This window comes from Pempheris klunzingeri, chromosome 13 (genome assembly GCF_042242105.1).
Source record: "Pempheris klunzingeri isolate RE-2024b chromosome 13, fPemKlu1.hap1, whole genome shotgun sequence".
NCBI classification, from domain to species: Eukaryota; Metazoa; Chordata; class Actinopteri; order Acropomatiformes; family Pempheridae; genus Pempheris; species Pempheris klunzingeri.
The window spans coordinates 12004711-12238106 of NC_092024.1; the positions used below are offsets into that span (position 1 = coordinate 12004711).

Below are 233396 nucleotides of genomic sequence, written 5' to 3' on the forward strand. Positions count from 1 at the left end.
AGCAGAAATGAACAGATGCAACTAATAACATTAGAAATGGTCCTGTTCCCCTTTACACCTGTGATTTTCTTGCTATGACAACTGCAAATGTAACTGTAAACCTCAGCCTCCTGCACACACCCTTCTGCTCATCTTCCATCATCACCTGTCAGCCTGTTCAGTCTGCCACTCACCTGTTACTCATCAGCTTGTTTCCCTCTGTATTTATATCAATCAGTTTGTCTAAGTTCTTTGCCACATTGTAGTTTGTGCTTTGCTTGCTTCCTAGTCTGCCTGTTTGTTTGAATGATCATCTGGATTTCTGACCTGTGCCCGCTCTCTGACTTGTCTCTCTCTCCAATGCCTTGTGCCTCTGCCTGGTTGCCTGGATTTAAGGAACGGGCTGTGCTATTCTCTGCCTTACCCTTCAGTAAAGTGACCATATCGTCCAACTACTGCCTTTGTTCAGTGAATCTGCGTTTGGGTCTTCTGAACAGTGACACCCAAAGCAATACCAAAAAATTTTACTATTATTTTACTGACAGATGCTGCTTTACCTAAAGAGCTTGTTAAGTCAGTGTCCTCGTGCTTGTGAACCAATGTGAATCCCTGATCGACTGTGCTGAAAGTGGGTAGAAAAGTAGCATACAAAATTGAAAATGTGGCCAGTCTGGTCCCATCAGTCCGGATTCATACTTTCCACACATTTCAGGGCAATCTGACCAGAAATCTCATAGTATTTACTCGGGAACGTTTCTTGGACAAACAGCACACACTTAATATGACTGTTGTCACTACACATCTGGTTCCTTTATTTGAAAGGTATAGTGTAATTTTTCTTGGCTAAATTACCATATAACTTTCATTGCATTTATAAAGAAGAATGATTTTTAAAACGGTTTTAATTTTAATTTAAGTTTGCAATACAATTAAAACAAGTACAAAAGAGTAAGAATTAAGCTCAAAGTAATACTTTTCATTTATTTTCCTTTCAAACATACAAATACAACCTTAAAAAATGGATGAAAAACATTAAGCAAAGGTTTCAATGAAACTACAGACCATAATCAAATGCATTAAAAAACACAAGGCACTAACCACAGTTTACACGTCTGTGTCACTGGGGAACTAAACGAGATAATGGAGGCACCCACAAGTCTACCAGCACGAGTGCAAAGTAAATCAATCACCTCTGTAAAAAAAGTGCTTTTCATAAGAGAGAGAGAGGTTCCAACCCAGTTGAGGCATGCATCTTGTTTTCTCCGTCCCAGCATTCCTCTCATAATCCAATAATGTAGTTTATTAGAGGAGCATGTTCATCTCTGAGTGGGACAGCTGTAACAGTGTCGAACTACAAGAATTCAGAGTTAGTTTCCGTTTCTCAATAATATATGCAACTGTACCACATAAAAAAGCTGGTGGATTGTCAAAGTACTCTGAAGGATCCAGTCCAGGATGACCATCAGTCTTTTTCTATCAGTTCTTTCTTCTTTAGTTGGGATCCATGTGGAGTTAAGACTTTGGTTTGTTTTGTCCTTCCAAGCTGAGCTTTGGTTCACCAGCCAGCATATACGGGTTCTGCATCACAGGGGATCCCATAGTATCGACCTTGAGGTCGCTCTTTGCGTAATAATGGAGCTCGGGCTACAGCCAGCTCTGCATCAGTGTCTCTCCGTCGACGAAGTATCATTAAAATGATGAAGAGTAGGGCCACTGACGGGTGAGAAGAAAAACACCAGACAATGTGACAAAGAATGACCGTCAGTAGGTCTTATTACAGCCACACACAGAGTGCATTGATATGTGATATTCTATTTTATTACGTCCTATTTGTGCCTGATGTCGTCTCAGTGGAAGGGGAAGAAAGCAAAAAATAAAATGTTACTGTTTCCATGAGGAAAACGGTCTCTCTGAAAATGTAAGTGTCCAATTAATGACACATTTCAACAATAAAATATTTCACCTGCTGTGGCTGACATTTAAATAAGCAAGGGTAATTTACATTTACATAGGTATACGAAAACAAAACGAGTACTCCTCTTCTAAAGCTCCACTGCATATTTAGTTTGTCACATCTTTGTTCATTACATTTTGTGAGCTCTGTCCCATTAAGCTACGGGAAATAGTCATGTCTAACATCATCCAAAGGGAGCTATGAACCATTACTATATCAATTACCAGTTAGTACTTACTTTAAAAGAAATATTTTGCGTGTAATCAGATCATGTAAATGTGGGATTTAGCAGCTTGAAAAGCATAACTGTATGTCCAGTTCCTTTGACATGGTATTAAATCGCATTAAAAAAGACTGGATGACTACCACAGTAAGTTAAAAGAATTATGAGTAAAAACAAGAATGTATTAGAATATTTCTTCATTAGAAATAAAATGGGAATAAAGGACTCTTTTATGTCTTCCAGTGTTGTTACTTACCCCCTCCTCCAATAACTAAAAGAGCAATGGTGACAGGAGCCAATTCACAAGTGTCCCCTGATTTGCGGAAGAAAGTCTCCATGCAGTAGCCTGGAGCCAAGCTGCCCTCAGGGCAGAAGGCATCGCCAGGACACTGAATGGGGCTCACGTCTGGACTCTGAGGAAACAACAATGCTCCGTCACCAGACACGCAGGCTGATTCTCTCCTGTTAGGCAGTGTGTGGAGGGTGCAGCACTCACAGGGCAGTAGTGATTCTCTGGGCAAACATCACAGCTCTCCTGGCCCCAGTGGATCTGGAAGAAGCCGCTGCCACAGATTTGACACATAGTCTGGTGGGGAGGCTTGTGCATCCCTGTTCGAAACCAGATATCATCTGAATGGGTAGTCACGCTTCCCCTATCCTATTATGAGCAGCAGTACTCAGAAATAGTACTTATTTGAGCCCTGCATGCTGTGAATTACCTGGTCGACATGGTGTGCAATCTTTAGCAGCGGTCTGTAGAGCTTCTTTTCCTCCAGGACACAGCTGGCACTGGGCACAACCAGAGGAGCTGGCAGAAAGAAAGACACTTGTTTGTGACTGTAAATGGACAAACTACGATGATTTTAATGCCTGCCAAAACTAATTTAGAGGCACTTTTGATGAAATGCCAAAGCTGGTTTGTTGCAGTTTGGTTTGACAGATGTCTCGCTATGGAGGAATTCTGGGTCAAGCCTGGAAATGCTCAAGAGAGGAGACCTTGCTGCCCTCAGCCTGTGACAAAACATCTAGGGGTTGATAATGGTCATCTTGCTCCAGAATTTACACACTATCTCATATTTCCAGGTCCAGTTCTATAAGCTCCATTCATATCCGCTGAGACCTCATCATACATGCCACTTACATTTTCATACCTTCTGCTGAAAGCACTGACTGTGTAACCGGCCTTGTGTGTGTGGGTGCATCTGTGCTGGCAAACAGAGCCATGGGATGAAAGCATGTGATGCTCGATCTGGTTGTTAGATACATGATTTTCCAAACACAGAGACAGTTATGAAAGTTCAACACTGATTCCTGGGCCCTAGTTACAAACAACAGACACAGACATAGAAACACAGACCAGGTGACATTGATGTTCAACTCACTTGCAGAAACTTCCCTGTGCACATGGTGAGCAAGAAGTGGAACTCTGCTGAGAAGAATAGAAGCCTAAAGAGCAGCAGAAAAGAAATAACTCAATACGTGATGATTTTATCTCAAGTTTTAGATTACATGAGATCATTGCATGTAAATTTTAACTGTACGTCTTTGTGTGAAGATAATTTATTCATCTGCAAGCTTAAATTCCTTAATAATAATGATCTGGTTAAGACATTTTAAATAAATATAAATCGAATTTCTGAAACAAGCATACTTCTATTTTTGTCTGGAAGCAAATCACTAGTTATTGATTTACAGCACAGTACAATGAGATAAATAAACACACCTGGTGAACAACTTGTGCAACTGTTCCCACCAGTGTTGTTGTTGAAGGATCCAGAAGGGCAGGGGCTACATAATGGACTTCCAGTGAAACTGCATAGTAGCATAAAATACACAAGAACTAGACGGTAGAGTAGCCAACACCATTAAAAGAAAAATTTGAATTTTTTTTGGCACAATCTGTGACTTTACTTTGTGTAGAAGCCGCGGTTGCAGGGCAGACACTGCTGCTGTCCAGCTAGTGGCTGATAGAAACCTCTATTGCATGGCAGGCAGGCTCCAGGAAATAGACACAGCCCGGGATCAGAACAGCAGGTGCACAGCAGGGTATCTAGAGAGGGACAGATAATAATTTCTTAACTTTAATTAACTTTATTGTCCATTCTTCCAGTTTTAATCACAGCAGTAACAAATCTCAGAGGTCGGGACCAGTATGGAATAAACAGGAACGTCTGTTCTGTGATTCACCACGACACAAAAGAGTAAATTAGTGGCTTCATGTCAGACAACGTGGTCCTTGACTCACTGTTGTCGTACTGCGATCCTGGTGCGCAGGGCTCACAAGTAGAAGTGTTGAATGCAAAGCAGCCCGGGGTCGTGCTGCTGAGGATCACGGGAGTCGGAGTCAGACTGGTCACATTCTCGATGAGAGTGGTGCTCATCACAGCAGGAGTGAGTGTGGTCTGGCTCACCACCATGCCTGGAAGGGCAGGACACTGGATGATTCAGATATGACCTCTGGCAGCAGACACAAGGCTGCAACACAAACTCAACAATTTCATTCATAATAACCCCTTTTACTTTACCATTTTACTACTGGCATGACCATAAGTTACAATGTCCCCCCGGTTTGAACCCAGCCACGGCCTCTGTTGTACGTTGTTCCCCATCTTTCTCCCTCTCCTCATTTTCTGTCATCTGTCTATGCCCCAAAACATACTTAGCTTATAAATAACAATAGGAGGAGATTATTAAAGACTGCATACTTTACCTGCTGCTGACCTGTTTTAAATCTCTCTGTGCATTTTGGAATACGTTGTTTAATCCTGAACAGTGGAAGCAAATACGAAATAGGATATGAAATAGGATTAACAGGGCTGGCCTGAGCCTTTTTAGGGGCCTGTTGTTTTTTTCTCCACTTTTACAAAACTCATTGGCATAACCACATATTAGTCCTCAATGGTTGTAGCTCAAAAACCCATGTCTTTTATTTATTCTAATGTACAAAGTAAATTAGAAACCATGTCATAAACAATGGCTGCTACCTCTCCACTCCGAGCTCTGACCCCTAAGTTTCACTGGTTCAATCTCCTGCTCTATTTGCCTTTTTGCTCATATTTTGAAGCACTAAACAAAAAAAGCAACAAATGTGTGAAAATACATATCACCAAAGTAGATCTTTGTTGTGATGTCAAGTAGAAATTGCATATATACCTATGTATACTTACAGGCATGAACAGTAGTGGTCTTAGTCTCAGATATGCATCTAATGTGGCTCCAACCAGAACACAGCCAACGTAAGAAAACCAAAACAATCAGCATTGCAGCTGGCTGGGGGCCATTTTGCTATGTCATACACTGCGTACGACCTTATAAAAAAATGAGTTAAAACACTCTTAATTCAACTGTGTGACTGTGATATTCACCATTCAGCATTAGCCAATGCTGAATAAGTGGGGGCAACAGGTAAAAGAACAAACAGAGCCCATATTGTGGTAGTAATCACATTAGCCATGTGCCTAAGTGCTTTCTTGACTAGGAGCCATCCTCCTGATGAAATGCAATTATTCAGAAAGGGGGTCATGTGATTTCCCAGGGTCAGTCTCCTCTGGGTTGGCAACATTTCTCTCTCAAACTTTTAGACACAAGCCTCTGTTAAAGCGGCAGAGAGAAAGGCTGTAATCCTGAAAGTGTGGAAGGATCAGATTCAGATGTCAGCAGAATTATAAGTCCCTATAGGCTGATACCACAGCAGGATAACATGATATAACGTCAGCATTAACTCCACTACAGAGTACCACAAAAACAGTAAGTCTGTACATTTGTTCTACAGTCATTTTTCATAAGGGGAAGTGTCATATGAAGTCTGGGTGCAAACAAAGTAAGATTTTAATGATGAAACTTTTTTTTTTTTTTTTTAAAAAAGCTTTTTTAATATCATCCAAATTGCAGGAAATGTCCTGCTTTAATACTTTTAAACAACTACAAGTACAGCAGCTCATTTGCCACACAGACGCCCAAATCTTGCCTCTGCATGCATTTTTATTCAGTTCCTACTGGTTTGGTGCTTTTATTTTCGTTTTTGTTTATTCCACAGCAACACTCTTAAATAATGAGCTCTACAAAGACTATTCCAGTTTTGGTGAGTTCACATTACATATGCAGTAACATAGTGCTACAGTATAGTATAACGCCACAGTGCCCTTGCTACTGTTTTGCAGCAGTTTTTTTCGTGAAAGCTATTAAGAGTCTAAACTTACCAATGAAAAAAGCGACGCATATCGCAGGCAGAACTCCCCGACAGTCCATCCTCCAGATATTAACGAGCACTACCCCGAGACAATGTCAGCCTACAGCATCTCATCCCTGACCACCGACCAACCTTTGTTTTTCACAGAGGACGTCAGGGACGCTCGTCCACAGTGGGATCAGTCCTCTCATCAGTGTCATATGACAAAATACAAATCATGTGATTTTGCTTTAGTAGGGAAAACCGAGAGAAGTGGGCTGGATTCAGACAGATCTGTTGTTGTTACACAGAGCAGCCAGCAGGGGCGCCACTGCCCTTTGTATGGTTCAAATCAGATAGATAGATAGATAGATAGATAGATAGATAGATAGATAGATAGATAGATAGATAGATAGATAGATAATTTATATGTATACATACATATACTTAAATGTAAATTATATTGCATTCTAAAAGGGGAAATTGACTCATGAGTCATAGGTTGAAGGTCCACTTCCCTTTCCATGTCACATAAAACAGGTGGGTGGAATTTAATTTGGGGAGACATTTTTGACATTTAGTGTGCATAACAAACATCTTGGCAACACTTGGCAAAAAATCCATTATAATGTCACTCATATGGAATCAAAAAGTAATGATAATCAACTTACTTGTGGAAAGAAATCATAGTGTCACACAAACATGTTTTACAGCAATTTTAAAGCAAAATACATCAAATTAAGGTGAAAATCTAATTATTCGAAACACTTCTGATCTTTCTGATCTAAAACGAAACATTTTATGCCTGTGAAGCCTGTTGCTCATACTTATATCTTGAGTGTTTCCAAGGGAGAAAGAGCGTCCTTCTGGAGATGACGCTCTAAGCTTAGCTCCAGTTCCTCCCAGCTTTTCCCCTTCAAACTTTTCTGTCAGAACAAGAAACAGAGGGCCGAGTGAGGAATATCATTCACAACTGCTAACATGACAAATCTCACCACCAGCAAACACAGACAGAGCTTACAGCACACTCACTGAGAGAAGTCAGTTTGTTTTGGATTTCATACTCACTCTGTTGTGTGGCTCTATGTTTCTGACAGAGTACGCTGCTGCCTCTTCAGAGGTTTTGGCCTTCTTGCTTTCATTTTGCCTCAGTCTTTGGCGCTCCTGTTGCTTCTCTTCAAGCTTCCTCTGCAGAGCCAGAACTGTCTCATCCCGAATCACCGGCTGCTGCAAACCCAGCTTGGCTTTCCTCTCCTCTTTCCTGCAACATGCCACAACTATCATGAATGTCTACGTGTATGTGTGTGTGCATGTCTTTCTATAATTATGAGGACAAATTTTGGTTTTAAACCATCGTTTTGAGGACATTCCTGCATTGCGATGACACCACTGTGTGGTTTGCACAATTTCAAAGGGCCATTTAAGGGTTAAGACTTGGTTTTAAGTTTAAGGGTAGAATTATTTTAAGAGTAAGGCATTTTGCAGTGATCGTTAAGATTAGGGTAAGGGGCTAGGGAATGCATCACGCCAATGAGTGTCCTGTTTGTTTGTTTGTTTGTTTTATTAGACATTTTCATTTAAAAGGAAAACACCAGTTCTGCCATGGAAATCACAGTAAAAGTCAGGATAACACAAAAAAGTGCGGAGGCTTATTTCCCCTGTGGTCCCTTTGGTTTCTCACAACTATGGAAAGACTACAGTGTGTGTGATATTTGTATCTGCTTCGGCCCACATTCTCCTACTGCCACAGTCAAGTCAGAGCCAAACATTTTCCTGACCTGATGGCGGCAGCCTGTGCCAGCACTCTCCTGTGGAGGTTGATGGTGTCCAGCTGCTCCAACAGCAGCTGCTTCTTGTTCTGCTTCTCCTCCAGGATGTGCTCCCGTTTTTCCTGCTGCTCTGCTTGCTGGGCCTCCTTCAGGAGGGCCAGCCGCTCCCTCAGCTCGGCCAGGGACATCTCCCCCAGCAGCTTGTGGCCCGCAGTCTGACAAAGGACAAGAGAGTAACAGTGAAGCATGTGAAAGTGTAACAAGTGTGCAATGGCGTTCGTGCTTTCTCTCACTCACCTCTGTGTCGTCAAATTCCCTGACACTAATGTGAGGAAGTGATTCAATGGCGCGGATTTCAACGATGAGTTCAAATTTCCTGCTGAGCTCTGCCTGTGCTTCTTCTAGCGCTTGACGAAGGAGCTCTCGACTTTGCTCCGAGACTTCTTTCACTGTGAAATTTGCATGAAATTGATGAGACTGAAAATCAAACCATGAAAAAGCCACGATCACTGTATCACACGAGATGTCCAGCAAAGAGGCATACCTATACTCTGCTTGAACTTCTGTAACTTCTCTTTAGCTGTCCTTGAGTTCTTGTGGCCTTCTGCTACTTGTTGCACCAAGTCTCTCATTTCTTTCTCCTCCTGCAACCTTTTCTCAGCATATCTCCGCATCAGCTGAGCCGTCTACAAGAAACAACAAGCCATAAAAAAAAACACATTTTTCATGCAAAATTGTAAATCCCTTCTTTAGAGGTTAAGTTTGTAGAGAACAGCCATGCTTTTGTCTAATTACCCTTCTCATTACACACTTAAAAGCGCCATGTAATCTTCTGTAAATGCCTTTGTTTATCACTTGTCAAGTGATCTTTATTCACCTCTTCTTTCTTCAGCTGAGCTGTCTTCTGGTTGCGCTCCATTATGCGTTTGCGGGCCATAGCTGCCTCCTCATAACTGATGCGTCCTTCCAGACGCCTGCGCTCAATCTTGGCCAGCTCCTCCTGAAGGTCCTTCTCACGCATCTCTTTCTGCCACTGCAGGAAGGACGAGGGCTCTCGTGACCCCTCTGCCAGACGCTCCATTCTGTGTCACAAACGCAAAGACTTGTTGAGTCTCGCTGAGCTTTATTTATGTACGTAGTCTTACTCAGATCAAGATCTTCTTTGCAGGAGAGACCTAAGTACACATTACATATGAATATTTAAAAATATCAGTAATTAGAATTATATTGCCACTCAGATTCAAATTTTGTTTATTCCAATGCTGTCTTGTGCAGGGTACTGATCATGCTGAACTGTACAACCCCCCTAAAATAGGTCAAGCAATGGTGGGTAAAGGTTGTGCTGAACCTTTGCAGCTCCTCCTCCACCTGACGTTCATATAGCGCCCCCTGCCTCAGGATGGCTGCACTGTTAAGCTTGATGGGCCAGCTGTTAGTCTTGACAGAGAAAAAAAACACAGACACACACACACCAGTCAATTTAATACCTACATTAGTCGATATTTATTGCTTGTGATTCGCTGAAGGAGCTGAGATTATCAGATCTCACCTTACTACTGGGAGGAAGTCCAGAGGAGTGAACTGAATTGAACTTGAGTTCTGAGTCCAGTTCTTCTTTAATGTGAGACATCACTCTCTGCAATGCAAATGATGCTGTATCAAACATGTGAACTGACAAGTACTGTCCAAGTGAACGCTTCTTATCTAAAAAAGATATGAATATTGAAGCAGTTAAGTCGAATTTATACATATAGACCAAATTACAAATCAGAAAAACAGGAGGAAGCCTCAAGAAGAGAAACAGAGAGGGGGGAGGGATCCCTCTTCAATCTGATTTTTATCTGTATGAGAAAGCTTGGACATGACTCAATAACATACTTTGGAAATCCAGGCAAAGCACAGAAAATAGCTCCTACCTTGGTATGCTGAGACTTCTGTGTATTTACACATTTGAACTGTTTCATATTTGCCTCATAGAGCAGTTCCTTTGGAGAAAAACAGAAAAAAAATACCATTAAAGAGGCTTGATATTGCATGTTTTTAATGTCTAATGTTCGTTGATGTTATTTATTCTAACAGATCATTTTTGGTCTTCTGGATACCATAACCTTTGTACTGTTGATAAGGTAAAAGCATACACTGTACCTCAGTCTTTTGATGGTTCTTTTGTTTGACCTCCTCTATCATCTGCATCTCTTTTGGAGCCCTGTATGTACTAATTGGTACCTATGAAACAAATGCCTTTTGAGTGGTGCGTCCATCACAGCATAAACACACACAGAAACTAACATTGTGGGAATGATTGATGGAAATATTGTATGTAACTGTGAATGGCTGACAGTTTTGCATTTTTCCTGCTGTGGGATGAGCTCGGGCATGGGCAGACGTGGAGGTTTAGGTTTGGTGAGTGAGAACTCCTCCGGCTCTGTGGTTTTGATTGGAGCTTTCTTGACCTGACTCCCACGAGATATTTTAACAGCAAGCTGCTCCATGAGAATATCGATATCAGGGCGCCATCTAAAAGACAAACAGGCATATACTTTCGCTCCTTGCCTTTTGAAATGTAATCATTTGCCTTTTGCTATATTTTCCTGTGCTTTTCTCACCTGAGCAGAGGGTCAACCCACTGCTTCTCCACGTGGGCAGAGTCATAGATCTTATTCCACTCCTCTTGTATCCACGTGGTGAGGTTTGTGAAGAAGAAAGTCAGGAACTACAAACAAACACAGAGGGCACACCAATACAGCCATTCATTGTTGGTTATTTCCAATAAAACAATACCACTGTGATCGGAAATGGAGTTTCTTACTGTGTGGACTTTCTTGATGTCCAGAGATTTGACAATGCTGCCAAAACGCTGAAGTCCAAGGTCATCAAGAGCAAATGTGACGAGGTAACAAACAACTAAAGAATGACATATTATTATAAACATGTCAATGTAGTTTCATTTAGTAAGAGCACAAGATTGTTTAGTTCATTAACTCACTGATAAACAGGCTGCGATCCTCTCTGGATAATCTTCTCCCATTCTGGCCATAGAAAACACTGATAACTACGTCCAGTAATTTTTTGTGCTCAACACATCCAGACACTACATCAAGTATGAACATCTTGTGCAGAGAATCCATGTTCTGCAACAAATATTAAATGTGATATTCAGGTTTTAGCATGAGCAGCATCAGGACACACAGTGGTAACATAAGTCTACATACCTGCAGATCTTTTGAAGCATTTTCTATGAAGTCATCCAAACACTGTCTGCCAGCGTTGAACTTATTGAGCAGCACGATGGCCTCCTTGACAAGTGATCCATAGCTTGATGCCATTTTATATCGACCTGCAGAAAGCTGGTGGGGATTGATAGTTAGCTGTGGTGAAAAAAAGGATCTTTGCTGGCAGCAAAGCCCGCAGAGACACAGTTTATATTATCAGTACTCACTGTGCAAAAAATAAAATGTGGCTTCTACCTGAGAGAGACCAAAGTGGTTGGTATTAATAGACACATATATTCACAGGAAGCACATTTTATCAAGAAAATTCACGGAGCGACTTGTTTTCAGCGCCAACCGTTGCTGTGTTCAGTCGTTGCTAAGCAACACACTAACGTAAACAGAGATGTCTCCCACCTAACACCAAATGTTAAATGAGAAGTACCTCACAAAAATAGGACATGGCAACATACATTTGAATCAATAAGAGGTGTTTTTTTTACTATTGGGTTGTTTTGTTCAACATGTAAAAAACATTCATGGTTTTTAATCCGTCGGATGCAGATTAACAGTGTGACATCCTGATCCTTTGTTGGCTGCCATAACAATAATTATGACGTAGCACCTTGTGACGTGTGTGCGAACCGTGCGCTGCCTTCACGTGCTGTTGGAAATGTTTCAAAAAGCATGTAAAGGCGATAAATACAACAAGGAGAAGGAGGGGATACGTGCGAATGATTACAGCCAGATTACGGCAGCTGCCTCGCCGTATGTGTGAGTGTGACAAGTAATTGTTAAAGAGAAAAGTGAGTAACTTCACATCAGTGTTTTGAGGGGTTTGCGGGGAAAAGCTGATTACGGAGCAAATCACATGCAAACAGGGGTTTTACAGTAGTCTCAGAATGCATCATCTGATTTTCTGCCATGATCTCATTAACATAAGCAGATTTTTCTCTGCTTGTAAACAATGTTATTGGGTCATCACACCATGGGCAGTCAAAGAATGAGATGTAAAAGTGAACCATCAAACTTTTTTAATGAGGCTGCATTGATGCATTGATAACTAATGACAAAATTGTATAATATCTCATTAATTGACATAACAAGTACTACACAAAACAAAACAAGGCTAACAGTGGTAGCCACCCTACAAATAGATCTCCATGTGAGCCACTTGGGAATGTTTTGGATGACAAAAATGTGGAAAAAGTCACACATGGAAGTGCAATTATGATAAAAAGCTAGAGCTAATTCTTTTGATTTTACTCAGGGTTCTTGTCCAGGATGAGATAGTTTTCTCTTAACCACCACACACACTAACATCACTGTGGTCCTTTTTATCTTATTTGACACAAAAACAAAAAGTCTGTTTGTACATTAACCTGCTAAAGTTTCTCTGTGCTTATTTCAAATAGAAGTATAAGATGAGCATGTACAGTGAAAACATGATTCTGTGACATCAAAATGGAAGCTGATCATGGTCTAACAGGCAAACTTTTCAAAGTTGAATTGGAAGTCATAGAAGACACAAATCATTACCAAAAGTCTAGTATCTATTGATGCCTGGATGGGATGTTTAAAGACTAAAAATCACACTATAACATTTAACATTGTACTGTACACTCAGCTGCCACTTTATTAGGTTCACCCAGCTAAAACAATGCAGCCTAATACAGCAGCCCTACAATAAAACAATGGAGGTTATAATGAGTTCATTTTCAGCTGAAACTGTTTTAGAGAGGTGTACATTAAACCGTATGGTCATTTTGGGGGATGTAGTTTGTGGTGCTGCTGAACCGTATTGTGTTGCATTGACAGGTGTTTCTCTTATTTTGTCTACCCCATTTATATCACCGATGGTAGGTTAAGTAACAGAAACACCTCCCTGCATAACTCAACATGGCTCAAAAGCACCGCAAACTACATCCTCCAAAATGACCAGGAATATTCAACACCTCTGTTTTCTGTTGATGTTTCCGACCACAGCGCTGTGGTGTCGGTGTGTGTGAGCAGCCCGTGAAGGCATCACTTCCTGGGAAAGTGGGAGGTGGATGTTGTCAACGTGACTGTCATCCAGTAACGTTGTAGCGGCGGAGGGCAGCGCAGCCGTCGGTGCTCCGCTCGTCTGTATCATCGGGACTTGGAAAGTGGCCGGACGGGGGAGACGAGCAGCCGACCTCGGGATTCAGGGAAAATGGGAATAACTCGTCGTTGTCGCATATCTCGTGTCAGAGCCGCGTTGTAACGTCCAGGACAACTTACCTCACGTTGTGTTTAGTACGTTTTCCGTTTGGGAGCCCAGCGGCGCTACTAGCTAGCTTAGCAGGCAGCCGCCGACACTGTCAGACACACAGGTAGAGGAGAGGAGAGGAGGGGCTGGCGACAAAGGAAGGTGGCGAGGTAACGATGAACCGCTTTCGGAAGTGGCTGTATAAGCCCAAGGTAAGTTATGTGGGCTTCACAGGCTGTGTCAGCCCTGCGGTCACTCATTTTTGATGCATAGCTTTGGAGATGGCTAGCAGAGGAACCGCTAGCCTGATCACTTCATCACACACATCTGCTAGCGTTAGCCTGTGATCCTGATGTTACACTGTGTTATCCAGCAGCTCCCCCTTTGTTGTTGTTGATGCTTTTGTTTTGCAGCCCCGGACAGGGTTTACAGTGTTACAGCCTGCCAGTGTACTCTGAATTATGCTCAGTGATTTACTCCTGCCTTTAGCTGACATGGCCATTAATGTTAGTTATCTGTGAAGGCATTTTTTAAAATGTACTCATAAACTGTTCATCATCAACTGTGATCATCAATAACAAAAGGAACCTCAACAATAACGATAACATTATATTTAAAATGCATGATAATGTTAAAATGTCACAGCCAATATACTAAATAAGATAATTTTAAGTAAAATAGGTTTTTGTAGAAAAGTAAATAAAATGTTTTATTACTTTGTGGACTGGCAACTAATTATTATTTTCATTATTAATCGAAATACTGTGTTGTTTTCTAATTGAAATGACTAATCGTCTGGTGTATAAAATCTCAGAAAAAATAAAAAATAAAATACATTTTGTTAAGCCCAATGTCACATACTTACATTACTTGTTTTGTCTGGCTAATAGTCCAAATCCCAAAGATATTTAACTTACTATCATGTAAGACAAAGAAAAGCTGGACTGGGTAAAATGTTTGGCATTGAAGGCTGAAAAACGACTGAACAACTAATTGCTCATCCAAACAGTTGTCAATTTAAGTAATTTAGTTTAATTACACGACTAATTTTTTCAGATCTGTAGCATTTGAATAGGCTTTGGTTTGTTTGTTGATTGTAAATATCAGCCCAAAGTAGATGAATTGTTGTTAAAAGCAAAACACATGAAATTAGCTTGTGCTCAGGCCCAGAGCACACCATTCGTACCTTTGGGGTGAGCTGGTAATGGATGTGCTGTGACTCTTTAAATCAAGCTCAGACTGTGGAAACAAGCCTGACACAGCAGAGGAAGTATTGAAGGCTTGGCCGCCCTGTTAAATGAACAGTTTAATATATGCCAGCTCCAGCACTTTTTAGGATGAGTAAATGTGGATATTTCTCCTGGGAGGGAATTCTTATTAACTTTTAGCTTTTAGGAGGAGAAATTGTTAACTACTGTTGTCAATGCGACAACTTGCACGCACTCAAAACTGCATGAATCTCAGGCAAGTTGTCATTGATTGAGTATAGTTTTTTTTTGGCCGTTTACTGTCATAAAGCTCATAAACACAAAAGTCTCATATTTTTGCCCAACTTGAATTGAAGAACTCCTACCTGGCACCTGGTCTACTTGTAGAGGAGTGTGAGCTTTGGATGTGCTATTTAATGTGTAGCGTATATGCCCTCATAACCTTGTCTCACTTGCTCATAAGCTCTCATGGAAGTTTGCTATTTACTGTGAAGACTGGGCAAATATTTCGTTAAAAGGCACTTTGTGAAATGATGCACACCACTTGTACTACACAGTATCCTAATGTAGCCTCTTCTGGAGGATGGGTACAAAAAGGTTATGATTTATATAAAGACATGGGATAAAAAAAAAAATGAATTGCTTAATTTGTTTGCACTCCAAAAGTACATCTTGACATCTTGAATTTGGTTAAGTGGCTGAAAGGTGTTAAGTTTTCTTTTCCAGTCCAGAGCCAGTCGACAGGCCTGGATAACATTTCTGCATGTTCAATGTATGGCGTCCTCCAGTGTATTGGTGTAACAGCAGCACTTAAAAGCTTGACCTTTCGTCATAACTGCTGTACATTGTGAGAAAAAAAAAAAAAAAGAGCTAAATATACTGCAGACAGCCTCTTAAACACTTGCAGTGTTGTTTCCTGACATACAAAATCACATTTTTTTGCCTTACTTAAAAGGTTTGCCAACATGTCTTTTTATTAGGCAGTATAAGTTGATTAGTCAGACTCTCTAGTAATAGAAAACAACGGAGATTCCATATCATATCAGTAACAGTAATTGGAGTGTTTCCAACAGTAATGTCAGACAGGGATGAAATAAAATGCCCATGATTATGTATTATCTGCCTGCTCTTTAGCACATACGCACACCTGCATCATTCCTCTTTTCTCTCTTTAACCGTGTTTGCTGTCACAGCATTTTCGTGGTCCATTGTCAGGTTTAGGCTTAAGTGTCGGGGTTCACCAGAGTATTGTCACATTCATGAATGACGACTGACTCTGAAGTGCTGAGCTATTACATCAGTGGCTTTTCTGCCAAATCACAGCTGTGGTAGGAATTAACAGAATTACACATAAGTCTGTTGGTTTTGAATAACCAGTGAAGAGAAAAGTGCTAAAAGCCTCTGTAATTATGCCAGTCAGTATGAAAAGACAACAGTGATGAAAGCAGGGTTCAGATCGTGGTATTTTCCGGCTACTGAACGGCGGCTAAGATAGCAAGTCAATTCTCTTTTGCACGGAGAGGAAATATTTCTGTGGTAATTAAAATCTGTGCCCAACCCACATATTCTGGCATTTATAGTTGAACACCACACAGCGTTGTCATTTTGCATCAACAGTAAGCCGTTTATTATTGAACTATGTTCTCCTGGAGACAGAAAAGTGTTGAATCAGCATGTTCCTTTGACTGAAGCAGAGCTATTGATATTTCCAGAGCGTTACCTCCCCAGATAAGTCCCATTGAGGAGGACTTTCTTTGGCCCCTGCTACACAATCCCTTCCTGACATGCCAGGCAGCAGTGTGCAGCCCTGTGCAGGACATAATGTACCTGTCTATCCTGCCTGACTCTGTCATCAAAGTGCCAACTTCAGGGAAGAGATGAATGTAAGAATGGATTGTCCTGGTCTTCTGTACGGCTGCAGGGGTAAGACCTGCGTTCCCTAAGGCCCTTTTATTGGTTTAGCTGGCTTCAGTGTTAATATTTAACCTTTATTTCCCAAAATATCTACAAAGCAGATCTTATTACTTCCTCTGGGTATTTTGTGCTCTTTTATCTGATCACTCACTCATTAGTTGAACTTTGACTGTTCATTCTGTAGGGAAAAGTTTTAGATTGGTAAAGAGGCTTTGGAGAGGCTGCAGTGAGGGGAGACATATTCGTAAAAATCTGCTTCATCACACATGGCTGCAGTCCCAAACAAAGACGAAACCTGGCTCAGGTTTCTGTGCAGCTAAAATGGCCACTGTCTCCTCACCTCTCATTCATCAGCAGCAAACTTGCAGAGTGAGTGATAGCGAGAGAGAGGGGTGTCAGGAGGCTAAGCCTGTGCGCTTCCTGTGTAGCCTGTGTTCCTCTCTTGGTTGTTATTCCATCAGGCACTCAGGAGCTGACCTTCAGCTCCACACCACCTCATCTGTCAGTGTGACGGGCTCACAGCTCGCACCAGGACGGGCGCACTCGCCTCCATCTACAGGATGCTACTAATTTGCCTTTCAACCCCCCCCCCTCGCCGCCAGACAGTTTAGCGTGTGGGTAGCTGATACTTTGTGCGCTCCTCCTTATCGAAATGTCAAACAGATATCAGTGTGTAACAATGTAGGCTGGTTACAAGTATATGAACATGTGTAACACTGAAGCCTGATTACTGCGATAAGGTCATTCAATGTCTGACAAGACACTGATTCTAGAAAACCAGGAAAAAATACATCTTAATTTTAGGGAAATATTATTATAATTAATGGTCAGAAATCTTAACAGATCTGGCAGAACAAGAAAACCTCTCAGTTTGTAAGTAGTTTTTCTGTGTAACATCCTGATTTTACCCCTTTTTGTCCAGCCTCAAAATCTCAGTTTCTGCCCCTTAGCACCACATACAGAGTGTGCTTTTACATCTGATTTTTTTTTGTTTGTAACATGTTTTTTATACAGCTTAATCTTTTGCATGCAGGAAAATAAAATACCAATTTTGACTTTAAAACTGCATTAAACTGGATTTTCTCTCGGTGGTCCTTATGATTCTATTGCATTTGACAGTAATTAAGTTATTTTTGAGGGAAAAGATCTTGTGTAGATATTGGTAGTGTACACAGTAACAAAGCCTGTAGTATTTACAGCCGTAACTGGGGCTGCAGCTAATGATTATTTTTATTATAAATTATGCTGCAGATTATTTTCTCAATTAATCAAATAATCACGTATTGTAATTCTGTGTCAGAAAATGGTCAAAAATGCCCACAACTACTCTCTAAAGCCCAATTTCACATGTTCTAATGTCTTCTTTTCTCTGAGCAATAGTCCAGAACCCAAATATGTTCTATTTGTTATCCCAGAAGACTAAAAAAATCAGCAAATATTTACACTTGATAAGCTAAAACCAAATTTGTTTTAAAAAATCTACCATTAAAGCTGTTGTTGAGCTAATCGTTTCTAAATAAAAGTTCTCCTTTGTGTTTAGAACAATGGCGTGAAATCATGTGTACACACGTTAATGAAACACGACAAGACATGTTAGTATGGCCATGAACATGGCCACATGGCCATGAATCATTGTCAAGCCACCACAAAAGATGCTTTAGAGATGTTTGTCTACACTGTTGGGACGAAAACTCGACACACTGACAGCTGATGGTTTCGACAAGGCGACACATTTTTACTCATCATCCACTCAGGAGACAGTTTTCCCTCTGCTGCCAGCTGTGTGGGCCCTACTTAAAATGCTTCAGCTGAATTTGATTATGAAAGGAAATGTTCATCTAAGAAGAGGTGGCGATGACACACGGTTAACACAGTAGTAGTACATGTTTATGTCTTATTACAAACGTACTAAAATCAGCTTTGCTATTGTATTGACGCCCATGAACTCAGTTTTTAAATGAAGTTGAGATTTTTTTTTTTTTTTTTTTCAACTAAGGTAGTTTTCAGATTGTAATCATGTAACAAACAATCAGCTGCAGACTAGAGCTGAAATAATTAGTCGATTGACAGAAAATTAATTTTGATAATTGAATCTTTGTTCAGTCAATCAAAAATGGCAGAAAACCTGTTTCCAGTTTCTTTAAGATGGATTTCTGTTGTCTACCATTTTAAACTGAATATCATCATTTGAAGATGTCACTTTGGGTTTCTTGGGTTAGAAAAGAAGTCGGCCTTACTCCTAGCATATAAGTCGATTAATTGATTAGTTGGTCGACAGAATAATAATTAATTAATCGTTTCAGTCATTTTTCAAATGAAAATGCCAAATATCACCTGACTCCAGCTTCTCAGAAGTGCTGCTATTCTCAGACTTATGTGAGTTTTGCACTGTTGGTTGGCCATTTGGAAAGTGGCTTGTTTTTACATTTTATTGGCCAATCATTTAATAAATAATGAATATAATAGTTTGTTGGAGCCCTGATTAACTCAGTTTATACTTGATGAAATTTAAATGAATTCTAAGTTATTCTTGTCAGTATTTAGGTACCCTTTCAGAGTTAATCAGAATCAGAATCAGAATTCCTTTAATAATCCCCAGGTGGAAATTGCTTTTTGTTACACACAGCTCCAAAAGAACAAGAATAAACGTCAAACACAAAGTAAAAATGTAAATATATAAAGTATGTATTAAAAAAAAGATGTATAATAATAATAATACCACCAATAACAATAATATATAACATGTACATTCAGAGTAAGGCGTTATACTATATAATTCTAATAATACTTCTACCACTTAATATATAAACACGTAACAAAGGTCTGTAATTAAGAGTCATTACCTACCATATGTGTTTACATCAGAGTGCAGCTCTATTTTGAATCATGGTGGTTGGTTTCTTCAGAAATGATCGCTTAGTTTCTACAGAGTATGACAAGCCTGGCTGTCGTCGGTTCTGCCTCACACTCTTGTTTGCCCTCTATTTGTCATTTATCACTTCCCTGGTTTGTTTGTGAATATTGCTAACGTGCGAGCACAAGAACCGAGAGCCGGCAAAGCAATTAGGCCCTTGTCTTTGCAGAGTTGGTTCTGCACAGTTGGCATAGAGTTGATGGAACAGCAAACTGCTGAGCAGTGGCCAGTGTGGCTTCATATTTAGCCCCGTTTCTGGAGTTCTTTGTTGTTGTCCCATTCTGCTTACCCATCAGCCATGGGGTAATTGATTTGGTGTCAGCTGCCTGGATTTAGAGAGCTGACCCTAGTGCAGATCGAGACAGGCCAGGCGATTGAAGGCCTTTTTAAATTCATTGCAGGATTGGGGAATCAGGGTCCACCGTCCGAGGTGTGGGGAAGCGATGATTGAAAGAAAGTAGCTGTGGAAGAAGAGTGAGATTTAAAGGTGCCACAGAGAATTGGCTCGTCCTTGTGTTGACTGAGAGGCTGCACTCATTTTCTACACCTCCTTTCTTATTGATGATAATTCGTACCCCCACTATTTTTAAATTCCTCTCCATTGTCACCGATGATAAACATAAAGCATGCGCCCAAGGTGCCCTTTGTCTACATTATAAATCCGACTGTTCTAGGAAGAGCCAGAAAATGAAATGCCACCCCTCCTGCTCTGGGCTCTGTCTCAGCAGCAGGGGAGAACAGGAGCAGAGGAGGAGAACAGTAGGCCTGTATTTTTGGGATTAGATTTTGGCCTTGGTTACAGTTGGCAGGAGATAAGATGAGTGAGTGTCGCTCTTTAGCTGCTCTAGTGTTTCTACTTACTGGATTTTAGGGCTGGGATGATAAGAAATCCTTAAGAACGAACAAATCGAAACAGAATGTTTGATACACATTTTAAATGGATGGAAATTTAGATTTATCAATGCCCTCATCCTGTAGTTTTTATTATTTTAAAGAAGACTGGAATTGTTAGTTAAAGATGACAGGATGTAGCGATGTTGTGACTGTGGCTTTTCATACACAGAATTTTTTATTTTGGGAAAGATGAATAACAGAGGTCATAGTCAGTACTGCGAATTGAAATAAAGCTTTGTAAGGGGTAAAGATGCAAACAGATTACTGCTATTTGTTTATTTAATGCAGTCCACAGACGCAGATCAAAGATGTCTGTTTGCTCACACTCGTACTGTTGCTGTCCTCGGTTGTTGTGTGTAAATTGGACTCTGTCACTGTTAGAATGATAGGTCATGCACATCCTCAATAAGTGACGAGGGGATGTGGGTCAAATGTGCGCTAAGGAATCATGACAGTGCACAGATGGGTCTGTTCAAGGCTCATTTGGTTCTTAGATATTTGACTTACCAGTATTTTCTGTTGCTGGTGGGGTTTTTTAAAACAGTTTTGGCAGTTTGTGCCTGTACTGGATAGAGACATTGAAGGTAGTCAGGAAACAGGGGAAAGGGAGGAGTGTGACATGCTACAAAGTTCACCGGCTGGAATCAAACAGGCAAAAGTTGCAACCACACGATTATGTGGTGTGCTGTAACTGCTCAGGTGCTCAGGACTCATACATAGTTAAAAAACCCAGTAAAATAGAAGTGAAAATGTCAAGTTGTTGATTTGGTAAATCTAAAATTTAGCCACAATTTAACAGCTCGTTGTGGATTGTGTAACCAGATTATTTCTTGCATAAGAATTTCCCTGCAGTCGCTGGAAAGAGGGGTGTCCCCACGTGACACCACACTACCATCAGGGGATCCTAGACACGCCTCGTAGCCTCCCAAATCCTCTGCGCCCCCCATGTCACATCGGCCTGCCATGCTAAACCATGTGCCAGGCACATGCACAGGTCATCGCTTAGTCCAAATGCCAGATTAGGGCAGCCCTCTGAGAGGAGACAAGCACACAGATTATGCCATCAGTCCAGATGGGCAGACCACTCTGAATATATTGAGTCAGTGTGCTGAATTGTAGTCTGCTGATCCAACTGGTTAGTGCAGGAATACTCCTCAGCAGTCTGTGATTAGTGCCATCCATTTAATTGGACATTTATTAACAGAAAATCTGAAACTATCTAAAAATGTGACCAGGAGGATTTTAAGACAGCTGGGGTTTCATCTTGAAAGCTCGTCATCAATAACTTTGTAGCTGCAGAAAACAACACAGAGGTGAGGAAAGAAACTCCTGATGCAAGCTGAACATGAAAGGAATGACTCAACACTACTGAATCCACTTCAGCACAGCACTGCATTCTTAGAGAGATTATACTTTTTATTCTGCCAAACTTAATATAAATAATGGTCGAGGAAGTTTCCTTGTTTGTTACCAAAACGATTGGCTCGCTCTTGCCAGGCTTTTATGCTGAGTCCTGAATAATAAATAAGGTGAAGAACTGTATCCGGCAGCTTTCTTGCCAGTCTGCCAACTGACTGGATGAAGCAGAGTGAACCGGTTTCCCCCCTACGATATTTGCCTCTGATCCTTGGAAGGCGGCCAGAAAGCAGCAAATTGAGCCTGGAATAGAGCGCGGAGGGCAGAGGCAAGGTTTCTCATAAGTCCCTTAAGTGGGCTCAATGTGCTCGCACTGATGCTATAGACGTTCATGAAGCGTTAGCCTGACGGCCTCCGTCATCCTCACAGTGCGAATAGAAATGAAGCCCAGAATCAGCATCTCAAGGAGAAATGCTGGCTGAGATGATGTTGATCGGTCAGCGGCAGACAACTCTCCCTAACACGTTTCAATAAGAGTCGCACTGTCATCTCCTGTTATTGATTTTATGTTAAACAAAAGGGACAGAAACTTCACTGAGTCATCGTGAAACAATGTGATTGAGGGGGCTTAAGAGTAATTGTCACTCTGGATGAGGTTGTGGGAGCCTAATAGTCTGAAATTATGGGTTTGGGACCACAGTAGATGGAGGTTTTGAGTCATCTCAAAGAGAGGGCACCCAGGACAACTGACAGCAGGAGTCTAACAGGAGAGTGGCACACCACAGGGAACAAGAGCTGCATCTGCTGAATCATTTCCTCACTTATGCAAGGTAGAGCTGTCATTGGTGGTGATGACACAACTCGCAAGTTCAGGAGTCACCCGATGTTCACACACTTACCTTTGTAAAACAGACTTAATACACCTAATGGGAAGACGTTGTTTTTCACCTGCTTAATTTAACTGCTACTTGTCAGTTGTTTTTCTACTTTGTCACCTTACATTGATTTTTCTCAGTCAGGAGGCTTATGAAATTAGATCCTACTTGATGCTTGTGAAGTAAATGTCAAGGCCAATACTTCACTCTGTGCCACTGTGTACTTTTGCTCTTCAGACTCAAACATCATCACTGACTCACAGTCCATGTAACAAGGTAAATATTACCGTCCAAGGACCTCTGATTTGAATTTCAAACATAGGGTTTTCTGACTTATCTCTCAGACCATGTCAGCTGTGCTGAATGTGAGTAGGTGTTTAAGTAGCATTACTACATTTACTTTTGCCCTGACCCAGGGTTTGGATGTACCAGCTGTAAAAGTTAGTTTAGCAAGTAAAGACCTTTGTAATGTGTAAAATGGTTGCTAGGACACATCTGTAGTGCGGTCCAATACAAAGCAATCGACTCTGTAAACAAAAACTGTGGCATACCAAACTGTACATTATACATTATACTTTACTGGCAGTGCTTTTTAAATGAAGGTATAGCTATTTATTTGTTTATTGATTTATACATGCACACATGGAGAAATATATGTATGTAAGAGTTAGTAGTGTTAATGCAGTTTTGAATCAGCAGTTCAGTTTTGAAATATCTGAAGATGCTAACTGAGGCAATTTAATCTCATCTTCGGGTTATTGGTATAACATCTGTAATTTTAAGTAAATTATGTTGTTTTTTGTAATGCAAGAGTCCTGTGCCAACCATATCCTGTTGTCTTTCAGTCTTGACTTAAAATGGGGTGTATATATACAAGCTAACCTTGCTCAGTTGTTTCAGGTAGCTATGTACAGGTTACATCTGAGAGATACAAGGTGCTAATATTTAGTAACTACTAATCTACATAAGAACCAATCTGTGTGGTTCAACCTGTCTACATTTAGTTGCTTTATAACTTGGCTAAAGTTGAGATTACACTGCTGTCACAAATGTGGGTGAAGTAGATCTGCGCTATAGGAAATACAACGATCTGTTTGTTTTTCAGTCTTTCTTTTCATACCTTTTTCAAATATTTGATAAATATTTTTTCACGGTACACCAAACTTAGACTAAGAAGCTGAAGCACTGCTGCCTATCTAAAAGTAAATCGGCTTGCATTGAACATTGCCTGCCTTTGACTTTTCCCCCATGATGCAATGCTGCAGGAATGTTCTCTCTTGTGTGAGGAATGCAGCAGGAGGAGGCTATAGGATGGCGTCTGTCTCAAATGCTTCTTTTCTTCCTCCGTCAGCATTGCCCTATATGCTTCAGAAATCTCAAAATGAATGCCACCACTATGTGGGCCATGTTGTTGTTGTGCCTGCGCTAGAAAAAGGTCTTTCACTGCCTCCCACTCCTGTTTCCTATTTGGTCATCATGACATTTGTTTCATAAAATCACTCATTGTTGTGCAGTTGTGTAAAGTTCAGTCTAATCTGACTTTCGGCTGGTGATATTGCGTTTCTCACTGTTCATAGATCACATTTCTTGATGCGAAGGTAAATGAATCTTCTTGTGGTGGGTAGTTTAATTAAGGTTTCCTTCGTTAACCTACACATTCAGAGAAACCTGAATGACATTTATTTCCACATGGTAATGGCACTTCATTGATGAGTTTCACTTTTTACAGTCCCCTCTCTGCTGATTATTTTTGTCTTGCTATAGTTATAGCTGTCTATTCCCATTTTTCACAGATTATTTATAAATACAGCATGTATGTGACCTTGTTAAGAAAAGTATGAAACATTTCCTATATTTACCTGCTGCGTTTCTGTTTGGATTAGATGCCTCTTTCCTCTGCTCGCTCGCTCGATCGCTCCTCCAACCTACTCTGTAAACATTACACGGCAGAGACATCAAAATCCACACATCATTTATTGTTGCTATGTGTGACAAACTGGGTTTTATATTGGTAGGTACCTGTCCAACTGAAGTGTCCTTGAGCAAGAAAAGAAAGAGCCAAGGCTCTTATCTAGCTGTTCTGTAACTCATCCTATTGTGGCTTTGATTTACCTGTGAGTAAGGGGAAACTCAAGTGACACACTTTAAAGGACCCTGCCAGTTGATTCAAAGGTACACAAGGTCTTTATTTTTTCATTTCTAACAACAAAATTAATGTTACCAATCGTCAAAATATGTTAATTAGGATTTAATGTCTTGCCGTGACATATCTCCAAATAACCTTTAAGATGAAGATATTTCCCCCCCCTCACTGAAATCATGCGACAAGTACTCCAGCTGTAGGTTATATCTTTGTGTTTTCTCCTTGCTGTTTGTTTCATTATTAATGAGAGTGAGTGAGGGAACAGCACCATGTATCATATTCAGAGAGAGAGAGGCGAGGGCCCACAGGGAGAGCATCACGCAACAGGAAGCACTGCAAACTTCAGGGAAAAGGTCCTGCGAGGGGTTTCGGTAAATACCACTACCGTACTCAGCCTGACTTCATGAAAAACACTTCCAGACAGTTGAAGCATGGCAGGCATACCAGCCTGTTTACCAGCGTCTCTCTCCCTTCTTCCTGTCTGCACAGTCATGCTGTCCTTTTAAGCTCCTGTACCGTCACTGGGTCCATGTGGTTTGTGATGATGCACGTCGGCATGTGGTCGCCATTTTCAAAACCATTAACCTTTTGATCAACGTGAGCCCTCAACAGGGTGTGTGTGTGTGTGTGTGTGAGAGTGCGTACAGTGTTTGTTGGTGTTGTGGTTTAAAAGTTGTTACCTTGATCGTCCTGCAAGATTTTGATTGCATTTTTTTAGTAGGTCTAGACAATAATACAAAGAATCAATGGTTGTGTCTACAGTTTTAGTGTGTCATTGTCTGTTCTCTACCGTGCATGTGGTGTGCTTCACCCAGTAGCGGAGTCATTTGCTGTGCTGCCCCCCCCCCCCCCCCCCCCCACACACACACACACACACACACACACACACACACACACTGAGGGGAGCTTGGTGGGAGATAATGACATAAATCCTCTAGCAGGGCCAGGCTCTCTAATTACACCTGGTCTTCTGGGGAGCTTTCACACTATATTAACCTTTAACTCGTGTTGTCACAGTTAATGCCATTTTTATCATTTACTTTCCCATACTTGTTGAGCATTTGTTTATGTACAAAAATACATTTGTGTAAAACATTCTTGCATTTGCTCCTAAATCCCCAGAATACCTCTGCAAATGGGAGAGCAATCTGTTGTTACGCTGGCCTATACAACGCCCTACTTACCTGATTTTATTTTTGTCCCTACAGATCGGCAGTATGTTGCTGTATTATGCTGCCTTCTTGTTTATGCTCGATTGCCTTGACTTGACTGCTCCCCCTACATCGCTTTCGCTCCCAGTTTTGTGGTTTATTTGCATGAGAATAGGGTTTATATCTCCAAAGCAGAAGGTGTCTAAAAGAGTTGCATTCCCTGTTGGTGTATGTACCATTGGAGTGGGTGAAACTACGCTGACTTAAATACTCCACCTGTTAACACCAAAGTGCTGTAGTAGCACAATGCTGTTGTAACCAAGAGACTTGCTGAGTATAATATGTAATTCATGTGTTGACTTTCTCACAGTTAGAAAACCACCAATCCATCTGGTTTTCTGGAGACTGTAGCTGCTCATGCCAACACTGAGCTCTAACAGTGTGCATCTTAATTCTCCCAAGCACCACACAGAGAAACTAGTGTACTGAATGAACACAGGACCTTCTCCTGAGCAAATGGTAGACCTAATGGCTGAAATAGAACAGATTGAGAGTATATTCCTCACTCAGTATTGCTGCTGAATTTCCCCTACGCATGACATCAGTTGCTGAATTTTGCAGCTGAAATTAATAATTGACAGGCCTTATGAGATCAACATGCAGGTTTTGGACACTGGGGAGTTTACTCACATCTCTCACAGTTTAGTAAAACGTCAGATCCTGTCCCAGAATAACACATTGTCTCTGACCTCCAAGTCATCCTGGCTTGGCCTGGCCTCTCTCCGTTTGCTTTGAGATTCAGTAATTTTCTGTAAATATTGTGTGTTGCTGTGAAGTGTAAAGTTGGGTCACATGATTTCATGGCTGTTGACGCTCTGATATTTGTGTCCACAGCTTAAGAACCAGCTAGCAAAGGACACTTAACCTTTTTGTATCACAGAGCTCTGCTATGATTGGAGCAAAGTTCTCACAGGATATGTTAGCATGCAAACAAAATAATAATAATTTTTTTTTTAATGATTAGGTCCTCAAATTTTGATAGCTAGTCTAGTAATAGAATATCAGTTTATCTAGAAAACCCCAATAACATGTTTCAATGACTGAGCAAAGCACACATGCAAACTCGGTCACATGAAAACATAGAGAGGGGTTGGACTATTTTCAAGCCCAGTGATTAATCATCACAGTTACTTTAATTGATAACCTTCTTTGTGTTGGTTTTGAAATTCTTTTCAAGACCTTGTTGGTATTATTTTAATAAACAGCTGTACCAGTATTGAAAATGACCTCGTTGTGTCACTTTGTGTTTCTGTGCAGAGGACGGACCCTCAGCTCCTGGCCCAGTTCTACTACGCTGATGAAGAGCTGAATCAGGTGGCCACTGAGCTGGACGGCCTCGACGGCAGGAAAGACCCTCAGAGATGCACCCTGCTGGTCAACCAGTTCCGCTCTTGTCAGGTCAGCAGGGAGAAAACCTGTCACCATTTTTCTGTGCCTTTCTTTTCACTAAAGATAAATCTCATTCTGCTTGAATCACCTGTAGATATTTCATTCATTGGTTATAAATAAACTTAAAAAACAGCCCTAAAGTGGAGTAAAGCTGCAATAGAGTTTAAGGACAGGCTCACAATTTTTGTGCAAAAACAGACATTAACCCCCACCTTGGATTTGTCTTGAATTCTTCTTCTTTTATTTTAGTTTTTTTTCATTCACATAATCCCCTGGCTGGACCTTAGTTTGGCCTGGAAGCTAAAAATGAACACCCTTATCATCCCTTTCTGGATACAGGCATGGTGATATGACTGTTGCCCAACCAAACATATCTTGGCCTGGTACTTCTGTCAAACAGTTTTGCTGATGAGATGAGATAAGCAGACTTTCTTTGGACTGGGCTGCGTGTCATATGGATTGTTAGTAAATGGTTACAAGAGAGGCTTCTTTGGAAAGAAGCATTTAATAACTGCAGCTTTGATTGGGGTAATTGTGTTAGGGAAAAATAATGTGTTTTTTAACTGGATGCAAAAAAGAACGTTCAATTGAAACACAAGCGAAGGATCTCAACACATGAATTTACGGTGAGTGTTTGTATGAGGTGTTATGGGTTACTGTTTCAGGTCTTTATGTGGTCAGGGCTGAGAGCAGCTTAGAAAGTGATGTGGTGCATGAGTGATGGCCGCCATGCTGCATCATGCTGAGAGAGCTGGAGGTGATGGAGGGAGGTCGTTATCTGGCCCGTTGTGCCTTAGCCTCCCCCCGCTGTCACAGCACACGGGGGAGAATCACTTAATAAGGTCATCACTTGATCCCCGACTGATCTGTCTCTTTCTCCTCTATCGTTCCCTCTGCCAATCTGTCACCTTGTTTTTCTTTTGTATTCCTTTACAGATTCTATCTCTTTTCTTTTGTGTTCTGAGTCGTTTTTATATTAATTTCATTATCACCCCAGATTGATGAAGCTGAGGACTTCCAGCAGCTGTGATTGACATGCTCTTTTTATGAGTGTCCGTACCTCAAATTAGTCTCTGATTAGTCTCTTTCTCACCCTAAAAGTTGCAGTGCAAATGCTTAACAGCAAACTCACAGCACTTGCGTGTTCAGAGAGGAGTCTTTTCAGTGGCGTGCCTCGTCAAGGGTTTTGGAGAATGAATTAAGGAGCATGATACCCCACAGCCCCAAAGCCCCAAGAATAGAAGGCACTCTCAAGCCAAAATTTTGCACTTGAACCTGACACTGCAGCTATCAGCTCTTATTCATGGGCCACTGTGGGGGTTGCTGGCATGCTGCTTATATTATGTTGGCACGGGTGTTCCTACAGTGTGGCCTGCTGGAACAGGCAGGCGAGTGTGTATGTGTGTTGGAGATGGACAAAGATTGAGTTAGGTAGCATCCACATAGACAGGGGAAGAGAAAGGGTCAGAGATAGCCGGTGCAAAGAGTGAGAGATCAACTGAAAAAAAGGAGAGAAGTCAGTCTTTTGTGTCTCTGGCGTGTCAGGTATCACGCCAGAGTCACCACCACTGGATGATTTGAAACAAACAGTAGCAAAGGTTATGTCCGGTGTCCCCTGCTGGGAGACGCTCACAGACAGTGGGGTGGTACTCAGTCCAGGCAAAGGCACACTCACAGCACACAGCCATAAAGAAATCAGTGGTTAAGCTCTCTTTCTCAAAGCTTTTTAATCTTTCTCCTCGGGGCGAGCAGAGAAAGACGCAGTGCTGTGCCTGACAAGATTACAGTGCACAGTGCAGCTGCGGTTGAGTGAAAGGCTCATTGTAAGTCATTGTTATGGCTGTTGTACATGCCAGCGGCACATAAGCTCTTGATTAGCTCTTGCTGTGTGACACTGCATTTTCACTACTGGAATTATGGGCTTTAGTTTAGTGTTTTTATTGAGGGAGAATGTAGCTGCGAGGGCCATAATGGTCTCATGTGCTTATCAATTGTTTTTATTCACTTTCTAATCAATGGTCTTTAAACGCTGCAATACAATGGCATTCTTGAAAGAGGTGAAGCTTGGATTATTTACCAAGATTAGTTAATCAAAGTAAACACTCAGAAAATTGCTTTTGAGGAAACGATTTTTTATTTTTTTTTGTCACTCATGTTTATACCTCCAGCTAGTTTGTTCAATTGTGTTTTCTGTCACTCTTGTGCTCATCTGCAGGACAATGTGTTGAACATTATCAATCAGATCATGGATGAATGTATCCCCAATGACCGGGCCAACAGAGACTTCTGTGTCAAGTTCCCCGAGGAGATTCGTCATGACAACTTGGCAGGGCAGCTGTGGTTTGGGGCTGAGGTAGTGTATTCCCTCCAGCAGCAATCTGGAACAAAACAACCTTGCACAAGTCCTATACACGTGCATAGAAATATTGTTACAACTGCAGTGTTCAATGATCGTCAAGTGCGCCATTGTAAAATCATTTTCTCACTTGAATCTTCTGTACAAGGTGAGATAATTTATGATGTATGTGTTCCTGTGCAGTGTTTGGCTGCAGGCTCAATCATCATGAACAGGGAGATAGAGAGTATAGCAATGAGACCCCTGGCTAAGGACCTTACTCGCAGCCTGGAAGAGGTACGCAACATCACCAGAGACCAGGCCCTGAGAGATCTCAACTTGTACACGGACCGCATGAGGGACGCATTGCGACATTTTGACAGCCTTTTTGCTGAGTTTGAGCTCAGGTAAATGAAGGACCAGACATTATTGGCAATTGTAGCAGTGAGATTAATCCACATTTATCATCCTGTTAAGGCTTTTTAGGAGCAGGTTTGCCAAAAGCATTCAACAAAGCTGTGAATGTCATTGAATCCCACTTTTTCTTTCTACCCATTGCCAGTTATGTGTCAGCCATGGTGCCTGTGAAGTCTCCCAAAGAATACTATATACAGCAGGAGGTGATTGTGCTCTTCTGTGAGACTGTGGAGAGGTGAGTTTACAGAGGAACTGAGAAGAATCACAGCCTATAGAGCACTTCGTCTGGAATTTACCAGAATCTAAATAATATGTGGAGATAATATGGTTAATTTTTCTATCATGCATTTTCCCCTGTCGTCTCAGGGCCCTGAAGCTGGGCTATCTCACACAAGACATGATCGATGACTATGAACCGGCACTGATGTTTACAATTCCCAGACTCGCCATTGTGTGGTAAGTGTTGCCTGTCCTATCCATTCTCCCGCCCACCTCTTTGTTATCTTCTCTCTACTGCTCCCTAACAGAATTTTAAACATATTTTTTAGTGGGCTGGTTGTGTATGCAGACGGACCTCTCAACCTAGAACGAAAATCAGAGGACATGTCTGAGCTCTTCCGGCCTTTTCGTACTTTATTGAAGAAAATCAGGTACTGTTTGTGAATATTAAACATCTCAAAGAGATATCTTAATGTCTAAATGGTCTTTTTTTCTTCTATCAATTCATTACAACAATCTTACAATGCTTTTGCAGAGACCTGCTGCAGACCCTTACTGATGAGGAGTTGATTGCACTGGAGAGAAACTTGTGTATCTCTCAGGACGGGGAGTTGTCCACAGACCCAGGACTGGCCACGAACTGCTCACCAGCTCCAGTCGAAGAAAATCACTCATCCTGTAGCCCCACCAATGACACCTCCAAGGGGGAGATTGTTGGGGAGCAGGAGCATTTGGCTCTGTTTGTATGTCCCAGCCAAGAGGAGGAGCTGGCAGAAGTGGAAAAGGGCTGGGAGGAGGTGGAAACCGAGAGGGGGGAGGAGGAGCAGGAGCAGGGTCTGCTTTGTGAGGAGGCAGAGGAGGCTGAGTTGGCCTGCTCCATGCAGTACGATGAGGAGGAGCTGGAGCAGCTCAACATGATGGTGTACCGTGTGGGAGATGAAATGTCCACCCTGCTGTCACCTCCCAGTCAGGGTCAGTCCCCAGCTCACCATCCCCACAGAGGAGAGGCAGGAGGCTCCAGCGGGGCCTCCAGCACTGAGGCCTCTCCTCGCAGGCTCCTGGTGGGCCGAGGAAGGACAGGCATCTATGTAGAGGAGGACGACAAGGTCTTCCTCATGGACGACCTGGACGCAGCAGGAGATAGCATCACCAGCATCCCAACAGAGGCCTGTGTCGCCTCTCCTTCCAAAGCACGAGGGTCTGCTCGTCCTGTGATTCGCAAGCCGGGACCACGGCCAGACTCTGCCAGGAACGGCTGGTACTCTGAGACCCAGTCAGAGCAGCCCTGCCCGCAGCCACGCAGCCACAACACACACTGTCCTAATGCAAAGCGCCATCCTTGCACTTCCGCTCCCGGCTCTGAAACTCTGCCTTACACCAACGGGTGGGAGATGGGTTTGGAGGGGACAGCGTCTGAAACAGCTGAAGTCATCGCCCACCGCATGGGTGGGATGAAGCTGTCTGCAACGGTCATCTTCAACCCTCGCTCCCCCAGCTTGACGGAGCTGGCTGTGGACAAGCTGCTGCTGCCGCGGCCCGCTCCCCCAGAGATTGAGCCCTGTGGCCCCCTGGTGGCCACTCACTGCCTGCTCAACTCCTGTGTCTGCTGTGGGAGCTGTGAGGATGGCCATGAGGATGCCATTGGCACAGAGACCACTGGACTCGGGTTAGGCCTCGCCCTTGGTTTGGACAAACACTGTAAGACCGCAGCCCCGGGCACTGTCATCCAGTCCTCTGCTTGTCGGCTGCCCCCACGAGGTCACGAGCCTCACAGTAAAGGTGAGCTCGCCCAGCTGACTCCCCCTTCTTCCCGCTGCTCTGCAGAGAGCCTTGAAGAAGATTCAAACTCCCAGCTCTGTGAGAAGTGCCTGATGGTGGCTCCAGGGCCGGGGCATCATGCTCAGGACTGTGGCTTCAGTCGAGGGGATGGACCTTCTCTGTGCAACCACCAGCTGGGGACTGAAAAGAGGCAGCAGGCCAGCGGAGGCAGACAGAGGGACAAGGAGACAGATAGGGACACGCCAGGAGCTAAAGACTCAAAGAGGGACACCAAAGAGGACAGCAGGAGGAGCTCCAGGTGTGCTGTCATTTCTATGAGTCATTTTACCAACTTTCAGATTTATGTTGGAGTCTTGCATCAACATAAATATCTGTTTTCTTTCACTGTATTTCATCATGCATTTTGAATTATTCTGTTGCTTCCATCCATTGATTCTCATTTTACACTCCGCCTTTGTTGCCTTAATTATATCTCCATGTATTTCTTTTGCCATTGTGTTGTTCCGTGCTTCTTTCACTTCTCGTGTTTTTCCACTATTTATTTTGTTGTTTTTAGTTTTCAGAGTTCTCCCCTCAGCTCTGTGTCAGGTAGTGACTGTGAGAGTGTGTCCGTCACAACATGTAGTCTGTCGAGCAGTGCATACACTCCCAGGTAACTAATCAATCATGACCGTGTGTGTCATTGTCCTGTTTTTTTTTTTTTTCCTTCCCACGCTCGAAAGGTAACTAATAAGTCCTGGCACAATACATGAAAAGATGGCTTGGTTCATTTCCAGTCTTTATGCCGTCATTTGCTCAAATACAGCCATTGATTGAAGTGTCAGTCACTCCTTCCCCTATGGGCTGCAGGTGACAACATTAATTTGCCTCCTGGCTTAGACAGATGTCGGAGTATTAATATCCATGTAAATTCTGTACAGTAGTCATGCTGTATGCATATAAATTGTGGTAGAGAGTGGATTTGTTTCTTTTTTTAAACTGTAATTCAATATTTTTCCCTCATCATTGTTAATTTGAAGATTAAAATCTACAATGGATCAAATATAAACTGAATGTGTAAGTTGTATTTGAGAAGAGTTAAGAAAGGAAATTGAATGATCTTGCTCTCTCTCTCTTTGCTTCCTCCAGCCCTGTCAGCAGTCTGACCCCCAGCTCAGGGACGTCAGAAGACGTTGACCATCAGGAGATCCAGCTGGCGCTGCACGATGCCAAGATGGCTGCAAGGAACAAGATCCGATCACGCTTCCACAGCAGCAGCGACCTCATCCACCGTCTCTTTGTTTGTATATCAGGTAAAAGAGCTCTGACTCTTTATGTTGTTCTCCCTCCATCTCTTTATCTGTCTCCTGCTGATTTGTAGTATGCCTTCTGTTGTGATGAAGGTGTTGCTGATCAGCTGCAGACCAACTATGCTAGTGACCTTCGCAGCATCCTCAAGACTCTGTTTGAAGTCATGGCAACCAAGTGTGAGCAGGGAGACAACGATAAGCAAAAGAAAGGTAAGAAACGTGGCTTAGAAATACAATATGTTGCTGTACATCGTCTTTCTGTCTTTAATATGATATTGACAGGATTCAAAACTGCCTTAGTGTGTCTCAGCTATGAGAAAGTGAGAGAGAGTTTTTATTGTCCCAGATGCGGTACACAAACTTCACTGACCCTATTCCTCAAAATATTTTGTCTGCAGGCAGCAAAAAAGCCCCAAAAAACCTGCTGTACACAACCTGCAACAGCACAACAGCATCACACAGCCACAGTTAGCAACAAGCTGGTGACCACAGTGGAGCTTCTGGCAGTTTAAGAACCAGATATTTCCTCCAGGAGCTGGTAGAGGCCAAAATCAGCTTAAAGAGCCAGAAACACAACTCCAAATAAATGATAATTTTACTCCATAATTGCTGGATGTGTGAATAAGCAACCAACACGTTCACCATATCAACTTACAAGATGATGAGATGTCAATGTTGTGTTCGCAACTTGTTTCCATCACACACTACATCAGTTTTAGATTCTTCTTCTATGGTGTCCAACAGGCCCTGTTCTGCGTAGTGCAGTCCTGGAGGACTGTGCTCTCTGTCAGGAGACCATTTCCACATCAGAATTGGCAGCCAAGGCCCGGGACGGCCAGTTCGAAGGTCAGAAAATCCACTAATAGAACCACACAGAGTTTAGTTGAAATGTCAGCCTGTTCCCTTTCACCCTTTGTGTCCACAGAGGACGCACTGATGATGACGGGCCTACTTTGTGTTAACTGTTTCTTGTTGGCTCTCTGTAGACCCTCCAGACTGGGTCCCTGATGAAGCCTGCAACTCCTGCATTGCCTGCAAAGCTCCCTTCACCGTCATCCGCAGGAAGCATCACTGTAGAAGCTGTGGAAAGGTACGATGAACCCCGGAGCTGAATTCACTGTGTAACGTGTAGTTGATCAAACTGATGACTTACACATTGTGTGTCATCACCACGTGGATAGCAACTGATATATTACATTACTGTGTCATTTCAGATCTTCTGCTCTCGCTGCTCCTCCCACTCCGCTCCTTTGCCCCGCTATGGCCAGATGAAGCCTGTTAGGGTTTGCACACACTGCTACATGTTTCATGTCACGCCCTTCTACAGCGACAAGGCCAGCATCTGAGCCCAGATCATCACCGAAAGCACAAAGGCCGCCTCAGCAAGAGCCTATGCAATGGGCAGATCCACGGCTGTGTACAAATCAAATGCCACACTGCTCCGATAAACTTAATGGTCGTGGTCGTGCCTGCTAAGCAAGGCTTCAGAGTAAGGCCATCACAGATGACAGAGCAGAGAGACAAGACACACAGCCACAAGTGATGATTGGACCTGCTGCCGATGCTTCGGAGAGACCAGTGTGTCACTGGGAACCAAAGGGTGTGATATCAGCACCCAGCCAACACACACAAATGATTCACAAATGCCTGTCTTACCATAGAGGTGCAAAAGGGAGAGTGGATGAACAGGCAGTGACAGATTTTGAACTGGCATCGTGCAGCAGTGCTCTGTAGCAGTTTGCAGCACAAAATCAGAACAGGCCACTTTTTTGTTTTGTTGATTTAGGTGTAAATGAAAGACTTGTGACATATTTTCGTATGCTTTAGCGAGCTTCCTACATTTGTGCCAGAGCTCCCACGGGACTCGGATAACTCAAAAGAATGTACGTCATGATAACTGTGTAAATAAGTCTAATTCTGGTAATAGCTACACTACAATGTCTTCAGTAAACGGTTGCTATTTATATTGGAACTGGAAAGCAATCTTCACCAGGCTACCAGTCCCAGTAAAGCAAAAATGAAAAACAGACAGCTTTTATATTGAGATCCTTCATGCTTTTAATGGCAATGAATGTGTAATTCTGCATCACTTGTGAAATGGGTTCCAAAAAGTCTGACCGTTCACCTCTAGCCGGCGATGGGCTGTGCCCCTCGCTTTTACACTTGCACCACAGCATGCTTAGTTTTCTCTGGGGACTCCACTGTACACCAAGATGGATAAAAGAGATTCCTCAGTCATCTTTGTCAGGTCGTGAAGGCCCCCTAGTGGAGAGTTGACCTCTCGTCGCTCAGCGCTGTCATCACCATGTTGTGTACAATGTGTTCTGAACCAGAGGCCTTCTCAGGTGCTGGCCTACAGGCTACAGGCCGATTATCGCCCATTGATTTCTCTTCCTTACACTCAGTAAAGTGCAATATTGTGATTACAAACTGCAGTGAACCTCCACATTTTGGAGAAAGCCCTTTGCTATTTCGATCATAGTTATAGACCATTTCTTAGGAGGATGTTTGATTGAGGTTTAAACTAAATTATTTATGTCCTTGGCTCTGGTGGTACCGTCAAAACAGGAACACATATTTTGCTCCTGAGTTCCTCTCAGCTTTTGAATCTGCTTCCATTGCAGTGACAGCATACAAAGTATCTTCCATGTTCATTATATATTATAGTTTGTACATCTGGATGGTCTTAAGTGGCCAATCTACAAATATGGACCTTTGAGCAACATCAATGAAATATCACAGTGTCCATTCTGCTCTGACGTAAAGCAGGTTCTCAGGCATAACATAATCAGAATCACTCATTACAGTCGGATTAATCTTATTTTTATCAAAGAACATATAAACTCACTTTGAAAAACAGTTTTTTTTTCTTTTATAAAGAACACAAACAATGTATGAAGCTATAATTACTTTAATGTAAAAATACAAGAAATCATGCAGTGATTAAAGGGTGGGATATCCTATTATTGTTTCAGAGCTTGGTCTTATTTTATAAAATTACAGGACATTTCCATGATAAGAGCTGCGTGAAATATTCAACAAACAAATAATGTTATATAGTTTTAAATGCGATGTATATTGAAATAAATTAATTTTCCCTGTTTAAAAAATGTCAACTGAAAGCTTCTCCTCTTTACTTTTACAGCAAAGTAACACTGAATTGACATGTACCAATAGATGTGTGTCCTGCATTGGTCGACCTCCTGTCCATCATGGTCCAATGAGCAGAGAGAGCCCTGCTCAAGATGAGACACAGAACTCTGAGTTAGTTGAAATGTAGAATATCTGAATATCTTTTTGATTTGACTATCGACTGGCTGAATGTTCTCCAGAGATGCTCATTCCCAGCCCGGGTCTATTTTAGTTACTTTTTGTCAGCTTTTCCTGCCACTTGAGTAGGCAGTGTGTGCCTACTCATCAGATGAGCAACACTCACTGCTTAAATTTCTGAGTTTTGTGGTGAGCTGGAGTGACGCATTATTACAGCTTCAGATTTTCCCACATAGTTAAAATGGCAACACACTGATGTACACAGAAAATCAGTTTACTGGTGGACTTGTTAAATGTCTTCTGTGGCTCTGGGGGAGCTCTCTGAAGACACCAAGTCTTATCTTACTACAACTTTTTTAGAAAGTTTGTGTTTCAGAATGGAGGTTTGGAGTTTGAAAGACGTCTGTGTTTACCAGACAGGAGGGTTTGATGAAACTAAGTTGTTGTTGCTGTGAAGTGTAGCCATATGAGAGACGATGAGAGAAGAAAAAAGCTAAGGTAACCCCGAATGGTTACACTAAAGCACACTGAAAACAGCACAGAGAACATATCAAAGAGGCCCAAATTCCTTATATCACTTCTGTTTTATAGGTAAAAACAGCAAAACCAGCAGTGGGACACCTTCAGTATGCTGCTAACACATAATGAGTGCCACAGTTGTGATTGATCTGTGCGTTATGGTATTAACTGATCTGGGCAGCATTGGGACCGCTAGGTGGCAGCACTGGTTCATGCAGCAACAGCACAGGGGAAACAGTCCTGAACCATACATTTTCATTTATTTACCCCAAAATATGGAACATGTTTTATTCCCCACATGGTTTCAGAGCAAATCACAACTTTTAAGGTTATTTCTCAAATGATAATGTGGGGATTTTATTCTGTCATGGCCAGCAGTGAGTTAATAATAATACTTTGTTAAAAGTTTTTATCCCCCATAGGACAACAGCAGTAAACTGTCCCGATAACTTCCATTTGCAGCCATAAGGACTTAATTTTGCAGTGATAGCGTCCTGCTTTAAGCTCCGCAGCTGCTATCTGTTTTCTCATACATTAGGCTGACATTAAGCGGCGGGATAATGGCCTTGTGATGAAGAGGACCGTGTGTGTGAGAGAGATAAAGAGTTAAATGTGTCCGGCCTCTGCGCGCTCTGATTGGCCCGCAGCAGCAGCGCTGGGACAGACGGCGAGTCTCCGCTCCGTGCGTACTGGAAAAGTCACTGGGTGGACGAAGCGGACTACACAGACTGGACTGAGAGTTTAAAAGTCAGCACATGGGATTTTTTTTATTTATTTATTGTGATTCACGCAAGAGCTCGGTTTTATTAGGGCTTTGAATCCGGTGTTTTATCCCAGAGACGAGCGTGCGCTGGTCCGGTAGAGGTCGGTGAAAAGTCGACCGCTGTCACTCCTGATTCATGGACTCACCACGGACTTTATTAGCCAAAAGCATTTCTGTCAAGAGGCTGATACAAGGTTGACTTCATTCATTGAGTGTTTGGGTAAGTTATCGACATATTCGTAGTGGCCTCTCCTCTTTGTTTTCACAAAAAGATTGCAGTTCAAGACCTCAGTTTGCTATTTGATCATGTAGCCGACATATATTACCTTGATACTGCACTAACCAGAACATCTTAAGCTTAACAAGGATCCTAAAGGACTGTGGATCCCCCCCCCCACACACACACCTCAAACTAAAATCCCAGACAGACCCCAAACCTGAGGGTCTGTCTGTAGCTGGATTCTCACACATAATGTGACTCTGGTAACTTTTTGTTAATGTATTTTTATGCTATATTTATTTTCTTTTTTTAAATTTATAATATTGACATGGGGTTGATTTTAGACACTACAGACCTTACTGACCCCAAAATGTCCCAGGAGTCTAGTTTGGGAACCACTGAGGTCAGCTGAACAGAAAACTTAGTCCAGCCAGAAAAAAACTCTTTGAATAACATGAAAACTGAGGTGCAATTATCAGCACAGCCATTAATATTATTAGTGTATAACATAATGTTGTATTTCATATTGGAAAGTGATATTCTTTTAAATATAGCTATAGGGCTTTAGATCGGTAGCCCCATTATTCTCCATGGATTTATGAATGCAGCCTGTGTCTCTGTGTCTTTCAGATTTAGGGGAACATGATGTTGACTTTGGACAGTATGGGCGCCCTGAAGATTGTGTTGTTCATCTTTGAAGCCGTTTTACTGACCGACTGCGCAAGAGGTGAGGGCTCCTTCATAAACACTCTTTCTTTTTCAACCAATATTACGTGTTTGAAATCTGGAAGGCACCACCAGAGTCAGAGCTCATTATAACTTTAGTTGACTGGCTGGTTTCTTGTGAGCATGAAGAAAGTCTCAGTTGGCTCTTAACGTTTTCGCACCGAGGAGTAAGAGACGGAAAACTAAGAGCTAAAAAATCTCTAAACAGAACCCAAAATCAACACAGGGCAGGGGAATGAGAGAGGGCAAGCCAACCCCTACCCCCAGTTTGTGTGTGTTTCAGTCACGGCCGTGTTCGTGTGTGTTCGTGTGTGTGTGTGTGTGCGCATTCACTAGAGCTAAACCAAACAAACACCATCCATCAGCTTCCCAGGGTGAAAGAACACAAGTCAGTGTAAGAGTCCAGCTCTCCAGCAGCTGGCCAAGAGACTCTGTGTGTGTGTGTGTGTGTGTGTGTGTGTGTGTGTGTGTGTGTGTGTGTGTGTGTGTGTGTGTGTGTGTGTGTGTGTGTGTGTGTGTGTGTGTGTGTGTGTGTGTGTGTGTGTGTGTGTGTGTTCAGGACCGAAAAACACTGGAGAGTGTAGAGCAGGAGACCTCAGTCTGACCACAATTCATTGCACTGTTTATTGTGCCAGTATCAATACTTTGCTTTATAAAGACAACTTACAGTGAGCTTGTCAACAGGTCATGAATAACTGTCAAGGCAATTTCTATGATTTCATCCACCATCACTGACTGCTGAACCGTGTCTGATGCAATCCAGTGCCATGAGTCAAAGACCAAGGCAAAACTTGAAACTACGCTCCAGGTTTAATGAGAGAAATTTGAAAGCCAGACACATTTCCCCGGAAGACCTCGCACTGGCAAAACAAGCAGGCTCTGTAGCGCTCCCTTTAGTCTCCAGCTCAGCATGGAAGTTAATTCAAGAGGCGTCTGATAGGTACAATACCTGCATGTGGCTATCAGGGCTCGAGGTAGAGGGGGCAGGAGGGGGGTTGGCGGCGGTTTAGAGGGAGAGATTAGATCTGTGGGTCTGCAGACAATGCCTCATTCACAGCGTGGCGGCCGTGCCTTCACAGCACGGCTAAACTAAAAGTAAACAAGACGTGAAGGCTAAATAAGATTAGACAGGCAATTTTGTATGTTTACAGATTAACAGATGTCAGTGAAGGAGAAACCCAACGGGGACTCCGATGGGATGATGGAGAGAGGAGGTCAGCCGGGTCTAAACTGATTTAATCTCAGACAAAAGGGAGAATTTACTGTCTGTTTTTCATAATTTCTCTGTAAGTGGTTACAGATGCACAGACAGATAGATACATCAGCAGATCTGTAGTTGGCAGGCAGTCTGTGTTGGACGATTTTGAATGATGCTTGACAATCTGTGAAGTGTAAATATCCCACAGTTCTCGCAGCAGAAGCAGTGATACAGTGAGCTCTGTGTTACAGTCCAAATGCAACAGCTTGACTCTGACATCCTGTGAAATACAGTCAAGGGGTTTTGACTCAAAAGTTGTGCTTTTAAAGTGAAGCCAAGGCTAGAGAAGCTGTAAAGCTGTCCCTGTAAAATTTAACAATCCGTGATGATATCTTTGACAAACGCAAATTTAATTATAAAGGACAGAGCCCCTTTGACTGATGTGTGAAACAGTAAAAACACAGTGGAAGTGTCGCTTTAGTGCTGTTATCTCAACATTTCAAACAATACACCTGAGAAGACAGTACGTTTGGGTGAACAATTTTAAGCCTGTTGCTGTCAGTCATCAGGGGACATCTAACCCTGCACCCCCTGCCTCACACACACACACACACACACACACACACACACACACACACACACAGAGGTACATATGGACCCTCCCTCTCTCCACTGCTACGACTTTGCGACTGGCCAAGCAAGGATTATTTCTTAAGCCCCCCCGCCCAGGAACCCCCCGCACTTCCTCCATCCCAGCGCCTTGTTTCCTCCCCCTCTGGTGCTCCGCCACCCCCAGCAGCTGGAGGAGGTGCTCAGTGATGTGTCCCAGCAGAGCCTCTAATGTGGTGACAGGCCCGGGGACCACTGGGCTCCACTAACTGAGGAATGCAGCGGCCTGGACATATGGATCTGCAGAAATGCACCCTGGGAGAAACAAAGAGGTACCAGGTGTCTCTGTTTGTACCAGGACGAGTGAACAAAGACCGAACACACACTGAACGGTACTGTTTGGATGCATTTAAATTAGAAACATGCATCAAATACATTTGTGTCTTTTTGGGCATGTATGTGACTTCATTCCTGTTTTCAAACACCACACACGTTTGCTTCTCTTCTGGAGCCATCTGGTGAAGTTTAGAGCATACAAACTGCTCTGCAACCCTGTTGGAAAATATACATTTTATAGCAGAGTTACATCATGGCTTCATAACAAGAAGGTACTATGAGATAAATTGTGTGCCAAGGGCTTTTAAAATCACAAGGCCACTTGGCTCCTAGACAGTTTTCCATTTCCTTTAACCGTAATGAGGCTAGTTTCTCAGTAACCAAATGCCCCAAAGTCCTCTTATTTTTTAAATAGCTCCTGAATGGTAAGAAGGTGTAGTGTGTTCTGGCTCGCGGGCCAAGCTGGTGAGACTAGGGGGAAGAAAAGGAGAAAGAATTGCTCTAAAAAAGCTGTGTAGCATGTTTTTTTTTTTTTTTTTTTTTTTTTTTTTTTTTACAATCCTCGTCCAACTCACACTTTAATGCCCCATTTAGGTATTAGAAATAAAATCAGTTTCATGTTACATTTTGCTTTTTCAGCCCGCACCAAACTGCGGAGCTCATGGGAAGTCAAATTTCTCCCATCTTCTTCTTCAACTCTAATCTGTATGACCGTTCAACACATCACCTCCGATTTTCCGTGTTTTCCGAACCAGACGACTGACACTGCCTGCCACCCTTCTCTCACACATGTCCACCTTCTCTCTCCCTGCTTCTCTCTGCATTTCCTCCCATTTATTACCTGTGTTAAGTTGAAGGAAGTGAGTTGAGTTAATGTGCTGTCGTTAAAACAAGGCATGAGCTGACCTTTACTCCCACCCAGCCTTTCTCAACTCTATGTAGCCCCTATTTACTGAGTCTGGGTCCATTTGCGGAGAACAATGGATGGATTATAATGTGTGGCGGTCCCCCAGGTCGGGTAGGGCAGCAGTGATTAATTTTAAACACTCCTCATCCCTGTAGACCGGACTTATTTGCCATCTATTAGAACTCACAGTAGACGAGGGACTCTCTTTACTGTGGAGCTGCCATTTGGAGGAGCGTGAGAAGAAGTTACGAGGGTGAATGAGCGCTGCTTTCGTGCGTCTGAATATATGCGTGTGTTTTATTAAGCAGGCTGAAATTACCCTGAGAAAAGTCATGATAATGAGACATCCACGGAGCACAGGGCAATTTGGAAAAACCTCAGAGGTACACCAGCAACTATTCCCGTTCCACCTCCTTCTCCTCTACACCAGGTGGAAATAATATTCCTCCTTTCTATCACGGAAATAATGTTACCACTACTATAACAATCTGTGCTCGCCATCTATCAGCACACACTGCTGACCCTGTCAGTGCAGGAGGAAACATTCGGGGAGAGGAATGTGTCAGACTTCACCCTTGCAAGGGGAAATAAAGGAAAGGGCTGTAGCTGTGATAAGTAGTCATGATGGAGGTCAGTTGGTGTTTACTTTAGCAGGGTCATATAATCCCTGTGAGCAACACTCCCCTCATTGACTGACTTTAATGGCCACTTCAATTAGCATTCATGTGGAATTTAAACAAGGCATTTTCTGCTTTCAGCGTTTCTCACTTTCAGCTGTATGCTAATGCTTAGATTACGAAGATGAGAATGAGGAGAATTTTATTTTCCTCTTTTTTTTTTTTTATTGTTTAAGAAAATCTTATTGAATCATGCGAAGGTCTGTGTGTGTACAATGCTCATTAGTTTGTTTGGGCAGTTGGCTCTGGGAGTGTTTTCAGACCACACACACTCTTCCTGCTGGCTGAATGGATTTTGGGTTCAGTTAAATAGAATTCCTTTTGCTCCTGTTAACCTTCACAAAACCCATGTGGTTGCTCACAAAGTGCACACGGAGGTGCCAGACTGTCACCATTCACATGATAATCAACTTTTTGCGCTTCCCTGGTCTGACTTGCAGGATTTACCAGGCATATGAATAACGGATTTTTGTTCATTGACAGCTGTTTGGTGTTAAATAAGCATCTGATGATACTGGACACTGTTTAGCCTCCACAGTGCAGGCTGCTGTCTTACACCCTTGGCCAAAGAGAGAGCGGACTGAGCGACTGGAAGCGAGCCTGTAGGTGGGGGTGAGGGTCCGCCTTGCTGGAACCTTACAAGTGACCTTACAATAACATTTCAGCTCCACAGTGGGAAGTGTTTGTCTTGCGCAACCCGTCTCTCTAAGCCTCCTTCATTTCTCCAGTCCCTCTCTGTTTTCTCTTCTTCTTTTGAGGAGCCAAGAGAGACGACCCCCCACCCCCACCCCCTTCTCTTCATTTTGAGCCCCACAGATGTTCACTCAGTCAATTTAGTGAGCGAAATGATGAGATTCCGATTACTCTCCTCTTTCACGCCTCAACAGGAGAAGCCGGTTTTGCTTTCCTGTAGATTTTAACCTACAGATTTATGAGTCAGACCTTGTGTCTGCACCCAGCTGCAGGCAGGAGGTGGAGAAATCAAAACTTTTCCTCCACTTTTCCGCTTTTTTCTCCTTGCTTCTCCATGTCCTTTCTCAAGTGTTGACCCCTTGTTGCACCTTCTACCCTCTCCTTCGATGTTGAGCCTTGCGAAAAACCACGTACCGTAGACGTATCATGACCACTTGTTGTTGTCTCAAGAAAACATACCTATACTGTGTTTATGTGACGGTGGTCTTCAGGATTTTGTTTGGATTGGGCAGGTTTGGACAAGTTCAACAATTGTCATTGTGATGTGAGTGAATAAGAGGCTGATTTGAACTGCAGAAATATTATCTGGCCCATCTTACTGTATATGCTTGTTTGCTGTACTTGCCACAGCCTGCTTGAATCTGTGCTGCTGTAGCCTCATACTGACTTATCAGAATACCAAATCAGGCAGGAGGTACTTGTTGCATATAACATGCTTCCTCTCTTACTTGTTCTTTTTACTTCCCTGGGCCATCAGGGCTGTAATTATTTTCCCTTTTGTTTATGATTTTTGTTCATCTTAATAATCTGAAATCAGACATCAGCTCACTTTGAAAGAATTACAGAAGTTTTCTCTGTCTTTGCTTTTCTTCAACCTCTTCCTCTCACCAAGGGTTTCATTAGAAATCACTGGCTATCCTGACAAATCCTCACACACGCACACACACACACACACCAACCCTGCCGTTCTGCAGTTGAAAGGTTGATTGAAAGTTATGGTGGTGGCAACAGCGATGGCTGGCTGAGCCTGAAGAAAGCCGAGCCAGGGGACAGCTGGGATAACGAGCTCTGAATGAGGCCTCCACTGCCTTCGACACACACCCCTGGACCCTCCGTCCAGTTTCCTCCATCCTCCCCTCTTTGACCCTCCCCTCTCTCAGTTCACCTCCAATGAGCTTCAATGAGACCCCACATGGCTTTGTGGCTTTTTCACTTCCACTTTGTTTTTCATTAGCGATTCTTTTGAGCGACCTTGGAAATTCTTTGTGCATTGTCCCCATTGATTGACCTTATAAAGAGTCTAGGCGATTGCCTGTCACAGTACGTCAAAATAGGAGTTTTCATTGCGAGCGTATAGGCTGTCATGATGGCATTTGTTTGCACCCATTTCCAGCAGCAGTAGTCGCTCACAACACTGGAGGCGAGGAGGCCCTGATTTTTTCAGGGGACCTCTGTAATGAATGGAAAAATATGTCCCCGCTTTGACTTAAGGAGTGGAACGGGACAAGGGAGGAAAAATCATTTCAGGAGCAAATAGTATAATCTGTCATATTTTATAGCAGAGCTACTGCTATTCCAGACTGGAATTCTGCACCATGCAGTGAAACTGATTTGATTTCCTCATGCACAGCGATGTGAGTTTCAGCCTCCAGCCTGGATGTGCTTGGAGTTAGAGGCTTGGCAGATGGGGGCACTGCACTATTCAAACAGTTATTCTGTGTCTAGATTGAGTAATATCTAAACTGAATATTCCAACTGTGTACTATTTTGCACTGTAAAGAATTTCACATGTGCACTGGTACAATAAGCATCTTGACACACTTTTAGCCACGTTAGTGTGGCATAACAGTGCTGGCTTCTTAGTCGTTCTATCACCACTTTCGGTGCAGACTGAAATATCTACGTGACTTTTTGATGGATTTCCATGAAATTTTGTACAGACTTTCAGTGGATTTGGTGATCCTGTGACGTTTCCTGTTGCACCAGGTTGTGGACGTAGGCATTTATCTCAAAGCACCGCTGTGGCTATGTACAAAGAGCTGCTAGCATGGCTTTAGCCTCTTAGTCTATTTTTAAGGCATTTTTACATTTATTGGATATTTGACAATAGAAAATAATGCAATCAATCAGTGATGTAACAGAGGTCCTTGCAGCAGGACGTCTATTTTGGTCATCAGCCACCTGTTCCTGTGCCGATAACCTTGATAAAAGGAATGTATAGCTCAGTGTGGACAGTTGATTAACAAAGAGAGAGAGGGACAGCCAGACTGGCAGACAGAGATGGATAGAGGGCAGTGACCTTTGTATAGCTGAGTAGTAAGGTGAACTGGGAAAGCACTGAACAAATTGTCACTGTGAAAGGGCGAGTACCACATCGTAATGACAGGCTCAACAGCTCCACGATGACAGATTGATTTCAGACAATATTCCTGGATTGTCAAGAGGCCCCACTGCTGTCAGTGAGAGCTTTGCCAGTTCCTCCACCCCCTCCGTCTGTCTCGCCTTGCTTCTCCCCGCTCTGTCTAGTCTCTGCCTCACCCGCCTTTCTCTTTCCCTCACCCACTTCTCTACTAGCCTCTCCCTCCCTCCTGCTCTGCTCTGAATTGCTCCATTCTGCCCAAACACTCCTGCTACATCGCAGTCTGTCATTGGCCCTCTCCTGAAAAGACCTTGTTGACAAAGGCGCTGGTGTAAAGCGCTTCCCAGTGTCATGGAGATTGGCTGATCCTCAGACTGTACGCTGGTGTAGGGTTCCTGGAGACGGAGAAATGAGGGGCACTCAGTGCCAGACTTGGCCATCATCATCATCATCGTCATCATCACACAGATGTGACCACAACACACGCACTGGTCCACTGGTGACAGCATGTCTGGCTCAAAGTGGTCTTGTTTACAGCCTCTGTGCTTCTCTGCCCGTCAGTAGAACATCAGACCAATGCAGAGCAATAGTGGCTCGACTTAATAAGACATCTGCATCTCATTCAGCACCTCCAGACTGGACTCCAACTGTGTCAACTGTACACAGTGAACCAAACGCAGGTTGGATAGTTTGTTTTTTTCCCACTGTGGAATGCAGGAAGGTCGAAGGAGGAGGCGAGCAGGGAGTGGCAGGATGCACCTCGCTGCTGACTGATGGAGGCCATGAGACATAAACAGAGCTCTTGTTATCAGGAGACGGTGTAGCAGGGTTAATTGTCCAGCAAGCAGGCTCTGGAGAAGTAGTTCCCAATGTTTTTGATGAAGCAAAGTCTACCTTTGTCCCATTATGATCTATTGAAAGTGTACAGTCTGAGGGATAGAGGGCCAATAGTTTAATGGTGCTAACTAAAAAGTGTACATAGAAGAGAGTATCAAAAGCCAAAAATTTGTACTTTCCTTTATTTATTCTTTGATCTGATCATTTCTGATTTAAGTTTTTGATCTAAGTAAACTCTTGGTATGGCTGCTTGCACTACCCAACAAGCATTGGTACTGACACTTTGGTATCATCTTTCTCTCTCTCTCTTAGTTTTGTTTCTGAAAAGGTAGTAACTGAAGAAGAAGCAAAGATTAGAGCAGCTGTTCCTAAACGTTTTCGCCTCCAATACAGCAATGTCTATTTGTGACCCCCATTGTTTATGGTCTTAGTTTGGACAGGAGTGCAGTTCAGCCGCAGCGTTAGTTTTTCTTCCCTTATTGTATTTTTGGAGGCTTTTTGCAGGCACAAAGAGGCATGCATATTCAGTATTCTACAAGAAAAAAAGCAATAAATGTGACAAAAGGTAGAAACATGTTGTTCCTTGGGGCGTCCTAACCCCCAGTTTTAAAATAACCTGATTAGAGGAACAATGTAGGAAAAAAAAGAATATTGAGGAACAGCTCATTCAGCTCATTGTCTCACAATTAATAATTGCCTCTAAATGTTCATATATGTGTGCGTTTTTTGTGAGAGAATAATGAGACGATACACAGGCGGTTCAGCGCAGCCAAACATGCGTGTGAGCGTTCACACAATGTCTCTGTCCGTGCCAAGTGTTCGGTCCATCTCCAAACAAGTCAGACAGACAGTAATAAACAGGTGCTCGTTGGTGCCCTGCTCTGTTCTGGAGAGAGAGAGAGGTCTGTTCGAGTGTGTCATGTGGCTGAGGCTGAGCCCAGGCCAGGGAGTGGGGTGTGAGATTGTTGGGATTCCTGGTTACTGCCGCCTGGGCCCACCTAATCCCCCTTCACTCCCCCATGCAGCCCTCCTCTCCTTATGAGCTGTGTGTTAAAGGAGGCCTCTCTGCCATCTTAGCCTCTGCTCCATGCCACTCTCTAAATCAGCCCTCCTCTGTTTAACCCTCACCCTGCTTCTCTCCCCTTGGCTTGATTTTCTTTCTTTCCCCTCCTCTGACCCCTCTTTCTCTGTCTCTGTCTGTCATTCTATCTGGCCTTTCTCTGCCTTCCCAGCCTCCCTCCTGTTGCCTCTTCCTTGATAAGTGGCCCTAAGCACACACTCAGCCCCCGTGTGTGCACCAGGCCTTAGCCTAATGGAGTGAGATAAAGCGACTAGAGTGCCGCTCACTGTGTGCTCTTTATGACAGGGCAGCACCAGTGAATCACTGGCACATATTTCCTCTGAATAAGTGTGTTAGTGTTTTCTGTTTACTAAGAATATTTACTTTATTTGTATGTGGACTCAGAATAACACAATGTTGCTTTTTGTTGTTCCTATAATTCTGTCTAGGTTGGGGTTATTCTATATTTTTGTTATTGTCAACAGATGCCATGAAAGGAAAGGACCAAAACCAACAATGCACTGGTCCATATCTTAATACTTTCTGACTTGACTACCCTGTCAGAGGCTCTCAGACTCAAACCTATTTGTTCCTTGGATCTAAATCTTTAATATCTGTTCACAAATACATATTTTGATTTTTCCGAAAAACTATTTTCTTAAAACGTCTGGGTACTGTAAATTTTAGTTACTGTTATTCAAACAGTAGTGAACAACATTGTGTGCGTATTTTTAACTGTGAATTATTACACATTTGATGTACTACTGACTTTTTTGGCTGCAGGATGGTGTATGTTGGATGACTCAAACTAAACTACAGGACCCATGTTCATGGTAATGAAAGGAAAATGGCAGCCAGTGCAACAATGTGGCTCTTTAATGTATTTTTAATAGTTTATTGACAATAATGGAGCTCTATGGTGCAGAGGAAAAAGATATATCAGCCTTTGTCTACACAGGCAATAGTGTGTGTTGGTTTTTTTTTTTTCCGGGGCTTTGTTGACAGTAACATCCTTATCCTGTCTTACCCTTTAAAAGAGACAAGGAAAATAACAACAAAAATGAAATAAAATGAGAAGAATAGAAGAACGAACTAAACTTTCCCACTCACCCCAATATAGACAACTGTAGACAATGATTTTCCATAATTGTATTTTTCAAAAGAGAAAGGAAGGCTCTTAAAACCTTAACATTAATGATTATAACCGAAAATAGTGGCATCTTTCAAAACAAAATACTTATAAAAATAACCGTCTGTACAGAGGTAAACCAGGTAAAATGTCGGAAAACCCGGCCATGAACTGTTCCACTGAAACGTGTATGTACTATCCAGTAATAAGACAAAATTGCCTCTCCAAAAACATTATATGAAAGGCCTCTATTAATCCAAGGTAAGGCTTTTCCTCCAGGACTCTGCACTTTTCCAGGCTTGTGGAAGTATGGGAAAGTATGGAGAACTTATGGAAAATCCTTTAGCTGAATTAAAAGGAGCTTTTCATGTAATGAAAGTATCAATAAGGCAGTAAGCTACCTGGGTCCTGGTGTATGTGGCCTTGTGACCAATCAAGTTAGAGGATAATTGTCTAAAAAATATACACACTTACTTGATATATGTCATTTGCTTTTTCCTGAAAGTTAATGTTTTATTTCATAAAGATCTATGATTTTTTTATGATGTTAGCAAAAGCTAACTGCTGGCTCACCTCTGGATGATTGATGACCGATATTTAGAAACAACACATGTTTGGGTTATCACAAACAAACACATATTTTTGTGTACCTGATTTTTTTTGGGGAGGAACTTGGACTTTTGTTGCCGTGCGGTTACAGATGACAGTTGTTAGAAGTCTACAAAAACACACGCTCCTATTCTCTGACCGAGGCAGCTGGGCCGGGAGAATGCAGTCAGGTTTAATGAAATATAGCAGCTTAGAGTTCAAAGGCTCCACAGTAGGGCCTGTAAGGGGTAGGCCGCGTGATGGAGATGTTTCCAGAAGCTTTATGACGCTGGAGTAATTTCTCTCTGTTTCTTTCCTGTTCTTGATGAGGGGTCGGCAGGAGCCTGTCGTTCTGGAGCCATTAGTGAAGGAAGCAGACAGAGATCGACTGCAAACAAACAGCGACGTTATTCCAGTGATTCTGCTTTAATCAGATAGATTGACTGGAGCATCTTATTCTTTTTACCTCTTTCTTTTTAGTCCACCCCCTCCTGCTGTTTCTCTAGTCCCTCATGTCACCCAATAGCTCCTCCTGTACCATTCCCACCACCGAAGCAGTTGCTATTCAGCCCACATCAGATGGTGCCGAAGAAAGAGCCATTGTCCAGGCTGGTCTTACCCCGCTCTTATCTATTGATTGGAAAGCCGAGAGGAGAAAATAACAGGTATTGATTACCACACTGGGTGAAGTTGCTGGGCAGGACGTCTGGAGGGGTAAGAAAAGACGGCATTCTTCACCCTCCGCTGCCCCGCTGCTGTCAGAACAGCCTCCACCGCCACTCCACATATCCCGTCCCCTTTCACCCTGTCACTGCCCCCCACACACCCCACACCCCTTCCTTACCTCACCTCCTTTCTTGAATTGCCAAGGTGGCTCTCCGCCTTGCTCACTGTTTTATGCCGATTTTTATCTCCGCTTGTGAAATGTATAGCCGAGCGCAGCAGCGGGCTCAGAGGAGAAGCTCTGGCCTTTCACACACTCCCCGAGCTGCGGAGTCTGCCTCACCTTTCGCCTTCACCCAACCCCTCCAGTCTCAAGTAAAATCACCGACTCTGGGTTTGGTTTCGAGCTTTCATGTCGTTTTGTACATTTTTCGTCCCACTTATGTTCTTTGAACTAGACTTACCTCTCTCCATCCATTCTGTTGATTTCTATGATGCAAGTGCTCCTGAGGTTTTAAGAGCTGCATGATCGAATATTTCCCTGGAAGCGCAGGCTCCATTAAACATCATCTCTTATGTTCGAGGTCTGCCTGCTTTTGTACGGTCTGCTGAGCTAACGCAGTGCTGCTGAGTAGGAGGAAGCATTCTCCAGCTTCTATCTGTCTCTCTGGCTCTTATCCTTTATGTAAATACTGCATATTGGAGACACATTCAGATCAGTGTTTATCTAAGTAATGAATCACTAAAGTTTGGCAGTGTGCAAAAGCCTTTTGATGCACATGAAATTCTTGCAGTTGGCTGGAGATTAAGGAGCTAATCCTTTTTAATAGAAGATGTTTACAGTGTTGTTTGAATAACTGTGTCCTCTATTGGGCAGACAGTGTTGCGTGCATTATCAAGTTGCGGTTGGTTAAGTTCCAGGTGTTCGTTATTGGATCGGCTGTCAGCAGCCAAGCCAACCCTTTATTGACATGTTTGCAATGAGTAGAAAGACCAAAGCACTGTGTTTGGGAGGAAAAATGCATGTACACATCATTACAAATCCACAGGTGTTTTGTAAAAGAGAAAATAAATGAGGAGAGAGGTACTCGCACATCTGAACATTGCTCAAGATTGGCTCCTTTGTAGTCTGTAATTTTTGTTTTCTGTGTTCATCTCTCCTAACACGGATGCCTGCACGTCAGATCAACAGTTCATTAACCCGCTCACAAGGTTTCGTAAAAATTGCTATATTTAGTCTGAATCACAAGAATGCCCCTTATTGAATGTGCCCCTTTTTCTTAAAATAATCCATCACCAAATTGAGCAAAGAAAAACAGAGCTAATTCTGAGAGTCGCCAGACCTCCTCCTCCTCTTCCTGCGCTATGAAAGATTCCATTCACACATGGGGCTCGGCTATAATAAGGAACGCCGTACCAACGCTGCAATACGGGAAAGCCCATATGGTCATGTGTATCATTTTTCCATTTACAGAGCAGCTAACAATTCTAACAATTTGAGTAAACACACTGAAACGCTCACCAGTCTGTCATAAAACTGGCAGATTCCCATTCATCACAGCCTCTGTAGAGAAACATAATGCTTAGTTCAGCAACCAGGAGACGGAAGCTGAAATAGCAGAGAAAAGTGCAGCTTTAGTAGATTTTACCTCCAGCATGGTGTTTTGCATTCATACACCTTGAACTATGTATCTTACAATCAAGCAAATAGGGCAATAATTCCCTTTTTCTCAGAACTGGATTTTTCTACAGAGGGCCTGTGTGGTAGTTTCAGAGCTTTCAACTCCAAGGTTAAGAGAACCTGTCCTTGAGAGGGAGAAGGGGGGGAGGAGGAGGAGAGTCCCCATTGAAGAAAGGATGGTGGTCATGCACACAGCACAAATACTTATTAAGTTATTCAGACGATGTCCTTGATTTCAGCACCTCTTCATGCCTTGTTTTTCAAAAGGACTTCAAAAGGTTTTTTTCTAAGAGCGGAGATGGAGGGAGGAAATCATTTGTTGCACATTCCTTGCTCTTGGAGCGCCAGCCAAAGCTTTCTAGTTTATTAAGCCAAAAAGCTCAGGAGCTGGAGTCGCCCCGAAAAAAACCTAAGTTCAAGATCACATCAGCCTTTATCACAATTAAAGGAATAGTTAGATATACGATTATTAATTGGTAAGCTTTGTGCTGGTGGTTGGATTTTGCTTCCTTTTGACAGATCCAGACTAACTTTTCGCCACTTCCACTCTTTGTGCTAAGTTAAGCTAACCAGCTGCTGGCTGCAGACTTATATTTAGGGTACATAAATATGTGAGTGGTATTGTTCTTCTCATCAAACTCTCAGAAATTGACGATTTTCCAATTTCTCAAAATGTTGAACTGTTCCTTTAAATTATGTGGCAAAATAAACAAGCATCTTCAAAGGTATGACCTCAGGGAGTCTGGCCAAAGTTTCACTGCACCGCTAACATGAAGCCATCTGATCATATAAATGAAAAAACTTCATATAAAACTTAATAGTAAGAAGCCTTTTAAAAAGCCAAATTGAAAGAAGGATCCTCCACTCAAAAGCTGGCTGTATGATAAGTGCCGAATAACACCGCAGAGAGGTTTTGCAGTGCACCGTTTTTAGGAATGGAAAGAGCATTCAGATGTCTTTTCTCGAGAAGAATATAACTCTGAAGAAGTGCCTGTCCAGCTTTCAGAAATCTTCATTTGCCAGAAACAGTACCTAACCAATCCTCAGTCAATGTGTTTTGAGACTTTGACATGAATCCGCCCTTGTTTTTGAATGTCAGTCCCCTCCATTAATCAAAACACATGATTTAGTGGCTTGCAGAGCCATAAGTCAGAAGAGATAACTGAAGCCTATTTGTTCAAGATTTGGCAGAAATGTATTTATGTTTTTACAAAGCGGTTCAGTCTTTTAGGATCAACACAGTCCATGTGAGCTCCGGCAGCACCAAGCCAATGCTGTGACCTGTTTATGGTACTAAAGCAGAATCTACAGAGTAAAAAACTGAACAGTGAGCACCTCTGTTCTGCTTCTCTGGTAGCAGAAGAGTGAGATATGGGCCAGCTGACAACAGCCAAAAAAACTGCGGTCACATTTTCTCCACAGACATAAACAATGACACTTCCAATTTCCTGTAAATGCTGCGGACCAGGAAGGGCCATCCACAGAGAGGAAGGAAAACTCTGAGTGTGTCTGTGTGTTTGTGCATGGGTGAGAAAGACTTAGAAACTGAGTCTGAAAAGACTGAGTTTTGTGGCATGACTTATAAACCTATTCTTTTTTTTTTTTTAAACATGAGTAAGTCCAGCATTTTTAGCATCAGAGGTCACCAGCCCAGCAGTCCAGATGTTGTACCTGCAGCTGAGATACATCTGTTAGCAATGTGATGGTTAAAACAGCCAGATGGAGTTACCTGTGTCACCTTCCCCCACTGCAGCCCCATCAGTATAATGAACTTCTTGTTTACCATATGTGTGAAATGCACCAAAGGAATGTGACTCAGTGTGTGTGTTTGAGCGTGTGTGTATGTGTTGGAGGAGGCCATGTGTACTTACCCTCCCCATTGTTTTTACCGCTACCAGACCGGCCATTTGTTCTGAGGCACAGACTCCGCTCTGTGTACTTTAGAGGGCTGTTGCAGCTATAGGGTTTGGTTGCATTTCCTCCCCCTCTTTCACTCCCCCAATCTTCTGTTTCTCTTCGGTGTCTAGTCTGCTCACTAACTCTGGGTTTTGTTTAGTTTTTGGTGGGGGGTTAGTTGAACTCCTGGTAATGTGCGAGCAGCAGCGCAGGCCTCCTAACACCATCACAGGGTGTTTCAACCCGCTCCACTTCACCAGATCTGAGGGAGCAGACCTGAGCCAATTAAGAGCAGGGAGAACAGGCTGCTGTCCGTCTCACTGCGACCCGCCTCCCTCATCGCTTTGATCTCTTGCACGCTACGCAAAACCAGAGCCAGAACACTTTACCCTCTCTGTGCAGGCAGTGGACGACAGAGCTTGTCCAATTATTACAATCTGGTTTCGACATTTCTGGGTAATCAGACAAAAAGATGACAAATTACCTCTATCTCATTCCATCTGCCCACATCCAAGCTGTTTTTAGAGCCGGTTTTAGTCTGGGAAGTCAGGGTTCAGATATTTTATTATTTTGTTTTTGCAATGCCACCTGGTTAGTAAACCCAATCAAATTTACATGAAATTTATATGAACGAGGCTCCTCTCTGATTAGATCTAAAAACTAAAGCTTACAATGACAGTTTTCAGTTCATGTTCAGTTGCTCAATCACTTTACTGAAAGGAGCTTGTGGTGAGATTGTTTTGCCAAATAGAATTTTACTTCTGAATTTTACCTCCAAAGGTTATAATCAAAGATTAAAAATCTGAAAAAGAAAGATCATCCCTTTGACCTAACTGGTCGCAACTGGCAGAGGCAACATGTGACGCGGGGTCTCATTTTAAACAGTGCAATGTCTCCCTGTTGTGAATCACCGCTCTAGATGATGTTTCATCACACAAGAGTAAAATTGTGGGGAATCGCTGCATAGTGATGTTTTTGGCACAAAAATGGAGAAGAAAGAAGAAAAAAAAAAAACGTTTGGTATCAGCCTCAGAAACCATTTTTACCAGAGTTTTCAACAACTCAACAACTCATTTCACAGAACTCACCATTATTATACTTGTGTGTCCTCAGGTCCTCCACGGGTGTCTGAGAAGGTTGTTCACAGGCAGACGGCCCGGCTCGGGAGCGCCATTAAGCTGCCGTGTCCAGTGGAAGGAGACCCTCCGCCCCTCATAATGTGGACCAAAGATGGGCGCAACATCCACAGCGGCTGGATCCGTTTCCGTATCCTCCGCGTGGGCCTGAAGATCAAAGAGGTGGAGGCAGATGACACGGGGACCTACATCTGCAAAGCCACCAACGGCTTTGGTAGCGTTAACATCAACTACACCCTCATCGTCATCGGTGAGTGTGCGGATGGAGTTAGATAGTTTGCATAACCTGTTGCTCTGCATGTTCCTGAGATGAGATCTTTGAGGATTGTAAAATGTGCCTTTCTTGTTAAAGTCTCAAGCATCTATAAAACATGAAGTCACCTGTCTGTTAACTAAAACCAGAGACCGTGACGGTGAGTCAGTCTCCTGATTTGTACACTCAGAACACTTTCCGCAGACAGCATCACTCACAGAGGTCGAGGTCTAAAACAAGTGGATTTATGGAGGTTTAGTGGTTGATCCTCTCATCTATTGTATGTGTTACAGCCCTACCTCCTCCTGCCCAAAGTCAACAGCAGCATGGGATATTGTTTCATACCACTTCATCCTCTGTGACTCAATTGGATCTCAAGCTCTTCCTTCTCCTTAGGCTACACTCTGTGGAGGCAGGAGGTCTGCATCTCCGCAATAAGAAACACATTCAGCGTAATAGTGCTGGTTTTTCTTCAGACTCTCGCTCAGCTCTTGAATGGGGCCTGGAGGATTAAGCACAGTCTGACCCAGTGTGTTACTCGTTTGTGAATGTGCATACAGTGCATTTCCTCTGCGCTAGAGCAGAGCATGATGAATGAGCGGAGTGGAGCGTGAAGGCTGTGTTTAGTCTAATTACTCTAAGATGCCTAATTAGGGCCAGAGTCTTTGCTCTTCCTCTCGCAGGAGGAGCTGCAGCCTCGTCTTGTGACAGCCGGGCTTCAGAAGAAGAGCCATAATCAGCAGATGTGGAAAACACAGAGCACTTCTTTTTGTAGTAAAGCATGCTCATGAGCTGGGAATAGACTGGGCCAAAGTTTATTTTAGGGTCCCCCTCAATATAAAGTTGCCAGTGAGTTCAAAGAGAGGGTGTCTGCTGATTGTGCTAAAATGAAAGGTTGGAGATTGAGGCACCGAGCCAGCTATAATGTCAAGGTTCATACTACAGTAGCGTTCTATAGTATCAAAGTCAGACGTGGCTATGTCTGTGTCTGCATTCAACTTGGCACCCTGGGCTTTTACGCACACGGAACACTTCATTGTGGAATACATTCAGAATCAATCATGTGATGAATAACAACCACCGTGTCATTTTACGTTTGTTTTTTCGAGGCTCTGTTGATTGAATACTGTCACAATCCTTGGAGCCTTCTGATGTGAAGGAGCGACTCTTTTTATTTTTCTCCTGCAGAAATTACATTTACATTTTTCAAGTGCGGCAGTGGAGTCGATGTGAATAGAAGCAACAACAAAAAACAGCCAAATACATCTGTAGATATGAGATGAGTTTTAGCAGATTTTAAAAAAGGGTTTTCTTCATAGTAGCAGCATTTAGAGACAAAAGGTTAGACATTACTATAAGATATGATGTAGAAAATAAATAAACTAGAAAAGGTAACATTTTCAGAAGAAATTTTACCTGTGTGTGTTGTTGAAAATTCCTAGTTCAGACATTTTAAATAAGTGAAAGTATGAAATAGTTGAAGTTGTAAGTGTTGAAAGCATTTGAAAGATTCAGCTGAAGTTTAAGCACTGAAGGAGTTTAAATGTCAGTCGAAGTGGAAGCCATGGAAGAAATGAGAGATTAGAAGTTCAATGAACTGAGAGACGATAGTGGTTGGAGAAAAAAGCAAAGAGTTGTTGTTGATGTTCAGATACTGCAAAAGATGGCTCAGAGTAAAAGGTGGGTGTTGTACGGTATCATTTCATATAAACCAGGGGAATAGAAATAGAATGAGGTCTTTATAGGGTTAGAAAGCGCTGGCACAAACATGAGCAAATACAAATAAGGGAAAAAGAGGCTGCAAAAGTTTCCCTGACTGCTGGGCTCTTTAAACATGTGAGATGATATATTTTTCAAAGTATTTGTCTCTGCAGTAGAGCCAAATACTGTACATGAATTTGGAATTTAGTGTTATTGGGGAGATGTGGAATGATGACTTTGAGAAATTAAATCCGAAAAGCACTCACGCACACATACAAGAGGCACACACAGTTAGCCGATTTATCTTGGTGATAGATAACAAGTTTTTTTTTTCCCTGCGGTGTGTTTATGTGACAGATAATTTGTCTGGTTTGGCTTCTGCTGCGGGGCGAGTGAGTGAGAATGAAGACTTCAATGAAAACAGTTTAAGAAGGTTGTGATGAAACTGGCAGGGATTGGCGGGAGATCAGTTCAGCTAGACTGAATGCATTTCTCTACTCCCACTCGGTGATTACGTTAGGAAAAAATACCATTGGAAGTTCAATCATAAGTCTTCCTTGGGAGCATATTTCCATGAGATTTTTATCAGGAGTTTTTGCCCTTTATGGAGTTACCTTGAGACTTTCTGGCCTGACTCTTAATCCTGATCTGGTTTGTTCCATTTCCTACTTGTCCTCTGCTGGTGCAGAGTGCGTGACAGTCCGACTCTAGACAGCTAGTCCACATCTCACAAGTAACCCCCCCCTACCTTCTGCTCTCTTGTCCGTCATCCCATTAGGCACTGGCAGGACATCACCACAGCGTTTGTTTTTATAGGTAATCGTTCCATCAGAGCTGCACTGCATTCTGGGTGCCTTTTTGCCACAAAGATTAAGGGGCCTCATTGTCATAATACTTCCACGATTGGAGTCAGCTGAATATGGCCAAATAGTCTGCAATTACCACGAGCAACACTTTCCATTAACGCTGAATCACCTAATTGTTAGCCATTTTGATTTAGTTGCACGCAGTTAACTGTAGTGACCTGCTAGAAGGCCTGTTGTGTTGCTCAAAAAGATCAGAGGAGAGAGATTATTTATTTGAAACACTGTAAATGAGGGGTAGCTCCCAGCATAGCTCCGCATACAGTATCCTTCATGTCAGTTTATTATTTTTACTGGATCACAGAGGAAAAACGTAAGAGAAGCAACTGCAGTCGGTTATAGTGCCGGTCAGGGGAGAGGGGTCGACGAAATCCTGGCAGCTGTTCAAGTTCAAGTCCCGACGTGGAGAGCATAAGTTTTTAAACATCGCCTGGGACCCAGCAGAGAAACCAGGCAGACAGACAGTAAGATAAAGAGACAGAGAAGACGTGGGGTGAGATTGGAAGTGAGAGAGTGCAGGGTTTTGCAGGGTGATGTAAGGAGGAGGGGGCTCCACTGTAGCTGGAGAGATATCCCTCCTCCCATCTGCCAGCGGACAGCCTGTCCTCCCCTGAGCTATCTGAAGAATCTGGTCAGTCAGTGCAACATGGCGCCTCCTCAATCCCTCCAGCTGGCTGTTTGGGCCCTATTTGGGGTGGTCTCTTGACAACTGGCCCCATCACCTCCCAGCACCCCCCACCAGGATAGACTGATGCATGCAGCAACCTCTCTGTCCTCAGCTGCTCAAGCTACAGCAGGCTTCATATTAGCATTAACATGGGATTGTCATATTAACATTTACAGGATTGGATTTTAACGTTTATGTGCACACAGATAATATATCACAGAGCTAACGCAGGGCTGGCAGCGCTCGTTATTCCTACATGGAGATGTTGGCTCTCACCGCACATTTTTCATTTAGCTCCTGTCTGGAGACGTTGTCAGGCCAACTGTTGGGAGAAACTGCCCCGTGTGTGACTGATCACATGTGGTAGCTGTTTGGAGATTTCCAGAGTGTGATGCAAGGCCACTGTGCATAACTTTCCCTGGACATTACAATGTCCCCAACAACATCTGGAGCTCATTGTAACCACCAATCATCAGGCCTTTTCCTGTGATTCAGCTGGCACAGGAGGCCAGCGGAGAGAGTGTGTAGTGACCCGTTTCCTGTGGCTGGATTTGTGAATGAAATGGGAGGGGATGGTGTCAGACTCTAAACACTGTAGCGAGACCATGAATGGAATTAAGTTGTATAGAAGGAGGCTGATTGCATTTTAAACAATCTGATACTTTCTCTCTTGCATAAGCATGCACCTGAATCATGGCTCTTGTAATTGAATATCCGTTTGCATAACCAACCTTTGATTGCACACAGTTCGTAATAAGTATTTCTGTTTGATCACTGATTCCGTAATAAGTTGCAGCTTTTGCTTATTTCACATGAACACAAGAACAGGCCTCTCACATATTTAGAGGCCTCTCAGTCACTCCGTATTTATTTATTATATATTTTTTGAATCTTCCAAAAATAACAATCATATGGCAGCCATGAGATGTCCTCCCTCGCCTCTGTCTGCAGTGTAGTGAGCCAACATTGTGTGAAGACAATAGTGGCAAGGGATAGCTTTAACAGGACAGACATATAAAGGGCGCCATTGTTTCCTAGAATTGCCAAAAAGTAGAGAGGAAATAGATTCAGGAAAAAAAAAAAGTCAAAAAGAAAACCCCGGCAGTGTGGGACCATGTTCTGTTTGGATTGGGAGGTTCAGGAACCGGGAGGAATGTGGAGAGCCCAAGTGAGCAACAGAGAAATATTTCTTCCAGTGGAGGCTGTTTTTTAAAGGAATGGGTTATTATAGTTGGCCAGTTAAACCCCTTCAAATAGCCATGACATCATGGCTGGGCTTGGTGCTGCAGGGGACAAACAAAGGAGGGTTTGTACCCAGAGAACCCTAGAGAGCTTTGAGGGTTTCAGGGGGACTCGGAGGGAGGCAGAACGAGGGGGTTAGAAGTCACATCTGGTCTCTTTACCTGACCCAATCAAACCCTGAGAGGGAATCAAGTGTGCCAAACTGCATCGAGAAAAATCCAACTTGAGGCTGCACTGAACTCGATCAAAAAGAGGTACGAAAAGTACAGAGCTGGCTGGTCGTTTTTTCCATTTTGTATTATAGATACAGTTACCTTGGCTTTGTTATTGTGTCTATTTTCCCTCGACTTACGGTTGGTGAGTTAGAAAAGCTAAGAAATGCTCAGACTAGCATGTCTTACTGTGAAGTGACTCCTCAGTAGTATCATATAAAATCATTTAACAGCAGACCGTCTTCAATAATCATCTGCTTAATGTCTCCTCCTGCACATAGCGGCAGTTATTGGCGAAGAACCTGATCTGCTCTGTTAATTCATCAATGCTTAACTCGAAAAGTCGATATGCATCACAAACTGTCGATTAGGTTTCACTCATTATATTTTCTCTAAGCCCTGTCTTAGCTCCACTGCATGATGTCAGCCAATGACATAAACCCCCACAGCTGTCTCCTGGAACTGGGCTTATGAAAACTGATCATATTACTTCCAAATGTTGCAGAGTATGACCTGAGCATGCACCCCGCTCAGTGGAGCCTATCTATAAATGCTAAATTTACTCAGATAGAGCCAAGAACACTTTGCTGGGCCTGTTTGGTGTTGGGTCGCTGCCATAAGAGCTGTGACTGTGACACTGTCAGCAATTAAGAATGGGGTTCTAATGGAGAGTTAATACAGGATTTAAAAGCAACAATAGATCTTCATTATCAAAGTGCACGCTGCCTTTAAGGTTGCCACAAAAACTGAAAATGCATTTTTAGTTATTTAAGAAGCATGAAGTTTAGAAAATAACTTTTTGATGCTTCTGATGAATGTAATCATATATATATGATACATTATTGCACACCTGTGATCCAAATGTTTCTCTATTAAGAAGAAAGTTTTCCATGCAAGTTTGTTTTTAAACTTGGAAATAGTAGTTTCACCGTACTATTTCCTTTGGCCCTCAGGTGTTGACTAACTATTGTCCTGCTGTGTTAACAGATGACTCAGGCTCTGATAAAACTGGACCCGTGGCGGTTGATGGAGCACAGTCTGACCCGGGCACTGATGGCTTATCAGAAAAATTTGGTAAGAGCTCTGCTGGCACGTTCTCTATCAGTGATGCAGTGGTAAATTAAAAGGCTCAGAGCAGTGGTTCTGCATGTTTTATCCCATTTGCTACAAATCACATGTACTTTACATCACAGCTAAACATTTAGCAAACCACGCTGCTTTGTTTTTGGATTTGTAGATGTGTTTGATGTGGAGCCATTGACTCCCTTTGTTCCCATGTCTGTATAATGTTAAACTCATCATCATGTCGGCATTTAATTTCTGTCAGTGACATTATTGTTGCATGGTTATGCAGTTTAATGGCAATGGTATTGCCACTTAGACAAAGCAGGTCAGTGTGATGAATTAGACAACTTGAACAAGTTTCACACTGTTTGATTTTCATGCCAAATGAATAAAAATTAATGTCTATAACAAAAAAAAGCAAAAGACGTGAAAACCATCACTCCAAAAATGGTCAGCAAAAGTGTGTATGATTTGTAATTAAGGAGCTAAAACACTGGTATGGTCCTTTAAAATGGATTGTCAGCTCATGTCACGTTTCCAGTAAAAACAAACGTTTCCTGTTCTTTCCTCCAAAGTGCGTCCTCGCTTCACCCAGCCCGCTAAGATGAGAAAAAGGGTGATAGCTCGTCCTGTCGGCAGCTCAGTGCGGCTCAAATGCATGGCCAGTGGAAATCCTCAACCGGACATTGTGTGGCTGAAGGACGACAGGCCGCTGACGGAGCAGGAGGTCGGCGAGGGCCGTCAGAAGAAGTGGACTCTGAGTCTGAAGAACCTGACGCCAGAGCACAGCGGCAGATACACCTGCAGAGTCTGCAATCGGGCAGGGGAAATCAACGCCACGTATAAAGTTGAGGTCATACGTGAGTATCCCACAGAGAGGCTGGGCTGTGCCCGTAGCAAACATATTCACCTGGAAATATTCATGCTAACAGATGAGGTAAAGGCATTTCATTTAAATGATTACTGCTGTTTGTGTGGATCATGTTTGTGATCTTTTGTACATAGCTGCGGAAAATTTAAGTAGCGTCGGAAGAACTGTAACCTTTAAAGAAATCTTCTCTCTGATCTACCTACTCCTGACGTCTGATTGCGATCAGCAGGTCTTATTCATATCCGTGCTGCATGGATGAATGTGCTTGTGTAATCATGTATATGAGAAGCATATTGAGGAAGCAGGCCTGAGAGTGAGGGCTTGTGCCCTGGTGTTTGCACAGGGGGGACAGAGAGGGAGAGAGAGGGTGAGAGAGGCTGTTTAACTCAGAGACCCTCCACCCAATCTGGAGCTGATTAAAGCCCAGCTGTCTGCCAGACCTACGCCCCCCCCCCCTTCCCATGAGAAATGTGTGCTGTACAACCAGGAGCAAGGAAAGAGAGGAAACTAATCACACATACTTCTTTTGTTACATGTGGTATTCCTCCCTCTCTGTCAATTATAAGTTCTGAGCCGGAGGCTACTAACGGTATGAACAACTAAGATCTCTTCTGTCCGCAGAGCGGCTGTCATGTCAAAAGATGTCTGTGTGCGTCCTGACAGTTTTCCGCCTGTGTTTTTATGCAGAGAGGACAAACTGCAAGCCTGTTTTGACAGGCACTCACCCAGTCAACACGACGGTGGACTACGGAGGCACCACATCGTTCCAGTGCAAAGTGAGGAGTGATGTTAAGCCGGTCATTCAGTGGCTGAAACGAGTGGAGTCTAATGAGGAAAGTCGCTACAACTCCACCATTGAGGTGGGAGACCACCGATTCGTGGTGCTGCCCACGGGGGAGGTGTGGTCACGACCCGATGGCTCCTACCTCAACAAGCTGCTCATTACCCGTGCCAAGGAGGAGGACGCCGGCATGTACATCTGCTTGGGCGCCAACACCATGGGCTACAGCTTCCGCAGCGCCTTCCTCACTGTGCTGCCAGGTGAGGCCTGGGGAACGTCTGTTTACAGTGTTACCACTGCCACAGCAGCAGGCAGCGCTAGAAACATACTGCAGAGCAACAACAAATCAGCAGCTTGGACCAGGATCTGTGTTATCAGTCTGTGTATTTTATGTGGTTGTTTATTTTTAGGACTCTGCATTAGTGCACGTGAAACAATAATATCAGAGGAGTGTTTAACTGAAATGAAAGAGAGACAACATACATGTCAGAGAAAAGTAATGAGGGCATATCACAACAAAGCAGTGTTAACAAGAACACACGTTTTGTTGTCACCTGTTTCATATCAGTTTCTGATGTGTTGAACTTTTGTTATTCTCCGCAAAATAAATATAAACCCATCAAATTCACTGGGCAGCTCAGGCTCTTCAACAGCCTTTTCTTTTAGGACTGGGTCTTTTTTTTTTGGGAGTTTTTCTGCACATAAACTGACTGAAATAAATGAAACTTTCAGCCTTTAAGAGTCGAATTGATTAGTTGAGTAATCGTCAACAGGATATACAAAAAAAACACCAAATATGAGGTTTTGTTCTTTTATATGATTGTCAATGAAACATGTTTGATATCAGTAGCATCTCGTGGTCTTCCTCAGTGGACTGATTTTGGTCAGCGTGGAACTTGTGATCATGTGATGGTCATGTAAGAACAGATGATCGAAAACCCGTCTCTGTTCAAAGAGTCAAAGATTAGAACATCTTTGGGCTGTTGTCCAGATATTTTATTGACTCGACACTGAATCCAGCAGATTTACTTATGAGGATGTGAAAATGATCATTTGTTTCAGGCCTTAAGCACTTCACCTGTGCATGTAAACAAACTCTTGGCAACATGGAAGAGATGGAAACGTCTCGCCTTGATTTTATTTTGGCCCTCTTCTTTTGCAGACACGAAGCCTCCCATCACGCCCATGTTCTCGCCAGCCTCCAGCTCCCTCCCCTGGCCTGTCATCATTGGCATCCCTGCTGGAATAGTGTTCATCTTTGGCACGGTGCTGCTGTGGTTCTGCCAGAGCAGAAAGCACTGTCCCCCTCCCAGCGCTCCCGCTGCACAGGTACTGCAGGGCTCCCACCGGCTGCCGTATCGAGAGCGGGACAGGGGCTGCATGGCCCCGTCCTCCAGCTCCTCCAGCCCGGAGAAAGACTGCATGAGCTCCATGAACTATGAGGAGTACCTGGCGCAGCAGCAGCTCCTCCTCACCCAGGGAGGACCAACAATCCCCCCTAAAATCTACCCCAAAATCTACACCGACATTCACACGCACACTCACTCCCACGTGGACGGGAAAGTACATCAGCATCAGCACATTCATTTTCAGTGTTAGCCTCAGTGCCAAATACCCCCCCCCCCCCCCCCCCCCCCCCCCCCCCCTCTCTCTCTCCTCCCTCCCCCACTAACTGCTCCAGTATCTCAGAGGGACAATGAGCTGTGGACTGAACAGCAGCTCCTGAGCAACAGTCACCTGGAAATACTCTTTAAAAACGGTCAGACTCCTCTTCTCATAGCTGGAGATGGTCGGGAGAGTGTGCATGTGGGAGAAACAGTGGCCAGTGACACACACACACACTCACACACTCACACACCATGTGTTTTTACATCCAGACTTCCACTTATGGTGCTTATTTTCTACCTGTCAGATTCTCACACCACTAAAATCCATTAATCCTTGTTGTGCACTTAATACAAAAAGGACAAGGACATTAATTACAGTGTGTGAGTTTTAATCGCAGCTATTCAGGCCAGCTGAAAGGTTTTCCTCAGCAGCTGAATTTTGGATTTTCCTACTTGAGGTGTAGGTGAAAATAGAGGTGGGGTTTTTACCTTTCACTTATTCAGCGGTTGGAGCCCAGAGGCTCTGTATGCTCTGCCTGGTAATGAAGATGAAAATGGTACTCAAGATTTACAAAGGGGCTGGTTTTTACGGTCCTACTCAGGTAGTCCCTTTTGTTTGCTAAACATGCATAATGTTTGAAATGCTGACCACTATCCTTTATATTACCTTTCTCCATCCCTCACTTCTGTCCTCCATTCAGTGACATAGAATAGACTGGTATGTTTTTATAGACTTTTTATGGCATGGCAAACCTTGCCTAAGACTGCAAGGGATGGAAGAATTGTGTTTCTATGTGAACTGCATTGGTCTTCATTATCATTTTTACTTTTTTTTTTTAGTAGGTTCTCATCATCAGTCGGTAGCATGTCGAGGTAAACCAGCAGAGGTCTTTTGGACCGCCACCTTATCCACAGTTTATGAAGCTGTAGTCATTTATAATCAAATTGAGTCATGAATATTTAATTTATTTTGCTAAAAAAATGTATCGAAAGTTTATTTTTCAGAGTAAGGCGTTTTACATATCTATGTAATGTTATTAAAGTATACTGTTGTTGTGTATAGTACATTTTGAGTACTTTGTCACCCAGTTTAATCACATTTAGTTTGTGCCAATATTTAGGTATTTTTCTGTATGTAATTGGTTATATTTGACAATCTTGTATGATGTACTCTGTTCAAGGCTCAAAAACTAAATCATCTGAAGTGTGATGGTTTGGTAGTTTGATTAAATGACCTGATACAAATCAGTCAGCTGCTTCATGAAGATCAGTGTACTTGTTTGAACCATTAATGCTCTTCAGAGGCTACTCTGTGCTTGCTGACAAAGACGTAAAAGTCCTTGTGAATACGATAACGGAAACAGTGGCGGTTACCTGTCCTAAAACACAAGAGCTGTGCACAGACAGGTCAGCTTTCCTCCTTTGAGCGAGCTGAAGCGTCTGCTGAGGGTGACACAGAGGGCAGCCAGCACAGGGACAGCAGTTGCTGGAATGAATGACTGAATAGATACCGTGCAGACACAAGAACGGTCTCACAGTCCCTTTTTAGATGAGTGATGGCCCCTGCAAGACTACACCGAGTGACCAGCATCTTTTCCCCATTTAAGTGAATTGACCCTCCCCGCCTCCCCCCTGGTCCGCACCACCACCTCATTCAACTCCAAATCTAGGTAGGATTTCCTTTCACCATTTAGGAAGTGTATTGTCCTGCTGTGGGAGTGATGTGACAGGACCCTGTGATTGCTCAGGAAAGAAGGGGAGCATTGTGTCAGGTGAGCTCTTGTTTTGTTGTAAGCATTGCAGGATGGGGATGAGCTTTGGCTCCAGACAGATGAGGGGAGAGCACATTGAATAGCTTGTGTTTAAAGTAGAAACTTTACACACTACAAAACTTTTTTAGGCTTCTAACAGCCATTCGTTAAGTCCAGATCCACAAATGCCTCAAAAATCCAAAACCCAGATAAGATTTTAAAACTTTACGTAGACAAACACTGCCCCCTAGGGGTTTGTAAGCATGCAGACATTTAAAAAAAAAAATGTCAAGACAGTTATCAGTCACTAAACTTGTAAATCTTTATTAACACTTTACAGTATTTTAAGAACATTGACAAAGACAAACAAAATACTACACAAGAAAAAGATCTGGTCACTGACAAAGAAGAACAGAAAAAGGCATTCAAATGTACAGTATTTACAAATCAGCTCAACCCTTCTGGACTTTGGTGATAAGTTCATCACAAAGTTTGGTGAGCTCTTCAGCCTCCTTCTCCTGTGGGGAAAAAAGGGAAGTTAGAATATTATGAGTATAATATTTTACCTCATCAAGAACAGATTCACTTTTTCACTCGCCTTCTGGTCCAGGCTCTTCTCCAGTGACTGCACCTTCAGCTGCTCCCGTCGCAGCTGTGCTTGAAGTGCAGATATCTCGGCCTTGTTTTTGGACCGCACCTCAGCAATTTCTTCATTTGCACTGAAGAGGAAGAATAATTGTCACTGAGACACTGCAAGTCTTGCAATTTACACTGTTAGCACAGGAGAGTTGGGTTTCTTACTGGCTAATTTTCTCCTCTGCGTGGGCTTTAAGTGTCTGGTAGCGCTGCTCCTCCTTTTTGATCCTTGCCAGATAGTCCTGAGCACAAGCTTTCAGTGTCGCTTCGTTCTGGGGAAAAGGCACAACAACAAACTTATAACTTCCACAGCTTTTGCTAAATATGTCAAGTATTTGTGCTTATAAAAGGGCAAAGGTTTGTGCTTTCTAACCTTTTTGTAACCCTCAATGACTTCCTTGTACTTCTCCAGTCTCTTGAAGAGATCGGAGAAAGATCTCTCCATGGCGTTCAGGTCACTGGACACTTGCTCCTTCTCCAGCAGAGCCTCATTGAGCTTTGCCTGGGACACCTCCCTCTCCCTCTCTTGATCAGCTGAATACAGAAAATTAAAGAGCTCTTTTTTTAATACACCATTACAATCAAAAATCCTAAAGACTAACATGCACATAATTTATATCAGCTTACCCATCATTTTTGCAATCATGAGCTCAAATTCTGCAATTATTTTCCTGTGTGAGTAAAAAAAAAAAAAAGTTGTCAACTACAAGTCAGAAACATATCATTAATTACAAGGACAAAATTAAATAGGAACACGGCTCACCTCATTTCTTGACCATCATCAAGTAGCTTTTTATACTTTGCACACCACTGCTCCTCTTTTTCTTTTGCCTATTTTAGAAAATAGACTTATTACTTAACTACTAATTATTCTGGAGACTGTTTTATCAATGTCATTTAGAAAACAAACACATTATTAACACTGAAGGCCTTTTCCAACCTATAAACTCATGCCGACAGTTGCTACTGAACTAAATACTGTGCCTAGTGCGGCCCTCATGTTTTCTACCATTATCCCACTTTTTAATAAAATGCTGATCTTTTCACCTAATGTCTTGCTTTATATATTATAAGATTCAGCTGGCACCAACATCCCTGCAAGATAAACAATCGCTCACATTTGCCTTTTAAAACACATTTCTTTGATATCAGAAGCTTGTGTTAAATCCAGAATCCACTGTGCTTGAATTAGATTACTCTAAACTGCTGCAGAGATTGTTTGGAAAACCACTGAAACCGAACTATCAACAAGGTCTAGTGTGGTTGTTTCAGTCTGTGCTAAACTGTCGTATTTCACATGCACCAAAACAGAGTGACTACAAATGAAAAGTCCTTTTCAGCGTTTAAAACAACTACTGATATTTGTCAAATCACAAAACACTGAGCAGTACATACCTCTGCCTGGACCTTGGCGATGGCTGCATCCATGTCTTTCTGACTGTACTTCAGCACTTCAATAATGGCATCCTCCGTGTTTGCTGGCTGGTGGAAAGGAGGGACGAGGCCCTCAAGGACTGGAGGAGGCTACATGACAGTTCCAATAATAAATCAAGTTAGGAGACGTAGCACTCAAACACTCAATGCTGTGTCCAAAAGCTTGTTTTTAAAAAGGCCGTCACCAGGTACAGTCAATGGCTTCAGTTCAGGAGTGACTTACTGCTGTTGTAGCATCATCAAACAGTTTGAAATCATCCTTCTGTGGTCCAATTGTTGTCTCTTTTTCTGCCATCTGTGGAGCGTCATGCCTGAGGGAAAAAAAAAAAAAACCCTCACTTGTTAAGTGGTCAAAGTGGTTACATTTCAGACAAATCTCATTTTGTTGTACAGGACGTCCAAAGCAGAACAAATTCAGCGCCAACATCCAGTGACAGCAGCAATCAGAGTAAGTGAAAACAGAAGTGCGTCATACCGTGAAACAAAGGCAGCGGGGCGAGAGACATGGGTCTGAGCAGCCGGGCCTGCAGACTTCTTTGGGCTCTCTCTCAGGAGGGGGTCAAATTTAAGGTACAGTGACTGCTTCCTCAATGCCGACTCTTTGAACTGCAGATGAAAAAAAACATTTAGATGCGTTAAGTTCATGCATTGACATTGACAAAGAATTTAATTTAAACATACATGAAGTAATTACTCACACTGCTGGACCCAAACTGCTCAAGGTAATCAATTTGTGCATTGAAGTCATTGGCCATGACTAGAGACAAAAGATCATAGGTTACTAGCTGTGATGATTTACAAAGAATTAATTTCTACAATACAGAACAAAGCATCAAAGCAAACGCACACTAAACAGGGGTGAACCCTTTTAAGACCATTTCTAAAAGCTTCTTGTAGAACAAGACAAAATAAAATAGTTAAGGCCAACCTTTACTTACACACAGTTCCAGGAACAAACTCGTCATCGACCTCTGGCAGGGCGGTCTGTGACGTCTGCTCCAGCTGACACAATTCAGAAGACTCAGGGAGACTGTCCACGGGTTGTTCAGCTTCAACTTTAAATGCCTTGTCACGGTCAGACGCAGCTTTGTGTTCAGCATCCTGTCATTCCACAAAAACAAATGTATTTTTTATGAAAAACACATACGACCAAAGGACGGGTAAATGGGTAAATGTTTTAGGATTGTGTCAAACTGAATTACTTCTCTTACTGCTCCAGGACTGGGCTCAGCAGCTAGGACAGACTCTCCAGCGCTACAGAGGGCAAAAGCACACGAAAACTTACAGTGAAATAAAGTGTTGCTGGCAAGCGAAGTACCCACTGGAAATAAATGCTCGATGCACACACACAAAAAAAAAAAGGTTAACATACCACGCTGGTGATAAGGCTTCCTTCTCCACAGGCTTGTCCGTCTGCTCTGTTTCCATGAGCACAGGGACAGATTTCTTGCTGCACTTTGGAGAGTTGCTAATGGCTGCTGATGTGCCAAAGGGATTGAAGCTGGGGTCGTCAAACTTGTCAAAGTTAAATGAGTAAGACTTTTTAGGAACGGGAACATCTGCACCATCACCAGCATCGGGTTTCATTGACTCTTTTGATTGTTTGACATCAGGTGCCAGCTTCCCCTCTTTAGATTTTAGACCAGGTGGTCTTTTGCCAAATTTCTTGGATGGCGGGTTCTGTTTGACCTCACTACCGTCATCGAAACCAAACTCAAGTTTGACCGGCTCCTTCTTGCCTGTGGCATCAGCTGACTGGGACGTTGATTCGGCAGCTGAAGGTTTGGTAGCGTTAGCGGTGATTGGGGCCACTGCAGCTATGGGTTTAATCTCAGGCTGAACAGGCGCCTCCTGAGCAAACTCAGGTATGTCAGCAACACTTGCAGGTTTATTCTCCTCTATAAGTGGCTCCTCGACCGGTGGGTTATTGACTGGCACCTTTCTCCCAAGAACAGGGGAATTCTGAATTTTGGAGCCACCAGTGTTGAAGGGATTGATTAAATCCAGGTTGTCAAAATCTAAGGTGTAAGAACCTTTCACTGGCAGTGGGGCATCTTCCACAAAATTGTCTGACACTTTGTCTTGATCATCACTTGGAGATACTTCAGCAGGTTGTTTTGTGTCGGGTGTGGCAGGGCACAAATCTTGTTCTTCGAACGCCGGGACCTTCACCACTGTGATCACACTGCTCTCAGTGGAGCTTATGTCGACAGAGGCGTCAGCCAGTGAGTTTTCCACAGACGGGGTAAATGGAAGCGTCTCATCCAGTGCAGATTCTGTTTTGGTGGGATCCTCCAAAATATTCTCTGGTTTTGTGTGTTGAGGCTCGTTTTCATCTGCAGTAGGATTTTTGACTACAGGCTTTGCAGGGGAGAGCATCATCTTATTAGATCCCTGAAATGGGTTGATATCATCAAGGTTGTTGAAATCCAACTGATAGCCTCCTTTGCTTTGTATCAGCATGTTATCATCAGGGTAAGATGACACACCTGGGGAAAAATTCAAGATTAACAGAAATTTTTCAGCATTCACAGACATTTTAGGGATATAGCTTTAGGCTGTTGGAAAATGTACCTTGTTTGGGATCAACAGGGTGATCAGCGGCATCTTGTGGCAAAGTACTGTAAAAATAAAACAGGCTTGGTTACTAATTGATCAGGCAATTCATTAGAGGCATGTTGCAGTATGGGAAATGCTACTTACTTTGTTTTATCTAAATTTAAGGAGTCCATTGCTTTTGTACACTCATCCACACTTGTCATCTTAATGGACTTGGTGGGAGAAAGAATTCTTTTAGTCGCAGGATCTCTTCTTGGAGTCTGAAAACAAACCTGCGCGCACACACACACACACACACTATATGATCAGAATAGTAAATGCTACCTGGATACAAAATTATACAGAAAAAAAAAATAGAGGAAAGTAATATCAAGTTTAATTATAATCTGTTTAAAGAGTCATAGGAGACGGTTAAAGTACCAAATATTTTAAAAGATGTCCAGTGTTAACAGGTGAAACAACAATACACAGGCAGATGTCTGGTGGCATTACAGTGTGTGACAAGTATCAAGATGAGAAGGGGGACACAACATCTGATAAAAAGTGAGCGGATTCTGTACCTTGGTCCCCTTTGGCACAGCCTTGCTGGGAAGGTTCTCTGACTGGCGCAGGATGGAGGGCCTCCCAGTTGGCTGATCCAGAGCAAAAATGTCGTTACTTAAGCTGTTCTGCTTTCCTCCTGGGCAGACCCCACGGTTCTCGTCGTTCACGTCGACAGAACTCATCCTGTAAAAGCAGAGACGAACTGTGAGTTACAGGGCTGGATCGGCCTGACTGCGCTCTGGGGGAGGCGCTGTCCTCAAAGCTGCACCCAGCTGATAAGACCAGTTGTGGAGTTTACTGTAGTGAGTAAAAATGACCTGCACAGACAAAGATAACACAGAAAGTTAACAAATCTAGACACACTCAACTTAATTTACTGAGTTTAATCTTGGTTTGCTCATGCCATTTGTATTAGTATAAAACACTCCTTAACTGGAAAAGCAATGATGCCGTCTGCAAATATTAGTTTATTGCAGATAAAATGTTGGCTGATAAGTTACAAGAAATTGCAGTACAACAATGTGAAAATGTTTGAAGTAGAAACCATGCAGCCATTACATAGTGTTTCCACTAGAGAGCACTAACAAGTGAATTATTGGTCACAGGTCTTCTCAAAAGGTCAAAAAAACATTATCATACAATGTAGAATTGTTAATATAATATCAATATAAATGATATATAAGCTTTGAACAATCCAATAATGTTCAGCCTATAGGGCACAGAGGTGTGTATGCTGGCTTAAGTTTAAGTGGTTTAAACAAATTGCACACACTTTTTTCCACAGTACTCATTTTAAGTTGTTCTAGCAGAAGGAGCACATGTATAGCGTTACATTAACAATGGCTCTGCTCCACTTAAAGAGTCCCACTATGTAATTGTTGGCTGTACTTTCCGTAGTGCGATATGCAGAGTGTCTGCTTTGAACAAGGTGTATTAAAGTATTATCGGTGAAATGACATTAGCGTTTGTTAAGTCGGTTAAACACTTTTAAGGGACCTGGAAAGACTGATGTGATTTCCATCTGAGGATAACGTTAAATTAACGATAAATGCTAAGCTAGCTAAGCTAACTGGTAACTTAAAATAACGTTATTTTGAGGACTGCCGTTAGAAGTTTACATACAGTGGAGGCAACTTTGGATCACGTTTAATAAACAGACGACGGTGGGGAGCGTTCACGGTGCTATATTATTATCCTATATTCACCACCTACCTCAAAACAGATGCAGTCGGCCGAAATGATAACGTCTTTTGTCAGATGATTCAACTTGAGGGTGGCAGAGACAGACTAATGTGCTTTTGAAAAAGACCTCACACGTCTTGCTCGGATGACAACCGTTTGGAATTTAAAAGTCTTGAAACGCACCAATAGAATCGCTAGAAACATTCAAATGAAACGCGCTTCCTGGTTAAGCAGCCAATCGCGCTAAAGAGCGGATATGATCCAACAGGCGGCTTCAAAGATGATAGAAATAGAAAGATGTGTCCTCTAACAAGTAAAGACTCAGCCACTGTGATCAGGCACACATGTAGATATAAGAAATATTGTAAAATAAATAAATAATGATTTGATTAAACTGATAATCCTGTTGTACACATAGACATACTTGGGTCACTGTATTGATTGTTTTCGGTGTGTCAATACTAAAGTGATTTGGATTGTACGGGCACATTGAAAGGGAAGTGGGAAGTGAGGCGGGGAGACAGTGAAGTCACTGAACCCTGTTTGATGACAACAAATTTCAATCTGTTTCTTGAAAGAGATAAAAACGGGAGGCGATTTAGAGAAATAATTTTGATGAAATACCCTATTTAATCTTTGCTTGAAATCATTGCAAATCAGTAGTAAACTAGTTTAATGGATATAAACACATATCCGTTTAGGAGGAGGAGGAATATGAATCATAGACTGTTTGACTGGAGTTAAACTGGTATAATGACTCATTGTGGTTGACGCTCCTATCCATCATAGATCAGACTGGCACATCCAGGAACTTCAGCCTGCGACAGGGTCCCGCCCTAGACTTTAATGTAAAATAGTAATATAAAACAACGGCACTAGAAAACCACCTGAATGAGACAACTATATAAATGACCCGAGTACACCATGTCAGGCAAATATACATCCAGTCTGCTTGACCTAGAAAAAGCAGGATATGCTGAAAAGATTAATTCTCCAGCATCAGGCTGGTGTATTAAGGTCTGTCAGTAACCCATTCAGTGGTCAGAGGTGTCCTTCCAACACCTGTTTTTACCTGATTGGGTCTCCAGGTTAGCAAATGACCAGTCACATGTTTTACTCTGCAGTCCTGCTCTGCAAACAGTTTGCTAGCCAGCAGCACTGCACTCTGACAGCTGACCAAACTAACATCAAGTTACAGCCTATAAATTAAGGTTAAGTTACATTAGTCTGGTCAGTGAAGCCGCCTGGGTTAACATAACGTTAACCAGTAGTTAACTGTTAGTAGCCTATTAAGAACACAGGTTCAACTACAAGCTATTCTTTAACTTTTTAGTCTAGCTTAGTCTTAGGTTGTTTTCTTCCAAAAACATCCAGCAAGTGTAACTGAGAATCACTGCTCAGGTGTATCATTGAAAGCTATGAAAAATTAAAGACCTGTGTCCCCACTTTTGTCCACTGTTGTAATAATTTCTGGTATTGATTTGGACTCACAGCATCACATTGCATTGAAGCTTTTTTGTATGAATATTAATACAAAAGACAAGATGCTCTAAAGTCCAATAGGGAGATGTATATTCTATATTGCATGTGTAGTAATCATTTCTGGTATTGATATGGATTCCCTACATCACATTATATGGAAGCTATTGGAAAAAAAAAAAAAATCCGCATGTGTCCAATAACTACTTTCAATTCAAATTCACAAATACTTCATAATTATAATGTCTGATCACGTGTACTAGTGCAATCAGAGTTCAGCAGTGTGGGATTCAATCCAGGTGCAACCAGCTCCACAGTGTCTCTTCGGCATGGAGTTGTTCATTTAAATTGGCTTGTTTAAGTGTGGACGCTGTTTGAGACTGTTTCCCCCTAAAAGGAGACTTGGTGCTGAAAGATACTCCGGACTAAGTGTTGCCGATCTGATCTTTAACACCTGGTATGTCGTAACTCAGATGTAGGTGGCGACACAGAGGTTTCCCACTGGTTTGTAGCCTGATTAGAGGCCGAAGAAGAAGAAGAGGCGGACCTGCCCGCCAATTTTGAGGGACGTAAACAGAGTCTTCCTGTTACGTCCGACTCTGCTATGAAGAGACTTGATTTTACTACATAACGGCGAACATTTATATGTCAACGATGAGTTACAGTGGGAAAGGTAAAGTTAGCGCTCCAAATGTTTATTTGTTCGGTTAGGAAACTAATTATGTTGTCAACATGCTGCTAAAGTTAATCAAGCTAATGCTCACTGTTTTCTCTGGTGACCTTAGCAAGCTAGTTAACCCAATCAGCTAACATGACCGAGCTACCTCCATTTAACGCTGCTGCCTTCATATAGACATTTTGAATTCGCAGTAACATGACATAACTATAAACACTAGTGCATTTATATAAGTTACTCTATTTATATACAGTTATTAAGTCAAAGCATCGGCCAAACATACTTTAACCAACAATCCTTTCATTTTGTTGACAGGAGTTTGCGATTCAACCCAACTTGCTGCAAGGTAATATACGTTTAGGACGCTTTACTTGTTTCATCCAAAGAAAAGAGTTACAGACACTAGTTAAAGTGTAGTTTTAGCTAACACCAGTCAGTATATGGACCTGGATCAGGTGTATGTAGCTTTTTATATGCGCATACAGAAATTGTTCTGTGGTTACTGTTTGCTTTGTGAGGTGATTGTGAGTTTGACTAGTAGGTTTAATGTTTTTACTGGGGATAATGTACAGTTAAATAAGTTATAATTGAGTAAACGCTCTCATGTCATGTTGTAATTATCAATTATCAACTCAATTTGTGTGTCTTACAAGTGGTTTTATTTTTATTTGTGGTTTCACAGCAGTGACAGTGACTCCATCAAAGTTTTTGTGCGAGTGCGACCTCTGACCCAGGGCACTGGGCTGACCACTGATGGAGATCAGAATCTGTGTCTCACAGTCACCTCACCCAACACCATCCGTCTGCTCTCAAAACCAGAACCACGAACCTTCACCTATGATCATGTTGCTGACATGGACACATCTCAGGTTATTGTATTATCAACATGCATGGGTCAAATTAGCTTGAGTGATTATCAATAACTTGGTTCGTCAGTGGGGGGATCTATGGCCAACTTGTGTGTGATCCTTATTTGTCATCCTTCAACAGGACTCTGTATTCTCCAGTGTGGCCAAGAATATTGTGGAGTCTTGCATGAATGGCTACAATGGTACAATATTTGCCTAGTAAGTCACCTATATCTTTATGCACAGTACTAAACTGAAAATACTTTATTGCGCAGTCACTCTGCGTTGTGCTGCATGTGCACCATCCGTTCACTTCCTTATCAGAGTTCTCTCTATTCTGCAGTGGACAGACAGGCTCAGGGAAAACGTTCACCATGCTTGGTGAGAATATATTATTCATATTGTGTACCAAAATCCTTTAAGGTCCTGCAGGAGAATAATTGTTTTTTTTTCTCTCTCGCTCTAGGACCATCTGAGTTGGATAACTTCACAGATGAACTAAGGGGGGTTATTCCTCGAAGTTTTGAATACCTATTTTTTCTCATCAACCGAGAGGTGGAAGGGGTGAGCTGAAGCATTTCATCATCGTGAACGTGTTGTAAACCAACATTGCATGTTTGTTTTCTAATGGATTTTGTTCTTTTTCCTCAAAGTCTGGCCAGTCCAAGAGTTTCCTTTGCAAATGTTCATTTATTGAGATATACAATGAGCAAATATATGACCTTCTGGACACAGCTTCTGCCAGCCTTTTCCTCAGGGAGAACATCAAGAAAGGTGTGTTTGTTGAGGGAGCTGTGGAGAAGTTTGTCAACTCAGCTGCTGAAGCCTACCAGGTATAAATTCCCTTCTTGCTTTCACTCATAGAAGGTTATTATACTTTTAATAGATGATACATATGGTAACACTCATGTCGAACTAGTCAGAAGGGACTATGTATCCAATTCAATGATTCAAAATGTAAGAAATAATTTTTTTGCAAAAATATAAAGCTTGTTTATTGACCAGTGTCAAATTTTTACAGAGTTGGGATCATCTTTAGACGTGTACCGTGGTAGTCTACAGAATTTGTGTTTAAAACCACTTAGGTGCTGTCTATGGGCTGGCGTAATCGACGGGTGGCCTCCACCTCCATGAACCGCGAGTCTTCAAGATCTCATGCAGTGTTCACCATGACTTTGGAGTCCAAAGAGTCCATCAATGAAGTGGTGAACATCCGAATGTCTCAGTTGAACCTGGTAGATCTGGCAGGGTCTGAGAGGCAGAAAGACACACACACAGAGGGCTCCAGACTCAAGGTTAGGCTTCGTTCTTGGATTCAGTCTCATTCTGAGGTGCTACAGTCATGATTTTTGCTCTTGCAAACAGCTGTTGTCTGCATTGTTTGTTTTTCAGGAGGCCAGCAGTATCAATCGCTCCCTCATGTGCCTTGGTCAGGTGATCATGGCACTGGTTGATGTTTCCAATGGGAAGAACCGCCACATCTGCTACAGGGATTCTAAACTCACCTTCTTGCTAAGGGTGAGTGTTTCTGAATGTAAAATACATCTTGGGTGTGGCTTTGGTGGAGAATGTCTTATGTTGCTGTGTATCGGTGTTATTTCATTTTGTAGTTATGTCTACTGAAAACAGTATTGATGTTTGTTTTTGGAAAGAGCTTGTGTATAAAATCCTGCTGGTGATGTGACTTGGTTCAGATTAAAATGAATAATTTTCGATTTATGCACTTGACATTCAAGTATTGAGTTTGGCTTTACAATTATTTATAGACTTCTTTTTGCTTTCTTAGAACACTAAGATGTTCTTTATGATTTGAGTATATATTGGATAGTATATACAGTAACTATTTATTGTTCTTTCAGGACTCTCTTGGAGGAAATGCAAAGACTTACATCATAGCCAATGTACATCCTGGTTCAAAGTGCTTTGGAGAAACACTGTCTACCTTGCAGTTTGCACAGAGAGCAAAGTTGATCAAGAATAAGGTATCTGTCATCAAACACAACTCTATTTTGTATTAAAACAGACTAAACCTAACCAAGTTCTGGTGATTTCAAAAGTAGAGCATTTCATGGTTTCATCTATGTGCAATAATTCTGTGTTGCCAGGCCATTATCAATGAAGACACACAAGGAAATGTGAGGCAGTTACAAGCTGAAGTGAAGAAACTGAAGGAGCAGCTCGCACAGGCACTGGGCTCTCAAGCAGTGGACTATGGGAGAGATGTAGCGCCAGGTGGACCTAAACTCCCCACGGGTAACCATACATAGACCAAACATATATTAACCTTTGGCCCCTCTTCCTCTGTAAACCATTTGCACACATTTAAAATTAATACAGCAATGTATTAGATACAATAACTGGGGTTACTATGTCACTAATGAAAGTTACATGCTTTTAAACTGATGTTTTCTGATATGTTGCAAAGTGTAAATCAGCTTTTCTCATCAGTTCCATCCACAGAAATAGATGTCTCATATAAAGCAAAGTTTATTGCTGCCATTCGTCTGTGGAAGAAACAAGAAGAGGAGAAAAGGGTATGGGAAGTTGTTTTTGTTTCTTGTTTTTTTGTTTTTTGCATTGTCCTCTCTTTTTGGATATTAAGCAGCTGTTAGGAAATAATGCTAGTGCAGGGAAACTTACTGTCATTTCTGACTTGCACTCAGATATCGCTCAAGAAGGTTGCTCAGCTTGAGGAGGCCTGGGCCCAGAAAGACAAGTTCATCCATTCCAGCCGAATGATTGTCAGGTTTCGAGAGGACCACATCTCTCGCCTCGAGAAGAAGTTGAAGGCAGGACAAGGCTTCCTGACAGACAAGGAGTCTCAGGCTCTGATTGACCAGCTGAAAGAAGAGATCAAGATCTTGAGCGATCAGGTACAAAATGTAATACCATTTGAGCACTGCCTAACCTGCTGCTGATGGCTGAGTATGTATAATGCGTGGATATGTGGTGAGTGTGCAGGGCCTGTAGTTCAAACATCAAAAAGCTCTCTAAAGTTGCTGCAGACAATGAATGACATAATTTATTTCCTCTGAAACCCAAGATAGGTTTCTTAATCGTTGCTTACTCTAAAAGGCTGTTTTCCATGTTCATGTGTGTCACACTTGATTCCTTTTTAGGTTGAGCATCACCCAAAGATGACTAGATATGCAGCAGAGAACTTCAGCCTCAGAGCGGAGAACCGCTTACTCCGATCTCTTGAATCAGTGGTGAGAGCTGAAGACGCTGCAGCCCATGTTGCTGTTGAGCTGGAAGAGGCCTTCCAGAGGACTATGGAGACGGAGAGACTCATGGAGAGTAAGTTCATTATCAGCTTTAACAAAGAAAAGGTCAAGTACTTGTACTGTAAACTATATCTGTTCACATATCAATAAACTCATGTTCCTCCACAGCCCCAGCAGCCTCCTTAACCTCTGTGGCTGCAGATCCTTCCTCAGCAGCTACAGCTGAGAGGCTGAAGGCTCAGCTACTTCAGAAACAGTCTGACCTCACAGCCGCCCTTCAGGCCTTTGAGGAGTACAAAGAAGTCACCAAGTAAGGAGGCTATTCAATGAAGAAAACCACTCTTAAACTAAATTCACATGGGCATTATCCTGAAAAGCTTAGCAGATGCTTAGGAACAAGACCCTCCAAAACCTGAAAATATATGCCAAGACATTTTGCCACGATGAAATCTAGTAACAGTAAAAACCTTTGGGAGCACACAGTGTACAGACTCGTTTCCTGGACACATTTTTTCTCACAGCATTTTTTCTGAATGCTGTCTGTGCAGTGAAATAAGGCCAAATAAGTGTAGGACAGATTTATTAAAGGAAAATGCATCCTAATTTCCTGACCTCCATTTGGGGTGGTTGAGCTGGCAAAATAATATCTTTGTTTTTTATCTTTGTATCTTACTTTCCTATATTTGATGTCGTTAAACCCTCCTTACTTATTAAATCCACTATTTGTTTACATTAGTGTTGCCGAGCTCTGATTTCTAGCTTCAGGTAGAAGCTGTTTCTTATTTAGACTACTAGAATATCATATTTCTTTTCAGTGTAAGGTGGCTTTATTTTATAATCTTAATGAAAGATGCCATTTTTGATTCAATGACTTTATAGGCTCATGGAGCTTAACAGGGTATTTGGATTGTGCGTTGTGTTACAGGAAACAGATGTCTCAGCTGGAGTCTGAGAAAAGATACCTTGACAAGTCCAACAGGCATTTGGAAAACATTTTGGAAGCCACAAATGCTTACAAAAAGCAGGAGGTCTCTGAGCTGAACAGAATTCACGTTGAAACTATAAGGGTGAGTGGATGCTGAAAGTATTTAGATCCACTGTGAGGCAAACTGTAACCTCATTATTTAAGATACTGTACTTTTGTTGTCTCTAACATGCATTGTAAAAACAATCGTGCTCTTTTATCTTTCAAATATCCGTTGTACCAGATTCTCACAACGCCCACCAAAACATACAACTTGCGGTCCCGTCTCGTGCCTCTCTCTAGCCCAGAACACCTGAATGGGACAGACAGTAATGCAGACAATATTTGGGCAGAGGAGCCTCCTTCAGATATGTCTGAGATGGCCTTGACTGAGGAACTGCGTCAAGTGCAGGTACAGCATTGTGGATTATCCCTTACATGTGGGTACAAAAAAAACCCCATAAAGTCCTCTTATTGTCTCGTACTTTCTCCGACTTCTCAACAGGAGCAAGCTAGTCGTGTCCAGACACAGCTGAATGAGGAGGAGCTAAAGAACGGCAAGCTGTTACAGCAAATTGAAAAACTTGAGGAACAGATCACTGTGATATCACAAGAGTCTGACCGCAGGAATGAGGTAGAATTTCCTCATGTTCCCCATTTCCAGTTTTGTCTTGTTGAAATTTAATGTTATTTAAGAAATATTTTAATTTCATTTGTAGGAATTTTCACCTGACATTGTTCTCACAAGGGTAACTTTGTTTCATTGTTTATCTTGTTGTCACTTTCTCTGTGGCTCACAGCACCTTGCTGAGATCACAAAGGGAGGGGGAGGTGTAGCCGACAAGCAAGTAGTTCTGAATGTTGTGTATATAGCACCATTGACGTTGTTTTCCAAATTGTTCTTTTCACCTAATGTAGCTACTTTCTAGTGAGCGAGCAGACAAGAGCAGAGATCAGCTGAACCTGCAACAAACTGTCAGTGAGCTGCAACAGAGCCTTCAGTCAGAGCAGCAAGCCGCAGAAGGTAAAGTTCTGATGTTTCACCCGTTTGCCTTCCTGCACTTCTGTTCGTGTTGAACTTTGAAGTCAGACTGAGGCAGGGGCAAGAGTACCAAAGTGAAGCTTCTTTCTTTCCCGTCCTTTCAGTGCTGAGGAGTGAAATCCGTGATCTGCGCACGGTGCTACAGTCGTCTGATAAGGAACTGGCCACCGCGAAGAACGAACTAAGAGATGGGCAGATTAATCAGCAGAGAGAGATGAGCCAGTTCTCCAGCAGTCTAATCAGCACACAGCTCCAACTTGACAAAGTCCAGTAAGCATGAGTCTGTTGCATTGTGACTCTTTTCAATCTGATGTGTTTACGTGTCCACAAGTACCGTGCTCATCATTCCAGGCTGGAGTGGGAGCAGCTCCTGGAGCAGCACCGGACACTGCAGGATTCATTTGACCAGCTGCAAGCTGAGGCCAAGTTTGAAGCTGACCAGGCAAGACAGCAGCTGCAGGACAGGCAGGAGGAGGTGGACAAACTGAAGGCACAGCTCACGGTTAGTGAACTCATGAACTCCGCTATGGCCATTTTTATTATCAAATGTAGGCTGTGGTCTCCCAACTGTCTGTATTGTCTATTCTGTTATTTTTGTGTTGTAGGAATTAAATAATTCTCTGCAGCTTGAGCAAGAGCACACAAACACCCTGATCTCGCAGTTAAGAGAAAATAAAGAAAGTACATCAAAGTGAGTTTTGTGTGTCTGTAGCATTTGTAACATTGTTTATAAAATTGTTCAGCATTTAAAATGACTCCTGTATTAACATGAGTGACCTCTGTGCATTCCTTCAGAGAACTTATTGAAACTGTGGAGCAGAATACACAGTTGAGAAAACAAGTCTCAGACCTGACGATACAAAATCAACAACAGGTCAGTCCTAAAAACAGTATACATGTTTGAAAAAAGTATTTGACATAATAGTTGAGGCTCATAGGCTAAAGCTGATTGTCGATTTTTGTTTTGAAGGCATCCAAAGTTGTCGATCTTGGGCAAAATGTTAACTCTGCCAATGAAACAATTAAAGTCCTGGAGCAGAAGATTGAACAGGACAAAGTAAGCATGAGTGACTAATATCTTATTTCTTCTAATATAACTGCTGTTTGTCTGCTGCCCTGCTGAATCCCACCTGTGTTTTTTGACAGGATGTTGTTTTAGATCTGATTAACCAAACCAGAGACCTCCGGTGTGAGCTGAGCCAGAAGGACCAGACCATTACCCATCTGTCTGGAGACATCAGAGATATCACAGTACTATACCCCTCTTATTTTACCCTGTATTTGTTTTAAATAATTTAATAAAATAATTCCTTTACTCTACCACCTCATACTGTAAATATGTTTACTGTTTGAATCAATCACCGCATGTTTATAACAATAATGTCATTGCTCTTCCAGGCCAAGTGCAATGCTGCCTGCCTTGAAAGGGAAGATATCAGCGAGCAAAACTCCAAGATGCAGATAGAAATCTGTGACCTGAAAGAAACTTTAGACAGACGGGTTGCATCCAACAGAATAGAGGCAAGTTTGATCATGTCAAACACCCATGTTTGTACATTTTATGTGGATTATTGGAAATGATTAACATTCTGAGCAGTTTTGTAGATAGGTATACATAATGTGTGCGTCTGTCCTCAGGTCGAGTTGTTGCAGGAGGAGGTTGCTTATGCCACTGAGGAGGTTGAGAGACTGACCAAGGTTTTAGATGAGCAGAACAGCCTCCTCCAAGCATCTCAGGAGCAAACAGCCCAGAAGGTCATCATCATACAGAGTCTACAGCAGAAGGTGAAGTTTTTTTAATCATCCCAGCTCAGAGTGAATAAATGATCAGTAAGGTAAGAGAGTCAAAATTACTAATTATAAAACTCTTATCAGGTGCAACACCAGCAAGAAGCTGTTGAAAGGACTCTCAGAAATGGCAGTTTCAAACCCCTTGTTGAGCAGACATTCACACCAAAATCATTACCTCGGGTGAGACTTTTCTGTGGTCTCTTTGTTCTTTTGTTCCCTTACATTCATTGTCGGCAGTTTGTACAAAATGCAGTCATCTGTCTTAAGTGGAAAAAGAAAGCATGATCACATAACACCAGTACTGGCCTCTCTTCTCTGGCTTCTTTTTCGTTTCAAGAATTATTTTAAGATTTTCTGGCGTATGTTGCGAGATCCAGGCGCAGAAATAGAAATGACCCATCCTTTGCACTGGCAGATTCTATTCTCTGGAGCAGTTTACCTGTTCATAGCAGAACGGCTCAGGCCCTGGAAACTTTTAATTAGCTGCTGAAGACCCACCTAAATTTTTGATGCCATTTGACACCATGACTTTATCCTCTATTGTGCTGCAATTATGTTATCATCATTATTGACATGCTTATTGTTATTCTCATTTGTTATTTCATCTTCTTCATCTTTATCTTGGCGTTTAAGCCTGTTCAGCCTTTTGGTCAACTGTGGTTGTATTAAATGTGCTATTTGGCTTAATTCTGTGTTCAAAAATAAACCACTTGTAGCTTGTTTTTATTTTACTTTGTTTATGTGCTAATCTTTTTTTCTGTTAATTTCTTTGTTTCTCAAGACACCCGGCACTCCAGGAAGCTTCAGCCGAGACCTGACCCAGGTGCTGGAGAACCAGGAGAGGGAGCTGGAGAATCGACGCTCCTCCATGATGACCATGGAGATTCTTTTAACCGAGCTGAATGCAGAGAGAGCTGCCAAGAACGAGGAGATCCAAAGGCTTAAGGTAAATCTCTGTGCCAAAGTTTAATTAATCTAAAGCCATTCATCAATGCACTGAAATATTCATTTAGCATGATGATCTTTGTTTTCTACTCCAGACTAAAACCTCTTGACTAGACTAAATTTAAAAAGCTGTACGTCACTTCATTAAAATGTTTTTTGTAGTATGCATAGCATTTTTGAATAGAATGAATGGCATACATTTTAGTGCTCTTAAGTCTATCGTTATTGTTGTTTTCACTGCCCTCAGATGCAGCTGAGTGAGAAAGAGATGGTCCGAATGGAGATCCAGGCTTTACTTGACCAGTTTTACACCAAGCAGAGCCAGAATGGAAATAACACTGGGTTAGGCCACTCACCGCTCTACAAAATATTAGATCATCCACTGCTGATTGCAGAACTGATTATCACTAATAATATTATCTTGAAATTTTCAGTGAGGAGTTGAATAACGCCATCAAGCAGTCCATTATTAATGAGCTACAGGAGGAGAGAGCAGAGAAGGTTTGTGTTTGTTCATCTGTTGGTTTTATTTGTCTTCTTTATTGAACAGTCACTTTATTTGTTGTTCCTCTCTCATTCATTAACAGAGCAAAATAATGCAGAAGCTGTCTGATACTCAACAAAGGTAAGCACCTTCAGTGAAGTCGATTAATTAGTGATTTGTCATTGTGTGTTATTCCGATCCTTCATTAATGCGTGACGTTTGACGAGCTCTTTTTGGTTTTTGTGCTGGGGATTAGGCTGCAGGCGCAGGAGTCGATGTTGGCCCAGTCTCAAACCTGCGTTCAGGAGCTGACCACTGAGCTGAGGAACCGTTGTCTAGAGCTGAGGGAGCTCAGCCAGAGGATACAGGAAGAGGACAAGCTGATCCAGGTCAGACCCACAGCAGATGAGTGTATCTATCACTGAAGAAAAGGAATTAGACTCCTGGGCAAGTTAGACAGCAGCTGAAATTTGGTATACAAGTCCTCAGAGGAAGACTGTGAATGAGTTCCTGATTGGGGTTTGCCAATGATAGTTAAAGATTTCACCGTACAGCAACTTCTTTAATCAGCACATTTCAAGTCAAGCTGGAGCACCGTGTGCAGTTACACCTGATCATATTTTATTTCACATTCAAATTCATCATTAAAATTTAGTATTCACACCAAGTTGTTTCTGGTGAAGAAGGCCTGTTGGTATGTCTGTCTGTGTTTGACCAACAGCACACAGTAAGCTATTCAGTTTATGTGATATAACACAGAAAAAAGCTGCGAATTCACACACTGGAGAAACTAAAACCATTATTTTTTAATTGAAACATGGCTCGAACAGTCGATCCATTATCAAAGCTGTTGCCTTTTACTTTTCCGTCAGTTGACTAATCGATAATTAGAACTGCAGTATTGATATATTTTCTGTTCGATAGGAGAATGAGGTTCTCCGTAAGCAGAATGTTCAGCTGTCTGAGGAGAACGGAAAACTTGTGGGGCACAAGAATCACAAACAGAGGATTGAATATCTGGTGAAGCTGAAAAAGGAAAACACCAAACTTCAAGAGGTAACTAACAGACTGCTGTAAGGAAAGGATATTTCTCTCTGGTCACATGAGTATCGTTAACTCATCACATTGACGTGCATTTTTTTTGTTTTTTAAAGGAAAATGAAAAGCTCAGAACGGAGGTAAGCTTAATGCGAGACCATATTGGATGTCCACCGCTGGAGATGACCTAAATCCCTGTTTTGTTTTTTTTTGGTTTTTTTTTACCGTTTCATCGTAGATAAACTTGCCTCCTTTCCAGTCAAAAAGTGTTTTATTTTTATTATATTTTTTTACTTAAATTACATGATTTTTGTTTTTCTATAATTTGCAGTAATCATTGTGCTTATGACGTGTTCATGTTATTACCCCTCTTTACAAATTGCCTGGAAACGTACTGTAACTTTACGCTGATCTGATGTTACAGCAGCGACAGACTGAGTTGGACTCCGTTAGTCCGGCTGCATCTTTACTTCGTCTTATTGGGTTGCATTATACGCCTTCTCACATTGCTCTCAGGCTACACTGAAATTACAACAATGCTGAATAGCATCTTAATGTGAAAACAGTTTTATGTTCATACTTTCTTTTTTTTAGACGCTGATGTCTGGTGCTGTGATTGTTGACCCTGTCAGTTGTATCTCTGGTTTGTCCTATCAGACTGAATTGTATAGCCAATGTCTTTTAGTATAATGACATTTTTAATACTGTAATTAAATGATTTTTTCCCCTAACTCTGGTAAGCTTTAATGCCCCACTTTACATACAACATTAATGGGACAGCAAATATAAATCTCATCACAAAAACTCAAAATGGGACAAAAGCTTGTGAATGAAGATTTTCATTCATGCAGCTCTTTTGATAGCTAATAGTGGTAAATCAAAAGCTGATCAAAAAAGTAACCCTTCTAATACTTGATATGATTTGCATATTTCACATTTTCAGATATGCATGTATGCATAATAATGTTGCCACGGTAAACATTTATCCAGGATTTGTCAGGTTGCAGGTGCTAGTACTTATTGCACCAAAGTGTAGCAGAATAAATTTGCAATTCCTGAAGAAATTGCAGTGTGAATGCTGTCCGCTGAATGAAGTCGCAAAGCATCGCTGAAGATGCTGAAATGCTAAATGAATGTAGCTGAAAAGCTGAAAGCTCAACTGCAGCATAATGCTGAGAACAAGTGAAAGTAAAACTGGAAGAATCGACTGTTGGAAAAGCTGAACAGCAAAGAATATGAGTAAAGCTAGTGGAAGTAGTAGTAGTAGTACAGGTAACAGTAGTACTAGCTGTAGTACTAGGAGTACAGTACTAGTAGTACTACAAACTGCAGGGGGTCCAACCAGCCAATCAGGAGCTGTTGCTAGCACAGAGAGCAGCAGAAGACTTTGCTGAAGATGAAGGTATGTAATTTGTTTGGATAAAGTTGAAAAACTGATCTGTTTTAAAAGTCCAAACTTTGTGGTTTTGGTCAAAAATTTCAGAGCCAAAATAAGAGTGAATGAGGGAGTTGAAGTGGTTTCCTGTTGCTTTGGGCCCGATAGTTCAAAAACCGTGAGTCTGACAGCTGAAATGCTTACATGCTCTTAAAGAGGACAAATTTCTCTACGTTTTGATGTATAAATTGTGTAGAAAAACTTGAATGTATGAATGTTAAAAGAGCTGAAGAGGGAAAATTGTTGAAGAAGCAGAAAGGCAGAGGAGCAGGTGATCGGTGACATCACTGATGACATCACCCACTCTAGGCAGCGCAATACACAACCATTATAAAATCTGAGAAGGAGCAAAAACGGCTTAAAACTAAAACTGCGATATTGTCAAAACCGTGAAAGATATCAAAAAGTATACGTTAACAGCTGAAGGTTTTGTGACCTGTTTAAAAGTCTCTAGCTGAAAGTATGAGGAAGCTATAACGTTTCAAAGTGGAGGATGTTGAAGAGGATTTGAACATTCCGCCCATAGACTTCAATGTTACAAAAAAAGCTGAATATTTTAAAAAGTTTAAAAGGTAAAACAAAAGCTGAACATTTTGATGTCTGAATGGTTTCTGTAGCACAAAGTATGCAGGTGTAGTTAAGTGCCGAAAAACGTACGGAAGAAGAAAAAGTCAGAGGGGGGCGGTGTAGCACGTGATCCTCACGCGTCTGCAGCTCCTAGCTAGTGTTAGCTGGAAGCTAACTGTTACCTGTTAACACCCAGAAAATGAAGAAAGTGTTTACCGCGGAAGAAATTTCCAACTGGTTCACCACGGGGACCACGTTTGCCAAAATCGAACTCACAGAGGGAGGTGTGGAGACTGAGAGACGTTTGGGTGAACAGTCGGAGAAAGAAACCAGGTGAGATGAACCGAGGCGAAGCTAACGGTAACCGCATGCTAGCTAACATAGCATCGTTGGCTCCCACCGGTTCTGGTAGGTTCAGAAAAAATATTCAAGGCTGCAGGTGTCACTTTCTTTATTGTAGCCACAAACCCTGACTGGTTAAACCCTGGTGCAGAGTTTAGTGAACATTTGGCTATGATAATTAACTGTATTTGGATAAAGCTGACTCATCTCAACAATTTAAGATTTCAAGAAAAGCCTTAAAGAGGTTTGTCCTATTAAAAGTATAATGTGGTTAACTATCCATCCATCCATTTGTTGAATGAAACCGTCTTTGAAGATCAGACAAAAAAATCCACAACACAATTTTTTTGTTGTTTTTTTTCAATTGCCTTTTCTTTATTTACTGTTAAATACTAGGTAGATTTCCCTCTTTAGTGCTCTAAAAGCAGTTCAAATAAAACCATCTGAGAGGGAAGCGTCACATTTTCAGCACGTGACAAGCAGTTATATAGACTGACAAGCTACAAAGGCTGGGACCCATTAGCCTAGATCACACATGTCCCCGCTACCTGACAATATACCTTTCAAATACATGCCCAGCTATACAAAGTCTAATTGATGTTTGTAACCAGGACTACAGAAAAGCAGTCAGTTCGTTTAATGGGGATTAAAAAAGAGCGGGTGACTAGCTCTAAACTAGTTAATCTAATGACAGTATTCAATACGCCGTCCACCTAGCCTAATGTCATCTTCATATTTTTGGTCACAAGTCATGATATATCTACAACTAATAGAAATAATCACGTTTTTTGCACCTCATCGCAGTGCTGTGGATGTGACAGCTTCTTTTTCTTGTGACCATAAGACCACAGACATTTTGAACATCGTGTCCTCTCACAGTGTAGTGCTGTATGCCCCTGCAGGCCTGAGAGGACCTGGATAGTAATAAGGAAGGCCCCAGTCCCTGTCACACCCTGCGAACGAACTAGAGTGCCGCATGACCCGGTCCACATATCCAGAGATTGTTGGGATCTCCTCCCTTGGGTGGTCTCCACAGCTGGGGACGGTGGGTGTGACAAAGCCCTGCTTCATTTTATAGCGGCTAGTCCAAGCCTCCATGGGTCGGAGCTGTGCTGTCTGCACTGAGAGGTCGTCGTCTTCATAATATTCCTTTTGGCTGAGGAAGTCACTCAGCACCTGCTTGAAGACAGACGCCAGCTCCCAGGGCCTTATGTTGTTAGTGGCAAGAACCTCACGAAACCTGTGGAGGGACGTGACCCATAGAGTTAATTAAACACTTGTTGCAAAGGATTTGCAGTCAAACAGTGTCAGTGTGCCACATTTTTAATTGGCAGTCTCTAATATATAATTCACCCATCACAAATTGTAAGACCCAAATGGTCTTCCAGCTGTTGAGTCTCTTGTAGTTTCAAGAATGACACATCTGGGACAACAGCTCAGATTTTGCAAAATGGTACAAACATTATAACACATTTCTAACTAAATATGTTATTCTTAGCTAATGTGGTTATGTAAGCACACAGTAGTGACCTAGTAGTGAGTTTGATGGGAAATGAGTAAGTAGGTCACAGCGTTCAGCCATGTAGAACAACTCCTCAGCCTTTTTTTTATCATTATGGCTAATATAGAGATGATGAGTAGAAACCCCTGCAGTGTGGCTTCACTCAGCCTTACAGGGCATCCTTCACCTTCACTTTTTCACACCCTACATTGCTGCCTCTGTGACAGTAACACATAATGGCTTTCTTGGCAGCCTGCCCTGCCTCCCTTTCCCTTTGGGCCCTCTCTGCTTTGCCTGCTGTCAGGCCTTGTGTTGATGCAGTAGCAGCTAGCCACTGTTGACAGCATAATAATGGGAGAATGGAGCAATGCATGGCCGCTACTAACACCTGGAGAGCACGGTGGCTGCGTGGATGGGTGGGATCTGGGCACACAAGAACTCCAGCTGGTGTAGCTCTGATGTGGGGATGAGAGTCCGTAACCTGGGGTACTTCTGAAACCAGTGCAGACCCAGGGAGCTGTGGGCCAGCCTGTGCTCCCGCTCCAACTCCCTCGCTAGCCGCTCACGTTCCTCCACATGCCACAGCAGCTCTCTGATCAACATGCGACTGGGCACGACCCCCGAGGTCTTCAGAGGTGCCGCTTCATCCTGAGCATGCACTCGTGTTTCATGGGACCATTTCATCCAGCTGAACAGGGGCATGGCAGTCACAGCACACGGTTCTGCAAAACTGATGAAACAAAAATTATTTGTAATTCTGTTGCACCTACAAATGACAAGATGGCCTTAGACCATGTGATTAACTTCACAAAAGCAGATAAACCAAATGGAAAAGTTATGGTGGAAAAAATAGAAATCAAATATGCATTCATAATGCTTCAGAATCAGCAAATGAATGCTTGTAAATGTTATTAAAAGAAATAAATTTAACCAATTGTCTGACAAAATCTTGCACCTGTACTGAAAATATTTTCAGCTTTAAAGACCATAATGAAAAATGTGTGTGAAAATTGCAACCTTGGTTTTGAGTGAGCAAATGTTCACTGTTGAGTGTGTAGCCCTATTATAATGAAACTGTTAAGGTTGACAGTGAAAGATGATCACCCCGTAACTAAGCTGATCTCTTGTCCTGCCTGATGGGTTCTCTGATTGCCTTCAGTTCAAGACAAACTCTGTGAGGGACGCTGTCCCAGGTGTGTGTATTTGGCTTTTATTCCAGACTGATGGGTTCTACACTGCTTCCACCTGGGATTCTGATGGATTATACAGCCTGCAGGGTCAGAGGTCAGCCTCCCCAAGCACAAACTGAAGACTATGTGTGGCTTCACTCATCATGAGGTTGCAAAACATTTGATTCCTGCTCCAAGTGCTCCAGAAATAATCATGTGCATGAAAAACATCAGGCTGAAAATTGAAAGGAAGGATCTGTACTTACAGGTGAAAACTGCACTGTTGAGATATTCAAAAACTAAGCAAAGTAGAGCTTTTCACAGAGTACAGCCTCCAGCTCCTTGTCTCCATGGGTCAGTCCATCTAAACTTCATTCATTCACGAGTCGCCGACTACGTCCCTTGGTTCAAATTCCATCAGAGGAGCACATCACTTGCGTATCTGCTGCAAACCTCCAATGTCTTGGATGTTGGAAGCGTTTGTCCTCTTTGTGATGTAGTTATTTTCTTTTTATTGTCCTTATCATCCCTCCCACTGCTCCTGTCATGCAGACTTTTTTCCAGGAGAGTTGGTCACACACTGCTAACTGACTAAGAGCTGTCACCTCTCCTCTCCTTTCACCCCACTCTCCTCTGTGCAGTGTGCAGCTTTGTTGTAAGGTCAGCTGCTTTGTAGCTTGCACGAAATGTGTGCATTGGAGAGAAAGGAAGAGGATGAGAGTGCATGTGTGCGCACGAGCCGTGGGTGTGTTGTGTTTGAGCTCCTCTTAGTACTGTCAGGGTTTGTGCCTGCTGTTGCGATAAAATCCTCCCCTCAGTAAGAGAGAGCGAGAGGCTAAGAGACAGCCGGGAATGCTCTCCCGGCTGTAGTGCTGTGGGCCTGGTCGAGCTGACCAGAGGGAAAACTGCTTTAACGCTCAGCATCTAACTTAAGTCTGTCTTTACCAGTACATGAAACTTTTTTTTTCATTAATTGCATGTTTCTCACCACAGTGCTCCATGGGACTTTGGCACTTGTGCTTTCTGAGATGAAACTAGCACGTTCAGTTCTTGAAGAAGAACAGTTTTGTAACCCACAACTTTACCTCATAGGGTTTTTTGTCCATATCGGGTTACTGTTACTTTAATAGGTTAACAGAGCTTCACAAGTAATAAACTACTTATAATTGCATAAACTTGGTTTCAGCCCACTGCAGGTTCCTCATGAAGGCAGCCAGAAAAATGTGACCTCTCAAAAACCAGAACTTGCAGGGAGTGAGTATTAACTTTGTGTTAGCTTTTTACTACCCCACATTATGTTCACTGACATAGTAAGATATACAGGAATCTGCCCTCTTCCCTAAACGGTTAAACTCTGTTTCTTGTGCATTTGATTCTGTATCCTCAGGTACTGCTCCTCCTCCACTTGCCAGCTACGAGTACCCCAGCTTGCCCATAACCAGAAACAGACAGGAGGTAAAATGTGCCGTTCGTACACCCCATACGCCCAACCACACGGCTTGATGGTCTGAAAGTGCACTCATTCTTTTGTAGTACCCTTTCTTTTGGCCATGTTAGGAGTTTTACTTACTGAAATTACCATTATGTCCCCAGGACACTGGTGCACTTAAGCTTTTACTGTGTTGCTCAAGATGAACTCAATGTTACTTTGATGAACAACTTTAAATTTACTGTTCTAAAATTGTCTGTTGCCTAATAAAGAGTAGTGTGTGTATATTTTAGGAACTCAAGCTGTCATTTAAGCAGCACTTTCTTAATGCAGATTATAAAGTGTGGACGTCCGGTTACAAATCAGCTTAGCACATCCATCTGCTCTACAATTTCATAACTTATTTTTATATTTCTTTTTTATCTCAGTGATATGGTACAAATGGTCAAATGGGGTTTTAACTGTGCACATGTGTCTGCATGTGTGTGTGTGTGCCTGCTTCTAGCTGATTTCTCTTGTAGAAAACAACTCGGTAGTGATCATTCGAGGAGCCACAGGCAGCGGCAAGACCACCCAGCTGCCACAGTACATTCTGGACCACTACAATGAGAAAAATGCCTCATGCAAAATTGTGGTCACCCAACCACGCAAAATTGGGGCCACCAGTATTGCCCGATGGGTTGCCACACAGCGGAAATGTACCCTGGGCAGTCTGGTGGGATATCAGGTTGGTGCAACATTTTGACAAAAATGTTTTTTTTAATAAAAAGGCGAGAGAGAAAAAGAGAGCGAGTTGTGCAGAAGTCACACAGAAGCAGTGACACTGTACTGACTGAGCATTAACCTGCAGTGATTCACCTTCGTTAAGAATGTGCAATAAAAGCACTCATTGCACCACTCACTGCTTAAAAAGAGTGTTTGTATGCATGTGTTAACAAGCTCTTGTGTGTGCTTTGTTGCCAGGATGGCTGGCTGTTGTGCAGAGTTCTGAAACAGCACGTCTAATAATAACTGTTGTCTCCTCCGCTTGGTGCAGACCTCTGGAGCTGAGGATGATGTCACTGACAGTGGGAGCAAAGATGAACAGTTAGATAAACAGCATAACCTGAATGTTCTCTATTTGCGTACCTCAAAGTTGCTTATTAATTTTTGTCTTCAGCCCATGTGATCTCCATTTGCTGCAAGAAGAGAGCTCTTTCCCGTTTCCATTTTTCATCTCAGTTTGCAGTCAGTGAATGAAAAGTTCTTTTATATTCAGAGTTGAGTTGGTGAACCAAAAAGTATTTCCCTGAGGTCTGACACTGGGTAGCAATAGATTTTATTACAGGTCACTGGTATTTTCTCCAAGACCAACCAGATGTAGTCATGTTGGCATGCAGACATTACTTTTTAAGACACTGGGAAAAATTGAGGCCTAAAGCTACTGTAGAGGAAGCATACTCTGGCTTCACCTTTTCACCTTTCTGAGGCAGTAGAGTAATAAATAACCTTATCGACAGAAACTGTTGTTGTTTACAGGTGACAGCAGTCTCAGATTGTTATCCTCTTGCAGAGTAAGACAACAACAAACCGATGCCCCCCACAAATGGATTTTAGTTACTGTCAAGCTGATACCTTTATAGATGTAAAACTGCAGAGCTATCTCCTCGTTGAACAGTAGAGCAATTAAACTAACACATCCCAAGTCCCCAGTGAGAGGGTGAAATAAAATAGTGTGTGTTGTTGTCCAGATTAAAGAGTAAAGCTTTTCATATTTGTGTTTCAGGTTGGACTGGAGAAGATGGCTACTGAGCACACGCGGCTAATCTACATGACTACAGGAGTGCTGCTGCAAAAACTGGTTTCTGCCAAGTGCCTCACAGAGTACTCCCACATTTTTGTAGATGAGGTGCATAAACATGAGGCAGATCGTTTTCTCAGAGTACACGTCGCTCTTAACTGATACCTTAAAATTAGTGTGTGGATTTTGCTGTAGTTTCACCAATATTATGATGCTGCAGAGACACAATTTCAGTTCAGTTTCAGGTTTTATGTGGTCTGTGATCTATCTCTTCACTATTTGGTCCAAATTTAGCCATTTAACTACTCTGCCTTTGCCCAAGGTTCATGAGCGCTCTGAGGAGATGGACTTTCTCCTGCTGGTTTTGAGAAAACTTCTTCACTCTAACTCTCGTTATGTCAAGGTAATTGCAAGATCAAACAGAAATCCCTCCTCTGTCTCTGCTTGAGTTTAACTTTCAATCACAGGTCCCATGTTTTTTCAGATCATCCTTATGTCAGCCACCATCAACTGCAGAGAGCTTGCTGAGTACTTCGGCACCCCAATTTGTGGCAAAATGAACCCAGCCTATGTGTTTGAAGTGGAAGGGGTGCCCTATGCCATTGAGGAGTTTTATCTGGACGACCTCTACGAACTGTTTCCATACAGGGTAAGATGATGGTAAAAGATGGCTTATGCTACTGTTCTCTGCATCGAAGCCAAATAGTTGATGTGTGAATTTTGTGTCTGTTTATCAGGTTGATTTGCCTCATACAGATGACCCGCACATTTCAGCAGAGATGTACAATCTTGCCATCAGTCTCATCCAGAGCTTTGGTGAGATGGAGGGCAAAGATTCCAGGTGAGGCTTCAGTATTTTAACACACTTGACAAATGGGCAGACCCATAAGGTAATTACCATGTGTGTTGTGACTGAGCAGCAAAGCAGAGAAAGGAGGTAGCATGACATCTACAGAGCAGGACAGTGTGCTTGTTTTCCTTCCTGGTATACACGAGATAAGCTACATGCAGGAGGCCTTGTCCAAGCTGGTCCACAAAAGGTGAGCTGATCAATTCTTAATGTAAGTAGTTGTAGTTAATACCTTTTTGTCTCCCTTGTTTATTTTGTGTGCTTCTGTTGTTCAGACTGCAGGTATATCTTCTCCATTCCAGTGTTACTCTGGAGGAGCAATACGGTGTGTTTCTGTCCCCTGTCCCTGGATACAGGAAGGTAAAAACCATTTATCATATTCTGTCTCATGTGTTCTTAGTAGTTGCTGCGCTGACGATCTCATCACATTAACAACAGGTCATCCTTTCCACCAACATTGCTGAGAGTTCGGTGACTGTTCCAGACGTCAAATATGGTTGGTTGTTCTTTTCCTCAACGTGATTTAATATCTGATCTTAATTTTTGGTTCATGATGAAGTTTTCTGAAATGTACGGGTTTTGCTGCTTTGTCGTCATAGTGATTGACTTCTGCCTGGCCCGTCACATGGTCTGTGACAAAGATACCAATTACCAGTCTCTACGTCTCACCTGGGCATCCAAAACCAACTGCAACCAGCGTCGAGGTACAATACTTGCAGCACAGAACTTGACCACTAGAGTGTAATTATCTTTTTTAGTTTTGTCCTTACATTTATTTCCGTTCTCTCTCTCTCTCTCAGGTAGGGCAGGTCGAGTGTCTAAGGGTTACTGTTACCGTCTTGTCACCAAAGAGTTCTGGAGGAATGAAATGCCAGACTACATGACACCTGAGATGCTTGTAAGACAATGTGCAGACGGCGAGATTTTTTTTTTTTTTTAGCACTGTCGAATAAGGGTTAAAGCAAACAATCCAATCTTGTACTTTTACCCTGCCTCTCAGGTTGCCCCATTGGCCACCATCTTGTTGAAGGTGAAGCTGCTGGATATGGGAGATCCCCGCTCCCTCCTTTCCACAGCACTCTCACCCCCCGACCGTGGTGACATAGTGAGGACAGTTCTCCAACTTAAAGAGGTAAATAAGTGCACATGGATGATTCCTGTCCGAGAGAGCTATTATTGTCGAGTCGAGCATGTATGAATGTGTGGCTGTAATGATGTATTTGGGCGGGCAGCTGACCACCTAGCTCTGTCACAGAGTATTAGACCAGGAGTTCTCTGACAGGAGCTTTGCGTCAGCCAGCGTTAGCATCGCAAGTCTTCTAGCAGAGAAAGAGAGAGTAATGAAAGGGCAGTGCTGTGTCATTATAAAGTAGGTTTGAGTGGGGAAAAGAAAGTGGAACAATGGTATGTTTATTGTGGTTTCTTTCTATTGACAAAATCCAAAGATTTTGAGTTTATACTATCTTTCTAAAATCAGGAAATTTAAATACATAGATAAAACTACATCAAAGCAAGTGCAGTAAATAAATACAAGACAAAAGTAAAAGTGGTTTTAGTAGCAAATGTTATAAAGAGGTATAAATAAAGCATGTTGTCTTGACACTAGCTGGGTGTTGCACTCTGTAGATGGGCGCCTTATCTGTGAAAAGTGATGGCAGGGGTCAAAATGAGGATGGTGAGCTGACGTTCCTGGGCCTAGTGCTGGCCCACTTGCCCGTGGACCTGTACGTAGGGAAGATGGTTGTCCTGGGTCACGTCTTTGGCTGCCTGGATGAGTGCCTCATCATAGGTCTGTCTGTCATAATAATAATAATAATAATAATAATAATAATTACTGGAGTAGACATCAGCTACTGTACATGTTTGCAGTTGAAGAGACATGGCTTTATCTGCACTCTTGGTATGTGTGCATATGTGTTTTTGTGGGCTGTTTGCACAAACTACTAAAACAATTACTTCTATCCTCAGCTGCCTCACACTCTCTGAAGAGTTTCTTTGCCATACCATCCATGCAGCAGCTTGCCGGCCACAGGTGAGTCACATCCAGTAGCTTCCACTGATCTGAGCTCACAGACTGTCAGTGTGGATCATTTTTGTGTCCCCTCAAAAGTGGCACAATATATGTGGAGTATACATGAAGGCCTGGCCTCTCTGTTGACTATTGACTCACTTTGACATCTTTAGTCCCTTCACAGTCTTGTGTGGCCAATGAAATGCCCTGTAGGAGAAAACAGATGCTGGCAGTCCAAACATAACACAAATGTCAAAACAAAATGAACAGAGAGTGTTTGTCATTGAAAAGTATTTTCAAAGTATTCCGTCATAGCATGTGCAGATATACACTGTTCTTCTTAAATGTGGTTTCCCCAGAAGATATTTGTATGTTTTGGAAAATCACAGCACCAATAGTTTTTCTGCAGTTTCAAACTTGCAACATGTCCTAATCAGCCCACTTGCAGGCCAGAAACAGATATTGGTTGTGCTTGTTGCACATTTTTTCTTTGTGCACTGAATGATATTTGTTATTCCAGGAGCAAGCTGGCCTTTGCCCGTGGCACACAAAGTGATTCCATTGCTTTTGTTAATGCCTTCAAGGTACTGTGTTTGATGCCATGTCAACAACAACTTGTGGTGGTCACTGTATTCACATATTTGCCTGATGTCTGCTGTTTTTAAAACCCTTTTCTATTGTCTCTTACTGTTAGGCATGGCGCTCATCTAAAAAGAAAGGACAGCTGAGACACCCAAAGGTGAACAAAATAACAGAAAAACATTAGCTCAGGGAAGAAAACACACTTAAGAGTCTGTACAGGCTCCTGACATTTGCAGTTGTTCATTCAAAATTATTTTCAATGAATTAACGCAGCACTGCATGGACGACATTTAGCACAACAATGTAGCTTACAGAGCAGCTGCCAAGTGGAAGTAAATGACCCGAGTGTTGTTCCTATTTAGATGTTTATTCAATTTCTCTTCAGTTGGAGAAAAATCTGTCTGTCTGTGTTAAACACTTCAACTGTTCACTAAAACTTTTGTTTGGTCATTAACAGTCAGTGCAGTACTCTTTTCTCACCTGTATTTTTTTTTGTAAGTTTCCTTTGTCTTTGCTGCTTTCTCCTCTTAGGATGAGTTGGACTGGGGAAAAGAGAACTTCATTCAGATCAAGAGGATCAGGGAGGTACAGAGATGAAGCAGAGAGCTCGGTCACATGAGTTCATTACGACACTTTATAGGATGTCTTTGCTGTCACAGTATAGCAGTCATGTGTTACTAAGACTGGAACTTGCTCTTGCTCTTTTTGTTTCAGAGGCTTTGCTGAAGTTGGTACAGTCTTTAAATAAGTCATCTTTATAATGCTGTCAGTAGCAGTTGTGCAGCCAACCTGAAATATTTCCTACATTTTTAAGTTCAGTCTTAATCGAAATAATGTAGTTTAAACAATATCAATGCGCTAACCTATAGTTAGTTTTTGGACTTGAAGCTCAATAACAGTTGATAGTTGACTGATTTCACATGTATTGGTAAACATGTCAATTTACAGTCTAATATTTTGAAATTGAGCTCAGTTGTAAGATATTGTGGCTCAGACATCCTCAGCAGTAAGTCACTGTCCAGGTTGCAGATCTGTACGAGGACCTGAAGAAGCGAGTCTCCCAGTTCAACATGCATGTGCCAGAGAACCCTCAACCCTCAGATTACACCAGCACTCACTGGCAGAGGTTCATTGTCCAGGTTAGAGTCAGTGCTGCTTAATGTGGGACGTATATTACATACACACTCTCCGAGGTCCAAGTGAGGCCAAGAGTGCGCGCTGCACACCTTCACTGTCAATAACTATTCAGTCGCTGAATATACAACGGTATATAGGCTGACCCTCTCTCTGTCTTAGGTGGTCATTGCTGGTGCTTACTACCCTAATTACTTTGTCCAAGGGGAAATGGATGAAAACCTGGCCTCCAGAGAGTTAAGTGGACTCAACCCCAGAACAACAGTGACGGTACGACCCGTAGTGTTGGGAGCTAAAAATTGATTACTGGTTAAAGTGTAATGGCCATCAAAACCCCTACGTGGCTGCTAGTGTGGCCAGAGGCTTTTAGACTAGGAAGTACTGTACTTAGATATAGGAAGTAGAGGTTTCTTAAAGGTAACATCAGACAATGCGTTGTTTTCAGGTGAGGAACCTCCCTCCGTACAGTTTCCTGTACTACAAGCAGCTTCAGTCTCTGTTCCGTCTGTGTGGTCAGGTCAAAACCATCTCCTTTGAGAGCTCAAGGTACTGGGTGCTGTTGTTCTTTGTTTCCTGCCCAACCATTTTATTTAAAGAACCTTGAAATGTGCAGACTTGTAATTGCCTGACTGTATGTGTGTGTGTGTTTGTTCAGAGCATATGTGGAGTTCCACAGGACATCCCAAGACTCAGGGGTTCTGCCTGAGGTGTCCCTTGCACTGCACAGTGCTCAGATGGCGCTCTCTGTCTACCCCATTGAACACATAGAAATGTGTGCTGGGAACAGACACATAACTCACTTGAAATATTCAAGGTACGTCTTTATTCGTGCATTATGGAGGCCTCCTATAGTTCTTTCCCTGTTTGGATGAAATCAGTTGCTTTGGCTGTGTCTGTCTTTTGAGGGCTGAAAAGTCTCATTCTTGACCTTGTTTTTGGGAACCCCCTTGCACCACTGGCTGTACTGGTCAGTGCCCCTGCACTGAGCCTTAATGTAATCTGACATCCCCGCACTCTGCATGACTCTCTGCAGCTCTCACTTGGAGCTCAGAGAGGGAAGGTTTTAGGCAGAGATAACACCAGCTTCTTCTTACCTCCCTCTGGGAGGTGTGGAATGGGGTGACATTGCACATTATTAGCTATTCAACAACAATACAGCTCACTGTTTGTTCTCACTGAATACTTTTCTTAAACAGCGATAGTTCCACTTGCCTAAAACTCTAAAGCATGTTTTTACTAGGTTTTATTTGGCATATTTTTTAATGTTCCATCCAAAGCAAAGGGACTGAGGCCATGTTGACAAGCATCTACCTTGCTGATGTACTCTGTTAGCATGACACAGAGGCTCTGTCCCAATACTCAGACTTGCAGTCTTGTTTCATTAATAATTCTTGGAAAAGTTAGTACAAGTAAACAGCAGCAATAACCACATGTTGCTCACATGCTGAGTGCAGTGAAAATGAATGTGCACATAACATTTCTATTTGTGCTGTTGCTGTGCAGGTTGATTGTAGACTTCCAGAACCAGTCTGTCTGCCCCGTAGGAGTGGTGAACAGCACCATTGACCCAGACAAGCTACCCCCCAACCGCTTCTTTGTGGTCAACATTACAGAGGTCAGTCTTAAATCCAATAATTTTAATTTTAGGCCTTAAAATGAATACGATTTTGACTCTAAAAAATTTATTTGATTATGAAGTTAACATTACTTTTGTAAGTTGCATTAACTTTTGTTTTAAGGAAAAATTTGTATTGATCACATTGTGGCTAGACTACAACATGAAACCAACATGGAATCAAAAATAATAATGCAAAACTAGTGTGTCGTTATGTACTGGTGTGCTAACACGGTGTCTCCTTTCATCAAAAAAATGTCTACGTCTTGAAGTAATGAGTTAAAATTGTTTGTGGTAACATAACTTTTATCTAATGTGGCTAAGTGCAATTTCAACAAGCTCTGGCGCAAAAACCGCTCATTTAGCGCTTGGTTAAAGCCTGACAAAAATAACACATTTGAAACCTGCTGCACCTTATGCAAGAGACTGTCTTGAATTAGGAACTTTGGTTAAAAAGTCATCAGCAAATGCCTGCCATCAGCCAGTATTGTTCAGCACGACCCACTCTGAATTAACAATGTTAACACCTGAGTGTTGCTGGAGTGTTTGAAAGTGGAGGTGCTCTGCAGTTTTTTGCCTGTGTGGATGTGAAATAATGGTCTTTAAAAAGCTCTTAAATAATTTAAAATTTAACTTGTATCCTGTCGCAACTCTGATCTCTGCTGTAGGTGGTGGAGGTGGGTCATTTCTGGGGCTTCCAGGCAGATGAAGCCAGTTTGGAGAAGCAGCGCCATCTGACAGCAGAGATCAACAAGCGTACCCTGCATCCTGTAACAGTGTCGCTCTATCCCAACCTGCTGTGTCTGGCTCCTTACTCTGAGAATAACGACGAGAGCATGTACTACCGCGCTGTGATCCTGCACATGCGTGGCAATACAGTGGAGGTGAATATCACTCATACACTGCAGCTCTCTGGTCAGCTTGCAGTGTGTCCATTCAGTTTCCTCATAAATCACTTCTCTCCTGTTAGATTTTTTCCCAGCAACTCTCCCCTCTATAATTATGGCATTGTAGAAGAAAAAGAATTTGCCAGTGCATTATGTGGGTAATGTACATTTACTGTTATTAATTAGGGAAGTGAAGCTTATTTTAGCTAAATGACTAATTTCTTTATTTTGTTGGAGAAGGGTTTCCTCTTTCAGACATGCAGAATGTTGATATGATGTTACAGCTGATGAAGTAGGGTTGTTAACATTTTTATTCCATGAATGTATTGAAGTACACAGACAACCAAATGCACCACATTCTATAGTTAATTATCTTAATTTCTAAACAAAATCTGTCTAAAGCCATTGTGATCAGCCAGATGTCAGGATTTAAATGGTGTCTGTAATTTTGTAGTAACACAGAGAAGTGACCATTTTATATTTGAAAAAACAAATCTGAAAGACTAAACATTCAGATCAACTTTCAGAACAATCTGAATACCCCTACATATCAAAGGGGTGGTAATATTGAGCTATTCAGGCTCATTAGTTTTAAAACTGACTTCAGTGCCAACTTCTGACTCTAATGTAGAATAGACCATGGGGAAATCATACTCATCAAGAGAATATGATAGCAGCTGCAGGATGTGTTGTTGTCCTGCAGGTGTTCTTCTTGGACTTCGGCAACACAGCGGTAGTTGCCTGCAGCAGCCTCAGGGAGCTCCCCTCCGACCTCCATTCTCACCTGTTCCAGGTAGCAATGTTATGAGTGGCACCATCGGAGAGACTTCATGCATGCTTACCTGTTGCACTATTCTCACAAACACAAACTCTCTGCCTGTGATCTCAGGCTCAGGAGTTCAAAGTTACTGGAATGCATCCTTCAGCCCAGTCCATCATCATGGGGAACCAGTGGAGCAGCCGAGCCCGCGACCGTTTCATCTCACTGTTGAAGGGCCGGTCACTCATTGTGTCGCTGTACTCCATCCTGCATGGTGTCATGCGTGTGCAGCTGCTCATCAACACTGAGACGGCAAACACCAGCGTGGTAGACATCTTGGTGGAAGAAGGGCATGCTGTGAAGGCCGAGGAGAGCTTCGATTCCAAGGTGGCACAACAGTTGGGAGCTCAGTTTGTTCCATATGAAATTTTTTAGGCAGCGTGCAGCTAAAAAATAAGTCAATCATAACATGCCCTACTTTGGACTTAAGCTGACTGTAAAGCACTACAAGAAACCCTGATGTGCTGAGACAAAACTTAATTGAGTTTAAGGAAAAGAACTTTGGCCGTCTTAGCCCAGATTCAGGAAGACACACCAATGCTGTGAGCACTTCAAAATCTAGATGTCTTATATTTGTGTGCCCTTGCAGCAAAACCACGAGACATTGATGTCTCTGTACAGTGACCTGGAAGCAGGTAAGTATGTCCCCAATGCTGCCAGCAGCTCCTGGAATGATCGCAAGAAAGAGGATAAGCAGCTCATTGACGACCTGCTTGCCCGCTTTTCCAAGAGCAGCCAGCCCTATTCCAAGACAAAGGCAAGATACACTGCAGCTTAGAGATCAGCTTCATATTTGTACTAAAATCTAAAAAACAGTAAGATCACTTTTGATTGCACAGCACTTCTGAAAAACAATGCTACAAAGTACACATCTAAAGAAATACAGCAGCAATTACTAAAAGAAGTAAAATAATTACAGTTAATTAAGAGGATTTAAGATTAAAATGGGTCTTGGGGAAGGTTGTAAAATAGGACACAGACTTTGAGTGTCTGAGATGCTGATATTTTGGTGTTGGGTGAATGATGGCGTCACTTCTGAACTGTCTGCTCTCAGTTTGTCCAGCAGATGGAGCCATTTCAGTGGCTCTAGTTCATGTGTTGTGTTCACTCTGAGACACACCCATTATAGCAGAGCTGTAATGATACAGCGACCACAGCTGTGAATCACAATAACCGGTGGTCACATCATGTGTCTGACTGCAGCCTCCCTTCTAACACCACAGGTTCATCTGCATGGACCAAGCAGTCCTTACAAGATAAACTTCCACAGCTTGAACCACAAGACCCACTACAAGTAAGCAGTACATACACAAAGGTCAAATTAAACTTCCAGACCACGGCTGTCCCCCCTCAGTGCTTTTGAATGTGTCCTCCTGCAGGACTGTGTCTGTAGAGAGGAGCAGCGTTAACTCCTTGGCCCTGAATGAAAATGCTCACTACAAACATCAGAGGATGCTGGTGGCTGGGACTGTGTCAGTCAACTCCACAGGTAACCGATATAGCTCACGCACTCATCGGCATGCATTGACCCCTCAAAGCTCCACTAATCAGTATGTTAATATAAAGAATGGGTCAATGATGATATGTGTTGTTTTGAAGTGAGGAACACAAACAGTGGACCATCTAGAAGGCTGAAGGCCCAGATATCTAGTCAGTAGTTGGTATGGATATCGGAGATATATTTGTCAGGTGGCCAACTGAATGTTAATGTAGTACAATCTGTGCAATGGCTGAATAAATATGGGTTGGAAACATAGTTGAGAGGCAGTGCAGAATAAAAAAAACGTTGCCTTGAATGTGGAAATGTGCAACAACTTTTCTAAGGCTCTATTATGTTAGGACTGTTCAGCTTGTTCTTTTTTCAAATGTCTAAATCAACAATTGCGGCTTTAAACACGTGGTTGTGTTGCAGGGACACGGATTCTTCTGAGAGATACCTCCATCATGCCAGAGATCCCCGGACTGCCGGCACTTGTCACCATGCTGTTCACACCCATCATGGAGTTACGGTTAGTCAGACACACAGACTTAATCATGTCTCATGTATATATGCACCTTTTAAGGGCAACTAAGCGAAAAACCCACGTTGACATATTTTCCCCCATTTTTTTTGTAGCACTAACGAAGAGCGGACCTGCTACACCGGTGCCCTCTGTGGCTTGGGCTGGAATGATCAAACACAGGAGAGCATCCTACCTGAGCATGACATCGAACTCGCCTTCGACGTCAAGTTTGATGTTGAAGACATCACTGAGGTAGCAGCCTCTGCAGTGATGAAGACGGCATGAATACAGATTAGTTTTCTCAGATCCTCTCACTCATTGGTCACATCTTGGCGTTTGACAGGAGATTCATACTGTGTCTCCTCAAGAGTTGAATTATTTTAACTGTTTTCACCTAAACGTTGTTTCTTTTTTTATTTAATCCTTGTGATGTTGGGTGTGTTGATCTACAGCACTAGGCCTTGTTTCTATTGCTTTGATGTTGGTATTACATAATGTTGCACAGAGTGTTGTAGGGATGACGTCTTTTAGTTGTCCTACCTGGAAGTTAGCATCACTCTTGTTCCCTTAGCAAAAAACTAATGGGATTTTTGCTTTGGATTTTGGATTATTGCAGAAAATAATTACAACTATAAAGCCATGAATTGATTAATCTACAAGTTGGAAAGTTAGAGTTGGAATAATTTGCAAGTGAGTGAGTATAAACACAACTAGAGGCTGTAAAGGCAGACTAGTTGGTATAGATGAGTTTATGTGTCCAGATTAATGTCACTGTCAACATCAATAGTATCATTTAGTCAGTTCTTAGTAACGTAACATGTAAAAGCTTCAAAATTCAAGAGTTATAGACGTGTTTTATGTCATAACAAACGTGACATCCTCTGAAGCATGTGTCAACCACAGATCTTATTTCAGGTGTCAAACCAAAAATCTGTTCAATAAAACCCCCATCAACTTTGAGACGAGGGAACCTGAAGAGCAAAAATGCAAACATTTCTGGTTTTAGGACTCGTTCTTGCAGCACTCTATTTTCTTTTGTGTATTAGTGAATAGCTCTGGGTTTTCTTTCTTTTTCAGATAAATGCTTTGCGAGTGGCTATAAACCGTCTGGCGTGTGAAGGGCCCGGTGGCACCTGGCATCTGAGCCCCGACAGGATCAGCCAGCTGCAGGAAGACTGCCGGGACCGCCTCACAAGGTCAACAACACACACCCCCAGAGATTGGTGACGAGTTTAAAGTTCAGTGGGTATGCAATTATTGATCTGGTTTAAATTATGTAATGCAGACTGTTCACCAAGTCACCGCCAAGGGAAGCTGTCACTCCTGTGTACTACGAGAAACTTGAGAAATGGAACCAGGTATGGCACACGATGAGGCTCCTGCATTGATTAATACATTTTGATTGATACATTTTATTTATTATCATTAGTCCTGCCACATGCTGTTTAGTTTAAAGTGTGTATTGAACCTGCAGGTGGATCCTGCTTTGAAGATGGATATTGTCATGCCTGGCGGTGGAAAAACCAGAGGTGCCCTCTTCCAGCTGCATCCTGTCACTCTCCTCAACAGCTAAGAAGCCACTGAACATGTATTTGTGTTGAGGTGGAACTGATTATAATGTTGTACTGTGAGCAGTTGGCCTGAATTTTAATTTATGTTCAGAGGAGTATATTTTATGTTAAGTTCAAATGGAACTGTAGCTTTCAGCAGCACAGCAAAATCCTCTTTTCTTTAATGTTTTCAGCCATCACTGGAGTAGTTGGTACCCAAAGAAGTAAGTAAGTGGCTGCTAATAAGAAATGTAAAGGTTTATTAATGAGAGTCATCCAGTATAGCTCTCTGTAACAGGGCTTCAGCAGTGAGCCATTAAAAATAGTTGTTTGCAACAGATGAGACTTGTCTGTCAGTCTTCATTCAAACATAGTCTCATTGTGACCTAAGAGTCAAGTTAAATTTGTCACCACGGCACGCACGCACACACAAACTCCTACTATGAGATGAGAGGTGCGCCTGTGCCAGAATTCATTGGCTTATATTTATAGCCCATCATTCCAGGTTTCCCATCCAAAGTGTTGTCACTTCAAACTTAGCTGTGGTGTCAGAGACAAACTCATCTTCACTGTCTTATGACTGTGAACTCTTCAGTAACGTGGCTGAGGAGATGTCATACATCAAGGTACATTTATTTTTCTTATTCTTGTAATTAAATACATAGTGTGAGTGCAAATAGTTAGAGTCCAGGGTCTAAAGAACTACAGAGTATAGTTGAACATAGTACAAAGTTGGACAGTTATTCAAACAAGCTAAATATCACCAGATACTCCTTGTCTTCATAGTAGTTGTACAACAGTACCTAAAACATGAGCGTGTGTATTGTTCCTTATGGTTATACAAAAGCAAAAACCCTACAATTACCACATCTAAGACGCATATTGTTAAATTATTTTGTGCTTGGAAACACCAAAAGGAAATCAATTTTGATATTTATATATATTGACATAGACTGAGAGAAGCCCATCTGCTAACTCAGAAACATGAAGCAGTATTTAACATTGGCAGCAGAGCACGTCTGTGGGCATTGAGCTTTTTTGTGCCAAACCATACAGTTTGTGGTACGCACTGCAAAAGCAAAAATGTAGCGTGATTTTAAAAACTGCACAAAAGATATCAAATATTATTTACCCAAGGCTTGACTTCATGCACTTTATAATAAGCAACACAAAAAAAGTCAGTTTCTTTTCTTGTTTTTGAGTTGTGTACTCGTCTACCTAGAAACAGGATTATGTACGTGTGACTGTGTGTGTGTGTGTTAGTGTTTAGACTGCTATAGACAGGGTGACGGCTTCTCCAGTGGATGCTGTTAGAGAACACCAAGATGACACAGCACTACGCCCCACAGATGACGACCAGGCTCTTCAACAGTGAGCGAGCTGTCTGACTCTGAGCTGAAGGCTGTCAGCTTCACGGTGAGACAGACAGGTCTACTCTTCCTTCCTCTTGGCCCCGGGGATCTTCGCTTGGATCCTTTACAGAAAAAACAGGCTTTAATACCACATCTTCAACGAGATACTGATTTTAGCTTAAGTTGTGCTTGTTCTAACCTCCTCCTGTTTTTGCACACTCTCTTTTTATGGAAGTCGAGCTTTACTAAATTTAGCAAACTGATGGTGATGGTCAGTCCAAAAACAGACATTTTGGCATTAAGAGTTTTCCATTAAGAGTCCATTCAGTTGACCAGGTTGTACTCCTCTTCATCCTGTGCAACATGGTCACTGCTGAAGACTTTTTATTTTAAAACAGACTTGATCGTCCAAATTGTTTATTCATTTTTGAATGAGGCTCACAAATTGTAAGGTTTGCCCAATACAACTGTAGTCTCACTTGCTGACCATTGAGCACCTCCACTGGAGGAGTGAGGGTTAAGGCATGTCAGTGGCTTTTATCAAGTAACAGCAGGTGCTCTTTTAGTTGTTCACCTCAGACGTGAGGCAAAAATGCTGCATCTGATCATGATGAAAACTTATCAGGAACACCCCTGAGCTGTATTTGTGGTCAGGGAAGTGCATTTACTCGATTATCACATGTGAACTTTGAAAAGGAAGTCTGAATGTCAGACACTCACTTTCCCACCACAGAGTTGACCTGAGTCCGTATTAGTCCCACATATTGATCAATCTGTGCCTGAAAACAGAAGGAAAATGACGGGTGTAAATACTGCAGCATTTTCCAAACCAGACTTGACTTAAGCTACCATGAAGCTCATATTCCTACCTGATGTTTCTCATAGACCACAGGCATGGTGAACATGGAGACCACAGCTGTAGAGGCACGGACAGAGCAATGGTTAATGTTAAAGTATTATGACCTACAGTGGGAATATGCTCAAACAGGAACACACTTATGTTAACAGGGCCCCCAGCACACCCCAACGCTTATCTAATGTAAACTGGAAAAGCAAACAGGGACTGTACGCGTTCGATGGGGAAGTAAACATGCAATAAATTAATTTAGTTCAGGTGTAGTGATAAGGACATATGATATAAAATAGCTTTGATATGTTATTCTGTTCATTGAGTCTTCTGAAGATATTTGAACTTCTGACACACAAAAGGCTGAAATGCTGGGGTGCTTGGAAGTTTGTTGTAGATTTAAAAAAATGGCTGCGTGAGAACTTAGTGAGTCAGGATAATGTCACCTAGGATGAGCAGTGTCAGTCCGTTGAAGAGAGCGCCCACGTAGGTCAGGAGCCACATCAAAACAGCAAACTGAAACACACATATAGACATGGCATGTTTTAATCTTTGTGGCCTGTGTGTCTTGACAGCATATATAGGGATCACCAGATTGTTTTGATGTCTGCCTTCTTAGTTTTTATGACATGAGTAAAACAAATGCCAGAGTGGCCCCAGCTGATTTTTTACTGTAGGTGTTACAGTTTGAGGTAACTGACAGATATTGGCGTCTCTTGCTAGCAATGCTAAATGGCAAGTAAGCAAGTCTGAGGCAAACCTTCAAGGAGTCGACCAGATCTTGTACGAGGAACAGCCTGCGGAGCTCCTTCATACAGGTGTTGGTGTACAGCAGGATTTTGTCGGCATATTTGCTGATCTGGTCCTGGGATAGAGCGATTTCCAGCTCCAGGTACCCTCTTTTGACAAATACAGGATCAGAAACACAGACAAGACATTTCAGTAAGCAGTTGCCACAGACTGCCAGGAACTGTCTCATTCAACAACGCTCAGTTTTCACTCACTTGAAAGGATGTCCCTCATCGGTCTTCTGCACAGCCTGCAGCACAGACTTGTAGATCCTGAAGCTAATGGTGGCAGAGAGGGCTGCCAGGGCTAAGTAGGCTCCGACGCTGACCACGCTGAACTGGGTCAGGGAGAAGAGGAGCAGAAGCACGCTGCTGAACACGGCCCCTGACTGTTTCACATTCCTCCAGTAGAGCAGGTCAATCGCTGGGGGGAAAGAGGACAGAAGAAGGACAGACAGAGTTAGGACCAACAACCAGCATGACCTGTCCTGACCTCCCACTATGTGTCATGTAGGTCTGGGCATCCATGGATGTATCCTTTTCAAAGTGGATTAGGCTGCTGCACAGTACGCACCACACATTTGGGTCAAATATCTGGAAGCTGTTCACAACCCAGCGTCCTCAGAGAGCTTCAGCTGTCACGTGATCCTGTTTTAACCCAGCTTCCTAACCTAGCTTTTCATTAGGTTATAGTGAGCCGTGGAGCTGAAGGTGTCCGAGTGACGATTCTTCAGTTCAGTATCTTTACTCCTATATATAGAGCGACATTTGCGGAAGATAATAGCTGACTCTCACTTGTTGAGCAAATGGGGCTTCATATTTGCATCTGAAGTGATCTTATCGTCAGTGGCACCTGGTGTGGTCTCACACGTATACAAACATACGTACAGACATGCAGAGGGAACCGTGTCACACTGACGGTACACCTGCACTGGCTGCTCACAGAACAGAATTAATGATTGACCCATAGCTCAGTGAAAGCAGTAGCAGAAATAGAAGCACTATCAGCAGTTCACAGATAACGGTTCAATGTGACCTGGCCAGACAAGCAGCTCTGTGGTCAGTGATGAAGGGTGACGATGCTTCACTGCAGTGAAACATCATGATTCCTCCTAACAGTCTCACTCATACAGGAACAAACTGTTAAATTATAACAACATGCCTGCAGGCAGTCGAACATCTTGCTGCGCCATTTTCCTTCTAACATTTTCTCTCTTCTTTGGGTGGTGGGGCCTGTAATTCAAAGCCACTAGCACCGATGAGAGGAAAGTGAAATCAGAGGATTAGCCCAGTCTACCATTACAGCTTCAGTGGCCGACATGGTCCTCCTCTGGCAGTCGTCTGTGTCGGCTGGAAACATGGGCCTGTTTCCATGAGAACTGTCGGGTGCTCTTTTCACCTCTGCTGAACCAGCTGCTGCCCCCACCACCACTGCAAGTCTAAGAGTATAACAAGGATTTACAGTTCATCTGTTTGCTCTGACACCTGGACATCCTCCATGCCACATAAGGAGGAGGAAGAGTTACCAGTACGTTAATGTAAAGTTTTGTGCCTGAGAAGAGGAGAGGTTTAGGTCTCCTGGGTGTTTCACTCTTCCTCTCTGAGCTGTTCGCCTGCCTGCTCGCTCTAAATTTAGCTGTGGAGCTGTGAGCAGCATAGTGATGACGGCCATCTTTACTCTCCACTAAAAGGCATCTGTGGATGCCAAAAGGCAGGCTAAACCTGGGCGACAGACCCTCCCCTTCCCCAACCATCAGAGACAGTAGTCATTCAGAAACAGCGGGAATAGATTCCATGTGGCCTGACTGCTGTACAAGTACCACTCCCCAGAGAAGCCATTGTTGCTGCCACTAGTGACAAAGTGTCCATGTGGCCACTAATTTGAATGGAGATGCTCACACACACAGACAGGCATAGGTAGCACATACATCAGCTGTGACAGCACACAGACACATCAATAGACAGCTCTGCTAAAGACAGGTGTTGACCGGCGACAGCGGCTGTGCCTTGTGATGTGCTCCACAGACTGCACACAGACTGAAAAGCTTTAGCTACTGCAGTAGAAGCGTGTACTGACCTGCGGCTCCCATGGCTGAACAGGGAAAGAGGCAGCTGCTTTATCCACGGACAAAAGGAGAGCACTGAAGGGGGACTCCCCCCTGCACAGGAGGGGAGGGGCCACAGCCACACCAGCAAATCAGCATCCGCCTGCGCAGGGGGACTGAGGGAGGGAGGGATGGTGTGTGGGGGGGGGCGTCTATGGGGTGCGGTTGCCAAAGACTCACATTGCAATCCAACACACACTAACACACATACAAACACAGTCTCTCTCTCTGCAAGCTCTTTTATGCTCAGGCTTTTAAGCGCAGCCCCACTGGCACGTGACAAAGATTGTTAAGCAGCTGCTAAAATAAAAGACAGTGAATCAAAATTGAAAACAAAACCACCGTCCTTTTAAAGGTTGCATCATATGACCTCAGTAGCTAAAGATGTGGCCACTTCCGTAACATTTCATGCTGGTAAACCGTACAGACTGTAGTCATATTCTACTGCTCCATTAAAATGCTTCGGCGGCAAGGATCTGCCGAGCACCTGCCTGATGCAGTTACCATAGCTACCGTGCTCCATTTTCTCCCCACCACTCACTGAGAGATGGAGAGAGGGAGAGGAAGGGAGGGGCCGAAAGAGGAAGAGGGAGGGAGGGAGGGGAAAGAGCGTTCCTTTGGGAAAAGAGAGATTCATTTGCTCTGAATCTGGGGAATCAGCGGCACATAATGTGTGTCCACACCCCAAAATACGAAGACAGCCTCTCCCTTTATTGTGGAACACAAAAGGACAATGGCAGATTTAACACCAGGCCAGTTAGTTGTCTCAAGAAAATGATAAAAATGGCGCGTCTAAAAGATTTAAAGAATGATAACTGAGTCACAGAGCAAGCTCAGATTTTTCCAAGTCAGAGTCTGACTTCAGTCTGATTTAGAATAATAAAACTGATCTTTTGTGTGGTGAAGCTTCTTTACAGTTGATGAAAGTTGGCGGTGGCATTTCAATTAAAACCTGATATTCATATTAAAACATATAAAACAAATATATCCATATATAAATTCAAACCAGTTAGTTTTTAAGAGTAGCAAAAACTAAAAAAACTGTAGAGGTGACAGTTTATTGTAAAACACACAGGATGCTGATTTAGAGTACAGAGGAGGAAACAATGCAGCCTGGTGAACTCCATTTCTTGATGTGACTCCTGCCTCTGATATTTGACACACACACCAAGCAAAAACCAGAGCAAATGATTAACAGCAGTGACAATAGTATGATTCCCCCCTCCCCCTTTTCTGTAGTGAAACTAGTTTAGCCTGACCTCATTAAATCACTGAAGACATCCTTGTGGCCTCAAACAAGCCATCAGCCAGAGTGAGCAAACATGCAAAGGGACTTGTGCTGCCAACAGTCGAGATTCAGGACTAGAGTCTCAGATAGTGACTGGAACTTGGACTTGGGGATAAGTTTAGACTTAGGTTGTTACATGACAATTCTAAGAGTCAAATTTATCATCAGAGGGATAGTTCATATTTTTATATAAGATGAAATGAGTTACTTTATTAATGCATGGACCCTTAGACGCACAGTGGTAGTGTAAAAGGTATATCTCAGCAATCTGACAGCTTGTCCAACAGACATGAACAGCAGCAAATGGGGTCAGTTAACAAAAACAAATCCAAAACAGCACTAACTTTCAACCATCTAACCCTTTTCAGTGTATTTCGAAAGCTCAGTTCTAATCCCAGACTTCTTTATATTATTGAATTTATTTGAATAGATTTCTGCATTAATTTCTCTATCTGTGAGTAAATAAAAGTGAAAAAAATCTGACTTGTTCCTCTCTAACTATCCCAAAGTTCAAAGACAAACGTCTGCCACAGCTAATTAAATCATAACTTGTATAAACTAAAAGTTGTATGCACCATAGAGATTGTATTCATTTTGACCTATGTTCATGTATTTCAGAAACTATGAAATAAAATATGGTACAAGTCTGGTTCTTCGTATCTATGAGGATTTGTGGCACATTATGTCATATATTAAAGAATGTAGATTTACTTGATCGATAAAGGCAGCCACTTAATTACACTAATCAAATGCACAGAGTATAAGTTTGATATGCATGTATTAGAAAGCCTCATGCTGTGTTGTGTCATGGTGAGTCCTGTAAGTGCATGACTCATTAGTAGCTTGGTGGTCAGTACTGTGCATTTGCAGTGACAATGACTAAACATAAAAATGACAACAGCCTCAAGGTGACGTGCAAAGATTAAACTGCAGAAAACAAATCTGACCACTTTCATCCTTTGCTGTGCCAACTGTATCAGCTTAATTTGATGCGTTCCTAATGCTGTGGACTGATCCCATCTGATGGACTATCATGTTACACAGTCTCAGACATTCATTTTGGCCAAATGAAATGAATAATGACTCAGTAGAATGACAAATAAGGGTTTGTCATCAAAGTTATTTTTATAAAGCTGCACATTCACAATCCATGACTGTTGCGGTCTCTGCCGGGATACAATAGGCGGCCCATTCTATTGCGTTATCACTGCTGAGCCAAAGCTAAAACAATGGCAGATAATAAACCACAACCAGTGTGGAGGAAGGGACACCATTTTCTCTCATGGCCCCTTCTATGAGCCCTACGTGCTACAGAAACAGACAGACGGAGGATGCTCTTCTCCGGCCCAGTCTCTGCAAGGTGCCATGGCAGCTGAGGAGATAGGGCTGATGTAATCAGGATGGGTGTGCCCTGGTTACCATGGAGACAGTCTGTCAGTGCCGTCCGGATGCTCGGACTGCCTTGTTACACAAAAAACAGAGCATACGCCATATAAACCTAGCTTCCCTGCACGGTTGCAAAGTGGGAAGGGTGATAAACAATGACACGCCTTAGTCCACAACACAACACTGGCATCCATATTAACATGCACACAAAACAGATGGTTCCCAGCACGCTGGTGTGTATACACGTATTTTCCAAAACATTAACGTCTCTCACCCCCTCTCCCCCTCTCCTCTTTGTTTTTTTTTTCCAGACGCACACACATGCAGCAGAAAGGATCTGTCACCAGGGCGTGTCCGAGTGAAGGGAGGTGCAGGTAAACAGCGCTGTATAATTGTTCAACACTTGACAAATACAGTTAGATGACAAATGTACACATGCAAAGCACACACACACATTCAACGGTACATACTTATAGTGTAAGTGTTCTAATATTAAACCTACATGCAGAGATAACAGTCCATCTCTCACAGCCACAAAACAGACAAGCTGATGAGTAAATCACAGTAAACACATCAGTACCCTGGCCCTTCCAGCTGCTCCAGGAGCTTTCCTTCTTGGTCACATCTGCAGTGGCCTGCATGCTGGTGATCAGTTATGTCCCTGTTCTCTTTCTCTCTTTACCGTCTCCGTTTTCTTCTTTGTCTCCCTCTTCGCTCGCACCGACTCACTCACTCATCCCAGAAAGGCATGAATGGTCGAAAAAGGATGCGGAGATGACAGAGAGGGAGGAAGGGAGGGAGGGAGGAAAGGTTTCCAAGGTGCTGCCGCCTTGCAGAGCACACAGACTGATGCTGTGGAGCAACGCTGGCTAGAAAAGAAGCAGCAGGGAAAGTGCGTATGTGTATGTCTGTGTGTTGGGGGAGGGGGAGGGGGGTCAAATTGTAAACACCACACCACAGTTGCTGCTGCAGCAAACCATCCATGCAATGATTAAGAGCCTAGGGGGGTGACAGTGTGGGTGGTGATTGTTGGAGGCTTTTTTCTTGAAAAGGAAGGTGCGCTAGCTTTCACAATAAAAGCCCTAACAGACCCAAGCACTCTGATAATATTGAGGGTACAAGCAGTGGGAGGGTTATCCCACATACGCTTTGATGAGGCACCAAAGCACTGTCATGTACTTTCTAGCGTGCCGCTCTCGCTTCCCTCGAGCTTGTGAGTTTTTTTTCAGTGTAACAGAACCATATTTACTGGTGCAATTAGTAACATGGGCTACACAAAAGACATGTTACCACAATCTGTGCAGCCTACAAGAAGAACGGCAGGCATTGTTATAGTCTGATGCTTTGTTGCACACCAGACAGAGTGCAATAGTAGTGTTTTCTGAGGGTTGAAAATAGCTGGACCTGAGACCATGTTGCTAAGGAAAAATATGGCAAACATCCAAGTCCATTGTTCTTTAATAATATTTAAGGTTGTAGCCAGAGATTCAATTAGCTCTTTTCACTATGACTCCCTGATAATTGTAGAAGCAAAGTGCTTGTATTTTAATAATTCATAACGAGAGTGTATTATAGCATGCTTAGTGCCCTCAGGATGTGTTTGTGCTTTACGATTTTCTTCCTGGAATATATTTGTAATGCAAATGGAGCTATAAAGAGACCTTTGACTGAAAAAGCAAACGTAGGATGCTTTAAAGGGAAGCGCAAAAGAAACAGCACTGTCACTGTGGTGTCAGCACTGAGCAGAAAACAATTCCTTTACAGTTTAGGGCTAACATCATCTTTCTGTCCTATCAAAGCCGTTAATCCCCCCCCCCCCCCCCCCCCCCCGCAGACAGCCACACCTCACACCTTCTGCTCGCTGTAGCCATGGCGGACTTCAATGCCAAAACCAACCAAGAGGAAAGAAAAAAAACAGAGTTCTCTGAACCAGACTCAGACTCCCTCATCACTGTTGCTATGGCAACTGGTGTGGAGGTGCGCCGACTGATGAAAACAATATCTGCTAGTCTTCAACAGAGCAGCAATGACAAAGGTACACTGCGTCCTCTAGTGGTGGAGGAAAAAACACACGTGACCTGCTTTTTAGCATTTCCAGAACCTTCTTATAGGCTGAGTAAACAAAACAAGGACAGTCTCTTTTATTTGCTGTTTAATCACACCAGTCCCTGATGTTACGCATTTCAAAGTCAAAACTACTTACCTGACTCAACTGTCGTAGTCTGTTGGACTGTGACTTTCAGGAAACACATGTATCAGTCCCTTTGGAGGCCACAGGGAAGCCATGGCCAAGTAAAATTCATTAAGATGGGACCTTTTCAGCTCTGTAACTATGTGGAATTCAAGAGGAAGCGTTCAGAGCCCCTAAGTAGGAGTCTGCCCTAGTTTTGACATCACAGGATTATGTAAACCCACTGTTTACAAGGACAGAGAGAACAGCCAGCAGAAGTCAAAACACCCATGCCATCATCAAATGTGCAGCTTAGACAGCATTAACTCCTGCTGACTGTGACGGGCATGTCTGACTTATCTAATCACTGGATATTAAAGACTGATGGACGGAGCCAGATGGTGTCAAGATGCATAAAAGAGTTTTGTCTCAACATATGCAGTTCCATGACTTGTTTCCACTGAAAGCAGAGAGCAATATTTACAGGTTGAGCTGTAGCTGTTAAGTCTCAGTCGTCATGCATTAGCATAAATGTGAATCAATGCATCATCACTCTCGCTTTTTCTTCCAGAAACATACCACCAGGGGGAAGCAGACTTCAGGAAAGTACAACTCAAGCACTTCCCACCCACCCCTCACACACACACTCAGCGGTGGAACATCCCAAATCTCTCACTAGTCCTTGTTACTTTCCCAGCCTTGTCAACAAAGCAATGTCAAAGCACGCCATGCAGGTAGCTACCAGGAGGTAAACAAATACAAGTGCTGCGTTAGTGATTCAGTAGGAAATATGTTGTCAACTGTTTCTATCCCTTGATATGTCAGTGAAGGTTTTGAACATAAATGCATTTGCGATAGCTCTTTCATTCGGGCAGTAAGACACATCAGCACATACAACACTACCTGTTCCACAAGCTGACAGCGCTATTTCTGGAAAGCCAGTACCCAAGATAGTAGCTTATAAGCCAAGGTGACATCACTGCAACAATGAAAAGATCACAGGCATGTTTTGTGAAATCCCATTACCTTCAAAAAGAGACAGTTAACACTGTATGTTCTTGCATTGAAAACATCCATTTCTATGTACATTTTTAAGAGGCTGACCTTTTTGTTTATTGAAGGTCTCCAGGGCAATTGTGACAGCAGGTTTTCCAACGTCTCCTTTGCCCTCATTGGTGTGCTTGTGCATGTCATCCTGGTGGGGCCTCTCCGATCGCACCTCTGGGGGCACAGCTGCAGTGGGAGGCTTAGGCTTGCTGGGGCGGTCCTCCTCTATTTTCACCGGGGTCTTGACCTTTTCTGTGATCAGGGGCTCGGCTGGCACTGCCTCAGCCGCACTGCGGGGAGGGACGGCGCTGGGAACCAGCGGAGAGGGAGGGCTGACTGCCTGTTTGGGGCCGCTGAAGCCCTGCTCTCTCTTTGGGCTCTCTTCAGACGCAGATTCAATGAAGAGATCACTGTCAAGCTCTGCCTCCCTCTCCTCCCTCAGAATGCTGTAGGCTGTGGGTGTAGCGTGGTTGCCAGCCAGGCCGAAACCACCCTTGGTGACTGGGGGATTGTCAAAGGGGTTGTTAGGCTGGCTGAACGTGCCCTTGCTCTTAGGCGGCTGGGCGAATGGGTTGCTATTGGCCTTTGGAGGTTCCTCAGACACCAGCTCAATCTCTGAGTCTCCAGACTCTGCGCTGCTGCCATCGTGCTCCCTGCTGCCGGCCTTTGTGCTGGGAGTGCTTTTGGAAGCTGCAGGCTTCACCACGTCAGCTTTGAACATGTCATGGGAAGAGAATTCTTTTTCTGCTCATGGAAAAATGCAGAGAAAAGTATGCATTAGTGTCCTCATTCACACCACAAATTCAGACATACAGTATCTGCACATATAACTCAAAGCTAGACTACGTAACATGTCACAGAGGACACACACAATCCTGTCATAAGCAATAAACTACATCCATCCATTAGCTAGTATTAACAAACTTTAGCTTTAGTTATGTCATTCAGCCACCATTACTGAGGCGGTGTACTGACTTTTCTCTAAATTTGTTACTGTTATGCTACATAGTCTCGCTTAAAAGTCAAGTGCTGAGGTCATTAATGCCTCTCATCATGGCATCAGCATCATCTACATGAAATATATATATATATATATATGTGTGTTTTTAATAGCGTTAATGTGATAAAGTTTCTTGATTAAGCAAAAACAGTCACTTCCATCTGGTTATTTGAAGAGATTCTCAGTTGATTTTCCAGACAATGTAATAAACTACGATATATATATACGGATTCGATGATGCCACGTGACAGGTGTTTGTGCGTGCTGTGCCTACGTGTTGGTGAAGCATTGGGAGTGGAAGCAGGGCTGTCGTCCTCTGGCTCTGATAGTGTCACAGTGGGAACCCCCTGTAAGCCCACACTGAGGACGTTTTCACGTTCAGACACACTGGCTGGAGGGGGATGCTGCGGCTCAGTCTTGGCAGTTGGAGGCTTGGACTCGGTCAAGGTGATCTTCACTGGGCTGGCCGTCTGCGGAGTGCCACCCAGGTTTCGGTAGGAGCGGTAGTCTGACAGCTCTTCATCAGATGGCTCCTCAACGTAGGGGAAAGAGTGAGAGCCCAGTGCTGGACCGAGGTTCTCCTCCTCCTCCTCCTCTTCCTCTTCCTCATCTCTTCCTGGGTTTTTATCTATGTAGCTGCCCAATGAGGCACGGCCAGTTGAGCCTGTGTCCATCAGGCTGTGTGGAGCCCCCTGGTGCTGCTCATGGCGTTCATCCCCATGGCTGATGTCCATGTAGTTGTAGGATTCTGTCTTATCTGAGCCCAGCAGAGATTTTGGCATGTCATCAGCCAGGTCAGAGGTCATCTTGGTGTTGGAGCTGAAGCTATAAGTATCGCTTAGGCCAGAGGAGCCAGAGGAGGGCTTGGATGGTTTCAGGTCTTCAGACAGGTAGGAGGCTTCTCGACCCGATGTGAAGCTCTGATTTGACAGCAAGGAAGTGTAGACATCACCATCATCATTCATAGGCTTCCTAAACAGGCCAGACATGGAGTCATCTATGAAGATTGACAGGAAGAGAGACAACTGGAACTCAGTGAGGTTAAACATACAATAAACTGATTAAGGAGAATGGCAGCACTCTCTGTGTCACATGATCAAATGAGCCTGTGCCTGAGCTGTTTGATTAATGAAAACGTCCAGTTAAACAAGGCTATGCTTCATCTGACGCTGCTGCCAGGAAAGAGGGGCTGTGGCACTGTGAGAGCAGCACAGTCAGACTGGGTGCTCGGCTGTGAAGATCAGTGAGGCAGCAGTAACAGAGGGTACTTGTACCCAGAGCAGGACAAAGGGGGATTGTTCAGACCCAAAAAAACCACAGTGCCACAACCAGAGTCTCTTCTTAATCATGCAGGCAAAGGGCTTTCTCTAGTCACAAATCTGCTCTGTAATCACTAATCAGGCATCTCCCCTGACAAATTAGTGTCGTGAAAACCGACACACTCACAAGATATGAATAATATACTGTATGAGCAAGTTAGCATGTACCTTCTACAAATTTTAAATGGCTTAAGCTAGGCTAGGCTAGGCTGACAAAGCTGTTCAATGATACATGCATAAAATAAATATTTCAAACACTGCATGTTCCCTGCATCCTGGTATTCAACACACAGGTAAAACAGAAATTTAAAAAATATAGTGATAATTGTATTGTTAATAGCGTTTTCAGCCATTCAGATTCAAAATCTGACAACGTCGTGTGAGTTATTGTGTTCTCTGCTGTAAAATATCACTCATCATCTCACTGAATAATTTGTTAGTGCTGCGGGGAAACGTTAACAATGCTCATCTTACATACGACTTGCAAAACAGGAAGAGACAGACTCGATAGGGATGTTATTATAATTCATTAGATCATTCAGAAGACAGGGTCAAGTCAAGTATTCAAATTTCTTGACTTTATGTCCAACTTCAAGTCATGCAACCCAGCCAACAAACACAGACTCCTGTTTTCATACACAAATCCACAAGTATAAACTCAGCACCCACACAAAAACACACACTATACATCACCACACTTCTGATGCTAATATCTTTGTTGTGCTGTGTACAAGTCATAGTTTGTACTTCCACAAACCAAGCTCCTCCTCCTGCTCTCTAGCCCTGCTTCTCCCAGGGCAGCGGTGGAGCTATAAATAGGCTGGGTCCAGCTGCTGGGCTGGATGAGCGGGGAAAATTTAAAATAGCAGCCTTAGGGTTAGCTCTGGAGGATGCAGACTGACTGACAGAAGACCCAACAGGTCAGGACATCCGGTCCCTCCCTTCGCATCCTCTAAAAAGCCCCACACCCTTCCCTTCTGCTGTCCTTCCTACTGCTGCTCACTCAGTCATTAACAATACATCATACTGCAGTACAATGGCATAAACACCACACACCCATGCTGGGACATGGGGAGGAGTCATGTGACATGGAGGAAAAGCAAAGCAGGCCCAGACACTGTTCAGCTTCAGATTATTTTCTATTCAAGAGACTCAGATGTCTTATAGGGCAGCATCTGAACTACCAACGGCTCCAAGCAGTCTGTAACATCTATGGGCACAGCTGTTGAGCCAAGTTCAGCTCAGTGACATGAATGCCCTTGATATACTGCTAAAGCTGACCAATGTATAATCCTCTTAGTGTACTACCATCATATAGGTCCCATCAGCCATCACCCTGGCAACAACATCGTAGTCTAACACTCACTGATTCACTGTACAAATACCTACTGTGCAAATGCAGGAAGCACTAAAAGCCACTACAAACAGTGAAGAGAGGTGATCTTTGGAGCTGTGGACTGCTAGTAATCCTGGTGACTGTAGGCAACACACCCCCTCTATCTATCAACCTATGCCACGTAACTAAAGATAAACTCACCAGCAGTTGCATAAGGCATCTGCAGCAGTAAAGAGGCTGGATGTTTGTCTTTAACTGTCATGAGGGCAGCGTGCTCTGGGCAGCTACTTGACAAAGTTGGTGTGTTGAGATTGAGGGTGTTTTGAATCTGCTGATATGGCGTAGCATCCAGACACTGGGAAAAAAAGACACCACAAGGCTGAAACAAATGCTTTGCTGTGCTCAGATGGGATTGGACATGACAACAGTGGAATTCTCAGTTCACACAGTAGCCACACAACATAATCATGCCACTGAAAGGATGGTGCAGTTAAATAAATAAGTTCTGGTGGATGTGCTGTGAAGGGCCAGTCCTTTTGTTGTCCTCTGCGTAGCCAGTGCAGCTCCGAAACTAATGCAGGCTGACAATCTGTGCTATGCCAAGGCATGGGCACCTAATTATCAGGCTACAGACAAAAACATGTGAGCACAGACGATATCAAAAGAGCTTGAGTTGCAAAATGAATACATTACCACTTTGAAATGAAGGGCTTACTGAGCTGCGTGTGGGTTTACTCCCTTGAAGATCCACTGCTGTTATGAATGGGGAATAAAAAGGATAAACAAACGTGTATAATAGAGAGGGATTTTAAAATCAACTGATGAGATGCAAAGAGAAATTGCAGCCATGTTAGCTAGTCTCGGGAACATCGTGTTGTCTCACTTCTTGTAGCTGGGAGTCCAGTGCAGACACAACAACAAGCTGCAGTGACTTTCAAAAAGAACAATCTCTGTCAGTGTTGTCCAAGCACACACCGCCATCATTAATCCCAGCTTCACTTTTAACATCTGTTCATCTACTTCACTGTAATGATTCCATTACTCCATCCGCGACTCCACCTCGGCTGTGGTGTTACCTTTCAGGGGTTCTCTTTCACTCCCTGACCTTGTGGAAACCGAGCCATCAAGACACTCACTGTGCTCCTCTTTCAAAGCCATCTGTGCCTTTGACATTGAATGAAACAATGTAATTATTTTTGATTTAAATTGTTTCGTGGGAGCTGCTTAATACTTTGTTTAGAGAGATAACAACAGGAATTGATTTTGTGAGCATGGATGACGCACAAATACTGAGTTAGCTGTGCAAATATTACGAAATGTTGAGAATGAGAAAAAAAAATGTATCAGCCTAAACTTTGTCATGAACAATTAAGGCTGTAGTGTACTGTTGTAAACTACTTTCATGTAGAACTTTAAATTTTTGGCTTTTAGCATTAATTTGGACTTAATAATTGAAAACCGTGTGGTTCACATTGTGATTCTATTGTAGGGTGATAGAATATTAGACTTCTATATTAAGTCGCTTATTCATCAAAGTTTAACTGAAGCGGCACTCTTAATGTTGCCTGGCTTTAAAAGCTCTGGTTATAACGTTCATGTTCATAATGTATTGATTACAATATCCTTGGCTGAACAGGAAAAATAGTCACAAACGATCCCACTTTGATGTCGGTAAAGAAGAAGAAAATGGAGAGGACAAAGACAGTCTACACTAAGAGCTGAGGTACGACAAAACTACTAGCACAGGTCGATAGGGGAACAGCTGTGCTGAGGGATTCAGCTGCTCTGAGCTGCATTGATTCGAGACAATGAGGACAGACAATTACAGTAAGAAACACCAGTGTATCCACCATTCTTAAAAAAAATCACTGAAGGCCACGCAGGATAAAGGTTGTTGTTCCAGCAGCCTTTGTCAAAGATAAATCAATGTAGAGCCAGTTGAAAATAAAAGCTAATCTGTCCCCATTCAGATTCTGAACCAGTGCTACGTACAGTACCTGTCTTCCACTGTATTGATTTATTTTCCTTGCTTGGCTAGAGCTTTATGGATGAATGGAGAGGATGTGGGAGGATCCAGACCGAGTGTCTGCAAGCTGTCTGCTTTGGGTCAAAGCTGTCAATTTAGTGTGACTTTGGATTGGCATTTCACTTTCATTGCGCAGACAGGGTTTGGCATGAAGGAGTACAGATGCAGGTAGGAGGGCAGGCATGAGTAAGCTACAATAACCAACACAAAAGATGTAGATGGACTATGCTGTTTAGAAGCATCTCTGCTGATAGTAGCTCTAATCCCCTGAGCAGTTTTGCAATACTCTGCTTAGGGATTACTCTATGCCCACAGGCTAGGGAGCTGGACTGAGGCAGTAAGATCGCAAACATAGCATCATATTTCACATGCTGGCTTTTAATTGTTTTCAGGGTAAACACAGGGGACAAGACTACATGAGAAATGATGCTTTATTGATATAATGATGGCTGTAATGTTTTGTTGTCCCCTGCAGTGGTGCTTTTTGGCTTTGGCCTGTCACGTTTTTTTACCATCCTTTCATCCCTCAGCATTAGCTAATTGGTCCTGGAGGCAACAATGAGATTGGATACCTGGCACAAAACACATAGGATGAGCACTTGGGAGTATATATTGTACACACTTTAAGCCTTATTTAATTATTTAAGGTGCTGGACAACACAATTTAAACCATAATAGCAAATGGATGTTCGTGGAGACACTGGCTCACACCTCTGCTGACTGCTGACATCTCAGAGATACTGAATAAAAGGGATCTGCGAAGGAAAAGACAGTTCTTTGTGTTTCCAGTTTTACTCTGACAGCCTGGCCATTTGAACTATCGGCCTTCTCATCACAGCCTCGCCTCTCTTGCCATTAAGCTGCGCCCTCCCCTCCCCTCCTCTCCACCACCCCTTTATTATCTTGCATCTTTATGATCTTGTCTGAAAAGACCTTGCACTGCTTGCCCCCCTGGGAAAAGGAGGAGAGCTCTCACCAGCTAAAGACACAAATGCACTGTGCCGGGTGATGCAGTCCAGCGGAGTCCACTAAGTGCTTTCTCTATCTGAAAGATGCGGAAAAGGCCCAGCCAGACATATGCTGTCTCATCCCTGTCGCTGATGATATGCTGAAATGGAGAAAGACTCGCGTCTAAGCCACCTATCAGGCACTGGATTGTGGGAAAGCATTTCTCATCACTAATACACTCTGTCAGGACATGATAGAGTGACCATTATAATGCACTGCACAGAGATTGTTGGAAAAAGAAGGATGTGAAAATGAGTTTGTTTGTACACAATATGCACTTGGTGGTTTTCTTCTATGCCAAAAAGCAGGGAGGCTGGTAGACACAGCATGTGCTAAAAACAGCCTCGACTGTGGGATTTTCACAGCACGGTCTTAGATCTGGCCATGATGCAGCAATACCTTCCACAACTTTCTTCCTCATGTACTCTGAAACCTTCACAGGGTGGGAAACTTTTGAAGATTAAAGAAGCTGTAGTGTACTGTACTGTCTGCAGTCCAAGGCTAAGGTTCTGTCCTATAGTAATTTAATACAGCTGAAATCAGCATTATCGGCGTCCTGTGGGTAGATCACTGTTGTGAACAAGATTTAGGACAGCCGTGGATCGATTACCTTTCAAGGCAATCCTAGACATCTTGAAGAGATACTGTTTCACAGACCGTACTGTTCAAGCTTCTTTTCTGGCCTCAGTAAAAGAAAACACAAACCCTAAAAGTTTCTAAAAGTTTGAATATTATTAGTCTATCATGTTGTGATCACATACCAGTAAAGCAGAGAGGGAAAATACGTTGAAGAGGGTGTTGGTGGTTGTCTTTGACAAAGATCAGAACAGACTCTAACATGTCTGGTCAAGGGGAAAATGTCCACTCTGCTCTATTAGATATGATGAGATCTGCACTGTTCCCACCAACAACATCAGTGACAGAGTGGATTACTTCACTGGTATGGACACGGTTCAGCGGGAGTCAAATGGGAGATTCTATTCTGTTCTTTCCTCTTTCAGGAATCAAAACATTATCTGTGTGTATGTGCATGTGCACCTATACGGGTTTGAGTATGTCTGACACACTGTTATGAAAGTAGAGTATGTGCTTTGTTTGTTGTTTGTAGAAAGTTGACTGGCCAGTTCATCATCTCACATATTTAATGCTTGGTCTGCTTAAAGAGGATAATTTTTAAGCTTTCACAGGTTATGTAAATTTAGCAGTGCCTTTCCCCCCCATTTCAACACTTTTAGCTTTGGATATTAAAGTTCTACTTTCATGCCTAATTCTGTGCCTCAACAGATTAACGTCCAGTTCATGCTTTCAATAATGCTATGGTACTTCATGTATATTCAAAAACAAAATACAGGGTTTTTTTTCTTTTTTGAGTTTAGGACTAGGAGCAGCCGGTGGAATGAGAAAGGCCTGAGCAGAAAAGAGAGGAAACTAGGCAGCCCCCCGCCGCAAACATCACCTCATGAATTTTTCAGTGAATTCGTGAATGAAAGTGCAGGGCTCTAGTTTTGCTCGCCAAGCGAATAGTGAGCCCTGTTCCTTCAGGATTAAAAATAGCAACATGAGCTGAGCTGAGAGTGACGGACTTAGAACTGAGGTCTGCATGATGTTCCCACAAAACACTGCCTCCAGCATCCAATAATACAACCATATTGTCAACAACACAAACACAGGAATGTAGGATCCTGTCATCAAGCAGGCTACTTGTTACAGCAGGACTATTAAAGTCTTCTGGTCAGGTCTTGTTCTGTTGATGACCTGCAGGATGTGTTCATTTTCCAGCCAGTCACTGGTTATGAAAGCAAAGGGGCTTAGGCCTGTAATCTATTTGTCATCCCTCTACATCACCATGTCAAGTGCTACGCAGGTATTTTATTATAGATACATGTGGGAGCTGGTACAGTCATTAACGTTCATAAGCCTTTCAAGGTTCAACAGGCTATTTGTTAATGCAAGCTGCATCCTATCAGACTCAGGTCTCATCGACCGCAAAAACAATGGCTGGGAAACAATGGCTCATGTTTGATGCTTCCTAGCTATCAAATGCTACAGCTCCGGCCAAGTCTGAATGAATTTAGTTTTGATGATGTCTGATATTACCCCCTTCAGCACCAATCTCCCCGGCAAGCTGATTTAGTCTTATCCTGTTGTGGAAGTTACCCACTCGCGTCTTTGTTTGTGTTTTCAAGCCCACAAGTTTTAAGTCAGCTGTAAGTCTGTCGTAACGCCAAATCTGACAAATGGTCTCCGCCGCGTCTGTCTCGTCTGAATACCGACGTTTATAAAACATGTGAATAGCAATAGCTGCCAAAATAAAAACCCAACGTGGCCGAAACGCTATAAATTGGTAAATATCAAGACTTGAGTGCGATGACTGCCGGCTTTACCTGTAGATGCAGTTTCCATAGCAACAGGAGGCCCTTTCCCGTCGTCCTGGAAAGGATGAAATTGTTGATCCAGGTCGCCCGCCAGCTCGCCGCCTCTCGGCTTAAATTCTTCACGCAGCTCGTCGAACCGGGTTGTTGTGTTGTTCCCAAACAGGCCGTTCCTCTCATAGTCATCCCCAAACCACCTCCCATCCGAGCCTAGCTCCTCACTGGGCTGAGAAGACATGCTTCTTATTTTTTGTTGCTGTTATCAGACACAAGATACACTAGCTACTAGCCACGCTTCTTCTTCTTCTTCTTCTTCTTCTGTATTGTAACAACCGTTAGCGGCGGAGTGGGTGATGGAGACAGACGCACAACAATGGCTGGGCGTCTGTCAGCTGAGCCCGGGGGTTTGCAGACGCCACAGAGGAGGCGGTGCGGTGCGGTGCGGTGCGTTGCGGTGCGGTGGGTCGGTCGGTCGGTCGGTCGGGAGCAGGAGGAGAGGAGTGATTGTTTTAGTTCACTGCTCCGACGGTCGGTGACGTCATGGTGTCCGCGAGGCTCGGGGCTGGCACTTTATTTGGGGCAGTGTCAGATATGAGAGGCATTCACGGCGTGCACGTAAAGTCAAGGGTTTGACATTGACGGAGTGAGGGACAGTGAAATGATGCTTCGTGTTCGGTGGAAACAGGCCACGGTGACCCCACATTACAGAGAAATCAGCGAAACTGGATGTAGAGAGAGGGTAAAAAAAAAGATTCAGAGAGGGTCAGTGATATAAGTGAAGATGTGAAATATGTAGGTGGAATTTCAGGTGTAATGGTTTATAGACGTACGCTCACAAAATAAAGAAAACAAAAAATTGAAAGTGTTTTGTGAAAAATTATCTGCAGTGTGGCGCCCTCGTGTGGTAATTAAAAAATTATGACCAGGACCGCAAAAAGTTTCAACATGGCTCCCTAGCAACCAGACTCTCCTGCCTGGACACACACTGATGCCAAACACTGCTGGGCTGGAGATGAGCTACGGAGTTTGGGTTTGAGCACAAGTCCAACAAAATTATGTGAGTCGTCGTGGAAAATAGCGCTAGTTTTGTCTGCCCCTGGAGGTTGAATTTGACATATTTATTTATTCTACTACTGGCATTGCTGGCACTTAACTGACGGGAGCGAACAGCTCTGATAACTGCGCCAAACGTTAGCTAACGTGAGCTAGCTGGTAGCATAACTTTAAGGGCTAGCGAAGTTAGCCTGGATGTGTGACGACATGCTTAACCTTATCCTGCTGCCTAACTACCATGACCTCTTCTTTAGTCTGACAATATACTATTAGTGGAATAAACCAGGTTGTATGCATCATAACAGAAAATTAACTAACCACATTACTTAGTGTTAGCTCAGCTGCAGCACATTTCAAGACAGAAAAGTTATGATACAGAGCGAGAAACAAAAGCACCGCATTGACGAGGAGGTGGTCAAAGAGCTGGTGAGTATGACATTCAAAATGAAACGATATCAAGCTTAATATCCAGTCCAACAACTGAATTCATCAGCTGAGATGTTGCAATTCATGTATTTTATGATATTCATTGCATTATTATTCTGATTCCAAGTAATGATTAGGCCCAGCTGAGTTAGTTACCTGTCACTTCTCAACAGTGCATGGCCAATGGAGTGTCCTATGACAAAATTGCTCAAGAGGGAAGCAACATCAGCTCCCTGGAGATCTTCTTCTCTGGTTTTCCCCGCATGGTTGGACTTTCCTTCTTCCCAAGACTCTGCCAGCTGACAATAGTGGGCCAGAACATAACATACATTGAAGGACTTGAGTGCTGTCCTCTGCTTCAGGAGCTCTGGGTAGTCCAGTGCCATCTGACAGTAAGTCTGTTTTTCTAGAATTAATCATTACAGTCCACATATGGTTTATATTGTGAGTGATTGTGATTTATTGTTTTATTGCAGAGGTTCTTAAATCTGACTCACTGTAATTTCCCCCCCAAATCCAGCATGAATTGACCACAATTATTATTGACCACAACCCATAATTAAAGCAAAACAGCATTGTGGTTAAGTAAATTGTATAACATATGCCATATACTGTACCTTAAACAATAATTTGTCCCATGTTCTCCTTTTTTGCAGGAAATATCTGGACTACGAAATTGTCTACAACTAGAGAAACTTTATCTTTATGATAATCAAATCTGTGAAATAAAGAATTTAGAATCTCAGGTCAACCTGGAAGTCCTGTGGCTCAACAACAACTGCATAACTCAGATACAGGTTTCAACTATTAATTATGAATCTATCTATCTGTCTGTCTGTCTGTCCGTCTGTCCCTCCCTCCCTCCCTCCCTCCCTTCATCCATCCCTCCATCCATATTTCTATTTACCTGAATGTTTATCAAAAAAAACAGTCTGCAGTATATGTTAACGTGATTTTTTTTTACTGAATTTCTATTGATTTGACACCAAAACTGCATTATTACACAATTTATCATAGTGGATATGATGGTGATGTTTTGTCAAAGTAGCACTTAATAATCTGTTATGTGTTTTCTTTTTTATCATCTAAAGGGCTTGAACTCGCTTGAAAACCTCAAGGAACTAAACCTTGCTGACAACAGTATTGAAAAGATTGGTAGGTTCTTAGAATTGTCTGTATTTTATGTGCCAACTTTGATTGAGAAAATAATAATAATCAAATAATGTTTAACTTCCTTTTAGGGGATAGCCTTGATCCTAATGCCAACCTTCACAGTCTTAATCTGTCCGGGAACAAGATCAGCTCCTTTAAGGTAAGATTAAAAACAGAAATACGCTTTTGAAAATCCTTCTGTAAAAGAATTCATACTTATTTTGTAAAATCTTATTAAAATCCTTGGTCTGAAGAAAGGGCTTTTTTCAAACTCTCATGAAATGTCGGGGTCTCAGCCATTTCAGATTTTCAATAAATACAATAACTACAATGGGCTGGCTGCACAAGACCTTCATTGAGTTGTTGAGCAGCATAATTTAAATTTTTGTGATCTATTCAAACAATTATCTTAAAATACCATGTCAGAGTTATTCAATAAGTCTTTTGTTTGTTGGTTATGTATTTTAGATATATACTGTAGCTGACGCGCTCATTCAGAGTATTTACACTGTGTCACTGTCTTGTTCAAGGTCATTCTGAAACAAAACACAAAAAAAGTTTTGTGGCTCAAAATTTAATTTTCGTTAAAACCTCAGATAATTTTTCCGCAATCCACCTTTTGTCCCAAACCAGCCATTATTCTGTAATTATTATCAGTGCCCAGTTTATTGCAACGCCTGTGGAGTCAAAGAAGGAGAAAAAGTGTTTTGTGCTTTTTAGCTTTGTCTTATTATTGTATCTGTAGATTTTCATATATATGCTTTGCTTACTTGCTTATGGCTGTCCATCATGTCCGATGATGACCATCTTCTCCTTCATTTATGAGATTTTTGAATGTCTTTATATATAGGGCACACATACAAACATACCTGTAAAGTCCCTTGTACTCTAATGTCTTCATAATTAGTAATAATGCAAATGTTACATTAATTTGAGCATTCATTTGGCCAAAAAAATGCCATGTCTCACTAGTGGTTGCCAAATTATTCTTCTGGCTTCTAGCAGCCTGCAAAAGAATATCACACTGTTTTATCATGTAGGCAGAGAAATAAAACATAGACCTCAGTGATATCTGCATCTGCTTGTTCTTTTAAGAAACGATGTAAAGGCTTAATGCAGTACTGTTTTAGTGACTCTTAACAGTAAGGGAAACCATATTAATGAACTAGCCTGTGTGTTCCATTGTTGTCGTTGAAACAGGAGCTGACCCTGCTTGCCTGCTTGCCACACCTGAGAGAACTAGCACTTAGGGACCCCACGTCAACGCCAAACCCAGTGTGTCTGCTGTGTAACTATGCCACACACGTTCTTTACCACATGCCAGGCCTCCAGCGACTGGACACCTATGAAGTCTCGAGCAAACAAGTCAAGGAAGCAGCTGAGGTATTGAGAAAACCAGCAGCACCCCTGTGTCACCTGAGTCTCTGTTTGGATCTTGAGGAGATACTAATTCTCTTGATTCGCTTTATGTCTATTGCTTAAATTCCTAATAATAACGTAAGAAGTGGCAGAAAAAACTTACACATATTTGTTCTGCATTTGGATAGTGAGTAACGTGAAATGAGGTGTAGGTCTGAACAATTTCTGTCTGTGTAAAAGTATGTAATACTTGTAATTCTATTTGTTACAGCTTTGTGATTTCTTTTGCCTTCTTTTATCTTAGTCCACAGTAATGAAGAAAATGATGTACTACAACATGCGTGTACGTACTGCTCAAAGGAAACTGGCAGAGACGCAGCTCAGTCTGATAGAGAGGAAGAAAACTATGTTACACTTGCCCGAAGAATGCATCAGAACACTCAGTCACACCCTCAAGAATGTATGTACCGTACAGTCCTTGAAACATTAAAATGATATTAGCAGCTGTAACAGTACAGGACAAGTTATTTAGCTGGAATCTCCAACTGCTGGTTGCTGTTGTTGTGCACAGTTATAAAAGCTGTTTTCATTACAATGCATACCTAGCTGGAACGTGAGCTCTCCAGGGTCCCGACTGCTTGTAAGAAGTCTGCCTGCGTGTTGGAGGACGGATCAGCCCACGTGGTTGAAGGTTCAGCGGACAGAAGTGACCCAATCACTGACATCGGTCGTGATCCCGCCATGGAGCACAAAATACTCAGCAAGACTGAAGCGCTGAGGGAGCGACTGGTGCTATGGACAAGGAGGCTGGATGAGTCTGTATACGTGATTCAGAGAGAATTTCACAATGCTTTATAGAATGTGGTCCCATACTGTACAGTACATTTTTCAACATTTGAGCATCTGATTTAAAGAATGGTAATGTAAAAAAAAATGATGTTCCTTCTTTATTCAGGATTGAAGCCTGGTATGAGCGAGATTTGGCCCAAGCCACAAAAATGATGGACTATACTGTCCAATTCCTGTTGATGGAGCTAGAAAGTGTCGGAAATATTCGTTTGGAAGAGGGCTGCTCCACAGACCCTTGGTACGTACATGATATTATTAAGTACAATTGCAACCATCATAAAATTCACAGTTACAGTGGACAAATCAAAAGCAGACTTCTATGTTATGTACACAACAGGTTCACTGCCTGCTGCGACCTCCTGCTGTCCCGTTTCTCTCATTCAGACGTTAAGGTCCACAACGTCACTGACATTAAGATCAACAGAGTTATCCGCATCCACAACAGTGCTTTGAGGCTTCGCTTTGAGGACAAACTACACACCCTTCTAGCCAGCGAGGAGTCTGCTGTCTTTTCACAGTAAGTTCAAGTAGACTGTAATGAAAAGTGGTAATAATTGTGTTTCCGCCTGTAATTTACAAATCACTGTTGTCTTTGTAGCAGTTAGAGGACTGTCCATTATTAGTTTGAATCGAATGTGAACTTCTCAAACAGGAATTACAAACGTCGGCTGGAGCATTTGTTCTACGTAACTGACCCAGAAATTAATTGTGAGAAGGAAGAAACTTTGAGCATTTTAGAGGAAGGCTTTAAAACAGCCGAACAATATAAGGTGTGTATACTGCTGCTATTGTTAATTCCAAATTTCTCCACACCACAACGTCTCAGTCTCATCACCCAGACTATATTCCACTGAGCAGTAAGAGAAAAATACTTTATACATGACTAGGCCTTGGGAAGAGATGGTGCTATACCTTTATCCAATAGCCTGAGTGTGACTGAACAGCCCAGAATTGAACACGCACTACGCCAAGCCAGCCAAGGCAAACACAGCATGGATACGATTCCCTTCAGGCACGGTAAGCTTGTTTTGCTCATAGTATTTTGTCCATAAATTTCCCTCAGCTGTCACTATTAATTATTTTTCTTGATCGCTAAATGCTAATGTTTTTGGCCTGCAGGTCAGATTGTCGTTTCCAAAGTGTTTGTGGGTCACAGCATGCCAATCCGAGTGGGAGAACCAGTGGACAGAAACAGCTGTCCCAGAGTCTACTCTGTGTATCGTAATGTGGACACTAAGCAAAGACCTGCAATGACAGAAGGTATGCGGTATATCACAAGACGTGAAACCAATTATCTTTCACTATTTGTAGAATGTCGTTGCATCTCTGTGTTTTTCATTCAGAAAGACCGCACTCCTCCAAAACACACACAGGGCCTGAGTGCAGTCCTCGACGTAGACAGTGGTTTGTGTTCGACCATGAGCTTGTCCTTCCAGAGTACATCATATATTTTGAATACATCACCGGGGTAATTAATTCATTCATTGGTTTTGTTATTGAATATTCCTATGGTGTTGCAAATCAGCGCAGCACCTTGAAGAACTTAACAGTCGATTATAACTTTTTATAGCTTTTTAGTTATAATGGACAGTTTTAAGTTATAATGGAGAAAAAATGCTCAGTCATGCTGAGCTCTGATGCAACCAAAAAATCAGTAGCATGGCTTAGTCTATCTTGTGAAGGGCTCCTTGCATGGATAGAATATGGTCTTAAACCAAAATGTAAGAATGTGAGTGTCTTCCAAAAACAATCCAAGGTCACTATGGGGCAAGCAGCATTGTCTTCACAGTCAGTAGCACAGCCTTAAACCAAAAGTCAGATATGATAGATCATTCTCATTATTTAGTCTCTTCTCTTGTCCATTCTTGTTTTCTAATTCTTTTTTATAGTATTTATTTCATTTGTTACCCACTAAAAGTCAATAATTATGTACCTGGACAACTATTGGACAAATCACATCCTTCAAATCTTTTGATGTACTGCTACTAGGAGCAACCTGCATTGCCAGGCCATGACACAGACAGAGAACATACTCCCTGCAACGATATCATCCTAGATAAGGAAGTCATCAGCATGGAACCTGTGCTGAAGCCACAGCCCAAGTTGTTGAGCTTGGACGACAAAATTCTGCTTAATGTGGCCAGAGCCAATGTCCTCAGTCAGATCACTGTAAGTATTCTGGCTTCCCAAATGACAACTTAAAGTTGAAGCCATTTCATGTAATCACATTAAACCTTATAAACAATAAACCTAATAAATGTTCAATTTATTGTATGTCCAGGTGCTGAACCTTCATGGCAACAGTCTGAGTAAAATAAAGGAGATTTCCCGCCTCACAGCTCTGCGACATCTTACCATTAGCTTTAATGAGCTCACACGCCTGGATGACATTTCCCACATGGTAGAAGTGACAATAGAAAAAATATAAGTATTGAGCTTAAACAAAACAATGTGTCTAAAACCATAAGAAAGTAGCATTTTAATAGTAACTTGCCTCTGTAATATTGAATGAAATTGGATTGTTGGGTGTCATGGAGTGCTTTTGACTTTATATTTATTGGCTCTGTTACTTAATTTACAGCCCAACCTTGAGTTTTTGGATGCTAGCTATAACCATCTAGTGACCCTAGAAGGGCTGAGAGGTTTGGGACAGCTCCAACAGCTTGACGTGCGCTGGAACAAATTAACAAAGGCCAGAGAGGATACAGCTGTGCTGAGAAAACACACACCTGCTCTGCTGAAGCTTGATACCCGATACAATCCCTGGAAGAGGGTATGTTTTCTAAAATCAAATAAAATATGTTGTACAAGACACAATGAGGTATACAGTGCAGCTGTTTTCCTTTTTCCAGCCCGAAGCAGTCAGAATGACCATTCTGGGCCGCCTGACAACCCTCACACACCTGGACGATATGATGGTAGCAGAGGAGGAGGCTGCTGATGCTGTTCAGATGGCTGCTGGGTCCAAAATTAACCAGGTTTAGATCTTACAGATACAGTTGTATGCTGTATTACATTGTTGGTGAATGAATGTTAAGATCAAGACGGATCATCCAACAGCTGACAGTTTTGTTTTCTCAGTGATGGACATTTTTTTGTAAATTTAAATCTTGATTTACTGAGTAAAACTAAGCAGTAATATTCTACAATGAAGGACTCAGCAGTATGACTATGAGTCAATTTCAGGATGCACTGTAATTCAGTAATTGATACTTTGCTGGCAGGCATGTGTTCTGGCTCACTCGCGTATCAACAATGACCGTCCCCGCAGTCTCAGCCTGCTGTCAACAGCCCAGCTCCTATGTCTTCTCAGTCCTGCACCCTGGGGCCTCAACCCAGAGCTGGAGCAAGACTGGACCGCAAAGGTGCGCTACAGTCACGTGCATTTTTCTGTAAAGGAGTAATTTCTAAGAATGGATTCAATAAAGCTTTAGGAAAGCCACTGTGGCAATTGTGATTTAAAGTTCAGTTCATGTTTAAGATCTGTAATGATTTATACATTTTTTTCTGTTTGTGGGCCTACGTTTTGACCAGATCACCACCCTGAATCTTGACAGCCAGAGGATTTCCAAACTCATCAATCTCAATAAGCTTGTCAACCTCCGCTGGGCCTCCTTTAATGATAATGACGTTTCTAAAGTGGAGGGTCTAGACAGCTGCGTGAAGCTGGAGGAGCTTTCCCTCAACAACAACAGCATCACCACACTCAATGGTTAGTCACGCTGTCAACATGACAGTGAAGTTGGAAAATCCCAGTATTAAGATATACCTAAAAAAAAATAGGCTGCTTCTTATTCAGGTCTTATGCCCAGACCCATAACGCAGTAGCCATCGTTATTTCGGTGTCTGTCTTTGTTTCTTCAGGCCTATCAAAACTGCATTGCCTAAATAAACTGAGTATGGATGGGAATCAGCTATACAGTCTGGATGCCTCAGTCCTAGATCAGCTACCCAACCTGACCTTTCTGTCTGTGGAGAACAACTTTATCAGTTCCCTGCATGGCATCCAGAGAGTTCGCTCCCTTCTTGAGCTCTACATTGGCAACAACCAAATCTTTACATCACAAGACATCTATTATCTGAAGGCAAGTTGGAGAGAAATAAGGACAGTAGATCTCAAGACCTTCCCATCTTTTTTACTGTGTTTTTTACTGTGTTTTGAGCTCATACACTCCCTGTTCCTTTTTAGGGATTGACAAGCCTCATCATTCTGGATCTTTATGGGAATCCTTTATTGGAAAAACTGGAAAACTATCGGATTTATGTAGTGTTCCACCTGCCGTCCTTAAAAGCTCTGGATGGTGTTGCAGTGGTATGTACGGACTACAGCAACCGGTGTAGCCTCTCAGATACTGTAGTGATTATTTATATTATATTTGGTGTTTTGTATTTGTTGTTTTTTCTAGGAGGTTACTGAGTGTGAAAATGCGAAGGATATGTTTGGAGGAAGATTAACCCCGGACATGGTAGCAGAGAAGCTGGGTCACTCAAACTATTCGGACATCACGTACCTCACCCTGCAGTTCTGCTCCATTAGGTAATAGCCTGACTACACAGACAGATAAACACGACACACGTCTAAACATGAGCATGATTATATTGATTTGCAGTGCTTAAAATTCAGGGTACTTAGACGTGTTTTTTCTCTACAGGATGATTGATCTATCTCCAGCTGACCTGTTTTGTAGCCTGCGCAGTGTCAACTTAGACCACAACAACCTCACCTCTTTCTCCGGCCTCATCTACCTTCCCAACATCAAAGTACAAATAACAGTAAATGTCAAAGATCAGGCTGGCTTCTAATGCACCTGAACCTTGAACAAATAGATTATTTCCAGTGTATTTTTTTACAGGCTCTGTGTCTGAACTACAACCACATTGAGTCCATCCTGCCCAGACAGAAGACCCAGGCCCATATGACAAACAGACAGATCCTGCACAGCAAAGTTCACTCCAGTGGTTACGGCCAACAGAGCCCATCCAAAAGCAAAGGGTAACACAGTTCTTATTTCAGTAATTAATGTATTCTTACCTGTTACAATGTTAGACTGTTGCCTAGTATGAACTTCAATTGATTTTGTGTACTGTTACCATTAGGGGGCAGCACTGACCAGCCAATGGATGAACTGCCTCCTGATCGTTATGTCAGATTTAGCCTATAAACCGTAATGATTTTTCGTTGTAAACACAGTTTCAAGATATTATAATTCAATACTAGAGATAGTGTCTGTATAATAGACTGAATATTCAAATTTTTGTTTCTGCATTGTCGGTATTTTGTGGGAATAATGACCTTCCAATGACATTCTCCATTTATAGAAACCATTAGTGCTGTGACAGGCATGCATGTGTTTGCCCTGACTGTTATTGCCTTTAGGTGGTCTGCACCTGTGAGGTCTGACCAGTTAAATGATGCAGCAGGAGGGAGAAAGAGATGTTCATTTAATCGCAGAGGTTGCAAGCTGTCATTCTTTGACTGTGTTTAAGGGAAACGGGGCCCACTGGCAGTCTGGAGCCACTGATGGGCAGCCTGGAGGTGCTGCATTTGAGTCACAATGGCATCTCCAATATGGCCAATCTGCAGCTCAGCAGGCTCACCAATCTTAAAGCGCTCTTTCTTCAAGGTATGTATGGTTGATGTATCACCCCTCCCTTACAAAGCCTGTTAAAAGTACAGCGTAAAGAGACTGTGAAAAGGCAAGCACTGAGAGCAAAGACTCTTAAAGACCTTAGGCCAGGTGGGAGATGAGACTTGAAGAAAAGAACAACTGACTGTCTTTTCAACCACTTTTGATAGCTTTTGATCGACTTTGTCAGGGTGATTTGTCCAACAAAGCCACCCTTACTTGTCCTTTTTTCCTTTTTTGCTTAGAAACCTTTCAAAGCTGTCTGTAATTTCAGCGCTTTTTACAACAAGGGCAAACAACACTGCCTTTTATATTGTTTAGGGTGTGCAATTTACCCTCTTATTTTGTTTATAGAAATATTAGTTTATTGTTTGAGATATCGCTCCATTGTTTTGATAAGTTTTCTCTCCCTAGGTAACGAGATCAGCCAGGTGGAAGGATTAGAGGGGCTTCACCAGCTCAGAGAGCTTGTGTTAGACGGGAACCGAATCAAAGCTCTGTCCGAGAACTCTTTCATAGCCCAGAATGTCCTGCTAGAATTGCATCTATCAGAGAACCGGATCCGGGAGCTCCACCATCTAGATCCTTTGACTGAGCTCCGAAAGCTCTTTCTTGGCATGAACAAGCTGCAGGTATTCTCCCCCAACAGCAGCAATCTCCTCTCATGCTGGATTTATTAATATTTGTATTGAGATTTTTAATGAAACTGCGTATTCTAATCTTCAATTAAACTGCCTTAATAATTCACCCCACAGTTATTTCCTGAGATGACCGCCAAGGTCACAGCAAGCTTTTGTGCAGTTTTTGATTTACCTCCATATTTTACTGATTTGTTCATATGCAAAATGTGTCAGATGTTTAAGAATGTATTTTATTCAGAGTGCAGCGGTATTACCTTTCCCTACATTTGCAAAGTAAGACATGAAGTATAGTAATCATGAGTCATTACCACCCCACTGTGGCATTCAAGGGGTAGCATTGAGGAGAATCAAGTTTGATTGAAGGTCAGGGCAGTGTGTATGAAGAAAGAGGAAAACAATCAGGGCAACGTGTAATCAGCTTCTCAATCTGCATCTCTTTTTCTCCCAGGGTGAGTGATTTGCACTTTTGTTGCCAGTTCCTTCTTCCCTTCACTTCCTTAATGTTTTCATGCATTCAATTAAGACATAAAACACAGCAATCATCCCAGCTCAACAGTTCTCACAGTGGGGGCATCTTTGAATCACAGCCAAGTGCAACCATAAACCTGGGAATGAGAGAAAACACCCCAATGCCCTGTTGCGTGCCCAAACTCTCTCATGAGATTAATGAGAGCTCACACATGTAATCTCTCCTATCAGCTGCTTCCATTCCCCCTTACACCAAATTATGAGCAGTTCAGCCCAGATGCATATGTCTCCATCATCAACACACAACAGGCTACAACGGACAGAAATGAATGAAAAAGACCTCAAAATAATCTTTATGTCTTTACTTTTGTAGGACATCACAGAGCTTGACAAACTAGAAGTTCTCCCTTCGCTGATGGAACTCTCTGTTGTTGGCAACCCTGTGAGTATTACGAGTGTTTGGGCATTAAAAACATTTAGGTGATGTAAACTGCTAGAAAACACTATCCAAGTTCGTCTTGCTTTTAGAAGCTTTGCCTAGTGATGTGACTCTATTAGCCGGCAGTCACAGGGCACTTTGAGCTTTCTCACTCGCAAACAAATTATCAAAAACACGCTCACAGGCTCAATTTCTCACTTGCACAATCCAAAACTCTATCCCAGAGTAACTCCATGGTTCCAAATTAAGCGATTACATGATGGGCCATCTGCTGTGCCTCAAACTGGCCGGCATCAGAGACAAATCCGTTGGCCAAATGGCAGGGCGCTATTGGCCCGGTTACATCACCCATCTGGAGCTCATGGATCAGTCCTGAGCAGAGCCTGCTGCCCAGGACCTCTCTATCGTCCACAGGGCTATGCTCAGCTGTGGTAGCCTCAATAGTGCTCGACCCCTTCCCCCATCTCCTCCCATAGGATGGGTTAATCCTGCCAGGGGGTAGAAGCCAACAGCCACCCCGGAGACAAAACCTCCTGCTGTTGACAGCATGAGATCGCTACTTCACCCATGTTCCCTGGCCAAAGTCTGTCTCCTCCTCTCCACTGGACATCCATTGGCATGCACTCACAACTTAATCACAGCAGCAGTGTCCTATAGGAGCATCAAGTTCTTTTACTGGAGAGGCTGAATTTGCTCCCTGGCCAGAGGGTGCCCTCAGCTGGGCACGGAGCTATCTGCTGCTGTCAGCTGGGTCACTGGAATTGCTGTTGGGAATATGATAACTACACTGGGACCCACATAGCATCATATTTATCCCAGATGTCTCACTGTGGCCTCACAGTTAAAACTGCTGCATGGTAGTTGGAGTTGCTATAATGTATTATTGGATTGTTTTCTCAAACAGGTGCTTTCTTTCCTTTCCAGGTGGCCAAAAATTCTCTCCACAGAACAGCAGTAGTGCTCCGTCTGTCTCAGTTGCAGGTCCTGGATGGAGTGATGGTCACCCTGGAGGAAAGAACCAGGGCTGAACTCCTCAGTGCTGATCCATCAGTGAGAACTACACACAACATGCATACTCAGTCAAACACAAATGTATGCTCTTACATGCAAGGTTGTAGCTAGACTGGACACACAGGACACAGAGGTGACCTCTGTGTCCTGTGTGTCCAGTATCCTGTTTTTTCCCTCCAAATGTTTCCCCTGAATTGTACAATCAAAACCTTACATATAATGGGTGTTTTACAAGATGATTCCACTACTTTCGGACACAACAATGTTTAACTTTGACTACTTTAAGGACAAGAACATAACAAATATATAAAGGCTTCAGCATTTATCCCATATAATTTTATTCCTTGCAGCGAGGAGAAAGTTATGAAACACCATTTAGACTGTCAGGTTGGGACATATAATTGTGCTGAGAAGAGCATTGGGGGGATCTGTGACCTCAGTTTCTCTAAAATCGTGGCTACAACACTATATACATACAGTGCATATAAAAAATGAAGATGTTTTACTCGTAACATATTTGTAGGGTCAGGAATGGAGTTAGTTTTCAAGAAAGGAATCCTTCATTCCCACACTCTCGTACTCTACATCCCTGTTGGTATTTTAGCATGAAACAGACAGAACTACAAATGAACAAAAACCTTATTTGTGTAAAAGCAAATAATGGGCCTTATCATGTAATATGGAATCCACCTGAAAGAAACATGATGACTCAAAAAAACCAAACCACTGCCACCAAAAAAAGGGAAAAGCCTGGATCAAACTCTTTCAGTCCGACTGATTTGATGTTCATGTAATGAGAGACCAGGGCAGTAATTCTCCTGCAGCTCTGAATTAAAAGCAGCCTGAGCCTGCTGGCATCATCCTGCTGATTAGATGAAATGTGCCCGGCCGATAATGCACCAGTGGATTTACCCCCTATTAGCCAGGTCAACACGACCCCCTCTGCTTGTTAATCGTAGATGCAGAAATGACAGAGCAGAGGTCCTGGCAGTTCTCATTAAAAATACAAACACAAACCTCCCCCTATTGATTCTCATAACCGCCATCTCAGTTGTCACTCCTCGTTTGAATCTGAACCGTGTCATTGATGAGTAGTAATTACTATTCCCCTATAAGAAGCGTGTATATGTAGATCAACAAGCAATCAAATTACCAATCCCCTCCCAAGAGTGTGGATGGAGTGGACACACTGCACTGACAGTAATAGCCATTAGGAAGGCAGAGAATAAGAGGTTGGGATGCATATGTCTATTGAGGTCAAACACACAGAGTTCACCCTGGGGGCACCAAAGAGATCATTTTTACACATTATTTGAATATCTGCTTATGTTGTCCACATAATCCTGTCCTGGAGTATTACCTCTATCTTTTCTTATGCTCTCTATTTAATATTAATATTATTAATATTAATATTAAGACATGCTCCCAATGCCCTGGAGCTTCTCTTCCTACCACTGAAATAAACCTACCTGGACTGCTACCCCTCATGCCTCGAAACACCGCTCTGAGAGCAATGAATATAAGTGGAGGACTACAGAACTTTATGCACGGGCACGACATCCTCGAGGAGGCTCAGTCTCATTACACATATAAGCGTGAGTGTGACATTTCCTTTAGTGTCTTGATGAATTTGATTGTGCACAAGAACAAGCTTCAGACTGACATAAACACTGTGTTCATCAAGTTCTAATACAGTAATGAGGATTCATTTTTTAGTGTAATATATATCAGAAAACTGTTTGTTAAGTTCACCACTGGTTTGACACTCTTTATTCCGGCTCTCTAATTCCCAATTCAGAGAAGAAGCACAAGCACAGCAATGCTGCTCGAAGTGGCCAAACTGAAATTACCTTAAGACACATTCGAAGAACAGGAAGCAACCTGCCAACCACAGGTCTCCTTCCTGATGGAAGAGTCATCATCGCGTATCCCAACCAGGAGCAAGACAGCAGGTTAGTAAATCCAAAACACAAAAGACATAACTATACTTCTTTAATATGTGAGAGATTTGTGCGAAAGATGACAGAATACTTGTTGACTGTGGTCTCATACTTGTTATATTCCAGATTTCCAAATGGTGGCAACCCCATGTAGTGTCCAGAGGAGGTGCCTATTGTTTTTTAACCCAGCTTTCTGTGAACCTTTTATTTGTTTTTTTTGCTGTCAATAAATCACATTTGCAGCTCACTGATTTTGTTGAAACTAAAAGTTAGGCTACTTGAAGGTAGATTTTAGTGCATCCCTTTCTTTCAAATGCATTTATAATGGCTGTGACCTTATTTTCTGTCCACATATGTGGATCACTAACCACGGTAATCTGAGGATGAGAGGTTTTGGTGTCATTTCTACCGCTATCCCATCTTTGGCCACAAACAAGTGAAAAAACACCCACAGATGTAAGGGCGTGTGAGTGTGGCACGCTGCATCTATTGGGTCAAATGCATCCCCAACAAGTGGATAATCCAGCTTTAGCACACCTCTCTGTGGACAATAATCTGCAGTCCCTCAGATAAAGATGTAATCTTGAATAAAGTCCAAATGGATTTCAGAGAATGTCAGTTTCATCATGTTAGCCTCTTTTCGAAAAGCCCACCGCAGTTTTTGACTAATAGGCAAATCTTGTGTGCTGTAACTGGAAATGAACCTACTCCACTGGATATTTATGTTAGTTTTGCTGAACATGAGATTATAATCCTCTCTCTCTTCCTGCCAGTTTAGTCTAGTAGTCCTGCAGTTAATGAAAGCACCAGCCTGAGCCTTAAATGTGGAGGACACATCCTATATTATGTGATCAAAAACCTTTTAATTCCTTAAGATCTTTAAACTGATAATTTTGTGATAAAAACCTCCATATGAACAGGTTTAGATTTGGCATCAATTTCCGTCTATCAATGAAAGCATTAATGTTATATAGCAGGGAAAGAAAAGAGTGCACACTGTTGTTATCTGTCTCAACAAATCCTTATAAAGTTTAATTATTTTTATTCAACTTCAAACATGTACTTTTTCATAATATGAATTTGGAACAACACTCTGAATCCACTGAAGTGAGAAGCAGCAACATTTTCCTCAGTCCTCCCTCCACCAACCTGAATGTGGACTATATTGATCAGTAGCGTGAATGTGACCACTAGGTGTCCTTAGAGCTCCATTAGCTCTCCCTTTCCACTGTTAATCAGTCGTCAATGAATTTACCACCTGCCCTGTAGGTAGTAATTTATCAGTTGGAGCCAGATACATGTGTATGCCTCAGCTTTGTGTTTCCTGCCTGCGTAGCCTTTGCTGAACCTGTCAGGCAGCATCCAGCTCTAAGCAGCAAAAGTGAAAAGCTCTCCCCAAACAAGCCCCTCTAATGCATGTACTTAACTTCACTTAATTTGTGTTAATTCCCAGCATTAAGCGGGGCTAATGACTGTGCAAGTGAGTGCACTGTCATTACCTTGCTCTGCCTGAAATCAAATGGCAGCTGATGGACACTCATTATAAAAACCCTCTAATGCACAGATTTGGGGGCTCAGTGAGAGCTCTCCAATGCATTAGGTATTGCAAAGGATGATTACACATTTTATATTTGTGTACAGTACGTGCACTATGTTAGAAGTATCACTGGTTTTAATGCAGTTGTATTTCTGTGTGTAGTATAAGCTTATGGTGAGGGTACCACTTCATACAGTATGTTTCCCTTTGCATATCTGTCAGTATTCTTAACATTAAAATGACATTAGCATAAAGATTGTGAATAATTCATCAGTTCTGAGTGAACCCAGATGCACTGCTCTCTCTGCCTCTCTCTCTCCCTGTCCTCGCTCCTCCATGTGGGTAGACCACATGGTTCGTAGCTGGTTTAATGGGATGGAATGTGACAGGTTATGTTTTCATCTGCCTGATATGGAGCCTGGCTCGGGCGGGAGGGAACGAGGAGGAGAAAGAGAGAGAGCGAGAGAGAAAGAGAGAGAGAGAGAGGGATCAGGGGGGGAAGTGAGTCGGTCTCTGCAGTTGTAGTCTGGATTCATAATTAGACATGTTTGTGCTTGTTGTGAATCAGTTATAGATGATGCTCTTTCCCCCATCCCCACTAACACACACACACACATGCTCTGTATGGGGCCATTACTGCTGGTCCACTAACTCCCTACATTTGCTGTGTCTGTGCATTCAGAGCACCATTAGTCCAAGACTCTGTGAATAATTGCTGAATGGACCATGTTTTCACTGTGATCTACTCAGGTTCTAGTGTTGGTTGATGTTGTGGGTGAAGTGAGAGGGATGAGGACATTGATTGATGCTTGATGCCGAAGGTAATGCTGCATCTTGCGCAATGCTTATCGCAGCATCGTGCGCAGTATGCGTAATAGATGAATTACATTAAACTCCACATGCATTACACCAGCTTGTATTAACTTGAGAAGTGCTTCGGTAGAGGTTACAATTACATCAACATCGCCACTTCACTTGGAATTGCAGTTGGAAAAATGAAATGTTCTCTCTGCATTTGGCCTCTGATGGCAACCAACTGCAGGTCATCATCAAAGTAGAAATTAGTTTTGTTTTTAAAAGGTGCATATTATGTCCCACATTCATTTTTCATCCCCACAAATACATCTTCTATTCAAAAACAATCTTGCCATATTGCTCCTCTTGAAATCTGTCACTGAGTTATTGTTGTCTCTTGTCATTTTCCTGTAATTTGTTTCCTGTGAGGCTCCCTAGAATAAAGAGCGAATGGGGAAAATACAGATAAAAGAATGTAGTGAGAGTGACAATTAGAATGAAAAGGGAAATGCTTTTATTTTGTGTAGACATTTTGGCTGAGAGCACGCCTCACGAAGCATTAAATCTTAACTGCTATTCATCTGTGGACATGTGTGTGATTTATCACATTATTGAACTTCTGTGTCATTTATCACATTATTGCAATCACACAAAGTGTGCTGTGTGGTTAAAATGGCAAAAACAAGGTAACAATAACTGAACAACAAAGAAATACCCAATTTTCTTGTATATTTAACGGGAATCAATTTTCAGAGCACCGTCAGATGGTCTGCTTTTTGTAGATTGTGGTCAATTTGGTATCAAGCCTTTTTTATTTTGAGATATTTGCATTTGTGTGTCTCCTTTATGACTCTTGAGTCATGATTCCAGTTTCATATTCTTCATTGGGCAGCCATAATAAAAATGGAGCAATGATTTTAAATAAGTGGTGCTATGGGAGGATTACATGGTGCAGTGCATGTTGTCGTGACTGAGGCTTTTCTCTTGTTAAGGTTTATTGTGTCCTGCACAGAGCAGAAATTGCTTTTCAAGATGACAAGGAAACACAGCCTCCTGCCCACCCTTATACCCTCAGCCCCAGTGAAGAATAACAACAACAACAACAACAACAACAATTTAATCTCCTTGGTTCCAGATTATTATCCTTTTTTGTGTTGATATTGTGGCCTTTTTAGTTGATCACTTCATGATCTTCCTTTCTGCCCTCCTTCTCTCTAAGTAAACCACAGCCTGTCACTTGACCACAATCACTTTCATTAGACTGAAATAATAAAATACGTGTAGGATTTGCTCTTTTTGTATTAAGAACATGATAACAAGGATTTACAATGTAATATTAATATTTCTAATCCCATGTCAGTTTTTTTAGGTCGACTAAGCGCATTAGATTCGGGATTTAAAGATATTGGCAAGTGAGAGGTTGAAAAATTATTTAGGAAAAGGAGGATAAACAATATCTCAGGATGTGTCATTTGATTGAATTATAATTGCAAAATGGGGTTGTCTTTTCATTGTTCAGTAGAAAGCAAGTTGGAAGGGTAAAATCTTTTGTTATCTATTGAGGAGAGGTATCTGCATTTCCCTTCAGACTCTGTATTAATGCAGTTTTAATACAATATGTAATAAAGCTGCTCGCTAAAGCTGAATGTGATTCAATCACATCAAAACTGACAATCACAGTCTGAAGAGTGATTTATACAGAATGACATTCAAAGTTTTTGACTACGCTTTTTCATCAGCCATGCGCGGTCACATCCAGGTCTGCCTCACAGGTAAAACACAGGGACACACGTCAAGTATAAACCCATATGGTGAACACACCTGGACAGGTGTGTGTAGGTGTTAGTGGAGGGTGATCTGAGTTTCCCTGTGGCTCGTGCCTTTTGAAAACTGGGCAGCCTGTTTTACTAAATATGTAGCTTCTGATGAAAGAGTTAATACTGAAAATACAGAGAAATACTTAGTGTCTTACATTCAGACTGTGTCACATGTGAGGAGCTACTACAGATACAGCCTCATTTCTCAGATGGGCAACATTGACCATTAGTGCTTTATCTTAATGTGCTGATAGATCTTCATTATATTACAAACATACATACATGTGTGTATATATATATATATATATATATATATACACACACACAATGTCTAGCAATATTTCACCCCTGTGTCTTTATCCAAAGGACACAACAAACATGTATTTATGTTCTTCCTTTTTGTGTTAATAATGTGTATGTTTGTGTGTGTACGTGTTTGTGTGTGCGCGCAGTTGTTGAGGGGCGGGCCTATGTAGTGTAGGAGGCGGGGTTCGTATATTTCCAGCCAATCAGAGGACGCGCTGCCCTCTCGTCTCCTCTCCTATTGGTTACAGTCTGTGTGTGTATCATGCCGATGTTGCTTGGCTATCAAGCGGTTAGCTCGCAGCTAATGTAAAGGCTGGTGATTTCCGCCTGTTTCCCCATAATACGACCTATATCGTCAAATATTATTAAAAAGCTCATCTGCAGTTGGTTATTCTGCTGTCACGGTAAGTTTATCTCACACTAGTGATGCCGCAGGTTGCAAGCCTGCTGTAATTTACCTGTTAGTAATAGCAAGCTAAAGGATGGTCAAGCTGAAAAGACATAGCATCGCTAACATTAGCTAACAATAACATAGCTAGCTAAGAGATAAAAAAAAATCGTCTCAGGGAGGTCAAGAAAGCAATTTACTCATCGCTAATAATCTGGTTTGATTATATGAGGTGTGACTCGTAATGCTCGGTAGCTAGCTTGAACAGGCTAGCACACGTTAGCGCATCTGTAAGCTACTGCTCCTGTGGTGTGTTTTCATGGCAACTCAGCAGCTGTTGCTCCTGTCTTGCATCTCATCGTTTTATGCTATACATTATAAATCCCATGTATATTTGTGATCTCTTTGCTCTCTAAACATTTGAGTGTTTAATAGAGACGTGTTTTATGACGTGCTAACGACAGTTTATACATACACTGCGTGCACAATTATTAGGCAAGTTGTATTCCTGAGGATTAATTTTATTTTTGAAGAAATACAGTGCTCTCAGTCAATCCAAAATGTTAATAAAACTCAAACCGGAGTATTTAACAAAAGGAAAAGTGAGTTTTGACTTTCTCAGGAGAATATGTGTGCACAATTATTATGCAACTAAATGAAAAACTAAAACTTTCCCATCTCACTTGTTTATTTGCATTTATTAGAGTAAGAATAACAAATAAACAACTCGAAATGTACAAATAAACACTTCTGACATTTCAACAAATATTCAGTGACCAGTATAGCCACCCTTCTTTTCAGTAACTGTCATGAGCCCTCCATCCATGGAGTCTGTTAGTTTCTTGATCTGTTGATGATCAACTTTTCGTGCAGCAGCAACCACAGCCTCCCAAATGCTGTTCAAAGAGGTGTATTGTCTTCCCTCACTGTAAATCTCACGGTTAAGAAGGGCCCACAAGTTCTGAATAGGGTTTAAGTCCATCTTCAACCCGAAAAGGTCCAACTAGCTCATCCTTAATAATAGCAGCCCATACCAGTACCCCACCTCCACCTTGCTGGCGTCTGACTTGAGGTGGAGCTCTGTGCCCATTAGTGATCCAGCTATGGGCCCATCCATCTGGTCCGTCAGTCCGTACAATTTTTGACTTTTCAGAGTCTGTTAAATCTCTTTTTTGGCCCATTTTGTCTGAGGTAAAGAAGCTGCCTAATAATTATGCACACCTTGATACAGGGTGCTGATCACTTTAGGCCGCACCCTCCCTCATTACACAAATACACATCACCCGATAATGCTTAAATCCAATTAGCATTCAAGTTTATATAGCTTTGGAGTTGGAAAATATGCATGAAAGTGACGATAAGGTCAAGATACTCACTTGCCTAATAATTGTGCACGCAGTTTCAGGGATGCCCTGGCAACGTTGTCTTCATCAGACATCAGACTTTCAAGTGTAAAATTGCATCAGTAATAAAATTATATGTAATTATCAATCACTGCTCATTCAATGGAACCCCAATATTGCAGTTTAAAACTATTATTTTCTAGCGATTTAACTCCAGTTTGTGTAATATTACTACATGGGAGACACTGACTGGGGCTGCAGCTGTTGTATATCATGTTATGTCTAATTGAATATGTGCTTCATTGCAGACAGATTCATTTTGTATAGGACGATGAATGGACACCCTCCTTCAGCTGTGTGGAGATGACCTGCCACCCCTTTGGGAATGGTCAGAATGGGGCCAGATGTGCCCCTTCTTAATGAGTACAAGCAGGAGTTCTTCTGGAAGCGCTTCCCCCAGACAGTGTTGGGGGGTCCACGCTTCAAGTTGGGCTACTGTGCCCCACCATATGTCTATGTCAACCAGGCAGTCTTGTTCTTGACACCATGGCTTTTTGGGGGCATTGGTACCCTGCTCTGCCAGCTGCAGCTGCTTCAGGAGATCCAGGCCACAGTGCTCTCTGGTATGCTTATGTTTGGGGCTGCAGCGGGTGTCCAGGCCCTGGCATTGTATGCTGTTCGGAGGAGTGGCACAGTGGAGAGACTTGGTGCACCCAACATCCTGGTTGATGAAGAGGAGGTAGAATTCACCCACTGTGTCAGCCCAGAGACCATGCGATTCATTGCCCCTGGGAAGAGGTTTGGGCTGAACGTGGTGCTGCATACAGTCCTAGCTGGGGTGCTCTGTGGCTTTGGGACATGGTATGTGTTCCTTGGCAGACTGACCGCTCTCTACGGCAGCATTGGCGTATCCCTGGTCGTCTTTGTCTTGAGCTGGGTGACACTGTGTATAGCTGAGTATTCCCTCATTGTAAATACAGCCACAGAGACGGCCACTTTCCAGGCACAGGACACTTATGAGATCACGCCACTCACCCGGCCACTCTACATTTTTATTTTCATTGCCGTGGATTTGGCTGATAGGTGAGCAACAGCAGCACAGTTGTCTGATTAGTTGAAAAGCCTTAAAGAATGTATTGCACAATGATCGCTTTCATAACAAATACCAATGCTTTGCTCTTATTTAGGTTCTCAGGTCCTGTTCCTGAGCTCCAACTGGCCAGCCAGGTTCTCCATGTGGTGTTCCTCTTCCTACCTCTACTGTGGGCACTAGGTATACTGCCTCCCCTGGATGCCCTGCTCCTCTGGGGCATGGAGCAGGCTCTCGTGTTTGGCTTAGGAGGCTCGCCCATGTCCAGCAACCTCAGGTTTACTGAAAGAACACGCTTCTGTCTTAGATGTCATTTGCACTTTTACACTGATATTGAGAAATGTCATTTTTCTGTCTGGGCCAAGAGCCTAGATATATCTATATCTATCTATCTATATCTATCTATATGTATGTGTGTGTATATATATATGTGTATATCTATCTATCTATCTATCTATCTATATCTATATATAGATATATATAAGTGGGAGAACTTGCAGAATTGGTGGCTGACTAAATACTTTTTTGCCCCACTGTATATGTACACACACATCCAGTTATAAAACAGGAGCTTCAGTGTTTTTACAGCAGCAGTTTGAGAAAAACACAGTTTTTGTACGTTCACATCCTGATCTTGTTATGTGGGAAACCAGTCCTCAAAAGATTCATTGAAATGAAGTGTGACAGTAGCCTGTCTTTTTGTGTGCATGCTGTTCTACAGGCTGCTGTTGATGTTTGGCGTATCTGCCGGCATAGCTGTGTGTAATTACTTCATCCCGTCAACACTGGGTGTGGTTCTCTTCTCCATCTCTACGGGATTTCTGCTGAGCCTGGACTTCAGTCAGGTTGGCACACTCTGCAGAGGTCCCAGGCTAGCCTTTGAGGACCGCGGATTTCGCAGAGGAGGGTCGACACCTCCGCCTCCCAGTTCCTTTGGCTGGAATCTGGGCTGCAGGGAGCTGCTGCTCTATTTGAGCCTGCTACTGGTGGCAATGGCAGAGGCCGGGCTGTTACATCACTTCCTGGGTTCAGTTCAGTCCCAGAGCTTGGTTACGGGACCCCAGGCTCCTGTCAGCTACCTCCTCCTCGTACTCTTCTGCCTCTGCTGGGCTCTCAGAGAGATCCAGGGGGCATATGTATTTGGAGGAGTGTTCCTCAATCCCTTGTACCCTAAAAGCATGTCCAGTGTGCAGACTTTCAAGCAGAGGAACAGAGGATTATACGCGGCTGCAGCAATCAGAAGAGTCCTTCTTTATCTTGGTGAGCTTGTTATAATGTGTACTTTAAGTCTGATGCTCTGCAATCTTAACATCTCTCTTAGGTGTGAAAACCACAATGTCTGTGAATGTGTTTTTGACTTGCGTGCACTCTGTGCTTTACTTCACAGTGTCTCCATTTGCAATGATTGCTTACCTGTCTATGGACAAATCTCTGCAGCTGCTTCACAAGGTTTCCCTCAGTGTTGGATTCACACGAGCCTTTAGAGTGGTATGCTCATAATCTAAGCATTAACGTGAAGCTGAGATACAGAATATAATTATTACCATAACTAAAATAATAATTCTTAACTCCGGTTAGATTTTTAACATAACCAGCACAAATCATAGATCTTTGTTTAAAATAAAACTGTAAAGTTTGACACTGGAAAGCATTCACTTGGTGCATTTGTGCAGTTTCCTTTTTTATTTCTTGAAATGAAGTTTGACTAATCTCAGAGTATGTTTTGCATGATTTCTGTGCCCGTTGCTCCTCACAGTGGTTGATCTTTGTTGCTGTGCAGGTGTGGCAGAGTTCAGAGGATGCTCTGCTGCAGATGGTGGTGGTGGTCTTAGTGCGGCTTGCAGCTGGGAACAACATGCTGCCAGGGTGGGACAACCTGGGCACTGGAGTTCAGCTCCTTCTGGTGATTCATTTCTCCCCTTTTGTCACCATGCATAAGATCTTTCTATGTGTGGGATTGAATCTGACCTAAATAATGCTGCCACACCTCTGAACTTTTTTTACACTGTAACTGATAACAGCTCATTGGCCTGGTGATACCTAATTTCTGAACCTAAGCAATATACATCTTACACACCTGTACCAGTATGGAGCCATCTTGTCAGAACTTAAACGTGGAAAATCATTGTGGGTACTGAAACTATCTTGCTCCTTTCATCTAATATATTCCAACATTTTTTCAGTTAAATAGAGAGCCTTGGTGAAAAAAACATTGAAAATAATCTGTGCCCTATTTATTGGGGAAACCTGGACAATTTAATGTAATCCAATACAACAGATCTGATAGAAATACAGAATACAATACAACACAGAAACATAAAATGTGTTAAAATTCTAATAGTCTTTCCCTCTCAAACAGCATAATACAGTCTCAGTATAATGCAGTCAAGTTAAACAGCACTGCTGAATACCTGTCTGACAATGTTATTATGCTTTTAAAGGAAGGTTTTATAGCTAACTGTTGTATTAGATTAGATTGATTTTGCATTTGTACCTAATAAAGCTAAAGCACACATATCACTCAAACATAGAGTTTGTTTCTCAGACATCAGCTGATGAGACCTGGTGGTGGTTCTGTGGTTCAGTGCTCTTCATGTTTTGCCTGTATGTTTCTGATCCAGGTGGGCCTCCTGATTGACAGAATGACCCAGTTCTTTGCCAAGCTAAAGTTCACCCTGACTGTGTTGGTGACATCTTGGACAGAGAAGAAGCAGCGCCGTCAGTCGGCTGGAACTCTCTTGGCTCTGAACACCTCCCTGTGCCCACTGCTGCTGGCGGTGGTGACCCTCTCTGCCCTGCTCTCTGCCCCTCTGCTGCCCCTCTTCACCCTGCCCATCTTCCTGGTGGGGTTTCCCAGGCCTCAGCGCAGTTGGCCAGGCCCCGTAGGTACCGCCTGTCCCTGCCCAGACTCTATCTTCTACCAGCAGATGAGCGGAAGTCTGGCCTGTGCTCTGAGGACAGCCTTTGCAAGAGGGTCACTGGGTTAGTTGTTCTCGCTTGATATCTCCTCTGTTTATGGCGTCTTTTAATCTTTCTCAGATGTTACAAGTAAACAGTGTTTACTATTTTAGAATTTATAAGATCTGCAGATCTATTTGAATATTGTATTGTAGTGTTCATTGAGAGCATACAAGTATATTTCTATTAGATATAAATAATGCTGCACATAGTTGTTTTTATTATCAAAAATATGTATATAAATGTGTCCAGTGTTATCAGTATTCGGATAATAGCTTACAAACATTTGTTCTTGTTGCTAAGTTAATGAAATTATCAAAATATTTGGAGTTGATAATTCTCATATTCATTGACTCATTTATTGGATAATGAGTTTCAGAACTGAATCTAAAATTAAACTCATTATTACTGAGTGTGGCTTCAGTTTAAAAAATGGATTTAAAAAATGGATTTAGATACACTATTTCTCTTTTCTGATTTTGTTAATTACAGCCTACAGGACTGCATACACAAGTCCACAGAACTCCAACAGTATTAAAAGATACAAATATCTTTTTACTACAATGTGTTTTGACTGAACCTTCCCACAGGTCAAGTAGGGACAGTATGCAGATCATAGAGCATCGAACCATCACCTCGTATGGTTTAATAGTAAGAGGAATGTTGTTGTGAGCAGCTCGTTGGAAACGCTGGCAGTAATGTGAGCTCGCATGATCCAGTTAAGCTTCCTGTGAAGTGACCCAAAAAAAATAGCTCTGATCTGTATTCATTACATCCAAATGTTTCCGCACCATTAACCGCGTAATACTCTTAGGCCAAACGGAGCTGCTGCAAGGATTTTGTTCTGTGCACGATCAGGAGGGGGCAAGAGGAAAAAACAGTAGGGAATCAGAGAGAAGTAGAAAATCATTATTTATGGATTGATTCAATCCTGAATAAAACTGCTGAGGTGATGTCATCACTCAATCTTGTTTTTTTTTTATTTTTTGTGTGCGTGAGCTTTGGGTGCTGTAGCTGTGATGCATAATTCAGAATAAGTGCTTGTTAGGTTGATGCTGACAGTCAAACGAGGGCGGTTTGTAGTGTTCTTTTGCTTTGCTCACACTGGGGGCCATGGAGTGGTGAGCAGGAAAGGAGTCTGCCCAGCTTGTCACTTCCCATCATGAGGTAGCGACAGGGACTATTCTGAGATGTCATTATGGGACATGACATTATTCTTGAGCGAAGCGAGCTCTAGCCAACTTAAAACAAACGCCTCCATCACCTTGCCTTTGCTGTTCATCTGTGTTGAGAGAAACGTCTGCCTGCTGTCTTCTGCCTCACAAAATGAAAAGCACACATTGTAAAAAAGCTGTTAGTTTTTGGAGACTAATGGAAAGCCAAGGCCAAGAAAAGACTCAATATTTAGATCTCTGTGCAGTCAGCCAGTTAAAACAGTATCATGACCTTCCTGTACAACTGTGATGGTACGCGTCTCCCTGCAGCTCATCCAGTAGCCATGTTATCCACACAGTCAGCAGAGAGAGACACAGCTGATGTAAAATGAAAGGGATGTGCACCAAGAGTCCCTCATGTGTGCTACGTGATGTCTCTATTTATATATATATTGTGTTTCCCTTCCTTCCTGCCCTTTAATTTACACACTATATATTTGTACATGTTGGAAGCATGGATGGCTGATGATTTTCTGTCCCTTCTGTAGGCTCTTTAGCCCCAGGCTCCCATTTTCTTGGCCGCTTTCAGGACCGTATGGTTTGGATAATGATCCTGGAGAGAGGATATGGCTACTGTACAGTCAACATTAAGGTGCTGTATATTTCTGTTATCTATTATTAAAGATTCAGTGTGTGGGATTCAGGGGGAATCTGTTTGGAAAGAAATGCATTCATGACAATGTTTTTAATAGTGTATAATCACTCGAAATAGTCAATAGTTCAAAGGAGCCTTTTTATGGGTCCAACATGTTGCATCGCCTTGTTTCTACAGCAGCCCAGAACAGACAAACAATAGCCTTTTCGTGTTTTTATGTTGAGGTGGCTGCTTGGTGACACGAATGGTGGCAGGATGCACCAGTTGAAAGACAAAGAAGAAAGAAAAGGAATACAATTTAGTTTTGTGACAAATAGACGATCGTACCTATTATTTAGCACCAGAAAAAGCAAGGGATTGCGAATCCTTTGGCCACCATGGCTTTATTCCTCACTTGGAAAGGGAGGGGCATCCACTTGGTTGCCATCTGCAATCTCACTGCTAGATGCCAGTAAATCCTACACACTGGTCCTTTTTGAGAATCACTGCAGTAATTTACAACAAGGTTAAATAGTGCAGTGTGGTTTGTTACAGGGTCTGGAGCTGCAGGAGACGTCTTGCCACACAGTGGAGGCACGAAGGGTGGATGAGGTCTTCGAGGCTGCTTTTGAGCGCCCCGAGCGGCTTGGATTCACCCAGGGTTTTAACCTCCACTGGGGGAACGCCCTCACCCCTTGTGCTGCCCTTGCAGTGAGAGTCTACTCTGACGCCCGAAATGTGCTCTCGGGCATCATCGACTCTCATGACAACTTGAGGAAACTTCAGGATGACTTTCTGAAAGCGCTGGTGTGGTTGCTCCTTCGATACTGTGTGCAGAAACACAAAGGATTTCTATGGAGCGCTGAAGAAGGGGTCGGAGGCAGAAAGTCCCAGTCTTCCCAGATGGCACAGACCACTTGTAACCAGCCACCCGAGACTGTCGTGGTGGAATCCAATGTGTCTTCTCTCAGGTTTAGACAGGACAGCTCCAGTTTGACCTCCTTTGGTGATTGGTCGGATGAGGATGACTTATTTGGACCTCAACCAGCCAGGCGGACAGTGGCGTTAGTGACTGCAGAGGCCCAGCCTGGACTCGCAGCGCTGCAGACGGGAGCCTCTCTGCCAGGCTCTGTGGAGATGGACAGTCTTTTTGAAAACATGGCTCTCTCTGCCCTACAGCCACTGCAGCCTCTGGGTCTGGGCATCGGGATGCCAGCAGTGGATAGAGGACAAAACCCAGAGGTCTTCAGAGAGAGTCCCGGCTCTCTCCCTCAGCTGAACTTCAGCTGCCCCCAATCGGAGGTGTTCAACCTACCGACAGGGTGGAGGACAGCACCTTTGCTACCATCTCGCTTGCTGCAGCTCAGGCCTTTATTTCCAGAGGACTGGTTTCGGTTCACCCTGGGGCGGTTTGGGCCTGCTGTGCAGGGCGAGACCTCAGAGGACATGACCAAAGCCCTGAAGGAGGATGAAGCCTTGAAAGAGCTGCACGCACAGGTTGCACTTTCATGTCTCATCTCACTGGGGGCAGAGTCGGCATTCACCAGTCCCAGTTACGTGTACAGACTCTATTGTGGAGATATACCATGGACGGAAGGACTAGACTGGCTCTCCTCAAGTAAAGAACTTTACCAGCTTGCGCTTCGTGCTTTCAGGTAAAATTGTCAGTAAGAGTTTCTAGATTTTGGTAATTCTGCTCACAAGAGCTTATTTATGCCAGAAAAATGACTTATATTTGATTGAATCAGCCTCTATGGTTTTGTTCGCCTTCAGGTTCAGTTTCAAGCTGCTGTTTGATCAAGCAAGTCTAGGGCCCATGGAGTCCCCTGAGGAATTGTTCACCACCTTGGAGGAGTATGAAAGGGACTGGTACATTGGACTGGTGACAGAGAAAGGCTGGCATGACAGTGTCCTTCAGGAGAAACCCTTCCTATTCTCTCTAGGACATGACCTCGCTATGGTAATTACACACAAGGCCTTGTTTAAATCTGTCTAAGCTACAAATATAGTGTGCATCTGCTGATACCTACAGCTGATTCAGCAATTTGAATAAAATTGAGGTTATTTAAAAGCTAATTTTAGTGAAAGACAAGTATTACATTTGTATGACTGACTATCCTTTCTCCACAGGGCACCTACACAGGACGAGTTCTGTCCCTGCAGGAGCAGCTAGTGCATGTGGGCCGTCTGAATGGAGAGGGCGTGCGAGGCCAGTGGGCAAACCTGTCCTGGGAGCTGCTGTATGCTACTAATGATGACGAGGAGCGCTACAGCATTCAGGCTCACCCCTTCATGCTAAGGAACCTAACTGTTCAGGCAGCCGATCCCCCTCTAGGATACCCCATTTACTCCTCAGCCCCCCTTCACTTCCCCTGCCTCTGACCTGTGGCTTCTTCTGCCCTTTCTGCTGAACAAACCCGAGAGGGAGAGGAGGATGCTTTTCAGTCGGTACGACCACAGCAAAATCAAAATCCCATTTCCAAAGTTTATAGTTATTTGGAAATTTGTGTGGAAACTAAATCAAAGTCAAAAGAAAACTTGGAGTTTTACTTTTGAAACTGTTGATTCCAATGAGTTTAGAAGAATAACATCTGTATGGGAACCTACTTTTGTTTTTCACAGTTTTACTTTTCTGGTGCTCCATTTCCTGCAGCACAGAGGGAGAAGCAGTGGTATCACCAGTGTACTCTTGTACAAGTTGCAAAATATTGTCAACAATGTGGGCTACCTCCGAGAGAAGCACATTAAAGAGGAAAAAATTCCCTTTGAACATTTGGACATTGAAAGAGTCCCCCATAGGTTTCCATTGATACGTTTTGTGGTTATAAATGTGCCCACGTCCCCTCTAGAAGACACCTGCTGAATACCTCTGGTTTTATGGTACTTTTTAAGATCTCACAAACATTCAGGTGATTCCTCTCCATGTCCACAAAGACGGGACAAGAATTTTAATGTTTTGTTAAGATATCAAGGATGTGCCTTGGATGTGTCTTGCTGTGTGTGTGTGTGTCTGTGTGTATGTAAGGTGTTTAGTGCTATTGTTTTGTTTACAATTCACTTGTTTACAATTTAGAATGAAGAAAAATGCATTTGTCCATAGTCTCTTGTACATATTGTTGATTTTTTTTTTTATGTGTAACTGTATATACTTATAATAAAATAGCTTGGCGGAAGCAGTTTCGTCATGTTTTATTAAATAAACTTGCCAGGGCGGAGTATTAATCCAAACTAAATTTTATTAAGCATTCAAAGGTTAGTTCAAGTGCTTCATGGGATTGAAGGCATTCCTTGTTAAAAATGAATGTAGACACTTTACCAGAATAATTTGAAGATGCTCATTAAAAACCAGTTAACTACAATGTACTTTGAATTTGAGATGAAATCATAGTATTGTAAAAAAAAAAATCACTCTCTCTTTCAGACCCTGCCATGCCCTGGGTAGAGCGCTCTAAACATTCATAGCAGTTGTGTCCTCACATTTACTCCTCATAGATGAAGGCAAAGACCCCAAAGTCTCTCACTCTCCAGGTCGAACATCAGGAATGCAATAAACGTGTTTCCTCTTGAGGATGTGACTTTCAGGAGGTCTTCAGTTTTGAGAAGTATGCAGAGTCTGCATCCTGAAAAAGAAGAGACTAGCTGTTAGCACTGAGTTTGACATGTGCTGCATCCTGCTGGGATTTGTAAACCTGGAATAACTGTGTGGTCACAATCATGACCCTGGTGTTGCCTTAACTGTAGTGACTGCACTGTTTGGTAGCACTGTGCAGATTTCTTTTAAGTAGTATAGGCTCCAGACAGCAGTTTGGGTTTTTTTTTTTGTCAAGAGGATACGTCACAGACCTTACTGAAGCATAAGCATGTGACGCTCCAGTGTCTGGCCATTTGGAACATGACCTTTCTTCGTGGCCCTCAGCTGTCACTGTCCAGTAGAGGCCAACAGACACACTGGTCAGTCAGTCAGTCAGCACCGCAGGGAAGTAGTCATGCTCACTGTCATTCCCTGGCCACCGTCTTCTTCTTATTAGACTCAAGCAAGGTCAATAACAGCCCAGGCCTCCAGCTGTTGAGAGACAGCTCTGCGTAGTGTCTGCCACATTTTGCTTTATTCAACTATTATCCGTCCGTTGACACGGTGAGAATCCCCCGGTCCCAGGTCTAATGGAGCAAGGTCAACAGCAAGGCCAAACAAACACAAACAACAAATATCTCAAGTGAGCGCTTTCTGAGTGAGGGAGCCTTTTGTGTGAATTTAACCAGGTGGACATGCATCTTAAAAATGGAGAATAACTTTTCAGTAGTACAGGCAATGTTTTCAAAGGTCCTATACACAAATGGCTCACCCAAACATGCGTTGTTGCACTTGTTTTGGCTGATTTAATTTCACTAAAGAATTTGTGACTGGCATTTCTCTGACTCTCATATTTTGTTGCAGCTGTTGGAATTAAATGACTCCAAACTCCACCCAGCTTGAAAAGAGGACTTTGACATTTAGGGACGTACTCTTGTTTTCTTGCTGAAAGTTAGATGAGAAGAGGGATTTAGTTCAAGCCAGTTTAACCAGCAGGCAGTTAGCTTAGCTTAGCACAAAGACCGGAAACAGGCGAACAGTTTTTTCTTTTTTTTTTTTTTTTTTAAATCAGGACCAGTAACTTCCTGGAATCTCTGCTGGTTGCCTAGAAACTGCTCAGGGATTAAACAAGATACAACCTGTTAACTTTATAGGTGTTATGCAGACTTTGGACAGAGCCAGGTTAGCCGTTTCCAGTCTTCATGCTGATCTAAGTTAATCAGTGGTTGGCTCCAGCAACATATTTACCAGACAAGGATGAGAGTGCTATCAACCTTCTGACCCAATTCTCAACTAGAAAGCAAATAAGTGTTTGTCGAATTCCTTTAACATGATATTTCTTCACTTTTGTGGGAGTGCAATCCTCTTTTAATGGCTTTCTGGAATACATCTTAAGTTTGGATGAGTTTTACATGTTGGCTCTGTTCTGCCTAGTTAGTGCTCGTTAACATAACAGTGGGCTGCAGGTGGGGATGGGGGATAGTTACGTCAATTCATATCAGGTGGTCCTCTGCTGGGGAAAAAAAGGACCCACTTATCTGCATATATTCATGACAAGTGTGCCTACTGCTCATCAAGCTTTTGGTGTGAAAAAAAACTGGACAAGTAGAACTAGCCAATAAAGAGGCACTTATTAATGCGATTTTATAAATATGCTTTAACAAAGGCTCGCAGTGGCTCACACACTGTCTTGTCTGAAATCATTTCATCTCCAGAATATCACATTATTGATACAAGTATTAGGTCAAGAACGTGGTAATACTTGTTTTTCTTAGCCCTACGCCAATGCAATGCCAATGACAATAAATCTAGCCTATGACTAGGTTGAATATGCATCATATTAACGTTATAAATGTAGATTTCCTAAAAAAGAGACCATACATGTACCTACCAGACCAGCTTTGAAATTCTGCACCCTTTTTCTGCCCAGGATGTTTGTGATGAACCAGGCGAACGTGGGAGCGTACTGCCAGGCGTAGTAAAACAGGAGGAAGGGCTGCTGTGCGATCCACATTTCCTTAACACCGTTGGCAATTCCCACCAGCATTAAACGCACACAGCGACTTGTTGGCATCTTGTGTTCCTGATTACCAGCTGAGGCCACAGGCTTAGGTAATGGAGGGAAAACAGGTTACTGAAAACAAACGGCTGAACTGTCACTGAATACTGCATCATGTATATCAAATACAGGTAACATATGGGATTTGCATTACCCTATTCAGTTCCTCTGTGAAGGCATTGTGGACGATCTGTGACTGCACAGGCCCTGGACACACTGTGCTGATCAGTATGTTTGGAAAGTCGGTGAGCTCAGTCCGAAGGGAATTAAAGAAACCCTACAGACAGCACAGTCACAATCAGCAACAGGATGTACCGGGAATGATTATTCATAAATGTATTTATTTTACATATAAAACTGAAGTGCACTGAAAAAAGTAATCAACAAACAGCAATCAAAAACAAACCTATGAGTGTGTTGTAGCTCTGTGTCACACAGTTGCTATCTGAACTCCCCTCACCTGAAGAGCATGTTTACTGGCAGCGTATCCTGTTGCCAGGGGCGCCCCAGCGAGGCCGACCACACTGCTGACAGTCACAATGCTCCCAGTGCCTCGCTGCGTCATGTGAGGCAGCACCTGCTTGGTGATGGAGACCGTACCCAGGAAGTTGAGCTCCATCAAGGCCTGATACACATCAACGTTGGTCTCCGTGCACAGAGAGCGCTGGCTTCGGCCACCGTTGTTTATAAGGATATCGATCTGAAAAGGAACGGACCAGTGGACAGAACGGGAGAATTGGAAAACAGCCATATTTTAATAGTTTCTTTTAACTTACAATGAATGGACAATAAAAAGAGAACAACAAGGTGAAGTGAAAATGTTATGGATTGAAAAAAAAACAAAAATAAGAGTCTTTCTGTGATTGAGTTGTTGTATGAAAGCAACTGCAGTGGCCTTACATGTCCAAAGTACTGGATAACAGCTTTTGTTTTCTCCTCATGCGATGTCCTTTCCAACAAATCAAGAGGAAGAACAAGAATATCTTCATCCCGGAGGTCGGAGCACTCTTGAGGAATTAATGATGAAAAGAATTCAGCTGATCAAAACTGAGTAAAACTGAATTACAATGAAACACACTCAGGTGAAGAACTGAAACCCTTCTACAATTTACTGTTGGTTTGAGAACAAAGTCTGAAAGTCTGAATAAGAAAATCACTAAGTCCTATCAACAAGGTTATTACTGTGCTGTACTGAAGTTTTGTGTCTGAACTGACAGAGTTAAAGGTGAAACTGAGATTCAGCCATTAGACGTAGAATCCCCTTTCCTCCTTCCACTGCATTCATGTCACAACACCGTTGCTGCTTGAAGAAAATGGCACATGAAGTGGTTGCCAGTTCATTCACAGCAGTTAACTTTTCTGTTTTTTCCACACTAACTGGCAACTATCATGGATGTATAATGCTGATGATGCAGAGACACCACATCGTTATACTACTGACTCACAAGCCTTGTTAGAAACGGTAGCCAAATGTTTGACACCTCAGTCAGTGTTTAACATGACGTTCATTTTGGATCTAACAATTTTTATCTAAATGATTAATTCACAATCATGATATAATAATAGGAAAAGTTCTACCTTTATTCTGCATCGTCCTAAAATTTCTGTGGATGCATTTTTTTAAATTGTTTGTCTACCTAAAAAGAGTTTTTAAGAGTTGAAGCATTATTGAATTTTATTGTAAGAAGGCTGTCTGTTAGCTGGAAAAACAAAAAAAAAAAAGAAACAAGATTCTCTCACCTAAACAGCAATGTTTCACCCTATTCAGCTCATCCTCACGTCGAGCAGACAGGATGAGACGTGAGCCACACTTAGCGAGCTGGTAGGCCAGCTCCTCTCCAATACCACTGGAGGCTCCGGTGACCCAAACCACCTGCCCCTTCAGCTTCTTCTCTGGTTAACAGAAAGACACAACCGTCAACATTTTATGTCATACGCTGGATCTAAACATCAGCCTCACAGTTTCTTTACATGGAGACCATCTCTGGGTCTGGTTTGCCCCTGGCAGCTTCCAAATAAGAGGATAAGAGGAGAATGAGAGTATTGCCTCCCATTTGGAATATTGAATATTTGTTATTATAATGTACAGGCAGCAAAATTAGAGTGTGTGTTAGGATTAAAGCTTAGATGTCAGTTATAGATATATGGGGCTCTATAAGCTTGACTATGGTTTTTTTTTTGGGGGGGGGGGTTCTAACCATTGTCCTCCCTCTGCATGCTGTCTGGTGGAAAGTAACATTTACTAGATTAAAAACTCCACATTGATTTTTAATATTTAGATTTGTGAGTTTAAGTAAAATATGTATATCGAGATATATCAAGATATATCTATCTATATCTATAACTATATACATATATATATATATATATATATATATATATATATATATATATATATATATATATATATATATACACACACACACACACACACATATATACACACACACACATATATATACACACACACACACACACACACACACACACACATATATATATATATATAACCAAAGCATGTAAACATTTTAGAGTGTAAAAATCAACTTCGACTAACTACGTAATGTGTCATTGTTTGTAAAATACCTCAAACCTACTTTGCTGATTTATCCATCTAGCTCTAGTGATAATAATCCAATAATATAATGTAGCTAATAATATCACAATCTGGCATGGGCCATTATGCATAATGAGTGCTTTTACTTTAATACACAAGTGCATTATAATATTTATGTGCTTTCACTTTACATGTCGGACTTTTAGCTGTAAAAGAGCTTTTGCATTATAGTACATCTGCATGTGTTGAATATCTTTGGCCGGTCGCATGAAACACCTTATGCTTTCCCCTTAAGCACGATGCTTAATACAGCAGCTCCCCTTAGCTGAGGGACTTACTTAAGTGAACTGAATCCCTTAAAAGGTTTCCTTGGTCAAGAAAAAACGTAGAAAGACCTCGACACAGATTTTACAGCAGTAAAATACTACAATTTCCATTTTCCATGGATACAGTTTGTTTGCCTGCACATATCGCCTCACTTTTTATGGTCTCACGAAGCTGGTTACAAAATGGAAGAAAAGACAAAACCACTGAACTGATCACCACTTAGTATGAGGACTTATCCACGTAAATCACAGGTTACGGCTACGCTAACTGGAGGGTTTGGAGTGGAGTTTGACCTCTGGAGAGCTCAGAGGAGGATCATCATGTGAGTTACAGCCATGATGTGTTAACTATGAGGGAGCAGAGAGAGGACAGGTGTCATGAACTCACCTGGCCTGTGTCCTACCAGACTTCCCCACAGCAGAGTGAAGTCTGCGTCCGCGAAAATGAAGGACAGTAAGTACAGAAGTAAATACAGTGGTATAAAACACCACAGGGCAGATATAACGCAGCAGTCCATTGGTAGAAAGTGAACTGACAGACTCCGTTAGCTGCTGCTGCGTTTAGTTTTACTCAAACTTCCGCTTCAACCATAACAAACCTGCAGCTACCGGATGCTGGCGTCACTTCCGCTCTGATATTTTCAAAATTAAAGATGTAAATTTTGGGGGAAGCTTCAATCAAAAATTGAGATAGATGAACATCAATGGTGTGAAGGAAGAATTTAACTTTAATTAACAGATGGTAATAATCCCACTGTGTTTTTGGGTGGACTATTTTAGCTTTTCTGAGGTAAAATACATTTTAGTCTGGATTTCTAGCATCCTTAGTCATGGCCAGATTCCTTATTTGTTTGTTTGTTGTTTGCATTTTAATAAATGATATGCCATTGAAATTTTGGAGTTACAGAGCATAAAGAAGAAGAAAATCATAGAAACAGATGGTGGTGGAAATAGTAACAAAGATAAAAGGACTGATTACATAAGTATGAGTTTGTAGGCTAAAGCTAACTGCTAGGATACATAATGCCAATATGGGAGCATCCACCAGGTACCCTAAAAATACCTCCAAGCCCTAAAAATACACACACACACCTAAGAGTATGCATATATTCATACACGCATTCTGTGCATACCCATGTTCAAAGACACAGCTATCAATAGATCACTTGAAGTACTGTCTGTTGTATGCCTCGCCCATTTTTCTCATCTTATTTCAAAGATATGAATTTGATTTCAAATTCTCAGGGTTATTTTCTCCATTGCATTTACAAGAGCCTTTCATTTGGATTTAATTAAGTTATCTTTAAACCAATTCCTTGTAAATTGTTTAATTATTGCTACCCTTATCACTAGCAACAAGTGAGGAGCTTCTCATATTTTCCCACGTAGTGGTGGGCTTTTATTTCGAGAAATACCAAAAATATTTAACAGTTCTCTAATAAACACTTCGCCACTTGTATCTCGACATGACCGAAATGTGTTGCCATCTGCTCGTCACATTCTCTCCAACATACTGGAGTTAAATTTTCTGTGTGCTCACGAAAATTTGGGATGTCTTGAATTATAGTTCATTTAACATTTATTTTTTACAGTGGGATTTATTATCTTCATGGTTAGCTTATATTATTTTATCAATTTTAGTTAAGAGTTTTGTTTCAACCCCACACTCATAAATCTTAAGACATCTTATCAATGGATTTACATCTTGAATAGATCTCCTTTTGAAAACATCAAAGAGATCACTTCTCACTTAGAGGAACCTAAATAAATGAGAATTAGGTTGTGATGACAGTTGTTGGAAAGATTTTCATCTTTATCAACAAGGATTTTGTCCAACTGTACATAAATCTTTAGAACCCCTCCGTCTAAGTCTGATCAGACTTTGTTAGGAGGGAATTTCCCATTAAAAATAAAAAATAAACAGTGAAATCTTCATTTAGTTTTTGATCCTGACACACATCCCTCCAAACCTCGGATGTAATTTTTAGATTCTCAACGTATGATTTTTTTATACTTGGAGAAAGGCAGAACAGTTAGTGAACAGTTTGCTGCCATTTCATATGAACTTCATTGTGATAGAATCCTCATTTTTGAAACTTTCAGAGATATCAGTAGTGCTTTGAAAAATAATAAAAAATCTTGGTTAAATAATCATCTGTACAATCTTAACTCTTTCCCCAAAGGGAAAATTTGAATATAGACTATCTATTTGACCCTTGTATGGTGTTTGGGTTTGTGGACCCGATTTCATCCGTTTTCCTGTTCTTTATCAAAAGAAAAACGATACGATTAATCATTTTTTCAAACTCAGACTCATCAATATGAGCCAAGGCCAATGAGTCTGAGTGTGAAAAACTAATTAATCGTATCATTTTGCTCTTGATAAAAAAATGAAAATGGGTCCCACAGACCCGAACACCATACAAGGGTTAAGTCTTTTGTTCCTACGTTTTTTTGAGTTAAAGTTGTCCTGATTCTTTGTTGCATTTATCCCAAGATATTTTATCTTTTCTATGTCAGACAGCCTTTTTTCTTTTTGGTGGACGTCTACTTTTTGCAATAATGAATTTCAATCACAACAGTTACACAGTGTTACACAGACATTTGTTGGTTCTCTGAAAGTCATCATTGTCTCAAAAAGAAGTTCTCTTTCAGAGCATAGATGGAAAGTCAAAACAAGCCAAGGTCGCCCTCATCGTGTTAAAAAGTGCAGCAGTGCAATACACAAAACATCATATAACCGAGAAAGAGATGGAATCATTTGTCCAGGGCCTCTAATGTTGCGGTAATGCACAGATCAACAGAGGCTGAACAAGAGAAGCTTAAAGGGTGACTGTGACACTAGGCTCTATTAAGAGAGGCACAGGTTGTTCTGCAGCAGAAGCCTGAACATTATTACAAAAGACTTAAAGCACTAAGTCTTTACAGTAGCCTAATAAGACTCCTGTGTTGTGCATTTGCTATTTTAAAAAAGGAAGTGCAACCATTCACAATTTTTTTTTCTTTTCTGATTATTTGTGTGAGCAATATATTTACACTTCGACCACTTGAAGGCCAATTAACAAAGAAATACCGAAGAACCAGGGCAGGGTGATACTGGTGCCTATGCAGGACCTTAATTTGGGGAATATAAACATATTTGACTCTTCTTTTTACATTTCACTAAATATATTAAACTGCTCATTTATCTGCATCAGTGTTAAATAGAAAGCTTTGCTTAAATAAAATATGAACTGTAAAATTAGAGAACTTTTCTAATTTAAGACATTTAAACTTTGAAAGAGAACTATTTAAACGTTCATATTTCCCTATCCTCAGTATTGACTAGTCTCCATTGCTGTGCCTTGCACATTTTTACTCGTTTATCGTTTTTTTATACCTCTTATTTTTCACACACTAATCCATTAGCACAATTTTAGGTAGAGGCCAAATTGTGTTTCACTACCGATACAGCATGTATGTGACAACTATATCTTTGAATTCTTGAATTCTTGAAATCTGCCCACTGAAAACACATTCACTACATGACAGAATGGCACATTGTGCTAAGGTACATTATCAATACAAACACAGATGAGTGAGCGGATGTGCAGGTTGTATGTCAGATTTTGGATGATCTTGTGCACATGTCCTCTGTGTCGCAGCCTGAGCAGCCACAGCTCTTCAGGGATGATGTCATGTTTTTCGAGTACGCAGCCCGCAACATCCGGGTCCTGTCTGTGAGGCTCTGTGCCATGGACGCATTAAACAGACCTGGATAACTCCTTCAAAGATGGCGTCCCATTCAATCTAATGTGAGTAGCTCTCTACGCCGAAAAAGTCTCCGCCATGTTTCCGCGGGGTTTCTCACATTCCCATGGTTTTTGACCCATAGAGCCCAATGTTTTCCTACTTATGTTATCAATCGGAATGAATACAATTCTGATAATAAAAAGAGTAATTTCGGCCGGGTTGTGACGCTGACAAATATGCGGTTTTCCAGCCGCTCCGGAAGTTGTAATGACCCAGTGCGGCCACTGCGCGCTTCACAGCCCAGCACCGTGTCTGTGCACCAGAAGCTAACGTTAGCTAGCAAGCTGTCAAGCTGTCTAGTGGAGAGGCTGGGACAGACGTTTCAGCTTCCCCCTGGCTTGGCTACACAAAGCTCCGGTCCGTTAATTCCCTGTTAGATTTGTTAGAACATAGTTTCAATCGCCAGCTGAGATAATGTAATGCATCAGGGGCGCACGCAAAGAGGGACCTCCGTACGTACACAGTTTATATGCACCGAGTCTTGAGTGACGATTGCTCATTGCTAGCTAACTGGCTAGCTAGCCTAGCTGAACCGCTACAAACCCGCTAGTTTCGTCGGTGTACATCTCCGGTGTGCGCTGCAGACAACCGGTCCTTGTCTCTGTCGCAGCTTCCGTTGCTGTCAACCGGTATTTTGGATATTTGGTAAGTCAAAAATGTGAAGTGTGGACGAACGTTTGGCAGTTAGCCGTCCTAGCTATGCTAGCATTTAGCGATAATACCTTAGCAAGGCCGAGGGTTTCTCCTTGCCTCAGCATAACGTTAGCAAACCACGGCAGAGGGAGGCCTGTCAAAGTTAGCTGTGAGGGACAAGGGTCAAGGCCCGCAACTAGGCAAGGCTGTTTGTTTATTTGGGTTGTGGTCTGGGCTTGCTACAGAGCTAGCTTTCTCCGTTAATACAACAGCAGAAGTTAACCTCACTGAGCAGGTTCATTGTGCGAATTAGCTCCTCATAACATTAACATCAGTATTGGATTCGTCAGATCATCTGGATTTGTTTTGTGATGTTTATCGAGTAACTGGTAAGTCGGTTAGCTAACGTTAGCTCTGCAGGCATGTAACGATAGCACCAACCAATAACTTATTACCCCTGGCTGGCTAGCATGGTGACCAGTTCAGCACTGCGAAGGTCAGGGAGCTGCTCCCCATTTAAAATGCAACTAAATAACTTCATTCTTATCGTTTCATTTAATGTTAAACTTAATCGTCAAGTGGTTTAAAGGCGTTTCAATTTGATCCTCATCAGCAGTGTTCCTAATATGTAGTCAAACTGTTCACGGCTCTAACGTTACTATTTTTAGGCTCGAGCAGGGGACCTGAACTCAGTTTCAAGATGCTAAACTCTTGCCACAAATACAGGCTACATGTTTGAATTAGGCAAATATAGAAAATGAATTCTTTCTCTTTGGCACTGGACATACAGTATGTATAGTTTTTGGAAAATTATGCAGATTTTTCTCCCAGTATACCTTTGCATAATAACATATTAAAGTATATCCTTGCATATGACTTTATACAGAACTACATTTCTGCCATACCTTGTAAACAGATTTCTTTCTATTCATTTGTGTTACAGGTCTTAAGAGGGACACAATGGGTGCATTTCTGGACAAACCAAAGATGGAAAAATACAATTCCCGTGGTGAGGGTAATCACCTTAGGTATGGGCTGAGTAGCATGCAGGGTTGGCGGGTAGAGATGGAGGATGCACACACAGCAGTAATCGGTCTGCCTCATGGTCTTGACCACTGGTCGTTCTTTGCTGTTTATGATGGGCATGCTGGCTCTCAGGTGGCCAAGTATTGCTGTGAGCACCTGCTAGAGCACATCACCAGCAATTCAGACTTCCAGAGTGCTCTGCAGGAGGACCCCTCCGTGGATAGTGTGAAGATTGGGATCCGCACAGGCTTCCTACAGATTGATGAACACATGCGAACCATCTCCGAGAAGAAGCATGGTGTGGACCGCAGTGGCTCCACTGCAGTGGGAGTGATGATTTCTCCAAGCCACATCTACTTTATCAACTGTGGCGACTCACGGGGACTCCTCAGCCGGGGCGGAGCTGTGCACTTCTTCACACAGGATCACAAACCCAGCAACCCTCTGGAGAAGGAAAGGATCCAGAATGCCGGTGGCTCAGTCATGATTCAGCGAGTTAATGGGTCCCTAGCTGTGTCTCGGGCTTTGGGAGACTTCGACTACAAGTGTGTGCATGGTAAAGGCCCAACAGAGCAGCTTGTGTCTCCTGAGCCTGAAGTTTATGCAATAGAGAGATGCGAGGGGGAAGATGAATTCATTATACTAGCATGTGATGGCATCTGGGATGTCATGGCCAATGAGGAACTGTGTGACTTTGTCAGGTCAAGGCTAGAGGTGACAGATGATCTTGAAAGAGTCAGCAATGAAATTGTTGACACCTGCTTGTACAAGGTAAGGCATGTCCACAAAAAAATACCTTTTAGAGTTAGTTACACATTTGTCCGGTTTGGTGTCATGGTTTACTTACATGGCCTCTATGTTTGTTATTTATTTTTCCACAGGGAAGCCGGGACAATATGAGTGTTGTGTTAATCTGCTTTCCTGGGGCCCCAAAAGTATCTCCAGAAGCAGTGAAGCGGGAGGCTGAGTTGGATAAATATCTGGAGGCCAGAGTAGAAGGTATGGGTTAAAACTACATTTGGGGTCAGTAGACCACCATAGAAAGTGGCATATTGACACAATAATGCACTTAACACTGTGAAGTGTTAATGTTTTTCTTTTTCTTTTTTTTTTTTTTTTTTTTTTTTTTTTTTTTTACATATTTTGAATAAGCTGGGCCTTATTAAGATAAAGGCTGATGGGAAAACTTAAGCATTGCAAATGTTTGTATGCAGCAGCTATGTGTTGAACCAGAGAAACACCCAGAAGCCTGTAAAAGCAGTTGTTTTCCTATCATTTACTACATAGCAATAGCAATCCACAGTGAGTTACATGTTAATTATTTTTTTGTGTAAGTGTTCCTGAAAGATTAAAATTCATATTTTCAAATTGGTTTTATCTGGGAATCAAACTTGACACACATTTTTCAACGCTGACTTGATAGCAAGGAAAATGCTGTTGTGTATAAAACCTTTTTCTGGTTAATATTTTTCTACTGTACCTACAGTAGTCGGCCATAGGTCTCAAAAATCGTTAACACTGCCTTTTCAGTGTTACATTGCCAAACCTTTACACTGTATATCAGCAGGCAAGGTCAAGTAAGGTCAAATGTTTATTTATGTTGGCCAAAATCAGAAGTTTACCTCATAAGGCCTCACAATCTGTACAGCATTTAAGACTCTATCCTCATTCAGATCAGTAAAATTCCCCGAAAAAGCCCTTTCAGTGCGAAAAAAAACTCAGAAAGAGTAACAGATGAGGGATCACACTCCCAGGATGGACAAACATGCAATACAGTAGATGTGTTTGTACAGGGAAAACATCATATTCAGGATAATGTATTAAATGTAGCAGTAACATTTTCTTTACATGGATTGCTACCTTATTGTCTCTTACTGTCATAACTTGGTGAATGAGTGTTACTATAAGAAAACAGTATTAAAGAACAATATCAATAAAACCAATGGAATCACTTCAGTAATAAGGAAGCCCCACCCTACTGTAACGTCTGTACTTCGGTCTAAATTGATTTGTAAGCAAGGGAGGTTTCAGCCATAATATTTCTCAACCATGTACTCAAATACACATTTTCCCAACATTTCAAGTGCACCTATAGATCAGATATCTTTTAGAAACATTCTTGTAGATTCTGTAAAATTACTCAGAAGAATATGATTTTGTTCTCCAACAGAGATCATCAAAAAACAGGGGGATGAAGGTGTCCCGGATTTGGTCCATGTTATGCGGACGTTAGCGTCTGAGGGCATCCCTAACCTCCCTCCTGGAGGAGAGCTGGCAAGCAAGTGAGTGACCTTTGTGGTTACAACTGATAACAACTTCACAGTGACAAGTCTCTCTTTCTGATTGTCAGTTTAATCACTGGATATGTTTAGTTTTTTAATTTTTTCAATTTTTATGAAAACTAACATTCAATTTTTGTGTCATTTTACTTCTCCTCAGACGAAGTGTTATTGAAGCAGTGTACAACAAACTCAACCCCTACCGAAGTGATGACACAGTAAGTATCCCAGCTTGTCTTTAAACTCCCCGTAGGCGTGCCTGGCTTGGAGCATGCACGCTTCTTGACGTGTGACCAGCAGATTTAAACTAATCTTATGCATGTCATCATTGTTCAACAAGATGGAACAAGGAAATTATTCTAGTTGCCAAGTGAAATTTATTCAAAATGTAGTCAGGAAAAAAGGTTACGGATTGACTCTGCGATATGACCAGAGTGTCTCTTTGCCTGCTGTCCAACTATGTGAATCGAGAAAAAAAAAGAGAAAATTGATAAAAGCAACCATTATATTGTTGTTATACTACACATTTTCTATATGGCTGACACCAGCAGAAAAAGGTCAGGGTATTGCCCTTGTAAAACTTCAGTCACATAAGTCGGTTTAATTTTTATTTAAAAAAACAAAACAAAACAAAAAACATCACAATTGTACCAAACAGGCTCAGTTGTGTATCTCATGAGCTGATTTCACTAATTAGTGCTCCTTAAATCTAAAAGGGAAGAGTTAATATGTGAAATTTTCTGGTATTTGTGTGGATGGATTAAAAACCTACATTCTCTCACTGGTTTTCGTTCTGGTTTAAAAGAAACATTGCTCATCATGACTTTGAATACAAAGGCCCCTCAAAGCTGTTGGTCTCATCCACATAAACATGGTGCTTTTACATGTTCACAGAAAAGCTCACTGGGTCAGCCACATTTTAACTGTGCACGTCATCTTGTCCTTGATGGTGAAAATTGGCTCTATGTTTCAGTGTTTTATAAGTGCATAAAGACAGACTTTAAACACTTTCACACATTGAATAATCTTAGAAATTAGGATACCTTCAGACAGCCGTCAGCCCCCTTGACTTCCTCTGTATTATGTGGTGCATCCTGAAAACAGAAATTGGGTATTCAAAGAGGCTCGTACTAATTTTATACACAGTATCTTTTTTACTTTATTCAGTCTTTTTGGCATGTGGTGATTTGGACCACCTTTGGCAGTATTTGCACATCCAGGTATTTTAGGACACATCTTTATCATCTTTGCACATTTGAATATTGTCCACTTGGTCAAGCATGAACTGGGGAGGCTGTGAACAGTGTTTCGTAGACTTATTACAATAGTTCATACAAATTCACCAAAATTCAACTTTGACGTTTGGTCTGGCCACCAAAGGACTTTAACATTCTTGCTCTGAAGCCGATCCAATTTTGATTTTGCTTTATGTGCAACACTTAACTGTTGTACCATATTTAACAGTAGTATGATATGAAATCATGAGGCTCAAAAACACATTTGCAGGTCAATACATCAACTGTGCCTTATGAAGAAACAAATAAGACATTTTCTGCTGTTTGTTTTTATTGATTCTTCTTCTGTGGTCTTGTCATTAGACAACAGGGTCTATTCACCTTGTGCTATTAGTCATCACATGCCTTCTTTTCAAACAGCGTTCTATCATGCAGCCCTTTGTTTGGTTTTTCTTTTTGAATATTTTTTTTTCCCAAGTTCCTCTAATGACATCTCTTATTATAGCTTTCATCTGTTGTCCTTGGGGCTCTGGTCCTACCTGTTCGCCATGCCTGATTGCTCGGTTTGGATAGACAACCACCTTTTATGAAGTACTTTTTTAAAATTCTTTTAACAATGGACTAGTGCTTTGTAAAATTTCAACACTTGTAGATATTGTCTTATATCCTTCGCTGGATCTAACCCTCCAAGTCATTCTATATCTTAATTCTTCAGACAAGACCTTCACAACAATAGGTACTGTTTTGCACAGTATAATAGATGTTCACTATCAAATGTGAAACACTTATGAACCCAAAAGACCTACAGATTTTTGACAATTTGTTTGCTGTTGCACCACAAAATACAGAAAAGGTCGAGAAGTTAAATGTGTCATTAAGGCCCTGTAATTGATCAAAGTATTTAGTAAAGGTGTGTGTCATTCTGGCACTGGTTAGTATTGTGTAAAAGCACCCCATGCAACTGAAATCCATTTAAAAAAAGATGTTAAATGTAGTTGTGAACACAATGATGCCTTACAGTGGTTGGTAGCAGAGTTCAGCCCGACTGAATACTTTTTCTGTTGCCTTGTGTGTAATCTATGACTAACCTTGAAGACTTTGTAGTAGGCATTTAGCATTACCTCTGTGAGGGTAATGGCTATGCCTGCACAAAAATGATCACTCTTTACAACACTTATCGGTGTTGTAGGAGCAGAGGTTCCTATAGCTCAGAGCTGTATCATGTGGGCAATTTTTCTAAATGGCAGCAATCATGATATTGAAATTTTAGATAAGGTGGTGAAACCTAGTTTGAGACATGCCTTGTTGCTTTTATGTTACCTCTGAGAGGATTGTTCTGCTTTTTAACAAAACTATCTAGACATCTGCAGCACAAAATTAAATGTTGGCAATAATGTTTGTTTGTATTAAGGGAAAACATTAGCCCAAAGGCCTCATTAATAATAATGTCAATTCCTTTCCATAATAATCACAGTGGTTTAAGAAACTATTTCAAAAGTTTAAAAAAGAAACAAATTAACACTATTTGATACGATAATTACAACAATGCATTTTATCCAAGAAATTATTATTACTTTGACAAAAAAACAATTTTAATTGGGAGTTAGATTCTGCTCATACACTAGTATTTAAGGATTAAAATCTATTTTTTAAAAGTGGGTACTTTGTAAAAACAAACTAAATGTCAACATTTTCAAAGTAAAGAGTAGAAGTACAAAAACAAAATGAAATTGGGACAATAGGGAAGTATTCAGGTGTTTTGTTTGGCACAAAAGAATAAGAACCTGTTCTATTGTTGTTTCTTCACTTTGTCCATTTGACAAAAATAACATGCAGGGTGGGAAATTAACAGCAGCCAAATGCTGGTAAAATATGAAGTGGCCGGTAGATTTCAGACACAAAATAATGATGATAATGAACTAAATGTCTCACCCTGCAAACATGTTCATTTATTTGTTTGCATAATTTGTAAACCATTACTGAGCTTGTGAAGCTGGTTTGTCTACTAGAAGCTTAAATTTTTATTTGACTCTGATCCAAGTCCTTTGTTATCTGGTCTCGAACACTTTATTCTTTATGAGCTACTTGCTTCAAATACTTCAAAACGTTTATGATAATAGGTTTAAATTATTGAAATGGTATATATCAAAGTGAAAGTGGGAGGACTCCTAAAATTGATGGGATGCGATCAGATAGCTCGATTTACTGTAAAAGATATATCGCTCTGGAGCTACAGCTACAAAAACACATGTACAGCGGTGTTACAGTGTGGAGCTGCTTCCCTCTAAGAGTCATTAGTGCTGGGGCTTAGCATTTGTGTTTTTGTGTTGGCTTTTTTTTTTTTTAGTGTTTTGCCAATCCAGATGTCAGAAATCAGAGTCTGTTGCACCAATGCAACCAAATAATTTTTTCACATACGCCAAACTTGCATATGCAGCAAACCTTTTGCTCTGTAGAGCCCAGCTGTCATAAGGGAGAGCAGATTCACAGTAAAGAAAGTAAAGGATGAGCATTTGATGAGGTTTTCCTTAGCTGATACTGATCCATAAATATTCCCAAATCGGCACTGATATCGGTCCTAAGGAGTGACTTTAAAACATAATCGTCAGTGATGTTTCCTGCAGATATTGCTAAAATAACATAGCAGTTAGTTTGGAGAGTAATGACACTTTTGAGTATATGTTCAGCTCTTTGCGTGTCTAAATGAATCTATTTTCACATTCACTGGTTCAAGTTTCTGTCCAGGGCCACAGTAAAAAGGTCAGTAGGTTTGTGTTAAACAGTCACTCAGAGCAAGCTGATGCATAAACAATGTTTTTTTATTACATTTTCATTTACAATAAAACTTAATCAGAGTTTGTCAATAAGTTTCCAAACATCACAATTTTCCCCGAAATAGAGGCGGCCTTAAATAGACGAAGACATTTTGCAAAGAGAAGTAGTATAAAAATCTGCGTTATCATTGGGTTGGTATCCTTGTATTTTAGAGCCTGATTCAGGTCTGTGACTTGCACATTTTTGTTTTCATCCGTGTTTGGTTGTAAAGTATATGAGCATGTAGCTGGCTGTTCTCTAAGAACTTAGATGATTATCAGATAAACAAATCTGAATCATATACTTGTATACTATATGTTTGTAGCACAAAATGTTGTGTGAATTATGAATTATTTGTAGATTTCAAGCTGCAATCCATTTTTTTCTTTCACTATTATTCTTACTGCACAATTATATTCCCATTAGACAAGGCTTTACACGTCCATATTGCAGTAGTCAAATATAATCTGTTAAACAAGGATCAAACTATATCTACTCCATTTATGAACAACTTTTTACTTCAACTTTAAATGTACAAATGATTTAATATCTTATTTAAGGTTGGAAAAAAGTTAACCTTAGTGTAACAAAAGAAACACTGACACCCATCAATGAGTATATTATTTACAGAAGTACCTCCATTAACTCTTGGGTGGGTTTTACTATCTGTCAGTTTGTATCATACATGCTTAAATCTGTCCAGTTCTTGATAGAGATCTGATGGATGTAGATCCAGAGTCTGAAGGGTTTTTCCTTCCTCTTCTCTCTTATCAAGGACTCTGCGTCCACTGACGACATGTGGTAACACAACCTCCTACCACTAACACAGCATAGAGTTTACAAACCACCATCCTCTCAAGACCCACAGCAGCTCAGCTCAGCAGTCTGTCTCCCGTCACTCTGAGCTTTTGGTTTCTAAGAAGGGAATTTCATGGGAGGAGAAGGAGAAGGAGGAAGAGGAGTTGCATGCACACAAACCTGGAATAGTGCAGCACCAGTCCACTCTGGAGTTCAGGATCCCCACCGTCTTGTCTCCCTTTTTCTGTTCACCCACCTTAACACTCTCCCTAAAGTAACCCATAACAAGTGAGTCCACAAGGTCTTCTTTCTTTTTGTTAAATAATCAGCTTAAGTAGTAAGATTTTTTGCTGTAATTAATTTGATTCACATTTCCTTGTGTGTGTTTGTATATTTCTGTTTTTGTGAAGTGCAATTGTCCTGTACAAACAGCCTGTATTTAATGCAGCTTGATTTTAAGTTAAAAAATGAAAGAAATGAAAAAGAGAACCTTTTATGCACTATCTGCCTTTTCCTGCTATTCTGGAATTGTATCAAATGTCTATTCAGTGAATATTTCTGCTTGTCCTCCAGGCACAATGTCTCTGCGCTTTTACTTTTTTCTTTTTTTTTCAGTTAGTCTATGCTCCTTTAAGAAACGGGTAAATTGTATAGTTGACAGCACAGTAAGCTCTCTATATCAAACCATTTAAATCCGAATTATTTTGTCCCTGTGCTTTTTTTATTGTATTTTATTTTTGTAAGTGGTTTTCTGTACATGCTCAAATAATAATGGCAAAGTGTTCCTCAGTCATTTTGGAAATGTGAAGTGAAAAATTATCCTTTTTCTTTTTTCATTTCTTTGAGGCATCTGATGAAAAAAAGACCCCTATTAACATGTTTGTCTGTGCAAATAGATACTCGCAAGCGTGCGTGGGTGCTTGTGTGTCTGTATGTGCGCACGTATGTTAGTGTAAAGGCAGATTTGTATGTGCAACTTTAATTTGAATTTGCTAAGGTGGTTCAGACAACAGACCAGGCTGGAGTTTAAGGGACCATCTCTCCCATTGTCTGCCCTTTTTTTCATCCAGTGTTTCATATCAGTCCAACATAGGCTTTCACTACTTCTTATTCCAAACACTTTGGATAACAGAGTTTACATGCTGTTACGCTATTTGAACAACTTCAAGCTATATATCAGAACTACACTGTAACCTGAGATGACACAAGTAGTTCAATTTACCCATGGTGTACAATGGTTTGCAGCTAGTCAGATCTTGACGAGCTTACACATCTATTGTGTCATATTTAAATATCAGTTTCTAAACAGACATTATTACCAGTGCCCACTGTGGGTGCCATATGATTTATAATCATTTGTTTCAGCTTTATGACAGCCTTCGCCAAGTTTTTTTTTTCTTTTTTTTCATGACATTCAGTTTTTGTATGTGGTACAGATAGGTTTTTAGCTTCTACCTTTAACATCTGATAATTTGACTGATGTGAACAGTTAAAGCACTGACTATTTTAGAGAAAATCACCCATTACCAGTTTGATGATAACAGAAACTGTTGACTCAAAGACTTACAAGGCTATTTTCTATTTCTCATTTGGAAATCCAGACCAAGAACAAATCCGCTAACTGCAATGCGTTCTCGTGGTTGTATAGCACCTTTTTAGTCCCATCGGGTTTGCTCTGCTTAAAATCCTCCTGCCCACGGCACCACAAGCCAGAGCACAATAGAGTTTGCTGCTATAGTGTATGATCTGTGGGTTGATTTTTTTTTTTCTTTTCTTTTTCCTCTTCCCTCTCTCTATTAATTTCCCCCTTTGAAATGATAGTCACTGACTAAATCTGTATTTAACACACACAGAGTCGCAGTAGATATATTTCTTGAAGAGAAATGGTTTTATTTCAGATTTATTTTCTGCCATTTTTGTCTAAAATTGCATTGTTGGAAATTTATGTATGTATATATTTTTGACTTAAACTTTCAAGGAATAAATCATGTCGCTCGAGTTAGTTTTTTGCCATGGACAAAATGTGATTCTGGTTTGTCTTGGGATGGTTAGTTGAATTATTGTGTGTTTTGTCAAACAAAGGTTTCTCTCTAACCACTTTACTGTCCCCCTGATCAACGCTGAGGGTTTGACATGTTTTGTATAAGTAATACACAATAATAATGTGCTAGATTTGTTATTCTTCATTCATGAAAATGACAATCCTAACTATTTCACCACTTTTAGGTTGGTGGTGAGTAGCAAATTATTAAATCTCTAACAAAACACAGACTTTAACTTCGACTATTATCCTAAATTAGCTGCTTTCTAGTGTACTTGTATGGCAAAAAAAGGCCAAAGACCTCTCAAATTTTGTAATTGCGGAGTCTATATAACAAGAAGTAACAATATAAAGGACAACCTATCAACATTTTTAGGGTATTACAGAGTGATGCAAAGTTTATTTTGAGATTTCCATTTACTGTTAGTCAAATTTTAAAGGTACTCTGTGGAGGTTTTCACCAGAGGTGGAGCTATAGAGAGGATCCTTGCTCTTCAAGCATGAGCACAAGGATGGACATACCTCTGCTCACCACCAGGGGCAGAGTTGCAACAGTTAGCATCAGGTTCATTAAAGTGTTAATGAACCAATAAAATAAGACTGCAATCTGATATACAAAGTGCAGGTTTATGTGAGATGTGGAATAGAATTGATAGTGATTGTTAGGCCTTAAACACACGCAAAGTGCATTTTGGTAAGAAATGTTTGAATGTAAACCTAACTGTTTACAGGGGGAACTCCATAGGGTACCTTTAAACAGCAATGACATGAATAAAAATATGTCATAAAGCAGTAGATTTCCTGTTGAATTGTGAGCTGACCTAGCGAAATCAATTTTGTTGTGTGTGTTTGCATGAAGATGGGGTTTGACTGAATATTCCTTCCTATTAAAAGAAAAAAACTAAATGGCAACAAACAAACAGCGAAACGGTAAAACACATAATTTAATTGCCATCTTTTTGGTTTAAAATTACAGTATTGTATTTCTACCACAGTACTTGCCAATACTTGTATACCTACTAACAAAAACTCCTCAAGTCAAGTTATTCAGTCTGTTTGAGAAAAAACTGATTGATGTGTTTGAAAATGCCTTTTTTTTCCTGTAGACAAGCAGTTAATATTTTGTCTGTAAGCTGTTTTATTTTGTGCTTCATTGCTTTTATTTAACTGAGTACACTAAATATCTCTCTTATCAAATAGTTTTCATCACCCAGCTGCTTGTTGTGAACCTAATAGGTGTTATAACTCTTAAAGCAACATTTCATACACATTTTCTTCATGGTTTATAAGGATCAAACAATATTTCTTTGTGTCTTGAGGCCACTGATACATCCACCTCCTGCAGCCCCCTAAAATTTACTTCAGGATGTGGCCCATAAATGATGCTGGTTAATTACTCATCTCCATAACCAACCTGTTCCACAGAGTGAAAGATGTAGAAATGAGCTTTTCATTATTTGAAGTTGATGTAGCTGGAGCGTTAGCAGATATCGACAGTGGCTTGGTTGTGATTTGTCACATCTGGGTGTTATATTTTAATTATGTTAAATCTCCATCCCATCTCTGTTAAAAAATGAACCAAAAAAATGATCCCAAGCATCTTCTCCTTGTTTTAATTGTTCATGAACTGAAATACCTCATATAACATTCATAGGAAGTGTTTTTGTCTTGTGTTATGTAGATCCAAACTGTTCAGAAAGCAGTTCACGTGCAGAGGCTCCAATGAAAGCAGTTCTCTTGTGGCTCTCCCTCAGAACTTATGATTTTAACACTGATCTATTTGATGATCTTTTGGGATAAGCCTGTGCTAGTGTATAGTATTTGTTAACAAAACAAGTAATGATTTAAGTGGCTACTGCAAATGACAACATATTTTAGTAAGTAGGAACACTATTGGCCTTGTTGTATAAGCTGACCCCCTCTCCCCTTCAAACAATGCCCTCAAATTCACACCTGTGTAATTTCTCCACTCCTGTGATGCTCACTTAGCTCAAATCTAGAATTGTATCGAGAGTTCAGGGTTTTAGAAATGTGTGAGAAAAATAGGTGTGACTAAATGACAATAGTCATATGCACTGAATCATCTATATAATCAGCTTTTTCCAGAAAATTGTTATTGTAGAAAAAAAAGATTATAAAGCTATCTACAGAGTTACCTTTGGTTGCCTGGAATGCATCCTGTATTTTCTTGTGCAGAGGACTACCTGGCTGAAATTGAAGAGATTTTAAATGCTTGCGCCCTCTTGTACATATTGATGTACCTCGGTTGTGGCGTTTACTGTGTGACCCTTAGCAGTGGTGGTGGTTTATTTGTCCCCTGCTGGGCGACCTGAGCCTCACTTTGCTGACCTTCAGCTCATAAATAAGCTCACCGATTTGCCTTACCCAATCTCATGTTGCCCCCTAAAGTAATTGTTCCACAAAACACTATGAGGAGGAGTGATGCTGCTGACATTACACTCCTATAGATTAAAACCTGTCCACATGTTAGGGTACTTAAGCTATCAACAAAGTGACTTTGTCCTGGTTGTCACAAGGTACAACTTTTCAACCATCGCTGGTTAGTATGCTTTTTTTTTTCCATGTTACCTTATGGAATCTCAGTCTTGAAAATGTATTTAATTTTTCACTGCAGATGATGTCATACTTTAAACAAATGCAAGTGTTTTAACATGGTAACCTCGTAAGCATTCAAAATGTGCATACATACATTCATGTCTGCTATATTTATGGTTACATTCAAGAATAGCTTTAGAGTGCTGTAGATAAGTATTGTCAATGTTGATTCAAATGCTTCTCAGAGGCCTCTGTGAGTGATTTTACAAAGTTCAATAACTGTATATTTTGTATTATGTCCTAGCTCCAAAGGAATGGCAGAAAAAAAGAAAATGTTCAAAAAAGCTTTGTTCCCTGAACTAAATTGTACTATTTGTGTTGTCGATTGAACAAATTGCATTCCTTGCTTGTGAATTGATGCATTTCTCTCCCTGCTCCTTAAATTTTCTCCCCTTCTATTCCTCCTTTCTTTCATTTTTTAGCCTTTGAAGTTTGAATAAAATTTCTAGTTTGCAGAATGTATTACTAAATAAATGGGTTGTCATCTTGTACCTCTCATTTCATCACTTTTTGTGTTTGGGCATGTTTGCTCAAGTGAAACTTTCTGCAGCTGTAAAGAAAAAAAATGGACAGACATAAATACAGTTTTTACAGGGAATGCTACATTATACAATCAAGACACAATTGCCAGGTCTAAATGGAGGATATAAACTCCAAACATGCTTGTTAGAAAATAAACTTGCTTTGCAACATTGTGCCTCATGAACATGCATTATATTAAGTTTCATGTACAGACGGAGTAAGTTGGTGTGTCTGCTGCACAGTGATACTAATTATGCAGAATGCAAAACTGGCTTTTTATCCATCACACATCTCCAGACACATTGATAATTCATCTCATCTTGTGCTCTGTCAAAGAAGTTCCAATACAGAAGCTGCACAAATTGGCAGTGAGTAGTCCAGAAGAAATACAGCTCCTGTGGACTCCTGGATGTAGAAGGGAGTGTACTGTAAAGTACCATCAGGCAGTTTGTGTCTCTCATGTGCTACTATTACATCTACGGCACAGAGATAAGCGTCACATTTTCCCAAAAAACTAAATTCTTAACATTCTTTGAAAAACAGAAGTTCATTTGACAACACATGCGGCTGAATCTTCTAAAGATGTTTCTGTATGAAAAAATGTTTTATTCGCTGCATGATAAAAGTTGTGTATTCTCTCTCAAATTCAAAGGTGGTAGTTGGAATTATGTCCTTGCTCACAATTTTAAAATTGCACTACTGGTTATAATGGTATTTTCCAATACTCTACATGTTTTGTACAATATAATGCATCAATATTTGAGGCTACTGGTATCAGGAAATAAAGTCTCGATTTGAGAAACTGGTTAAAAATATTTTTTATTGTGCTCACGACTGAATACTTTCCCATCCACGTTTTAGAAGAGTCTTAAATGTCTCCAAACATCACCAGGCAATTATTATTTTTCAGAATACCAGCGCAGAGTTCTGTGATTCAAATCTAACGGTAACACATGAGAGGCACAAATATCAGTCATGTCCCAGTGTGTGACTTGAAGCTTCGGTTTGTGGTTGATGATCAACGGCCGCTTTCATTGACGCGTGTTTTGAGCCCCATGAGCTCTGTAGCACAGAGGTGTTGTTGACTTGTGTGGGTATCAGACTCGTGTTTGTCTCCCTGCCTCCCCTGTCAGTGTGTGGTGAGTGCATGTACAGGGCTTGAGCTCGGAGGATGGGTCAGGGCAGTCCACGGCCACTGGGATTAGGAACCGTGGGAGGGATTACTTTAAATGTCAACATAATGTCATGAGCTGTGTTAGAAGGTCAAACGTTCAAACGGTGCTCAGTGGCCAGCAGTTAATAGATCAGGTACAATTTGGATTGTTGTGGCTCCTGTGATGAATTGAAAAGCATGCTAAACCAAGCTATTTTTCTTTTGTGTAGTAATTAAAGATGCTGATGCAAGGTTATGCTCGCAATTTGAAGTTTGTTTTGTCACTCCCAACAACTGTTTTTGAAACTCAATTACATCCAAGTGTATATTTTACAGATAACTTTTTCTTAATGAGTGGGTACCTGTTGTTAAATATGGAAAAAAAGTGCCTCCTATATAGCTTTCTCTTTTTCCTTTATTTCTTTCTGATCAGTGCAATAACCGTATCCTTATCAGGCAGCCAGCTAGCCAGAGGGGGGCAGTGTTAATAGCCGAGACAGATAAGAAACACCAGCTGTAGCATTCACACTCATACAAATGCTCCTCTGAAAGTTAATTGATGGAAACAGTCAGCATCTATTTATTAAGGAGATGCTGTGGACAGCTTTTAGATGCATGAATTAACAGCATTTAACAGGAATCATCCTGAATATTGTCACAAATGTATCAACCAAATGCTAGCTCATAATGGTCATCACCACTATGCTGTGACACTTTTAGCATCTTGGTGTCAAATATGACCCCAGTGTTGCCTTGGGAATCTTTTCTTAAAAGCAAAGCTGACGCACGTCACTACTAAATTGAGAAAAATCATGACTCCTATCTAGAACAAGCATGCTTTTTTAAGCATGTACTTTGAGGCTTTTGCATGTTAGAGCTGCACAAAATGTGACTCATTAGATTCTGGGCCACCTGTGCACCCCTAATGAATCATTCTGCCCTTATATCCCTCCACATCAAAAAAAAAGCGGCCGCGTCGACAGAGGCCATCATCAAATGGAGCTGGCTCGTCATCTGCCTGCCATTGTTTAGCGCATGTCATGCTCTGCTTCTCATAGCGGAAAAACCCATTTGAGCTTGACTAATGCGGCCATGCAGACGCAGCAGTAAGAGGTGGGGGTGATGGAGCACACCGCATACTCTGTGTGGATGGTCTATGCACTGAGGTCACTGAGCTCCACATTTGCTAATTTGCTTTGGAGTGCACTCGGAGCCACATTTTTCAGTGTTGCTCTGTAAACAGGAGGGAAATTTTTTGATTGAGCTAAGCACAGGAGAACAAGGGACGTCTTTGACGGGTGTTTCGTGGTCGAGATGTAGCTTGATAAGAATCAGATCCCACAACCTTTACTCCGTTCTTTATTTCTGCTTCTCTCTCTCTCTCTCTCTCACTCGCCATGCTCTCCTTCTCCATTTCCTCTTTCTGTAAGTGTTCTTGTTGCCCAAGGTCAGGTTGTCACAGAGAACACAAGCTTTTCTCACTTGGTTGCAGCGATTCAATGATTGGTGTGTACAAACATGCACCCAGCTCCCCCCACCTCATGCCCTCCTCTCTCCTGCAGACATCGAATATGTCCTTTCTGCTCTCTCTCTCTATGCTACTCTCTCTCTCTCTCTCTCTCTCGCTCTGTCTCTCTCTCTGTCTCTCACTTACACTTGGTGGGAGTGAGTGTCCCCTGCATGAGGTGGGTTACACAAGCTGCTGCCCTGGGAATCCCGGGCCAGCTCATTATCCTGCACCCCTGAGACACAGCTCACTGTAAATTAGGACATCAAACGATGCAGGCTTGTTAGGGAGCCACAGATACACTCATTAGCATCAGCACCTTTCCTTGTTAGAGCCCGTATCAGAATTCGCTCCCACCACCACCACCACATTGCGTTGTGACGTTCCTCCACACTGACTGGAAGATTTAGGATTAATGTCAGCTATAGCCAGCAGGTCAGCACTGCTGTGGTTCAGATATGGGATTGATTGATCAGTGGTGGCGGGAAGCTGTCACTATCCCCACCACTCTTATCCATATTTTTTTTTTTTTGTGTGTGGAAGGTGAAAAAAAACCTCTCAGAATAACTCGTCTGGCAAGTGGCTGACTAGTTGTGTGTCACAGCTACAGGGGATGGACAGAATAACTGAAACGTCTTTCAATTCAACACGGTGGTCTCCAATAAACCCACTTTGTTGATTCTACGGTTCTTGATTTAACTTGATTTGATGATGGACATTCAGCCTGCATATATATTTATCTTCTTTTTTTTTACATTGCCCTAAAACTAAGTGAAAGGGTTTGTTAGACAAACCTGGATTAAAGGGTCACTCCACCAGTTTTACACATCAAAGCCAGTTAACTTATCATGAGTAGCTGAGCTTGTCAGAAATGTTGCACTGAGTCTTCTATGGCTACAAAATGCAGCATTTCGTCTTCAGACCCCTGTGGTTATAAATTTAGACAACTGAAGGGAAAGACTGTGGTTTTAGTAAATGTGGATAATCCCACTATGTTTAGTGATTCAAGCCAACGTGGACTTTTTCTGTATTAAACCCAGACCGGAATTTTTCCCTAACCTTAAACAAGTATTGTGTGACTGAACATAACCATGAATTAGTTAGAACACACTGCAGTCACTAAGAGAGGATACTATACTGGAAGATTGGAGATGCAAGTCCCCTGACTTCATGGAAGTACGACCTTTAAATCATCAGAGTAGCCCTTTAAATCTGGCAAAATCCTCTTTATTTACATTCATCTTCATATACCTTGCTAATAGCACCCTATGCCATTTGTGATTCAAATCAGAATTGTTTCATCACTTGGAAAATCAGCAAAATGACGTAATGTGGCGAGGGGAAAGTCTGAAAACACGTGTCTTAACTGCATTAGTAAAGAGGAGCAGTGGCCACAAGCCCATGCAATAACTGACTGAAAGACACAAATGAATAAGATGGAATTCTGTTTTGTCTCTAGGACTAAGGTTATATACACAGTTAATGGCCAGGTTCTCCTAGATGTTTTCTTTTCTCTATGGCTAAAGGCATGCAGTATTTATTCAGTACCTTTGTCGCTGTTTTCTGTCAATCCATATCAGCAATTTTCTTCATTTCTCTGTCTAAGACCAGCTAATGACCTTTACTGTGAAAATGTATTGATGCGACTGATAGCAAATTGATTTTCTTTTGTGCATGCACAGCATTTTGTTCTTTCAAGCATGCTCTCTTGTCTGTCATTGGGCTGTGGTGAGATGAAAATGTTCATGACATGTAAGTGTCTGTTCTGTCGTCATGCTCAGTGAACCCCTCAACCATTAATGCCTTTTTAAAAGAAAAAGAAATATATATATTAATAATCATAATGCCACAAAAGTGTTGGTCTTTTTTTTTTTTGGTACTGGTCTTCATCTGCTCTGCATGCTGTCTGACATCTGGTAGCATGCAGCCTACAGGTGACTCGGTCATTCCTCCCGCATGCCGTCACCTCACTTCATCTGTGCCTATAAACACTTCACTTCATCTGCTCTCCTCCCCAGGACCCAGACATCCTCCTCTTCCGTGGTTTCAGCTAAAACAAGAACTAATCAAAGGATGTCAAGCAAGCATTTGTTGCCTCATGTTTGCCCATCACCATAATTATCTACTCTCACTTCGTCTTTTATTGAATGTGGTTTCCACCCACGTACACATCTGATATGCCCAACTACTCATTCAGCATTTGATCTCCATGTAGTTTGACCTGTTATTTACTCCTGTCTTTGTACTACATCATTCCAAACAGTGGCTTAAATGGTAATTTAAATGCCGTTTAAGACACTGTGCAGGGATGGGAATTGGCCTACGCCTTTATCGCGTAGCTTATTTAATCTGATCACACTAATGTTAAATTGTATTATAAAGGAGGAGTTTGATTGGAAGACAACTAACACATCGATCACTGCAGTATTGAATGATCGATTGAATCTTTAAACCTCAGTAAAGCAGCCAAACACTACTGAGAGAGGCTCAGGATGGTGTAGTTGTTAAGGTGCCCTGACCTCAGGTAGTTTTGTACTTCTTAAGGCAACTTTCTGTAAGTCATTTGTTTTGACTCTCCATTTCAAATTTTATGTTTTCAGCATTATCTCATCGGCCGATTTCATGAATGCATTATTGCTGAATTTAGGCAAGATTTCATGTTCATTTTTATGTCATCACACTAACCACTGGGAACATTTCCTGCAAAATAGACATTACATTTAAGGATTTTGTTATTAGATGTGGTGTAAAGATGAGAGCAGACAGTGCACAGGCCTAAGGCTCAGATAGAGGCAGTTGAGCAGCACGAACCTGTGAAATTCACCACAACCAAAAGGAAATTATAGAAGACAGCATCATCATGGCCAGCTAGAATTAGGGAAATGGCATCTGCAGTAAAAGATTTGCCCCCATGAGGGGACTCACTGTGCTTCCAGTTTAGTCCATATTCTGACAGGCGTAATGTCATCTTCCCTCTTGGCAAGAAGATATTTAATAACTAATTTTTGTGACATTTTTTAACATTAATCACACTTCACTTAATCCACAAAACATTATATAATTCAATTCCACTAATAACTTATATATAATATAAGATAAAATGGTCACCCTGTAGCTTCAGTATGTCTACTTGCAGTGAAAATGAGACTTAGACAGAATTTTAGACTTTGCTGCTAAAAGCTTTGTTTTATTTTAGTCTTTTTTTTTCCTTCTTCTTCATTTTGGTGCGTATGAATTTCCATCCCTTTACATCATACACCACAAGCAGTAAATGCCATTTCAAAGGAACCAGGCCAGTAACTGCAGTTGTACAAGTAAGATTTGGTATGACTTTCCATATTGCAGCTGTGTATGCCACCGGGCCACTGTTGAAAAACCATTATTGTTCCTCTTGTGACAGTGTGTCAAACCTCCATATTTATGACTTCTTAAAACTGTTAATCATGTTGTATGTTAAAGGGCATTAAGCAAGGCTTTGAGGTTACTTTTTCAAAGCTCTCCATACATGCTGCTCACTGTGTTCGACTCAAGAGGAGCTTTCGTGGATTGTCGCACAACTCTGGTGTGCTTTTGTCACGTACTGACCTCCATTAACGACTCTTCACTGAACAGTCTGTGGTAAACAAAGGTGCTGAGCTGAAAGTTGCTGGTTCAAAGGCTGAATCTCCCAAAGGTACAGGAAGCAGGTATTAATGCAGATTATTTAACCAACACAGCCTGGGGTCAGCACTTCAAAGTCCAAAAGTTACCACTAAACTGTACTGTACTGTATTTATCTCAAGGTCATACTTGTGCACTGAGGGATTGTCAGGAATACCTCCAGTAACATTGTTCTGTGTGAAATGGGTGTCCATGAATAAAACCTGGAATGCAGATGTCACTGTATTGTACGTTGTGTTATGTGAAAGCTACTGAAAGCATTCATAGCTGTGTGTTTTAGGTCAACAGCCAATCAATCGGAGGTGACTTTTGGTCCTGGCATCTGAGGTTAAGTGTATTCAGTGTGTTTCTACCCTTGTGTCTCTCTTGCTACTTTACACAGACACATGTAACACTTTGCTTACACTGGATTAAACAGGATACATGGATAGAAAATGTGAGGAACTGAAGAGCCTGGCTACAACACTTTGGCTCTCTTAATCAATTTACATGTAAGTGTCATTGTGTATGTAACTCTTTTCCTGTAACCTTTGTCGAGGCAGGTAAACTACACTGCTGATCCTGGGTTTAGAAGTTGGACTATCAATATCTGGGGTTCATAAAAATATCTTAGACCCAAGATTATACAGGTTAGATTGGTCATGAAATTCACCTGGTTGTCAGGTTAACTTAAGTCAATAGATTCATTTAGGAGATTGACAATGGCAGCTCTACATTAGAGCAGTATGACCTCCAGCACACTGAAGCAAACATGACCACTGAGTTGGACAAGATAATAGGAAAAAATTATATATTTATAAATGTTTGTTCAGATTTATTTCTCTAGGACACTTTTACCTTGAGTTTAACCCCAGGTTTTCCTTACAACCAAAATTATCTTTACAAACTTACATTTACATCTGGGATCTCAGGGGACAAAAGTAAAAAATTAAATAAAACTAAATCCTCCTTTGTTAAGTTTCCTTTGATTTGGTTCCTTTGGGTGTCATAACTGCAGAGAAGTTAACATATAGTCTGATTTTTCCTGATTCACTGTCCATCATATTCATTTTGACATAAACAGCCCATTAAAACAGCTGCAACAACTATAATAAACATTTCAGTAAACTGGAGTGCTCACTATGTGCTGTGACCAAGCTATGATGCGTTTAGGGAACAGCTGTAAATTGGGGCTGCAGAAAATAACTGGGGTTACACGAACAAGTACAGTAAGTAAGTACAAGTAACAAGTAAGACACTAGATATCCGCTTTAAAGTATGTCTGCTATATATCAGTGAACTAAATAGTTTTCTAATTCATTATTAGTCTTATTTGAATTTATACGCTCAGATGCTTCAGACTAAACCAGCACCTTCCTTATAAACCATGCATCCTTACAGCCAGCATGTGTGAAAAATTCTCTTCATTTATTGAGCTTATCTAGCTTCATAATGTCAGAGGAGAAGAAAAAGTAATCCCACGCCTGAATATGAAATTGTTAAATAACTGAGACATATTTTAATCTGTTTAGTTTTCTTTATCAGAGGTTGCATGTAGGTCTCTGTGAATGGTAAGGTCAGAGCGTGGTTATAGCTTATTACCGCTGAGCCTTGTAATATCCTAACACTTCAATGGTACTGACAACAGCAGCATGGAGAAAAGCTTTGTATGCAATATTCAACTGGGAGGAAATGTTCCCGTCATATATGTTATATCCTCATTACTAAAAAGAATTTGTAATGAGGTATTGAGGTATACTAAAAAGTATTTGTCTTTTGAACTCCATGCTTTGAACGTTGATGTTTGAACTTAAAAAAAAAAACGACCAAAAACCCAAGAATTTAATTTGAAGAGTTTTATTTCAAATTGACTGTAGAAAAGCAGATAGTGTAAATGTGTGTGTAGCCTATATGGCTTATTTTAAATCAAAACTGTCAAAAACTAACTCAAACAGTGTTGGATGATGTTCATCCAACTTTGTTTTGATTATTTTAAGTCTTTCTTTGTGATATGTTCTTAATTTGGTTAATAAGAGGAAGAAACCTGACATCTGTGTGATTTTAAATTCTATTTTGATGCTCTAAACTTGTTCCTGAATTACATCCAGCTGAGTCTGACACATGTCTCTTAGATGAGCTGACAGGGAATTATTAACACTGTGAGAAAGTTAAAACAGAATATTTGATTTGTCTGCATTAGTGAAATATTTTTTTGTTAAATCCAGCTTTCTACATTCATCACAACACAAAACAAACAAAGAGTACACAGCGAAAGATGCGACATATCAGCCCTACAGAGAAGTGAAGGTATTTGCACACATGTGATTTAAGTGCAGGGACCACAAAACTTTGACTACGTGAATATTCTGTGTTCATAGTCGCATGATTGTGTGAGAATTTTTACTTCTTAGCAAACAGCGCATGGAGATAAAACTCAAATGTAAACTGAAGAGTTAGTGGTTGTGAACCTGTTAAGGGAAGCGCACTGACAGAGAATGACTTCTTGTGTTGTTCCTCTCTTCTCGGTATAATAAACCTACATGGGGGCGGCCTGTGTTGGCAAGAAGTCTGGCACCATTCAGCCACCCACCACACAGCAGCACAAACAGCCCTTTTTGCCTCTGCAGCAGCAGCAGTCATTGAGGCATCTTATGTCTTTCCTGCTCAAACTGGGAATTATTTTCTGTTCATCAATGACGATTAGTCTAATTTGGCCACAAGCTTGCTTGCTGTTTTTGTGAGAGGGTTTCCTCATTCACAACTATCCATGTGAGGAAGCTACTACTTTGGGACCTCAGTCGTATAAAGACACACGTGTTATCGCCCTGTCTGAGCCTCATACAAACACAATTCATTCAACAGGTGTGGGAGGAAATAATTTTTTTTTTCTCTGCTGAAGGATGTTACGTTGTGTGTGGGGTAAGTGTGAGAGAACAAAAGTCGCTGGCAAGGGGCATTCAGCCTGCAGGAGGATATCCTCGCTCAGCAGAGGAGAGTGAAGAGGGAAGCCTTGAAACAGCTGGTTGTGCAGAAGCATGTATAGGCTATAGCTGAATTAATTGTACGTATATGCTCTTTAATAAATGTTGACATTTGACAATGACTGTAAGTCTTTTAAGTGTCCGTCTGATTTAACCCTTATGTTTAATGTTTACCCTCACAGCCTGTGTTTTTTGGTCGTAAGCAATCTTACAACACGATGGGGGATATTGTTAGTTGGTTTGTTGGTTTTGACTTTTTTTTTTTCAAGAGCACTTAGCCTATTGTAAGCTGCTTCTTATATGTGACAAAACTTGTGTTTCACAATGAACACAGAAAATATTAAAGTACTGCATATGCACTGAAAACCATTCATGTGAAATCTTAAAATGTGCTTTGAGGAAAGATTAAAGTAACAGCGTCTTTTTTGCAAAAGTATGACTTGAATGAGGATTGAAGGAGGAAGATAATGGGGAAGGCAGATGAAGCCATATTAGTGGTATGTTGATTTATAATGGTTTTCCTTTAATCTCTTTGATACCTTTCATTTGAGAGTTGGGATGCTTGGCCTTGCCATCAGCAATATTTTATATATTTTTTTTCCAACATCATGCCTCAATCTCCTTGAAGGATGTTTTATGTAAAATATGCTTTTTGTACCCTGGAAAGACATTTAATCAAGATTAACCTTGGTATTTTAGTAGCCAGTGGTCTAGCTTTGTGAGGTTTCATAATGGAAGACAATTAAGCACTGCTTTCAGTGCTGAGGAGGATCTAGGCTACTCTTGAGGAAAAAAAAACATTTATAGCAAGAATTTTTGGCAGGTTTTAAAGGGCTTGTTGAGGGAAATATCCTTTTTTAATGGGTTTATCTTGAAACATGTTGAATAGCCTGACCTATACCTGTACATTGACTTTTCTGCTATGTTAAAGATTTCATAAACCCTGCTTTATACCAGAAAAAAGGTTAGCTGAAAAATCTGCTTAGGCCTAAATGTCGTCATCTTTAATAGAAGAGAAAGTTTTTTCCCCTCACTTTAATAGATAGCTTAATGTGGAGCTTTTTTCGTAAATGGAAGGATTTTTATTAATACCAAGGCCAGTGGTGATTAATAATCATTTGTTCGTACAAGTCAAGTTATTTAGATTTTTGTTTGCCAATAAATTGCTACTTTTCCTGTCCCCACTTCATGCTCTGCATTCATGCACAATAGATAGATTGATTGATTTGCAGGGACCTTAACTTCGTCCAATAATATTAATCACATAAATAAAACCCTTTGTTTTTTCTGTCCAGAATACTTCACCTTTTAAAAAAAAAAAAAAACTTTAATCAGTACTTGTAGCAACCATGAGCCTGCTGGAAATGTGGCAGCAGGGAAGCACTGCTCTTGTGAATGTTCATTCATGGTTCTCAGAGCATGGCACACTCAAGTATCCTCACATTGTCCGCTAAAAAAGTGCAGAGAAAATAGTTTTCCTGGGTGGTCCGACTCATTAATACACTCCGCACTTCTTGATTTACGGCTCACAGTTCAACTGCTGCCAATTAACGTGAAAACACGGGAGAAAAAAGGAGGGAAATGCGGAGAGGGGGGAGGAGGCCGCGGAGTTTCCTCTAAACCGTCCGGGTGAACCTGCCCTTCACGTCCAGGTAGGAAATCAGAAACTGTTAAACACTTCTGCAGCAGAAATGACCAGAGTTAGCATGTAGCACGTAGCACCGTAAGCTAACTGATTTAGGGCTAATGCTAACTGTGGCTGCGGTCAGGCCTAGCTTACAACATGTGCTTTCAGTCACTTTTAGCCACTTAAACTTAAACCGTGACTGACATTATCCTGTTTTAATGACACGACGACATTTATTCTTTGTACTAAATAAGATATTCATTGTAGTTTAAGTGAGAAGAAAACGCGACACAAAGTAAAAAACACCAGGCTAATTGTTCATTCACACTTAACTAAACGCAGCAACGTCTTAAAACGCTTATATTTTGTCCTTTTCTGCTTTTAAATCAATTTTACTTTTTTAATTCAGTAATGAATATATGTGTGCTGAACTGCCGGTGTGTATTTCTCTATCATAAATGGGCCCTGACAGCAGGATTTACAATATTATTTGTTTTAGCAAATAAATTGAGTTGAAGGAGGTTAGAAAATCAAAAAGCTCACTGTGGCTTAACTGATTGACTGAAGCCAGGTGTGCAGATGCAGCCCAAGTTTATCATTCTGATAAAGCAATACAGATCGATATATTTAAGTTACATTCAGTTGGCCGGTTTCATTTTGACTTCATGTGCTGTATTTCAAGGCTGCAATAAAGCCATTAGAGTGAATTACATTATCAAAATGAAACGCAGACAGCCATTTGAGTTTTCACTTTTGCATTAAGTTACTCCAAAGACAGGAATCCACTGAAATCAGTCAAAATGGTTGAGTAACTCCAAACTACTACCTTGAAGACAACCAGAGAGATAATCATTAAATACTAGCATGCAAACTACTATAAAGATTTTTGCCATATAACAGGCACAATCCAAAGCATGTTTTACATGCTACAAGTCTAAGTTTGATATTGGTTGTTGCATTAGTCCTGTTACTGACTTATCACTTATTTGCCACATTAGATAATCACTTTTTTTTTTTATTACTGAGGATGAACGTTTATCTATCTGCAGTGGCCTCTGCTTTATATTTTGTTGTTGTGCTTCAGTGTCTGTAAAGTGATTTATTTTCCTTTTGTTTGCTTTCATCTGAGTACAATCAGCAGCTTTCTGCTGAGGTCGTGCACTGTTGCACGGTACCTCGTGACCTTGTCAAGAGCAATCACCGTGGCAACACACGGCTATAGTTTTCCTCTCATCTTAAGACATAATCTCTTTAATTGGTGTCAGAGTTGGGGTCCTTATGGTGAAAGTCCTGAAAATACCCACACAGACAGACACGCTCACTTGTTGACACTTAACAAAAACAAATGAAACGGGGCCTCGTCAATGTGGTGCTGAAACTTGTTAATCTATAGTGGGAAGGGGGGGTGTTACCGCAGGCCCTCTAGCCACTCCAGTGTGACAGGACTTAAGTCAGTCCCATCTGACCCCTCAAACTATTCAGCCCTTGCTCTTTACACCTGCTCAGTCCCAATAACGTAGAACAAGTTGGGGTGACAGAGAAGATTTGCCTTTAATCTCACAGTTCTTACACCTTGAGGGGGAAATGTATCTCATCAAGGTGTGTGAAATCTGCTCGTTCATTTGGTCCAAGTAAGGGAGATATGTAGCAGCAACTACCATTTATTTTTCATTATTTATTCATCTACCAATTATTGCATTGATTGATTAATCATTTCTATAAAAAGTCACTTACTAATGAAAAATGCCTAAGGTGACCTCCGCAAATTGCTTATTTTGTCTGAATGATTCTATTACAATAATATTAAACAGAGAAAAACAGCAAATCATCACACTGGAGAAGCAGGAGCTAGAGAATATTTTGCATTTTTACCTGAAAAATTATGAAAATTCAGACTCATTACTGGTAAATTCAGCAGTCGACAAATTGACTATATACATTTTCTGTGAGATGGCAATCAGTATTGCTATATTTTCTACCAAGGCAGTTATCATTTTAATATCTCATGTTCATAAAGCCATTTCAGCTAATATTGAAAGTCAATGAGCAGGACTGCTTCATGGCAATTTACAGGATTTTGGCATTAGTATAATGAAGAACTTGGTATTTAATTTGCTGGAACAGCCAAGAAACGTTTTCATTTGCTGATTTTATCTGTAAACATTTAGTGGGTGCAAGCTAAAATGTTTGCAGTCAAATACAACCGCACTTCAATAAAGCCTACATGCATGAAGACTATGATGTTTAGTTATATTGAAACTGCTTTAGAGAAGTATTAATTCAACTTTATGATAATTTTAGAGGATATAATTAATACAGACTATATTTAGTCTTCCCTCCGATTTAAATGCAGTGGACAAAATATTAGGAACACCTCTCAGTTTAACACAATACAATTCAACAGCATCTAAAACTACAGCCTCCAGAATGACCATAAAGTTGAATAAGTGCCTCTTTAAAACAGTTTTACAATATAACATTCATGCAGGTAGGATTTATTGCAGTGGTGTCATATTAGACTGCAGATAAACTGAAAACTTAATGTTTATTGTTTTGCAATGTAAAACTGAATATACAGTGGTACAAGAGTTTATCTACATATCATCCAGCCTCTAATTCAAATATTTGATATGTATGATGATAATCAGTTTAGCAGAAAAGCAGGTGAATGTTTAGCAGAGTCTGGTGTGATTATAAGGGCATGCTGGAGGATGTTCTCCACAATCTCTATAAATGCTGTGAGATTCAGTAACATGAGCCAGGATCATGAATGACTCTGACCTGCACCTGCAGCACAAGGTGGAGTTGTTTGTTGGGAAAGCCACAGCTGGACCCTATATCCAGGCGTCATCCACAGAAACCTAAAGAACAGGCTTGAATATCAGTGAGATGAGGTCAGCCCTGCTTCTTCTCACCTGTGACCTCTCGGCAGACTCGTGCTTTATCAAGGGGTTTCCAGGGGGTGACTGCAAACAAGTGACCCTGACTTAAACTAATTAAATCAGTGAAAAGCTTTCCATAGGGAAGGTGACAGGAAACCTTGAGTGCAGACACATCAGCGTCTGACATAAGTTATATGTAACATGATGGTAAAATTTTCAAAGAAAGGTACTGGTAGGCTTTTTTTTTTTTTTTAACAAAACTTGCCAGTGTTACTTCAACCTTCTCAAACAACAATTAAACCAATTTGTCTTCATCTTGGAGTTGTTGAAATGTTCTCTTTTCCAGGCTCAAACATTCATCTGGGCGCTCCTCACCTTTGCCACAGGACAGCAGTGAGGAGAAAATGGGGGATGCCAGCTGAATGTGGAAAACAGAAATTTTTAAAACAGGAAATTGGGGGCTAAAAAGTGCAAGTAATCACTGTACGTGAATGTATCCATTGAAGTACTCTTTTGGGTGCTAGCCCGATGCTCCCACTAATGGTCTGTTTCACTGAAGTAGCACCAGGAATGTTAACCTTCTCAGCGCTTCACAACTCAGGGCAAGCATGGCAGCACTCCCATTTGTGTATGTGTGTGCATCTGTGTGTGCCTCGCTGTCATTATCCTTTATCAAGGAAAAAAAAAACTCATTCTAGCATACTCTCCCATCCTGTAATGAACAGGGTCTACATATTTATGTTTTTGCCAGGGAACACTTGAAACACAAGAGGGGTTAAAGTAAAGAGTGGGGAGGTCTTTGGACCATTTTCAATATTTCCCCCCTCTGTGCCCCATAGGGCAAGTGAGGGGTTGCTTCTTTACAATAATCAGGTGACCAGAGGAAAATAGTGTGGCCTTAACAAGCCCAAATTAAAAAAGAACATCATTTTCATTATGCAGTCAAACACAATTACAAGCAAATGTTTTCTCTGTGGAGCTGCCCCTGCTTTCAGGGTCTTTGTCCCTCGCTCCTTAGTGTGTGCAGAGAAAGGCCCTGGTGGTCAATGGGCAGCTGAGTGGCGTGTTCAGCGGAGGCCCACATCCTTAGCCCCCAGCGCCGAATGCGTTTTGTTAGAAGAGCAGCCATACATTCTGAGCAGATTTGTTGAATTAGAGAGCGCAGCGGGAGACGGGGAAGCGGGGGGTAAGTGATGGGGAGGACTTGTTGCTAGGTGACTGACATACAACTGCAGCATGCCAGTTTTCAGAGCTTGGCACTCCTTGTCTGTCTTCCTTTTTATTTTGTTTTCTTCCTTATCACCCCCCCTCCACCTCCACCTCCACATCCCCTCGCCTCGCTGCTCCACCCTCCCATCAATTCACTTGTCTAACTCTCCTCGTTGCTGAAGTATAGATAATAAAATGAGGAGAAAACAGACAAAACAGGATGAATCATGAAGGATTCTACAGTACACCTCTAGCACCCACTAAGAACCCAGTCATCAGCTTTTCAACTGCGTCGATACTTGAAAACCTTACTGCTGCTAAGTGTTGTGGGAAAAGAAAAATGCTTTTATGGGGAAAGTAAAGGTGGATCCTCTCTTTCTAATGTGCTAGTTGGTATATAATCTGACATAAAGCATTAGCCTCATGGAGACACTTTGCGCTATCAGCAAAAAGAAAAAAAGTATTTTCCTGGGGCTGGTAAGTGACACACAAGGACAGGCAGGATTTCTCTGAGCCCCCACCTCCCTGCAGGCATCGCTGCTTGGCAGATTTGCCATTTGAAATACTGATATTTTCAAATATAATCCGGGATGTAGAGATTGCTGTGTATGTTTTTATTACAATAAAAAATCTGTCATTAATTATAGCCAATGTGAGCATTATTTAGATTTTTCTCACTGACTCATTGAATTTTCCTGAGCAAACAGTTCCTTCGGCTCTCTGACTGCCTGACTTAGCAGTCTGACCACTTACCTTGTCAATCCCGTCACTGCGTGTCAAGCATCTCAGCCCCATACAGCCGCACTGACCCTTTCAGGGGACCATGTGCAGGCAGAAGTTAAGAGGAAGGTGGAAACGGAGACAAAGAGTTTAAACAGTTTTTTCTCAGTTCTGTTTCTAGAGTCTTATTTCCATAAATATTAGCATATCCTGTTCAAATGTGGTGAAATATTTTTCCTCTCTCTAGTAGACTGAATGATTTAAGTGTCATAACCCAAAAGACTGATCAACAGTGGGTTTTACATTAAGGTTCACATGGCAAAGGTGTCAATACTGACACATGCATGATAGGCATGATGCTAAATGTAGTCTTGATTGTGATATGTAGGTATATGTGTGCAGCACTTGTGCCTTCAAGTGTGTGAATAAATCAAAAGAAACGACTGCGGCTGCTTGTGCTGCCGATTGTGGAGAGGCATTACCTGCACACTTTCGTCTCTCCGTTTGTCTGAAAATGTATTACACTTTCACAATTAGACTTTTTTTCCCCAGTCATCTTTGAACATCATGCATTCATTCGACGGCAGCGTAGGGTGTAGAGATTCAGGGTTATCAGGATTTTTGATTTCCCCCTCGGTGTCGCATTTATTTGAAGCTCTGTCTGAAGGTCAAAACCAAATACACCCAAATGAAAAAGCCATTGTTGATCTGTTCCTCCACCTCGTGCCTCCCTATTCCTTTTCACCAAGAAAGCATCTTTCTTTCTTTGTGCTGCCGGAGGCTTATGAGACTATCAGGGCACACCTGTGCCCTGAGGAAAATTCCCCTGCTCTCCCTAAAGCTGTATTCAGCACAAGGCCATGGCAGTCAGTGTTTCTAAAAGCATTTGGAAGATTGTAAATGGTAATGCTAAAAACTGCCAGGAACCCATCACAGTACAAAAAGAAAAAAGATACTGTATACAATACCTTTTTTAGGCCAACAAATTGGATGAAACAAGATTGTTATTTTACTATCAAGGCTTCACATTTGATAGTAAAATACCACTTGATATATCTTCTATAAGCTAAAGAAACAGCCTGTGTTTTTCAGAGAAGATGATGAATATCTGTGATATAATACGTAGAGAAAGATATTTAAGGACTTTTGTCTCTGTTTTGGCTTTTTTTTTTTTTTTATCTCAGCCTGTTGAGATCCTGCAAGTGTCATTACATCACAAGGTAGTTAAATGGTTTATTTCCTAGCAAACATTTCTAACATTAAGTGACTTCAGTCATGGCATTACTAGACCAGCATTAAAAGGAGGCAGCGTTACCGGTAATATGTGACATATTTAATTAATAAAACATTTAAGCAAATACGCTTATTCAATAATAGATTAGTGAACGTAAAACAATATAACTATACTATTGATTTTTATTCTTATAATTTTCTAGTTTATTTACATGAAAAAACACATTTTCTGTGACTCCAATAACAACAGTAACTGATGCAGCTTTCACTATAGAGCTTTATTTCAGAGAGTTTACATTAACACATTTACTGGTTACGTGCGTGTGTGTTTTGAATTAATGCCCATAACACTGCTTTTACTTGTGAATTGTGTTTTGTGTGTGCCGTTGGTTTGCACACCTGTGAATGAACGTGTGTGTGTGTGGCAAAGAGAGAGCAGCAGTAATTGATTAGCTCAGCTCAAAGCCTATATGCACTTTTGTGTTTCAGCAGATTGGTTCAGCAGATACGTCTCTTTTTCCAGGCTCCATACAACTTCCAAGATAAGATGGCTTATTAGCAGTGTCTCAGGTTTTTACTGGCTCGTCCTCCGTGGTGCAGCTAGTGCTGATGTGGTGCAGTGTGCCAAACTATTTGGCAGGACTTAAATGAAACCAGATGCTTATGAGACAACAGACAAACTGTGGTTAAACAGCAGTTAAATGACTCGCATGTTTATTTTTTTTTGTTACGTTTATCTTCCTTGAATTATTGGAGCCCACCTTCATAGCTGATTTTCGATATGGATATTTTTTCTAGCAGCAACTGAAAATGAAACATTTGATAGTTTCAGAATCTGAATTTGCACTGCCATATTACCATCCCCACAGCGGGCTTCTCCATGGGCTCACAGCCAGGACTTTTGTGTGATTTTATTGTTTTTGCCTTTTTAGAAAATGCACTGCTGACTTCGGTGTCTTACAGCTAGCTCATTTACATTGACCCGAATCCCCAGCATGTCTGTTAAGTAGAATGATTTAATCTTCCCTGGCAGGAGCACCCAGAGCACCCCTCTGCTTACCCTCCAAACATGCATTTTTAATCAGTATATTAAGATGTCACATAACAGTCTGAGCTCATCACCAGTGCCGCTGGCCATAGCAAATATGGATTCAGCTGTTTAGAGTAGTATTAGACCCCGGCTGCTGGCTATTAGAGAGTAATCGCCGAAATTAAGATGGGTAAAATGTGTTTTTCTGATAGAAGAGCCATACCACGGGTGAGTACCTGGCTCTTTTTTAAAATGTGTTGTAGGATGTTACGTTTTTATCATGCGACAAAGAAGAGCAGGGACCAGTGAGGAAATAATTTGACTCATCTTCTCAAGGTTTCTGAAGTCTCCACAGGGCCTTGTCCTTGTAGCACAAGACTGCTGATGCCACACAGTGCACTGAGAGGGCTTGCACACGGATAAATATTTGAGTATGTGTGAGTGGCGAAAGCGAGATGACTCTCAGCCTGTCAGTTGTGTTTGGAGTTGTGGCATCAAGCAGGGACCTGTTCAGTGACACCGGGTAACTCAAGCAACGACAAGAACACGTACACATATACTTTCTCTTTCTGCACACCCCTCTCTGTGTATCACACACGCACACACACACCCCTGTCAGCTAACTCCTGTCAGAGGCATCACCCTCTAGGTACAGTGGTGAGCTTTGTGCACACAGTGATCAGGCAGCTCGCCAGCTCTGCCTTCTCCTGCCTCTACCTAGACGACTCCCTTCATCCTAATGAGCTCTGTCAGAATGGCATTTGACATAAGCCATCAATAAAACACAGCTGACAGATTTTAAAAGTCCAGAAATCCAGGATATCCCTGGCCTCAGCCCCTCGGAGTGGAAACAGCTCCGAAATTCTGAGTTGCTGCACCTTTTGCAATTAGAAGGCAGATAATTACATGAAAGTTTTGACCTGCCACCTTGACATAAAGCTCAATTCATCGTGTGAAATGTACAAATTTCCTTAAATCTGTGAGCAGTTTTTTCCCTGCAGATTTCAAAACAAGAGACCCTAAAGAGAGCACTGTTTTCAGTAAATATAATTGGTATTATGCCCTTTTTTCTAAACTGCACTTTATGTATAAAAATGCATAAGCTCCTTGATGAAACAACAACAACAACCTTAGCCAATGAAAACCTCCCAGTTTTCAGCAGACACTGAGTAATATAATGTTTTCTCAGGATGAATCTCACTGTAGCTCACAGATTGCTGCTCATCTGCGGTTGGCATTGATAAAACACTCGGCCGAGGAAACAATACTGTTTTATGGAAACTAATAAACTTAACTGAGTCTTTTTGATCCTTGCCGTATAGGAGAGCGTAATGCAGTGATGAGAGTACCATTTACTATAAAGTAACTCTGAGCTCAGGTTGAAGTCACTGTACTATGGGGCGCTCGGTATGAATCATTCCCTCGAGTTAATGTACACAATCCAGGCTTCTGTTTTTATTTTTTATTTTCCACTCAGTCAGTTTACTCGAACATACAGTATATGGGTTGCTTAATGAGGGAATGCACACAAATAAAAACATTAAATTATTCGAGCATACCAAATACGTAAAAGAAATAAGTATTTGTAGCTGCATGTCTTTTCATACAAGCTTGTTTTCTACTCATGCAACACATTCAATCACACACATCCGAAAAACACTGTGTAAAGGTCACCAGTGAATAAGCTGCGATAGTGCAGACAAAAGAGCAAAGTCTGATGCTAGAAGAGACGTTTATTGACAGTGTGTGTGTATTGTGTGTATTGTGTGTGTGTGTGTGTGTGTGTGTGTGTGTGTGTGTGTGTGTGTGTTGGGGGGGGATAGGGGGTGATGAGGAGGAGCAGGGGCTCTTAGACAATGTGAAGTGGAGGTGAGGCCCAGGCAGCATGGCCGCGGCGGTGTGACCTGTGCCCTAACTCACGCATCATGTAGCTTCCTGGCGCCAGAGGACCTTCTGACCATGATGAGTTTTGACTCCTGTCACCTTTGGGTGTCGTCAAGATCCTCTGACATAATAGGAGTAGGTGCTTTTCTGCAGCCGAAAATGCTCTGTGGGTGACCACTGTCCCCACAAGAGAAGAGGGGAGACATTGAGGGGGCTTTTCCAGGAGTGAAGATACTAGAAAATGAAAAATAAAGAGGTCTGTTGTCACACACAGGCAGAATAATTGGAGAACTATGCATAAAGACTCGTTCTTTAGAAACCTGTTCTGCTGACAATAATGGTCTTACAAACTCCAGAACTTTCAATGCACGGGTATCATAATAGCATAAGATTAGGATCTTTGAGATGTTATGTAAAAACTCTGCACCTATTCTTTTCTTTTGCACTCCTGATGTATTGTAAAGTGTGTTTGTTAGTGAATAAAATAGAAAAAGGGAGACAGAGATAGTGTGTGGGTGGCTGCAGAGAAAGGTCTAAAGACCAAGCATTCAATCTACCCACCTGTTTTGACAGTTTGTCTGTAGCTGCGTCAATACATTACATTCACTTTTTTCTTTATTATTTGTTAAATACCTTCTCATACAATGCTCCTGGTTGGCAACCCAGCTATTGTATTGGACATTTGAGGAAAAAAAAAAAAAACAACAACAGAATTTGGACAGCTTACATTCATTCACCACTGCAGCCAACAGTTGCAGTTCAATGTGAGTGAAAACAAGGCAGCGATTGAAAAGAAAAACACACCACTGGATGCCAATTTCATGTATGCTTTGTATGTGGAGAACCACTTACTGCTGTGTTCAATTTCAATTTAAAGTATGCTGTATATGACTGTAGGTGAACAGAGGATTCACTGTACATAATTACCAGGTTGGCATTTTAGCTCCGACAGCGAAATGCTGCCTCGCAAACACAATCACTTTGTTGTGGAAGTGCTATAGGTGATGCATGCATTTGTTCATTTGCAATTTTTTATCATAGTTGTACAACATGCACTCTCCCTAGTTTTTATTTAGCCCTTTATCTGGCTAGAAATTGAATTCAAGAGTGGAATGGATGTAATAATTGCATGCACTCTATAACATGCTCAGTAAATGTGTTTTTTTTTTTTTTTTCTTTTTAAGGAAAAAAAAAGGGTAGGTTTCAAGGTATTTCTAATGGCTTTTTGCCAAGGACTCGAACATTCACTCTCACCATATTGTTTGTTTGCGACAGCATAACATAGTTCTCCCACTTTCATTCGAGACCAACAGAGCAGATAAAACATGGCGATTCTGAGAAACCTGCGTTATAGGATCTCACTTTTTATGCTGCATGTCAACAACAGGATTCAATTAAGTTACATTTACAGGCCACAGATGGTTGAGCCTGTCATAATATGTATGAGCTCTGCAGAGATTTACACAACAGAGGATTGCTTTGAACAACGTGTAATGACCTCCTGCTTTTGTATGTTGTGTCATTGTGTACATGATGCACTGTTTTTTTTTTTTAAATAAAATGACTTTTTTCATAGCCTCATTGAGAACATACACTTCAGTATATGTGCTAAATAAACAGGCATTATGGAATTATATATTATGTCCACTATGCGAGTGTGAATTGGCTTACTGGACATAAGGTCATATGTGAGTGATTATGATAACAGTGGGTTAAGGTTAACCCTGGGTGTGCTGTGTTGTGTATACTCTGTGGAACAAAAGCTTGCGGGAGGAGTATGTGTGTCACGGCAGGGCTGGCCATGTGTGTGCGCCCCCACACTGACTGCTGCAGTGTATTGGCTTTCCTCTATCCATGTCAGCAGGGCTGTGCGAGTGAACGGCACTGGATTATGTACAGTGGGGGCTAATGGGTCAGTGGATAAGAAGTCTTCTCTGTTACCACAAATCCACAGATTAAACGCAGCGTCGAGAGCTAGTGCTGCCCCGGGGGCAAATGGGTCTAAAAACACAAGTCTCAGAGAGCTTTGGCATAACCCTCCTGTCACTGTGGAGCCACGAGGCAACATATGAGCCAAGTGACTCCTCTTAAAGTCCCACTGCATGAGCCTGGCCTTTAAATACGTCCGGGTCATCCAGGGGTTATGCGTAGTGTTGCTGACATGATATCTTAATTGGAAAGTTAATCCTGTTGGGGCAGCTGACTCTAAGTTAAAACAGTCTGTCGTGCAGAGGAAAGTCAACAGCACACTGAAGTGAAGCAGGCAGCCTGCATGTGAACATACACAGTAATGTTTGCATCCTCCATCTACCCGCCCCCAGGCAACTAACAGCATACATTAGCATTGTGTGGCACTGTTTTGCATCACTGCCCACCTTCTCTTGATGCTGTTTAAGTGCTTCAAACGGGCTCAGTGCCTACACAGACAGACCAGAGGACATTTACAGTAACAGAGCATGTTAACACTAAGGTGATATTATGTGCTCCCGAATCAGATTCCCCAGAGATACTGAGTGCAAGCACCCTTTTGTGTTCCTGTATGCATGTTTACGTACATCTCTATGGGCTTATGAGTGTTAAGATTAGCAACGATGTATGGGAGGGCAGATGGAGAGAGAGAAAGGTGCTGTGGGACGGTATGGGATAGTTGCAGGATGGCTGTTGGTGACAGCCTCTTGTAGTGTCTCGTCTGCTCCAGTGATCCTCGGGAATCTGGGTCATTTCCAGCCTGTTCACATGTAACTATTCCCCACTCCTTCCCTCCCACTGCCCACGGCTAGCTACGACCCAGCTACATGCTAATGATGATGCAAAGCAAATGTACTCGCCTCTTATGGTAAATTGAGAGGAAACTAAGGGGTGGTCTGCGGCAGGGTGCACCACACCTCTGTGCTGCTTCAGCCCTCTCTTCACCTCGCAGTCCTCTTCATGTTGCTGTCTGTCACTGAGCTGCCTCCTGCCACAGACAAATGTGTGTCAAGAGTTTTCTCTTGCAATAATGCTCTCAGACTGTTCAATGCAGTGAAGGATCTGTATCATATCTGTATCTCATCTGTATCGGCATAGCGTCAGTGGATTCGTTGAAACCCACAGGAATCTAATGTTTTATTTTAATCTGAAAGCTAGGCTAAATATTTTTGAGGCTTGGAGTTGATTCTTGTTCATGGAAACAGCAGTTGACAAAAACTCTATTAAAGGTCCATTTATCAGCTGTTCGGGAGCTTTCACCCACATCATGATCTTCAGGTACCAATGGAGTTTGAGAGCAGTAATAGAAGTAAAGATTTCTATTTTTCCTGAACACTTCTTGAAGTTAATATTCTGCTTTTGAATGATTAAATTTAGAGACGTTACGCTCCTGCTTGACTCCTGCAGAGGTTTAACAAAATAACAGGAAAACCTGACAATGACCCTGATTTTTGTTTCAACTTTGTCAAGAAAGGGTTGAATAAAATTTCTAGTCATTTTCCACCTCACAGTTTGAGTGTGTAGTAGTGTGTGTGTGTGTGCGTTTGTGCAGGATTGGATTATATTCTCTGGTGTTCCTGCTTTTTTTGCTGACCCTCTGCACCTCACCACTTTATTTTTGAAACAAGTTCACCTGATCTCCAGACTGGTTACAGCTATACATGCACTAAAATAAATGAGAGAATCGTTACTAAAAGGAAATAAAAAAGAAAGGGGAAAAAAAAGACAGATAGTAGCCATTTGAAAATAACCAGGTTTAATATGGAAACTTACAACAGCATTCAAATGTGTTTTGTCTGACAGATGACTGGCTTCATGGATGCCAGTGCGATCCATGAAACAAACAAACAAGAAAAAAAAAAAACAGACGTGTTTGAATGAGATCCACTGTGTTGCTGTGCTGAATGTGCGGAGATATTGGTGTCAGGAGGCCCACTATCTCCTGACACAGTGACACAGGCCTGGACTCACTGGCTCACAGTAGAGCTCATACCACTTCGGCTGAGCCTGGACATGTTAAAGATGACATGTAATATTTCTAGTTTCATATACAAGGTTAAAAAATAATAATATGGGAAGTAAAGACAGAAAAATGTGAGGAAGGATACCAGCAGACATTGGAGCAGATAAATAAAAAAGGCCTGTATGCGGGCTTTTAATAAGATTAATATCCAGTATGTAGAACACACCCACCTGTTTATTAGCGCAGTGATACTAAAACACGAATTCACGACAAGAAAAAAAAAAAAAATCCTGTCCAGACCTTGTTTTTTTTTTTTTTTATTCCATAAATGTTTTAACAGTGCTATAGGCTAGACGTGTTGCTTACAGAGCATTGTCTGCAATTGTTATTTCCAGCCCTCCGTTTAAGAGATCCAAAAGTCGCTTATATTTTATTGATGCACGCTTCCTAGAAGAAGTATTGCAGTCCTTGTAATTTTCGGGCGGGAAGGGCAGCCTGCAGGGATGAAATATTTACAGGCAGCTGAATATTTCAGGGCAGCACCTTGTCAGTCGCCCTCGCAATTTACTTCCACTGCTGCATCTGATGGAGGTCTTATCCTTTATTTACCAATATTTATTGTTTGGTGTAATGTGGGTGAATGAGTGGCGACCCCGGTAATAGACAGAACAGTCTTAATCTGTTTCTCTCTCTCTCTCTCTCTCTCTCTCATAGTGGCCACTCTGCTATGAACTGGCAATTTCATAAAGATGATGCAGCAGGAAATATTTCCCGAGAAACAAACGGGCTCCATCAACATTTAGAGGTGATATGCAAATTCTTTTATTTGATGGTCAAGATTTCTTCTTACGCCTGCACAGATGATGGTCTGCCAGCAAACCAGCAAGAGAATGAACAGCTTCCTGTGCAGAAGGCATTTCATAACCCCGCATCAAGAGTCTATAATTCATGCAAAAAGAGCCCGAAGGGGACTCTGCTCGAGTGTGTGTGGAGGGTGTGCGTGCGTGCGCGTGCATGGGAGAGAGAGAGAGAGGGAGGGGGGGGAGGGAGCGAGTGTGTGTGTGTGTGTGTGTATGTGTGTAAGAGAGAGAGAGATGGAGAGAGTGAGTGGGGTGGGGGGTATCTGTGAAAATAATATCAGGCTTTTCCGTCAGAATGAACTTTACTACTGTATCCAGCCATGAAATAATCTGACCCGACACTTCAAACCATCTGCGCTATCTATCCGCCCTCTTATTTACTAAATCAGCCTGTGCACAAAACGGAGTGTGTCTGATACTAAAGCCGAGTAGCACTATCCTGACAGGGCCATGATAATCCTATACACACAAATATAGCGTCTCTCCCCTGCTATGCTTTACAGCCTCCCTGCGCTGCCGCCGTGGTACTGATACTGTAAATAAAGGCAGATATACCGTATGAGCTCCAGTCTGCAGGGATCTCCATCACACACACACACACACACAGTGCCAGCATCACAGCAATCAGTTAGCCTGTGTAGTCCAAAAGAGCATTTATTCACATCCCCACATAAAAGAGCATGCACCAGCATCATAACCTAGGCTCTGATATGATTTATCATAGCTAATAAATTGGGCCTATCACTTTTGTGAGGTTGAAAAGAATGAAGCCTAGACTAACTCTGTTCAAGGCTGCGAAGCTGAGTTGGCTGCAAATTCAGTCCTGTTGAAATAAAGGCCACATTGACCCTTTTGAGCGTTTTCCACAATTGAGCATCAGTATTAGCTTATAAGGGTTTATGGGTGTTAAACACAACGAATTATAATCAAGCTATAATACACGAACGAAGGCCAACATTCATATTTTATAGTGACTCGTAGCCATGTGGGACCAAGATAAAGGAATATTATAGGAATATTATAGACCGATTGTGTAGATTAAAATTATAAGTGAGGACATGGTTTAAAAAAAAAAAAAAAAAAATTTCAAGACATTGTGCTGCTTATTACAGTAGAATTCTTTACTATGTAAATAGAATATTACTTAAGATGTGCTAATATTATGTGCTGATTTCTACCTCGGGGCAGGACAGGGTGCCTCTAGTCAGCCGGGATGAGTGATTTTGCTGCGTAAAGCCCGTCTGAAGAGCTCTGAAGGGAGCCTGAGCTGAGCGTGTTTTGCTGCTTTGCCACTTCACCGTGTGGTCTGAAGAGTCTTTCTTAAACACCGCCCGCCGCACAAAGGCTGAGGGTGTTTGGAAAGCACGGCGGGGCAGCTAAACGTTTGAAGACGCGAAGCAAAAAGGTCAAAATGTTTATATTATTTTTGAAAAGGGAGGTGCTGAGATCTCCTTTACGCCCTATTGGCCGAACTTGACAGTGATTGACGTGCATCCATGGCAACCGGGCAGCCAATCTGCCAAGTCCAATAGGAAATCATCGGAGGGGGCTTGACTGTCTTTTTCTCCCCCCTTAAAAAATACATCTCGGCTCCGGCTTTAATTCTGTCGTACTTTCAACCCCAGCCTACCTCGAAAAAATACATCGTGGCTCTGGCTTTAATTTTCTTGCACCTTCAGCCCTTTGCCTGCCAAGTTTGCCAAGCCCGAGGATGCGGTAGCCGGCCCCCACGCAGCATCGTTCCTCCTCCTCGGCGCTTGGTGTTTGCGTTTTTCACGGCTGGTCAGACGATTGGTTCGGTAACTTTGGGATTGCCTCGTTTTCTGGGTGTCTCGGGCTGCCTTGGCGCACGGGAAGAAGAAGCGGAGGAGTCGACGCGGAGGAGAGAGAGAGAGAGGAGAAAGGAGGGGGAGAGGGAAACACAGGAGAAGCCTCCATGTTTCAGCTGCCCATCTTGAATTTCAGCCCCCAGCAGGTCGCCGGGGTCTGCGAGACTCTGGAGGAGAGCGGGGACGTCGAGCGCCTCGGCCGCTTCCTCTGGTCGCTGCCCGTCGCGCCAGCGGCCTGCGAGGTCCTCAACAAAAACGAGTCGGTGCTGAGGGCCCGGGCCGTCGTCGCCTTCCACACGGGCAATTTCCGTGAACTTTACCACATCCTGGAGAACCACAAGTTCACCAAAGAGTCGCACACGAAGCTGCAGGCGCTGTGGCTCGAAGCGCACTACCAGGAGGCTGAGAAGCTGCGGGGACGCCCGCTGGGGCCGGTGGACAAATACAGGGTGCGGAAGAAGTTCCCCCTACCCAGAACCATTTGGGATGGAGAGCAGAAAACCCACTGCTTCAAGGAGAGAACCCGGCACTTGTTAAGAGAATGGTATTTGCAGGATCCCTACCCGAATCCCAGTAAAAAGAGGGAGCTTGCACAAGCTACAGGACTCACACCCACACAAGTAGGAAACTGGTTCAAAAACCGCAGACAAAGAGACAGGGCAGCGGCTGCAAAGAACAGGTGAGCAGTGTGCATCATTTGGACGGTCTCTGGTCACGATAGCTGCAGCAGAAAACTAATTATTTGGACATAGTAGAAAAGAAAAACATCCCGAGTGGATGTATGCATCATGTGATTCAGCCATTCAGTTAAACATAGCTAAAAAGGCCGTAACCCACGCTGCTTGGAGCCATTCACTTCTGACATAACTTCTCTGGATATTAGACTCAGAATCATCCTATAATCCTAAAATCGGGGGATTTTTCTCTTGTAGTAAATGTTGCTTGCAGTATCTATAATGAGGGTCAAAATGCAGAAAATGGTCAGCAGTGGTGACTAAAATGTCCAATGTTTTGCAATAATTTCCCCTGAAATTCTTTTAGATTGTTGGGAGAACAAATCTCTGCAGATCCTAAATAGTATTTCTTTTAATTGAATCAGATGTAAGTGAATAAGATGAACACAATACTGGAGAGGAACATTAAGGCTCACATAAAGGCTGTATTTCCATATTATTTTTTTGCTTATTTGCTTGTTATTGCACCCCAGAAGACCAGTGAACCAATAATGATAATCTAATATTTTATTTATAGTTAGATGGATAATGTGGTGTAATTTCCAATTACAATTGCAGTCAATCTATTGAAAGGCCTATTACAGTTCGGGTCGAGGTCACACTGCTCTATTGGTCGCGTTTGATACAGATAAAACAGCCCCTAATTTTCCAGTAAGTGCTGATAGTGGGCGGAATAAAATATAAAGAAGGGCCTAATTATTCAGATCTTTGTGAAACATTTCCAAATATCCTGTCGTTATATTGTCTAAGTCTGTTATATTGTCTATAACCAGTCTTACTGTAGTAATTGTACAATAACATCTGCCATAGCAGTACTATGTGTTTTTATAAGGGGTGTTTTCAACCATAGGCACCGCAAAAATGGCAGTTTTACGTAATTTAATTTTATATTGTGAGTTTTATTTTTTATTTTTTTGAAAAAGAAAAGGTGAAACAGTAAAGCAAATGCGATGAGATGATATTATTTATTTCACTTCTTTTGTTTGAGGATTTTTTTTTAGACACTAAAAAAAAAAAAATACACAGGATAAAAATACCTAAATAAAATGACCCTCAGTTCAAGAACATCCTGGAAGAAGCTGTTTTGCACATAAACAGGCTCATTTTCGGATCCATTTTTCAAGAGTGCCCCCCCCCCCCAAAAAAAAAAAAATCATAATCATAATTTTGATGATACCGTAGAGAATAAGCGGCCTTGCTCTGGAGACGTGTTAAAGCCATGTCCTCCCGTCTCTCCGTGTCTTGTGCCCAGGCTCCAGCAGCAGGTCCTGTCCGGCGGCTCGGTTCGCTCCCTGGCGGACGAGGACGGCACCGTGGACCGCCTGGGGAACTCGTCCAGTCCGGAGGCCAGTCTGTCCAGCAAGGCAGCCGCCTCGGCCATCTCCATCACCTCCAGCGACAGTGAATGTGACATCTGACGGGCAGATCGAGGGTGTCGATGAATTACAGGGGGACCCGACTGAGAGACAATCTAATAAAACAAGTCATAGTGCCTGCGTTGAGTAAAAAAAACACACACACATACACAGAAACTGATATTTGACGGGTGCCAAAACATGAGGGGATCTGTGATCTGCGGCGGACTGCCCGTCCTTATCCTTTAGGCCTATATCTTTGTTTGCGTTTTACCCACGTGTGGATAACTGAACTAAATACGGACGAATCACATTTGACGGACTAATAAACCAACGCCCCGAGATGAAAAGTTAAAAAAAAAAAAAAAAAAAAGGCAAATGAAGGCATCCGAGCGCCTAACCTGCTGTTCTCTGTGGGTATTTCATGTTGAAAAAGAACTATGATATTTTTACTTTACTTTCAAAGTTTTATAAATAATGTTTATTTGCGTATTTAAAACGATCTGCTCTGTCTCTTCGAATTTCATATTCATTTGCTTGGTGTTTTTAATACTTACCTTGTACACAGGTGAACCTGTTGAGCATGCGCGCTTTAGTGAAAATGTGTTTCAGTAAAAGGAAAAAAAAAGTAAAGATAACTTAATAAAATAATTGTTCATCAAGAGAGTTTTAAGTTTAATCTTATTTTTTTTTTTGGATTGCTGTGTGGGTTAAAAACAGAAATATAGTAGTATAGTATTATTATTAATATTTTTACATAAAACTCCCTTTGCTTATTTTCACGAGGAGAAAAGTTTGGGTGAGCATGACGCCTCACTGCGATATTCCCTGACACGTTTTAGAGCGAGGCCTAATTGGCCAACATGCTTTGCGTCCTGTAATGCAGGGTGACAGCGAGAGGTCACAGAGAGGCCGACTCACTAACCCGGATGATCTGCGAGAGAGATCATAGAGATCAAAACACAGCAGATTGTGGAAATAGGCTTTATTCTGCCCGTGGAGGAGCACACACAGTGCCGAGACGAGCTTCGGAACCCTTGCAAGTGTCCATTTTCCCAAGACAGCCGGGATTTAATTCAGTATCCAGGCCGAGCGTGGAGCAAATGTTGTTATCTCATCTTATTTATTATCACTAAATCAACGGGAGATTTTGTGTAGCGTTAAAACACACGTACAGGCCTGATGTCATCTCAACCGTATAAATTATTGCATATTATGTTTTTTTTATTATTATATATATTATGTGTTTACACAAAATATCGATTTTTGTGGTGTGATTTTAATTGACAGCAGGCTTGTTTATTTACTCCATTTAAATCTAGCAGCATCCCTCCTTTAATTATTACATCACATTAAAAGAAATCAACACAATAGGTTGTTGGTGTAATATTATTACTGTGGTGTGAAGCTGCTCTCATTTTTAACTATTCTAGTTTTTATTTGCAGCAGCACGTCTGCAGCATCCTCCCAACATTAAATCTGGGGATACAATATTCCCTCCCAGGACGAAAACTGTTTAAGTAAAATAGATTTACCTACGCCGGGTGTTACCAAACATCTCTGCTGGCCTATAAATAGACTTTTAGTCAGAGCAAATTGCCCACAGTGAAGCCTTAATATGATGATAAACAGGATAAGAGCAAAGTGAGCAAAGCAGATTGAACCAGAAGTTAAAGCTGAGCTTTTCCAACTGATGGGACAGACACCTGGTTTCGTCCAATTTGCAATTAATTAGGCTACAGTAACTTCTGAAACAGACAAAAGCCTTTCAGCCTGAACAACACAGAAGCTAAAAGAGAGATAGAGAGGGGAAACAAGTGAAGGGAAATAAATGGGGGCTGGAGGGGGAGTTCTTTTTTTTTTTTTTTTTTTTGCTGCTCCTCATTCAAACCACGGGGACAAAATGGCTGAATATTTCCGTTTCTATTGAGCATAAGGACGACAGGGGGACTAGATGAAAAAGTCTTTCTCGCAGTCAATAAGGTTGTCAAACTGGTCAGCGGTAATCAGTGCTAATGATGGGTCTGGGGTCCCCGCGCGGACAAAAGGGGCCCAGCCGATGTTTTGTAAAGGGAAGAGACCGCCGGGCCCTCTGCAAAGAAAAGACTCCTGTGAGGCCAGTCTGGGCCACGGAAACCACAACTTCTCCTCTGTGTGTGTGTGTGTGTGTGTGTGTGTGTGTGTGTGTGTGTGTGTGTGTGTGTGTGTGTGGGGGGCGCGCTACAGTGTGAGCTCATGGCTCGGCCCGTTAAAAGGATTTAATTACCAGTTGATTGTTTTCTGACTTGTAGTAGCCTTCTCATAGGCGCAGCACATCAGTAAATTCCTAAATTATTAAATGTAGTCCGTGGGCTGGTGTATATTAAAACGCCACATCTTTTTTGTTTTTTTTCTTTCCTTTATTTTCGTTAGTTTTTTTCTTTTGACATCCTAAAGCAAACATTTCATGCTCTGCTCCTCTGAGCGTGGTGGGCTGAACCTCTCCAGGTATTTCAGCTTCAGAGTATTTTGACAAGTTAAAGAGTTGTCAGATAAGTAGACCTGCGGTTAACTTACATAGAGCAGGGGCTCTTTCAGCTTTGGTTGTGATCAGTAATGAAGTGCCTGCTGCAGCCTTGACTATACGTCTTCATTGTCAGTGAATCTGTCAGCGTGGCTCAGTGTGCAGACACTCCGGAGCACAGTATAGTTTGTCAGCATAGATGACAGCACAGACATGACAGCCCGGCTATCTGTCTGCACTGCTTCTGTCTCAGCCTGCTTCTGATTGGACTGGACCCGTGTTATAGCCTCTTTTTGTTCGGTCTGAATACTCTATTTGATCGCACAGTTACATCAGAATATTGCTAATGCGTTATTGTCTCATCGTCCACATGTGGTTAAGACCAATTTTAATATTAACAGCCTTATAGTGCATTTTTACTGCGTGGGGATTTGCTTTGGAAGAGCTCAAATAAAGGATACATGAGCATTTAGCAATATGAATAAGATTAAAGCGAATAAAACATATTAAAGCATATAAAGTAAATGCATGCAGGACCCTGGTCTGCCACATCCAGTGCTGGTATATGATTTAAGTGTTTATTTATTGTCTTAGCAGTCCTATAAAGTGCCAGTGTGGGTCTAAACAGGGTGTGTGTGTGTGCGTGCGTGCGTGTGTGCGTGCGTGCGTGCAGGGCAGGCTCTCTAAGAAATGTAATGATGTAGGCGTGCGGTGACATACAGAATAACATGTTATCTATAACATTGTGCAGAGGGAATGTCATACTGTAAAGATGTCCTTGTCCAAACGTGTCCTCTCTTAAGTTGCCATACTAGACGAAGGTGAGGACACTTGGCGCTCTAACAGCTGTGTGAAGTGAATCCTCGCTTCCTCGCTCACATTAACAGGCGCAGAAAACCATTTAATGTGTTTCTTGTTTTTTTTTGTTTTTTACAATAACCGCGTTCAGGCATTTCCTTCAGCTTTAATACGTGAGAGAAAGCGGAGGTAGTCCACCCTTTAAGTGTCAGAAAACCTTCAAAACCTTTTACCCTAGCTCTGTATTTTAAAGGATACAACCTTGAGGGGCCCCATAAGGGCCTCATACCTGTAGAACCTGCTGCCCTGCTTTCTCCCCATCAGGGAGAGTAAAATCAAATATGGCAAAGTAATAGATTCACTGCCTGTGAAGTGTGTCATATGCTGAACGACTTCTATAGAGAAATTCTTTTACAATTGATCGACAAAGTCAGTGTCAGGCTCCTCTTTGTGCTTTAAAACACTTCAGAAGACACGGAGCATCCTGCAGATGCAGTACAGAAATTAAAATGTGGACTCCATAACAAAATATAATGGTATTGATGGCCCAACATTTCCTCCCCAGGCTGCTCACTAATATAACAATAGACTGGTTTCTCAGGCAAACTGTCTGCATGCTTCCAGATACACATCCAGTGTTTTAAATCAGCTGCAGACACCTGATCTGGACCTGGACGTAATCTGGGTTTTACAGACTGTTCAAACAGGCTGCAGTAAAGTTTATTTCATTAATTTGGGTGTTGAAGGTTTATTTTTATACACTGTGATGTCCTGCAGATCCTTCTAGTGGTACAATCTAACTAAGTACATTTACTTAATTTTATTTTACTTGAGTATTTTCAGTTTCTACTACTTTATTCTTCTCCTCCACTATATTTCTGAGATAAATATTGCATTTATCTGACAGTTTTGGTCGCTAGTCATCCCACTTTAGGTGTGTTTTTGTATTAATCATCACAATCTGCAACATCCACTTTATTAGCTGCACCTGTTCAATCCAATGCAACTGTTCTGCCATAAAGGTTCTTTAATGATGCTTTTAATATCAATATTTCTAATGAATTTTAAAAATGTGACTTATATGTTTTAGCATTATTAGTGGTCTGCATTATATTTAGAGGTGTTTCTAATATTCTGCCTCCCTCCTTTATTTAAACAGAGAGATTCAAGATTCAAAGCGTTTATTATCATGTGTACAGTGCAGAAACAGGTTTCCCTGTACAATGAAAATCTTACTTTGCCATCCGCACTGAATGCCAAAGAGTGAAAAAGAAGAGGATAGAATAAAATATAAAAACATATAAATATAAACTACTATTGCTAGATCAACAATTAGAAACACTTCCATAGATAATGTAGTCGAGTACAACACCTTCTCAATCTATGACCTCAATACTAAACACATAATTTGACTTTCACATTCATACAGATATTGAACATTGTGAGCGCTGTGAAGATGGATGTTATGGCAGGACTGTTGTATTGGACTACAACAGATTGTACAGGTGTACCTAATAAAATGGTCACTGAGTGTATAGTCAACCAATAAATTATGATGGATTATTCCAGATCAGGACATCAGCAGCTGCATGCAGCGTTAGTGATGCTCACACACTAAAGCATAAACACCCACAGTCTAGCAATGCTTATCATCCTCATTCTGTACAAGATGTGAATTTACTTTTGCTACTCTAAGTGAGTTTATTTAGATGTTAAAACGTTTGCCCTTTGACTAATTGCTTATTGTGGGACATTGACCTCAAACAGAGTATTTCTACACAGTGGTGTTGGTACTTTTACTTGAGCAAACCACTGGGTCCTCGCTGCTGTCCCTGCTTGTCCTTATAATCCCCACTAGCCTCACAATTCACCCACATTCATTTGACAGCCCTATTAACTTCTTTGTGTGGGCTTTAAAACCTTTATTTTTTGCATGAAGACAATAAATGAATACAGTTCCATGCCAATAATAATGATAATAATAATAATAATAATAATAGTGAAGCAGGGGAGGGCTAACAGTGATCTTGCCACGCCGTCACATTTTCCGGCTCCACACACCTACTGAAGTGGTCGAGGTCACTCAGCAGGGGAAACTTGTCCTTTTCAGCAGGGCCTTTGTTCGCCGCACTCTTCGTTTTTCAGCCAAAGCCCTCTCCATCCTATCTGCACTCCAACAACTTTTTTTTAAAAAAACCCATTGATTGTTGTTTACAAGGTTAAACCAGAACTCACTGGGTGATCTTTAAAAAAAAAAAAATAGCCATTGAAATAGTTCGTTCCAAAAATCAACGAAATCAACTGGGCTTTCTCCCACTTCATTGTGCAAAGGTCATGAATTTATGTCAAAGTATTCATTTGAACAGCCCCTCGTGTAAATATCTATTCGAGGCTTTTGTGTGTGTGATTCGGCACATGTTATTGTGATCTGGCCGACGCTTCTCTGCCCAGCAGAGAGGTTTTCTGTCCAAAGAATAAGAAACAATCTCATTCATTGTGTGTGGCTGGCTGCTTCATCCTCTGAAGGCTTCACAGCATCATCATTATCATCCTCATCATAAACTGGGAAATGGAAAGTGCAGGCTAGTGACGCCCCCTGGTGGTGACTGAAGGATCCCAGAGGATCGTGTCTGTGAGGCTTTTCACACAAACTGAGATGGAGATGGAGTTACATGTTAGAAGCAAAAATAGACTGTTTTTAGGATGAGATGGTTTTAGAAATCCAAATAATTTTAATAATAATAACAATCACCTTACAGAGGTTTAACCATCCACCAGCAAGTGTAAATGTGTTTACAGTATATTCAGTATACAGTATATTCACGTGTTTATTTAGTGTTCAGTACTTCCAGTGAATCCTGTTTCCCTTCTGTTAGAGAAACACCAAAATACTTTCATTTTATTTTAATCCACCCTGCCAGCAATAATGATTTTAACCTAATAGTCACATTTATAAAGACGTGAGGTTTGTATGTGATTGTAAACTTGTTTAAAAGCTCCAAATTCCCAGAAGCAGTAATGAGGGACATGACCTGACTGTCCTGATTAGATCTAAGGATGGAGGCAGACATAACGCAGGTTATTCAGTCAAACACTTCTCACACTTCTCACACAAGTTACATTTAGGGTCGTTCATCCAGACTTTCAGCACCACAGACAGAGACACATCTAATTCATCAATAATCAGCTTCGTTATCTATCAGATCAGCATGATATCATCGATATTTTCTGCCTTGTCTGATTTAGTGTGTTTAGTCGCGTGAACGGGATCTTCTCCCGCAGAGCCAAACCGCGTTAATGAATCTGGTTATTTTCACATTTTCACTCACTTCGTTTCTCCACGGATTGACAGACTTCTTCGACCCATTTGCACAAAATAAAATCACTTCAAAAACACTTCGGATGGTGGTCAAGACAAAAATTAAATCATCAAAGTATATATAAAAAAAAAAAATCTTCTGTCATAAAAAAATCACAGTGCACTAAATGGCCAAAAGTATGTGGACACCCACACGTGATTGCTGAACTTTTTAATTTTCAGACCGCAGAGTTTGGCCCGCAGTCTGACTTCAGTTCATCCCAACACTGATGGATTCTTTTCATGTTAAATGAAGACAGGCCTTTCTCCAAACTCTTGCCACAAATTGGACACAAATACCACTTTGTGCTATAGCATTAAGATTTCCCCTAAATGGAAACAAGAGAGCCAGGCCGAGAGACCACCACATGCAGACACAATAACTCTGTGCACTGGGGTGTCCGCATACTTTTGGCCTTATAGTGTATTTCCTAAAAACAGGAGATTTGGAAGCATGTTTACATATATTATATTCATAAAGCAAATACCTATACAGGCATATATGCCTATAATATTTAAAAATCTGTCAAAACAAATGATAAATTAATATAAAACTGGTTATTGTACTTCAACTATTAGTAGATTTTCTTCATAGATACCTGGCAGGTCTGGTTTCTGATTTAAAGCACTTTCCTTTACTGCCTTTTCTTTTTAAGAGGATATTAACTGTGGATGAAAATGCAGATTAAATAGATTTTTTTTACCTGGAAAAAAGAAAGAAAGTTAGCAGCTCCAGTCTGCATGTAGCCTGAGAGGCAAAACCCAGGGGAGCAAAAAGTAAAAACTCCTAAACTAATCAAAGCTGCTCGTTAAAGTCATTACTTTAGAGCAAATTACACAAGTCTCAGGTCCTATCCTCATAATTGCTCCATATGTAAGGAAATCCCATACAGGCCTGTTTATCGATCACATGCAACCACTGGTTCCTGTGCTGATGTTGTGCGCGTCATAGCTTCTGTAAGTTTGTCTGAACAGTCATTGATCAGCCCGCTGCTTTGAATCGCTCTCAGGCTGCGGCGGGCTGATCGATCAGTCGATCTCTCTCCAACCTTGGTCCGTCTGCTTCGCCCACAAACCCGCAGTTTGTTAGCGGACACAAAGCAGACAATGTGAGGCAATTATGAGAGCCGGGGGAAGTCAGCCGCTGCCGCACAAAGAGGCCTCGTGCCAGCTGGTTATTACAGCTGCTTGTTTTGACAGGCTCCGGTAGCGAACAGCCCACGACGTGAAAATATGATGAGAAAACACGCTCTGGTGCATTGTGGGAACGCTATTATAGGCAGAGCGGGCCGTGGACGAAGCTGCCTGATAGAGGTCAGAGGGCCTGCAGCAAAGAGGAAAGAAAAGGTAAATAGTCCCACAGAAATATCAAAACACTCCATCCAAGCAAAACACCTGCGTTATTTATTTAGTAGCTTACTGGTAAAATGTGTTCCATTTATTTAACCCAGCTGATGTCACTGGTGTTGATGTTTTGGTGTGCTGTTTGGCTTATTGTGGTGAATATCTTCATGCATTAGACCTGCTACCATTAAGAATGACTTGCTTGCCCTTTTTGCAATATTAATATACAGCAGATAACAATTCTACAGCAAATGTAGTTGATCCAGATGCAGAGCAAGATTTGCCCACTAGAGGACCCCAGCAGGAGGAGGACTGTGGCACCTGTAGCACCCAGTAATGTAACAACTTGACCAATAATGTCATAAAATGTCCTGACTGGTCTTGTAATAACATTTTTAAAATGATACAGTAACATGCAGAGCCACAGAGCCAATGTCCACGATGTCAGTATGACAGTTATATGTCAACAGACAAGATGGTGTCAATTAGACATTGAAAGTGACGTAATAACCCTTTATGACCAGACTACTGACTTTTAGGTTAAAGTGCAGTCTGAGCACTAAAAGTCATTCTTTCACTTCAGATCCAGCGTCTGTAACGTCGTTAAAACACAAAATGACAGAACATGGACAGAAAATCAACATAGTACCACAGATGTGTAAGAAGTATTACATTATCCGCTTTGATATAAAATGACCCAGCTGAAAAATATTCCCAGTATTCTTCAAATGATTACATTATTGGGTTTTATTACATCAGGAATTGATGACTGGGTGCTGCAGGGCTCTGTACCTCCTCATCCCCCAGTTAGTTTGGAATCATTTCATAAAACAGACATTTATATCAAGTGATATATTAAAGCTATCAGCTTTGCTCACTAAACACATTTTGACATGTCACAGCAGGAGAACACCAGGTGGTGGAAAGTAACTAAGTACTTTTACTCAAGTACTTTACTTTGAAGTGCTTTACATGAGTAATTTCTATTTTCTGCTGCTTTGTACTTTTTGTCCACTACATTTATCTGGCAGCTATTGTTACTTGTTGCAGATTTAGATTAACCTCCATCCATCCATCCATTTTCTATACCGCTTATATGTCAGGGTCGACATATGACACATGACAGACAGACAACCTCTCACTCACTCTCACACTTACACCTACGGGCAATTTCTTCTTTCAGAGTTACCAATTAACCTAATGTGCATGTCTTTGGATTGTGGGAGGAAGCCGGAGTACCCGGAGAGAACCCACGCTAGCATGGGGAGAACATGCAAACTCCACACAGAAACACCCAGGGTTCAAACCGGGATTCGAACCCTGGACCTTCTTGCTGTGAGGCAACAGTGCTAACCACCATGCGATTTAGATTAACAATGTAAAGAAGTCAATGAATTATATCATTACATCAACATTGGTCCTCAGGGGGAAATGCACGTGCTACTCATCACTATTTAAAGCAATATATGAAATATATGTATATAAATGATCCACATCTAGCTGCTTCAACATTAAAGCATCATTTATGCATCAATATTTATAATCCAATAACATAATACTATATCAATCTGAAAGGAGCCTTTCTGTATGATGAGTACTTTTACTTTTAGTAATATAAGTATATTTTGACGCTAATACTTTTACATAACAAATAGTTTCATTGCAGGACTTATAAAAATCATACTCAATACCTTGTTATGCACAGGTGGTTTGAAGATGAGTGTGTTTTACACTGAGGGCAGATTATAACATAAGTATGCAAAGAGAGGGAATTATTTCTGTCAGTTTGTCAGGTCAGTGGATGCAGTTCAGTATTTGGCCTCTAGATGGAGACAGTGAATAAAGAAAGAGACTTCCTCAAGTCTTCCTCAAGAACTTAATCCAGACATGAGTGAGGATCTGACATTTTAATATTCAAAAATGTTTCTCTTGAAGCAAAAAGACTGTGGCTAAATATAGGAGAGCCCTTAATCCTTCATGTATGCTCGCAGATGAAAATGGTTGTTGAATTACTAACATCTTTAGAAAATGAACATTTCTGATTTAATTAATTTGAAAAAAAGATCTCTCTTTTAAAGTCAGCCATATTTACGGCGTTATATTAACATTTGTGAAATTAAGTGTTTTCACCTCAGTAATCTTGGAAATATGATAGATAGTGATGTTTTTGTTTATTATTTTAATTGCTATTCTAATAATTTTATAGTTTTTTTTCTCTATTTATTCTATTTCAGTTTAAATATATTTTATTTGTACCAATTATTCCATTAAAAAAAACACATTGTTAGATTCAGTGTTCATCTATCTGTCACTTATGATAGTACTGCGAGCAAAGTAAGACTTTTACCAATTTAAAAAATAAATAGTTACAAAAGTTACGCTGACTTTAATTAGTTTAATTTAAGAGAAAAAAAACTCACTTTCTTACGTTTTGGTGTGTGTGTGTCTGTATTTGTAGTTCTGCCTTGTGGCCACAAGATGGCGCAGACGATCTGTAGTAGAGGGGAAACAACTGAGCAGCGCTGCAGCTGCAGGTCTGCCACAGCTCACTGCATGAACTGTTAAAAAACATGTTCAACGAAAAGCCCCATTTAAAGGAGAGCTGCCTTGAGAATTACCTTTATCAAAAAATGAACTAAAAATGTGTCTTATAGTAGACAATAGCCTGATGGGACACACTGGAGGTCTATGTTTTTTTGTTTTTTTTATGATTTCAGGCCTCCAGTTTGGCTCCAGTTAATGAGAGAGCTGTTAACCCACAGTAACAATAACACCATCTGTTGAAAGAGCTCCTTAAATACATTTTTGATCATATACAAGCAAACTCCAGGTAAATTTGGTCCTGAGTGTAAATGAGGGTACAGCATTACTGAGGGGAGGGTGTGAACATACATGTGTAAGGAAGCGTTGAGGCAGTGCAAGGGCACCAGTCGGGATTTTAAGGGGGTCTATATTTAAACTTGCTGGTCTCCAGTTTCTGCAGCTGTCGCCAAGTTTAAGTTCAGCACCTTGAGCGTTTCTCAGTCATGGTCTCGGGTCATAGCGACAAACCTGAGAAACTCCCAGAGGCAGAGAGAGTGAAGGAGAAACTCTCGCCTGTCCTTCAGGTCATATCCTCCTGGAGCTGCAGAAAGTCCAGATAGTCCCAGTGTCACTGAACTAAAATACTTGTCAGCTCATCCTTATCTTGCACACCCTGCCAATACGACTCTATGATGTGGAGTGAAAACTAAGTGTTTTTCTATTTGGTTTGTTCTACTTGTTGTTGCTTTCGAATCATTTATCATAGAATCAAACAACCATTATTGTAGAATATGAATTTGCAAGCAGCCCTCTGTTACTGTCACACCCACAAACTGAAGGTGTGTCAGTGACTTTGTCTCAGCAGCAGTGAGTGAAAAGTTTAAACGTCATAACTGCTGTACAATGAGTGGTAGTTTATACTAGCAGGGTGCAGCAGGACCAGGATCACTAAAAACATGCATTATTTTAACTTTCATTCTCTGCCATGCATCCATTTTACGCACAACACTTTATCTGTTATATTTGCTGAGTATATTTTCTTTCATTTCCTTGGTTTAGTGTGTCTGCATGACAAATGTGGAAAACGTGTGTTACATGTAGGTTATCATTTGACTAATCCAAACCGTCACGTGGTCTAATTTTATAGTGATGTTTTGCATTTGAAAACATCTTTGAATTCTGTATGAAAGCATCGCAGGCTGCGTATGCTGTTGTGAGAAAATGAGGTGTGAGAATCCACGCAGTGTTTTGAGGATGATCACTGTCATTTGAGATTCATCCTAAAGCAACTGAGAAAAAAACTGTTCATACTGATTTTAATGGTGGAATATGTTTCTATTTGTTAATGTTATTAGGAACATATCCACAGTAACTTATTAATTAAAATGAGTTTTTCAACTTGTTACATTCCTTAGTTAGAACTATTTGGGTTTTGTTTAAAATCATTAAATATCCTCATATACTTATATTATACTACTATACTATATATACTTATATGATATTATAGCAAAATGCAACAAAGAATTACACTAAAATCTTCATAACATTTCTGTAAACTGTACATTTTCAGGATGCCACAAACTCATCTGCTGTTTCTCTCCAGGTCCTCCACAGGCACCAGCAGTCTGTTTGAAGACATGGAGCAGGAGGATGATGAGAGGCCTTCTTCTTCTCTGCTGCTTCTGTCATGGGCGGTGAGTGGATTTACACAAATGTTTTTCTTTCCGACTGTTCCAAGTGCAGCCTTGATAAAGACATTTCAGTTATTTTGCTGGCGCGAGATGACAACTCTCGTGTGCATGATTATAGCTGCCACATATGACAAAGACCCTACTAATTTAGCACTCCAGCCTGTACTTTGTGAGCAGTAAAACAATCATTCATTATGTAGACAGACGTTCAGATAGATAGATAGATAGATAGATAGATAGATAGATAGATAGATAGACTCTGTGTCTCGCGCCTACTGTCCAGTGGCAGCTCTGTGCCTAATAACAGAGCTTAGCTGGCATACCAGAGCCGGTGGCACATTGGTGTAGCGGTAACTCAGAGAGAGCCCGGTAATTACCACCGGTCGCTGACACCATGCTGCAAATGCACCAGTCAGCAGTGAGAGGACCAGCAGAGCATTTCCCCCCTCCCTTTGCCGCCTGGTGATCAGCCATGGCACACACGGGTGGGTAGAAGGAAGAAGTGCCTCTCACAAAGCTGCAGAGAGAGAAAGAAGTTTTATCTTTTTCTCGTGTCTTTCTGCACCGTTAGTATAAATCCGTCATTTCACGCTCCTTGCTGTCGAACATCAGAGGTCTTTCTCTCCCCGCCCTCATCTTGGATCCAGTCAGCTGGCCGATAAGCACTGAACGAGGAGTCGTAAAAGGCTCTCTCTCAGGAGAGGCCCGCTTGAAAACATGCTGCAGGGCCGGAATGGGAAGTTTATTTTGCTTGGTGCATGAATATCTGTGGGATGTGGGGCTCCGTGCACAGAGGGCTGCTGGAGCACTGAGGAGTTCATCACTGCAGCGCCTGCGCCCTCCTCCTCCTCCTCCTCCTCCATTATTGCACTGCATCCTAACAATTCCTCACACTTAATTTTCTGGCTCCTCTTTTCTCCTCTCCTTTCCCTCCGTGCTTCCCTCCCTCCTCTCCTATCATGTGCAGGCTAAAATAGACCCAGCAGCTTTTCTCTGGGCCTTTTGTCCCTGCTCAGGGAGACGTTTGGCACACAGAGGATCGTGTTACAACTTTCATTTCCTGAATATTTTTCTTTCTTTTTTTTTTTTTTTCCTGCGTGGAACCAAGAAGGGTATTTTATCCCTCTCTGCAGCATGAAGATGAAGGGCGAGGGGAGCGGGATGGCAGCTCAGATTCAGGCTGCTGTCACTCCAACGTCTGCAAACAAATAAAGTACAAACTGCGCGTAGCTGCAGGGTCCTGGTGGAGGGTAGCTGTGGTGTGGTTTGGGCACAGCGGGGGTGTGGATCATGTGTGTGAAGTGGGGGGGCTTAGTTACTTGAGCTATTTGTGAGCCCCAGGATAGGTGAGGTGATGCCCCTCGAGAGTGTGAGGTATATTTCATTATCCCATATCCCATACCACTTCCTCTTGTTGTGTCTGCCACCGCTGCTCCTCCTCGGGCCTGGAGCAGTGATGTGTCTGTGTTCAGACTCGGTGATCCTTCTTGGCTGGATAAATAAGCCGAACAACAAGCAGTATAGTGGTAACAGTCTGCAAGAATATCAATTATTAATTCTACTGTGAAATAATGCCCATAATATGATACCAAACCCAGTCATTACGGCTCTAGTTATGTCTGGCTCCTTAAAAGACGCCATCGCAGCTGTTTTATGTTCACCTGCACTGTATGGTAACAGACTAATCTCTGGATACAGAAGAGTAGATGTCCAAGGCTGTAACTGAGTTGCCTTTTTTGTTGATTTGTATTTTATATATCATCTCTTAGTACTTTGGGATCTTCCTCCTCTGCCTCTTGCTCTCAGCATCAGACCCATGTGCTCCTACTGAAGACGTAATTCTTTAAAAAACAAGATCACAAATACATAGTTTCATGTGTGTGTGTGTGTGTGTGTGTGTGTGTGTGTGTGACTCAGTGTAACAGAGTGGCTCACTGATGTGTCTTAAATAGTTTTTTTGATAATTGAGCTCTATGGAACAGAGGAATAAGCTCCTTCAGACTGTATTTCAGATCAGTTATTGTTTAAGGTTTTAGTCTTCTCATGGGATTTGTCAACAATAAAGGAAATACAGATTCTCCCTGGGTTTCACCTTTAAGTTAGTTTTTTCTGACGTACCTCACTTCATCTTTTGCAGTGTACAAATGTTGCTTTCTTACCATGAACATCAGTGGATGAAGCATCACGGAGACAAAAAGAGTAACTGGCTTTATTTTGTTTGGGTCCTTTATTATCTGATTTCTATTCATTTTTCATTTAAAAGCCATTTGAAACTCTCTAGTTTGAAGTTAATCCTCTAAAGATCGCAGAGATTAGATTAAACAATGGCCTCTTCTATGTAGTGTAAATCAGCTCATTTAGAATCTGAGTACATTGTCGACCTGTGCTTTTGTTTCCACGTTAGTAAAATAAACTCAGTGCTTCAGTTAATGTAGGATGCTCTGTTACTGCCTCTGCCCCCTGCTTTAGACTGTAAATCTGAGACTTTTTTCTTACTGTCAGCAAATCCAATGAAAAGACCAGAACCAACAATGAACTGATCTGACTAATATGTATTTATTTTGTAGCCAAGGTCTAAAATATCTTATTCCTTTGTGTCACAGAGCCTCATTGTTCTCCAAAAACTATTAAAGAAACACATCACTGAGCCGCACAAGCTGCTCTGGCTAACATGTTCCTTCACTAACATGAACACAGCCACTGTGGTTTATTGGAAATACTTAATAAAGTGCAATGCGTTTCAGTCCACAGCTGAATATTGAACAACTAATGCAATTTTATACTGTTTCAGTAACATCTGCGAAAAAATACAATGCCCAGCTGACCAGAAATATTGCAAGACCTTTTTCAAAAATGCAACAATACCTTTGTGAGCCGTTTTTAAAGATTTATATCCTCAGTAGAAATCAAAGGGCTCCAGGCTGAGAGCCACAAACAGGTCAGAAAGCTTTAAGAGGTAAGTAAGTCATCGTAGGTTTGGGTGTTTTCATAAGATTCATAAGAAGCACATATAATGATCATACCCTTATTCTTTACCCTCATTCCAAGATGAGAAAATGAGATTCAACAATTACAGTTAATGTAAATTAGTATGATTTTCTTTGAGGACAATTTATGAAAGCTTTACTTTTTATTTTTGCTAGATTGAATATTTGCACCTGCACTTTTATTTCCACTTCCAAACTAATAACAGTCCTGCATATGTAGTCCATTGTAGTGTAGTTTTCTAAGATTTTTACATCCATGTATCCCATCACTCATTGCAAGAATTGCAACAATTATAGTCAAACTATGTTAATAGTGTGTATATTTGCTTTAATTTGGCTTTTAATGGCTGAAACTGACTAAGAAAATCTCTTTCGTCCTCTCAAAAGTATTCCAAAAAAACCATCCCAGACTGCAGTCACTTTCCCGATCAAACATATGAGACTGATGCCACTATCACCTTTCTCTCCAAGCTCCAAAAATATACATATCTGATTCTCAGCAACCAGATCTGGGTTTTGTCTGTGGAAGAGTTTGTTATATGAGCCTCTGCCTTCTGGCCACATTTCTTCTATGCACGTCGTCTTTAGACATTGCACACACGTCTTATCTTGTCCTTTGTCTTTTCCTCTTGTAACGCATTAGAAAATTTCCCCTCTTTCATCAGGTAATGTATATTATGCTTTATTTGACACACAACATGCTATTTAACACCTTAATAGGTAGGGATCATCTGCAGAGTCTCCTCCTCCTCCTGTCTGAACCCTGGGTCACGCATCACTCATCTTGCTGGAAGAAAGAGATAAATATTTCTTTCAGTTCTGTCACATAGGAGCTTCCTGTTAGACAAAAGGCTTCCTACACGTGTTGGGCAAAGCTGTCTTTGGCTCACAGCTCCTACATCAATATAATTACCTTTCTTTTTTTTTTTTTCGGCAGAGTCGCATAACCCCTCTGATCTCGATACATTTATATCATAGAAATATAGCAGAAGCCTGCCACTGCCATCTAGAAAATGCTTTTGGAGTTTTACTTTAATCAGTTGTGTTTCCTCAGATACACACACACACACACACCAAGTCTGGTACACGTGAGTATGCACAAGCCCACACACACATTAGCACACACACACACACACACATACACACACACACACAGCCTGCATCTGCCTCTGGGTACGTCCAGGCAGGAACATTGTCAGATCCATGCATCATTGGTAAGAAAATCTCTCTGCCCCCCCTCCTCCTCCCACACCACCAGCCCTGCCCCTCTGAGGCAGACCTGAAAAGATCCTTTTGTCCCTCATCACCCGCCTGCCCCCCGCTCCCTTCTCTCCCCCCCTCCGTCTCCCCCCTCTCTGACACACACCCCTCATACAGCCTGTGGTTATGGATACCTGGGACTGTCTCACACCCGGCTCCCATGTGGGGTAAAGCTACCTGCAGGCACCAGACCATGGAAAGGCAAAAGTTCCTCAGTTTTGGATTTTGTCCTTCCAGTAGATGTTCGCTGGCTCTGATGCCAGAGAAAACATTAAGCCAGCTGAGGCAGACGGCGCAGACCCATGCAGGCTACTCTCCATGTTTATTTGCACACGTCAGGGCCCTTCCTGCTGTTGATTTAGAGCCACTGCCACTTACGCCTATGTCAAATGAAATGCCCTTTTGATGACTCGGACTCTGTTTGCCATCAGCAGCTGTTGTTACTGGCACCGGCATGCTCCGGGCTGACGTTACCTCAAGCTTTTGTCATCTCGTCCATAAGCTGAAGCACGCCTACCACTTGCACTTGTTGTATGGCTGATGAGAGGAAGACGTAGTGGTTGATACAGCAGATAGATTTATAGCTGCAGACTTTGTCTCTCCGGATTCGGAAGCAAAGGATTGGAGCATGATTAAAAGCACTGTCAGAGTTTCCGTGTTGGATTGATTTTAGTCTCTTGCACATCCTGAAGGTGACTCCGATAGCCTCCCTCTGTCATGTGGCACAGAGCCTGTTTAATCCTTGCTGTGTCTGTACCCTGCCGGACATGTTGTCATTAGATTAACAGGTATGAGGAGTCACTTTGGTGGCTTTGTGATCACCTGTTTGTTAATTTGTGAATATTTAGCCACACTGTGTGCCAAGAGAGAAGGACACGTGCTGTGGTCAGAATTATATATGATCTACAGGACCTCTGCTCTCTGCTGACCTCTGCTGAATGTGACATATGGACAAAACTGTGGCATACTTTTAGATGCTGCTTTATCTTAAAATACTGCTACACACAAGTTGAACTATTGAATAAATCAAATTGTCCTGGGCTACAGTTGGCTATAAAACACAAAGCTGTACTTTAAAAACATCCCTTAATGCTTTTAATTTGATATTTAAAAAAAGCAAAAAACAGTTTGTTATATAATCAACATTGTGCCTGCTTAATAAATGACAGTGTTTGAATAAAGCCAAATATTAATAATTATCTACAATATTTCCTATTTTTTGCCATAAATCATTTTGTAAGAACATATATGTGACATTTTTAGCAGCATTTATAACTGAACTCCTCATATTTTCTGCTCGAAGTTAAAATGCTGGATGTAATACCACCACTGGGGCAATGGGATCCTATGTAAATGCACAATTTTCTCCTCGAGTTAAAAAACACATGCAGAGTTCCTGTTTTCGTGTTCTTGTCTCTTCTTGCTGGTTTGAGCTGGTGGGGCTCAGGTGGAAAAAAGGGCGATGCCACATTTTCCATTGCACCAATCAGGATTTAGCATTTGAACCAAAATCTGGGGAAAACTGTGGGGCTGTTTGCTCAGGTCTGACCGAATGACACCCGCACAATCCTGACGAAGCAAATTGGCTAATAAATGCTCAATGAATTATAAATAACAATGTTTTTCCTATCCGTAATTTGATAAATATTTAATGTTACAGACAAATAACTAAGATCTAAAGCTATTTGTTTGGGCTTTAAGTGCAGTTTTGAGGTATTTGTACTTTACTGAATATTTCCATTTTATGATACGTAGCACATCTACTATGTACATTTCTGGAGGAAATATTACTTTTTACTGCACTACATTTATCTAACACTTTGTAGACCAAAATATTACATACAAAACATGTTATAATTTAATAAAATACATTGTTAGAGATCAAATAACCAAACAGTACTTCTACCAATAGTTCACAGCTGCATCTGTTGTAAAGATCCAATAAAACATAATAATAAAAGACTGACTTTTCTGCAGAATTATCACTGTCATTTCGAATACTTTAAGTACACTTTGCTGCTAATACTAACGTGCTTTTGTTAAAATTCAGTAATACATGATATTGAGTACTTCTTCAACATCTGACTCTCACGTATTGGATTAAAAATGCAAAAAAAAAAGGAACACCGACCAAAAGCCTGGTGATGGAAGGTCTGCTGAGGACAGGCAAACAGACTCATCACTCAATGGAAAGCTGTAGGTGATAGATGGGGAGCACAGGCCTGGTGTTTTAGTAGACCTGAGGGGTTCAGAGAGAGAGAGAGAGAGAGAGAGAGAGAAGGGGGGAGGAGGGAAAGAAGGAGGCCTGTGGGATGCAGAATACCTCAAGGTCCCTCCACTGAAGCCGGGCGCTGCAGCCCTGCAATCTTCGCAATCAGGCAGTAATGCTAGCAGCGACTGTTTCAGATTATACTCAGGAAATCCTCTGTGCTCTCTGCTCAAAACAATTTACCCTGACATGAGCCCAAAGAGAGGGTAGGGGGTGGGGGACAAGAGAGCTGTCCTCACCAGATTCCTGCTCAGAGGGCACCATATTCTCATGCTATCATTATTAATATTATTATTATTATTATTATTATTATTATTGGTTGATGTTTATTATGATAAGAGTGACAGTGTCTGATTTTAGTAATCATATGCCTATTAACCTATTATTAAAGCCCATGTAATTTGTTTTGTTTTGTTGTATTTAAAGGGCATCTATTTGATATCATCAGGCAGTGAACTTTAAACTTCTTTATGGGATTTCTGCCTTTTTTTTTGTTAAAATATCCAGAGCTGGTAAAGGTTGAGTGGTGGCTCTTTCCCATGGCCCGGAACCGACAGAACAAACTCTCGGAGAGAGCAAAGAAAACACGGCAACAAAAAGCCAATGATCCGCAGCACTCGGGCTGAAAAAATGGCCAAGAAGAAGAAGAAGAAGAAAAAATGTCCTTCAGCCAAACATATTTTATGGAACAGACACGAAATTCAAAGCAGCCGAAGCTGCTTCATGTGTACACAGCAGCCTCCTGACAGACAGCTGCTGATGTTGACTCACATTTGTATAATTAAATTTCCCTCTATGACTCTGTGTTTGAATTACATGTTTAGAATTACCGTAATTGTTGTTAAAAAGCGAAGAACCGGTGGAGCAGGATTTTAGCTCTTTATCTCTTTATTCCTCATAATACATCTAATAGAGATTCAAATGAATTTCATTTCGGCACGTAATTCGTCTGTTTTTAACCTTCAGGCAAAACATCATTAAATAGGTTAACACCACATAAAATAACTTACAATAAAATAAATTTCGTTCTTTCCTCCAATGCAGGATTAATTAATGGTAAATTATCAATCATTTGAGGATCATTTCTTTCTCTCTAAATGCACAAATAACACAGAGACAAATGTATTACTTTTGTTTTATTGGAAACTAATTACCATGACTCTAATGAAAACGTTACCTCTTAGTTTCCATCGCAGGAAGTTGCTATAATTATCTTTTTTATCTCAACAAAATATCATAAATTAAGCAAAAGGGCAGTCCTGTTAAGTGTTTCGTTGAGTTAAGAGTTTCAGACAGGTCCTGTTCGTGTGTTTTCATGTGCAGGAGATCAGAAATCCTCCTGTCAGAGGGGATATACAGGTTAAGCGCATAAAGGAATTTTGTTCTAACCAAATTTAACGACAGACAAGTCAGTCTATATCATAAGGTATGCTACTATAGTGTTATTTTATACATGTACTCAATCTGATACACTTATCAGTCTTCTTTTTCTCTGGTTTTTGTTTTTGTAAAATATAATAATCTGGCAGCCTCTTTAAGAGCCCAAATCCACAAGACTGGAGGTTAGAGGTCCCAACAAGGAGTCCTGCAGTTGGTGCGGGTGTCCGTGCATGCTGTGCACCGGCTGTGGGGCCCCCAGGCCGGACATGGAGTAAGCGGAGGCCCCGGGGTGGCTCATGCTGCCCTGAAGCAAAAGCGCTGAGTTCTGGTCCGGACTCTGAGGTGGAGAAAACTCGTCCTCCGAGCTGGACATGAGAGACTTTCCTCCGTCCAGCGGGGACAGCTGGTTCTGTTTGTTTCCTCCTGCGTTGCTGTTTTCACTGTTTTCTCTGCAAATGACAGCAAGAGGAAAATGAGGGGAAAATGCGCACATTTTGGAGAATGCCATTAAATCCGTGTGTGTGAGGCCTGTAGAGCAGTATGATAGGCGGCCATAATTATTCTACAGTAAAAATAAAGAAGGCCTAGGCCTTGAGGAAAAAAAACAAATCAGGGAGATTTAGTTATTTGTCTTTTTTTTTTTTTTTTTTAACAATTTAAATGTAAAATGCTTTATTTCCCTTTATGATGGATGATATTTGCTGATATCTTCACAAGCCAGTTTGGAGAAATGTGCGTTAGGCCATTTTATTCCACTGTAACCTAATTTAACCTTTAACACGTAGGCGAGTCTATCTGAAAAGTTTTTTTTTTTTTAAAGTATTAATCAGATTCCCCACCATCTTCATTTCTCAAACGGATATTTTGATAGATTTCCTGTATTTTATAATTCAGGTAGAGACAAAGTCCATCTTTTGTCAACAACACACTGCTGTTTACTCACCATCACCGGTATCAGGACAGGTCTGAATTAGAGACTAAACATATCCTAAATAGATCAATCAATTCAAACTCTTATTTGAAATACAACGATTCCTAATAGTAATACTCTTCTATTTAATCTCCCACTTTGCCTTTCTTGTAGTGTGAATATTGTCAGATCACTGTGCCTCCTGCACTTTCTTGTACTTTGTTCACTTGTAGCCACATTATGGTAATATTATAAGTAAGAGTTCAGAGTCAGAGCTTAATTTGCTCATGAACATGCAAAAAAACATGTAAATGTCTGTATAAATAACAAGCAGCGCCGAGGCTGATTCTGGTCAACGTACCTCTCCTTCGCCTCTGCGGCTCTGTCTCTCTGCCGTCTGTTTTTGAACCAGTTGCTGACCTGCGTGGTGGTCAGTCCTGTGGCCTCGGCCAGCTCCCTCTTTTCCCGCGGGGACGGATAGGGGTTATGTGTGTACCACTCTCTCAGGACGCCCCTGGACTTCTCCTTAAAGCAGTAGCTGGTCTCCTCGCCGTCCCATATCGTGCGGGGCAGCGGGAATTTCCTCCGCACCCGGTACTTCCCTACAGCTCCGAGCGGCCGGCCGCGCAGCTTCTCCGCCTCCACGTAGTGCGCCTTCAGCCAGAGCTGCTGCAGCTTCGGGTGGTTGTGCGGAGAGAACTGGTGGCTTTCCAGGATCTTGTAGAGCTCTCTGAAGTTCCCCCGATGAAAGGCCACCACCGCCTTGGCTTTGAGGACGCTCTCGTTCTTGTGGAGGTGATCACAAGCGGGCAGAGACCACAGAAAACGACCGAGCCTCTCTAGGTTTCCTCCCTGCTGCAACACCTCGCAAACGCACGCCACTTGCTCCTGCGTAAACCCGAAGGACGGTAATATAGACATGGTGTCCGAGCTCACTCCTCCGCCCAAAACGTCGGTATCCAAAGCGAAAGCTGTCGTTTATTCTCTGTGTTTAGAGCTTGTTGTCGCGGTGCGATCCAGCGCAATCCGTCCGCGCAGCACAGGCCTATAGGCTACTCCACTCCACTCCAGCCCCTGATGCGCGCAGCAGATTGGGATGTTGATTGTTGGGACAATTTGTTCCTGTTGGAGATATGTCAGGCTTAAAGGGAGCCTGTGCGTTTCGGTGATTGGCTCTCCCTCTGCCCTGCACCGTGTACAGCAGAGCAGGACTGAGTTTGCAGCTCCGTTTCCTCCCCAGAGGCAGTGCGTCAGGGGCTGAAATAGGAGCGCTCCCACCTCCCGCCCCCACAGTCCCTCTCCCGCTGCAGCTGAGGGAGCAGAGCAGCACCTAAACACTAATCAATTATTACAGACCTCTTAAAAAGCCTTATTAACATGTTCTGAATATATGTCTTCTATATAGGCCTCCAGATTTCCCACATGGGACAAACCGCACACTGCATCTCCACACGTTATCAGCAATCACTGCCAGTGGAGGGTAAACCCACAAAAACACAGAGCTTTTTATTTGTGAGGGAACATTTCATCTTTGTGACACTGAAAACGGGCCACACAGTCAGCCCACAGTCCCACGGACCATTTGAATAACAAAAAAAACTACATAAGATTTAAAATCTTTCTAAATTCTTGGTTATTTTGGTGTGTGTTTTTTTTTTTTCACCAATTGGAGGTTTATTTACCATCACAGCTGATCGTGGTTGACGCCCACCACCTTAATTACATGCAGATTGAACATTTTGTTGTGTCCCCACCTTTCAGGGTCTATTAATTACCAAAGCCGTTTATTTTACGAGGTGATATAATTTAATAAGTTCCTATGATAGTTGGGTCCATACGTGCCATTACGCACGTATTTTATATGAGAAACCTATACTACCTGCCAAACGTGTTATGGGACATATACCACCAGTCAACCACTTAAGAGTGTGTGTGTGTGTGTGTGTGTGTGTGTGTGTATGTGTGTGTGTGTGTGTGTGTGTGTGAGAGAGAGAGAGAGAGAGAGAGAGAGAGAGAGAGAGAGAGAGGCTGATATGGAAGGCCATATGGTCTCAGCTATAATGTGGCAAACATCTAACACACTTGGTATAAAATGGCAAAATTTTGATCTTTACACAATGAATATATGTAGGTTTGATGCAGGTCTGTAGATTCGTGTTTCATAGATCTGAAAATGACCATCTGGATGGATATATCAGGCTTCTCGCTCCTTTTATTTGTTGTTTTACGCCTTTTCCCAACATCATCACGTGTTTTTGGGGAGCTCCTTCTAGCCTGCAGCCTACATTTATATTTCAAGGATTAGGCGGGCACCGCACTGGCTCCAGTGTTTTCTGTGGGGTGAAACACTAAACCAATCCATTAGTAAATGAGTTCTCTGCGACACTGGTTCTTGGTGGTGCAGTTGTTGGTTTGAGCCATATAGATCACATTTCTTTATCTGCACCAGAGTCTGAAACTAAACTCCCCTCCAGTGTGTTAAGGGACAAGATTTGACCTAGAAAATAATATTTAACTTCAACAAATTCACACAAAAAACGTCTTGAGAAGATGACCCCTGTCATGGAGCATTTTTCTAAAGATAAAATGCTTTGAACTTTTGTTTTTGTGGCCACCAAAAAAAAAAAACAGAGATTTATTCTAAACAGTCCACTCTGCAGTATCCCACACTACATCTGTGATTTAACCAACAAGATTTTATAGAAAAAGAAAAGAAAATCGAAAAATGATAAGGGAGTGTAGGCACATGTTTACACTATTAAAAATTCCAAATGTAATTCAGGCTTTCAGGATTATTTCAGCGTTGAACGTGCTCACAGTTTGTGGTGTAAAATAAAATGACAAGAAACTGCATCAAACTTTATGACATGTCCAGTTGTTTTCACTGTTAATCAGATATCAGACCTAATACAGACCTAAACAGCTAATTTCCTTCTGGATGGATGGCATGTGCTGAAATCAAAGTGAGGCTGCAGGAAGTATCAGATTATTGGCTAAAACACACCTGAGCTCGCTGCTATTTGATGATATACTGGCGAGCTTTGGGAGTTCATTTCAACTGTTTTTTATTGACATGTGTATCCTGCAGATGATTTAAAGACAGGACATTTTATAATAATAAATAAAAACGCCCATTATTGGACTCTTGTCGTTTTATAAATGTAAAGCTGATTTAAGGAACAGCTTAATCTTCTCCTTTTAGGCAGCACTAACGCGGCCAGTGATGCCATGGTGCGCTTGAGCCTGATTAAATTAGTGCATCTTGTAATGTAAATGTTGCACTGGACGCGCAGGCTCTCAGGCCACTTTAGCTGCACTCGGGCTGTGTGTAAAACCTCAGTGCTTCAGTAAATGAGCTGTCTGATGAGCGGCTCTCGGGTTTCTCTAATATCTCTACCACATTGCGCCGCGCCTCCTCCTTTAACCCGAGCAGCCCGGGGGGCGAGATTATTTCAAGATGTGGACTCTCCGCCTCTGCCACGGCCAGCGCTGGGCTCCTCATCCCCCGACAAGTAATGCAATACTCAGGCAGGCTATCACTCGTTACTCCTTTCAAAGTGCGCCTCGCAGGCAGCAGGGATTCCTTATTGTCGTTACACGCCTTTTCTCTCCGTTAAACTCCGCGGCCACCTCCCCAAACCTCAATAACTCAGCCCTGCTCTGCTGGAGGCTCGGGGCTGCTAAATATCACGGATGATCCAACTTTTAGTCACTGCTTCTCCGGAAAAACTCTACTGAGTCAGAGAGTTTTCACCCGGAGAGAATAAGCGTTTTGCCATTTCTCATTAAACTGGTTTATAAAGCGGGTGACAGTGGAGTGTGTGGACCTTCACTCTTTCAATTATTCCGTCTTGTTATAGAAATTTGGAGATAAAAGAAACTATTGATTACTAATGTAGGCTCGTGTAATAGCTTTATTCCAGCTGCTGGAGAAATCCGCATCAGTGGGGAAACAAACCCAGTGTGACGGTGACACTCCTGTCCTGTGGGAGGAAAAGAAAAAGGCTCAACTCAAAGCACTTCATAAAAAAAAACGTCATCATCAAAAAGCCCGTGTTTCCTACTGGAGAGTTTATTTTTTTGAAAATATGGAGGAAAATTGAACCGACCACTGGCTCAGTGAACAGATGGTTTTCACTCAATGTAAATCCAAAGTGCTATTTCAGCTGTATGGACTGGAACAAAGCCGATGCTGTTTAAATGGAGTGAAAAATGTCAGATTTAGTCCTCAAGGGTTTTTTTTTTTTTCTTCTTTACGATTTCGGTGACACCCAAGGGTCCCCTAAAACTGCACTGAAAAAAAAAGCACAAATAGAAGAATTTATTTCTTCATCAAAATACCAACAAAAACTATTATGTTTCTCATTCATTTAATATAAATACAAAATACTTATTTTTTGCTTTACATTCGACTAACTGCACTTTTATTGACAAATTAAATCGTCTAATCGATAATTTGTCATCGGCTTACAGTTTGTTCAAGACGTCCTAAATGTGTCTGTAATTAAGAGTTTATTCTGTTAGGTGAAAGGCAGTGTGTGTGTGTGTGTGGGGGGGGGGGGGGGGAGCAGCTCATTCTCTCAAAACAAAACACAACTGTTGACATGAGTGAGTTAAATGAAATTGGAGCCGCAATTATCAGCTTAACAGAGTTTCCTGTCATGTTGGAAAATTAGACCTGGTACAAGTGCACTGGGGTTAGCCCCCCATCAAAATCATTACGCATTTCCTCAGAGGGCCACCTCCACATCTCTGCAATTACGGCCTCGGCTTTTACTGTGCTCTGCGCTTCATGCAGATGAACACATTTGTTTTAGGGAAATTCTTTTCTTTTTTTTTTTTTCTTGCTGCAGGGCTGGAGTGAGTAAACAAACCAGCCGGGCAGACAAACACAGAAGCAAACAAAACGAACCGTTTAAAGGAGATGTGCTGCCACCATGTGTGCCTGCTGGCAGGGAGGGGGCGCCATGACAATACTATCATACAGCTGTAACTCCTCAGAGGATAAGTGTGTTTCAGCAATTGATGAAGTTTTTTGAGCAGTTGAGCAGCAGCAGGTGTGTTTGTATGTGTCCACGATCTCCAGTGGTCATGTGCTTTTTTTTTTTTTCCTTTTTGGGAAATAACATTTTGACACAAGTGTTTAGGTGATACTGTCTCCCAGCTGCTGCCTCTGTGTGTGTGTGTGTGTGTGTGTGTGTGTGTGTCACATGCACATTGAAACCATCCTTATGACTTAGGTTTTCTGTCCCCGTAATCCAGAACAAACCAGTGAGTCATGCTGGTTGCACCATTTCTTAACCCACACTGGATGATGAAGTAGACATGTGCGCATACCCTCTACCCTGCAACAACTCAATTATTTTAAGTGGAGGGAAGAGAAGAATCTACAAGGGTTGAGGACATTTATATCCCGTCTAGTTCATAAACACCACCTACTCTCCACAAACTTGGAAGAGCCGCTGGTAGATTTTGTTTCTGCCGGGAGCGAGACCTCCTCTCCCCGAGCCTTGGCCAGTAGTGGTGGGTCTGTACGAGCAGGCTGGTACCCGCTGACCCCTGCCCTCTCATTAGTGGGACGCGGAGCAGTGGAGTACCATGCTCCCCAGGTCATGTTACATATGGCTTGCAGTCTGCTGCGCCACATTAAATGTCAGCTTTGAAACCATTGGAAAGATCAGAGGTCAGTGTTTTTAATAAGGCCAGAGTTCTGGGGGAGTTCCCTCTTTTTTTTTTTATTGCGCACCAAAGTACGTTTTATGTTGCACATTGTGATCAAAATCCTCCACTTCAAATTAGAAATGGTGATGTCCAGACTTTCACACATAAAAGAAGCAGAAACATTTTTAAATGTAGTGACTACTTTCCCCCATGGATTCCATGTGTCTTCTGAGAGGGAACAATTGTGCTTCTTTTCTGTCTAATTTATAGTCAGAATACAAAGGTGGAATTTGGAGTTTTTCTGCTGCCCCCTCCCCGTGAGACCCACAGACCCTGGGCTCCTGCTGCGAATGGGATATTGTTCTGGGCTTTTCACCCTCTTCAATATTACAGGAGGAGTTACCTGATACCTAACAATCAGCTAATCCACTGCCCATGGCGACGAGGTCACCTGTGCACAGGTAACTCTATCCCGGTTGCCTGCCTCTCCCTCCCTTTCCCGCTAGTCTCTCCCATTTTTTTCTTCTTCTCTCTGTGCCTCAACAGTGAGCACAGACAAACAG

At 41.8% G+C, this 233396-nt stretch overlaps 15 protein-coding genes across 23 annotated transcripts; 8 read left to right on the forward strand and 7 right to left on the reverse strand.

Moving 5' to 3' along the window:
• Positions 1 to 514: 514 nt before the first annotated feature.
• LOC139212199 (tumor necrosis factor receptor superfamily member 9) lies at positions 515 to 6523 on the reverse strand. The gene is made up of 10 exons (XM_070842682.1): positions 6356 to 6523; positions 4402 to 4575; positions 4068 to 4206; positions 3880 to 3968; positions 3539 to 3602; positions 2876 to 2964; positions 2653 to 2765; positions 2413 to 2569; positions 877 to 1692; positions 515 to 788 (listed from the first exon to the last, which is right to left on the reverse strand). The coding sequence occupies exons 1-9, from the start codon at positions 6402 to 6404 to the stop codon at positions 1535 to 1537; spliced, it is 1032 nt and encodes a 343-aa protein (XP_070698783.1). The 5' UTR covers positions 6405 to 6523; the 3' UTR covers positions 515 to 788; positions 877 to 1534.
• Positions 6524 to 7021: 498 nt separating this feature from the next.
• Positions 7022 to 11419, reverse strand: cfap99 (cilia and flagella associated protein 99). Its single transcript, XM_070842955.1, has 15 exons — positions 11306 to 11419; positions 11080 to 11224; positions 10903 to 10997; positions 10700 to 10806; positions 10433 to 10610; positions 10239 to 10319; positions 10010 to 10078; positions 9643 to 9729; positions 9442 to 9530; positions 8971 to 9175; positions 8638 to 8779; positions 8391 to 8542; positions 8103 to 8308; positions 7393 to 7585; positions 7022 to 7250 (listed from the first exon to the last, which is right to left on the reverse strand). Exons 1-15 carry the CDS (start codon positions 11417 to 11419, stop codon positions 7152 to 7154), a joined length of 1962 nt encoding a protein of 653 aa, XP_070699056.1. The 3' UTR covers positions 7022 to 7151.
• A 1979-nt stretch (positions 11420 to 13398) lies between these two features.
• On the forward strand, positions 13399 to 36035 carry zfyve28 (zinc finger, FYVE domain containing 28). The gene is made up of 14 exons (XM_070842672.1): positions 13399 to 13744; positions 27305 to 27445; positions 29652 to 29789; positions 29976 to 30178; positions 30334 to 30423; positions 30555 to 30644; positions 30737 to 30838; positions 30943 to 32484; positions 32743 to 32838; positions 33315 to 33478; positions 33569 to 33685; positions 34220 to 34321; positions 34462 to 34565; positions 34690 to 36035. Exons 1-14 carry the CDS (start codon positions 13709 to 13711, stop codon positions 34819 to 34821), a joined length of 3057 nt encoding a protein of 1018 aa, XP_070698773.1. The 5' UTR covers positions 13399 to 13708; the 3' UTR covers positions 34822 to 36035.
• Positions 36036 to 37997: 1962 nt separating this feature from the next.
• Positions 37998 to 65215, forward strand: LOC139211932 (fibroblast growth factor receptor-like 1). Its single transcript, XM_070842360.1, has 7 exons — positions 37998 to 38247; positions 38878 to 38974; positions 54720 to 54992; positions 60668 to 60754; positions 61321 to 61605; positions 62304 to 62657; positions 63560 to 65215. The coding sequence occupies exons 2-7, from the start codon at positions 38890 to 38892 to the stop codon at positions 63994 to 63996; spliced, it is 1521 nt and encodes a 506-aa protein (XP_070698461.1). The 5' UTR covers positions 37998 to 38247; positions 38878 to 38889; the 3' UTR covers positions 63997 to 65215.
• Positions 65216 to 66058: 843 nt separating this feature from the next.
• On the reverse strand, positions 66059 to 72215 carry tacc3 (transforming, acidic coiled-coil containing protein 3). Of its 2 annotated transcripts, none has more exons than XM_070842359.1 (17): positions 72140 to 72215; positions 70945 to 71110; positions 70529 to 70644; positions 70400 to 70446; positions 69198 to 70314; positions 69028 to 69079; positions 68764 to 68926; positions 68524 to 68582; positions 68301 to 68431; positions 68049 to 68136; positions 67787 to 67915; positions 67155 to 67222; positions 67019 to 67062; positions 66765 to 66925; positions 66557 to 66663; positions 66354 to 66474; positions 66059 to 66273 (listed from the first exon to the last, which is right to left on the reverse strand). In XM_070842359.1, exons 2-17 carry the CDS (start codon positions 71107 to 71109, stop codon positions 66208 to 66210), a joined length of 2634 nt encoding a protein of 877 aa, XP_070698460.1. In that variant the 5' UTR covers position 71110; positions 72140 to 72215; the 3' UTR covers positions 66059 to 66207. The 2 variants fall into 2 exon arrangements, with proteins under 2 accessions (XP_070698460.1, XP_070698459.1); XM_070842358.1 differs by having other exon boundaries at positions 70529 to 70656.
• Positions 72216 to 74180: 1965 nt separating this feature from the next.
• Positions 74181 to 85331, forward strand: kif15 (kinesin family member 15). Its single transcript, XM_070842098.1, has 35 exons — positions 74181 to 74261; positions 74580 to 74610; positions 74947 to 75133; positions 75255 to 75331; positions 75456 to 75493; positions 75579 to 75676; positions 75766 to 75945; positions 76198 to 76407; positions 76505 to 76630; positions 76972 to 77094; positions 77218 to 77365; positions 77561 to 77646; positions 77776 to 77985; positions 78232 to 78409; positions 78505 to 78646; positions 79262 to 79403; positions 79545 to 79712; positions 79806 to 79934; positions 80219 to 80324; positions 80447 to 80612; positions 80694 to 80844; positions 80948 to 81033; positions 81138 to 81216; positions 81313 to 81399; positions 81489 to 81593; positions 81741 to 81863; positions 81981 to 82127; positions 82218 to 82313; positions 82915 to 83079; positions 83326 to 83420; positions 83513 to 83579; positions 83666 to 83703; positions 83819 to 83951; positions 84487 to 84618; positions 84717 to 85331. Exons 1-35 carry the CDS (start codon positions 74234 to 74236, stop codon positions 84789 to 84791), a joined length of 4152 nt encoding a protein of 1383 aa, XP_070698199.1. The 5' UTR covers positions 74181 to 74233; the 3' UTR covers positions 84792 to 85331.
• Positions 85332 to 86801: 1470 nt separating this feature from the next.
• tdrd9 (tudor domain containing 9) lies at positions 86802 to 104376 on the forward strand. Its single transcript, XM_070842742.1, has 35 exons — positions 86802 to 86935; positions 90801 to 90868; positions 91002 to 91069; positions 91549 to 91770; positions 92809 to 92931; positions 93146 to 93226; positions 93308 to 93472; positions 93561 to 93664; positions 93744 to 93863; positions 93949 to 94033; positions 94112 to 94169; positions 94273 to 94377; positions 94474 to 94571; positions 94674 to 94805; positions 95300 to 95462; positions 95642 to 95705; positions 96205 to 96268; positions 96379 to 96423; positions 96798 to 96851; positions 97289 to 97405; positions 97563 to 97670; positions 97846 to 97946; positions 98056 to 98214; positions 98904 to 99015; positions 99684 to 99899; positions 100606 to 100695; positions 100792 to 101049; positions 101312 to 101479; positions 101946 to 102016; positions 102102 to 102211; positions 102635 to 102731; positions 102839 to 102977; positions 103803 to 103921; positions 104011 to 104083; positions 104200 to 104376. Exons 1-35 carry the CDS (start codon positions 86802 to 86804, stop codon positions 104296 to 104298), a joined length of 3990 nt encoding a protein of 1329 aa, XP_070698843.1. The 3' UTR covers positions 104299 to 104376.
• On the reverse strand, positions 87818 to 89147 carry rd3l (RD3 like). Its single transcript, XM_070842743.1, has 2 exons — positions 88834 to 89147; positions 87818 to 88184 (listed from the first exon to the last, which is right to left on the reverse strand). The coding sequence occupies exons 1-2, from the start codon at positions 89145 to 89147 to the stop codon at positions 87818 to 87820; spliced, it is 681 nt and encodes a 226-aa protein (XP_070698844.1).
• A 516-nt stretch (positions 104377 to 104892) lies between the features above and the next one.
• Positions 104893 to 124794, reverse strand: rtn1a (reticulon 1a). Of its 4 annotated transcripts, XM_070842108.1 has the most exons (9): positions 124332 to 124794; positions 116533 to 117255; positions 115316 to 116002; positions 107479 to 107686; positions 107235 to 107373; positions 106921 to 106990; positions 106497 to 106543; positions 106348 to 106406; positions 104893 to 105749 (listed from the first exon to the last, which is right to left on the reverse strand). In XM_070842108.1, the coding sequence occupies exons 1-9, from the start codon at positions 124555 to 124557 to the stop codon at positions 105707 to 105709; spliced, it is 2202 nt and encodes a 733-aa protein (XP_070698209.1). In that variant the 5' UTR covers positions 124558 to 124794; the 3' UTR covers positions 104893 to 105706. The 4 variants fall into 4 exon arrangements, with proteins under 4 accessions (XP_070698209.1, XP_070698210.1, XP_070698211.1 ...); XM_070842109.1 differs by lacking the exons at positions 115316 to 116002; positions 116533 to 117255; positions 124332 to 124794 and adding an exon at positions 112622 to 112876; XM_070842110.1 differs by lacking the exons at positions 115316 to 116002; positions 116533 to 117255; positions 124332 to 124794 and adding an exon at positions 109340 to 109368.
• Positions 124795 to 125662: 868 nt separating this feature from the next.
• lrrc9 (leucine rich repeat containing 9) lies at positions 125663 to 139527 on the forward strand. The gene is made up of 32 exons (XM_070842582.1): positions 125663 to 125798; positions 125972 to 126190; positions 126455 to 126595; positions 126890 to 126953; positions 127040 to 127110; positions 128151 to 128333; positions 128614 to 128769; positions 128916 to 129124; positions 129265 to 129396; positions 129496 to 129675; positions 129811 to 129928; positions 130046 to 130175; positions 130278 to 130400; positions 130508 to 130626; positions 131148 to 131327; positions 131440 to 131559; positions 131740 to 131931; positions 132011 to 132136; positions 132383 to 132523; positions 132693 to 132870; positions 133023 to 133243; positions 133348 to 133470; positions 133565 to 133695; positions 133811 to 133919; positions 134012 to 134151; positions 134646 to 134782; positions 135200 to 135417; positions 136268 to 136336; positions 137258 to 137383; positions 138762 to 138939; positions 139143 to 139296; positions 139411 to 139527. The coding sequence occupies exons 1-32, from the start codon at positions 125742 to 125744 to the stop codon at positions 139436 to 139438; spliced, it is 4473 nt and encodes a 1490-aa protein (XP_070698683.1). The 5' UTR covers positions 125663 to 125741; the 3' UTR covers positions 139439 to 139527.
• A 4512-nt stretch (positions 139528 to 144039) lies between these two features.
• On the forward strand, positions 144040 to 154501 carry pcnx4 (pecanex 4). Its single transcript, XM_070842389.1, has 11 exons — positions 144040 to 144143; positions 145779 to 146553; positions 146658 to 146837; positions 147282 to 147820; positions 147948 to 148048; positions 148341 to 148463; positions 149182 to 149542; positions 151221 to 151324; positions 151862 to 152961; positions 153080 to 153266; positions 153437 to 154501. Exons 2-11 carry the CDS (start codon positions 145856 to 145858, stop codon positions 153686 to 153688), a joined length of 3645 nt encoding a protein of 1214 aa, XP_070698490.1. The 5' UTR covers positions 144040 to 144143; positions 145779 to 145855; the 3' UTR covers positions 153689 to 154501.
• A 21-nt stretch (positions 154502 to 154522) lies between these two features.
• On the reverse strand, positions 154523 to 160372 carry dhrs7 (dehydrogenase/reductase (SDR family) member 7). Its single transcript, XM_070842391.1, has 7 exons — positions 160208 to 160372; positions 158677 to 158829; positions 157837 to 157943; positions 157397 to 157636; positions 157091 to 157213; positions 156769 to 156984; positions 154523 to 154926 (listed from the first exon to the last, which is right to left on the reverse strand). The coding sequence occupies exons 1-7, from the start codon at positions 160335 to 160337 to the stop codon at positions 154885 to 154887; spliced, it is 1011 nt and encodes a 336-aa protein (XP_070698492.1). The 5' UTR covers positions 160338 to 160372; the 3' UTR covers positions 154523 to 154884.
• Positions 160373 to 163881: 3509 nt separating this feature from the next.
• Positions 163882 to 184096, forward strand: ppm1aa (protein phosphatase, Mg2+/Mn2+ dependent, 1Aa). Of its 5 annotated transcripts, none has more exons than XM_070842041.1 (6): positions 163882 to 164256; positions 165188 to 166041; positions 166152 to 166269; positions 167441 to 167552; positions 167710 to 167767; positions 182254 to 184096. In XM_070842041.1, the coding sequence occupies exons 2-6, from the start codon at positions 165205 to 165207 to the stop codon at positions 182287 to 182289; spliced, it is 1161 nt and encodes a 386-aa protein (XP_070698142.1). In that variant the 5' UTR covers positions 163882 to 164256; positions 165188 to 165204; the 3' UTR covers positions 182290 to 184096. The 5 variants fall into 5 exon arrangements, with proteins under 5 accessions (XP_070698142.1, XP_070698144.1, XP_070698145.1 ...); XM_070842043.1 differs by lacking the exon at positions 182254 to 184096 and adding an exon at positions 172374 to 175352; XM_070842042.1 differs by lacking the exon at positions 163882 to 164256 and adding an exon at positions 164600 to 164633.
• A 20071-nt stretch (positions 184097 to 204167) lies between these two features.
• On the forward strand, positions 204168 to 206212 carry six6a (SIX homeobox 6a). Its single transcript, XM_070842577.1, has 2 exons — positions 204168 to 204739; positions 206047 to 206212. The coding sequence occupies exons 1-2, from the start codon at positions 204168 to 204170 to the stop codon at positions 206210 to 206212; spliced, it is 738 nt and encodes a 245-aa protein (XP_070698678.1).
• Positions 206213 to 226005: 19793 nt separating this feature from the next.
• LOC139212283 (homeobox protein six1b) lies at positions 226006 to 228352 on the reverse strand. Its single transcript, XM_070842796.1, has 2 exons — positions 227534 to 228352; positions 226006 to 226711 (listed from the first exon to the last, which is right to left on the reverse strand). Exons 1-2 carry the CDS (start codon positions 228091 to 228093, stop codon positions 226417 to 226419), a joined length of 855 nt encoding a protein of 284 aa, XP_070698897.1. The 5' UTR covers positions 228094 to 228352; the 3' UTR covers positions 226006 to 226416.
• Positions 228353 to 233396: the final 5044 nt, after the last annotated feature.

Coding starts and splice junctions, on each gene's coding strand:
- pcnx4 (XM_070842389.1), top strand. CDS start 145,856: ATGGTCAGAATGGGGCCAGATGTGCCCCTTCTTAATGAGTACAAGCAG. Junction 146,554..146,657: donor GCCGTGGATTTGGCTGATAG/GTGAGCAACAGC, acceptor GCTCTTATTTAG/GTTCTCAGGTCCTGTTCCTG. Junction 148,464..149,181: donor CTGGAGTTCAGCTCCTTCTG/GTGATTCATTTC, acceptor TTTCTGATCCAG/GTGGGCCTCCTGATTGACAG.
- tacc3 (XM_070842358.1), bottom strand. CDS start 71,109: ATGAGTTCTGTCGACGTGAACGACGAGAACCGTGGGGTCTGCCCAGGA. Junction 70,447..70,528: donor TTAAATTTAGATAAAACAAA/GTAAGTAGCATT, acceptor TTATTTTTACAG/TACTTTGCCACAAGATGCCG. Junction 67,223..67,786: donor TCGCCAAGGTCCAGGCAGAG/GTATGTACTGCT, acceptor TTTCTAAAATAG/GCAAAAGAAAAAGAGGAGCA.
- zfyve28 (XM_070842672.1), top strand. CDS start 13,709: ATGAACCGCTTTCGGAAGTGGCTGTATAAGCCCAAG. Junction 29,790..29,975: donor AGCTGTGGTTTGGGGCTGAG/GTAGTGTATTCC, acceptor GTTCCTGTGCAG/TGTTTGGCTGCAGGCTCAAT. Junction 34,566..34,689: donor ACTGTAGAAGCTGTGGAAAG/GTACGATGAACC, acceptor GTGTCATTTCAG/ATCTTCTGCTCTCGCTGCTC.
- cfap99 (XM_070842955.1), bottom strand. CDS start 11,419: ATGGCATCAAGCTATGGATCACTTGTCAAGGAGGCCATCGTGCTGCTC. Junction 11,225..11,305: donor ATGCTTCAAAAGATCTGCAG/GTATGTAGACTT, acceptor TATTTGTTGCAG/AACATGGATTCTCTGCACAA. Junction 10,998..11,079: donor GGATCGCAGCCTGTTTATCA/GTGAGTTAATGA, acceptor GTCATTCTTTAG/TTGTTTGTTACCTCGTCACA.
- rd3l (XM_070842743.1), bottom strand. CDS start 89,147: ATGCCCCTGTTCAGCTGGATGAAATGGTCCCATGAAACACGAGTGCAT. Junction 88,185..88,833: donor GCAGCCACCGTGCTCTCCAG/GTGTTAGTAGCG, acceptor GTCCCTCCACAG/GTTTCGTGAGGTTCTTGCCA.
- ppm1aa (XM_070842041.1), top strand. CDS start 165,205: ATGGGTGCATTTCTGGACAAACCAAAGATGGAAAAATACAATTCCCGT. Junction 166,042..166,151: donor TTGACACCTGCTTGTACAAG/GTAAGGCATGTC, acceptor ATTTTTCCACAG/GGAAGCCGGGACAATATGAG. Junction 166,270..167,440: donor TCTGGAGGCCAGAGTAGAAG/GTATGGGTTAAA, acceptor GTTCTCCAACAG/AGATCATCAAAAAACAGGGG.
- six6a (XM_070842577.1), top strand. CDS start 204,168: ATGTTTCAGCTGCCCATCTTGAATTTCAGCCCCCAGCAGGTCGCCGGG. Junction 204,740..206,046: donor GCAGCGGCTGCAAAGAACAG/GTGAGCAGTGTG, acceptor TCTTGTGCCCAG/GCTCCAGCAGCAGGTCCTGT.
- kif15 (XM_070842098.1), top strand. CDS start 74,234: ATGTCAACGATGAGTTACAGTGGGAAAG. Junction 75,134..75,254: donor CTGACATGGACACATCTCAG/GTTATTGTATTA, acceptor ATCCTTCAACAG/GACTCTGTATTCTCCAGTGT. Junction 81,217..81,312: donor CGATACAAAATCAACAACAG/GTCAGTCCTAAA, acceptor TTTGTTTTGAAG/GCATCCAAAGTTGTCGATCT.
- rtn1a (XM_070842108.1), bottom strand. CDS start 124,557: ATGTCTTCTCAGCCCAGTGAGGAGCTAGGCTCGGATGGGAGGTGGTTT. Junction 106,407..106,496: donor TGGTCTATGAGAAACATCAG/GTAGGAATATGA, acceptor TTCTGTTTTCAG/GCACAGATTGATCAATATGT. Junction 105,750..106,347: donor GTCAACTCTGTGGTGGGAAA/GTGAGTGTCTGA, acceptor TTTTCTGTAAAG/GATCCAAGCGAAGATCCCCG.
- LOC139211932 (XM_070842360.1), top strand. CDS start 38,890: ATGATGTTGACTTTGGACAGTATGGGCGCCCTGAAGATTGTGTTGTTC. Junction 38,975..54,719: donor ACTGACCGACTGCGCAAGAG/GTGAGGGCTCCT, acceptor GTGTGTCCTCAG/GTCCTCCACGGGTGTCTGAG. Junction 60,755..61,320: donor TGGCTTATCAGAAAAATTTG/GTAAGAGCTCTG, acceptor TTTCCTCCAAAG/TGCGTCCTCGCTTCACCCAG.
- tdrd9 (XM_070842742.1), top strand. CDS start 86,802: ATGAAGAAAGTGTTTACCGCGGAAGAAATTTCCAACTGGTTCACCACG. Junction 93,473..93,560: donor ACGAACTGTTTCCATACAGG/GTAAGATGATGG, acceptor TCTGTTTATCAG/GTTGATTTGCCTCATACAGA. Junction 94,806..95,299: donor CAGTTCTCCAACTTAAAGAG/GTAAATAAGTGC, acceptor TGCACTCTGTAG/ATGGGCGCCTTATCTGTGAA.
- LOC139212283 (XM_070842796.1), bottom strand. CDS start 228,093: ATGTCTATATTACCGTCCTTCGGGTTTACGCAGGAGCAAGTGGCGTGC. Junction 226,712..227,533: donor GCCGCAGAGGCGAAGGAGAG/GTACGTTGACCA, acceptor TGTCATTTGCAG/AGAAAACAGTGAAAACAGCA.
- LOC139212199 (XM_070842682.1), bottom strand. CDS start 6,404: ATGGACTGTCGGGGAGTTCTGCCTGCGATATGCGTCGCTTTTTTCATT. Junction 2,570..2,652: donor CAGAGAATCACTACTGCCCT/GTGAGTGCTGCA, acceptor TTGTTTCCTCAG/AGTCCAGACGTGAGCCCCAT. Junction 1,693..2,412: donor TTTAGTTATTGGAGGAGGGG/GTAAGTAACAAC, acceptor CTCACCCGTCAG/TGGCCCTACTCTTCATCATT.
- lrrc9 (XM_070842582.1), top strand. CDS start 125,742: ATGATACAGAGCGAGAAACAAAAGCACCGCATTGACGAGGAGGTGGTC. Junction 129,929..130,045: donor AAACAGCCGAACAATATAAG/GTGTGTATACTG, acceptor ATACATGACTAG/GCCTTGGGAAGAGATGGTGC. Junction 132,871..133,022: donor CAGCATCACCACACTCAATG/GTTAGTCACGCT, acceptor TTGTTTCTTCAG/GCCTATCAAAACTGCATTGC.
- dhrs7 (XM_070842391.1), bottom strand. CDS start 160,337: ATGGACTGCTGCGTTATATCTGCCCTGTGGTGTTTTATACCACTGTAT. Junction 157,944..158,676: donor GGTGAAACATTGCTGTTTAG/GTGAGAGAATCT, acceptor TAATTCCTCAAG/AGTGCTCCGACCTCCGGGAT. Junction 157,637..157,836: donor TTATCCAGTACTTTGGACAT/GTAAGGCCACTG, acceptor GTTCCTTTTCAG/ATCGATATCCTTATAAACAA.